Below are 288,358 nucleotides of genomic sequence, written 5' to 3' on the forward strand. Positions count from 1 at the left end.
TGGGCAAAATCAGGTTAATACTATACATGTACTTTAAGAAGAGGCAAGTCGAAAATGCTCCAGTTTTGTGGAATATGTTTGGACATGGTTGGTTAATGAGTTAGTATTGTTGACATAAAATAATTACAGCTGTTCTCAGGAATGACCATCCCCTAAGTTACCAGACATTTTAAAAATATTGAATAAATAAAGGCTAATGAATTTTATATTGGTAATTCCTAAATCCATCTCATGGTATTTTCATGCATATATTCAGGTCCACTCAGAAATAATTGGTAGAGGTGTTTTGTTTTTTTTTTGAAGAAAAGACCTGGAAGATTTAATTTTATAAAATTATATGATTACAGTAGAACATACAGTAGTAGAACTAGAGTAACCCCTTTCTAATTTTGAAAATGTTGAGTAGAGTGCATTGCTTTTAATCTGTACTGACCCCATACTGTCATATTCATTTATTCATTCTTTATTTTTCTAGATTCTTGACTAATGACTGTGACTTAGGTCTGTGAGATAATAAACTAGAAAAGACTAATTTTCTGGGTTCAATCATGTCAGAGTTTAATGGTCACACTGAAAGATAACTCTACATCAGTGTGATAAGTGTTATACCAAAATCAGCTTGTGGATTTCTGGAAATATAAGAGGATTTGGTAAGAACGGGTTGTCTACTGAGAGAAACCTAGTGTCATTACAAAGTTTCCTTACTTTCCAAATATTTTAATTAAATGAAATGATAAAGGAAGCCTGAATGATTTACTTTAAAACATTTTATTTCGTTAAAAAATTGTAATGCTCTTCATCTTTTCATATCAATTACACAGGCAGCATACCTGCTCTTCACACGTTTGCGCTTATGTGATTTGTGGTACTTTGAATGGATGTCCTCCAATAGATTTGCTTTTATTAGAGCTTCTTGCCTTTCTGGCTTCCTGGCTCAAAGAGTCGTCACTATGGGAAGATCCTGGGGTCCAGCCCTACGCTGTGTTTAGGGGCAAAATATCCAGCCCAAGATATGTAGAGTATTTAAGCTCTGTCTGGGTTTTCTGCTGTGCGCTTCGTTATGGTGATAGTGGTGGCACTTCTGTGTGTGCACTTGTGAAAGGGGGCCAGCTTCTTCACTCATTGTGGAACTTCCCTTGCTTCTGTAAGCTTCAAATAAAGTCCATTCCTCCTATAAACTGTGCCTAGTTTGGAAATGCATCCCAGCAACATGAAGTTGTCTACTACATGGTTCTTCCTCTTTTTTATCCCCTTTCTTGCTCTTATCTGGAATATCTTAGTCCTACAGAAATAAAAATAGATGGATTATTATCCAAAACTTTCTGAAGCAATAATTCTGATATATGGGTATGATATAAATAGAAATGACAGCATTTTAGAAGTTATTGCCCTTTCCAATATGATAGTCTTTTGTCACATGAGAGTCTTCCTCTCAGTTTCTTGTTAGTTAGGGACAATAGCTCCTGACAAAACTTCTTTTCAAGGACTTCTGGTCAAGATGGTGCCTGCCTAACCACACTGCACCTCCAGGGGAAGGAAAGGCAGGACATTGAGGGTTCGTTGGATCTGCTAGGGGATAACAAACTCTAATAGACCTCCAGTGGGAGGGCGCAGAGGGGCAAAGAAGGGACTTGGCTGATTCCCAGGCTGTCGAGTAGCCCACCAGTCCCCCAGCCCCTCAAGCAACCATCCTAGACATAGTCTCAACTGCAGACTACTCCTAATAACGACAGGCAAGGGGACCCAGGCCAGCAAGCCAGCATAGCTCCATGTGTGCCCCCTTGCTTGGCAATGCCATCCCACTTGCTGATGCCCCCTACCTCCGTGCACATATCCAAGCCAGGAGGCCAGCATAGCTCCACCTGTGCCTCCAGACTCGCAAATGCCATCCCACTCACAGCTGCCCCCACCCCCATGTGTGGACCCAGACAAGCAAGCTAGCGTCACCCAACAAGGCATCCCTGCCACCACAGAGATCCACAGGAGAACTCCACAGCCCCCACCCCATTCCCGTGTGTGTACCCAAGCAAGCAGGCTTGTGTTCCTCCAGGGGACCTCCACCCCGGACCACTGTCTCACTTGCTGCCACCCACCACCCAATGTGCCAATGCAAGTCAAGAGGCTAGCACTCCACTGGCCACCACCCCAGGGACCTCCACATGCTACTACCCCTCTGTGCATGGATCCAGGTCAGCAGGCTAGAATTCCCCCCTCCCTAGGAGCTCCCACCACAGAACTCTCCCCCGCTCCCCCACCCATGTGCCACTTGACCCAAAGCAGTCCCATATCCCCAAGATGCCCTGTCACAAGACCTGGAAATCCCATTCACCTCCTGCTACAGGGTCTCAAGAGACCTGCTGTCCCATCCCTTCACCCTTCAGAACTGTGGAGCCACTACACATTCCCATCTTCCTGCTTCTGGAACCTAACCACAACACCAGTCTGCTTTGTCCCATTCCTCTCTACCCTCTGTCCCCTTGAGTCACCTGACCATGCAGTCCCATACCCCCAATCATGGAACAATAAGCCACTACATCAGGTCCCTGAGATCCCACCAGAGCTTCACAGGCTGCTTCCCTCTGAGCAGGCAGGCCCAATTGCCACCAGAAACCAAGTGGAAGCAAATATAAAACTAAACAATCACTGAAAACACTTTAAGGGTAGACTGTAGCTTTCTCCTAAATTAAATAAGACTCCTACAATATGATGGGCAGACCATAGCACAAATCAAATGCACAATGAAAAATCAAATTCAAGTAAATCCAATAAGATCTCCCAATCCCACAATGGATGTCTCTAACCAAAACACGGAAGAGACATTAGGATCAGAACCACAAAATGAAGATGTAAGCTATGCAACCCTGACCAAATAAATAGCAGAACATGCAGGAAAGCAACAAAGGGACAATATTCATATGAATGCTGTCCTTGCTAGATTAGACTTAATAGATAAGAACCAGGAAGGGTTTCAAAGACAGTTAAATGATCTGAAGGAGAGCAGAAAATAAAGAGGACCTCAATAGCCAGCTGGCTAACCTCAATGGAGACATAGAGAAATGCAAGGATGAATTCTAAGAAGCATTAAGAAAATCAGAAAATGATGTTGAAAGGGAACTTGGCAGAGAGATGGAAACTATACATTAAAAAGTGGTAGAGGGGCGGAAAGAATGTCAGAGTCACATGTTGGGTCATGATTTGCAGAGACATTTATCATACCAATAACTGGGGACTAACTCCACAATGCACGACCCATTTACATCAACAAGGAGGGTCTAATGGGAGGGGGTAGATCATAGATGAGCCTAAACAATGGTACCAAACTGCCTGTATTTGATGAAAAGAAAACTAATAAATCAAATTTTTTAAAAAGTGGTATAATATACAAACCAAATTGAACAAGTCCAAAAACTCTACAGAAACTCTCAAGAATAAAGTCAGCCATGTGGAGGATGGAAACTCAGAACTGGAAGACAAAACAGAAGTAACAGTTAATGAGTCCAAATGTTTCATTAAGTTCAAAAATTTCTGTGAACAGAACATGAGGGAACTGTGGGATACCCTTAAATGCTCCAGCATTCAGATCATGAGAATACCAGAAGGGGAAGAAATTCAGACCAAAGGCATGGAAAACTTATTCAACAAAATTATCAAAGAAAACTTTCCTACTCTCTCAAAAGGAAGTCCCATCAAGTTACAAGAAGCTAACAGAACTCCAAACATACTGGACCAAAGGAGAAACTCTCCAAGACATATTATCATTAAGACTCTAAACATTGATACCAAAGAGAAAGTCCTAAAAGCAGCTAGGGAAAAACAACACATTACATATAAAGGTAACCTCATCAGAATTACTTCAAACCCTGAAAGCCAGAAGGGCCTGGATTGGAACATTGCAAAGTCTAAGAATCTATGGCTTCCAACCCAAACTATTTTACCCAGCAAAAGTATCCCTCATTGTATATGGTAAAAGAAAAACCACAATAAAACGCAGCTTTAAACTATATGGAAACAAAGTCAAACCTGCAGAGAGTATTTCAGAAAATTGTCCGCACAGAAGAATCAAATAACCAACATCAAATGCTTACAAGCAGATCACAATAACCAAACTCAGAGAAGGTACCAAAAAAAATACAAAATACAAGAAAAAAACCAAACCACATAAACCAACACAATATAGAAGGGTTCAAATCAACCCTCACAGTAGTTACCTTAAATGGCCTTAATACACCCATCAAGAGACATAAGCTAACAGGGTGGATCAGAAATTGAGAACCCCTCAATCTGTTGTCTTCAAGAAACCCACATCAGCAATAAAGACAGACACCTCCTCAGCATGAAATGGTAGGCAATAAAATTCTAAGCAAACAGAAATAAACAAGCAGATGTAGCTATACTGATATCAGACAAAATAGACTTCAAACCAAAAGTAATCAAAAAAGACAAAGAAGGGCAATTTTTACTTATCAAGGGAATTATCCAACAACAGGATATCATAATCATCAATCTTTATGCACCAAACAAGGGTGTACCACAATTCATAAAACAAAAACTACTTGACAACAAATAGAAATAACCACCAACATCATCATAGTTGGGGACTTCAATACTCCACTATCAGCAATAGATAGATCATCCAAACAGAAAATTAACAGGGAAGTGAGAGAGCTCAACAACACTATAGATCAATTAGACCTAATGGACATCTACAGAACATTCTACTCCAAATCCACAGATTATACATTCTTCTCAGCAGCCCATGTAACCTTCTCTAAAACAGATCATATGATGGGTCATAAAGCCTGCCTCCATATATTTAGAAAGATTGATAAAATTTCTTGCATGATATCAGATCACAATGCTTTATTGCTAGAAATTAACAGCAAAAGATACACCAGGAATCCCATCACCCACTGGAAACTGAACAACACACTTTTAAACAATAAATCAGTAGTGGACAAAATAAAAAAACCAAAACTCCAAAATTTCTAGAAATGAATGACAAAGAGAAGACAGTGCACCAAAATTTAGGGAACACAATGAAGGCAATCCTCAAGGGAAAGTTCATAGCACTAAATGCCTTCATAACAAAGACAAAGAGATCCCAAATCAATAACCTAACCATCTACCTAAAGGCACTGGAAAAACAAGAAGATCCAACCCTGAAAACTCCAGATGGAAAAAAATAATTAAGATCAGAGCAGAAATTAAGGAATTGAAAACTAATAAAAAATTAAGAAAATTGGTGAAACATGGAGTTAGTATTTTTGTTGTTGTTGTTATTTTTATTTATTTATTTGAGAGCAACAGACAAAGAGGCAGAGAGAGAGAGAGAATGGGCGCGCCAGGGCCTCCAGCCACTGCAAACGAACTCCAGATGCATGTGCCCCCTTGTGCATCTGGCTAACGTGGGTCCTGGGGAATCGAGCCTTGAACCTGGGTCCTGAGGCTTCATAGGCAAGCGCTTAATCGCTAAGCCATCTCTCCAGCCCGGAGCTAGTTTTTTTGAAGAAATAAACAAGATTGATAAACCCATGGCCAATTTGATCAAGGTTCAAGTTAACAAAATTAGAAATGAAAAAGGAAAGATCACAAAAGACATAAGTGAAATTGGGAGAATCATCAGTACTTATTGCAAAAACCTCTACTCCACAAAACGGGATAATATGGAGGAAATGGATGAATTCCTAGACACATACCACCTACCAAAGCTAAAGTCAGAGCAGATTAATCTCCAAAACAAAGATATCACACCCTGCAAGATTGAAAAGGTAATCAAAAACCTTCCCAAAAAGAAGAGTCCAGGACCAGATGGCTTCTCAGCTGAATTCTGTCAAACCTTCATGGAAGAACTGAAACCAACTTTTCTCAAACTGTGCCACACAATCGGAGAACATAGAAAGTGTGGCAACTCCTTCTATGAAGATACTATCACCCTAATACCAAAACCAGACAGAGATCCCACAAGAAAAGAAAACCTTAGGCCTATTTCCCCAGTGAATGTAGACTCAAAGATTATGAACAAAATCCTCACAAACCGAATCCAACAACACATCAAAAACAAAATCCACCTTGATCAAGTGGGCTTCATCCCAGGAATGCAGGGGTAGGGGAGGGGGTTCGACATATGGAAATCTGTCAATGTAATATACCACATTAATGAGCTTAAACACAAAAACCACATGATTATTTCAATAGATGCAGAAAAGGCCTCTGGCAAAATATAACATCACTTCATGATTAAAACATTGGAGAGAATAGGTATGGATGATTTGTATCTCAACAAAATAAAGGCTACATATAATTCTCCTAAAGCCCAAATAATACTTAATGGAGAGAGACTGAAGGAATTACCATTGAGATCAGGAACAAGACAGGAGTATCCACGCTCACCTCTATTCTTCCACATAGTACTGGAAGTCCTAGATCAAGCAATAGGACAGGAGAAAAAAACAAAATGGATAAAAATTGGAAAGGAAGAAGTTAATTTAGCTCTATTCACAGATGGCATGATTCCATACATAAAAGATCTGAGAACCTCCATCTCAAAACTCTTAAAGATGATTAACTCCTTCAGCAAAGTATCAGGATGCAAAATCAGCATGCAAAAATCAGTAGCCTTTCTATATGCAAAAAAACAAAGATACAGAGAAAGAAATGAGCAATATTGCCCCATTTTCAATAAAAAACTTTGAATAACATTAACCAAGGACGTGAAAGACCTATATAATGAAAATATAAAAGCACTCAAGAAAGAAATTGAGGAGTACTTGAAAAAATGGACTTTCCATGCTTCTGGATAGGCAGAATGAGCATTGTGAAAATGGCAATCTTATCAAAGGCAATATACAGATTTAATGGAGTACCAATAAAATCCCAACATTGTTCTTCACAGAGATATAAAAAATGATCTCAAAATTCTTATGGAATGGCAGAAGGCCTCGCATGTCCAGGCATATCCTCAGCAAAAGAAACTTCTGGAGGCATCACCATGCCTGATCTAAGGCTATGTTACAAAGCCATACTAATAATATCAGCATGGTACTGACATAAGAACAGGATTAGAGACCAATGGTTAGGATAAATATCTCTGCATATCATGACCCAACATATGGCTCTGATATTCTTTCTGCCCTCCTCTTCTGCAAAATTTCCCTGAGCCATGTTGGGTTCATTTTTGGTCTGCTTCAGTGATGGGTTGTTGGGGGCCTCTGAGGTTCTGGCTTTCTGATTTGGTAGGAGTTGATTTTTCTCTGTGTCAATCTCCTTCATCCTTGTGCTGGTACTCAGTTCACCAAGAAAACAGCACCCTTACTTGTTTTGCCAATTGTTCTTAGTTTCAGTCAGGGCCCTTTTCAGGTATCATGGGTTGGCTCTCTCCTTAGGATCTACATCTATCTGAAAAAGAGAAGCAGATTCTCTAACAGAGAGTAAGTTAGCACCAGACAAATGAGATAACCCTTACTTTTTTATAGAGAATTTAATAGGTGTAGGCCCTCTTGTAGCCCATGATTGGAGGTAGCTTGTTAATGGAGAGCGGGCTTATGTTTGGATATGGTTCTGACTTGTTTCCCAGCTCCAGCTATGGGTCCTCTATCACTGAGGGGATCAGTTAGCCAAATCAAGAGCAGTTGGTTTCCCACCATGGCTGTGTGCCACTATTGCACTTGAGTGAGCATCACAACAGGTTATTTGCTGCTAAGTAGGTTAGACCATGAGTTGCTTGGACAGATATTGGTCATTTTTCCTCAGTTGCCTATGTAGCACCTTCTGGCACTAGACGCACTGATTATCTGGGCACTAACTCTCTTCCTTTTTGAAAATAACAAGAAACAAAGAGATTTTAGTCACAGTTTCAGTATAAATATATTTTATAAAGGTTCAAGTCCAGTTTGCTTTGAACCCTTCTTATGGTAACCCTGACATCTGGTGGGAATATACTTTTGACAATGATTATATGAAAGTGAATACTGTTAGTCAATGATATCTTTAAGATTTTTTATTTCTTTTTCTGTTTATGTGGGATGACATATGTTTCATACAAAGTTTCTACTATAATATATTCTGTAATTATACTGTAGATGTACATTATCGTGCTGATTTAATTGCTGGAAATTTTGTTCATATTGGAAGTAGTAAGAAGATATTCTTTACTGTGAAATCCATAACAAGAATGATAATTTAACAGAAAATCCTAAAACACTTACCTTCTTATCTGGGTACCTTCCTGTAATTTTTTTTGTTTATTTTATTTATTTTTTATTTATTTGAGAGTGACAGACAGAGAAAGAGGCAGATAAATAGAGAGGAATGGGTGCTCCAGGGCCTCCAGCCACTGCAAAGGAACTCCAGATGTGCTACCTTGTGCATCTGGCTTATGTAGGTCCTGGGGAATTGAGCCTTGAGTCAGGGTCTATAGGCCTCACAGGCAAGTGTTTAACCACTAAGCTATCTCTCCAGCCCCCCTGTAATTTTTTTATTGTTTTATTTTTAATGATGGGGAAAAATACCACACATCTAAAACCAAAGTTTCTGTAAGAACCACTTGTTCTTGACTGTCTTGTATATCTCCTCGAACTTGACCTTGGCCTCACCTCTGGCCTTACATTTCAGAGCTGGGTTTCTGAAGATATCTTTATTGACAACAGTTTTGTCCAATGTGATATCCACACAATATTTTGTGTTTATGAGGTGATTATAATTATAAACCTTCACAAAAGACTTGATCTTTGATCTTTTGGCAATTTTCTTCTTGTTCATGGCAACTGTCACTTTGCATGGATAGTGGTCAATTCCAGCCACCAGAGCATGGCTGTAGGTATGGTCAGAGGTGTCATCATCAATATTCTTCATGATGACGGCTTTGCGTCCGGAGTAGCAGCCAACCAGAACCAGCACCACTTTCCTGGGTTTCATGAACTTGCCCATTTCAACAGCCAGCAGTGAGCACACAGCAGGAAGGAAGCCCCCCTGTAATTTTATAATATATTTCTCCCCTAATTCCCATCCATAATTCTCCATTTTTCCATCATATCTTTGAGCAAATATCACCTTTTCAAGGAATCTTTGTTGATCATACTTGTTATTATCTTTATTTAATTTTAGTCTTATTTAGGAAATATCAGGTATAGTTGATTTCCTAAATTAGACACATATAGCATGGATAAATAATTAATCAAAGTTTTGGTATCTCCAACTACCCCATTCATGCTTGGTATTTTAACCTGTTCTAGTATTTATATGTGACAACAACAAAATAATACAAATAGCCTTGATAAAGTGAACAAATTGTGGTAAATATGTATTCACCTAAGTTATCTTAGTTACTTATTAAGGATTCTTATGAAGCAAGTAAGTAGGTCCTGTTTACATAGCTGGCAAGTCCCCAGGAATCTATTGATGCAGCTCTCTACACTGACCAACCATGGAAATAAAATTTCTTTACATTTGCTTCAACATCAACATGCTGTTCATGTAGCTAAAAGAAAAAAACTTCTGAAATATTCTCCTAAGCAGTGGGTGTGGATTTTACTATGAAATGGTCTTATAGTTATATAATAAGTGGAAGGGAACAACATTCAAAGCCAGCAGTTGACTTACAGGATGGTCACACCCAACAATGGTTGAGATATTTTGCATGAAAAAAAAAAATACATCAATACTTCATATCAAAGCATCACAAACCCCAAACAGACACCTGGTTTATAGCAACAGGAGTAAGATGAATAGGGTGGACAATAAAGGAAAATGGTGCATAACTAAGAGGTATGTCAAGAGTGCTTTGCTACTGGAGAAGTAGAAGGAGATCCATTCCACCAGAGTGCCCTTCCTTCGCTTTCCAGTCAGTGGTTATTAGAGTGGCAAGCAATGGGAGAATGGCCCACATAGACAACCAACCAGACACAGGTACAGCCTACTGCTTTACATGTGTACATAGTACCAAACAAGATGTCTTTTGGAAGGGTGGAAGGGGGATGGTTCAGTGGAGAGAGGGCTCAGTGGACAAAGGAACTTGCTCTAAAAGCCTGCCTGAATTCAATTCCCCAGCACCCATTTAAAGCCAGATGCAATGTTGTTTATATGTCTGTGATTCCAGCATGGTGGGACTTGGATCTCAGACTCACTTGCAGGAACAAAAGATCTGTCTCAAAAAAGGTAGGGCACCAATAACTCTTCTGACCATCATACAGATGCTATGGTATGTAAACCCCACTTCTCACACATTCTTTTATAAAAAGATGACCTTTGGAACAGAAGAGATTAATGCTTAGATTATATTGATTTACCATGATTATTGGTTTCAGTAATCACTATATCCTTTCAAGGTTGGAATATCAACAAGTTCTACTTGATTGCTGGTTTAAGTGAAGATTTATGAACAAGTAAGCAGAATCAAATAAATGAGCTAAATATTCATCATATCCTGACTGAACTTGCATTTCCGTCATATTTACCAGTACAAATCAACTTTTATGTTAATTCTACTAAGGCAATAGTGTCATCTAGTGGCAAGTTAAAATTGTTTCTCACTTAAAATCATTTAAAAAACTGGATTGTTCAGGTAATATATGAAACATTGTTTTATAAGCTCCATATTTTGGCCAAGTAAAGACCAACCACAATTTTTAGTATTAAGAATTTAGCTCTTTTAACATTAAATATAGTGCATCCCCCATATTCCTGATCCCTTGTGCCCACCAAAAGATCTTAGCTAGAGTCCATATTAAGGTTCACAATAGAGATTTGGGAATAGCAATAGAAAATACTTGGATTTAAATCTTCTTTGAATGTCTTGATAGCTGTTAAATGATTTTAATTTACAAATCATGCCAATACTTAAGCTAAACTTCAAATGTCATTTCAGCCCTCATGCATTCTGAAGATATCTCTCTCCTTCAGTAAGTTTCTATTTGATATTGTGTTACAATTTAAATGTAAAATATCCCCTCCAGACTCAGGTGATTGGCCACTTGGTCCCCACCTGGTGGCTGTTGGAGGAAATGGAATCTTCGGAAGGTGGGAACAACCTGGAGGAAAAGGATCAGTCATAGATGGGCCTTGAGATTTAATAGCACAGCCCCAATTTCCTGATCCAGTCAGATAAGAGCAAGTGATCATCTCCTTCCCTAACTTGTTGGAGTCAATGCCCTCAAACTTTGATACAAAATAAATTTCTCCTCTAAGTTGTTTTTCAAGTATTTGGTCACAGCAAAAAGAAAAGTAATGAACACAAATTATAAGGAATCAATAAATTCAACATAAGTTAAAGTGTGCATATTTGCCAACTTAGGAGTGTGCTGTGTATCCATATCTAGTTACACAAATATCACCAACCCAAACTCTTAGAAACACAATAGAATTCTATTCATCAACTGTAGATCACACTCCAGCTGTTCATTTTTACAAATCAGTTTTGTATTTAATTGTAGGGTAATGATAGATATATGAACTCTGGCCTCTCAGATAAAGGTTTTACCCTCTCTTCTACTTCTTGCTGCAAAAACAACAAAACAAAACAGCATATGGTAGTAAGCATCAGGAATGTGGGCATAAAACTAGAATGAGCCCAGCAGAAAAAGAAATAGGGAGGAAGGAGAGGAGAAAATACTTAACAGGCTAAGTGAGAGAAAGAATATAGGTGGTGAGAGGATGTTGGAGGGTTAGGGGATATGGAGGGTTAGGAGGGGAATTACACATATCTTAAGACAACAAGACTCTTCCATATAAACCCTCCTCTGAATAGCATTCTTCAAAATATAACCAAAAATAAAATGGTGGGGTAAGTCTGTAGAAGGTAAAAAATTAAAAATAAAAATAAAAAGCTTAACCCTAAAAACATAAGCTTTGGCTGGTTAATCCCAGGCCCAGAAATGAGTTAGCCTCCACAGTCAGCTGTTTACCAGGGAGAACATGAAGTGCCCAAAGCAATGCTGGTCTTTTCCATAACACTTTATTACCAGCCAGAGCTAAAAGGTAAGACCCTACTTCTAAAGACACCACAAACTGCTGACACAGGACATCAAAATACCCCACTAGAACTAAAAAGAAAACCAGTTCCCTCCTGGCTAGCCATCATAGTTATAGAAGGTGCTATGGGAACAATGTTTACCAATAGCATGAAGAAGCAGGGGAACCTGAAAGCTATAAAATCAACCACACAGGCAAAAAATGCATACTTGTGCAATAGTGGCACATAGACTTTGATAGTGACCAACTGTTCTTCAGTCGGACGTAAGGCTTGATCAGTGGGAAAGAACTCATATCTGGTACTAGAAATCAAGTCACAGTCCCATGGAGAGGAAACTCATAGACTCCAGAAAGAAGCCTCTACCACGGCCCTGTGAGATATTGCGTAGAAGCAGACACAAGTATTGCTTCCAGTATTAGCTTAGCAACCAGCTCTAGAGAATGGTGACAGACACTGTGGTTAACTAACACGCAATGAATCAGAAACCCAAAGGCTACAGAGAATTCAGCACTAAACCAAACTCCTCGCAGATCCACTAAGGCTTGGGGATCATTGTGGAAAAGGGAAGCAGGAAGACTGTAAGAGCCACAGGGTAGGTAGAAATATTCTGAGGCACCCCCCCCACACACATACACAGATAGACTGAGACCTTAATTACCCAATAGTGAATGTAAACAACCACACTGAGGAATCCCTTATGGAAAGTGGGTCTGGGTTAGAGGGGATATAAGACTATAAACTTAGTTTTAAAAATAAAATAATAATAATGCAGCAAACACTTTTTTGCCTCCATTTTAAATTCATGTCAAAATTTCCTCACACAATATGTAAATCTGTGAGGTACTGGATTTTTCTTGGAACTGCTTATAACATCTGCTTGATTCCATTTTATATACATAAAAGGTTTACAAATGAGGAAATAAATACCATACTGATTGAACAAGACCTCCATATTCTCCCTCTTTCTGTAAGAGGGAAGATTATTCAGCAATAAGAGCAGTACTACTGAAGCTTAGGGTCTGGGATCCATATGTTTATCTTTTTGAGATTTGTTCCTTCCTGTCTAGTCTTTTATCATGAAGGCATTTTGGACTTTATTAAATGCCTTTTCTATGTGGATTGAAACAATGATGTACTCTTTATCTTTAAGTCTGCTTATTAGATTTGTTGATTTGTGTATGTTATCTTACCCAATCTTTCATCCTTGGGTTGAAAACAACTTGGTCATAATGTAAAACATATAGGATATAAAATTTGGCTTTAAATATTTTTATTTATAATTAATAATTAGTTTTGGCTTCTCCTCCCTGTCCTCTCCCCATCTCCCTCCTTCTTGCTCCCACTTCTGTCCCTTACACCCAGTATTATCTTTTTGACTTTCATGTCACTTGAATCTCTTCATTGAAGCACTTTATCACTTCTTATGGGCCACTTTTTAGCTTTGGGCATCTTCAGTCTCATTCCAAAGTAAACACACATATACAAAGATTTAAAACTGGGATCCACATATGAGAGAGAATATGTAGTATTTTTCTTTCTGTACCTGGGTTACCTCACAATATAATTTTTCTAGTTCCATCAGTTTTCCTGAAAAGTTCATAATTTTATGTTTAGACAGAATTTCATTGTGTATATTGTAACAGTTAATAAGTCTGGGGTCCCACCAATCATTAGAATCACATAAATTACTGGGACATGCTGGCCCTGCAACAGGCTTTAGCATGGAGGAAATTCTTTTGGGTTATAAATAACTTCTCAAACCACGACCTGATATGGTCACCATGACACAGTAGTCATGCAAACCCACTGTCCTCAAGAACTAGTCAAAACCCAAGAGTCCTACAAGGGAAAACAAGTCAACAAAGGAAATTGCCCTATTACACCCCATTCCCCTCTCAGTTCCCCTATTATCTGCCCTGTTTGGTCCTTCCTTTAAATATCCATCTCAGATGCTTTGGTCATCACAGCCTCAAAACAGCAGAATGGGGCTGGCCACCATTCTCTATTCACTTGTTCTCTGGAGTGGTTTGAATAGAATAGATGGCCCCCAATATATTCAGTTGTTTGTAGTTTGCATCTGCTGGATACCTGGCTGGAGGCAATGTCACTGGGTGGATCTTAAATTGTGGTGGTGGGTTTCAGATTTCAATCTAAAGATATGCAAAGTGTGCCTAGCAGGAGTTCCTGAAGTGTGCTGTGGCTTTTGACCTTGTAGCTTGTGCTCTTCTTTCTCTCTGCTTGGTCCTGTGAAGGCAGGCCAGTTTCTTGTGACACTTATGGAACTTCCCCTGGATCTGTAAGCTTCAATAAATCCCTTCCTCCATAACTGTGCCTGGTCTGGAGTGAGTGAACCTGAAGCATTCACCTATTCTGGCTGCAATAAGTGGAAAATTTAGCAATGGTATATATATCCAGCAATTCTGCTTTATAATCAAAACAATGCATATACAGTGAAGCTGGTTGTATTTTATTATATGGATAAGTCCACGTACATTTCAGCAAGCAAATAAATAATAGTGATGATATCTACTATATTATTACTAAATTATGTATTAGCCAGGTGTGGTGGCACATGCCTTTAATCCCAGCACTTGGGAGGCAGAGGTTGGAGGATGGCCACAAGTTCAAGACCACCCTGAGACTACATTGTGAATTCAAGGTCAGCCTAAGCTACAGTGAGACCCTACTTCAAAAAAAAAAAAGACAATAAAAGAAAAGATTATATAATCTAAATTATGTATCAATCAAAATGACTGAAATTATACCTATATGTGCCAACATTTTTAAATTTAAAAATAATGACAGGAAATTAAAAAATTGTATAATATATTTGAATGTAGTCACATTTGAGTAAAATGAAACAATCAAATACTAAGAGAAAATTAAACACTGATTGTAACCTATAATTTTAACAAAGAAAAAAAAGTGAATATGGAAGAAAATTAAAATTTATTAAATTTAAATATTTTGTGTAGCTTTTTTCCTTTTTATTAAATATGGATGTATTTAGCATGTAAACAGCACATGTTGGTACCATCCTTTCCTTTCTCCCTGCCCCTTTTCTGAAGAGGTCTTCCTTGTTGGGGATGCAGGACAACCTCATGGGGACTGTGGGCCATGCCCCAACTTGTGGCTCTAACAATCTCCCCCCCACCTCTTCTGCAAAATTCCCTGAGCCAAGCTGGGAGCATTTTAAGTCTACGTCAGTGATAGGCACTTAGGAGCCTCTGGATCTCTGTTTTGGTATGTGCTGAGTGTCCTCAGTGTCTATCTCCTTCACCCTTGAGCTGATATCAGATTCACTAAGAAAGCAGCACTTTTGCTCATTTTCCCAATTCCTCTATGGTTTCAGCTGGGTCTGGGGTGAAGTGTGCTGGGTCACTTATCTCCTCAGGTCCAGCTTCTATTCTGAAAATGAGAAACAGATTCTCCAATGGAGAATGAAGTCAGTGCAAGTTAAATGGGATAACCATTATTAATTTAAAGACAATTTAGGGGTGTAGACCCTCTTATAGCCCAAGATTAATGGGAGCTTGACAATGAAAAGCAGAATCATTATCCAGACATGATTCTGACTTGTTTCCCAGTTCCAGATATGGTTTCCTTTCCACTGAATGGATCTGTTAACCAATCCAAGAGTAGTTGGTTAGTCACCATGGTTGTGTGCCACTATTACACTTGTGTTAGCTTCACATCATGTTATTTGCTTCTAAGTCACTTAGATTTGAGTTGCTTGGACAGATGTTGGCCACTTTCCCCTGGTAGCTCATGTAATGCCCTCCAGCACTTGATGGGCTAATTGTCTGGGTACAGGCTGTCTTCTAGATTCCAACCAGGTCTCTCTATGGTTCATGCCAACAATGTATGGTGTCTTCAGGAGTAGGGTCTTACCATTAACTTCTGGTGAGTAATCAAGTGCTTTGATAGAAGTCTGTCTTGTTTGTTTTGGGAGATCCTATTTTGTGTAGTTTTTAAAAGTTGCCTGTTTTTAATATTCATTAATTAAGTAATGAATTCAATCAGTTCTGTTCTAGAATTAGATGTCCATCAACAGATGAATGGACCAAGGACAGGTAATACATCTACACAATAAAAGTTTATTCAGCCACAAGGAAAAAGGAAATGTGATCTTTGTAGGAAAATGGATACAACCAGAAATCATGTTTTTTAAAAAAAAGTGCAGTCAGAAATACAAATACTGATTAGGATTGGTGGTGCATGTATTTAATCTTAGCAACAGGAGGCTGAGGTAGGAGGATCACCATGAATTTGAGGCCAGCCTGACAGAGACTAGTTCAAGGCCATTCTGGGATAGAGACCTTCCCTTGAAATACAAAAAACAAAAACAAGCCGGGTATTTTGGTGCATGCCTTTAATCCCAGCACTTGGGAGGTAGAGGTAGGAGGATCATTGTGAGTTTGAGGACACCCTGAGACTCTGTAGTGAATTCTAGGACAGCCTGGGCTAGAGTGAAACCCTACCTTGAAAATAAAAATTTAAAAACTACAAATATAAATACAAATAGTGCACAGCATGCTTTTTCTAACATATGGAACCTACATTTTAATGTGTGTGTATGTGTGTGTGTATTGAAACTAACAAGGGGTTCATAAGAGGAGCTGTGGAGATGAGGGAAGGAAAAAATGAGTGACATGAAAGCAAAAGAGGAACTATTTGGGGGCAAAGGGGACCAGCAAGAATAGAAAAGAGGGGCTGTGGAGAGCAATGGAGGAAAGGCAAGAATAAGAAAAAAAGTATGTATGAAAATGACAGAATGAAACCTGTTTGTATGCTATCTCTCAAAGTTAATTATTCAATATTGGGTTAAAGATAAAATCTAAAATATTATATAATTATTAACTTATGAATTTTTAGTAAAATTGTAAAACAAACTAATATTCATATGTTGCTATATTAATTTATAACATATAGCTTATATTGTACTTGAAAATTATATCACTAGTTAAAAGCATTTCAATTTTAAGTGTTTTTACATATAGTAAAAGTTTCAGATCTGTGTGTACTTATTTCATACAAGTTTGCTAAGAAGTTTTTTTTCTGGCTATTTTAAATTTAAGCTAGCCACTAAAAAGGCCCTTGCCACATGAAATTGCATTGATCACCATTTCAATGCCACAGCTCTTACAGAACAAGCTTAGCCTTGAAGATTAATTCACTAGAGTTGTGTGGCTCTGTCTTTAAATCTAATGATAAAGAACACCATGTACTTACAGTGTTAAGAAGCAATAATTGCTCTAAAATTGTCAGTCAGCCTGAATTACTGACATTTTTTTATCCTTGAAAATGAAAACATCGCATCAAATTTTTTTTGAGTAAGAGTGAAAATTAGAATTAAAAGACCTTTCCTTTAGAAATAAGATTGTATAGCTTTTGAGGATCTAAATATGGCTGTGATTGTTCAAATCTGTTGAAAACCATGGAACCAAATCAGGGCAAGGGGAAAAATGAATTGAAGTAAAATCATGATGTCAGTCTTGTTCTTTGACTATAAAATGTTTGAGTAACCACTTCCTTGTGAACATGTTATTGCATATTTTGCTTAAAATAAACTGTCATATTCCTTTTGTAGTGAGAGCTACGCTCTGAGTGAATGTTTTGGAGTATATGAAAGCAAGTCTATTTTCTTGATTGTGCTGGAAAGCGCCATAGGTAGACAAGAATTCAACAATATGAATAATGTAATATGAATAACAGCACCAAGCATTTTCATTCAGCCAGATTCCACAGGGAAAACACCAGTTTAGCACACTGTGAGGGCAGATACATGAACTACTTTCAGGTGGATGATCTCATCAAAGAACTCATCCACAGACTACTGGAATACCCAGAGAGACAGCATTCTGACCTCAGTCTGGGTAGTGGGTCAAGACCAGTGCAGGACCTCAGGTGATTTGCTTGTGGTTTGACTCATGTTCCTAGAGACTGTACACCCTCGGTGTGGAACGGCAGCAAGTGATCTCTCCCATGGCTCACAGGTGCCCCGCCCCCACCTTTCCATCACTGACCTAATGCTCCTGCCTAGAAACCCGTTCTTCCGCACAGCAGCCTGGTTGCTAAGTAACCACATCACTTAGTCTTGTTTCCACTGATCGCCCGCTATTTCCACCTTCCAGGAGCAGGTGCTCCAATCAGTGACTAGCGTGGGTGTCACGTGTAGTACCGGAGCGGTACCCAAAGAAAGCGCGTCGGGCCCCTGAGCCGGCGGGGAGGCGGGGGAAGGAGCCGGGAGCCGGGAGGAGGAAGGGCGGGCCGGCGCGTGGGCCGGGCTCTCCGCGGTCGTTCCTCAAGCGCCTTCGGTTATCAGCAGCTGCAGCAGCAGCCTCCTCCAGGTAAGGAGCCGCTGGGGTTGCGGGGTCCTGCTGCAGGAGGGTGATTCTCGGATGCTTTTGTCGTCTTGTCTAGGGGCCTCCAGCCGCCCCTGACATTGTAGACCCAGGTTCGGAGCCTCCCACAGCGCTAAGCACAAGATGCTGCATCTAGGGCTAATCCCCTGAGTTTTACAGTCTCACATCTGTTTATTACAAGGCGCTGGCAGAAACCCACATTCATGTATCTGAACTTCACTGGATGTAAGTGATGCCTGTGCCTAGACACATTGTTCTAGTTTTAAGGCTATTAACTATATGGATGTCTACAGAGAGCCTGCGAGCCCCTTCAGCATAGATTACTTTGCTCCTCTTTGAAATCATTTGAACTTTAGGGTTGAAACAAGAAAGCTTTGATTAAAAGAGAAATGTGCTCTTAAGAAATATATATATATATATATTTCTTATATATATAATATATAATAATATTATAATTATAAATATATAAATATAATATATATAATATATAATTATAAATATATATAAATATATATAATATATAATTATAAATATATAAATATAATTATTAAAATTGTAATGTATAATATATAATAAATATATATATATTTCTTATATATATAAGATATATATATAAATATCTAATATATAAGATATATATATATTTCTTATATATATATTCTATATATATATATATATATACACACATATATATATATCTCTTCTAAGAAAAGTACATTGTATATTAAGTAAATCATGAAAACATTATCTTTCTTGTCCTCCTCTTCAAATATCTAGTTCTTTGTATGCAAATACTGACAAGAACAAAATAAGCGTCGTTCAAACTATGTTAATTAAAAGTAATCAATTAGAATGGAATTTAGTGAAAATTTTGATTATGTATTTAAAAAGTCACATTTCTTTCATATGTATGTCTTTAACACAAATTTGAAGATACTCCATTTCTAATTCACTCAGAAATATTTAAAGAAACCTTAAAAAGCAAAACAAGTTCATTAAGACGTGTAAGTTAGAGTCCATTTAGAATTTAGCAGTATAAGATTATAATAGCTATTTTACCACATTGATATACTTTAGGTTGTAGTAACGAAAATAAAAAGCAAGTTTGTAAGGATTTATTAGCTTGAACTCAATCAACAATGTTTGGTCTCATTATTATACATACTTGTCAGTTCATGAATTGTCTTGTCATTTCCCTGCATGAAAAAAGCTTATACTGTGTGGGGGTTGATTGCACCCTATGTGGGCAAGTATTCTCATAAGTTGGAGGGTAAAAATCTGAGAGTCTTGACAGCTTTTTTGTGATCTGTGATTCCAAGTTCAATGTAGTAATTAAGCAGCTATAAAAAGTTTTCTGTTCAAGAAAATTCTGGGGAACATGCTTCAGTGGATTACTTAGGATTACTACAACAATTGGTACTTTTAGGATGTTGAATGAAGAGTTCCTGAAGAGTTTTCAGACTTGAAATGAAGCAATAACCTATTTCAAAAGACATGGATTATATATATAAAGAAAGAACATGTGGTTCTTGAGTGTGCTGTACAAATATGTTATATTAAATGCTGTGTTAAATTTTATTATTTATAATGATTTTCCTCTATTTTAATATTAATAGACTTGTTTAAAGAATTAGGGACATCTGAGAAAATATGTGTACTTGAGCACTTTAAAATACTTTGTTCTCTTTGTTTGTGTAATTAAAAGTTGATATATTAAATTTTCTAAGATGTTCTTCAGTCACTTAGTAATATGTATTGGTAACCCACATATGAATTTAACTTAGAAAAAAACATTTTAAAATTTTCTGTTCCCCATTAATGGACATTTAGAGCCAGACTAGACTGCTTTTGTTGTTGCCATTTTCTACACTTGTAGCTCATGACTTAAAGTGGATTGGCCAGAAGCAGTTTTTAAATTACTCTATGCTTGTTTGCTCTGTGCATGGCTTGTTTCACTGTGCGAGGTAGTAGAAACCCAACATGAATGAGTATGTTATCATTATTAATAAAATGTTTAACTTCTCCAAATTGCCAAATTTTATTTCCTTAACCATTGAAATGAAGACTAAAATTAAATTTCTATCAACTTACAATGATTTACATTTTCATCTATAGTCTAGAATTTAGTTGAAATCTGATGTATCCAATAAAGATATTTCAGGTTTCTCGAATGACCAGTTTAGCCAGTCATTCTTGGTAATGGTGTATATTATATATATAAATTCATGGGAAGATTGAAATATTAAGTCATGTACTTACAGAGTATATTCAGGAAAAGAGATTTAGTTCAGAGTATTCTAATTCATAGAACTCTTATTAGGAGAAAGAGAAAGATTTCCTACTAACTTGGCACCTTTTGTATCAGAAGCATATTAAGCTATGAGTTTTATGTTACTCTACAGTATACAAGCTAATAACATGGCCATTATTTGTTCATTGTTGGCAAGACAATACTTTTGAGATTTGGGAGCAAGAAATTGCATATGAAAACCTAAAGAGAATTTTAGAAATTGCCCCAGAGAATCTACTCTGGAGTGACAAAACCTAGAGAAAATTATTTTCTCATTTGAGTTTACTTACAAGGTTCCAAAATGACCTGTAATTTCAGTAATAAAAATTAGTAGGGATATACTATAAAATGACTAACTTTGATGTATGCATGCTATGTATGTAAGAAATCAACCTCTCTTTTTCTCCAAAACATTGGGTAGTGGACAATTTGCCTCTCCCTGCCCAGTTACCAGTACCAAAAGAACTGTTAGTCTAACATGCAGCCAGATGCCCCTTATGGCAGCACAAGTCATCTTGAACACTTGAACACTGACATTTGGAGACATCCATGCAAGATTGTAGCAGATTTCCCTGGTTCCTACAGGCCCAGCCCCCAGCCAGGTCGATTTGTACCAGACATTTTGCAACACAAGCCTCCATAAACCATTTCCAACTTGGTCAGAAGAGGAATAATTATCTTTGGTCTCAGGACTACTAACCTTCTGTATCAAGGCTGTGATTGATCCAAAGCATAAATTTTAGTGCTTGTGATTTGTTCAAATGTATGGATGCCTGTTATTGGTCCAAACACCTGTCTTAGTATATAAGGAAGCTGCTCAGGCTCATTCAGTATCTGCTGGAAATATTCTCTTATACTACCTCTTCTTCTGTGACATCAGGTCTAATAAAGACTTCATTCAAGTGACATCGTGTGCTTGTGTCACTTCTGCATCTGGCTATAAGTGGGGCCTGGAGATTCAAACCAGTGTTCTTAGGCTTCACAGGCATTTGCCTTAACTGCTAAGCCTTCCCTCCAGCCCTCTACCCCATTTTAATTAGATCCACTTCTCTCACCCTGCACAGAAGTCAACACTAAATAGATTAAAGACCTCAATATATGACCTGAAACTATAAAACAACTAGAAGAAAAAACATGGAGTATACTCCATGATATAGGCATAGGGAAAGACTTCCTGAATAAGATACCAGTAACACTGGAAATTAGATCAATACCAAACCACTGGGACCTCAGGAAACTAAAAAGCTGCTGTACAGACAAGCAACATAATGGGAGAAAATCTTCACCAAGTATACCTCTAGCAAAGCCTTAATATCTAAAATTTACAAAGAACTCAAAAAACAAAGCAATAAATATAAAACATTATATTTTAATAGTAGCTCTATGGCCATAATGTCTCAGTTGTATAATTAATTAAATAAATTCATTTAAAGAGAATTATATATTGGCTAAAATAAAATTTTGACAAATTATCTAGATTAGCAAACTACTTGAAATGTATGGGTTCTGTACTATCCTATATAGCCCTTTACTTGAGATCTTTTACTTACTTGGGGGCTTTGCTAACATTGGATGCATACATTGAAGAACTTCCTGAAATAGCATAGGTTATTTTAATTTTTGATATTCAGGGCTCCATTTAAGTTCTTTTCTAGTTTTTCCCAGTTGACTTAGATATAATACTTAACACACCATTTGCCCAGAATGTAAAAGTGACATTATTCCAAATGGGAATCATGATGATCACAAACAGTTCAGCACAATGGCTCATTTTGCTTTGAAAACCCAATTTACAAGCTCGATTCCTTTGAAGAGAAACAGGGCCCTTCTACTTTATAGAGTAAATTATATTATAGTTGCCTTAGTGTTCTTTAATTGAGAATGATCCAACTGATCAAAACAAGGTTCTATTTTAGTTTAAACCCTATTAAAGAAATAATCCTAGATCGTTATTTTTGTTTGTTTGTTTGCTTGCTTGTAGTGTGATGTGGTATGTGTGTGTGATGTGTGTGCTCTTATTGGTGCTCTATGCCTTCGCCTGAAGCAGGGTTCCCTCTCCTGCTGTGGCCAGAACAGAATATAAGGTGTCCTACTCCATTGTTCTTCCACCCATTCTTGTTTGAGCTGGAGTATTACTTGAAGATTTTTTTGAGCTTTAGTGATTTCTTGGTCACTGTTCTACTATGGAACTGGGATTACTGATGTAGCCACACACAGCTATTTAACAGTGGGTTCTGGAGATTTGAATTCAGGCAGCCTAGGGCCCCTTCCGTCCTTTATGCTTTTGAAGGCTAAAATATAGGAAGGACTGAAAAATAAGGATATTTAGATGGATGGTTAAGATAGCTGAATTTGCATTTAAACCTCTCTAAAGCAGTATCTTGTTTTTTCTGATTGATACACAATACTTGGGTCTGATCTGTAATTGCTGGGGTTTGCTGAAAAAATTGGGATTTATAGTGGTACAAGTGGTCACTTTGAAAGCCCAAACTAAAACTACCATGATAACCTTATTCTTTCCTACTCCCCACCTAATCCAGGATTTTTAATGTAGGTTAATACTGTACTGGTGGCCTACTTTATCATCTAAGCTTTTAAGAACATATGACAACTACTGAGAAGGCTCATACAAAATGCAGTGACATGCAAGCAAAAAGTAAATTATGAATGAATGAAAGTTAAATTCATATTTGCTCTCAGAAGATACCAAATGTAGTTTGGTGATAAATTCTGGCACTACTGTTCAACTAGGTCATACCTTATGTACAGGTAAATCATCTGGGATGATGTTAACATACTCTACCATAACACTCTGATTCCATTAGGTTTAAGGATCTGACTCAATATCTGCACTTGTAGTAAGTCTCTAAGTTAATTATATTGCAAATCACCTGAGAAAAACACATGTTGAAATTAACTGATTTAGAGATTTATAAAATTCTAATTATGCTTAATAAAATATGACTATACATATCATAATACAAATGGTGCTAATAAACATTATGGATATTTCAAACAAGAAGATTTCACCTTTGTGACATAATAACTGATTAAAAAATAAAACATTCAAAAAAAAATCTAAGTTTCTGTGTTTTACAAATATTTCCCAATACCAAAACAAGTATCTCAGGCCTCTGGAGTTACTTTGTAGTGGCAAAAGACTCTGTGTACCCATTTTCATTTCCATTATAATTATTTCTATCTGTGTGTCTGTCTTCTGATCACAAATAAATGAATAAATATTTTGAAAAATAAAACAAAACACTGACTTTCAATGAGAATCATTTATGTTTATTTTTTCATAGTGAAGGAAATGCATTAATATTACAATTTTGTGGTTTTGGTGACTGAACTTAGAGCCTCATACATGCTATGCAATCACTTTTGTGCTGAGCTACATTAGCAGGTATTTTTACACTTATTTTGAGCCTGAATCTCAGCAATTGCCCAAGTTGGCTTTGAACTCACTCTATATCCCAGGCAGTTCTTAAACTTAAGATCTTGCCTTGCCAACAAAGTAGCTGGGAGCACAGACCTGCAAACCCTGACCTGTATATATCTCTAAATTCTTAAATTATTTATTTACTTAAGAGAGAGATAGAGAGAATGGGTATGCTACAGTTACTGCAAACAAACTCCAGGTGCATGTGCCACCTTGTACATGTGAGTACTAGGGAATTGAACCTGGATCCTTAGGCTTTGTAGGCAAGTGCTTTAACCACTAAGCAATCTCTCCAGGCCTCTAAATTTTCAAGTTACTACAATAGTGATAATTGATGCCAGTATGACTGTTTTCTATTTGAATTCTCAGAAGATTTTAAACAAATTAACTACCCTCTGAATTGGCTTTAATATATCCATGTATGTATTTTGAATATGTATATATATATGTATATGTGTGTGTGTGTGTATATATGTATATGTGTATATATATATATGTATGTATGTATGTGTATATATATACACACACACATACATACATACAAGTACACACACACACACACACACACACACACACACACACACACATACACATATATAGTCTGAAACCAACTCTACTCACTTAATTTTATTTCATTGGTGGATATTCATTGTATATGGTACCTGGTTACATAAGGACATTTCTATACAGGTTCATATGTACTTTGATGATATTCCTCCACATATCCCTTCCTTCCCCTCCATGTCCTTTGTTCACCCAGAAACTTGTTTCTATTTCCATAACATATCTATCTTTCTGTCTGTTCATCCATCTACCCATGATTTTATGCATCTATATAAAATCTAGGAACCACAAATGAGGGAAAACTTGTGAGATTTGTCTCTATGAGACTGAATTAATTTGCTCAATATGATTATCTCCATTTTTCTCCATCTTATTTGTTTTCTTTTTTCGAGTAGGGTCTCACACTAGCCCAGGCTTATCTGGCACTTACTCTGTAGACCTAAATTGACCTTAAACTCACAGTAATCCTCCTCTGCCTGAGAGCTAGGGTTAAAAGCATGTGCCACCATGCCTGGCTACATCCATTTTTTGCAAACAACAAAACTTCATATTCCTTTATGGATGAAAAATTCTATTGTGTATACATACCATTCCCTTATTCATTAATTTATTTTTATTTCTCATCAGAGAGAGAGAGCAAGAGATAGAGAAAAAGAGAGAGAGATAATTGGCATACCAGGGCCTCCAGCCTTTGAAATCAAATTCTAGATGTGTGCACAATCTTGTGTGCTTGTGTGACCTTGTGTACTTGTGTCACTGTGTGTCTGGTTTATGTGGGACCTAGGGAGTCAAATGTGACTCCTTAAGCTTCTTAGGTAAGCACCTTAACCCCTAAACCATCTCTCCAACCCAACCATTCATTTTTTGATGGACATCTAGGTTAGTTTTATAGTTTAACTATTATGAATAGCAGTATAATAATCTTGATGCTCATTATTTCTGTGCTATATTACTTGGAGTTCTTTGGGTAATCAACTGTTTTAGGCAGGGTTCTCTAGAGGAACAGAACCAATATAATGAATTGTATTAAAGGAAATTTATTGGATTATCTTATGGAAGTCTAGCAATAGCAGGTTGCAGGCCTGACAGTCAAGGAACCTGGTAGCTGCTTAGTCCATGAGGCTGGATGCCTCAGCCTTCCCAATCCATCACTGAAGGCCTAGAGGCATCCTGGAGAAATGCTGCTTTTCAGTCCACATGGGAAAGCAGCAAGCAGCACTGGCAGCCAGATAGGAGGAGGGGATCCTTCCTTCCCTTCTTTACATAAAGCCTCCACCCCAGAGGGGCTACCCTCTCTAGGGGAAGGATTCATCCTTTAGTTAATCCTTCATGGAAGCAAGTCAGAGACCCACTTATGAGGAAATGTCTGTGAACTCCTTATTAGATCAAGTTGTCACAAACTTAACCATTATAAGTCTACCCCTTGTCACCTTGACACCAAACTCTATCTCTTTACATCATATTTAATTTCCAAATGAAGATAGTAACAAGGTCATAATTCTGCCTAACATGATATAACTGTCCCTCATACAACTGGAAATACTCAATCTTCACCCCCATACAAAGCAAGGTTCCTTGAGGAATGCTTAGTCACTAATATAATAAGTCAAATATAAATTCAACAGTAATGAACTAGTGATATGATAGTAATAAGTATTAATTATCTAATAAATAGAGGAAGAACAAAAGCATCTTAATATTGGTGTAGATATGAACAAATACTCTTAACAAGATAAGACAGAAACATAGCAATTGAAGTCCTCATTTTTTGTACCTAATCACATGGTCTTAGCTGGTATTTGTAACTGCCTTCTTCTACTACCCATTCTGTATTTCCTCCACCGTCAGCAAGAACTTCAGCAGGTCTTGGTTCTTTACCTGGAGGGGTGACCCATACCTTCATTCCTGAAGGATCTGGGCCATTTATCATACTGCCTTTATTGTGTTGTTTCAGTTGTTCATTGACTTTGGTAACATAGCATGGTAATGTCAAGAGATGCCCTAAAGGATCTCCTGTACTCCAGACACACTCTTCCTTATGTCTGTTGTAGAGGAGCAGTCCAATTTCCCCCTGGTAATATGGATCAATCACCCCTACCAACAATGTAACTCCTTTCTCAGCCTGTTCACTCAAGGGCATCAGGAGCCCAAAGTTGCTAGGGGGAAGTCTTAGCTTGTAATTAAATGGAATATTCTTTGTGCCTCTTGGCAAAAGCACTCTCCCTTCTGGAACCAAGACCTCTAGGCCAGCAGAACATAATATTGTGGGAACAGGAAGCAAAAATTTGGCTCATGGGTCACCATTGTGTACCATTCCCATTTCCACCCCTTGATTCTGGGACCTGTGAATCTGGGCTATAGGAGAAATAGCACCATATATAGGATGCTGATTCAGAGCATATACAGCCTGCTGGAGGACACTCCCCCAGCCCTCCAACCTGTTGCCACCTAGTTGGCACAGTAGCTGTTTCTTTAAAAGGCCATTCCACCATTCTATTAAGTTATGGTGGTGGGGCACATGGTAAGACCAGTGAATTCCATAATTATTGTTGCAGTCCGGTTCGCATTGCTGGTAGAAATCACCCAACAAAGAGCAGCTTCTGGGAAAAAGAGGTCTATTTGACTTACAGGCTCGAGGGGAAGCTCCACGATGGTAGGGGAAAACGATGGCATGAGCAGAGGGTGGACATCACCCCCTGGCCAACAGAAGATGGACCACAGCAACAGGAGGGTGTGCCAAACACTGGCATGGGGAAACTGGCTATAAAGCCCATAAGCCCGCCCCCAACAATACACTCCCTCCAGGAGGCATTAATTCCCAAATATCCATCAGCTGGGAACCTAGCATTCAGAACACCTAAGTTTATGGGGGACACCTGAATCAAACCACCACAATTATGAACTACTACCATACTTCCTTGGTTATGAAGTGAATTTCTTGGTCAGAAGCAATGCTGTATGCAATACCATGATGGTAGATAAGCCATTCTGTAAGCCCACTGATGGTAGTTTTGGCAGAAACATTGCATGCAGGAAAAGCAAATGAATACCCAGACTAAGCGTCTATTCCAGTAAGGACAAAATGATGCCCTTTCCATGATGGAAGAGGCCCAATATAGTCCACTTGCCACCAAGTTGCTGGATGGTCACCCCAAGGAATGCTATCATATCAGGGGCTCAGAGTTGGTTTTTGCTGCTGGCACATTTGGTGGTCAGCAACAGCCATTGCCAGGTTAGCCTTAGTTAGTGTAAGTCCATGTTGTTGGGCCCATGCACAGCCTGCATCTTTGTCACCATGGCCACTTTGTTCATAGGCCCATTGGGCAATGACAGGGAAGGTGGAGGAAAGAAGTTGACCACTATTACCAAATGGTTCAGCTTATCTACTTGATTATTAAAGTCATCCTCTGATGAGGTCACCTTCTGATGAGCATTAACACATGGAACACAAGAATCTTTATATTCTTTGACCATTAAGATAGCTCTATCCACATACACCTTCCCCAAGTGTCCTTCTCACCAATTTTCCAATTATGCTCCTTCCAAGTCTCAGATCATTCAGCCAAACCATTGCTCATACCCCATGAATCAGTGTATAACCACATACCTGGCCATTTTTCCTTCCAAGCAAAATGCATATCCATGTACACTGCCTGAAGTTCTGCCCATTGGGAAGATTTCCCTTCACTTCAATCTTTCAGAGTTGTCCCAGAAAGGGGCTGAAATGCTGCAGCTGTCCACTTCTGGGAGGTGCCTGTATAATGTGCTCAACTGTCTGTAAACCATGCCCTAGTCTTCTCCTCTTCAGTCAGTTTATCATAGGGCACACCCCATGAAGCCATAGGTGCATGCTTGGGGACAGAAGGCAGTGTAACAGGAGTAGCAAGCATAGACATTTGGGAAAGTTCCTCATGTAACATACTTGTACCTTCAGGGCTTGCTTGAGCCCAATCACGGATATACTACTTCCACTTGATGATGGACTGCTGCTGTGCACAGTCCAACTTTATGGCCTAGTGGGTCAGGTAACACCCAGCTCACTATGGGAAACTCAGGTCTCATAGTACTTGATAGCCCATTGTCAAGCATTGAGTTTCTACTAAGGCCCAATAGCAGGCCAAGAGCTGTCTCTTAAAGGGAGAATAATTGTCTGCAGATGATAGCAGGGTCTTGCTCCAGAATTCCAAGGGCCTCCACTGTGATTCACCTATGGGGTCCTGCGAAAGGCTCCAAATGGCATCCCTATGTGCCACTGACAGAGATGTGGTGGGATCCACCATCCCTGCATCCTTCAAGTCCCTTTTAGTGACATGAATTTCTGCGGTTCCTCCAGGGAAGCAATACTGTTTTTGGTTAACTATTTTCCCTGGTGGAGGGAGCTCCAGTGACTTCCATTTGGCCTTTCCAACCATAATATCCCTCACTCCACAAGTCAGAGAACCAATGTGGTGTGCTGCCAACTCCTAAGCATATTTTTCCCAACTATGCATTCTGGAACTGGGGAAATAACCACAGGATGAGTTCAGGGACCCACTGGATCCACTGTCAGTCTAACATTTGCCAAAACTCCATTGACCACTTGACCTCTGTAAGCACCTACTTTAACTGGAGGGCCACACTGCTTTTTGGGGTCTCCTGGAATCAGTGTCAACTTGGAGCCAGTGTCCAGTGCACCCTGAAATGTCTGATAATTTCCTTTTCCACAGTGTACAATTACCCTAGCAAAAAGCCAAAGGTCCCTCTAAGGAAGAGTAGGACTAAGCTTAATATTGAAACTTTGGGGGAATGTGGTAGAGTCCTTCTTCAAGGAGACCTGGCCACACCTTCAATCAAGGGGCTCAGGATCTGTAAACTGGCTCAAGTCTGAAAACTGGTTAAGAGGCCTTGACTCTTTGTTCCTTTGCTCTTATACAGATCAAGATAGAACTTAGAAGGCTTTTAATCCATTTCAATTCTGGGAACACCATGATTAATCAGCCAGTACCAAAGGTCTACACGAGTCATACTGTTAGAAGCATTGTTTTGCCTATGCTGTCTGTTACAGTAAACATGCTCACATTGCCTTTGGCAATTCTGTACTGCTACTTGGCCCTTGTTACTCCAAGATCCAGTTAGACCCATTTCATCTAACTCACCTAATGCAGCAAGTGCAGCTCCCATGGTAATGTCTTCATTGGGGGCCTTTAAGTATGCTGCTGCTCCCTCACAAATGTGTTTCTTATAGTTTTAGTGAAGGGCACATCTTCTGGATGCTCCCATGGTTGGGGCAAGGATGAGTTTACATGGCACATCCACTCCAGCATTCTAAGTTCTTTGAGCCTTCATCAACATTAAACCAAGGTATATCAGGCAGCTCGAGCTCATTCACAGCAGGCCATCTTTGGATCCATTCTTCAGCCAACCAATCAAATACTTCTTGATACCTCTTCCAACTGCATGAGCTGCATTGTTAAATCTAAAATCTCTGCTCAGTGAGCCCATTTCAGTAAATTCAGCCTGATCTAATATTGTATTCCTTCTGCTGTCATCCCACACCCTTAAAATCCATTCCCACACATATTCCCTATGTTTCTGTCTGTACAAGTTAGAAAGCTCTTGAAGTTCTTTAGGGGTATACCTCACCTCCTCGAGTCATGCTTTCTATCTCACATTTAGGAGCATGCCTACCCTTCCACCTTTTTATAGGCCTAGAGGCAAAGATGGGTGGGCACTGAGAAGTATCAGCACCTCCTTCAGGGAGAGTCATTGCTGGTTCCTCAGACAAAGAAAGTAATACCCTCAGGCAAGAGTGGAGAGGGCAATATTTCAGGGGGTGGGGGTGGGGATGCAACTGTCCCTACGGGAGGGGGGGCCACATTCTTATGCAAAACAACTTCTTCAGAATCTGACAGCTCAATGTTCCCAGATTCTCCAGGGTCTTCCCACCCATCCCCATCCCAAGTAATAGGGTCCCACTCTTCCAATCAGTGCTCTCATTTTAACTTCTGATAGCCTGTGAGCCTGGGAATTGAGCTTACATTGCAAGTTCGCCAATCTTAAAATAAGAGCTTCAGTTTGGTTTTCGGAAATTTGAGCCCTATTCTGGCTAGAGAGGAGACTCTCTTCCAAGGCACCCTTAGAACCCTTCAGATCATATATGCGGGTCTTAAGCTTAGAAATTTCCTTTCGGAGCTTCTGCTTTTCTCTCAATAGTTTATCCAGAGATGCTAGAAGTAACCATCCAGCATCATCATTTGTCTTACTTTTCCACAAATACTCAAAAGTTCTAGATACAGTCACTAAATTCCCTACTCTTCACAAGATATGACCCAAGATCACCAAATGGAGTTCTTTAAACAGTTCACACCCTGGATTATTAGTGACCTCCTTATTACCAGTAAAATTGCTGTCCTTATTACCAGTAGAACCTTTAGTGGCACTGAGGTTGGAGAACCATTTCCAGAGAGGACCACTATGGAAATCCATCCTTACAATTCTGTTTCTCTAGAACCACTCCTGGTACCACAATTTGTATTAGGGTTCTCTCTAGGAACAGAACTGATAGAAAGAATGAATTGTATTAAAAGGGAATTTATTGGATTATTTTATGGCAGTCCAACAATAGCAGGTGGCAGGCCTGAGAGTCAAGGAACCTGGTAGCTGCTCAGTACACGAGGCTGGATGCCTCAGCCGTCCTAATTCAGCACTGAAGTCCTAGAGGCATCCTGGAGAAATGCTGTTCTCCAGTCCACATTGGAAAGCAGCAAGCAACCCTGGCAGGCAGATAGGAGGAGGGGATCCTTTCCTTCATAGAGCTTCTTTAGATAAAGCCACACCCTCCCCAAGATAGGCTACCCACTCTGGCAGAAGGGCTTGCCCCGGGAGGGGGGGGAGGGGGAGGATTTGTCCCTTAGTTAATCCTTCCTGGAAGCAATCTCAGAGACCCACTTATGAGGAATGTCTGTGGATTCTTAAACAGATCAAGTTGGCACAAACTTAACTAGCACATCAACCAAGCATTTTGATCTACTTAATTAATATCTTCATCAATCTTAAGAAGCATTTTTACTACATGGTTTTTGGTTTGCTTCTATTATTTTACTTTTTATCTCTAAAATGTTTATTTCATGTATTTACTTTGAGCTTTCAGCTCCTATCATTTCCTAATAATTTTATAAGTTAAAACATTATATTCTTAACCATGGTTATGATTTATTGATTTTTTTAAATTTTACTTCTGCCCTTTATTACCTTATTTGTTTATTTATTTACAGATTGTAGTCTTTTATTCCCTCTCCCCTGTTCCCAGTTCCCTGGGATCTTCCTCAGTGGGGTTGTGCAATTCACTGTGAGAACATGAAGGCCTCAGTTATTCCTAATGGGATGATGGGGGGACTCTGCCTCAGGGTATTCCCACCCATTCTGTGGTTTTTACAATTTCCCTCCCTCCCCACTTCTGCAGTGTTCTCTGAGCCATGGCAGACCCATTGGCAGTCTGATTTAGCATTGAGGTCTTTGTAGCCTCTGGATTTCTGCTTTGATTGATTTTGCTTGTTCACTGCATCTGTCACCATCGTCCTGGAGCTGGTTGTCAGGCTAGCAGTAAGAGCAGTGTTCATAGTACCACTTCCACTGTACGTTCTGGGTCCCGGTAGATATGGACGATGTGGCAAGTCTCATGGTGGGCAGTTGGCTATCTTCTTGTCTTACCAATGGATCTCAACTCACCACTGTCTTTTTCTGCCATCTGTATAAACAGATCCAACCAAGAGTGAGAGCATCTTGGGCTAAAGGGGGGTATACAAAGTTATTTGAGAGCATTTTGGTACACAAGCTCACTGTGCATCTCTAGAGAACAGTGGGGGCTTCTCTCTGATGTCCATTACTGAAGTATAGTATCCTAACTATGGGAATCTTACTTGGTTTACAGTACCAGGTATGAGTTTTCTCCCACTGAGCAGGCCTCACATCCAATCAGAAAATTGTTACTCACAGAGGCTGTGTGTCACTATTGTACAAGTATGTACTTCTGTCTGGCTGGAGGATTTTATAGTCTACAGGGTCACCTACTTACTCATTCTCTTGATGACATTTTTCTTTCAACAGCTCCTCTAGTAGGTCTTGATGTAACCCAGGCTGACCTGGAATTCAGTATGTACTCTCAGGATGGCCCTAAACTCATGTTTAACCTCCTATATTGCCATCCTGACTGCTGGGATTTAAGGTGAGCACCACCATACCTGGCTCTTTATTGAAGGCATTGTTTTATTCTTCTGTTTCATTTCATTTTCTTCAGAATCATTATTTTAGTTGTGTCACTGTGCAACTCTTTTACCTTAGCTTGTCTTCCCTATACTTTACTTTTCCTTAATGTTTCATTAGTTTATCCCTCTACCTATTTTCTACCAACCTCTTATTATGTCACTCTGTCCCCCCAAAAGTATTTAATATAGTGTTAGGATAATAGCTATAACCCAAAATATCAGGTGCTAGCATCACCATGTTTAAGATGTATCATGCTTGCCATCATGTATAACATAAAAGATCTAATTCTTGACATGATATAGACAATTTGACATTTTATCTCTGATTACCTGTCTTTTTTCATAATTTACTATTTCTTCTCATATACAATTACATGTTAGACCCAGAAGAATTTTTTTTAGCTGAAAGTTTAAACCTTACCTTTTTATTTTTGTATACCCTTTTGACCACCTAAAGTAGGTTAGGACTTTTTGTTTTCATTTTCTGTTTGTTTCTTTAAGCCCTTGCTGATTCTCCATTGTAATGGCTATTCTGTGTTGTTTTATGAATGTATTTGTATCACTAGAAATGAAGTCAAGTAGTCCTGACAGAAAAATGAGGAATGAAAAACATTTTTTATAAAGCTAATTGTTGCAATTGCCCTTTTGTTGCTAGACAAACATCCTAGCAGAAGCAGCATGTGGGAGGAAGGTTTATTTCAGGTTTATAGATTCCAGGATAGGTTTTAGCATGGCAGAAGCGGGCTCACCCTAGCATCCACAGCACAGATGGGGCGGGGGAGAGTGGCAACATCTACAAGCACAAACAGCAAAATCAAACTGGCTTTCTACACACCTTAGGGCTGAATTGAATATCTGTCCCCAGTGACACACCTCGTCCAGCAGGGCTATGTTAAGTATGAAACTTAATAAGAAATACCTGAGTCATTCTGGGAGTAGTGGTGCATGTCTTTAATCCCAGCACTCAAGAGGCAGAGGTAGGGGGATTGCTATGAGTTCAAGGCTACTCTAAGACTATATAGTGAATTCCAGGTCAGCCTGAGCTAGAGTGAGACCTCAAAAAAAAAAAAAATTAAAATAATACCTGAGTCAGTGGGGGACATATATTTGCATTCAAACCTTCACACTAGATGAATGAAAACAGTGTATCTGAGTATTGATAGAATCACATCATCTCTGTAATGTTCTGGCTTGTCTTGCATGAGTATACAATAGCTTTTCAGCAGCAGCATTACATCAATGTCTAAAATGAAGAGTGGGAAAATGGCACCACAGATTTCCACTTACATTACCTGAAGTTGGGCTAAACACCCATACAGAGGATACAAATTGTTCATGGGAGATGAAATCATTATTGCTTGCTTAGAGTTTGGAAATGGACAAAGAGCCTGATTTTTCTGTTTAGTTTGATTCCATCTATATCAAAGTCATTTGGGGCACAGTTAGAAACTGCTGGTCGAGAGTGATTTTTGACTAGACAACAAACACAGTGTCTGCCCCATGTTTAGGTTCTATATAAATTTCCTGAAGCGGGGCTTTTTTTTTTTTTTTTTTTTTTTTGTTTTTCGAGGTAGGGTCTCACTCTGGTCCAGGCTGACCTGGAATTAACTCTGTAGTCTCAGGGTGGCCTTGAACTCATGGCAATTCTCCTACCTCTGCCTCCCAAGTGCTGGGATTAAAGGCCTGCGCCACCACGCCCGGCCTTTGAAGCAAGGGCTTTTGCTCTTATGTATCTTTGTTTTTAAAAACTACCTCTACTGTCTAGATATAATGTGTACTTACTATTTACTAAACAGGATGAAATAAAATGTAGCAAATATATATGGAAACATATGATTTTTACTAAACCCCTTGTAATATTAATGAGGTAAATTCATAGATAAATACTAGAGTTAGCCAAAATAGTACAAAACCTGTTTGTTATATTACATAGAAACAATTTTATGAGTGTATGCTTAGAGTAAAGAACATGCTAGTAACATGTATTTGAAGACAAATGCTCTGGCATTTGACATTATGGACTGACTGCTTGTGCTTCCTCAGCTACTTTAGTTTTTCTTCCATATTTATTTGTGGGTTCAAAAGGGAGACATAGTTCTGCATATATTTTATGGAAACGTTGAAAAAAAAAAAAGAAAAGTTCTGTCCCTCTGTCCTTTGGTGAAAAGGTGTTACCTCTTCTATTTCTTCGTATAAGTTAGCAGAAAAAAAAAAAAATAACCTAACCATTGTGAGATAAAATTTTCTTCTGTCTTTTAAGGAAATTCCTCTCCTTTTATAAAATAAAAACGAATGATTTTCTCATGAAACACTGACACTACTAAAGGAAAAGTCGTTTGTGACAAGTAATAAATGATTACAAAATTTAAAACTCATTACCTATCATGTGAACCAAGCCAGCAAGCCCGGAAGTTGAAGAGTCAATTGACCCTTCCAGTGAGATTCAGCCTGAAGTTATGTATATTTAGGAATGTGTTTTCTCATTTTCTCTCTTATATAAGGTCATATTTTATTATTTTCAGTGCTATCAGGAGTTTTTTTTTTCAATGCTATACATAGAATATCATTAGTCAGTGTTTTCTGAATAGCTGCATGGGTGTATTTTAAAATGTTCCTCTCATTTCTGAGATTTTTGTCTTTATTAGTTATGTACATATTCAGTGTGTAAACGGCCATGTTGTTACCATTGTTAGCCTCCTCTCTGTCCTCCCCACTCTGAACGAACCCTCCTTGTTGGGGAATATAGGTCATGCATTGTGGGGTTAGCCATCAGTTATGGGGAAGAGGCAATGTCTCTGTGCATAATGTCCCAACTTGTGGCTCTAACAATCTTTCTGTCCCCCTCTTCCATGAATTTCTCTGAACCACGTTGGGTTCATTTTACGTCTACTTCAGTGATGAGGGCTTGGGAGCCTCTGTGTCTCTGGATATCTGGTTTGGTAGGAGTTGAGTGTTCTCTGTGTCTCTTTCACTGTTCTTCCTCAGCTGCTTTTTGAAGTCATGCAGTTTCAGATCCTATGTGAGGTTTTTCTGCCCATGGCAGAGAAAATATAAAATAATATTTGATTTAAAATATGAAAGTTATATTCTCCTTCATATTAACAAACTATGATTGGAAGTCCATGTTTTCAAGTATCCAGACTTCTTCCCTTTCATTGTTTTGGCATACTTGGATATTTCCCTTAAGCTTATGGTCTAAGATATTTTCTGGGGCTTCAGCAGATAGGAACACATTCTTGGTGGCAGAAACAGGGTGATCTGGAAATGATACATCTTTACAATTAGTGTGAAAGACATTCTTAGTGCAATTTAGTATAAACAAAATATATATTTGGTCTGGAGAGATGGCTTAGTGGTTAAGCACTTGCCTGTGAAGCCTTAGGACCCTGGTTCAAGGCTCGATTCCCCAGGACCCACATTAGCCAGATGAACAAGGGGGTGCATGCATCTGGAGTTCATTTGCAGTGGCTGGAGGCCCTGGTGCACCCATTCTCTCTTGCCTCATCTGCCTCTTTCTGTCTCTGTCTGTCACTCACAAATAAATAAATAAAAATAAACAAACAAAAGAAGTATGTATTTAACAACACACTTTTTTATATCTTTAAATTGGTTTCTACTTTTCAGAAGACATCTTGAATTTATTTACTCCAGTGTTTGAAGTAGCAAAAGAGGCTGTGAATTAATTTGAGACAGGGAAACGTACTGTTATCAAAAAACAAATACGCTTTTAAACAGCTTATTGTATGTATTCATAAAAAGTGAAATGTGTTTCTTTAAGTTTTGATAGAATGCATTATATTTTTTAGAAGAGCAGTGTATTTAGTATGTACTTAAAATAGATTTCCTTTGAAAACCAAATTTTATTAAATACTAGGTAGCTCAGAATTCCATTTTATCATATATAAATTAAAATCATTTATGGGGCCTCTACTACATGTGCCAGACATTTTAGATTTATTAAATTACCAAAATGAAAGCTTTTATTCTCAAAATTTATATTAGAATAGCTTAAAATTTTCTATATGCTATTTTGCTTAAATATTAAGGTTGCATGGATTCAGGTATGAATGACAATGGAATGGCTTTTTTAAGGTGCTGAGGAACAGATAACCAAACAGTATAGGTGCAACTACATGAAAGAAGATGGTTTCCAATCTGTCACATATTTCATATTTGGTTAGTTGAATAAGCAATGACCTATTTATTCTTACATGGTCACTTAGTTTGTTAGGAAATTTTAAATATAATATAAATAAATATAAATATAATATGCTATAAGATACATGAGCTCAAAGCTGATCAAGATGGTCTAAGAACTGTGGATATCACAACTGTGGATAGATAAGTAGATATAGCTCAATGAGGAAAGGCAAATAAACAGAAAAACAAAATTCCAGAGAATTAAGTCAGTATCTGGGTCTGAATATCATGTAAAATTGGACAGAAAATCTAAATGTAGAATCAAAACAGAAATGATGGAAAAGAAAGTAAGCAAAAATGCCACCCAAAGAAGTTGTGAGTTCAACTCTACCATTCTTACATTAAATGCAACAGATGTTATTTTCTGTCTGATAATCAATGTGCCTGGAGCAAAACCAAAAATATACTTAAAAAAATTGGTAAGATAATATTTGTAATATTTTTCTTTAATTTTTGTAAATATCTTAGTGTTGTTAAAAATGTATTCAGAGGGTTAGAGAGATGGCTTAGCAGTTAAGGTGTTCGTCTGCAAAGCCAAAGGACCCAAGTTTGATTCCCCAGGCTCCACATAAGCCAGATGTACAAGGGGGCACATGTGTCTGGAGTTCATTTGCAGTGGCTGGAGGCCCTAGCATGCCCATTCTCTCTCTCTCTCTCTCAAATAAATAAATTAAAATAAAATATTTTTAAAATGTATTAGGAAATAAGAAATAGCTATTATATGCCCATAAGCTTTTGATTTGTAACTTCATTGGGTTTATAACAGTATAATAAATACATATTTGGTGTCTGAAATGATTACAAATATATTTACCAATTCAAATTTGTGTTTCAACCCTTAAAATTTATTCTCAAGTTGGAGCTGAGGTGTTTCGCAGTGGTAGCATGCTTGTCTAACATGCAGAGGGCCCTGGGCTCAATCCATAGCAACACACACACACACACACACACACACAATTTTTACTATTCAATTTTACTTGAATACTTTATTTCCTTTCCAAGTAATATGTGTTTTTGTTGCTGTAAAGACACTAGGTGCCAAACTTTTAAAGTACTATGCATGACAATTTGCCTCACAGATATTCTACATCTTCTACCTAATGATGAGTACACATGATTGATTCTTTGTTTTGGTGGATTCACAATTTGTAATCATTATCTTCACAAATATAGGCTTTGAGACAGATGAATAATTGTGAGGTTTACAGGGTTTGTAAGCTGGGTCTTGAAAAATGAAAGAGCCCATTATTTACAGGGAAAGAGAATGAAAGAGAAAAATTTAAGGAAGAGCACTTAAAAGCTTCAGAGTATACATAATAGTGCATGTTTGGGAATCACAATAAGATCATAGTACTAGTAATTAAACTATTGCACTAGTCTGGAAGAGATGAGTTAAGGTTTCATTAAAAGGAGTGGCTTTAGGATGGTGAGGAGGGCTTTGTAAAGGTAGTTTTATAATACTTGCAGATTTAATATAATGGGGGGAAGTGACATCTTTGTGAAAATTAAAACATAAAACCTGGAATTTTTTGTATCAGGGCATTTTCTAGATTGTAACAGTAACCCCAGTAGGGAATTCAACAGAAAAAATGTTTGATGTGGTGGAAATTGAATCTTACCTTGAAAAATGAAGGGTTTTTACTTTTTTTAATGTTAATACTGAAATGACCAGACTGGAATCTGAGAGTTCCAAGTTCAGTGGGGAGCTTGAAATGAAACTTGGCATGGTAGAGTGCAGTCCCTGGCTAGTAGAGGAATTGGAACCAGGAAAGCAATGTCCAGGTAAGTGTAGTGGCGAATTAATGCTGGATACAGATGAAATTAGAATTAACAAAAAGACATGGCAAGACTTGGATGAAGAACTGCAAGACAAAATAGATAAGCAGTGGATAAATGAGACAATGAGCAAGGAACAAATCCAGAGGGTTGGAGAAGGCAGCAGATTCCAACCCGAGGAGATGGGAGGAAAAGGCTACTCGAGCTTCCTGTAGCAGCAAAAACCTATGCCCCAGACCTTCCACCTGCAATTTCAAGCAGATAATAATAAATAAAGAATCACAGCAAGCACCAGAATGTTCTCAACTACCTGATATTTCTACAAAGTGCATCTTTCTATACCAATACAACCTTAAGCATTTTGATGGGAAGGAGAAAACACTTAGTGTTTTGCAGTCTCTCAAAATTTCTTACATATCAGAGCTAGTAAATAATTCCTTACAGAAAGGAGTAAATTCAATTTACATGATTTTCATTCAATTGAACATACTAACACTATATTGAGTGATGAAGGATCTTTACAATTTTTGCAACAGACAATTAGCAGTGGCTACCTGTAGGATGATTTAACTCCTACTGAGCTGGAAGGAAACAAAGCACATGACTGTTCTAAAGCTTATATAAGTGCATTTATATGCACTATTCAAGAAGCTGAAGTAAGAATTGATCTGTTGCCTATTAAATTTCTGGATTATTTTAACTTGTTAAATTTTAGAAAAAAAAATGTTTATTTCCTGAAAATGTTAAGTGCTTTTTATTTCGAGTGAAAGTAGTTGAATTTTCTGGAACTATAGAGAATAATTATTTTTTTCTTACTGAATATAGGCTTTTATTTTCTGACTCAATATTCTTTTTATGGATATTTGTAGATAATTAAAACTGTTTCAGTTAAAATGATTGTATATTATTAGCTTCTTGTACTGAACAAAGGAGATTGTGGTAAAGATTGTTTGGTTGAAACACATTATTGTCACTTTAGGTGCTGGTTATTCTGGTGCTGAGCTTCCAATTGCCTTGATTAAAGTAGAAATGCTCTATGGCTTGGATGACTTACATTTCACATTGGTTTGAACAAGATGATTGGTATGAAGGACTACAACGAGTAAGATATATTTATAATTATGATTTTCTGTATTTTTTTTTCTACTTTTCTTGTCATAGAGCTTTCTGTTCTGTCATTGCTATTAAGGACTTTTTTGCATTACAAAATTTGGAGGGTAAAATATTTGGTAGATTTTAAAGCAGAAGTAAGAATATAATTTGTGACTACATATTGGCCAAAAGGATTTTTCCCCTCCACAACTTAATTGTAAATGATTTTTTTCCCCCTTTGGACAATGGAGATTAAACTATGGGCCTCAGGCATTCTAGGCATGTGCCCTAACACTGAGGTCCATATCCAGCCATTTTAAAAACTAAGTTGTTTTGACACAGTCTCATCAAATTACCCCTGATTGCTTTGAATTAACTTTGTGGTCTAGCCAGGCCTTGAACCTGTGATCCTCCTGCCTCAGATTTCCAAGTAGCTAGAATTATATGCCTGAGTCTCCAGGGCCAACTACATGAATTCTTAATAATGTTTTCAGATTGTCTTTAGGCTTGGAATGTAAACCAGCATGTTTTATGTTTATAAATATATGAAACTAGCAATAATGGTGATATAGTTCTGTATTATAAATAAAACATTTAAATAAAAGTTAGATTATGATGGTATTGTGGAGTATAATACTATTATGAGAGGGAAAGCAAAAAAAAAAAAACTTGTGAAGAGAGGTGCCATTTTATATCTGAAAGTTGTAGCTAATTAATTGTGCTAATTAATTAACTTTAAAAGGGAATTGCTTTGTTACCATGGCAACCCCTACATAGTATTTTTAAAATAGCTTTTGGATTATTATTGCAATAGGTAAAATACTATTTAATATGTACCATGTAAGAATTTATTTAGTTTATTAAAATATAGGTTTTCTGCTTAATTTTAATACACTATTTATTAATATTTAGACTATATGAATGTTTTTTTCATTATATTGTGAACAAAAGGCCCAGAATATCTTTATGTGCCTTAACTATATTTTTCTTATTTTCCAAGCATGTATGCTATTAAATATAGGCAGTAGCTTATTTTTTTCTATTTTGCATATTTTTGATCTATTGTAATCAAATAAATCATGTATTTTTCATGAGTTAACTTTTCTGCATGACATATGCATGTATGCATGAGTATATTTGTGTGTGTTGCCCGTGCTTTGTGTGTGCCCATGCATACCCATGTGACCTGAGGCGAACAGCAGATGTGCTCCTTTACTCTGTTTCCCTGAGGCAAGTTCTTTCACTGAACCTAGAACTCACTGTTTAGTGGTTAGGTTGTCTAGCCAGTGAGCCCCAGGGGTCTTCTTTTCTGCACCCCGCCCTCAGCACTGTAATTACAGGCATGTATAGTCATGCCTGCATTTTATGTGGCTGCAGGGGCTCCAAATTTAGGTCCTCAAGCTTGCACAAGTGTTCTTACTTGTTGAGCCATCTCTCAGCTTATTCTTTTACTTCTTTAAAAAGCATTTTTTAGCCAGGCATGGTGGCGCACGCCTTTAATCTCAGCACTTGGGAGGCAGAGGTAGGAGGATTGCTGAGAGTTCAAGGGCACCCTGAGACTACATAGCTAATTCCAGGCCAGCCTGGACCAGAGTGAGACCCCACCTCGGGGAGAAAAAAAAAAAAAAAAAAAAAAAAAAAACCAAAATATTTTTTATTTATTTACAAGGTGTGAGAGAGAAATAGAGCGAAAGAATGGACATACTAGGGCCTCTAGCCATTGCAAATGAACTCCAGACACATGTGCCACTTTGTGCAGCTGGCTTTACATGGGTACTGGGAAATCAAATCCAGCTCATTAGGCTTTGCAGGCAAGCACCATAGCCACTTACCCATCTCTTCAGCCCATTTTTAATTTTTAAATTACAAATCCTCTCAAACTTTTTTCAGATACTTTTTCTAAGCTGTGGAACAAACTGATAAACATCTCTGGAACCAATAGGTACCTGAATCTGGTGATTGGCATTCATATTGTGACTCCTATAGCATTCTTTAGAAAAGAGGTTATGGATTGTGGGTTCCTGGTCCTCTGGGCTGGCCACAGTTCCCCCAAAGGTGCCCAGTCAACCATGGTGGTAAGCATGATGAAAAAAGATTCACTTTCAGGAGACAGTCTCTGTGAACAGCTTGGTTTATTGTCAGGGAAATGGGTTTATAAGCAGTTGAGGGTGGGAAGAGGGTCCTAAGGGGATTGGATGTACAAGGTTGCTTGCTAATGCCTAATTAGCATATGGAGACATACATTCCAGCATGTTGGCAATGGTATATGGTACACAGGATGGGCTGTGCAAAGGTTGCTGGCTGATACCATATAAGGAGTCTCCTAGGCAACTGAGCAAAGGTCACAGGGTTATGGGCAAAGCCTGTTTTATCTGAATGTCCAGATATCTGTGCTTGCAGAGGGAGTGGCCTTACTTCCTGCTGATCTCAGGGTCCAAGATTTTGTCTGGGGCCCAGGCTCACTAAGATCCCCAAGAATGAGGCGAGGACCCTGGCTCAGTGCAACACCTGAGAATGGGGGAGGAGGTCCCCTGTCTGTCTGGTCCCCGAGATATGACTGGCAGTCCAAGCTGCTGGGACCTCTCTATAGCCTGGGGCCTTCGTGTCAGACAGCTTAGGTTTGCTTTAACCCAGGGCCCTGCCTATGTCTGACAGCTCCCCCTTTGTTTTTATGATGGGGTGGTATCATCATATTGAGTGAAATCCTTATCGTCTATCATAGTCTCAGATAGGGCTAGATGGTGCACTAGAACCTGATTAGCAGCAACCTTAGCAATATTAGTTATTTGTTGTCTGAGAAATTTGATGAGGCAGGGGTACAAGCAATAGGGTTTCTATAGCAAGGAGAGGGAGAAGCCAAGTGACTAAAGGGTTAGAAAACCATGTGATGGGGTCGTCAGGCTTGTAACAGTCAAGGAGCTCCTTGTGGAGTTTTTGAGAGTTTTAAAATCTTGTTCAGGGATGGAGAGATGGCTTAGCGGTTAAGCGCTTGCCTGTGAAGCCTAAGGACCCCGGTTCGAGGCTCGGTTCCCCAGATCCCACGTTAGCCAGATGCACAAGGGGGCGCACGCATCTGGAGTTCGTTTGCAGAGGCTGGAAGCCCTGGCATGCCCAGTCTCTCTCTCTCCCTCTATCTGTCTTTCTCTCTGTGTCTGTTGCTCTCAAATAAATAAATAAATACATAAATAAATAATTTAAAAAATAAAATAAAATAAAATCTTTTTCAACATTTGATTCATTAACAAAATGTTTCTACTTCCTCAAGAGTGGCCAGGAAGATGTCTGTTGGGTCTCCATAGGAGGCCATCTGCTCTGCTAATGCATTTTCCTTAGTGAGGGGGCCAGGTAAGGAGCTGTAAGACCTTATGTGTTGCACAAACAGGGGGGCCCTTTTGCAAATGAGGTTGGAGACCTTTATCAGCAAGGGCAAAAGAGGGTTTTCATCTAATTGGATATGTGAGTGAGCAAGCCAGGGGTTGCAAGCCAGGGGAGTAAGTTTATAGCATAGATGCTATCTGAAAAGAGATTAAAGGGGCCTTCTTCCTCAAGGAGTGCCAGGTAGATGGTATATAGTTTCTTATATTGTGGGGATCTGCCAGGAAGTTCCTTAAAAATGATGGTGGGAGGTTGATCTCTTGGGTGGTAAAGAACTACCACTGCTCCTCTGTTTCCCCCATATGTAGAAATGGGGGAGGGATTTTAAAAAAGGGCTGGAGAGATGGCTTAGCAGTTAAGGTGCTTGCCTGTGAAGCATAAACATCTCAGTTCGGTTTTCCAGGTCCCACATAAGCCAGATGCACATGGTGGTACATGCGTCTGGAGCTCATTTGCAGTGGCTAGAGGCCCTAGTGTGCCCATACTCTCTCTCTCTCTCTCCCTCTCCCTCTCTCTCTCTCTCTCTCTCTCTCTCCCTCCCTCTTTTTGTAAATATTGATATTAAGGATTGTTTCTTTTCTATCCACCTGCACCCCCAGTACTGACAATGCTTTGAATTCTCGGTCCCCTCTATCAATAACGCAGGATCTGTCAAAAGCTTTGAGTGGATGGTCCTGCCCCAATGTATGGTTAATCGTCCTATTATATGCCAAGAAGCAGTTGTTATGGCATTAAGGCCACATTTAGATCAAGTACTTAATATCTATCATCACATGGATGGCATCCTAGTATGGAAAGACTCCTCCAATTCACCAGCTGAGCTAAGAGATCAATTAATACCTTCCCTCACTGAGGCTTCAAAATTGCCCCAAATAAATTCCAACTTATCCCACACATAGCTTTCCTGGGGACAGAACTCTCCCTCACCTCTGTTCAGCCTCCTAAACTCATGCTCTCCTTTCCCCAGAATCTTACATTGGCCTTGCTTCCCTCTTTGAAATAAATAAATAAATATCAGGGAAAAAAAAACTAAATGGGGGGGAGGGGTCCAGGGATTGTTTTTTTTGAAAAGAGGTGGGAGCCATTTTAGAAGGGGTATTGCAGGAATCCATTCTTCATTAGGGTAGTGGTTGTCATTTTGACCAGGGAAGCCCACTAGGCTAATGGCAAATCGGTAATGGTTCTTAAATAGCCACTGTATGTCAGCGAGGGAGAAAGGGGTTATGGTAGTGTCAGGTTCTTTGCCCAAGGTTTGGAGAGCTCGGTCTCACCTGGTTTTGATCATGGCTGCAAGGGTGTCAATCTCTGTTAACATATGTGGGGCACAGCCAATGGAGGTGTGGAGCCATTCCAGGACTCCTTGGGGTTGGAATAGCACTCCCATGACAGTTGGGAGGAGTTAAATATCATAAGCTGAATGGGCTTGTCTGGTAAGTACCAGGTAAGTGCCATATCAGAAAATATGTTATTAATCTTAGTTAATGTCTGTTTTGCCTCTGGGCTTAGGAGGGGGAGGGAGGATGAGTCGTTGTCATCTTGTTACATATCAAATAAGGTTTGTAAATCACTGGTGGGGATGGGAAGCCATGGCCAGAGCCAAATGAGGTTCCTCAGAAAGCTCTGAAGCAAGGCCGATGTAAGATTCTGGGGAAAGGAGAGCATGAGTTTAAGAGGCTGGGCAGAGGTGAGGGAGAGTTCTGTCCCCAGGAAAGCTATGCGTGGGACAAGTTGGAATTTATTTGGGGCAATTTTGAAGCCTCAGTGAGGGAAGGTATTAATTGATCTCTTAGCTTAGCTGGTGAATTGGAGGAGTCTTTCCATACTAGGATGCCATCCATGTAATGATAGATATTAAGTACTTGATCTAAATGTGGCCTTCATGCCATAGCAACTGCTTCTTGGCATAAAATAGGATGATTAGCCATACGTTGGGGCAGGACCATCCACTCAAAGCTTTTGTCAGGTACCGCGTTATTGATAGAGGGGACCGAGAATTCAAAGCATTGTCTGTATTGGGGGTGCAGGTGGATAGAAAAGAAACAATCCTTAATATCAATATCAAGGAGGGATGTGTTGGCTGGAATGGCTGACACAAGGGACAGTCCCCTCTGAGGGGCTCCCCAAATGAGCATGGCTTTATTGATGGCCCTAAGATCTTGTAGTAACCTCCATCCTCCTGAGCCCTTACAGATTACAAACACAGGAGTGTTCCATGGGTTCCATGAAGGGTGGATGTGATTAAGTTGGAGTTGTTCTGGTATTAACTGATTTAGGATTTCAAGTTTCTCCCTGGGGAGAGGCCACTGTTCAACCCAGGTTGGCTCATCAGAGAGCCATTCTAGGCAGGGAGTTTCATACTTAACAATGGCCTTTAGGATTGGGGGTGACATTGGCGAAGGTATCTCTCATATTCTTCTATCTCCATGCATTCTCCTTCTATATTAGTGGTGACAGCTACATCTAGGGCCTCAAGGATGTCTCGCCCTAGCAGGTTAGTTGTTACAGCTGCCACTAGGGGTCAGATGAGACCTGTAGTTCCATCTGGGTCCTTCCACTTAAAAGTTTCTTTGGTAGCAGGCTTGTGAAGGACTGCCTATCCCCATTAATTGGGGCCTTGGAATTAATTCCCAGTGTTGGGGAAATTCAGATCTCTTTAGGATTGTTTTATCTGCCCCAGTATCAATTAGACATTTGAAAATTTTTCCTCCAACCTCTAAGGCCAGCCTTGGGTGGGCTCCCTCTAGGATACTTGTTACCCATTGTATATTATGGGTTTTCCCTCTTATTGGCAGGACTGAGATTTGTCCCTTTTGGAGTTTAAAGGCTCTAGGGGTTTGGCCTCTTTCTCATAAATAGAGCAGTAGACTTTTTTTCAATGATACCCCTGGCAACATCTAGGGCAAATTGTTTTTTGGGAGGGTGCCTTTAGTGGCCTGATAGTCAGGGCATTCTCCTCTCCAATGTCCTTCTCCACAATTGAAGTATTTGCCTCTGGGTTTTAAGGCTGCTGTGAAGACCTGTGCCAGAGAGGCAGTCCTTATATCCTGAGTGGCGACTATCCATTTATCACAACGCTCATCCTTTAGGCTTTGGCAAATCAGCCTACGTTCTGAAGTCATACTGTTACAGTCAGGTTTGCATTGCTGGTAGAAATCACCCAACAAAGAGCAGCTTGTTGGAAAAAGAAGTTTATTTTGGCTTACAGGTGTGAGGGGAAGGTCTGTGATGGCAGAGGAAACAATGGGATGAGTAGACGGTGAACATCACCCCTGGCCAACATAAGGTGGACAATAGCAACAGGAGAGTGTGCCAAAAACTGGCAAGGAGAAACTGGCTATAACATTCATAAGCCCACCCGAACAATACACTCCCTCCAAAAGGCTTTAATTTCCAAATCTCCATCAGCTGGGAACCTAGCATTCAGAACACCTAAGTTTATGGGGGACACCTGAATCAAACCACCACATTCTTCCCCAGCCTCCATAACCTAACCATACATGATGTAAAATAGAATGCATTCAGTCCAACTTTAAAAGTTCCCCTCCCTTTTTAAAATCCCAATGATGTTCATATAACCCCATAGTCCAAGGTCTTTTAACTGAGCCATAATACCAATAACACCCCCCAAAACCCATAATGGCACAGAATAAACATTCACACTGCAGAAGATGGCATTGGTCATAGCAAAAAAAAACATTCAGCCAATACAAGATTTAAAACAACCAGAACAAACATCAAACTTTGTAGCTTCAAGTCCAACAACTATAGCCAGTGACAAATCTCCAAGTCCAATACATCTAACCAGCAATAAGTCTCCGGCATTCCAGTTCCGCCCCTCCAGTTAGGCTACTCACAGTCCTGGAAAACTTCATTGGGGCTGGCAGCTTTCCTTAGCAGCCATCTTGTGGTCCCAGCATCTCCACTGGTTCTCCACTGCAATCTACAGGTCATCTTCATGGCTCCATAGGGTCTCCATTCAGGAATCCAGCAAACCTGCTTCACACTGCCCATGGGCATTTCCAAAACACCAGACCATGTTGCAAATTCAATGACCCTCTCTTTCCAGAATTTCTCATAATTCACAATACCAGGTAGGGTGAGAATTTGTTAATCCAGAGGGGGAATAAAGCAGACTTTGAAGAGCAGGGCACTCCTTGAGCACTCAGGCCCCTTCAAAAGGGTCTACATTCTTCCTGTTACCCCAGTGTAGGTTAGCTGGCCCAGTCTCAAAATTGGTAATCTCTCAATTTGCAAGTGAACGGGCAGAAGTTTAGGCCCAAAGATTTCATTTTTTCTGTGCACTATCCCTCTGCTCACACCAACTTATTTCTACGCAAAGCAACCCTGCACAACTTCTCAGGACACAGGCATAACAGCAAGCTACTTACACAAACTGCTAGCTCAGTCCAAGCAAAGCTCTTTCTCACCCTCATAAGCCAAACTTCACAGTCCATAGTTCTTTCTGTATTTGGATCTTTCAACTCTGACCTGAATAGTCCATCAAGCTGTACTTACAGCACTGCAAGGCATCTCTTAGGCCAAGGTTTCAAATCCTTCCACATTCCTCTTGAAAAAGGCCAAATCCACACTCTCAGGTGTCTAGCCGCAATCCTACTCCTAGGTACCACTTTACTGTTGCACTCAGGTTCACATTGCTGGTAGAAATCACCCAACCAAGAGCAGCTTGTGGAAAAAAGAGGTTTATATTGCCTTACAGGCTCGAGGGGAAGCTCCACGATGGCAAGGGAAAACGATGGCATGACCAGAGGGTGTACATCACCCCCTGGCCAACATAAAGGTAGACAACAGGAGCAGGAGAGTATGCCAAACACTGGCAAGGGGAAACTGGCTATAATACCCATAAGCCTGCCCACAACAATACACTCCTTCCAGGAGGCTTTAATTCTCAAATCTCCATCAGCTGGGAACCTAGCATTCAGGACACCTAAGTTTATGGGGGCACCTAAATCAAACAACCACACACCTTCCCAAAAATTGTTTTTGAGAAGGAGGTCCCTGGCCATTGGGTTGGGGATTTTTCTCTCGAAATTTGTTCTTGCCCTTAATATAAAATCAGAGAGGGTCTCCTCTGGCTTCTGATGAAGAGACAGTAAGGAAGAAGTAGTATCCTGGGTGCTGGGGGGGCGAGGGGTATTCTATCCCATGCCTGGAGGGCACAGAGGCAAACTTGGTTATAGTACCCTGGGGGCTATTGGGTCTGTTGAAGGCCTGTAGAGAAATTGCCCTGTCTGAATAATTCATGAAATCTCCGGGGATGTTCTGTTGATTTTGGTTTCTTTTCACTTGTTGGAGGTATTTGTCTCTGAGGGCTTCCCATGGAAGGAACAGGAGACTAGGCAGTGAGTACTGTCAGATATTATGCCAGTAAGCTCCTTAGGCTCAGGAGGAGGTATGTAGTCCATGGCCATCCTTCCTAACAGCCTGTCTGAGTTCTTTTAAGATTCCCAGCTTGATAGGGATACCAATCTAGGGGCTGAGCCTAAGTTGGTTGAACATTAACAGGAAAGGCTGCTACTTCCTGACTGAATGCTTTTTTTATTGTTATCTCAGGATTCACATAGTTGTTGTGTGATCATAAGTGCGGAAGTGGATGGAGGGGGGTCCTGGCCAGAGGAATTTACCATGTTAGAATTTTTTTCGCCTGTGTTACATGAGTCCAAAGGGGGGCAACCTGGAGGGTAACAGTCCAGATTGGGAGGCGGGTATGGTGGTAAAGGTGGATAAAGAGGAGTGGCTGTAGGGGAGTTTGGGGTCATTTTTCTCTAATTTCTTTTATTGGTTTTTCAACAGAACTGAGGTCTGCCATTGGCTGGTCCTCAGTACTCCTCTCATCAGAGTCATCATCTGGTTTTTGAGTAGAAGTGGTTTTAGGGGTGCTAAATGCATTGCCTAACAGCTGCCATGATTGGGAGAAAAGAGAGAGGAGGGTGTCCTTCCTGACCCTCCTGTATCCTGTCTAGATAAACTATGTGGGTTCATGTGTCCCCATAAATTATCCACAGGGTGGCCTGGAAAACTTCTTTCCAAAGTGAGATAACCTCTTTCTGGGAGAGCTTAATTCCCCTAACTTTCAGGAGAACCCTTAATCAATGAATCTGTGATTTCTTTTGGTGGGCAGCAATGTCACCCATGATAGAAAAAGTGGAAATGCTAAGAGCAGAGAGCAACATTCCCAAGGGCTGATTAACACCATGGGGGTTTTCCAATAATCTGGACAGAAGCCTGTCCACAAATTTAAGAAATCGGCGAACTGCCCTATTGGCTTTTAAGAGGTCAAAGTGTTACCATTTTTTTCTGTTGAAGAGAAATAGAGCATTTTTGCCAATGCCCAATGGGATTTCGGGGTCCAGGCAGAGGATGGGTGGCTTTCAGTCAATACCAAAGAGTGGCCTCAGCCAAGAGCCATCAGTTGCCAGTTCCTCATGTCTGGTCCCTCACGATGGTGCGAACCAAAAATAAAGGAAGAAAAAGAGAAACCTGCCGGCCCTCAAAAGGGTGGAGGCAAAGGCCTGATTCCCCCAAATGACAATCATCTGGCTGGGAGAGCACACACTTACCTTGGCGCATCTCAGTGGGTACTTGTTCAGGTGCCAGCTGTGGGTTCTGGGGTCCTCTGTGCTGGCCACAGTTCCCCCGAACGTGCTTAGGCAACAATTTCAATGATGAAATATTCACTTTTGAGTGACAGTCACAGTGAGCAGCTCAGTTTATTGTCAGAGAAATGGGTTTATAGGCAATTGAGGGTGGGAAGAGGGTCCTAAGGGGATTGGATGTACAAAGTTGCTTGCTAATGCCTAATTAGCATATGGGGACATACATCCCAGCATATAGGCAATGATATATGGTACAGGGGATGGACTGTGCAAAGGTTGCAAGCTGATACCATATAAGGAGTTTCCTAGGCAATTGGCCAAATGTCACAGGGTTATGGGCAAAGCCTATGTCTTATCTGAATGTCCAGGTATCCTGTGTTTGGAGACAGAGTGGCCTTACTTCCTGCCAATCTCAGGGTCGAGATTTTGTCTGGGGGTCCAGGCTCACTGCAACCCCCAAGAATGGGGGTAGTAGCTCCCCTGCCTGTCTGGTGTCTCATATATGACCTGCAGTTCAGGCTGCTGGGACCCCTCCATAGCCTGGGGCCTTTGTGTCAGACAGTTTAGGTTTGCTTTAATCCAGGACCCTGCCTTTGTCCGACAATGGATTAGTGAGTATCGTTGCATCTGTAATTCTAATCATAAGTAATGGAATAATGGAACAGTAAGTGGTGGAAGTATTTCAGGTAATGGGTTTAATAGAATTCTTCACTGAACACAAACCTGTGTTACCCTTTGCAATAGTGAGTTCATTTTAAAGCATTTTGAGCATTTCTTTTTTAAAATTGAAATTTTACTTATGTGTATGGAAGCATGCATGCTTTAGTGTGCATGTGAAGGTCAGAAGACCACTTGGAGGCATCTGTTCTCCACTTTCTTTGAGACAGTGCCTCTTACTGCTGAAGAGGTATTTTCAGATTGCGAACAAGTGTACATCAGCTAGCTTGCTAGAGCTTCGGGTTTCCTGGCTGCATCTCCTTTTGTAATAGGTACTTTGGAATCATAGATGCACACACCACTTTGCATCTGGCTATATATGTGTGCTGTGGAATTGAACCTGGGCTGGCAGGCTTTGCAAGCAAGTGACTATAAACACTGAGCAATCACTCCAGACCCTTAAAACAGGTTTCTTTGTCAAGTGTAGTCCATATGTTGTCCATAAGAAAGGACAGCAAAATCAGAATACTTTGGGGGAAAAGAACAGATTTTAATTTAAAAAAATATGTGTTAATACAGTATAAAAGGCAGGTCTGGAGAGATGGCTTAGCAGTTAAGGTGCTTGTCAGTGAAGCCAAAGGACCAAAGATTTGATTTCCCAGTACTCATGTAAAACCTGATTTACAAGGTGGCACACACATCTGCATTTATTTGCAGTTTCTGGAGACCCTGGCATGCACATTCTTTCTCTATACATGCCTCTCTTTCTCTCTCAAACAAATAAATAAAATATTAAAAATTGTAAAATGCTCTTTGTTACCACCGTTAGCCTTTATCAATTGCCTGGTTCTGAGACATATTGAAAAAAGGGGATATATTGAAATATAGAAATTGATTATATCATTTATGAGTTTGAATGCTTTCTTGTTCAAATTTTGATCCACTCTTACAGAAATAGATGAGAATGCCAGTATTGGCTGTAACATCTTCTATCCATCTACATTACTCAGGATGTGCATACATATGCATGTATATCCTATAATCAGTATAATCAGGGTTTTTTGAGATTTTTTTGTTTGTTTGTTTGCTTATTTTTGGTTTTCAAGGTAGGATCTCACTCTAGCTCAGGCAGACCTGGTATTCACTATGTAGTCTCAGGGTGGCCTCGAACTCTTAGCCTCTGCCTCCCAAGTGCTGGGATTAAAGGACTGCGCCACCACAGGCAGCTTGAGATTTTTTTTAAATAAATGATTATAAGAAAAGACAGATATTTGAGTTTTAATTTATAAAATGTTAATGTTATGTTTAGAAAATCACATACAATTGTAAATTTGACTCTCAGAACAGTAAGTTGGCATTCATACATTAACATAATTAATATTGATGTCACACATGTTCATAAATACACAAACTTTATTTTGAATTACTTTTGTAACTTGGCTTTGGCAATATTGTAATTCTATTTTATTTATATTTTAATTTTAGTATGTTCATTTCATAATAATTTTTCATGTTCAAAAATGAGCATTGTTGGAGGACCCGGATGCGGTGCTGCAGCTCCCTCCTTCCTCTGCCGCTGCCGGCGGCGAGGGGCTCTCGGAGACCTCCCGAGAAACTGTCACTCCGGAGCCCCCGTCCTCTGCTGCAGTCTCGCCGGGGACAGAGGAACCTGCTGGCGACACCAAGAAGAAAATTGACATCCTGCTAAAGGCTGTGGGAGACACCCCTATAATGAAAACAAAGAAATGGGCTGTCGAACGAACCCGAACCATCCAAGCACTCATCGACTTCATCAAAAAGTTTCTTAAACTTGTAGCCTCGAAACAGTTTTTTATGTGAATCAGTCTTTTGCCCCTTCTCCGGATCAGGAAGTTGGAACTCTGTATGAGTGCTTTGGTAGCAAACTGGTCCTTCATTATTGCAAATCTCAAGCTTGGGGATGAGTCCTGGAGAGCAACGTGTTACAACTTGGTATTCTCACAAAAGAAACAGCTCCAAAATGTTCTGTTGTGGGAAGAGAATTCATGGATATCAGCTCTTCAGCATGTATCTACTATGACTCATGTTTATACCCAAGTAAACAGCTCTAGAGTTAATGGACTCACAAATTTGTTAATATGAAAATCATCATAAAGATTGATATTAGAGATGCCCATTGCTCCTTCCAAATTACTGTTTCAGATCTGTCCAAGGCTAAACGGGAGACTAGAGCTGTTTGTCAAGATGACTGAAATGTTTACTTGTACAATTGACACTCTGCTGATTTTTTTCCATGGTAAAGTTAATTTACTAAAAATTTTGTTACTTTGAGGGGTTAACTTATTCAGAGAACCTGGGGTATGGGATGTTTGTATTTTCATCTGCCATGTTACCAAGTTACCTTGTCCTATTAGCTGCATACCGTACACAGTCCAGCAGAGGGCAGCACAGACAGGAGAAAGGGCTGCTCAGGCGCATTTCCAGCTCACATGTAATCAGAAGAGCAAGCGTGTGGACAGACGGGAAGACCTTTGGATGATACGCATAGTTTACATTTAGTTAGGTTGAAAAGCAAATAATTTTGCAAATTCAAGGACAATGAGTCTATGGGTCTTTTAAGTCCTGTCATTTGAGATTTTTGAGTCCCAAGGGGCAGAGAATGTGATGCACACTTGTAATCCCGGTAATCTCGGGGTAACGGAGGAGGATCAGGAATTCAAGGTCAGACATGGCTACAAGAGCTTGACCAAAATACAACAAGGATTCTTGAACGCCTTCCACCCTGTGGTAGTACTGTCACTTATACTATGTCAAACAATTCACTGAATAAACTTGACATTATTGAACATTGAAAAAAAAAAAACTGATCATTGTTATCTGTGTAAAACTAATGTGTTTGTTTACATTTCATTTACTGCCTGTGCAAGAAGAAAGTACTATTATTAGTGTGTATACACATTTGCATTATTTGTATGATGTAAGATTGAAAACAGAGCAGAAATCTGTTAACAAAGGTGAAAATAATGTCATGGGAAAGATGCAGTTCGAGCTACTGTCATTGCCAATTGCTTAGCAGTTGACACAATGCTGGGGCTCTCTTCTTCAATCCATTCTAACTTTCCATTTTTAGTGAGCTGCAGTGTTTAGTACTCAACAGTAAAGTATATATTTTATTTCTGCACCAATGAGGATTATTCTCTGAAGTAACATATGTTTGGAATGCACATGAAACTCTTACATGTTTCCCAGACCATGCAGCATTCTGAAGTGCAATGTTTTTCTTGCCACAAAGGAATCTTTATTTCATTTTCTGGGTGATGTTTGTGAAATTTATACTTAAATATATCATATATTAAGTTTATACTTTAATATGTCATAAATATATATCTTAAAATTTACCTAAATTTAGCTAAATATTTTCTATTTAAGTAATGCAGAAACATTAATCCTGTAGTCATTTGTAGTCTTTGTTGATAACAAAGATAACAAAATCTTATTGGATGTTCATCTCATCTTCTTAGCAACAGATATAATTTAGTTAAAGCTATGTATGTCTTATATCTATATTATAATCTTTCTGAAAAACTATTCTAGAACTGTCACATAAAAATTTAGGAACTTGCTTGAATAATTTTTTTAAAAAAAGATTTAAGGATGGGTGTGGTGGCGCATGCCTTTAATCCCAGCACTCGGGAGGCAGAGGTAGGAAGATCGCTGTGAGTTCGAGGCCACCCTGAGACTCCATAGTGAATTCCAGGTCAGCCTGGGCTAGAGTGAGACCCTACCTCCAATCGAAAAACCAAAAAAAAAAAAAAAAAAATTTGATGTTGTGAGTGGGGGGACATATACCTATAATCCTAGCACTCTGGAGGCCGAGGCAAGAGAATCACTGCATATTTGAAGTATGCATAGGCTTTTAGTGAGTCCCAGATAATTCTGGGCTAGATACTAGACCACAGACTTGCAAAAGCTATTTAAGAGGAAAGGTACACCAATTTTACAATAACACTGAAATACTAATCTTCGGAAACTGAAAAGTAGTAAACCAATGTGTAACAATCAATAATTCCTTTGGTAGAGTGGTAGATAAATAAACTGTTACATGCCTGAGACTACATAGTGAATTCCAGGTCAGCCTGAGCTAGAGTAAGACCCTACCTCACACACTCTTGTTCTACATTTAAAGCTAAATGCCATCAACCCATGAAAGACATTAGGAATCTCTCACCTTACCTAGACAACTACGCTAGCAGAATCTGTCTGATATAATTGTTTTGGAGTGTAGGATTCTGCAAAGTCTTTCAATGTGAAGAAAAAAGGCTAAGTGTTAATCTCAATGAGTTTCAGTTTTTAGCCTAGTTGCAGCTGGATGCTTCCAGCTTTAAATCCCAGGCCATGAAACTCTTCTCCAGTAGCCTGGATGTAGCTTGCATGAGCCAAGGTAGACAAAACCTATACCATCCCTTAAATAAGAGGGACCTGTACTAGGATCACTAACTGTTACCTCTATTGGAGGAAGAAATAAAGGCAAGCAGCAGTTATTCCCAACCCCCTCCACGCTCCCATGTACAAGATAGGAAGCCCTGGCCTTTCTAACTGAAGTGATTTCAAGAGTATTTAAATACCTGGTGCCTGTCTCTTATCCCTGACTCTTTTAACATATGGGAGCCAGCTCTTAAAAGACAAGGGCATTTGGGAGTAACCATATATGCAAAGAAAATTACTGTTATGCTGACAGAAAGACACAGGCTTAACCAATACTCAGGCTAAGCTTGCACCCAAGTCTTATCCACTGACACAGATTAAAAAAGGAAAGGAAAGGAAAGAGAGGAAAGGGAAGGGAAGAGAGGAAAGGAAAGGAAAGGAAAGGAGAGGGGAGGGGAGGGGAGGGGAGGGGAGGGGAGGGGAGGGGAGGGGAGGGGAGGGGAGGGGAGGGGAGGGAAGAAATAAAAGAAAAAAGAAAGAAAGGAAGAAAGGAAGGAAGAAAGAAAAAAAGAAAAAGAAAGAAAGAAAGAAAGAAAGAAAGAAAGAAAGAAAGAAAGAAAGAAAGAAAGAAAGAAAGAAAAGTCACCAAATCTTGGGGAAGAAGGAGACTGCTTTTCAGCAATATTGTATCATTTGGTTCTAATGTTCAGTTTTTTTCAATATTTTATTTTTATTTATGTATTTATTTGACAGAGAAAGTGGGGGGGGGGGAGAGAATGGGTGCACCAGGGCCTCTAGCCACTGAATCCAAACTCCAGATGCATGTGCCCCCTTGTGCATCTAGGTAACTTGGGTCCTGGGGAATCAAACCTGGGCCGCTTGACTTTGCAGTTAAGCTCTTTAACCACTAAGCAATCCCTCCAGTTCTAATGTTCAATTTTTAAGAAATAGTCTCAAGGCCTAAAGGTAAATACACGGTGCAGGTGTATAATCACAGTTACATGAGAAGGTAAAGCAGGAGGTTTGTAAGTTCAAGGCCTACCTAGGCAACTGAGTGAGACCCTGTCTCAAAATAAAAAGTCAAAAGTGGTCCAGGGATAGATGTGGCATAGTGCTAGAGCACTTACCTAACACATTTGAGCACCCGTGTTCAATCCCCAATACTGAGAAAAAGTAAAAAAACAAAACACTTTTTTTCCCAAAAAGTTATGATGGCAGATTATTATTAGACAATGACCTTAAAGTAACTATCTTAAAGATGTTCAATAAACTAAATGAAGATATGGAGGAAACTAGGAATACAACAGATGAACAATGTGGAAGCATTAATATTCATACAAACCTTAGATGAAAGTAATCCTGGAATTAAAATGTGCAATAACTAAAATTAGAAATCATTAGAGGGATTTCAAAGGCAACTTTGAGCAATAGCAACTATCATTTCAGGATATCATTTCTGTGTAAACTGTTGTGTAGCAGAGTAGGAAGAGGAACAGGTGGATAAATGGAACTGGAGGGGTTGAGAGAATACATTCAACTCAGCAGCTTGGAGACCTGCACAGAGGTGCAGATGTGTGTGTATGCTTTGTGCATGTGATATTTTGCATGTGGTTTTGACATTTAACATTTTTTTGAAAATGCTATAAAGCTTTTGATCAGCATTACTAACTGTTGACTAAATATTGAGTATTACATTATTTGGATAAAACCAAATTTATCATATTGTTCAGTTTTCTATTGAATTTTCTGAAGCAAAATAATTTAATGTTATAATTGCTGCTTACAGTTTTCCTTTATTTGAAAAATCAGATAAGAAAATCACCTAAATAAAAAAATGGCGTTTAAAAGGGATAAATTTGTGAAAACGTAAAACAAAAATTTCAGAGAAAGAGGTCACAATTTTCCCAACATGGGCATGTAGTACTTTAAATTTGAATTTACTGCCTTGAAGTGCCAGTATTTTAAAGTTATGTGTCACAGAAAGACTTGGATATGTCAGTTTTCCTGGGAAGTGCCATTAATCCAGTGACACCATAACCCTATAGGTAGGAAATGTGCCTTCTTGTAACTACCGCCCAGTTACCTGTGATAGGTTTCCTGTCTGCGGCTGTGTCACATATCATTCTTCACTTGGCGGGTCTGCTGCTTCTTTAATTTAAATTACCCGATTTTATCACGTCTATATAAATTTGACAATTTTAACAACTCTGCAGAAGTGAGATTCATTGTATTAATAAAAGCACTTTTAGAGCATAAAGGTAAGTATTGGGAAAGGCATGCAAAATGATGATGGAATTTGTCAAATAATGAAAATGGCTGACATTTCTTTAAATTTGTTTTTAAGGCAACCATGTCCCAAGTCAGGCAAGTGGGATTGCTGGCTGCTGGGTGCCAGCCTTGGAACAAAGATGTGTGTGCTGCCAATGGAGACCGGTTTGCATACTGTGCAACTCTTGCCATCTATATTTACCAGGTAAAATAAGACAAATTGTTGTCAATTTTTAATAGAGTAGGTTCAATTATTATTAATCAATGCTTATGGCAATTTCATGTCACATGAAAAACTGCCTTGATGTTTATGTTTTCTGTTTTTTTTTCTATTTACTGTATAGGGTTTATTATTATTATTATTTCTTTGTTTGCTTTTTGAGATAGGGTCTCATGTATTTCAGGATGTTCTAGAATTCATTATGTAGTCAGGATGGCTTTGTGCTTCTGATCCTTTTGCCCATATGAGCTCACAAGTGCTGGGGTAACAGACATTTATCATGTGACTTAATTTTCATGTAGAGCTCGGGATTGAAATTAAAATTGTTAAAATTTAGTGGCTGTATTTTGAAGCTATGCTTGGGAGAAAAGCTTTCATGAATTTGTACACACCAGCTTATTCAGTCAATTCTTCTGTTTCCCAGTTTATAAACTCAAAGCCTTCCTGAATTTCTTCATATTGAGGAGCCATAAACATCTTTTTAAAAGTCCATTTTGTTTTTAAACCCAGAGCCAAAAACTCACTGTCAGACTGGGTGTGTTGGTGCATGCCTTTAATTCCAACACTCAGGAGGCTGAGGTAGGAGGTTCGACGTGAGTTAGAGAGCAGCACAGACTGCAGAGTGAATTCCAGGTCAGCCTGGGCTAGAGTGAAACCCTGCCTTGCAAAAAACAAAAGCAACACCAGAAAAACAAGCTACACCAAAATTTCAGTATTACCAGCTAACTTTTATTTAAACCAGAGTTGTGGTCACATTGAATACACACTCTGCCCTTCATAACATAGGTCAATTTTAGTACTTTGTGTCTTTAATTGAATTTAATTTTTTTTTTTTTTTGAGGTAGGTTTTCACTCTAGCCCAGGTTGACCTAGAGTTTATTATTATGTACTCTCAGATTGGCCTTGAACTCATGGCAGTCCTGTACCTCTGCCTCCCAAATACTGGGATTAAAGGCATGTGCCACCATGCTCAGCTAGCTGCCTTTGTGCCTTTTAATATCTTCTTTACATCCTTCTTATCTCATTTTGCAAGTCTCTCTACAGGAAACTTCTTTCCTTGTAATTTGTCTGTTAGTGTAATCATCTGTAAAACAAACCTAAATTTTAAATTTTTCAGTTCCTCTCTCTCTCGGCCTCTGTCAAATAAATAAATAAATAAAAATAAAAATATTAGGGCTGGAGGGATGGCTTAGCAGTTAAGGCATTTGCCTGCAAAGCCAAAGAACCCAGGTTCAAATCCCCAGCACCCACGTTAGCCAGATGTACAAGGGGGCACGTGTGTCTGGATTTCATTAGCAGTGGCTGGAGGCCCTGGCGTGTCTATTTTCTCTCTGTCTCTCTCTCTCTTTTATTCCTGTCAAATAAATAAATAAAAATAAATAAATTTTTCCGTTGCTCCTCATTGTATAATATTGGCATCCAGACATCACAGGATAACTTTGCCGGTTTTTGGTAATCTTCTTTCCTGTTTCTCCTTTACTTTGTATTTGAGATATTTTCTAAGCCATTTCAGACTCTTTCCTATTTTTTTTCACAGATTTTTCAGTTTGTCTACTCTGCCTTTCTGGAGAATATTTTCTCATTTTTCTAATCAGTGTAAGCATGGACGTTGTTTCATATCCTGCTTCTCCCCTTTCTTATTAGTGAAGGATCTCATCAGATATAAAGACTGTATATACTTTCATTCACTGTAAATGAGTCTTCCTCACTGAATTCTTAAATTTGTGCACTGTCTAGCCCTCATTCAATGTTCATTAAGTTTTTGAATGAATTAGATTTTTTAAAAATCTTGAGTCATCAATTCATTTCAGTTGCTCAAAAATATATTTATTCTGAAATAAAAATACATCTTTACCATTGCCTAGTATTTCCTTACTATTAGTAATATAGTTTACTGAAAATTGAATAAATAATAGTATTAATTTATAAAATGATTTAGTTTCCACAATGGAGAATAAAATGTTTGTGTTGTCCACTCATCTTGTCTGGAGACATCAAGCATTGACAGTAAAATTTCCTTACGTAAGACAGCAGCAAGCTTTTTAAATGCTTCTTTACTTTCCACTTACCCCTTTATCTGTATCCATTCTCCTCATACTTCTCACTTTCAAATTATTCTTATAAAATTTCTCTCCAAAAGTCTCTTATTTGTTTTTCTTTTATTTCCTTTTTTAAAAAACAACTTGCCAGCCAGGCATGGTGGTGCACGCCTTTAATCCCAGCACTCAGGAGGCAAGGGTAGTAGGATTGCCATAAATTCGAGGCCACCCTGAGACTACATAGTGAATTCCAGGTCAGCCTGGCTAGAGTGAGACCCTACCTCAAAATAACAAAAACAAAACAAAACAAAAAACCAACTTGCCAGTCAAGGCAGACTTTTCTCACAGGTAAGGAAGATAAGAAACTGAGTAGATAAAGGAAACATGTAGACTTTTTTCTGCATTTGTAGCTGAAATGCTATGTTATTTTATCACAAATTTTAGGAGGACTAAGCTGAAAAATTTAATATAATGAACCTATGAAGAACATTTTCACCCAGTTGAAACAAACTAAAATTTATATTCATCTAGTAGTTAATGCAAAGGAAGTAATGTGGCAGTTCAGTATAGTGTTCACTATAATACCCCTTTCAACATATGCAAATAAAATTACATTACCAAATAATAACAATAGCTTCATTTAAGGTTGTAATTTTAAATTGGATAATCGGAGTATATGAAAATCATGCTGCATAAATAGAAAGTGTTAAAATTATTTGCAGAGGATGTGTTTACTAAACAGTACCTGGTGGCAATGCGCACTATAGAAAGTCCAACAATCTCACGCCCAGGCTTCTGCAACCTGCAGTCCATGTGCCTCATGGGATGTAGGATAGATATGGTTGCATCCCAACACAGAAACATATATTTACTTTAAAAATTATGAGAATGTTTTCAGTTTTTATTCACAACTCAATTGCATATAGAACTGTAACATGTACACAGAGGATTTCGGTATCACACTACTTTGACAAGAGAGTAGAGATGTAATAATGGAGGAAGCCAAAGACAGTCCATATTAACAGTTATGATTTACTGTAAGTGTATGGTTAAAGAAAGATTGATAAATTATTTGATATAAAGATCTTTAAAACTTTAAATAATACTATGAAAGGTTTGTCATACATAAAGCAAAATGACTAAAATTATATAGAAATAAATATGAGAAATTAATTAATCCACTAAGTAACAAACTGCATTTGTAACTGAAGTAGGAAAATAATGTAATTGCTTCATTCACTTCCAAATAAAAATACAACATAATCAACCATTTGAAAAACAGTAATAACAAAAAAGGTCATTCATACCATTGTTTTGAAAGTATAGGGCATCTTAGTAATATTTATATTAGGTTTATCTAACCTAATTTTTATTAAAATGTAGGTATAAATTTTAACAAAATCTATTCCAAAATCAATGAATTTTAGATCTTATAAGATTATTATGGAAAGTCTAATTAAGTTCTGAGGTGTGCATATGTATAATTCATTTATTTTACTAGTTTTAATAGATAATTCTTATTTCAGATCTTTCAAGTTTCTTTCAAGTTGACTGAATGCACTTAAATGAAAAACAAGGCTTGAAATGTGTTCAAGTCTTTACTATTAGGTGAACTAACTTTCTGATATATAGATTTTGTTTTGTCTCATGTGATTATTAATGGATAAATTGTCTTTAATGGAGCTCTGAAATGCTTTATGTATGTATTTTGTTTTAGTTGGATCACCGTTACAATGAATTTAAACTTCATGCAATTATGTCTGAACACAAGAAAACAATTACAGCAATCTCTTGGTGTCCTCATAACCCTGATCTGATTGCAAGTGGCAGTTCTGATAACTTAGTGATCATTTGGAATGTTGTAGAACAAAAAGTCACTGCTAAGCTCGACAATACAAAAGGTATACTCACTTATCAGTGATTTGTTTTTCATTTCACCAAATATGTTGAATCCAACAATCACTATTAATTTTGTTAATTAGATTTTTAAAGTAGTATTTAGAATTTCTTAACAGTAACTAACCTATGTAAGAAATGCATTTCACATCTTGACATGTGTACAAGCCTGAAAAACAATTTCATGAGGGGCTGGAAAGATGGCTTAGCGGTTAAGGCATTTGCCTGCAAAGCCAAAGGATCCTGGTTCAAATCTCCAGGACCCATGTAAGCCAGATGCACAAGGGGGTATGCATACATCTGGAGTTCATTTGCAGTGGCTGGAGGCTCTGGCATGCCCATTCTCTCTCTCTCTCTTTCTCTCTATCTCTCTCTCCCTCTCTCCCCCTCCTTCTCTCAAATAAATAAATAAATGAAATATATAAATATTTTTCATGATATGATTATATTTGGAACATATATTAAGTAAAAACATAGTCATTAACAATTTCATTCATATTTAAATTTAATATAAACATTTCCACAGTAAATATAAAACAATAATTAAGAAAGTTTTTTTTTAATGAGTTAAGTACTTTGCCTTGCCTATTCATTAGGGTGTTCTAATCTTTGACATATAATGACAACCATTTGCATGTATTTGATACCTTATTGTGATAGTGTTGTACAAATGTGTGTGTGTGTGTGTGTGTGTGTATGTTGAATTTTAAAAGTCCTACTTAAATAAATAGGTCTTTGTGAATTTAAATAATATCATTATACGCTTTAGCATTGGGAAGTCTTGCTTAACTGTGCCCCATAATGATGATGTAATTATGCAACCATTTTTTCTATTTTAAATAACACAATGATTGAGAGTTTTTTAATACCAAGAATAGTTCAGTTATTAATTATGGTTATGTAAAATATTTCTAGATATAATGCTCATATTCAGTTTTTTAAACATAACTTTGATGTAGAAAACAGACACAACAATCTCACTAATTTTATTTTGTTTAGTGTTTCTTTATAAGATTCTAACATGTGACTTCAGTATTGGGAATTCATAGACAAGTATCTTTAGATTTACTTTCTTGTTGATAATAGTAATAACTTTTGAAAGTTTTAGATATATGTAACATGCTTGCCTTTTACTTGTCTTTTCAAATTAGGTCAAAAAAAGATTGTAAAAATGCCTGTAAAATATATTTTGGTACTCAGCTATAATCTTATTTTATAAATAAGATTAATTTTCAATTTAAAAAGTAAATTTTATTCCCAAATTCATATGTCTTGTTTCTTTTATTTTCATTTTCAATAACCAGTGAGTAAAGTTTGTTACAACCTACCTGGGAGAAAAATATCTTAAGTCAACCATTTAGAGTTATTCCATTAATTTAATTGTTTTATTTTATATTTTTAGTACACCAATGAGAAAAATCCAAGTTACTTTTGGCAATGATCTATGTGATATATATGCAGTTTTTGGTAGCCTCAGTCAAGATTTCCTCTGTCTTTCCAATGTGTTCTGGTAATTTTTCTTTCTCTCCCAACCAAAATAGGATTATACCAGTATTGTTTACATTGATAACAATGCATTTTCCTGATGTACCTTTTTGTGAAACTGAGCTGAAATAACACAAAAAAAATCCACTTAAAATTCATTTATATTTTGTGAGAAATAAACTAAACATATGTCAGTTTTGTTTTCATAAAGTCATGAAACAAAATCTATACTTCCTATAGCTAAAAAATAAAATTTTAAATGATATTCAGAAGCACAGATTAGACAAAGATATTACTATATTACCTAATGTTGTCAAGTATTAATTATTAAACACCATACACATCACAGGCATTTGTAGTAGAGACCTATTTTAGCTCATCAGCTCTGGGGACCATAGTTTCCTCTGATATTGTATAGATAATTAAAAAAGACTTTATCAGGCTGCAGGCTGGAGAGATGGCTTAGCAGTTAAAGAGCTTGCCTGTGAAGCCTAAGAACACATGTTCGAATATCCAGGTACCACGTAGCCACATGCATGGTGACACAAGTGAGCAATGTTGCTCATGTGCACAAGGGGGAATACGTGTCTGGAGTTTGTTCACAGAGGCTGAAAGGCCCTGGTGCACCCATTCTTCCTCTCTCTCTCTCTCTAATTCAGGTAACAGTTTTAGTAAATGTCATCTTTTTTTATTTGAAAAATGTTAAACTTACCAATAGCTTTCTCATCCTTTTTTCAGAACTATTAGAAGTACCCACATATACTAAGCCACTGATAGACATATTTTCAATACATATTGCTTGACATTCTTGTGGTCCCTTTGCTCTTTTCTTTACTGTGCCCTCAGAGTCAGCATTCTTATCCTTCTTTCAACTGTGCTGTGGTGACTTAATCTGGTATAAAGTAATTTATAATTTTTTATGTGGTTATTTCTTATTGTGACAGGGTTTCTTTATAAACAAGGAATAAAACCAATAGAGAAAATACATATTATAATGGAGATTTATTAGATTAGATTACAGGATATGGGCTAGGCAGTCAAAAAATATCTGTCTGAGTGTCAGGGAACCTGGTAGCTGCTCAGTCCAATAGACTGTATCTCTCAGTTGTCCCAGTCTGGCACCGAAGGCCTCAAAGATTCTTGGAAAGTCTGTGATCTTCAGTTCACCTTGGAAGGTTGCTAGGTTCCAATGTCAACAAAGGATATCAACGTCAGGATAGATACAAATACTAGCAAGCAGCAAGGGCAGCCAGACATAAGGCCCAGTGTTTGCCTGAAGCTTTTTTTGTATGTAATCTGCCACTGGATGGGCTGTGCACACTGGAAAGTCTTCTTCCATCAATCAATCCTTTGCTGCCTGCCAAGAAATACAGACACTGACCCATGGAGTTGTTTACTCAAGAATACTTCCTGGAACAAAGCATGAAATAAAGTAACTAACTCTTGGAGCCATTTAAACCAAGAATGGACCTGCTGATTTTTGCTTCTGGTACATCCCATGACTGTTGCTTCTGCTGGCAGGCACCCACTTGCTGTTTTTATTGAGCAGAAAAAAGCAATCTGTGGGCAAGTTACATGAAAAATCAGCAACAAGTGAGTGAGAGACAAGGAACTTTGGCTCTAAAAATTCCTAAATAGTCACTTAAAAAAAAGGGGATTTAGAGGCAGGACCAGTTGAATTCTGCGAATCCAAGACACACCATTCACAGATGTTGTTACTCTAAGTTCACCTGTTGTTTTCTGCATTCTTGTGGGCAATTTGTTTCTTTTAATATTCATTGCTCTCAATGGTATGATCAGCACATCTCATGCACACGTGACAGGTATACAGCCAGGTCACTGAGGAGGTATCTTGCCATATACAATCTACTTAAATAAAGAAATAGTTTCTTTGACTATATGGTCAGTTTAGTAATGTTTCCTCACTCTGTTCCCTATATATTTCCTGTAATCCTTAGGGTGTTTTCTTTAAGCCAAATTTCCAAGTAAGAAATTGTTTTTAAAATAATTTATTTTATATTGTACAATGTGGATGGCTTTTAGCTTACAATCTTATGTATTTTTATTTTGTATCTATGTTTAATTTTTCCAGGGATACCTGCCTGTCTTAGCTGGTGCTGGAATACAGATGATGCTATTGCATTTATTTCCCATAAAGGCCCACTGTTCATTTGGACCATCTCAGGACAGGATAATGGAGTTTCTGTGCACAAAGATGCCCATAGTTTCATATCAGATGTCTGCATATTCAGATGGCATACACAGAAAAAGGGGAAAGTTGTATTTGGCCATATTGATGGAAGCATATCACTTTTTCAGCCAGGTAGGAATGTAATTAATCAGATCTCTCTCTGCCTCTGTCTCTCTCTCTTTCTCTCTTTCTTAGCAGGTAGATTTTATTATTCACATGAATATATCAGTGTATTTTCTGTTACTATAACATATACTTGAGATAAGAAACTTACAAAGAAGGAAGTTTTATTTGTCTCACACTTTGGAAGGGGTCAATTTGCGGAGGGGGTTGTGTGGACATAGTGCGTCTGTAGGAACCATGTGGCAGAGGAGTGCTACTCACCTCATGGCTGAATGCATAGAAGACATGAGGGAAGAGACAGAATCTTATGATTGTCTTCAGGGGTATGTGCATAATGACCTAAGACCAAGCTTTTAAAGGCTCCATCACCCCAAAGTGACGCCAAAAGGGTGGAGACTAAGCCTTCAACATACGGGACTTTGAAGGACATTTCAAACCTAATCTCCAGTAGTAAAGTCAGAAAGAACATGCGTTTTTAAAATGTTTTATTGATTTATTTATGAGAGAAAGCGTGAGAGAGAAAGCGAATGGGCATACGAGAGCTTCTAGCCACTGCAGATGAACTGGAGCTGCCTACACCACTTTGTGCATTTGTGGGCACTGGGAAATCGGATTTTGGTTCTTTGGCATTGCTGGCGGATGCTTAAGCCTTCTCTCCAGCCCAAGTAACATAATTTTTAAAAGAAAGTGAGAGAAAAGTTGTGCCAGGGCCTCTAGCCACTGTAAATGAACTCCAGACGCATGCATCACCTTGTGCATCTGGCTTACATGAGTACTAGGGAATCAAACCTGGGTCCTTAAACTTCACAGGCAAGTGCCTTAACTGGTAAGCCTCTCTTCAGCCCTCAGGTAACATAATTTTAATTTTAAACTAACAGCTACAAAAATATTATCCAGTATTGTGCTGATTGTAAATGCTCATTTGAAGTAACTGTTGATTACAGACATTTACTCACTTATCTCAGGTGTGGATCTCTTTCTTTGAGATAACGCAAACCAGTTATCTGCCCGCTGTTTGTAATTTTCACATCAGTTCTTTCTATCTGCACATTTACTAAGAAAATAGTATCAGAAAACCTTCCTATCCCCTCACTGAGTATCTGATACTATACCATAGGATTTCCTTTTTCTTTATAAAGGAACCATTTGTAGTAACACAGTCCTTCATCAAAGGTTTTAAATCCCATAGATAAAAGAACAGTAACTCCTTCAACATTCACACCACTATAACTTAAATAAAGTTTAAAAAAGACAAATTATTTCTCTTTTAAGGAAGCAAAAAATATGTACACATATGCTTCTTTACCAATTTCTCCACCTCTGCTGTCTTTCTCAGTTGTACTAATTTGGGGTTAGTGTAATCTAGTTGTCAGTCTGTCAGTTCCATCAGCCACAGTGAGTGCAGATTCTGTCTTAAAGCTCAGAGTTACACAACATCATTCACAGACTGGTTCTCCTTTCAAAAGGTGAGTATCATTTCTGTCTCCTGTACTCTTTATCTATGCCTTATTGTAAAGGATTAATATGTGGGTAATTAAAAGAAAAAAAGCCTGTTCTCAGGGGTTCCTTATTTTGTTTTTTCTGCTTACCCAAATCGCATTAGATAGGCCTCCCCCCTATCCTCTGTCTGTGGCACTTTTTAAGGTACTTCATATGCACTGCCTAAGATTTCAAGAACACTGTAAGGAGTGTGCTTGTATTTTGGTCTACAATGTAGTCTTGATATTTTTATGTTGTGAGTTATCATTAGAGTTATATCCTTTTTCATTGATAAATGGTTATTTATGTCCTTTGATATTATTATTACTAGGAATATTTGAATATATGGCACTATAAGACATTGAAACATTTTATTGTTTATCCAGTATGTAAATAATTTATACATATATATGTTAGTAGAGGATAGGGAAGAATAAAGATATCCTTTACTCTTCTCTATCCTAGGTTTATATCAAGATGGAATGTATAATATGTAACAGTGTAAGCTAGGTAGCTTCTAGGAGGCACTAGCATTTTCCAAATCTTCCTATTAAATGAAGTGATTTGTGTTTCTTTATATAGTCAAGTCATGTTTCTTTTTTGTTTACTAGGGCCAAAGTCAGACATATAAAGATGGGGTATCTTAGAAACGCAGGAACTCACCATCTCTCAAGTTTTGAGAACAGAAGTGTGAAATTATTGATAGGTTATGTTTTCTCTAAAGGTAGAAAGAAAAGGCTTGATCCAGGCTGCTATATAGCTTTTAGTAGTTCCTTAAACATTAGCAGCATAACACCAGTTTTTAGTCTTCACATGACTATTGCCCCATGTTCATGTCTAAAATTTTCTTTTTATAAAGATGCAATCCAGTTTGATTAGGATCTACTCCAAGAGCTTGATCTCACATTTCTCATCTACAAAGACCCTATTTCAAAGTAAGAACATAGTCACAGGTTTCTGAGTAGTAATTTCTAAGCTGGGATATTCTCTTTTAAAGGAATGGATAGAGCTCAGAGGTACATTCCTTAAATATGCCATATTCAAATTTACATTTTACTCAAGAAATATTATTGACATTGCCCCTATGTAATATTGTCATTTTGTCCCAGTGTCTTCTAGAAGCACACAGGATACATTTATTTCAAATCTCAAGTCTCGGAAAAGTTGTCCTCAGCACATTCTTTGTTTAGCATTTTTATTTTGTTTTTATTTTATATATACTGTAACTAATATATTTTTTTCTTTTTTTTAATCAAAAATTGAATTGCTCCATAGTTATATATAGCCTTGGAGGCCCTACCTCAAAAACCAAAAAAAACATATATATATATATATTCTTGAACTTTTTACCTGTCCTAGTATTTGTTCTTTAACATAGAAGTTGACAATGCAATTGAATTACTTCAGTCATTGCTTCTTCCTTTATCTGACAACTCTTGTTATCTGATATGTAAGAGAAAATACAACATTAACAACTTATAAATAAAAACAGTTCAGCCACTGTTTTAATGACTTGCTATAAAACTATAAATTTATCCTCTATATTTTGTAATAAAAACATTAGAATCCCAGATAGAAAATGAAATGAGGAATGCACTGCATCATCATCTTGACTAAAAGCGTAAGGCTTTAAAATAATATGGTTTTGGGGCTGGATAGATGGCTTAGCGATTAAGTGCTAGCCTGTGACGCCTAAGGACCGCAGTTCGAGGCTCGATTCCTCAGGACCCATGTTAGCCAGATGCATATCGTTTGCAGTGGCTGGAGGCCCTGGAGTGCCCATTCTCTCTCCCTTTCTCTCCCTCTCTCTCTCCCTCTTTCTCTCTGTCAGTCACTCTGAAATAAATAAATAAAAATAAACAGAAAAATTTTTTAAATGATATGGTTTTGATATTACAGCATGAACATTGTACTTTCTTGCCTGTTTGTGCTGGTGTTGTTCTGATTGTTTTCTGTTAGGACTACTTTATTAGGGTACAAATATTAACTGGAATAAGCAAATACCTAAATTATTTAAGAAACAGCTAGTAAATATTTCTCTTAAGTCATTTTTTTCTTTTTTCAATAATGTTACTTATGTGCACTACTTTTTTTGTCCACTCTTCTTTTTTTATCTTTTATTAACTAGTTTTGTATTCAGCAAATACAGTCATTGGTACTATTATTAGGCTCATCTGTGACCCTTGGTCCCTCCTTGGTGAGGTATATAGGTCATGCATTGTGGAGTTAGCCCATAGTTATGGGTAAGATAAATGTCTCTGCATATCATAACGCAACATATGGCTCTGATATTCTTTCTGCCCTCCTCTTCTGCAAAATTTTCCTAAGCCATGTTGGGTTCATTTTTGGTCTGCTTCAGTGATGAGGTGTTAGGGGCTTCTGGGGCTCTGATTTGGTAGGAGTTGACTTTTCTCTGTGTTGATCTCCTTCACTCTTGAGCTGATATTCGGTTCATCAGGAAAACAGCACCTGTGCTTGTTTCACCAATTTTTCTTAGTTTCAGCCGGGGCCCTTTTGAAGTATGATGGTGTGGCTCTCTCCTTAGGATCTACATCTATCCAAAAAAGAGAAGCAGATTCTCCAACGGAGAATAAGTTAGCACCAGGACAAATGAGATAACCCTTACTTTTTTTTTTTTTATAGAGAATTTAATAGGTGTAGGCCCTCTTGTAGCCCATGATTGATGGTAGCTAGATAATAAAACGTGGGCTTATGTTTGGACATGGTTCTGAATTGTTTCCCAGCTCCAGCTATGGGTCTCGTACCACTGAGTGGATCAGTTAGCCGATTTGAGGGCAGTTGGTTTCCCACCATAGCTGTGTGCCACTATTGCACTTGTGTGGGCATCACAACAGGTTATTTGCTGCTAAGTAGGGTAGACCATGAGTTACTTGGACAGATATTGGTCATTTTCCCCCAGTCGCCCATGTAGCAGCCTCTGGCACTAGACGTGCTGATTGTCTGGGGACTGACTCTCTTCCAACTTCTAGCCATGCCATTTCATTTTACCTGTCAACCACATGAGGTGTTTTAAGCAGCAGGGTCTTGCCACTAACCTTTGGTGGGTCATCAAGTACTCTGACAGAAATCTGTCTGTCTCTTAGGAAAACTTGTAGGTCTGTCTGATCAAAACTCATTGTGGATGATAGCCACATGCTGGTACTGGGAGTTACAGGTAAGTGCCCACTAAGAAAAGGAAGAAAAAGATAACTAATATACAAGAGTTAGAGAGAAGAGAGAGAGAGAGAGGGAGGGAGGGAGAGGGAGAGGGAGAGGGAGAAGAGGGAGGGAAGATGTAGAAGATTAAGTGAGACTCCATTATACCCTCTCAAGTGTCTTGTGGTTCAGGTGTTTCCTGTAAGGGCCAGGTGAAGGTTCAGCCATTTGGTCTACCTTTTAGGAAGTAAAATGTTATGGTACCATTGCCGTTTGGGTCTAGATTTGTGTTTCCCACCCCTCGATTGCCCTTCCCTTCCCTCCTCACCCTTCCTATTGTCTAGTTCACGAGATGCTTGCTGGATATGTAAGATATCTTGAGGAGATTCAGATTAGGTGCTGTAGATGTGTTAGACTATGTGGCGATTTTTTTTCTGTGGTTGGGTAAGTTCACTGACAATGATCTGTTCCAGATTCAACAATTTTTCCTCAAATTTCATTGTGTTATTTTTCTTACTGCTGTATAGAATTCCATTGTGTTGATATACCACATCTTAGTTATCCATTCTTCTAGTGATGGACATCTGGGTTGATTCCAGCCATTAGCTATTACAAATTGAGCTGCTACAAACATGGTTGAGCATATCTCTCTGGCCTGTGGTTTGAAGGTTTTAGGGTAGATATCCAGTAGGGGAATAACTGGGTTTGTTGGTATCTCTATAGTCAGCTTTTTCAGGAGTTTCCATATTGCTTTCCAAAGTTTTTGTGCCATCTTACATTCCCACCAACAGTGGAAGACTGTCCCTACTTCTCCACATCCTCACCAGCATTTATGTTCATTTGATTTTTTGATGTTTGCTATCCTTATTGGGGTAAGGTGGAATCTCATAGTTGTTTTGATTTGCATTTCTCTGATGATTACAGATGATGAACATTTTCTTAAGTGTTTGTTTTCCATTTGTATTTCTTCCTCTGTGAACTGCCTGTCCAGCTCTTTGCCCCATTTTGTGAGTGGGGTGTTTGACTTCTTACTGTTTAGATTTTTGAGTTCTTTGTAGATTCTAGAGATTAGGCCTCTATCAGTTGGATAAACTGCAAATATTTTCTCCCATTCTGTGGATAATCTATTGGCTTTGCTTTTTGTATGCTTGTCTATAAAGAAACTCAGCTTCATGTGATCCCAATGGTTGCGTGACTGTTTGAGATCGTGAGCTACTGGGGTTTTGATCAGGAAGACTTTTTCCATTCGATATCATGGAAAATGCTTCCTAAATTTTCTTCCAGTAGTATTCGAGTTTCTGGTCTTATATTGAGGTCTTTCATCCATTTGGACTTGAATGTAGTGCAAGGCGAAATGTGTGGATCAAGTTTCAGTTTCTTGCATCCAGTTTGTCCAGCACCATTTGTTGAAGATGCTGTCTTTTTCCAGCCTATATTGTTCTGGCCTTTGTCAAATATCAAGTAGCTATAGTTGCTTGACCCAAAATCCAGGTCCTCAAGTCTATTCCATTGGACTATACTCCTGTTTTTATGCCAGTACCAGGCTGTTTTTATTAGTATGGCTTTGTAATATAGCTTTAGATCAGGTATGGTGATGCCTCCAGAGGTATTTCTTTTGCTGAGGATATGTTTGGATATATGAGGCCTCTGTCTTTCCATATGAAATTTGAGATCTTTTTTTCTATCACTATGAAGAACACTGTAGGGATTTTAATTGGAACTGCATTAAATATGTATATTACCTTTGGTAGAATTGTCATCTTCACAATGTTAATTCTGCCTATCCAGGAGCATGGGAAGTCTTTCCATTTTATGAAGTCCTCCTCAATTTCTTTTTGAGTGTTTTTATGTTTTCATTTCATAGATCCTTCACTTCCTTGGTTAACGTTATTCCAAGGTATTTTTTTTTTGTTGCAATTGAAAATGGTAGTATGTCCCTTATTTCTTTCTCTGTATCTTTATCATTTGCATATAGAAAGGCTACTGATTTGTGTGCATTAATTTTGTTTCCTGCTACTTTGCTATAGGAGTTAATCACATTCAGGAGTTTTGGGATGGAGTCTCTCGGGTCTCTTACATATACAATCATGTTATCAGCGAATAGAGCTAACTTAAGTTCTTCCTTTCCAAATTGTATCACTTTTATTTCCTTCTCCTATCTTATTGCTTGAGCTTGGACTTCTAGTACTATATTGAAAAGTAGAGGTGAGAGTGGACAACCCTGTCTTGTTCCTGATCTTAATGCAAATTCCTCCAGTCTCTCTCCATTAAGTATTATTTGGACCTTCAGAGCTTTGTATATTGCCTTTATTATGTTAAGATGTGAACCAACCATGCCAATTCTCTCCAGTGTTTTGATCATGAAGTGATGTTGTATCTTGTCAAAGGCCTTTTCGGCATCTGTTGAAGTGATCATGTGGTTTTCATGTTTAACCTTGTTTATGTGGTGTATTACATTGACAGATTTCCATATGTTGAACCACCCCTGTGTTCCTGGCATGAATCCCACTTGATCATGGTGAATAATGCTTTTGATGTGTTGTTGAATTCGGTTTGCGAAGATTTTGTTCAGGATATTTGCATCTAAGTTCCTCAGGGAAATAGGCTGGTAGTTTTCTTGTGGCATCTCTGCCTGGTTTTGGAATTAGGGTGATACTAGCTTCATAAAAGGAGTTGGGTAGCTTTCCTTGTTCTCCAGTTGTGTGGCACAGTTTGAGGAAGATTGGTTTGAGTTTTTCCATGAAGGTTTGATAGAATGCAGCTGAGAAGCCATCTAGTCCTGCACTCTTCTTTTTGGGGAGGTTTCTATTACTTTTTCAATCTCCAAGAGTGTGATGGGTTCATTGAGGTGATTAATGTGCTGAGTTTAGCTTTGATACATGGTATGCGTCCAAGAATTTATCCATCTCCTCCACATTATCCAGTTTTGTGGAGTAGAGGCTTTTGAAATAAGTCCTGATGATTTTCCCAATTTCACTTATGTCTGTTGTGATCTTTCCTTTTTCATTTTGAATATTGTTAATTTGAAGCTTCTCCTTTTTTTGCTTGATCAAATTAGCCAGGGGTTTGTCAATCTTGTTTTTCAAAGAACCAGCTCTTTGTTATGTCAATTGTCTTAATTGTTTCCTTGGTTTCTAATTCATTAATTTCTGCTCTGATTTTAATAATTTCTTTCCTTCTGGAGCTCTTTGGGTTGGATTTTACTTTTTTTCCCAGTGCCTTTAAGTGGATGGTTATGTTTTTGATTTGGGATCTCTCTGTCTTTTTTATGAAGGCACTGAGTGCTATGAATTTTCCCCTGAGGACTGCCTTCATTGTGTCCCATAAGTTTGAGTATGATGTGTTCTCCTTGTTGTTCAATTCCAGAAATTTTGCAATTTCATTTTTTATTTCATCCACTATCCCTTTATTGTTTAAGTGTGCTGTTCAGTTTCCAGGTACTGTTGGGCTTCTTGGTGGGTCTTTTGTTGTTGATTTCTAGCAATATAGCATTGTTATCTGATATCATACAGGAATTATATCAATCTTCCTAAATATGTGGAGGCATGCTTTGTGACCCAGTGTATGGTCTATTTTAGAAAATGTTCCATGGGCTGCTGAGAAGAATGTGTAGTCTGTGGATTTGGGGTGGAATGTTCTGTAGATGTCCATTAGGTCTAAGTGATCTATGGTTTTGTTGAGCTCTCTTACTTCCCTGTTGAGCTTCTGTTTGGATGATCTGTCTATTACTGATAATGGTGTATTGAAGTCCCCAGCTATGATGGTGTTGGTGGTTATTTCTGTTTTATTGTCATGTAGGTTTTGTTTTATGAAGTGTGGTGCCCCTGTGTTTGCTGCATACAGATTTATGATTGTAATATCCTCTTGATGGATTGTTCCCTTGATAAGTAGAAAGTAGCCTTCTTTGTCTTTTTTGATTGTTTTGGTTTGAAATCTATTTTATCTGATATTTATATAGCTACACCTGCTTATTTCTTATTCCCGTTTGCTTGGAATATTGTTTTCCATCCTTTCACCCTGAGGAAGTGTCTGTCTTTAGTGGTAAGGTGGGTTTCTGGAAGGCAGCCGATTAAGGGGTATTATTTTTTGATTCATCCTTTTAGCTTGTGTCTCTTGATGGGCGAATTAAGGCCATTAATATTTAGGGTAATGACTGAGATTTGATTTAGTATCTGCCATATTGTGATGGTAAATGTTGGTTGGTGTTTTTATGGACTTTGAAGTTTTGTGCCTTCTTTGAGTTGGTTATTGTGATCTGCTTCTTGTAGGCATTTGAGTTTGGTTATTTGTTTCTTCTCTGTGGAGAATTTCCTGAAATATTCTCTGTAGGTTTGGTTTTACGTTCATATAATTGTAAAGCTGAGTTTTGTCATGGAAAGGTTTTCTTTCACCATCTCTTATGAGGGATACTTTTTCTGGGTAGAGTAGTTTGGGTTGGAAGCCATGGGTTCTTAGACTTTGAAGTGTTTCATTCCAGGCCCTTTTAGCTTTCAGGGAGTCCATTGAGATGTCTGAAGTAATTCTGATGTGGTTACCTTTGAAAGTGGTGTGCTGGTTTTCCTTAGCTGCTTTTAGGATTTTCTCTTTGGTGTAATTGTTTAGAGGCTTAATGACAATGTCTTGGAGAGTTACTCCTTTGGTCCAGTCTGTTTGGAGTTCTGTTGGCTTCTTTATCTTGATGGGCCTTTCTTGTAAGAGACTGAAGAAGTTTTCTTCAATTATTTTGTTAAATAAATTCTCCATGCCTTTGGCCTGAATTTCTTCTTTCTGGTATTCCAATGATCCTTATGTTAGGATGTTCAAGTGTGTCCCACAATTCCCTCATGTTCTGTTCACAGGAACTTTTGAACTTACTGAAATTTTTGAACTCTCGAACTGTTTCTTCCATCTTGTCTTCCAGATCACAGTTTCTATCCTCCACTTGGCTGACTCTATTCTTGACAGCTTCTAGAGAGTTTTGGACTTGTTCAATTAATTTTGCATTTTCTACTACTTTTCTATGTATAATTTCCATCCCTCTGTCAAGCTCCCTTTTCACATCATTTTCTGATTTTCTTGATGATTCTTCGATTTCATCCTTGCATTTCTTTATGTGTTCCTTTAGCATGGCCAGCTGATTTTTAAGGTCTTCTTTTTTTTTTTTTCACTCTCCCTCAAATCTGTTTGAACTGCCTCCAGTATCTTATCTATCAGTTCTGGTTTAGAGATGGCAGCTTCCACACGACTACTGGTCCTTTGTTGCTTTCCTGCAAGTTCTACCAGTAGGTTGGTCAGGGTTGCATTACTCATAGTTTCAATTTGATGTTCTGATCCTAAAGACTCTTCTGTGTTTTGGTTAGATATATTCATTGTCGGACTGCGTGATCAAACTGGATTTTCTTGCATTTGATTTTTCATGTTATTTGCTTTGCACTGTGGTCTACCCATGACCATGTATGGGCACATAGGTGGGTGGATCAGCCTGGGCTCAAGCACAATGGGAATCTGAGGCAGCCTAGGGCAGTTGCCAAACAGCCTGGGCTTTGGCTGTCACTTGCCAAAGCTGCCTGATTTACTGCCTGGCAGGGTCACCAAAGTTGTCTGAATTCTCAAGCAGTAAGGTGCCAAAGCTACCTGCATTTGAGGTAGGAAGGACACTGAGGCACCAAGCACTGGAGCAGCCCAAACTGGATGGGAACACTGGGACCCAGAAGCAGTCTGTGCTCCCCCGCCACCGGAGAATGGTGGACAGCCAGCACATAAGACAGGTAGGGGATGGCACCTGAGCTAGCTCAAGCGAGAGACACAGTCTGAGCTTATGTGGCAGTTGCTGTGGACCTGGGCTCGTAGAACGTGCAGAGGCAGGAACAGTAAGTGAGCGAGTGGGTGGAGCAGTCTAAGCTTCCACACACAGGGATCCATCTGTGCGCAGCTGTGCTGTGGATACAGTGGCTACTTGGGGGAAGGGGCAGGCTACCTACTCCTGAGGGAATCAGGTATTCCCTGTTATTGCCAGGACTCCCTGAACAGGTGGTGGCCGGAGCAGTAAGAGGGTGAGTGGGCGGAGCAGTCTAATCTTCCACATGCAGGGATTGGTGTGCGGTGGCCCCATGGGTACAGTAGCTACTTGGGGGGAGGAGTGGGCTACCCACCCACGAGGGAATCGGGGATTCCCTGTTATTGCCAGGACTTGCTGAACATGTGGTGGCTGGAACAGTAAGTGGGCGAGTGGGTGGAGGGATGTCTACCTGCCCATGAGGGGATCGGCAATTCCGTCCCCCCCCCCCCGTGCCCTCCCACTGACTATCTATTGGAGATTGGTCTCCCCTAAAAGACTCAGTGAACCCTTAATGTCTTGCCTTTCCCTGGGATCTGCAGTGCAGCTAGGTGGTTGCCATCTTGGCCCAAAGTCCTGTGCACTACTTTTTATCATATCAAATAACAGTTTAGCCATGTGTGGTGGCATATGCCTTTAGTCCCAGCACTCAGTAGGCAGAGGTAGGAGGATCGCTGTGAGTAGGAGGCCACCAGAGAATACAGAGTGCATTACGGGTCAGCCTGGGCTAGAGTGAGACCCTACCTCAAAAAACAAAAATAAATGAATTAAATGAATAAATAAATTAAAATAACAGTTTAGTAGATACTTGTTATGGTAAAAAAAAAAATTTAAGCCTTTCTTAATTATATGTGAATTAAATAAAACTAAATAAATGAAATTTCAATCCATCTTCTGTGAATATACATACAAAAATTCTAAACACAATGCTATTTAAACAATTTATTAAAAAAGAAAGTGACCTGATGAATCTAATTAAGCCAGAAATGATAAGATTTTCAATTTACTTTTCAGATATATATCTAAAGAAAACTATCTTCTTTCTGCTTTTATGATCTGATGTATTGAGAAACGATGTGTAATCATGGGGCTGTAGCAACAGCCATGGCAGCTTTCACTGTGTTTTAATAAACACTTCCTGTTAAGTTTCTAACACTTAGGAGTAATTGGTGCTTTATGTGAAGATTGCACAGTCCTAATATAATTGCATCTCTGCTCTTAAGAAAGGGAGGATTGGCTCAGTGGAGCTTCGTTGTAGATCATCAATAAAAGCATCTTTTTCCTGTTCTTTGTTGTGTTATAACTTGTAACAACCAAGCAAAAGAATATTGATAATCATTTGTTTCATTTAATTTCATTTATTTTTGGCTTTTTTGTTTCTTTTGCTACTCAGGTATACATTATGAGGAAGGAATTACAGTAAACCCTGATAATATTATTTATAACACATCTCACGTTTGTAATCACTTTAAGGAACTGCTCATTTAATCTTTTTAAAACCTCTGAGATGTAAGCATTGAGTCCTTCATTACCAAAACAAAGAAACTTAGAGAAAAGTTATGTGTGTTCGGAGAACAGAGCTGTCAGTGGTGAAGCTAGGATGTGGGCCTAAACAACCAGCTTTTAATCACTACCTAGTATGCATCAGGTCCATAAGCTCTTCTTTACTCCTATGCTCTCATAGCTAAGTGAAATTTCCTGCTGACAGGATCAAGTGTATTCCTCACTGCTATCTTTTTCTTACACTTTTTCAGTAACAAATAGGAGAAACCCTTAGAACAATAGAGATTATCAAAGTTGAATTTGACTTTTATCCTTAGCATATAGTAATTCCCTTGCATTCACGTTGTTGTGCCTTCTGCATAAAAATGTCAGGTTTGTATTCTCAGGACAAGCAGAGGTTAGTGACATACAAGGGGAATATTAAGATGAATGAAATCATTGATCTTTTTATGACTTTTTGAAACCATTTTTTTTGTATTTAATAGGTAATAAAAATCAAAAACATGTTCTGAGACCAGAATCTCTTGAAGGAACAGATGAAGAGGACCCAATTACAGCCCTTGAATGGGACCCACTCTCTACAGATTATCTTCTTGTGGCTAATTTACATTATGGAATTCGCCTAGTAGATTGTGAATCACTTAATTGCATAACAACATTTAATTTTCCAAGCACAGCAGCTTCTGTACAATGCTTAGCCTGGGTTGCAAGTGCCCCTGGAATGTTTATAACTGGAGGTAAAAGTGCCCCTATTCCCTGAAGTTTCAAATATGTGTGTATACTTTAACTAAATTAGGGAAATTGTATACTTATTTGTTTGTAAAACTTATAAACACATAAATATCATTTGTTATAGTGGATGCCTAATTTATAAAATATTCCATTGGCATAATTAGAAATAAACATAGAATTAAGGCCCTAAAGTTCCAGATTTCTGTAAATACATTGTAATACACATATTTGCATTTGTCTATGATTGTTGCATAAATGATAGACAATGGAATTTCAGATGCGACAAGAGGATAATGAAGGAATTGGCCAAAAAAACAATTGGCCTGGATATGAGCCCTATTATACTCACTAATACTTTTGACAGGTCATTGCTAGATATGCTAAGATGGTACTAAATATTTTCAGCAGAAGTTAAAAATGAAAGCAGTACTTAATTCTTTGTGTTGAAAGGATGCTTGCTCCATCATGAAAGAAGTTACAAAGCTAAGTAATGATGAAGTCAGGGAAGATGAGTGACTATAAGAATAGTGATTAGGAATTAAGTGATTTTCTACTTTACCATTTACTTAGGTTCAAAGGGAAGGGCCTTTGGAGAAAGAACACAAATACTTATAAAAGCCATATTTATGCGTATGAAATAATAAGTATCATTATTATCTCAGTTAAGAAGGATTTCTTAACTTTCTTGATACTTAATTTAAACACAGAAGTTAATTAGTAAATTGTAAATCTTATAGCCTTTAATTTCACAGGATTTGGTGATTTGTAGGCATGGGAAACTTAAAATATACCTATTATTGTTATCAAGACAAACTTCTCTGGAGAATGGAATTTCAAAGGAAAAAGTGTGGGGGGGGAGGGAGGGAATTAACACGGGATTTTTTTATAATCATGGAAAATGCTAATAAAAATTTTAAAAAAAAGATAAACTTCTAAAATTCACAATTTTAAAGGAGAGTTCAGTGGTTTTTAGCATTTGCATAAGTTTGAAAACCACTACCATTATCTGCCCTCAGAACATACCATTTCCCACTAAAAACTCAACACAGCCAGACATAGTGGCATATGCCTTTAATCCCAGCAGTTAGGAGGCAGAGGTAAGAGGATCTCCATGAGTTCGAGGCCACCCCACCCTGAGACTACATAGTGAATTCCAGGTCAGCCTGATCTAGAGTGAGACACTACCTCAAAAACAAACAAACAAACAAACAAAAAAAAAACTCAGTACATTAATGATCAGGTTCTACTATTCCTGCCCATGCCTCACACATGCACGTACAACCTCTGGTAATCTACTATCTGGATTTGCCTACTAAGGACATTTCAGGGAATTATTACACATGCATCCTCATGTGCCTTGCTTCTTTCACTTAACATTGTATTCAAGATTCATTTTTGGTGGAGCATGGATCAATTACATTGTTCCTTGTTATGGATGGATAACCTTCCATGATGTGGATTTAGCAGATTTTTCTCATGTATAGATATTTGTACTGTTCCTACTTTTATACAGCAATTATGAATATTTTGATGTATACATTAATGTACAAGTATTTGAGTGGATATATACTTCAAATCTCCTGAGTTGTAAACACTCTGAGTGTACTTGCTGGGCCATACAGTGATTTTATGTTTGATGGATGAACTATCAGACTTTTTTGTAGTAAATTGGTAATTGTCAGTCTCTATTTATTTATTCCTTATTTTTAAAATTTTTTATTTTATTTTTTGGTTTTTCAAGATAGGGTCTTGCTGTAGCTCAGGCTGACCTGGAATTCACTATATAGTCTCAGTCCAGCCTCAAACTCACAATGATCCTCCTACCTCAGACTCCCAAGTGCTGGGATTAAAGGCATGTGCCACCATTCCTGGCCATAGTATTCTTCAGAGCAGCTATTGGAGTGAGATTTGGAGGATAAAGGCAATTAACTAATTGCCTTCAGGCATATTTTCTTTATTTTCTGAAAGTCAGTATTGAGCAATTTTCATAGATTTCAAAATACGAAGGCTTCCTTAATGTTAAAAATGTATACCTTTCTTGGATGATCATTTCCTTTTCAAAATATATTTTATTTGTACTGGAAAGATGGCTTAGCGGTTAAGGGCTTGTCTGTGAAGCATAAGGACTCTGGTTTGAGGTTTGATTCCCCAGGACCCACGTTAGCCATATGCACACGGGGCACAGGCATCTGGAGTTCATTTGCAGTGCCCATTCTCTCTCTCTCTCTTTCTCTCTGTTGCTTTCAAATAAATAAATAAATAAAACCAAACAATTAAAAAATAAAATAATAAAATAAAAAGCTTGCTTCAATTTGAAAAAAATATATATATATTTGTTTGTTTGTTTGCATATTCATTTATTTAAGAGAGAGAAACAGGAAGGGAGGGAGGGAGGGATAGAGGGAGGGAGGAAGAGAAAGAGAATGAGCACACCTGAGCCTGTAGTCACTGCAAACAAACTCCAGATGCATGTGCTTCCTTGTGCTTCTGGCTTACATGGATACTAAAGAAGTGAACCCAGGTCCTTAGGCTTCACAGACAAGTGCCTTAACCACTAAACCACTTCTCCAGCCTTGACCATTTCCTAAAATCAGTGTGTCAATGAATGACGACATGCTTTTGTGATCATATTGTTAGAATGATTTTCATAGTAAGAATCTCCTAAGATAGGGAGTTTTCACCCTGTGAAGGGGTCTATAATTGCAAAAAAATGCCAAAAATTTTAAAATTGAACAGCATTCCAACATTTTCTTTGATAATTGCCTTAAATAATTACTATTGAAACCCAGACAAATGGTGTTTGTTGTTGGATTTATTACTGGAAATTTTAGTTTCAAGCAAAATTTGTTAACATTTGCATTTCTGATGGTCTGATTAGATTCCCAAGTGGGTGTTTTACGCATTTGGAATGTTTCAAGAACAACACCTATTGATAATTTTAAATTAAAGAAAACAGGATTTCATTGTTTGCATGTACTTAACTCTCCACCGAAGAAAAAATGTAAGTAAAAACATTAAAAAATTTAATATTTTAAAATACTGTATTTTCTAAAAATAGCATGGCATATAATAATATAGATGTATGAAACCCCATGTTACTAGGAAGCAGTGTTTTGGGGAATATCACTGATATTTTTATATACTAAAAAGCCTATCAAAACCACAGAATAACAAATATTCCTGAAAAGAAATAATTAAGAGTTAGTTTACATTTTGTTAAATGCCACTAAATGAGAATATTCAGATAACATTAAATAATCTCTCTGAGAAAGATGAAATGATGATATTGGTGAGAATTATCAAGAATCATCAGATTAGTGCTGGAGATGTGGCTTAGCAGCTAAGTGCTTGCCTGTGAAGCCTAAGGATCCTGGTTTGAGGCTCAATTCCCCAGGACCCATGTTAGCCAGATGCACACATCTGGAGTTCATTTGCAGTGGCTGAAAACCCTGGCACACCCATTCTTTCTCTCTCTCTCTCTCTCTCTCTCTCTCTCTCTCTGCTTCCTCTCTGTCACTCTCAAATAAATAAAAACAAACAAAAAATGAAAAAAATAAAAAAGAATCCTGAGATTGGAGCCAGGTGTGGTGTTCACACCTTTAATCCCAGCACTTGGGAGGCAGAAGTAGGAGGATTGCCATGAGTTCAAGGCCACCCTGAGACTACATAGTGAATTCCAGGTCAGCCTGGAATTCAGCGAGACCCTACCTCACAAAAAAAACAAAAAGAAACAAACAACAACAACAACAAAAAAAAAAAAAAAAACAAGAATGATGAGATTAAGTGAAATTTTTCTGACTAGGAGAATTTGTATTTTAAATATGACTCATTAACAACAAAATTAAGAAAATCTAAATATTCAAATTCTAGAATCTAGAAGATGTACTTTATGTTTGATGATCAGTGGTTCCTGAGCTATGAGTTGGAATTAAGAGTTCACTATCTTCACTTCATTTTTATGCTATTTTTGCTGAGTCATATTCATGAATTCTGTAGTGTAATAAAGAATAAAACATATGCTATTGTAAGGTTCGGGAATGACTCAAAAGTGGAGCACAGCCAACCTGAGATTCCAGATAGTGGGCTTTATAGAACTCTTCAGTTGGGGTAAGGTGAAGAACGGAAAAGAACTGCTTTGTTCTTTTTTTTCTTAATAGGTAGTTAAACTTTTATTAATTTTTTCCTGCTAGTAGCTTAATGCATGTATATAGTGAAATTTCAGACAGTACAACAATCATAGTAAAAAAAAAATTGTTAATTTTGTCTCCATTTTCTAAGTATGTTTTGATAGATATTCATGTATATGTATTTTATTTTACATTGCATAATTTTACATAGATATGTGTGCGTATGATTACAATGATACACTCTGCTTAAAATGTGGTCTTATGTAGGTATTTTCATTATGTTCATGAAGGAAAAGAACATTTTGGAGGTCTGCTGATATTTTTTTCCTCTGAAGTGTCTTACTTATACTGACACTGCAGAGGGCACTGTGATCCTTCCAACAAATAGCACAGCTGCAGGCATTTGCTCATTTATTTTATATAAATTTTATCACAGTGAGTGTGTATTTATACCATGATTTACCTTCAGTAGGAGCAACTTTGAATTAATACTTATAATGCTAACTTTCCAAAGCATAGTTTTAGTTTTCAAAAATATTTTTATTTATTCTCAGGGAGAGAGACTGAGAATGGGTTTTCCAGGGCAAAAGAACTCCAGACATATGTACCACTTTATACATCTGGCTTTTAACTGTACACTTATTCTTTTTTCAATGAAAAATTGTTTGTTTTGATATATTTAGACTTTGACATGAGCTGCAGCTTACTTTTTTATAGAGAATTTAATAGGTGTAGGCCCTCTTGTAGCCCATGATTGGTGGTAGCTTGATAATGGAGAGTGGGCTTATGTTTGGATATGGTTCTGAATTGTTTCCCAGCTCCATCTATGGGTCCCATACCACTGAGCAGACCAGTTAGCCAAATCAAGAGCAGTTAGTTTCCCACCATGGCTGTGTGCCACTATTGCACTTGTGTGGGCATCATGACAGGTTATTTGCTGCTAAGTAGGTTAGACCATGAGTTTCTTGGACAGATGTTAGTTATTTTCTCCCAGTCACCCATGTAGCACCTTCTGGTACTAGACGCGCTGACTGTCTGGGGACTGACTCTCTTCCAGCTTCCAGCCATGCCATTCCATTTTAAGTGTCAACCACATATGTTGGCTTCAGCAGTAGGGTCTTACCACTAACCTTTGGTGGGTCATCAAGTACTCTGACAGAAATCTGTCTTTCTTTTAGGAAACCTTGTAGGTCTGTCTGATCAAAAGCTCATTGTGGATGATAGCTACATGCTGGTACTGGGAGTTACCAGTCAGTGCCACTAAGAGAAGAAAGAAAAAGGTAACTAATATAAAAGACTTAGAGAGGAGAGAGAGAGAGAGGCTGTAGAAGACTAAGTCAGTCTTTATTGTACCCTCTCCAGTGACTTGTGACTCAGGTGTTCCCTTTAATGGCCTGTTGAAGAGTCAACCATTTGGTGTGCCCTTTAGGATGTAGAATTTTATGGCACCATTGCCATTTGGGTCTGGATTTGTGTCCCCCACCCCCTCCCTTGTCCTTCATTCCCTCCCCACCCACCCTATTTTCTAGTCCTCCAGATGCTTGCTGAGCATGTCCACATCTTGGGTAGATTCAGGCTAGCTGCTGTAGATGAATGAGACTATGTGGTAATTATCTTTCTGTGATTGGGTAAGTTCACTGACAATGATCTGTTCCAGGTTCAACTATTTTTCTTCAAATTTCATCGTCTTTTTTTCTCACTGCTCTGTAGAATTCTATTGTGTAGATATCCAACATCTTCGTTATCCATTTTTCTAGTGATGGACATCTGGGTTCATTCCAGTTCTTAGCTATTATGAATTGAGCCATTATAAACATGGTTGAGCAAATCTCTCTAGACTGAGGTTTAAAGGTTTTAGGGTACATGCCCAGTAAGGATAAAACTGAGTCTGTTGGTAACTGTATAGTCAGATTTTTTAGGAGTCTCCATTTTGCTTTCCAAAGTGGTTGTACCATTTTACATTCCCACCCACAACAGATGAGGGTTCCTATTTCTCCACATCCTCACCAGCATTTATTTTCATTTGATTGTTTAATGTTTGCTATCCTTACTGGGGTAAGGTGGAATCTTACAGTTGTTTTAGTTTGCATTTTCCTGATGATTAGGGATGATGAACATTTTCTTAAGTGTGTGTTTGCCACTTTTATTTCTTCCTCTGTGAACTGCCTGTCCAGCTCTTTGCCCCATTTTGTGAGTGGGTTGCTTGACTTTTTATTGTTTAAGTTTTAGTGTTCTTTGTAGATTCCAGAGATTAGGCCTCTGTCAGTTGGATAACCCACAAATATTTTCTCCCATTCTGTGGGTAATCTATTGGCTTTGCTTATTGTATGCTTGTCTGTGAAGAAACACTTCAGCTTTGTGTGATCCCACTAGTTGAATGACTGTTTAAGATATTGTGCTACTGGAGCTTTGTTCAGGAAGTCTTTTTCCACTCCTATATCATTGAAAATTCCTCCTATATCTTCTTCCTGTAGTAGCTGAGTTTCTGATCTTATATTGTCTTTGATCCACTGGGCTTGAGTGTTGTGCATGGCGAGATGTGTGGATTAAGTTTCAATTTCCTGCATATGGTTATCCAGTTTATCCAGCACCATTTGTTGAAGATGCTGTCTTTTTTCCAGCCTATATTGTTAGGGCCTTTGTCAGATATCATGTAGCTGTAGTTGCTTGAAACAAAGTTTGGGTCCTCAATTCTATTCCATTTGTCTATACTCCTGTTTTTATGCCAGTACCATGGTGTTTTTATTACCATGGATTTGTAATATAGCTTTAGATCAGGTATAGTGATGCTTCCAGAGGTATTTCTTTTGCTGAGGATATGGTTGGTTATCTGAGGCCTTCTGCCTTTCCATATGAAGCCTCGGATCATTTTTTTCTATCTCTGTGAAGAGCAATATTGGTATTTTAATTGTAATTGCATTAAATCTGTATATTGCCTTTGGTAGGATTACCATCTTTACAATGTTAATTCTGCATATTCAGGAGCATGGGAGGTCTTTCCATTTTCTCAAGTCCTCCTCAATTTCTTTTTTGAGTGTTTTTATGTTTTCATTTCATAGATCTTTCACTTCCTTGGTTGACGTTATTCCAAGGTATTTTTGTTGCTATTGAAAATGGGACCATGTTCCTTATTTCTTTCTCTGTATCTTTATCATTTGCATATAGAAAGGCTACTGATTTTTGTGCATTGATTTTGTATCCTGCTACTTTGCTATAGGAGTTAACCACTTTCAAGAGTTTTGGGATGAAGTTTCTCAGGTCTCTTATGTATACAATCATGCTGTCATAGAGCTAACCTAACTTCTTCCTTTCCAAATTGTATCCCTTTTATTTCTTTCTCCTGTCTTATTGCTTGAGCTAGGACTTCCAGTACTATATTGATTAGCAGAGGTGAGAGTGGCCATCCCTGTCTTGTTCTTGATCTCAATGGGAATTCCTCCAGTCTCTCTCTATTAAGTATTAGTTGGGCCTTAGGAGCTTTGTATATTACCTTTATTATGTTAAGACATGAACCAACCATGCCAATTCTCTCCAGTGTTTTGATCATGAAGTGATGTAGTTTTCCAAAGGCCTTTTTGGCATCTATCGAAATTATCATGTTGTTTTTGTGTTTAACCTTGTTTATGTGGTGCGTTCCATTGACAGATTTCTATATGTTGAACCACCCCTGCATTCCTGGAATGAATCCTACTTGTTCGAGGTGGATAATGCTTTTGATGGATTCAGTTTGCGAGGATTTTATTCAGAATCTTTGTGTCTAAGTTCATCAGGGAAATGGGCCAGTAGTTTTCTGTTCTTGTAGCATCACTTCCTGGTTTTGGAATTAGGGTGATATTAGCTTCATAGATGGAGTTGGGGAGCTTTCCCTGTTCTCAAATTGTGTGGCATAGTTTGTTAAATTTTGCTTTGAGTTCTTCATTGAAGGTTTGATAGAATTCAGCTGAGAAGCCATCTGGTCCTAAAGTTTTCTTTTGGGGAGGTTTCTATTACTTTTTCAATCTCAATAAGTGTGATAGGTTTGTTTAGGAGATTGATCTGCTCTTAGTTTAGCTTTGATAGATGTTATGTGTCCAGGAATTTATCCATTTCCTCCATATTATCCAGATTTGTGCAGTAAAGGTTTTTGAAATAAGTCCTGATGAGTCTCCCAATTTCACGTATGTGCATGTGATCTCTCATTTTTCATTTTGAATTTTGTTAATTTGAAGCATCTCTCTCTCTCTCTCTCTCTCTTTTGCTTGATCAAATTGGTCAGGAGTTTGTCAATCTTGTTTATTTTTTCAAATAACCAGCCCTTTGTTTTGTCAACTTACTTAATTGCTTTCTTATTTTCCAATTCATTAATTTCTGCTCGGAACTTAATTATTTCTTTCCTTCTGGAGCTTTTTGGGTTGGATTTTATTTTTGCTTTTCCAGTGCCTTTAGGTGGATGATTAGGTTATTGATTTTGGATCACTCTGTCTTTGTTATGAAGGCGTTTAGTGCTATAAATTTTCCCCTGAGGACTGCCTTCATTATGTGCCATAAGTTTTGGTGCGATGTGTTCTCATTGTCTGTCACTTCTAGAAATTTCACGATTTCATTTTTATTTCATCCTCTATCCATTTATTGTTTTAAAGTGTGCTCTTTAGTTTCCAGGCACTGATGGTATTCTTGGTGGGTCTTTTGTTCATGCAGGGAATTATGTCAATGTTCCTAAATATATGGAGGCAGGTTTTGTGACCCAGTATATGATCTATTTTAGAGAATGTTCCATGGGCTGCTGAGAAGAAGAATGTGTAGTCTGTGGATTTGGGATGGAATGTCCTCTATATGTCCATTAGGTGTAGGTGATCTATGTTTGTGTTGAGCTCTAGTACTTCCCTGTTGCGTTTCTGTTTGAATGATCTGTCTATTACTGATAATGCTGTATTAAAGTCCCCAACTATGATGGTGTTGGTGCTTATTTCTGTTTTATTGTCATGTGGGTTTTGTGTTATGAACTGTGGTGCCTCTGTGTTTTGGTGCATAAAGATTTATGATTGTGAGTCTTTTTTATTTATTTATTTATTTGAGAGCGACACAGAGAGAAAGAGGCAGAGAGAGAGAGAGAGAGAGGAGAGTGGGCATTCCAGGGCTTCCAGCCACTGCAAACGAACTCCAGATGCGTGCGCCCCCTTGTGCATCTGGCTAACGTGGGTCCTGGGGAATTGCATCTTGAACTGGGGTCCTTAGGCTTCACAGACAAGCACTTAACTGCTAAGCCATCTCTCCAGCCCTGTGAAATCTTGATGGATCATTCCCTTGATAAGTAGGTAGGAAGTGGCCTTCTTTGTCTTTTTTTTATTATTATTTTTGGTTTGAAGTGTATTTTATCCAGTATTAATATAGCTATGCCTGCTTGTTTCTTATTCCCATTTGCTTGGAATTTTGTTTTCCACCCTTTCACCCTGAGGAGGTGTCTGTCTTTAGTGGTGAGATGGCTTTCTTGAAGACAACAGATTGAGGGGTCTAATTTTCTGATCCATCCTGTTAGCTTTTGTCTCTTGATGGGTGAATTAAGGCCATTAATATTTAGGGTAATAACTGTGAGGTTTGATTTGATCCCTGCCATATTGTGTTGGTATATGTGGTTTGGTGTTTTCATGGACTATGAAATTTTTTGTGCCTTCTCTGAGTTTCGTTATTGTGATCTGTTTCTTGTAGACCTTTGCCACTGATCATTTGATTCTTCTGTGTGGAGAATTTCCTAAAATACTCTCTGTAGGTTTGGTTTTGTGTTCATATAATTGTAAAGCTAAGTTTTGTCATGGAAAGGTTTTCTTTCACCATATATTATGAGGGATACTTTTGCTGGATAAAGTAGTTTGGGTTGGAAGCTGTAGTTTCTTAGACTTTGCAGTGTTTCATTTTAGGCCATTCTGGCTTTCAGCATTTCCATTGAGAAGTCTGATGTAATTATGATGGGGTTACCTTTAAAAGGGACATGCTGTTTTTCCTAGCTGCTTTTAGGATTTTCTCTTTGGTGTCAATGTTTAGAGTCTTAGTAACAACATGTCTTGGAGAGTTCCTCCTTTGGTCCAATCTGTTTGGAGTTCTGTTAGCTTCTTGTATCTTGATGGGACTTTCTTTTGAGAAAGTGGGAAAGTTTTCTTCGATTATTTTGTTAAATAATTTCTCCATGCCTTTAGTCTGAATTTCTTCCCCTTCTGGTATTCCCATGACCCGGATATTAGGACATTTAAGGGTATCCCACAATTCCCTCATGTTCTGTTCACAAAAATTTTGAACGTATTCAAAGTTTTGAACTCTAAACTGTTTCTTCTGTCTTGTCTTACAGATTGGAGTTTCTATCCTTCACATGGCTGACTCTATTCTTGACAGTCTAGATAGTTTTGGACTTGTTCAACTACATTTGCATTCTCTACTACTTTTCTATGTATAATTTCCATCCCTTTGTCAAGCTTCCTTTTCACATCTTTACTCATTTTCTTGTTGCTTCTTGGAATTCATCCTAGCATTTCTTTATTTAGCATTGCCAGCTGATTTTTGAGGTCCTCTTTTTTTTCCCACTCTCCTTCCTATCTCTTAACTGTCTTTGAATTCCTTCCATTATCTTATCTATTATGTCTAATCTAGTGATGGCAGCAACCACATGATTATCAGTCCTTTGTTGCTTTTCTGCAAGTAGAACCAGTATATTGGTCAGGGTTGCATTGCTTGTGGCTTCATTTTGGTGTTCTGATCCTAATGTATCTTCTTTGTTTTGATTTGAGATGTTTATTATAGGACTGGGTAATCTTACTGGATTTACTTGCATTTGATTTTTCATGTTATTTCTTTTGCACTGTGGTCTTCCCATCACAGTGTATGGGCAGGGAGAGTAGGACTGTGGTCTCAATGGGCGGGGGAAATGGTACTTTGCCCCGGCCAGCGGGGAATCGAACAAAGAAGCGAGGTGAAAATCAACCTGAATGAAAGTAGGCAAACAGACACAAGAAGGAGACCATGCTAGACATTTGTCACAGCCTCGAGAGTTTATTCTTACATGTAGGTTTATATAGGGTTGTAGGGGGAAGGGGACATGGCCAGGGCAAGGAGTTGTCAGGAAACCTAGAGGGGATGTAATTAGGTGCTCATCTAATCTTGCCCAACTGGCTTAACATCCTGACTGCACCAGGTTTCACATCCTGACCATAAACTGGATTTTTGCAAAAGATAAGATTCTGTAAGTAGTTTGCTGACCAGTTCCAGAAATACCTAGCAGAAAGCTGGATGGACCAGCTTTCTGAGTAATGAGTCAGTTTATGAGCAGGCCCAGGTAAAATGGAGAAGCTTTTGCTCTATGGCTCCCGACATCTCCTCCCTTCTTTTATACAAAAGAGGGGGAGGCCTGCTATTCAGTGGTGGGCTGCAATGCCTTTATTTCTTCATCAGCTACCGACAGCATTGGAGAGTATTCAGCCAAGCGTACAATCCCCTGGTAGTTGAATATTAGGTGAGGAAGAAGAAACTTAACTTGCTATATGGCAGTTTCTGTTAACATGGCCAAGGTTTGATTCATAGCTCCCAACATCTCCTCGGGGGAGGCCCACTTTGCAGTGGTGGGCATTGACCAACTGGGGGAGTAGGGCCCCAACTCCTCCCATGGGATGTCTTTTTCCCACAATCTTTGGCCCTTGGTACCTTTTGGGGAGGGGAGGCAGGGCCTATGTGGCCAGAGAGTGAGGCACGGCCTTAGTGATAACAGTTATGGTACCAACCTCCATGCAAGCCAGGTATACCTCTCAGGGAATCCAGAAGCGGTCAGATAAGGACCTTCCCCTGCAGTGCTTTGCCTCACACCCACGTTGGTGCCCATATCACACTCACTTCATTGTGAGCTGACATGTATAGGTCTGGACCTCATGCAGCTCCCGTAGGAGGGGTAGCTATTTGGCCATGACAGGTAGACCGCAGCAATAGCAGAGGTGTAGAGGACAGCAGTATAGTAAATGAGTACAGAATGTAAAATCAAGGGAGAGTGACAGCTGCAGGTGGTAGGTCTTCAGTGGCAACGCCTCGATCCGCCAACTGCAGTCTGTGATAATGGACCTGTAAAGGCTGCACCTTAATGGCTTTAATCTGTTGACATATAAAAGACAAGCTTTTAATTATAATAATGGGTCCGATTGTGAGTGAGAGGATTAAGATAAGTAGAGGTCCTTCCAGCTTTGTCCTGTTAGGGAAAAAAAAGGAGATTCTCTCAGGGAAGTGTTTCTTCCCTGGATATGTGAGATGTCACTGGAGGATCATCAGCTTGTTTTACAAGTCTCTCTGGTCAGACAAACATACTGATCCTTGGCCCCAAATGAGTACTGGGTCTGGGCCATTCCATTTTAAAGTTAAAGGATCTTTCCAAATGGCTTTGGCAAAGGTATTTTTTGTATTTGTGTGCTAAAAGCAATCAGCTGCTGATTTTCCTTGAGCATCAAGGGTTAAAAAGTTTAGGATAAACAGTGCATGATGAAGGATATTTCTTGGAGAGCCTTTTATGGGATATAAATCCCCCGTTTTTAACTTTTGGAGGGTAAATGGATCCAGAAGAGGGGCCCCTCCTGCCAGAACACCCCAGTGGGTGTAAAGTCAGTGGCACAAATGACCAGGAGAAGAGGATTCTCATAAGAGATGAAAGTGACCCTTTGGCTCAGAATTGCAGCTTCCACTATCTTTAGGGATTCTAGGGCGGGGGCTGTTAATGAGCGGCCTGAAGCAGGATCTGGGTCTCCTTTTAGGATGTCAAACAAGGGTTTAAGCTCTCCAGTAGTTAGCTTAAGATAAGGCCTGAGCCAATTGATATCTCCTATGAGTTTTTGAAGATCATTTAAAGTTTTTAGATGGTTAGTCCTAAGTTGAATCTTTTGTGAAAGAATTTTGTTATGAAAAAGTTCAAAGCCTAAGAATAAGTAAGGGGTTTTAATTGAATTTTATCAGGAGCTATCTGAAGACCAGCCCCGGTAAGGGCCTCAGAAAGCTCTTGAGAGCAAATAAGGAGTTCAGTGCGATCAGGACCAGCCAAGAGGATGTCATCCATATAATGAATGACATACAAAGAAGGCCATTTATGTCGAAATGGATCTATAATTTGGGCCACAAATTTTTGACACAGTGTAGGGCTGTTAGCTATCCCCTGGGGCAACACTTTCCATTGGAATCTCTGCATAGGGCCTCTAAAATTTACCACAGGTAAGCTAAATGCAAAATGCTGTTGATCTTCAGGGTGCAGGGGAATTGTAAAAAAGCAATCCTTTAGGTCAATAATGATTTTACAATATCCTGCAGGAATTGCTACTGGAGTGGGGAGGCCTGGTTGTAGGGCCCCCATAGGTACCATGGCCTTATTAATTTCTCTGAGGTCCTGGAGCAATCTCCATTTTCCAGACTTTTTCTTTATAACGAAGATAGGAGTATTCCAAGGAGAGGTAGTAGGTTCAATATGGCCTGCTGCAAGTTGTTCCTGCACTAATATCGTGGCTGTAGCTAATTTCAGAAGTTAAGGGCCATTTATACATTTAAGGTATTTTTTTTTAATCTTTGGTTACAGATTTCACTCTGAGTATTTAAGACCATGCAGATAGCCAAAAGTTAATTAAGGATTAATTTTAGAGGTCATTAATGGCTCTCCAAAGAGACTTCAGGGACACAGGAGTAGCCCCACAGTTTACTGGTGTCTTGCCTGTTAGGATGAGTCAGGGCCATGCTGGCCAAGTAATTTTCCCTTTTTCGGGAAGTCAGGAGGGCCGATTGTTCTTCAATTGTGACTCTCCTGTTTTAGCCTGTACACCAATTTTGTTTGGGTCTTCATATCCTCCCTGTTCAGGAAGACAGGTGACTTACCAGGGGGCCAGTGTAGAAGTGTCCCATCATCTCCAGTGGCCTCATGACATGGGAGTACAGACCAAAATATTGACACTTTTTACTTTAATGATTCCAGTTGGCTTTGGCTTATACATAGGTGATTAACACAATCAGAAAGGAAGTTAAACCAGCCTGGATGTATGTACATATAGAGCACATTTGATTACTGAAATAGACTTAGTTAAAGAATGGCACAAGGGCTTCTAAAATCATTTTGCCCTATCTTTAAAAATTTTTGTTGTACTGTGGCAGCATAAGCCATATATCTGAGGCATAGGAAGTAGGCACATCTCATATTTTAAATATCTAACATTTATAAATATAGGCAGAACCTGTTACCAGTCTTGAAAACAGTACCAATTGATTTATAAACTTAACTAATTTAACCTAGAAATTATCAGAAAAGAACGAGTAAGACAGTATAAGGTCTTAGCACCTGTGTGAAAACATCTTTGATTAGTTTAGATACCTGTGTGGGTATAAATTACTCAGAAAACATTGGAAACAGAACCATGGAGCTTGAATTTTATATATAGATATATATTTTAGATGAGAACCATTGTTTGAGCATGAGGCTGTACCCTAAAGTAGGGAATATGTCTTAAGAGTTAATTTTGTTATAAGCACTGGACTTAAGATGTAAAAATTGAGACAGTTACTTTGCATACAATAGAATATAATTTGGTTTTTCCTGATCCAAAATAGCTAGCTAAATATTTGTATAACCCTTGATAAAAACTTTTTGAAAGAAAAAACATTATTTGACAACCAATGATTTTAGCTTAAACTTGATAGCTATTGATTTTATGTACCACATAAATTTTTATTAACATAAAACAATTTTATGTTTTACCCATGACTTAAATTTGATAAAGTTTAAGTAAGCTATCCCAACAAATCCAAGGAAGATGAAAGTTATTATTACTGAAATTAAATCACTTAAACCTAAGTGTTTAAACCTAGTTGTGACCATTCAATAAAATTAGCATAAATAAGACAGAAGTTATCTGTAAAGTCACAATGTCTTTAGGTATGAGTACTTCACCTTTAAAAATTAGCCATTTCTATGTGAGCCTTTATCTTTAGAATAGTTAAAACCTTGATGAAAAGAGGAACCTAATTTACTTTACTGAGAGAGTCTTAAAGCCAGTTTTATAAGCCTTAAATCATAACAAATTAGCATCAGTGACCTGTTAATGAGTGAGGCCTTATCATAAGACTCAGTTTATCTATTTAACATTTTGTCCAGTGAGAGACTTTATCTAACAGATGTGACTTTAGGTGTTCATAAGAGATGAACTAAAGAGAACCACAGTTATCAGCTGTATTCCTTTTTCCTTGTCAAGAGACAATTGGCCATTTTTGTCTCTAGTCAAGAGTCTGGGGGGACACATGGCTTAAACTTGCATGGGGCTTGAGATAAAGGGGGTTCCACCTGTTGTTTTTGTTTGTTTGTTTTTGTGTTTTTAGAGTCCAGCTTTCCATGAATTTAAGTAGCATATGTTGGAAAGCAAGAGCAAAATGAAATTACAGAGCAGAGAGATGAGATTTCTTTTCTATTCTGAAGTTGCTTGTTTTTACATAGCAAATTTACCCATTTGCAAAACACAAGGTGATAAACTCTTGTCTATATTTAACCTGGTTAAACCTCCACTTACATCTGTACTTATGACTTTGTGACCCACCTAACATAGGCATCACCTGTGTCTAATGTAAGGTGAATTTAGATTAAGACTATGTCCCTATATAAAACTTTAAGAGTATCCTTAAGAGTCTGTAAACAGTTGAAGAATCTCTAACTTTAGGCATGGCATTTAGGTTTAGCCTGAAAATTCTTTCCTACATACGCACATCTTTATCCACATACTTTAACATTCTTAGTACCACTCAAAAAGCATTTTTAATGAGCATTCTATGTCCCAACATTGAAAAATTCTTTTCCAGTTCCTTCAATCAATTCATCTCACCCCATCGTTAATTATCTTTTCTCTCTCTCTCTCTCTTTCTGTCTTTTTTTTTTTCTCCCCTGAGGGGGTGCACCATTCCTGGAAGTACTGCAATACCAGGTGGATGCGTGGAGTGGATGGAGTAAGCTCCTATTCCAACTCCAAGCTCCAAAAATCCATTTAATGTATTGTCCTTGGATAGCGGACGTATCAGATATTAAACTGATAAGAATAGATACTACATGTGATCTTAGCCAAAAGGCCGAGAAGCGATTATCTTTCTTATAAGGCTATTAAAAATTACACCAAATTAATCCTATTACTCACTAACAAGTGAGTAGTCTAACAAAATTTTATGTCATTAATATCAATAAGACACTAAATTCAGGCAAATATTGTTGTTATCTTGAGGCAGGCTGGCCTAGAAGTCAGGTCAGTTACCTCCTCCTTTTAAGTTAACAGGACATTACAAGCTTTTTAAAAAATATCTGACAAATTATAAGTTACCTCTTTAGAGGAAGTTTTGTTGCTTTTAATGATCCTCTATGTAAGGTGAACTTGACCTAGAACAAATATCTGGCAAATTTACTCCTTAAAAGACATTTAACTTTTCCCTTTTAATTTCTATGCTTAGGTCTTTGATTTCCTTAAAATCGTTCTCTAGAAGAGAAAGGAATATCACCTGCGTCCATCTCATCTCTTTAGTTACAAACAGTCACAAACATGACATGACTAGCAAGCACAATGAGCACACATAAACACATATACACACACATAAAAAGAACAAATCCTCCTGATAAAATTAAAAAGAACTTGAAGCAATCTCAATTCCTTGTGTTTTTAAAATATCTTTTACTATGGCAATTAGCTCCTTCTTACTCTTTGTTAATTTTTTTTTTAACCCATGTTCCTTATGCCTTGAGAGAAGTTTTAAACCCTTTAACAATTTATGCTTACTTAGGGTCTGTCCCATGATAGAAAAGGAAAGAGGAGAAACAGCAAGACCAAAGGGCAACATTCCTGGTGGGAGTACCGGCACGGGGGGGTGGGGGGGGTGGGGGAAGGGGGGTTCCCGGTGGGCCTACCATGAGCCTGACCGCAATGTTAAGAACTGGCAGCCGCTCTAAGAGCATTTACTGGCTGTTGCGTACCCAGTTTTGTTGATAGGAAGAGAGGCTAGATAGGAGGTCTTTGCCAACACCCAAATGGGCTGTCGGGATTCGCACAGGGAGCTAGGGGCCTTCAGCCAATGCCACAGGGTAGCCCTGGCCAAGAGGCTTCAGTTGCCCTGTCGCTATGTTGCAATTCCACGCGATGGCGCCAACTGAAATTAAAAGGAGGAAAGGAAGTGCAAAGAGGAAGTCCCACAGTTCTTGTGCCTTGAAAAAAATGACTCAATAGTCTTTACTTTAATTGCCTAAAATTCGTCCCTTACCTCAAACAGATCAGTTTCACAGGCGGGCTTTTCTGCGTTGATCACTGTGCAGGTCTGTTTTACAGGTGTATTGCCTGTAGTGACCTCTATGCAGACCTTCACTCACCCCTCTGGTGGGGTGGCGGTCTAATGGCCAGGATGGCCGTCCACTCGAGCGACGTTCAGGTCTTTCTTCATACCTCAGCCTCACGTTCAAGTGCCATTTGCCCTGGCCAGCGGGGAATCGAACAAAGAAGCGAGGTGAAAATCAACCTGAATGAAAGTAGGCAAACAGACACAAGAAGGAGACCATGCTAGACATTTGTCATGGCCTTGAGAGTTTATTCTTACATGTAGGTTTATATAGGGTTGTAGGGGGAAGGGGACGTGGTCAGGGCAAGGAGTTGTAGGAGGAAGGGGATGTGGCCAGGGCAAGGAGTTGTCAGGAAACCTAGAGGGGATGTAATTAGGTGCTCATCTAATCTTGCCCAACTGGCTTAACATCCTGACTGCACCAGGTTTCACATCCTGACCATAAACTGGATTTTTGCAAAAGATAAGATTCTGTAAGTAGTCTGCTAACCAGTTCCAGAAATACCTAGCAGAAAGCTGGATGGACCAGCTTTCTGAGTAATGAGTCAGTTTATGAGCAGGCCCAGGCAAAATGGAGAGGCTTTTGCTCTATGGCTCCTAATAGTACTTCTTGGGGGAGCTGGCCTGAGCTAGCCTGCAGGCAAGCAGATGGGCAGAGTGGTCCTGGGTGGGTGGATCAGCCTGAGCTCAGGCACAGTGGGAAGCTGAAGCAGCCTAAGGCTGGATGTGTAAACAGTCTGAGCTCTCACTTGGCAGAATGCCAATGCAGCCTGAGCTCCTGCAGTGCAGAGGCACCAAAGTAGCCTGAGCTCTCAAGTAGTGATGCTACAAAGCAGCTTGAGCTCACACTCAGAGAGACAGTGAAGCACCAAGCACTGAAGCAGCCTAAACTCGCACATGGCAGGACACTGGGACACAGAAGCAGTCTGAGCTCATGTGCAACAGGACACTGTTGGGTGGCCAGCATAGCAGACAGGCAAGGGATTGTGCCTGAGCTGGCAGAATTGTACAGGCAGAGTGAGCCTGAACTCGCGTGGGCAGGTGGAATGGGCCTGACCTTGCAAGTGGATGGGCAGTGGCTGGAGCAGTAAGTGGGCAAATGGGCAGAGCAGACTAAGCTTGCACAAGCTGAGATTGGTGGCACATGTGTGTTGGGCTAATGGACTGATGGAGCCTGATCTCGTGTGGGCCAGCAGGCAGAGCCTGCCCAAGGTCATGCGTGGGCAGGGGTAGCAGGGCAATCACCCCTGTGCAGTGAGGCAAGTGGAACTATGCTGTCCTGGGTCCCCTTTCATACAGTATGGACAAGAGTATCCTGAAGCTGGGACCATGGGTACAGTGGCTGCTTGGGGGGGATTAGGGGACTGGTGAGCTACCCACGAGTGAGGGAATCAGCAATTCCCTTTGTTTTCCCCTCTGCACCCTCCCACTGACAATCTATTAGAGATTTCTCTCCCCTAAAAGACTCAGTGAACCCCTAATTCCTTGCCTTTCTTTCCTGGGGAAGTGCGGCACATTTAGATGGTCGGCATCTTGACTGGAAGTCTCCTTTGTTCTTTATATTAGCCATTTCAAATAGCTAGGGTGTGAGACCAGAACAGTGAACAGGAGATTTAGGAGATGGGGGGGGGCAGGAAATCAAGACCTGTGGGTCACTTTTAGGCAAGGAAGGGATAATAACTAGGTATTTTCTTGAGGAATGTGGGTAGCCTACTTCCTTATGTCTCTTTTGCACTTCTGCTGTCCTTGGTGAGTCCCTTTTGGGAGCCTGTCTGACCTAACATTCCAGCCTTTTGTTAATGATAAGTTATGAAGGTTAATTTTTTTCATGCTGACCATAGGAGTGATGAGTTATTATGGGAAAGGCTAGATAATTCAGTTGATGGGTCTCCTTTCAGGGTAGGTGATGAAGAATCACTGTCATGGTGGCTAGAGATGGCAGAGTGGTGAGATAGATAGCACCAGTGTAGCATATTTTACTACTTGGTCCTGAGTGAAACAGAGACTTCTCTCATACCATCGCTGGCTTCAAGGCAGTAGCTGGTAACACCTGATAGGGAGAAGGTGAGGGAGATGGGCTCTGTGCACCCCATGAGAAGACAGAATGGAGAATAAAGGAACTTGTTACTCTTGTTAACAGCTATAATGTCAAAATGCCAGGCATAAAGGGAGAATGGGCATTCAGAGGTGAGGGGTAGAGAGCTTTGGGAAGAGAGAGGAGGAAAAAGGGAATTTTGGGATCAGGGGAAGAGTAGGAACACAAGAGAGTTTAAGTTTGAAAGTGCCCATTGGGGCTACAGTGTACTTATCCATGGATAAGATAGGGTAAGGGCTAAGGAAGGAGGGGGTGTGAGTAGTATCTCTGATTTTGGCTAAGGCAAGTGGGAGTAGCTGGAGTCAGGGTAGGTGAAGTTAATCAGAGACAATCAGAGGTAGAAGGCATGAGTAAATGTTAGAGTTTAGTATTGTAAGTCAGCATCAGACATGGGAGCCTATTAGTTTGACTCATTGTTTATATTGTAGTTATATTTTTCTTACTGGGTGATTAAGACCATGTAGGCTGCCAGAATTAACTGTATATTTAGGAGGTCAATGATGGCACAGTAGGAGAGTCTTCTAGAGACCTGTGAGTTCTGTGACTCTCAGCATTTTCCTCTACTAGGATAAGTCAAGACCATGCTGACCAACTGGCTCTCCTTCTTTTGGGAAGCCTGGAGGACTGATTTTCCTCTGATTTGACTCTCCTGTTGCAGATACACTGACTTGGAATTCATTTCTGGGTCTCTGCATCCTCTTTAAGAAGACAGGTAACTTACCAGAGGCTAGAAGTTTAAGTGACCCATCATCTCCTGTGGCCTTTTGACTTGGGGGCAGGAAGCAAAATATTGGTTATCCTTTTAACTCCCATGTTTCTAATTGATTTTGGCATATGTGTGTGTGTGTGTGTGTGTGTGTGTGTGTGTGTGTGTGTGTGTGTATGCACATATATGATTAACAAAACAGATTAATTGAAAAAGATGCAAAATGGAAGGGTGTAGTGGCTCACACCTTTAATCCCAGCCAGGGGAGGCAGAAGTAGTAGGATCACTGTGAGTTCAAGGGCACCGTAAGAATACATAGTGAATTCCAGGTCACCCTGGACTGGAGTGATACCCTACCTCAAAAAGAAAAAAGTGCACAATATATCTGGTTAGCAAAGCAGATCTGGTTAGAAAATGACACAATAGTTTAAAATCATTCTGATTAATAATTAAATTTAGTTGTCAGGTGACTGTAAGCTTTATCTGGGACATAAAAAACATGCACATTCTACCTTTAAATGTTTTATCAATTATTTTGGCAATAACTTTAAGGTAATTGATTTTAATCTAGAAATTGTATGCCAGGCAAAAAGACAAGATGGGATAAAAACTTGGCATCTGTGTTTGAAAACATCTTTGGTTAGTCTGTATATCAATGTAAGTACCAATTACCCCCCAACCTCGAAGCAGCACAGCAATGTAAAATCATTTTTCTAGGGCAGGAAACAGGTTTTAAGTATCAGTATCTTTATAGACAATGAACTTAGGATACCAGAAATAAGACAATTAATTAAGTGAAACTTTGACTGAGACTGATTATACATAGCTCAAGAGTAAAGCCAGGTGTGGTGGTATACACCTTTAATCCCAGCACTCGGGAGGCAGAGGTAGGAGGATTGCCGTGAGTTTGAGGCCACCCTGAGACTCCATAGTGAATTCCTGGGCAGCCTGGACTAGAGTGAAACCCTACCTCAAAAGAAAAAAGAAAAAAAGAATAAAATAAAACATAGTCATTGTTGAGTTAAGCAAGCCCCATTTTAGCATACAAGAGACAATATGACAGACACAAAGTAATTTCTTAAATAAGTACCTTTTACCATTGAGCAATTTTAAGGCTTAAGTAAAGATATATTTATGACTATTACATGAAGCTTAGACAAACTATATTAACATTGTTTGTATATAGTGGATTTTCCTAAGACATGGGGAGCTTTTTTAGTTTTTCTAAGAACAAAATCATAATAAGTCATGTTTAATAAGACATGTTATAATCTCAGTGATAATCACCCAGCAAAACCAGCATGAACAAACTATAACCATCTTAAAATTACAGTTTTAGCCAGGTATGGTGATATATGCTTATTGATAACCAAATATAATGGAGTTTGTATAAACCAAATTACAATTTTCAGATAGCTGGAAAAGTCTGATATTAACAAAAAGTAGTGTTTACATATTTAAGGCACATGAGGTTACAGAGAAACTATCAACAAAAGATCTGCTAACAGAATTTAAAACAAGCAAGTAATATTATTATGTAGTAACATTTTTGGCTTAAATATGAAAATTTTTACATTTTTTTAAAGTTCATCAAAATTGGTATACCTTTATATATATATTAGATAGAAAGACAGACTTAGCATTTTTTATTTATTTATTTATTTATTTATTTATTTATTTATTTATTTATTTATTTTTTATTTGAGAGCGACAGACACAGAGAGAAAGACAGATAGAGGAAGAGAGAGAGAATGGGTACGCCAGGGCTTCCAGCCTCTGCAAATGAACTCCAGACGCGTGTGCCCCCTTGTGCATCTGGCTAATGTGGGACCTGGGGAACTGAGCCTTGAACTGGGGTCCTTAGGCTTCACAGGCAAGCGCTTAACCACTAAGCCATCTCTCCAGCCCAGACTTAGCACTTTTAAAGCTAAGTAAGATGTCCACCCAATCTATAAGTCAGTTTCTGAAACTAATTTAGCTATATTTGACATAACCAAAGAATAGAGGAACTGGATTAAGCTGCCAAGATCTAATGAAAAAGGAGACAAGTCTCATGGAAAAGAGAAAGAATAGGCATGCCAGGGCCACTTGTCACTGTAAACAATTTCCAAATGTGTGTTCCACTACGTGTATCTAGCTTTGCAAATAAGAACCTTTAACTGCTGAGCCAAAAGGAAATATTTTTAATCTCTTCCAAATCAATTTTATAGAACTATATTGAATTCCAAACATACACAAAATTTTGTGACACAATCTGTAACTATTCAAACCTTAACCAACTCTATGATTCTGTCTGTGATACTTTGATAACCTTGTTCAGTATTGATGTAAATTAAATCTAAAATATTAAGACTGATTGTTGGAGGGATGGAGGAGATACATCTTAAATCACAACATAACTTTCTTTAGAATTTTCTTTTACTGTTCACCATGAAGTAAATAGTTTTCAAGTGTGTGATAGATAAATACTGTTTAATGTTTTAAATGTGGTCTATTTACCTTATAAAATAGGAAAAAAGAGTAAATAATTTCTGTGAGTTTTTCTGAGGCAGGGTTTTAAATATAATAACCTTGGGAGAGAATTAAATATTAACTAGTCAATTTTAACCTTAAAATTTAGTTAAAAGGTTAACAAATAGAGGAACCTAGTTAATGTGGATGGATACCCTAAATTCAGTATTTCATGGCTATTATTATGACCAGATTAACATCAATGAGTTAACAACCTGACTACCATAGCAACCTGCTACCAGCCAGGGTCATACTTTGTTAGTCTAATTTAAACCCTAGGTTAATAGTCATTCTATATTTCAAGAAGTCTGTAATCTGATTAAATACTTAGTCTTTAACCTTCTGTTTAAGCTTACTCATTTTCATCTACGTACTTTACGTATACCTTCATCTACATACTTTTACTTTACAGTTTATGTAAGTAGTCTGTAACAGTCTTTTTCAAACATTTAACATCTACAATTTAAAGTTTCCTCTCTAGTTTATCTTCTTTAATTAGTTCATCTCATAACTACCAACAAATCTTTTATTGTATTTATCATAAGACTTTTAATAGGACCATTTTTTTTTTTCCTCAAAAGGCCTTTTGAAATAACTTTTTAAGAGAGCAGATCAGATTTGACTTACGCTATTTCCCCAGAATAAATAGATTTTATCATTTATTGATTTTGGAACTTTGTTTCTTACAACTTTCCTGAAACACATTTTTTTAAAAATATATGAAAGCAGATTCAAATATTACCAAAAAATTTAGATTTTCTAAAAAAAAAAAAAAAAACTGTATTCGGTACTTAGATTTTGACACTGTTGTTTGTTAGTGGTTTTATAGAAGCATAGAAAGATAAAGTAAATGTAAAATAGTTACAAATTTCTTATAAGAAGTCCTCATCTGTGTGCAGAAACTTGGCATTCATTCATCATCATGCTGGGGCCAGGATCTTGAGTTTCCCTGTGCTTGCAGCCCCCTGGCTCTTCAAGGCAGGGTAAATTCCAGGAAGAGTTTTGTGCTTCTCTCGGGGCTATAAGGTAGCTTTCTGATTCTGCCACTTTACAACTCTTTAAGGGTAGGAGAATCTTGCTTTGTTTTGGTTTTTTGTTTTGTTTTGTTTTGTTTTTGGCTTTTGATCTTAATTACTTTTAGTGTTCCTTCTGGGGACACTCAATAGTAAAAATTGGCTATGTCATCTAGTACAGTGGGCTTAGTGGAGAACATCCCCCACAGTGAAATAGCACTGCTCAGAAAAGAAATCCTTCTGTAGCCTTAGGGCTGTGAGCAACATACTCGTACACACACACATTCATTTCAAGGGCACTTTTCATATAGACTCTAGACAACCATTTTCCTTCAGACATTCATTCATTTATTCAGAAGTTATGCATTCCCATTTAAATTTTTTATTCTATTTACAACTCCAGAGACTAAAATCAAAGCTTGTTAGCAGGCAGGCTGAGGTAGCTGGAGAAGCCAGAGGAGTTGTTCGGGCAAGGTGGTTGGAAGAACCTGGTGAGAAGAGCAGGTAGAGCAGAGAGAAGGCCATGCACACAGTGAAAATATGGTGATTCAGACCATTTGTCTGTACATTGGCAGAAGATTTTTTAAATCAGAGAGAACTTGGAAATCAAAAATACCGTGTTTAGGCCATTTGGATCCATTGTCCAGCTTATATTCTGGCCAGGCAGAGTTGCAGAAAAAGGTAAGATGTCGTCCAAGAGTCATAGAGGCTTTAAATTCTTAAGGAGATAGGGAAAGAGCAAAACAAGGGTGATAGAAAGAAACCCGGGTTTAAGCTGGGTTTACAAGAACACCAATATGAACCCCTGGCCCATCAGGATTTACAGGGCCTGCACCTCCCATGTGGGCAACTGTTGACTTTTTAGCCTGTTAATGGGCAAAACAGGTGACTGTGCTTCTGATGGTAAAAGCAGCTGGCAGTGAAAGATGTGACCTCAGGAGGGAGAGAGAGGAGAAGAGTGTCCTGAGATGGTGCAACTGAACCACAGTCACCCGTTAGGGGACGGTAAACCAGAGAGCAAGAGACCCAACGTGTCAAGAATATGTCTTTCTTGATACTTGGGGTTGGGGTCCAAAAGCAGCCTAGGGTATAGCCTGGCATGCCAGCACAGCTTCCACGAGGAGGGATTAAACCTGAGATCAGGCCAACCCAAGAGGGACACTTACAAAGAAGAGGAAAAAGCAGAGAAGAAGAACAAGGCCAAATTGTGGTAGGTGTGTAAGTTGGTACCAGGCAGTGATTGTCCAAAGCCTTCAGAGGGTCAAATGGCTGCTCAGTGGTCTGATCAGGAGAAAGGAGGTCTGGTCACCCAAGAGGACAACCAAAAGCATTCTCCGAGTCATGAGCATCAGATGTTAGGTTCAGAAGTGACCAAGACCACACAAAGCACTCTGAAGTAAATTTGAAAGCTTTTATTTGGGAAAAGTACAAGCTGCCAGGACTGACTCTTTACAGCAGAGCACAGCCAACCTGAGATTCCAGATAGTGGGTTTTATAGAGCTCTTCAGTTGGGGGCTAGTTAGGAAGGGAAAAGAACTCCTTTGTTCTTTATGTTAGCCATTTCAAAAAGCTAGGTGTGAGACCAGAACAGTGAGCAGGTGACTTAGGAGATAAAGGGGTGGGGGAGAGGAGTATTGTTATGCAATGGAGGGATAATTGCTGGGTGGTTTCTTGAGGAATGTGGGTAACCTATTTCCTTATGTCTCTTTTGCCCTTCTGTTGTCCTTGGTAACTCCATTTTGAGAGCCTGTCTGACCTAATACTTGTAAATGAAAGTCTCTGGAACACTGTAGGGTGTTTAGAATTAGAATAAAAAAAAAAAAATGACTCTCATGTTCTGTCTCCCATGATTACTCTGTATTGTTAGTACTGTGCACATTTTGTGTGGGTCATAAAATACATAAAGTAAAAAACAATGATTGAAAAATCCAGACTAATAAATACCTTTTTACTCAAGCCAATTTATTGTTGTAACATCATAAATAACAATAGCTCTTCAAAGTAATTCTACTTTGCTATATAATTTAAGGGGAATTGGGAAACTACTGCATTTGAACCTCCAGTTTCCATAAATTTAAACTTGGCAAAATTGCAACATTTAAAGACTATGAACTTGAGGCTTTAAAAATGTCTTGACTATGACTAGAATGTTGGAGGCTTGACATTATTTATGCACGCATTTTTTTTTTCCTGTCAGTGTTACTTTGTTTAGTGTCTATAAGCCTTTGTATCTTGGGATGACTTACATATCCCAGATCCTTTTCTATCATATTTTTCTTACTTACTATAAATGTAACCAATATCTATTAGAAAAAAATTAAAATAAACATGTATGAATATTTTCATTTTTGAGTACTGTCTTCAGATGACCTATTGTTAGACTTCTAGGTTTGTTCCTCTAGCATTTCAATATATGAAGGTGGACTAAGAATTATTAGGAATATGAAACAAATTAAAATACAGATATGCTTAATTCTTTTTCCTATAGTTTGCATGTTGTAGTGTGTGGTGTGTTTGTATGTGTGTGCGTGCATGTGTACATTTGTAGGTATGTTTGTGGAAGCCAGGTGACATCCTTAGGTATTATTCTTCAGGTATACTCCACCTGTCTCTGAGACAGGGTCTCTCATTGGCCTGGAACTTACAAATTTGGCTAGAATGGCTGTCCAATGAACTACAGTGATCCCTCTGTCTTCCAGAGGTTTTATTACAAGTATGCAGCACTATTCCCAGCAGATGTATATACTTGAGATCAAACTCAGATCCTCTTGCTTGTGAAGCAGGCATTTTAACTAAGCTGTCTCCTGCCATGGACTGACTCTCGGGGAGATCAGGACCGAGGGAGAACAAGGGCGAAGGCTCAAGGAGAACTCAGGATTCGGCGAGGAAATGACAGACAGACACACTCTAAGTTGAATATGTTGCTGCAATTTACTGAAGGTTTTATGAAGGTTTTATACAGATTGAACAAGGAAATTTAGCAAGCCAACAAGTGATCTCAGAAATCATTAATCTAAACAATCTTAAGTATTGTTCTATTCTAAGCACCCATGTAATATTTATCAGGCAGGAAATGTACCCATTTTTTTTTTTTAAGGAGGATGTCTCACATCACTGACCACAGCTTTACATGAATAGAAGCTTGGGGCAAGAGGTATAAGATGAACAATAGGTTATTTATTTCTTATAAACCGAGCAGAGAGCCATCTCTTTCCACTTATTAGATTATTTATATAATCCTCATATTTATTATAAAAGTGTTTGTATCCAAAAGACCACCAATATTTTAAGGCTGGTTTAATGCTTTCCAGGAATTCTTTTCTTTCTTATCTAGAGTATAAGCACCAAGGCTTATGTGTCCTTGCTAAGCGTTCCATAAATGGAAGAGAATGCCATAGCCTCCTTTTCCCTTCATAACTTACCCCTCTGTCACCGAATTCATCATATCCTCCCTCATAAGGGAGTGGATCTAGGTATTTTCCAGCTCTGGGAGTCCACCTTGGTGGAGTCCACCATCTGCCTTTGATCAAGTACTGAACATACCCCCCAGGAAGCGTTCTGGTGGGAATGCCCAACTTTTGTAACTTCTTTTTTGCAGAATCATCATGCTTCTTATGAACATTACCAATTAACATTTCTACTTTCACTTTCTCAGGATCCGTATTGTCTTCAGTCATCATAAGCTGTTTCTACTCTACACCATCTAAAATTGTCCTAGAGTTAACTTTTTATTCCTAGTAGAGTTATACATTTTCTCCATTGTCCTAATCATAGGAGGGGCACATTCAATACTCAAATTGTTCCTTGTACTTTGATTGTGTGCATGATTACCAGTAAGCATAGCGTAGAACTAGCTGTTCTTTGACAAACAACCAGAAGAAAGCAGAAAAGAAATAAAGCACAGAAAATAGCCCACTGGCGCCAGCAATTAGGTCGTCGTGACTTCTTATAGGCAGCAGGAACCATGGCAGTAGCTGACTGCCAAGGGGTCACCGGGGGCATCCCTCCGAGGAGTGCTGGCCCTCTGTCCTCAGCTCTCTACCAGTGTAGAGGCATCTTTGCTACACAGGCTAGAGAGGCATCTTTGCTACACAGGCGAGGTCGCCGTGGACGTAGCAGTCTCCCAAGCCAGCATTCTAAACACAAATAGATCAATGTATAAAGCTTGTAAAGACCACCATAAGTAAATTTACTAAGATATTACAAAAACAAGTGATGTATGATGAAAGTTTTAACTAATCTGGCAGCAGTATTTTAAAGAATCAAATTGACTAACAAATAGTTCTTTTATTATCAGTTGTTTATTCTAGCTTGGACTTCTTGACAAACTCAGATTCTGAAAAATAGAATAAAATATTCATTATGAATGCAATAAGAAAGACTTTATTATATTTTAATATGATACTTATAAATATTTATGTATTTTACTCGTTAATTGTTGGTCTAATAATTTATAGTCATGTCAAGTCTGAAAATAATTGTCCTCATTGACTTGGAAATTAGTGACATAATGATAATTGCTTAGAGAGAAAAAAAACGCACATATGGATGTAGAAGGGGAGAAGCTATTATGGCAGTATTTTGAAGAAGGATTATGTTAAAAAATAATTATATCATATTATAATTTATGGTGAGATAAACAGCCAAGTTTTCACATAATCTTGTTTCTTCCTAATTTTCAGCCATCTGTAACTTTGTATATCACTTCAAATCAAAGTCACATTTATACTTGTATTGTACTTTCACATTTTGGGGTAATGCTGCATTAGTTTTCCTATGATAGAAATTGTGATCTCTGAACTGGGACAATTGCTCATTCATTAAAGGGATTGCCAAGTAAACATGAGAACCAGAATTCAGATCCCAAACAACTATCCAACTAAAAATGGGGAGTGGTGGTACATGCCTATAATTCCAGCACTAGGGATACAGAGGTATTAGAATCTCCCCAGAACTTGTTGGCTAGTTAGTTGGGCTGAATCACTGAGTGCTAGGTTCAATGTGTGACTGAGAAAAAGAAAATAAGGTGGAGAGCAATTGAGTAAGACAATGGATGCAGTAACTGGCCTCCACACTTATATACACACACCTCACATACACATGCATACATGCACATGCATACACACATGCAATGCAGACCTCATACATATACATACACACAAAATTAAGTAGAGAACATCTGAGAAAGATACTGTCAACCTGTGGCCTTCACATGTATGCACACACATTACATAAGCACCTGCATATACACATGTGATCACACACAAAGACATGCTAACATGTATAAACACCACAAAGACATATACACACCAAAAAAGAAATAAATGCAAAAATACAAGACATTGCAATCACTAATACATTATGGTATTTTTGTTAAATATTTTTTGTTCATTTTTTTTTATTTATTTGAGAGTGACAGAGAGAAAGACAGATAGAGGGAGAGAGAGAGAATGGGCGCGCCAGGGCTTCCAGCCACTGCAAACGAACTCCAGACACGTGCGCCCCCTTGTGCATCTGGCTAACGTGGGACCTGGAGAACCGAGCCTCGAACCGGGGTCCTTAGGCTTCACAGGCAAGCACTTAACCGCTAAGCCATCTCTCCAGCCCCATTATGGTATTTTTTTTAAACAGCATCTTTATAAACTAAGCCCTGTGGTTTCATCCCAGTGGGAAACTATTGACTTAAGTGTTTACTTTATTTTCCCTTCTTTTTTAGTTTCAGTCCAGATTCCAACCAAACATCTATATACTTCCTCCACAAGTGAAGCAGTTCCACCCCCAAGTTTGACACAGAATCAAGCATTTTCTCTTCCTCCTGGTCATGTTGTTTGCTGTTTCCTGGATGGTGGAGTTGGGCTTTATGATATGGGAGCCAAAAAGTGGGATTTTCTCATGGACTTGGTATGTCCTATAGTCATTCCTTCTGTAGTGCATAATTCCTATGTTTTGTATAAACTTTAAGTGTACTCATATCTGTGTACAATATTGTTAAAATTATTTCTGATGTATTAATATATTGACTTTCCAAAGTTGGTTGATAAATTTTATAAAAATACATAAAATCATGAAGAACTCATTAAAAGTTTCAAAAGTCAAAAGTTAAATTTTTAGATATTAATTAAAGCATACTTAGCTTATGTTTTATTTAACAGAAAACTACACCACAGGGGCTGGGTATGTTACTTAGTTGCACATTACTGCCAGGCATTTGTAAGACCCTACATTTAATCCTTAGAAAATTAGAAAAAGAAAAGAAAAGGTACATAGATGTAGACTTTTTGGATGAAAAAGGAGTACAATAGTTTTTTGGCTTTTTTGAGGTAGGGTTTCGCTGTAGCCCAGGCTGAAATGAAATTCACTATGTAGTCTCAGGGTGGCCTCGAACTCACAGCAATACTCCTACCTCTGCCTTCCGAGTGCTGGGATTAGATTAAAGGCATGCGCCACCACACTGGTTTAAAATAGCTTTTAAGATGATAAGACAGGGGCTTTAGAAATGGTCAAGTGATTACAAGTACTTGCTTGCAAAGTTTGCTGGCTTGGGTTCAATTCTGTAGCCTTCATATAAAGACAGACAAAATGTGGCACATGCTTCGGTTGCACACACACACACACACACACACACACACACACACACATATACACACTCACACAAATTAAAAAGAAAATAAGGCAACACAATACAATTTCTTCAAGTCATCCCATGCCTTGTTCTCATCTCAGTGGTAAAATGAGACCAGTTAGATTAGATATGTTCTAAGATTTATTTCTATTGACTCAGTGCAATAATCTAATAATTTTATTCTGGTAATTGTTAAGCCTCTATATTAGTAAAGTACAACCAACTCAGTTGTAGCTCACGTTTTTCTCTCATTATTTTGTGTCTTATATGTAGAATCTATATTGCTACATTATACCTAGCAAAACTTCAGTACTTTATTGATAAAGGAAAGTGTGCAATAATGAATATTGTGTTTACTATTACTATTATTTTATTGAAAAATATTACTGTTTTTAAAGAGTAGTCCTCTTTGTTCTTCCTAGGTCAGAGTTTATGTGTTTGTTTGTTTTTTTCCAACCTTTAAATTTGATGATGTTAGATAGGTAACAAATTTAAGAGTTGTTTTCCTATTATTTTCCCCTAGAAAAAGAAATGGTTTGTTTTCTCTTTCTGTAATGAAATACTTGACAGACATCAACTTAAAAGAGAAGGGTTTATTTGGACTAATAGTTTCAAGTGTATCACTTCATTATCACCTGGGTACCTGGCTTCTGGCTGTGGTGAGGTAGTATGTCATCACAGGAACATGTGGTGGCTCAAAAGCATATGGCAGCTGAAAGTAGATAAATAGAACAAAATGGAAAGAATTGCAGTGTAGAGACAAAATATAGCCCTAAAGAGCACTCCCCCCAAGTTCCCCCTGCCTCAAACTGGCTCTTTCCTCCTGTAGTTTCCTTCCTGCGTTAGTAACCCCTTCTCTTGTGTACCTATTAGTCCATTTCCAGGAGTCTCCAGCATCTCAAAGGTACCAGGAAATTTTATATACATATATATATATATATCTCCAATAGCTCTGAGACTCAAAGCTTTTAGTTCCTGTAAAAATCAAAATCAAATAAGTTGCATACTGCCAATGTACAATGGTGAGATAGTCACAGGGGAAACAATTCCACTACAAAAGAAGGGTATGCAGGCATAGAAAATCACAAGGCCAAAGCCCAAAGGGAAAAACATTAAATCCTGCAGCTTCACAGCAGACACCTGGGGCATCTGGTATGATAATACAGGCCCCAAAGGTATCTCCATATACATTGCTTTGCTGACTACTGCCCACATGACCACTCTTTTGGGCTGGCTCTTTTCCTGGATGAAACTTACTCTAGTGACATTTCATGTTCCTTACATCTCATCCTTCTTGGGATCTCTGTTGCACTTGAGGCATCACTCTCCTAGGTTCATTTGTCACCCTCTCATGGGTGGCCTGTGTGACTTCAAACAAGTGACACTTGTCTAATATCTCTGGCCTTCCTCTGAAAGCTGATGGAAGCCCTGACCCTATTTCTGGTACCAATTTTCCATGTTAATAAGCTTTTCATTGGTTTAGTCAAATAGCTAAGCTAAACAAATTCAAAGATTTCCTTTTGATTATAGTTTGAGATAATTCAGTTCATAGTTAGCTGGTACCATGAGGAAGGGTACCTATGGGCTGAGGCCTAACATGATGCTTGTAGGGGTATGTGGCAGAAGATGTTGCTTTGCTCCTGGCAGCCAAGAAAAAGAGAGAGAAAACAAGTGGGGAGGGGGCAAAACATTCTCTTAAGACATGGCCTCAGTGGACTATATTCTCCAATAAGGTTCTGTGTTCTAAGGTTTCTACCACATCCCAATAATACTAACAAATTCATCTACTGATGAGGTCACACACTTCATGATTCAATTGCCCTCTGAAATCCTTCCCTCTGAATAACACTGCATTGGGGATCAAGTGTTTGACACATGAGTCTGTTTAAAGTTAAGAGAAAAAAAGCTATATTTTCTTCATATCTTCTTTGTTCTTGGCAGATGAAACAAAGGAGAAATATTTGAATTTTTACTATATGATTTTCAGATTTTCCAAAAATATTATTTTAAGGTATAACAGTAGAATATCATTTAGAAGTAGAAAAAAACTAGTGCCTTAATTGTGCTCTTACCATTGGCCATGACCCACCTAAAATAACTCTTGCCAGATGAACCAGTAGCTATAACTATTTTCTTTCCCACTTGCTAACTCTTGAAGTTTTTCTTTCCTGTATCGTTACCTAACAGAAAGGTTTATGTTCTCAGTGGGGTATAATTCATGGTGTTAATGAAATTCCATAGACTCTGAAGGACTTTCTTCTCTACCATTACACATTAGATGATTACTAAAAAGCTCTATCCTTGCATTTTTAACTCCCCTATATCCCAACACGTTACTGTTTTGGCTGCTTAGAGTAAAAGTTCAAATTTCCATTTCCCAATATTGGAATATTGGTTAGCTAAATCAGACTTTATATTAGACTTTAGCAGATGTTCACATAGATATATGATTAAGTGACATATTAAAGATATATATTATATATCATTAATGTACACTCAGGAATGAAATACAAATATACCTCATGTTACAAAGAATAGACTCGCTAAGAAAGAACTAATTAAATTTAGGGCTCATATCTCCCTCCCCCAACTTCAGGATCCTATCAGCTTGCTGGCCTAGTCCAATCAGTGAGATTCAGGTCAATGAGAGACCCTTGTCTCAGAAAATAAAGGTGAAACTTAAATACCTGACATTGACCTCTGGCCTCCCTATGCACGTACATATATGTACCTATACACATAGGAGTATGCACTCCATGCACACCACACATACATTTACACATTCCTCTCTTCCCAAACAAGTCTATGGTTGAGCAAAAGCCACATCTTTAAAACATACTTGGTAGAACATTCCTAATTTTTAAAAATTTTATTTATTTATTTATTTTTGGTTTTTCGAGGTAGGGTCTCACTCTAGCTCAGGCTGACCTGGAATTCACTAGGTATTATCAGGGTGGCCTCAAACTCACAGTGATCCTCAAGTGCTGGGATTAAAGGTGTGTGCCACCATGCCCGGCTATGAACATCCCTAATTCTAAAATCTGAAGTTTGTTCCAAAACTAAAACTTGTTGAAGGATGAAATATTGCCACAAGTGGGAAATTCCACAGCTCAAATTATATAATGGATTGCTATAAAAAGACAGGCACACCAAAAATATTATATAAACTTATTTTCAGAATACATGCACACACACACACGTATATATATGGTGTTATGAAATATAAATGTATTTTTTGTTCAGACTTGGATCATGTCTCTTATAAGTATGGAAATATTCTAAAATCTAAAAGAAATCTGTCAACCAGAATACTGCTAGTTCCAAACATTTTGGATAGACTATCCAAAAAATAGCAATGCAAAGAACATTAAAACATAGCAAATATTCCAGTTTTATGTATTTCCTTGTCTGTATATTTTTGAAATAATATTTGGAAAGCTAGTGCATGTATAAATTTAATTATGTATTATGATTTGCTTACTAATAATGCTGGTTTACCTCCAGAATGTGACATTGTTATAATGTATTCCTAGGGACACATGGAAACTATATTTGACTGTAAATTCAAGCCTGATGATCCAAATCTTTTAGCAACAGCTTCCTTTGATGGCACTATAAAGGTCTGGGATATAAACACATTAACAGCAGTACATACTTCCCCTGGTAATGAAGGGGTTATTTTTTCCCTTTCATGGGCTCCAGGTAAGAAATGTAATAAATCAAAACTGAAATTAAGTGAATTTCCTTACTTACACTTGAATTATTTCTTCCTTTGTATTTCATCTTGTTCCATGTGATTATAGAGGCAGATTAGTAACAGGATTTGGTTGCCTCCGCTTTTGTGAGCATCTCTGTAAGAGTTACTTTGATTCCTGGGCCCTTTGCTATGACACAGTCATGTAGAAAAGCTATGGTAAATATAGATGGTCTTGAATTTTATCTAACTTTGTATTGCTATGTTTTAAAAGGTATAATATTTCTCATGATAAAATTTTTCATGCAAGTTAGATTTGTGAAAACAAAAATTTATTTTCTACACATTATTAGAGATTACTTTCCCTGCTACATGTTTTATATGTATGAATAATTATATATCAAGTGACAATTTATTTGTACCAGTTCAATTTTATATAATTTTACATGTCAAATTGCATAGGTCTTAAGCCACAGTACTTTTTTTCTTTAATCCTAGAAATATGTTCTCTCATGCCTTCTTATTCAAAAAGAAGTAATGATCCATAAAATCTTTGAAACTTTCTGCTAAGACATTGCTTTTTCTATAACAAATATTTTTTTTTACTTATCACACAATGAATAATCTTTATTTATTTGTTCTAGTAGTAATATGTTCATTTAATCAATAAAACATTTCAGTATATATGTTGGCAAAAGATTTGATTCAAAGGGAACCTAAAGTAAGGTTCACCACATAAGTGTGGAACCTACATAGTAAACACATTCATTGCATTCTACTATTTGGTGTTATGATACATTTATACAATATATATTTGATAGTTTCATTACAAAAAGTTAAAGAATTATATTGCATATCTGGAAATTTGCCTGTTTTACAAATTATATTTGGGGCAAACAATTAATATATAATTTCCCCCAAAAAATGTTTCCAAAGGTGGTTTAAATTGTATCGCTGGTGCAACTTCTCGAAATGGTGCTTTTATTTGGGATATTCAAAAGAGCAAAATGGTACAGAGATTTAATGAGGTAAGACCAATTTACTACTATTTAGTTATATTATGTCTTATAGTGCTTGGTATGTTGTAAATTCTTTATCTCTTAACAGGTGAAAACACAATGATAAATATATTCTGTCAATTAGAAGAAAATCCAAGAATATATTTTCATACTAAATGAATTCTGGGAATTTTTGGTATACTTAGGAAAAAATCATTGAAATTGCATTAAAGATTCAAAAGAATTTTGACTTATCCTTTTCATAAAATCCAAGCAAATACTAAAAAATAAAAAGAAGACTAAATTCAAAGTTCCAAAGTATAGTTTTGGTGTTGCATGAATTAAAGAGATGTTTACTCATACTCAAGGGAGCCAGGGAAGAATTCTATACAAATAGGCTTTGTAAAACAATGAGTTTATTGGGGTTACTTAAAACACAGGACTGATTCAAAATACAGATGTTCGAGTGGCAAGTTTCCCCCCTTAGCATGATGGTTCATCTTGCAGCCGTCCCACAGTAATGCCTGGTCCTGTTAGCAATATCTCTTGAAATAAAGAAAACACTGTGTATTGTCTTGAACTTATTTCTTCATCTGTAAAATGATGAAATTAGATTTTTTAATTATTTTTTTTTAGTTATCAAATTCTCCCTTTGTTTTGCATGTGTTTGAATGTGTGGTATTTGTGCATGTGTGTATGTATGTTTGTGTATGTGTGAGTTTATGTGTGCATGTATATGTACATTTGAGTTCATGTGTGTAGAGACCAGAAGACAACTTTGTCTATTGTTTCTCAGGCATGCAGTTCACTTCTCTTTGAGATAGGGCCTCTCATTGGACTGAAGCTCACTGATTAAGCTAATGGGCTGGCCAGCAAGCTTCTGCAATCTGCCTACTTCTGCTTCCCTGGCACTGGGATTACAAAAGTATGCCCCTACTGGCATTTTTACATGAATTCTGGGGGGTTGAATTCAGATCATCATGCTTGCAAGACAAGCACTCAACCAACTAAGCTATCTACATAGCTCAGAGTCTGTTAATTTATCATCAGACTGAAAGCTGTCCTGTCAGCTGCAGCAGGAGTGAGAGAGACACACACAGAGCACCACACTAAGGTCTTTTCTGAGAATTCTGTTTCCTAACTTTGCTGCAGAAAGGAATTTTAGTCCAAGTCTATATGAAGGAAGCTAGTTTTTTTTTTTTTTTAAGAAAAAAATAAAGACTTTAACAAAGATTTTTAAATATGAGCATTAAGAGGGAGAAGAAAGAGGGAGTCACAAAGAGAGACAGAAAGGGACACACGGATGAATTGATGACTGATTTAAGAAAAGGACCATATATACTAAAAACAAGGGTAAAATACAAACATGCTTAAGTGTTTCTTTTTTTTCATTAAATTACATTTATTTAGGGAAATACAAAACCAAGAAAAGATACCCAAGATGTGGCCTAAGAACCAACATGGTATGCCTGGGAGAACCGTGGAGAGAGTAGAAAAGAAAGTTCAAAGAGCTACTGCCTTGGGGAGAGCAGGAAGGGATAAAGAGCACATGTGGAAAGTAAGGGTTAGGAGGTTCTCCTCTTGCCTTGGTCCAAGGGCTGAGCCAAGAATAAACTCACCAGAAGCCAGAGGTGCCTGAGTGGTCAGGCAGCCCAGAAAGCTTGCTCTCCCCTCACAAATCTATTTGTAACCTTATGGTAGTGGGCTCTATCTTCTGGCTCAGGTGAGCCAGAGGGACAGTGATTGGTCTGGGCTAGGAGCTGTCTGAGGACAAAGGCTAACAATGATGCCAAGGTCTGGGTACTGAACTTGACAAACCACAATGCTTAAATCCTAGGAAAGTCCTCCCTCCCAGGAGGGAACCAGGTTGTTTGTGAGAAAAACTGATCTGGGAAGAGGTAAGAAGTCAGATCATACTTTGATCTCTAGCAGCGTAGAGACTGCAAGGATAGGCCCAAAGGCTTCCTGCTGCTTACTTTCAGGGGCCCAGTCACCCTAACTGCCCAACAAAGCTATCTGACTCCCTCTCATCACCACCTTTCTTGAGAAGACGCTCTTAACTGCTGCCAGAGGAAGGTAGGATGATTGGTCAGTCTTTTAAGTGTTTCCAGCTAAATGAAGGTGTAGAAATATGGCAGTTCGAGTCTCTCCCACAGGGGGGACCTATTCCAAAGGACCCTAAAAGTGTATTAATAGAGTGCGAGAAGATAGTTCTGGAAGAAAAAACTGGGGAGAAAGAATAAAAGCAAGGAGTTAATAGGAAGTGGCACATAGCAAAATGGTCACCTTTAGGGTTTTCATTTTTGTGGACTTCTAGGCTTTGGAGAACATTAGAAGGAACCAAGGTAGATGGAGTGAGTTAGATTATCTCAGGACCATCTGAACATGAGCTGATTATGACCTTTCCAAATAGCAAAGTTGTGTCTGACATGGTCTGAATGTGTCCTGTATGGCTTGTAAAACAGATGAGGTATTAGCAGAGTTATCACAACATTTGACCTTGATAATGGCAAATATGCCCAATTTTGTATAATAGCCTCCTAGATAATACCTTTTAAAATCTATTCTGGAGGTAGACAGGGCCAAAGGTTGGTACCATAGAGCCAATAGGTGTCATTAGGGGCTTCCCAGTGTACTTTTGGCTTCAGGGCTTATTTAGTAGCAAACCATTCTTCTGGTTGGAGTATAATGATGTTTTGACATAATGATGTTGCTGAAGTTTCTTGACAATAGCCATCTATATGATTTTGGTGGCTTCTGAAATCACACTGTTTTAAGTTTCTAAGGAATGTTTTCTTTTCTTTATTGCTAATAAAAACAATTTATTTATTTTATACAGAACAGCCTGAAATCTATATGGTGACTTAACAATTACCCAAGGGTTTACAGTGTGTTGATCTCAACATCATGGTTCTGGGGTTTGGGTTCCACACAAACATAGGGAAGACTTTTGGGAGGAGGGGCATAGCAGGACTGTACTTCAATCCTTCTGCAAAGAAAAGACAGTAGAGCATTCTGAGTCACTGAAAATCAGTACAAATTGGGTTGCTGAAATAAACACTGTACGGTAAACTCTTACAGAAGGGGCAAACAAAAGACATCAATAAATAAGAACTTTTTTCTGGTATAGGATGAAAATGGAAGGTTAACTAGTTTGAATGTCCCCAGCTCTAGGACCATCTGATATTCAAAGATGACCATATCCAATTTTGAATCATTTCTCAGTTCAAAAAGAAATCCTAGAACCCCTAGGACCAGACCATAAAGGGGCTGGTCATTCCTGAGCCCCTGTCCTATTTGCCATAGCATAATAATAGAGGAGAAAACAAGGCCAGACTAGTGGCTTATATTCCATGGAAAGAAAAGGCCTAGTTCACATTAAGTACTGATAAAGCCAAAAGACTGGGAAGACCACAGATCACACATACCTGCTGAAAGAGGACCCAATAGAGACCAACATGGTGAGCCCCAGAGCCTCTCAGCTTGAGGCGCAGCAAGTATGAAATCTGGAGGTATTAATACAGTCAGAAACAGAACACTTCCATATTTTTTAAAAGAAAGAAAAAGCAAATACCAGTCACAATAACTTCCATGCCTTTCTGGTAGCCTGGTACCATAAAAAAAAAAAAAAAATTGTCAAAGCATGCCCAGACAACCAACAAGAGGTACTTCTGTGCATGTTTGAGGGCCATGGGGATGGACAGAACTGGAAACCCGATATGACTCCTATGGGAACAGGGGCCACAGTACTGCTGTATTGATCTGGAGGGACATGCAGAGTGAAAGCAGAAGTTTCCACATGACCACAGCTTCTCTGGAACTTGCTTGAACCTAAGGATAGAGGAGCCAGACTCATCCTAGCAATGGGATGGCAAAATCTAACCCATACCATATGTGTTACTCCTGGTCATCCTACAGCTTATACCAGGCAGGGGAAAGGAGCTGGTTAGGGAAGAAAGAGTTCACTTTTCACCTTTGAAAGTCTTAATTTATATTTTAACTTGAAACATTTTCAGTGCCTCAGATGCAGCTTAATCTTAAGTCTTTTAAGGCCCTCTGAAACAAAAAAAGTATACTTTATTTTTAAATTTCCACCTTTTCGTATAGTCAGTTCCTCCCCAAAATTCCATTTTACCCTTAAATACCAAAGACTTCATCAGACCATCTGTGCTCATGGACTTGGGCCTCTGTAGAGGGAAACCCATGGCTCAGCGCCAGATGAGTTGTGCCAGCACACCCAGTGCTGTGACACCCCAATTAAGACTGTAGTAATTCATCTCTGCCATGCCATAGTACTAGAGCAGTACTCCACTGTGAGCATCACACTGGGCCAAGATTCTTAGCCTTTCCTTGCTCTAATAGGATATTGAGCACAATCTTATAAAGTTGAGCAATCAGCTTAAACAGGGATCATTAGGCAGGTGTTTCAGAACAAACTCCCACAGACATGACTACCATGGATCCATCTTCCTTACCATGCATGGCCACAGCCTGGGACAGCCCTCCTGAGTTGAGTGTATGCCAAATGTAGTCTCATAACTTTTCATCTGACATATCGTTACCAACTTTCTTCTGTAGTTTTTTTTTTTAAATATACTTTTATTTGTATTTATTTCTTTGAGAGAAAGGGAGGACTCCAGGGCCTCCAGACACTGTAAACGAACTCCAAGTGCATAAGGTCCCTTGTGCATCTGGCTTACGTGGTTCTGGGGAATCAAACTGAGGTCCTTTGGCTTTGCAGTTAAATGTCTTAACCACTAAATCCACTCTCCAGCTCCCTTCTGTAGTTTTGTTAGCCAGACAAGTACTTCCTGATTTGTAGGTCCATGCAGAATCCCTGCTAGCCCATTCATAGCTGCTGCAAAGCAGCAGGTAAGGGTCTGAAAGGGCACTACCCACCAAATGGTTGATATTGGCACTTACATTGCCACCTTCATGGTCACTGTAGATAGTGAGGTACAAACACATTAGCTCAGTGAACTGGGCATCAATATAGCCTAACATGTTGGTGAAATTGTGGAACCAGTCCAACTTGGAGTAATGGCCCCAGTAATGCTGCCTTCCCAGTAAAGATTCCAGTAGATCTTTACTGCAACACATGGTAGTTTGGCAATCAGGTCCATACAGTCTTCATAAGTCAACTCCCAGTACTGGTTCAGTGGATTCCCTCAGCATATGCCCAGGCAAAGTAACTTTCACTGCTGAGGGCTGTAATGGCTGCACTAAGCTGAGACATGGGGTGTAGGTTACTAGAAAAGTTGTCCAACATGGTAACCACATGAGAAGGTAGAGCTGCTCTTTTTGCCATTTCCTGTGAGAGCCAAGATACCTGTTCCTCTCTTGGGATCCGTCCAGTTACCAGCAGCCAAAATAAACCTTCAGGCAGGGGTTCTTCCCCACCCCAACATTCAGGTATACTGTAGCCACAGAAACAGATGCTCTCATGAGGATCAAGAGCTGATGTTTCATATATCAGTCCCATCATGCCTCTCATGCCACCATATAGCATGTCCATGGTGATTTGGCCCACTACTGTCTTGCTATGTTGCTGTCTGAAGGCTTTAATTCTGACCTACTTTTTAGGTATCAGATTGGCCAGCACATCTTTTAAATTGGTGGAAGAAGCTCTGGCATGCCAGGAGCAAGAACAAGGCAGGATGCAACCTCTTTATTATCTTCAATTATTGGCCTGTAGTTTGGTAGAACAACCTATCTGGCTCTTGCTCCAGTCATATATGATAATCAAGAAGGAGGTTTTACAGAAATGTCCCACCCCATCCAAGCTCCTCTTATATAGGGAGTTAAGAGTAAGAGTCCCAAGGTCAAAGAGGAGCTGGCAGGGGAGGGTCCTAATCCTCTAACAGAAACTGCAATGGTATGGTCCTGAAAGACTCCAATTGCACTGTTGAAATGGAAGCAAGCAGTTCAGGAACAGAAAGGGCTCTCCCTTGGCTCTCCAGAGCCAGGCTGCTGCAATGATTAAAGCCATAGTGGGTAAATTCCATGAACCGGGCCAGGATGGAAGGAAAGGAGAGAGCTGTTGCAAGGACAAGAGCAGCTGCTACAACTGGAGACTCCTCCAAGCTGTGGACCAGGAACTTTTTCTTTAGTATATGAGATCATTGGGTGGCCCCTGTGGTGCATTGGAGAGGATGAAGAAGACTAAGACCATGTCACCATGGTTATAGAATCTTACTGTTGCCTCCCCTAGGCTTCCCAGTCATAATCTTTATTGAAATAATTCAACTAGAAGAGTTTAAAGGCAGATTTTGTTACAGAGTAAAGGGGAATACCATTAGAGTGAGAGTGTCCAATGGGTAGAGATAGCACTGTAGAGGAAACATTCAATCCTGCTAATATCTAACTAGCTGCCTAGCAAGAGTCAAAGGAATCTGTGCTCTACCAGGCCTCAAGGGAGTTAAGATATGTTTTAACTATAGACAAAATTACTGTCATAGTCTGTTTCACCTTGCTGGGATGAACCTTCAAACCAGACTCAGTTAATAGGAGGAATGGAATTTATTAAAATTTACAGACCCAGGGAAGTTCCATAATGGCCAAAGAAGCTGGCCCCCTTTCACAGGTCCACCAGTGTGACACCACCACCAGTTCCACAAGTAAGCACATGACAGGAATTCAAGGCAGAGCTGACGCACTCTGCGTACCTTTATTCTGGAATTCCAGATCTGCCTGCAAACACACCTTATGTTTGGACCCCAGGATCTGCCCATAGTGACACCTCTTCCAGTCAGCAGTTGAATATCTAAGACACAGGCTTTAACAAACTCTTGAATCTACTGGGGGACATCCATTCAAACTACCACACTTACCTTTTTTGTGTAAGTCCCAAAAAGTTATAGGTTTACATTTGAGAAAGTACTAAGGTTACGTTGAAAGGTCTTATATGCCTAGGCCTTAAACATAGCCCACTGCTGTTTCAACATTTTTGTTTGAAATCTTATTTTTCAGTCTTCATAGCAGATTTTCTTGTTTCTTCCATGACTCTCAACTTTCAGCTGGTGATAGTTTTCAGTCTGGGGTGCAAGGCTCTTTACCTTCCAGTGTCTCATGTTCTTCCTTTCTTTCTATCCTACCTCAGTTACTCTTCTATTTATAAGTCCACATGTTGAACTTATCCTTAGGCTTAAATAGCCAACACATGTTTTAATGAATTCCATGGATATCTGAGAAATATTTGTGATGAAGTTGTGGTATTTTAGCTATACATGCAACAGGGGTAACCTGAAATTGATCTTGGATAGTCTCTTACTACCTTGATATGTCATTTATTTGAAACAACTGCTGTTGAAATGTATTAAACATAAAATTATACTAAATATCTTATATATTTGAGGCTTCAATCCCATTCATAGAAAAGACTTTATCCCTTTGAGGATGTAGCTTCTAGGTACAATCAACCTCCCAGTTTCCTGGGGCAGTGATGTGGCAAATGAAGAGAGAGAGGGAAGCTTTATCAACCACTGCTAGGCTATTTTGCACTCAAAAGAGGCTGAGGAAGCAAAATTTGAAGTAGAGCCACTGAATCTATGCCTTCAAAAATCAGGTTTTAAGTGTGATAGTTTTATCATTCTTAAACTATATATGCAGATTTCTATTCTTTTTTTTTTTTTTTTGGTTTTTCAAGGTAGGGTTTCACTGTAGCTCAGGCTGACCTGGAATTTACTATGTAATCTCAGGTTGGCCTCAAACTCATGGTGATCCTCCTACCTCTGCCTCCCAAGTGCTGGAATTAAAGATGTATGCCACCATGCCTGGCTCAGATTTCTATTCTTGACAGTAATCTCTTTTAGGATCATCTAGAATATGTTCCTAAGGGAAATCTAATATAAGTAAATAAGAGACAAAAGGGATAAAACATTTTTATTGATAGCTATTCTGTTTTATTTGAAGCATGGAAAAAATGGAATATTTTACATTGCCTGGAGTCATAAAGATTCCAAAAGAATAGCAACCTGCAGTGGTGATGGTTTTTGGTAAGTGATAGATATGATATTTTGAATTTAACCTGTTAGAAAAGACAGATTTGATCATTTCAATTTTGTATTTTATTTGTACCACCATAAATATTCTTTAAAAATTATATAAATACATGCTATATTGCTACAATATACCAAAATAATAATAACAAACAATGCACTATTCTTTAAAATTATAAAATGAAACAAATATTGATCTTTCTTCTTTTGTTGAGACACGCTCTCATGTTCCCAGACTCGATTTAAACTCATTATGTACTATGTAGCCAAGGATGATGTTCAACTCCTGACATTCCTACACTCACTTCCCACAAGCTGTGGTTACAAGCATGCACTTCCATGCCTGGCTCAGACAGTATCTTGTAAATGAAAATGCTACATGGACTTTAACTAAAGGACTGAATTGTGTAGAATTGTTATTCAGCTTCACAAATAAAGTAAACAATAACAAGTACTTCAGAAGCATGTTCACTGTTTTATAGATTATTTATAAAAGGATAAAAAAAACTTTTGCAAATGGTAAAATGGCAATACAAATAGGAAATGCCTGTTTTTGGAGTGACTTCACAGATCATGTATTTCAGAAATACGTGCTAAGTCACAGAAGAAAAATTAGGCTTGTGGAAAAAGGTGTAAGGAAGGAATTGCCATATATCTAAAGCGTTTTTGTTTTGTAAATCAATGATAGCATACCTGTTTTGCTGAGAATATGCATGCTTGAGAGGGAGACATATTCATAGCTGTTGAGACTTCGGCAGTTTGTCTTCTGTTAGACTGTGCTATACACAGTCTTAATTTTTCCATCCTCAGTTTTTAAATTATATAGAAAAAAATCAACATATGGAAACCAAATTTTCTTAACCAGAAAATCAATGTGTTCATGAAGAGCAACATTATTAAATCTCTTCTTTAAAAGGAAAGATTTGAGAGCTGGAGAGATGGCTCAGCAGTTAAGGCACTTACCTGCAAAGTGTAAGGACCCAGGACCCAGGTTCAGTTCCCTCTTCCCAATGTAAAACCAGATGCACAGTGCAGCACATGCATCTGGAATTCTTTTTCAATGTCTAGAGGCCTCAGCATGCCTATAGTCGCTCTCTCTCTTTCATATACAAATGAATGAATAAATAATTTTTTTAAAAGGAATGATTTTAATTTTTTAAAAATTTTTATTGATTTATTTATTTGAGAGAAAGAGAGGCAGATAGAGAGAATAGGTGTATCATGGCCTCCAGCAACTATAAAACAAAGTTCAATTGTATGCATGCAGCTTCATGTGGTTATGGGCAATTGAACCTAAGTCCTTACGCTTTGCTGGCAAGTGCCTTAAACACTGAGCCATCTCTCCAGCCCTGAAATTTTGTGTATACCAAATTACAAAAGATATGCCTAAGGGTTTGGGATTAAATAATAAATAATTTCTAAGCATTTTCAAGTCTTTGTTTATATTCATTAGCTAAAGATTTGTAAGAATTTGCTATCACCACTCCCCAGGAACCTCGCTAGTTTTGAAAGGCCTAAAGTTTTTTAAAAGTATCTTTTCCTAAGACTTGTGAATCATGAAATACAACATAGATAACTTCTTTTTGTTCTAATGGAGCCAGTACAGTAACACTTACATTGTGGTGATTATAGAGTAGAGCTTCTTTTATTTTTCTAATTAAGTTAATTGATCCTTTATTGATAATTGGAGTTGAGAATTGCTGAAGTTAAGTCATATGACTGAAGATATACCATGAAAATATTATAGCATATGAGTCTTAGTCCTGGTGAAATGATATATAGAGCCAACTTTATAAATAAGTAGTATAAATTTTAAGGCACTTAATGTTGAAGCCAAAAAATTGAATGTGTATGTTGCATCATTATATTTTAAAATATATTAGCATTATATTTTAAAATATATTAAGCTACCTTTTTCTTTAAATAAAAATCTTTTAGAAAACCACTTCTATATCAGTTATCACTTTTGATGTGATTTGAATTGATTATTATGCTACATATCATATGATGTAGATATATTTGGAAGTAGTGATATCACTTGTAATTAGCATATATAACCCATGATTTCTGTCCTAGAATACTCATCCTTGAAACTTGTAATTCTGAATTTCTTCTCTTAAGCAAGATACTTAGAATGTTTTTTTTTCTTCTTTTACATATTACAATCAATTTCAGTATTATTCGAACAGTTGATGGTAAAGTTCTACATAAATACAAGCACCCAGCTGCAGTGTTTGGTTGTGATTGGAGCCAAAACAACAAGTAAGTATTTTTTCCTAAATTATATGTCAGAGATTTTAAGAATAACATAAAGTTTAGACCAGGATGTCCAGCCTTATGACATTTTAATATGGCAGCATCATCTATAAATGTACTGGGCCTTATTCATAGCTATTCTGGGATGTATGTGACCTACAGATCACAGGTTGAACACAGCTGTTGTAAAAAAAAAAAAGCAGTCCCCACAGGATGAGATTCATAGTAAATAAATGGCTCATTTGTTTTAGCTATTTCTGTTGTATGATTATTTCACATACTTTAGAAATAGTGACTTCCTGTCTTGAAAATACAATTGTGATACTTTTGTAAAAAAGCACATTGCTAAATAATGAAAAATGGATATAAGCTTATTCAATAGGTCTATGTGTGGCTTCTTCTATAGAAATATACTTATGTCTCTAATTTCTTTTTTTGAGGTGGTCTCTAGCCCAGGCTAACCTAGAATTCACTATGTAGCCTCAGGGTGGCCTCAGACTCACAGCGATCCTCCCATCTTTGCCTCCCAAGTGCTGGTAGTAAAGGCACGCAACACCACACCTGGCTATAATTTCTTTTCAGTGTCTATGCAATGTTTTCTTCACCTTGGCTTCCCATAGTACCTGTACCAGACTACAGCCTCTACATTGCATAATTTCTACTTGAAGTGGATGGGTTGGAAAAGCCAAGCTTGAGAGCTGAGCTTACATATAAAATTAAATTCAATAAAACTGCGCTAAAGTCAGATGTTCTTCTCACTGCATTTCTAAGAATTTTGTTTCAGTGTTCTCTCTGAAATGATAGAAACTAGAAATGATACTTAGAAATTCATACTTCCTTTGCATATTGTCAAAACAATAGGAAAGCCAATAGTGGTGGTGTACAGCTTTAACCCCAGCACTTGGGGTCAGAGGTAGGTGGATCATCATGAGTTTGGGACCACCCGGAGACTACATAGTGAATTCTTGGTCAGCCTGGGCTAGAGCAAGACCCTGTCTCAAAAAACTAAAAATAAAAATAGGAATTTTCTTATGCCTTTTTGTAGCACATATAAAAGTTTAAATCTTATACCTAGGTTCTGAATCAGCCACATAAAATATAATAAACACACTTGTATGTTTCTTTCAGCAAATATAGAAGAATTTATTGGTCCATTTTTACTGTATAAGTAACAGGACCTGGTTACCAGGCCTTTCCTACCCCTGACATTTCTTGTCTTAAGAACAAATAATTGCTGAAAACAAAAACTTCTAAAGGAAGAGTTTTTGGCATTTTTTTTGATACCTTATAATCACAATTTCTGCCTCTAGTCAACTATAAGTGCAGAGTGCACTCTCCATCTAAATAGCTCCTTCTAAGCATTTCCGTTCACTAAAAGTGATAATGTTTATGTTTTATTCAGTTGGTTTTGGATTTTTTTTTTAAATCATGTTCAGAATTTACACTGTGTATTACCACTTTATCTCTCCCCATGTCACCTACTCTATATTGCAATCAATGAATATTTAAACACAGGACTGAGGGCTGGGGATATAGATTAGTGGTAAAGTGCTTGCTTAGAGTGCTTGGAGCTCTAGCTTCTACCAAGCACCACAGAGTGAAAGAGAGAAGGTAAAGGAGAGAGAAAATGAGAACCTTTCTATCCATGGGCATAAATCCCTCAGTAATTTCCCATTGTAGGAAAACTGTATAAACTAGTAAGCCCTGTAAGGAAGATCTCTCTGTCTACTCTGTTCATCTCATTCTGTCCCTTACTCTTGCTCCAAAACTTGCAGTCACATTAGATTTCACTTTCATGGACCAACCACATGATTTTCACCTCAAGACTTTCACTTACTTTTACCTGTCTTTATTGAACATTCTGTTTCCTACCATACACCATACCCTCACCTAAGGTTGGAGGCAGATAGTATATCTGTGGCTCTTAGCAGGATAAAAAACTGCTTAAAAGAAACATTTCTTTAACCTTTATGTGAGGTGGAATTCTCCTATAATGTGCCCTTGGGATATGTTATATTATAATTTTACATGTGTAATTAAGTTCATAATGGGTATCTTATCCTAAAGTGTAAGTCTTAGGAGATCACAGGCTATCTTATTTTGTATTTGGCAGAACATTTTTGGCAAAAGTGCATAGTTTTCTCTCTTTATATTTAATATTCCACAAGTATACTTTCTCTCTTCATCTTTAGAGAGGACTGTTTATATGATGGCTAGAATGGATGTTTCTCAAACAGACTTCTGGCAGGCACATAATTTCTTCATATTTTTTTAGTATCCATAATTTTTTTCCTATCACCATCAAATATTATCAAAAAGATATAAAAAATATTTTACTCTCATGGTTAGAATGATGAGTGAAAACATTGAAGTCATACTGCACTACCAGAAGACTCTTAATTTCATATAATACTTAAAGGATTTAAGGAAGGTAAGACACTAAAGGAGAATGGAAGACACACTATGACTGACTGTTTACTAAGACAGCCCTAGTGTGCAGAGGCCTTTCCCAGTGTCCTTCTTTGCTAGTTGATATGATGTGTAATAATAATTTTACAAGTAGCAAATCAGCAGAAAACCTCACCACTCACCATTTGGGGCCCTCCATACAAAGAAGATAGTAGAAAAATATAATGTTTGAGAAATATTCAAGAAATTATACATCTAGGGATACTAAAAAATCTTATGGAAATACAAATGTATTGCCTTTTATATAAGGTGAATGATACACACATTCAATCAATTAAAATGGAACACTGAGGATTTGAAACTCTTCATATTGAATTTCTGCAAACAATCACCTTATTATACATGGTATATATCTTTACGTGTTTATATATCAAGGAAGAAAAATACTTTATTTAGAAATTAGAACTATTGTACATTTCAAAAATTATTGGTAGTAAATAATCTCAAAATTATTATATTTAATGTTCCACTAATGACATTTCAGAGACATGATAGCCACCGGCTGTGAAGATAAAAATGTCCGTGTCTACTATCTAGCCACCAATTCTAATCAACCACTGAAAATATTCAGTGGACATACAGCAAGAGTGTTTCATGTTAAATGGTCTCCTTTGAGGGAGGGAATTCTTTGCAGCGGTTCGGATGATGGGTATGTACTTCTGAACTTGAATTTTCTTGTCCTGTTAAATGATAAACTTGTATTTTCCATATAAAAAATATTTAAAATATGCAGTCAATAACTAAACAGTTTAAAAGGAAGTAAACTTAAAAAAAAAACTTAAATTATCTTACTCCATAAAATGCTTGCTATCTTTGTGTCCATAGGAGTCTGACCTGGTTCCCAATTCCAGATATGGGTTCCTTTCCACTGAGTGGATCTCTAAGCCAATCAGAAAGCTATTGGTTACCCACCAAGGCTATGTTCCAGTATTGCACTGTGTGTACATCTTGTCAGGGTGTTTGCTTCTGGGTAGCTTAGACCCCCTGGTTGCTTGGACTGTTGATAGCCACTTTCCTCAAGTAGCTCATGCAGCACTTTTCAGCACTAGACAGGCTAACTCTCTGGGGTCTAGCTCTGTTCCAGGTTCCAGCCAGGTCTCTCTGTGTTCTGAGCCAGGAGCATATAGTGTCTTCAGCAATAGGGCCTTACCTTTTACCTCAGTTGTGTAATTAAGTGCTTTGACAAGCCTGTCAAGTTGGGGTCCTTGTAGGTCTCTCCAATCAACAGCTCATTGTGGGTAGCATCCACTTTCTGGTACTGGTAGTTACAGGTCAGAGCCAAAAAATTTTTTAAGGTTAGGCTTCATCCCACCCCCTCCAGGGCCCTTTTCAGGTATGCCCCTTCCCCCATAGTCATGTGAGTGTTCAATCTTTTAGTCTAACTTCAAGGATAAAGGTTTCTATGGTACCAGTTCATTTGAAGTTTTGTGTTTTTTCCATCACCCTCCACTTCCCCAAAACCCTTCCATCCCTATTGTGTGGATGACAAATTGCCTAACTGGTGTGTCAGCAACTGGAGCTGATCCAGGTTAGGACCTGCAGATGAGTTAGATCATGAGGCATTTGTCTTTCTGATATTGTGTGAGTTTACTGAGTATGATCTGTTCCAAGTCTGTCATTTTGCTACAAATTTCATTATGTCATTTTTTTCTTATTCCTGAGCAGAATTCCATTGTCATAAAAGGAGGGACACCTGTTCTAGTGGCCCTTATAACATTATGTTATAGAATATATTAATATGTTAAAAATGAGCAAGCATGATTGGAAATTGAAAGCATCTAAATGCTAACATTTATGAGCAATTAATATCAAAATATTAGTTTATATTATTTTTGAGTATACAGTCATCCATAGATGTCCACTGAGGTTTATTCCAGGACCCCATGGGGCTATCAGTCTCATTGGATGTCACAATCTTTTGTATAATACCATGTAGCAGGCTGGAGAGTTGGCTTAGAGGTTAAGGTTCATGCCTATGAAGCCTGAGGACTGAGGTTCGATTCTCCAGGTCCCATGTAAGCCAGAAGCACATGGTGGCTCAAGCATCTAGAGTTCATTTGCAGTTGCTAGAGGCCCTAGTGCACCCATTCTCTCTCTCTCTCTTTCTCTTTCCCTCTCTCTGTCTCTAATAAATAAAAATAACCCTTAAAAAAGGAGAGTAGTATTAAAAAACATGTAATATTTGCATATAAACCTATATGAATTTTTTCTTTCACATGCTTTGAATTACCTTACTATCTAAACAGTTAAATACTATGTAAATCACAAAAATGACAAGAACACAAGTCTGTATATATTCATAACAGATGTATTTTTTAAAATATTTATTTGAGAGAGAGAAGAGAGGCAGAGAGAGAAATGAGGTGGGGAGAGTGGTTGTGCCAGGGCCTTTAGTTATTACAATCAAACCCCAGACACATGCACCACCTTGTACATCTGGCTTTATGTGGATACTGGAAAATTGCAACAGGGTCCTTAGATTTTGCAGACAAGTCTTAACTGTTGAGCTATTTCTCCAGCCCCCAAATGTATTTTTTTTAAGTGCTCTTGATCCTTGGTTGAATCTGTGGATATATAAATCCACAGATATTGAGGGCTGATTATGGTACCTGTTTTAGGCAAATGGTGCAACAGAAGGCAGAAAAAAAAAACCTATGACTTCTTTTGACACTTAACATGCTCATTATTAGTTCCATCCATTGTTTTTGGAAACATATAAATTTATTTTTCTTTATGGCTGAATCATACTGATTTATGCACATATACATATTCCTTAGGGGCTGATTCAGTATCTTGATTATAGTGAATAATAGAGTGTTAAATATGAGTATACAGCAAGTCAGTTTTTGCAAGGCATGGTGGTACACAACTATAATCCTAGAACTGGGGAGGTAGTTAAGAAGACCATGAGTTAAAGCCAGGATGGGCTACATGGCAATACCTTTGTCTTAAAAAAAAAATAAGCTGGGCTGAAGAGATAGCTTAGTGGTTAAGGTGCTTGCCTATGAAGCCTAAGGACCCAGGTTTCATTCTCTAGGTCTCACGTTAGCCAGATGGACATCATGATGCATGCATCTGGAGTTCGTTTGCAATGGCTACAGGCCCAGGCATACCTATTCTCTCTCTGTGTCTCTCTCTCTGTGTGTCTCTCTCTCTCTCTCTCTCTCTCTCTCTTTCTCTCCCTTTGTCCCTATGTACTTAATAAAACAATGAAAAATATTAAGTTGATTCTTACTCCTTTGGGTATATACCAAGGAGATGTATATCTAATTCAATTACTAGTTCTGCTTTTAATTTTTTCAAGAAATTTCATATTAATTTCCATGTACATTCCCACCAACAGTAAGGTTTCCTTTTTCCAGCATCCTTGCCAGCTTCTATTATTGCAGAATATCTTCATTGTAGGTGTCCTGACTGAGGTGAGGTGGAGCTTCAATTAACATTCCCAGATGGCTGAAATACTAGCCTTTTTTTCAACTATTTGCTAGCCCTTTGCATGTCTTCATTTAAAACTGCCCAAGTTAATTGGCCCATTACTGTTGGATTACCCCCATCCTTCCAAGTCTTTAAAAGAATTCAGTGCTTAGTTTTCTGTTTCCAAAATGCTTAGCCTATTTTTTGCATCTTAGTTTCCAAAATGCTTAGCCTATTTTTTGCATCTTAAATGCCACTTTCTTAAAGCTCTTTAAAATGATTACTTTCTCTCTAGCACCTGGCATTTAGTAGATGCTTAACATTTTTTAATACAAAGTGAGAGGCAGCTAAACTCCAAATTACTAAATACTATGAAATTACTGACAAAGAATAATCCCATGATCATATTATCACCATCCTATGTATTACATGTGATACTTGAACAAGATAAGGATAAGGTACCAAATTCTACCAATCACATACACACTTTAAATACACAGGATTTTTGATAACCCTAAACTTTGCTAATAGTCTGCTGTTGACTAGAAGACTTACCAATATAATAAATAATCAATAACTCATGTTATGTATGTTGTATAAATTGGTATATGGTGAAAATACACAGGAACTATGGGAGATCACTTTGTACTATGGTATACCATGTGCTGGAGCAAGAATGGGTCAATAAGTTTGTGAGTGTCACTTGGCCTTTTAAGATGACACTTATAAAGCTGCAGTAGCAGGTAACGGCTATGAAATTAGTATACTAGTTCAGTATTACTACAGTTAAACTTTATGCAGCTGTGATTTAGTGTTACATCTTTGTATTTGCTTATATCTCCTAGCTGCAAATGGTGCCATGTATGGTCTATTAGTGTTTGAATATAAGTATTTATTTTATAAAATGTTGCATGACTATGGCAAAAGAAAAAAGTAAGCATTAAATATATAACAGTATAAATTATAAAAATAGTCTATTTTACAGTTCAATGTAAATAAACCTTAGCATATTTTGATATTGTCAGATTGGTATTTGTTACTAAAATACTATAGTGAATGTTCTAAAGGAAATGGGAATTTAGAAGGTCTTAAATTAATTTTCTTTTTAATTTTCTTATTATAATACTTTTTGTATTTTATATAATTAGTAATCAAAGTAATATCATGAGTTCAGTTACATTTAATATTTTTGGTTGAGGTGCGACTGATTCTGTACTTAACAAACAACTTATTTTACTGACAAATATATGATAAAATCATTTACTGTATTAATAAAAACATAACTTATCAGCCATAGTTTCTCTTCAATTATATTTCTTCTTGATGTTTTATTTTTAGAAAACCATGTTTCAACCTATAATTTATGAAGCAGTATAGTAACTGACCAATAAAGGTTAGGAAAGAAAACATGCTGGAATATTTAGCTGAGATAGTTAAGATATTCATTTCTGTCTGCTATAAAGAAATGAATATAAGCATACCTAAAACATAAAATGATCTGTAAATATGTTAGGAAATAATCACTGTGCTCCATTGAGACTGTGTTTATCCTTAAATTATAATACATATATAACATTCTACTTTCAGTTCTGTTCGAATCTGGGATTATACTCAAGATACTTGCATAAATGTTCTTAGTGGACATACTGCTCCTGTGAGGGGATTAATGTGGAATCCTGAGATTCCATATCTGCTAATATCTGGCAGCTGGGACTATACTATAAAAGTATGGGATACTCGGGAAGGAGTATGTGTGGATACTGTGTATGATCATGGTGCAGATGTGTATGGTAAGTGGTTTTCATACATTTGGTATTTTGACAGATTAATGATGTTTATATAATTTATGAGTAAAACAATATTTTAAAGGACTCATGGTATTTCATTTTGAGATAACATTTTGTTCATTTGAAACAAATACATGTTCCTTGTTAAACTATCATAATCACAAAATATAACCAAAGAAGTTACTGGATGTTATCAGAAGATGACTTTTGTGATCACTGTGGTATTTAATCGGCAGGCATCTGTTTATCTATGCACACACACACACACACACACACACACACACACACTGCATACATAAATACACATATGTGTACATGTTTGAGTTGGGGTTTATCACTTTCTAATCTATCATTCCAGTGTAAACTGTAGAACAAGAATAATAGTAGCATAAATTTTGCTTATTTAGCCAGTCTCCTATTTTGTGTTTTTTAAGCACTTAGTGAAGTTTTTCTTTAATATTTTGTTTGTTTATTTATTTCAGAGAGAGGGAGAGAAAGACAAAATGAGGCAGGCAGAGAAAAAGAATAGGTGCACCAGGGTCTCCAGCCAATTCAAGTGAACTCCAGAGATAGGTGCCAACTTGTGCATCTGGCTTACATGAGTACTGGGGAATCGAACCTGGGTTCTTAGACTTTGCAGGCAAGTGCCTTAACTGCTAAGCCATCTCTCCAGCCCCCTTTTTTTGTGATTTGTTTTCTTTTTTTGGTTGTTCTTTCAGGTAGGGTTTCACTTTAGTCCAGGCTGACCTGAAGTTCACTATGAAGTCTCAGAGTGGTCTCAAACTCTAGGTGAATTATGTTATACTTGCCATTTAACCAAATGAAATATAAGTCCAGTATTTTCACTAGGCACATTTGGTTTCTCATAGTCATGCATTTTGTATCCATATTTGCAGCCAAATGTAATTTTGTTGTAACTTCAATGCTGTAAAAGTAGAATGAACTACATATAAATAAAAAGATTTTTAAGTGTTTATTGTTGTAAAAGTAGGCTCTTTTCCCCATCAGGTTTAACCTGCCATCCAAGTCGTCCCTTCACCATGGCTTCCTGTTCCCGTGATTCTACTGTGAGACTCTGGTCATTAATACCTTTAATCACCCCTTTACAAATAAATATTCTGGCAGACAGATGTTGGGAAGAAATTATCGGGAATACTGGTATTGAATATGATTTTATTGATTTTATTTTTAAATAATACTATATAAGAAAATTTTCCTTACTGAGTCCTGTCTCTTCTTCAGATAATGCTCTAGAAAAAGGCACTCCTCCTCTATTGTGTGGGAAAGTATCAAGAGATATTAAACAAGAAATAGAAAAGCTAGCGGGTAATCCTCGACTGAAAAAACTAAGATGGTTTTCAGAGTGTCTATCAGTAAGTATTATAGGAATTAAAGATGAACATTATTCCATTAGCCAGAATGAGTCATAACTATTGTCATTAACTTTTCACTTGTTTACACTCAGGATCCCAACATAGTGAAAAGTGTTCAATTTAACCTAATCTGTTTAAGGAAATTTAAAACTAGAAATGATTAACAGCATGATATACTGTTACTGTTTTGGTTTTCAATGTAGATAACTGAGCATTGTAATATTTTTTGAATATGGAGAATACTGTGAGGATTTCCTTCACTTTTTTTTTTTTTTTTTTTGGTTATTGTGTACCAACTTTTTAGACTCCAAGTGGCAGTGACAATTTATGGAACTTGGTTTCTGTGGTAAAAGGACTGGATGATAGCTTACTGCCTCAGAACTACTGCAAAGGAATTATGCATTTGAAACATCTGATCAAATTTAGAACAGTAAGTGAAGTTCCCAGGCATGACGTACACAAGCGCATGTTTCCCTTTTCACTGTTTAAGTAAGAAAACTATGCTACATTCACTATGTATATTTGTACTATTGGTTGATAGTTTGAAGTAAATGAATACTGGGGAGATAAATTTTGAAAACAAGTCATGGAAATAGGAATTATTTGAGAACAAATTAAGGTTTTCTGAGGTTGAATATTATGATATTCTTCAAAGGTCACTGGGATACTGTAAAATGTTTCATCTTTTCCATGTTACCTAAAAGTGATTATGTCATATGGTGTGCTGTGATTTATTATCAGAGAACATATAGGCTATATACAGGGTTATGTTAAATTAAAAGTGATTGTGCAGCTTTTAATGAATGTTAGTAAATAATTACTATTCAACTTATGGTAGAGACAATATCCAGTATTAAGGAAAAATAACCTGTTCTGGGTCAGAAAGAAAAAAATCATTTGTATCTTATCAATGAAATATCAATAGTTAACATTGGAACATCAAAAACATTGTGATAGGAATGTAGATTTGGTGGTCCCAATAATAGTACTCTTCATAAAGAGGGAGAACTTTCTTATATAACAAAGTAAACACCTGGAGATTGTAAGTGAAAAACCTTTAAAAAAATTTTTTTTTTGTCTTCAGTTTTTCACCACTCCCTCTTGATCCCTGGAACTCTAAGTAATCCACATTTGGAGAGTGTAAGGACAATAAGATGCATTTTCTTCTACTAGTCCACATTTCCATGAAGATCCAATTATGTTTTTAAAGATATGTCATACTTTTAGATTTATAGTGTTGTGTGCTTTTAAAACATTGACCTAATATAAAAACCTTCATTTTTTTATTTTCTTTATATCCAGTCTGAAGCACAAGAACTAACAACAGTCAAGATGTCTAAATTTGGTGGTGGTATTGGTGCACCTACTAAGGAGAAAAGACTGAAGGAAGCTGCTGAAATACACTTAAGATTAGGACAGATTCAGAGATACTGTGAACTTATGGTCGAACTTGGAGAGGTAATTTACTTTTAAAGGAAAATCAGTGCAACTAACATAGTACTGCATTATGAGCATTAAGAATATAATTGGGGGCTGGAGAGATGGCTTAGTGGTTAAGCGCTTGCCTGGGAAGCCTAAGGACCCTGGTTCAAGGTTCATTTCCCCAGGACCCATGTTAGCCAGAGGCACAAGGTGGCGCACACATCTGGAGTTCGTTTGCAGTGGCTGGAGGCCCTGGCACACCCATTCTCTCTCTCCCTCTCTCCCTCGCTCTCTCTCTCTCTCTCTCTCTCTGTCTGTCGCTCTCAAATAAATAAATAAAATATTTTTTAAAAAAGAATATAATTGGTTCTATGTATTAAAAATATGAAGCAAATTTTTTTCACACCTGGTTGATTCCCTGCCAAAGTGATATCAGCTTTATACCCTAGAACAGTTTAATAAAGGGAAGCTTCCAAGCTAGCCCTCCTGAAAAATAATTATACCCCAGCCCAAACAAACAGAAGCATCAGTTCTGGGGATAATGTCCAGCTATCTGTGCTTTTGTACTTAATTCCTCCTGAGTATTTTCATGGGTGTTCAAATTTGAAAAGCACTGCCTATGATTTTTTAATGATTATTATTATGAACTTTACAATATGAAAATATTATATATCGGTCATATTCTCATAGGTTTATACTCTTGTATCCCCTCTCTCTCTCACCCCCATTGTACTCAGGGCCCTCCCTAGTGGGGTTGTTGGTGTTCATTGTGGACTCATGAATGCACCAGGCAGTCTCAACCGAAGGGACAATATCTCGGGACACAGCTTTTCACCCTATGGCTCTTAAAATCTTTCTGCTCTGTTTCCTTACAGTCCTTCTGCCCCGTCTTCTGCAGTGTTCTCTGAGCCTTGGCCAGCATGTCAGTGCCAGCTGATTTGCTCATAAAGGAATCACCTTCTTATCATAACTAGACTCCATCCTGGCCAGAAAATGGCATTTCACTGAGTATTGTCTGCCTAAGTATATTCACAGGACATATTCTGATTTTTTTAAAAGGACTGAAGCAAAAAAAAAAAAAAAAACAAAAAAAAACCTATTTGTTAGAAAAGCTGGTGGTGCATGCCTTTAATTGAAGAGGTAGGAGGATTACCATGAGTTCCAGGCCACCCTGAGACTACCTAGTGAATTCTAGGTCAGCCTGAGCTAGAGTGAGACCCTAACTATAGCTTCCTTTGGAAGGGAGGTAGTAACTAGGATAGAACACTCATATGGAGAAGGTGTTCTCCTTTCTGTGTCCTAGGTGTTGTTTACATGGAGATATATAGGCCTTGGAAATTCAGTGGGCTTTTTCTCTTTTTTGCAAAAGATCACAAAATAAAAAGATCAACAGAGAAATTCTCTAGCTTTCCACCCCACAAAAACAAATGCTGGATAAGTTACTTAACTTTTTTAATATGTTTTTATTTTATTTTAAGAGGGAGAGAGAGAAAATTGGTGTGCCAGGGCCTCAGCCCCTGAAATCGAACACCTAGTGGGCATGTCCCACTTTGCGCTTGCATTACCTTTGTGCACCTGGTTTTTGTGGGATCTGGAAAGTGGAACATGGGTCCTTAGGCTTTGCAGCCAGGCACCTTAACAGTTAAGCCATCTCTTCAGCCTAAGTTACTTAACTTTTAATTGAAAAATATACTAAGAACACTTGGAAATAATAAGAGAATGCAGTTGAATTATATATAATAAGAAGTGTAGTTAAATAAAAATAGATCAAAATTAAATTTAATCCACTTTGCATTCTTCACTTTTCCATATACCTAGAAACAATGAATGATAGTTTGATTTATCATAATAAAATGTGGCACTTGAAAATATTATTGAAGATGACATTTAAGCTAAAAAATATTTGTTTTAAAAGTGATGTAAACTTTTTATAAAGATTAGATTTAAAGGTTACTCTTTTTAACACGATAAAGAAAAAAATATATTAAGAGTCAAGGGGACACATGAATAAATACATTTTGGTAGAACAATAAAATTGTTTACTGAATTGTATATTTGGTTCCTAAAATTCCACTTGTAACTCTGCAGAATTCTTGGTGTGCCTATAAGTGCTCATGGTTGCTTCTTTATAGGCAGTTTCTATTACACTAAGCTTAATACTATGGGAAACATGTCATCCTTTTACAAGATTTATTTTTTCAATGAAATAGCTAAGTGAATTCAAATTTAATTTAACCAACATGTTAACTTTTTTCTTCCATTTTTCCAACTATACTGAAGATAAATTGCCTCTGAAAGCATTTTAATGTACCTTTTACATAACAGGATATGTCATTTTTAAAGATAACCTATTTAAAAATTCATGTATTATTTTAAGTTAATTACCATTTTTGTAGCATTAAGTACAGTATAACCCTAGTGTTTTGGTAAACCTTAATGAAAATTATGTTTTCATTTGTTTCAGAATATTTCGTTTCAGTATTGTTGATTTTAAATCCATAAAGCCAAGTAATAGTCATAATAAAATTTGATTTAGTAATGAGCTTCTTTGAGAGTCAATTAAGAAAATGACTGGTATTTTAATTACAAATAAATAAATAAATATAATTTAGATAAATGAAATAGAAAGAAATTATGTTTATATAATAAGTGTAATAGCAATTTTTTTTTTCTGTGAGGAATTGGATTTCCCCTCTAAATCACAGAAGTTTTTTTTTTTTTATCTTTTTTACAACCTGTCGCAAAAAGATTTATTTTGTATACAGTGCACTAAATAACATACAAAAACATTCCTGGCAGTCTAAAAACTGTAAAAATTTTCATTATAAGTAAGAATCAACAAAAAGTCTGTTAAAAATTATAGAATGCAATCCAAATGAATGTGTTTCTGCTCTTCTTTTCTGTTATTCTAGTGGGACAAAGCCCTGTCAGTTGCACCTGGGGTCTCAGTAAGATACTGGAAGAAGTTAATGCAGAGGTAAGGGAGAAAGTCAGTCCCAGAAATATGCATGAAAGTCATATTAAAATAAAAACAATCAAGCCAGGTGTGGTGGCGCAGCCTTTAATCCCAACACTCTGGAGGCAGAAGTAGGATGATCATCGTGAGTTCAAGGCCACCCTGAAAATTCACTCAGGGTGAATTCCAGGTCAGCCTGGGCTAGAGTGAGACCCTATCTCAAAAAAACAAAAATAAATAAATAAAATCAGTCAGAAGTGGTTGTACACACTTTTAATCCCAACACTCAGGAGGCAGAGTTAGGAGAATCACTGTGAGTTCCAGGCCAGCCTGGGACTACAGAGTGAATTCCAGTCAGCCTCGGGTACAGTGAGATGGTACCTATTAAAAAAAGAAAAAAGAAAACCAATCTAGAAGCATGGTAGTAGCTATTGAGATCCCTTAATGAATTTTATATCTGTTGCTAGAATAAGTTAACTAAATTAGTTGTAAATCATTTTGGTATTCTTATATTTGTTGTGGCTTCTGATGAAAATGGAAGAAGAGGGCTGGAGAGATGGCTTAGCGGTTAAGCGCTTGCCTGTGAAGCCTAAGGACCCCGGTTCGAGGCTCGGTTCCCCAGGTCCCACGTTAGCCAGATGCACAAGGGGGCGCACGCGTCTGGAGTTCGTTTGCAGAGGCTGGAAGCCCTGGCGCGCCCATTCTCTCTCTCTCTTTCTATCTGTCTTTCTCTCTGTGTCTGTCGCTCTCAAATAAATAAATAAATAATTTTTTAAAATAAAAAGAATCAAGGGGCTGTTGGCAGGCAGGAAGCCTAGAAAAAAAGAAAAAACAAGAAAAGAAAAGAAAAGAAAAGAAAAGAAAAGAAAAGAAAAGAAAAGAAAAGAAAAGAAAAGAAAAGAAAAGAAAAGAAAATGGAGGAAGACAGATTTCTTCCTATCAATAGAAAAAAGAAAGCCCAGCATACATATCAACAGTATATCTAAGTGAAAAGATTTGAGAGTAATCAATAGTTCATATACTACTCTTTGTATAATTGTTGAATCCTATTCTATGTATAATTGTGGGACTTTTTCTCTGGAGATACTAATCCTTGCCATTTTCCTTGATGAAGAGCAAAGGAGGTTCTGATAAACTTAAGGTTCTTATTTCAAAATACAATAAGATAACAAGAAAGCTTTCCTTCAGGTATGCTATTTTCCTAGGGTTACTATAACAAGTAGCTATAAATTAAGTGGCTTTAAATAGAAATTACTTGTCTCATAGTTCTAGAGATTAAAAGTCTAAAGTCAGTTTGTTTGCAGATTTGTTTCCGTATGGAAGCTCTAAGGGAGTCAGTTTTGTGCTTTTCTTGGGGTTTCTTTGTGGATTAGAGATGACACGTAGCAGATATGAAAAGACCAGTTAGCATGTAGATAACCGTATCAGAAGACAGTGGCCTATAAGCCTTACATGGTGAAGGGGGAAAAGAAGGAAAGTCGATGCTGTATTCAAGAAAATACTTAAAATTTTCTTCTTTAATAATATAGATAACCACACATTTGACTAAAGCAATTTAGAGCTTATAACCTCATCATATTTATCTGCTTTATAACTTTATAGTGTATTAAAAGTTAAATGTCCATTTTAATACCAGTTTGAAGAACTGAGCAGTATGCTATAGTTGAAATAAGAAATGTATTTAAGAGAAATTAAATACAGTAGTTATTATTTTATACAATTTTTATTTGTGTTCTATATGATATGATTTTTAAAGTTAAGTCAGTTTAAACATGCCATAGAAATTTATAAAATCCACTATAAATTTTAAATGTTTCTAAAAAATGGTAGTCTAGCTAAAAACCCTGAAATTAATATTTGACTTAAATTTACCATAATATGTATATCTTTATGCCTTTAGAAGAGCTGACCAATTAATCCAGGAAGATAAGGATGATGTCATCCCATACTGTATAGCCATTGGTGATGTGAAAAAACTTGTCAATTTTTTTATATCCAGAGGTCAACTTAAAGAAGCTCTGCTTGTGACACAGGTAAAATTGCATAAGCATGCCAGCTGCCTACATTGGTGAGCAGATGTACAGGAGGGAGAAAAATCCAATTTATGGATTTGCTGTCATGTGATTGAAAATTATTGATGGCTCATCTGTCTCAGTCTTTCAGTCATGCTGTCTTTATACAGGTCCTATTGAACTGACTTTTGAAAAATATTCATTTATTTGTGTGTGTGTGTGTGTGTGTGTGAGAGAGAGAGAGAGAGAGAGAGAGAGAGAGAGAGAGAGAGAAAGGCAGGGAACAAACAGAAAGAAGGACACAGAATGAGTAATTATGGGAAAACTAGGGCCTACTCCCACTGCAAATGAACCCCAGATACATGTGGCTTTACGTGGGTACTGGAGAATTAAACCAGGGCTGTCAGGCTTTGCAAGTAAGTGCCTTTAATTGCTGAGCCATCTCTTCAGCCCAACTTTAGATTTTTTTTTTTAACAGTTTACAAGCATCCCTAACTCTGATCTTTTCAAATAGTGCTGAATGTTATATACCATGAGTTAAGCAAACATTTTGTAAACAATTATTTTGACTCTTCATATTTCTACTGAAAATGGAGTTTGCGTTTTCTTTTCAAAGTAAGATTATATGCAAATAAAATATAATTTGCAATCTATTTAAATAAAATTTGCTCAAAACAAAAACTTGAAGCTGGTTGGTAATTAGCAATTAGTTAAAGATTAATTAAAGATTTGATTGCATTCTAGGCTGCATGTGAGGGAAATATGCAAACCTTACATGTTTCTACACCTAAGGGAGCTTCACATGCTGATGATATCTATAAAGAAGACTTCAATGAGTAAGTGATAGACTTTTCATTTGAGATCATCATTTTAGGACTACTTTCCTTTTCTGAGTTTGGAGATGATGCAGTTAATAATTCTTTGTAGACTGAGGACTTGCCACCTCACGCTCAGCTGTATTCCCATGAATTTAGTCCAATGGTAACATCCATCCCTGTGTGAGTAGAGAACTGTCAGGCAGGTAGACTTAGCCTATATGCAGTCTATATAGTTTCAGCAAGGTAAAATACATTTAGTAGTGCATTAACAATTAAAACACCTAAATACTTAAAACTGATCAAATTCTGTTATGGAGGATAGGTGGTAAAAATTAATTACACTGCTTCTTGATATTTCACTGTAAGTCAGAACATACAACATCCAAGTACTCTTTTACAACCTCATGACACAAGGACTAGTTTCTAGAATGAAAATTTTAATGCTTTTAAAGAAGAAATGAAAATAGTTATTTCACAAAGGGGAAAAGTTAAAATTTTGTAGTGTTGCAACTCTTTTTTGTCTAATATTCTCCACATTCCTTCTGTTGTCTGCTGTTATTGTCCGAGACAATAATAAACTTTTAGGAAACTTGCCAAGTAGAAAGGCATCATGAAATGTTAAGGAGACAACAAGCCAGGACTAATGTGTTCTTTTCTACATATGTGTGGCTATTCTTTTAGCTCTTTTAACCTCAGCATTGTAAAGGTACATAAAAGCCATATTTTAGATATCATCTAAAATTCCACCTGTAATTCTTCTAAAGTGAACTGCACTGCAAATCTAGCTATGAAACAGGAATCAATGCAGGGTCATTCTGACAGTCAAGAGACTAAGGCTGGGGAGGGATTAATAAGATCACAATTTTGGAAAGACTGATTTCCTGGTGTTTTGTTTTTTTTTTTCCACAAAAGAAATAAGGGTTAAGTGTAAAATAAGAATATCAAATGAAATCTTTGTTGGGCGCTCAATTACCCACCAAAGGAAATAAACTGAATTTTATACAGTATTTATTGAGTTAATATCATTTTTACTTTTAGACTCCTACACAGTGTCATTAAAGAGCTGTCTGAATGGTATTTTCAGGATGGTCGAGCAGTGCTTGCCGCATGTTGCCATCTAGCTGTTGATGATATTGAGGTACAGCATTTCAAACTGATGCATGTGACTGAATAGTTCTTCAGATGTGCCATGATGTTTGAGGGGGAAAGATTAGGTGACATATGTTACATGCTTCCACGCCCAAATAATTACATCATGAATCAGCACACACAAATACTATAGACTAAGTTTTCTTCTTTCATAGTTTTATCACATTTGTAACAACCTGGAAAATATTTTATGATTGTTGTGTAATCAGATTTTATATTCTCTTTTGATAGACTAAAAGACATGTTGAGTGTAATGAACAATATTAGTAATTACATTAGTAGAATTTAGAGTGACTGGGAATGTAGCTCATTTGTAGAGCACTGCTCTAATATATACAACATTCTGGCTTCCATCTTCAATACCATAATAGGAAAGAAGGAAGGGAGGGAACATTTTAAATTCTAAATTGAAGCAATTTGCTATAATCCCCAGTATAAGCTTTTCCATCTGAAAATTACAATTACTGTTGCAATATGATATAGGAATATTGAAATAAATATTTTAAGAATAATTAATACCTAAATTAATACTACTTTACTTTATGAACATGGAGGGGAATGATGATCCTACCAAACATGTATGAAACTGAAGAAATTATTTTCTTCTTTAACAAGCTGGCTATGGCATATCTGATCCGTGGCAATGAACTGGAGTTGGCAGTGTCTGTGGGCACAGTACTTGGAGAATCTGCAGCACCAGCAACACACTATGCCCTACAACTACTGGCAAGGAAATGCATGATGATACCAATGTGGTAAGAATGTTTGCATTGAAAACCTAGTTTTATAGTGATGATCTATAATATAAATTGTTTGAAAAATTATACATTAAGAATATATATCTTCTCATAAAAGTTCATACCTTTATACAAGGTATGATGGGAGAAAATGGTGGTGAGATGGGAATGAAGCAACGATATGAATTTCTATGAATATAAATGAAATCTACCACAACCCCTTCTGTGGTAGGTCAGTCATAAGGCTTCAAACATCAAGTATCAGGAGACACAAATGCACTCTTCTTAAGACCACAAGGACCAAAGATTGTTTTGTTGAATCTTACAACAGACCATGTCTGCAAACTCTGACAGTATTTTTAAGAGATGAACTCTGATAATTCCCTGGGATTACAGGGAAGTCTAAGGTCAAACAATTCTCATTCAGATCTGACTGCAGAGCCCATTTTTGGTTAGTTTGTCACTGGGGAGTCACTTTAAGAAAGATCAGTTAGTCTCATTCAGTAGACAGTTGTTTGTTGGATAAAGATAATTGTATAAATCTATTTTTTCTCTTTCCCCAAAATATGAAAGATCTCAAGAAATTTCTAATTAAGCTTGTTTGTAAGGATTTTGATAACTCTCTACTGCATACTTCATGTGCACACTACACACCCATAAGATGAAAATTCATACATGACTATCAATATTGAGCTACACACATGGTAATTATGGTGATGATAATGATAATTAGTGATAGCTAACATATATTTCTATACTGTTTACTCAGTGCCAAGCACTATATTGAGGACTTTGTATGTCATAAGCTACTAGGACTTGTGAAACTGGTATTGATTTGTAAGAGCTAGCTTTAAAATTTGTGCTCTTAGCTACCACATATATCATATCCTCATCTGGGACTAACTTAGAAAAGTACAGACTTTCTACTTTCCAATCTGAGTGTATCTGAGCGTGTGATAGCAAACCAAGAATCTTATGATTGTTCTAGTTTTAACTCATGCCTTACAATTATGGAAGCATTCCCTACACTACCAAAATAAAATGTAGTAGTATATCACGATCAGCCTTAGACTTAAATGAATATAGTACTGATCATCCTGAGAGTTTCTAATTATCCTCCTGTCAAGTTGTCAATTACACAGATACTGTGATTTTTCTTGAACCTATTCCAAAATCTGACATGTAGCTCACATTATTTACAAAAGTAGCTTATTCAAGGCTGATGGCTAGAGAAGTTATCATCTAATCTTAGTGAAGTGGGATTTGTCTTTAAAAAGTGAAGGTAAATGTAGTAAATTATTATTATGCTAAAATATTTAAAAATCTTTCAATGAGCTCTCTGTCTTTGGATAGTTTTTAAAATATTTTATTTAATTGATTTATTTATTGAGGAAGATTGAGAAACATGCAGAGATAGATAGAAGATGATAGATGATAGATAGATAGATAGATAGATAGATAGATAGATAGATAGATAGATAGATAGATAGGATACAGACAGACAGACAGACAGACATAGAATGAGTAGTGCCTCCAACAACTGCAAAGGAATGCCAGACACATGTGCCATGTTGTATGTATGACTTATGTGGTCCCTGGGAAATCAAACATGAGTTCTTTGGTTTTGCAGGCAAGCACCTTAACTACTAAGCGATCTTTCCAACCCTCTTCAAAACTTTTAATAAAAATAAGTATTCTATTACCTGGTAACTCCTCCCTAAGAGTTCTTTTACATAGCCACAGAGAGGTATACCAAACACCAGGAAAAAGTTCAAATTCTGTATATATATATTCATGCTGATTATGTCAAATTTTTTTGTTTGGTTTTTTGAGGTAGGGTCTCATTCTAGCCCAGGCTCACCTGGAATTCACTATGGAGTCTCAGGGTGGCTTTGAACTCACAGCAACCCTCCTACCTCTGCCTCCCAAGTGCTGGGATTAAACGCATGTGCCACCATGCCCAGCTTGATTATGTCTTTTTTTTTTTTTTTTTTGTCGAGGTAGGGTCTCACTGTAGCCCAGGCTGACCTGGAATTCACTCTGTAGTCTGATTGTGTTAATTTTTAAGAAAGTCTGTAATCTTCATGACTATTAGTACAATCCTACATATTGAAAATCAACAAAAATAACTATGTAATTTAAATAGACTCATCATTTTATAAACAAAAAGTTCATGTTTTTACACTTACTAATAAAGTTTTGTTGGCTTCTTGATATTTGTGTGTTTGATATTCATGTTCAATATCTTGTTTTTAGCTTTCCTTCTGTTGGATACAGGTACTATCTAGTTTTTTTATTTAATTTATATTTTTTATTGACAACTTCCATAATTGTAGACAATAACCCATGGTAATTCCCTGACTCTCCCAACTTTCCCCTTTGAAACTCCACTGTCCATCATATCCTCTCCCCCCTCAACAAGTCTCTCTTTCATTTTCATGTCATCATCTTTTCCTCCTATTTTGATGGTCTTGTGTAGATAGCAAGTTTCAGGCACTTTGAGGTCATGGTTATCCAGGTCATTTTGTGTCTGGAGGAGCACATTATAAGGAGTCCTACCCTTCCTTCGGCCCTTACATTCTTTCTGCCACCTCTTCTGCAATGATCCCTGAGACTTGAAAGATATGATAGAGATGTTTCAGTGCTGAGCACTCCTCTGTCACTTCTTTTCAGCACCATGATGACTTCTGAGTCATCCCAAGATCACTGCTATCTGAAAAGAGAAGTTTTTCTAACCAAAAATGAGAGTAGCATTAATACATGGATATGAACATTAGGAGAAGTGCTTACTAGACAGTTTCATTAGAATAGTATACACATTTAGCTAGACACCAGCAGATGTTATACCCCTAGGGTTCATGACTCCCCCTGTTGCAGGTTTGCAGTATCAGGGATGTATTCCCTCCCATGGAGCAGGCCTCCAGTCCAGTTGGAGAGCAGCTGGTTTCTCCCATAACAGACATGCTACTATTGCACCTGTTGGCTCATTTGGCCAGGCTGGACAAATTTAAGTCTTTCAGTGTCCAGTGTTAAGTATCTCCACTGGTGATTTCTTACTCTCCCACTGAACTGATGGCAGCATAGCTTTTTTTCAGCTTTCTGTCAGGTAGTCTATAGGGAGGAGGTTTTCAGCTCAGCTCCAGGAGGATTTCTTGGTGACGTTGTAACCCAAGTATGTGGAGTCTTTAGCAATAGGGCCTTACCATCTATTCCTGGTGAGAAACCAAGAGCTTCAACAATAGACTATAATGTTTTGGGAGTATGAGTGACCTCCCTGGCCAATATCTAGTTTTATTTTTAATATGTTTCTGTAAAAATTCATATACTATTATGTTACAAAATATCCATTATTATTTTTACAGTATAAAAATTTGTATACATATAACATAGTAAATAAAAAATAAGTATCTTGAATTTCTTAATTTGATAGAGAATTATTCCATAACAATGAGACTGAGTATAAATATATAAAGACTCATGGTATATCAATTTAGATTATTAAAAATTTAGTGGCTGGGGAGATTGCTCATTGGGTAAAGTGCTGCACAAATGACTGTATTCCCATCCCTAGATGCCTTATAAATCTAGGTACTATAGCATTAGTGTATGCAATCTCAGTGTGCATAGAGAGAGGGAGGTGGAAACAGGAGAATCACCCTGAAGAATGCAAACCAGCTAGCCTGAAAACTGCAGCGGTGAATCACATGATAAGAAAACCTGTCCCAAAAATCAAGGTGTAATGTGAGGACTGACACTGCAGTTTGTCCTCTAGTCTCCACATGCACTATAACGTGTGTGCTCCCACATCCACATTCAGACATCCATGAACATGCGCACACACATACACACCAAAAAATTGTAAATTTAATCTTCATATTCTTTGGATTCTATAATTCACATATAAGGATCTTCATGATTAGTGCTGTTTATGTAGATATAAAAGTTAGGGAAGTATAGTATATATGTCCTTTTTTTGAAATATTTATAACTCTTTTTAGGTCATTTCCTCAGTGGAGTTTTCCTTTTTGTTCTGTGAACAGGAATCTAGCAGCTGATCTTCTCCTGATGACTCCTGATAATGATCTAAATTTAGTGAAGCTCTGTGCCTTCTATCCAGGGTGTATAGAAGAAATAAATGATCTTCATGAGAAGGTAGGCTGAAAATATATTAATGAATCCTGTTTAAAAATTAGTGCTATTATTTGACTATTTTAGGTTTAAGCAAATATAAATCCATACATAAAAACAAATAGCCATGTAGTCACTTTTGAATACTATAAATTCAACAAAAAATGATAACTATAAGAAGGAACATTTATTGGCTTCCATCATGTGCTTGACACTGATCTAAGTATTTACCTGTATTTGTATCTTAACTCTCATAAAACGATTGGAATATTGATCAGTTTTACAAAGAAATAAAAGTCACAGAAGAACTTACACAAATTAGTTTCACAAAGAGACTTTCAACTTTTAGCAAATCCACATCCCTTTCCAATTAGGTGTGTATTCAACTTAAGACCTGTTAAAAACTATATAAAGAAGGGCTAGAGAGATGGGTTAGTGGTTAAGCACTTGCCTGTGAAGCCTAAGGACCCTGGTTCAAGGCTCCATTCCCTAGAACCCACATTAGCCATATGCACAAGGGGGCACATGAGTCTGGAGTTCGTTTGCAGCAGCTGAAAGCCCTGGCGCACCTGTACTCTTTCTATCTGCCTCTCTCTCTCTCTGTCACTCTCAAATAAATAAATTACAATAAACAAAAAAATATATATAAAGAAATTCATATGCACTACTCTAAAGTGCTATCAAATGTCCTTAATTTAAGAATATAGGAATATGCATATCAATATTATATATGAAAACAGCCAAAATGCTTAATAGTTGGATTATATAAATTATAACAAATTTCTTTATTTCAATACTATTAATCCATTAAAAATCATTAGACCCAGCCAGGCATAATGGCACATGCTTTTAATTCTAGGACTTAAGAGTGTAAGGAGGGAGGGAAGAACTTAAATCCAAGTCCATCATAGGCTACAGATTGAGTTCCAGGTGAACCTGGGCTAGAATGAGATTCTGCCAAAAAATAAAAATAAATGAATAGGCAACCCCAAATCATGAGATTATTTGTGTTGATATGAGCAGATACCTACAAAATATCATTAAAATGAAATTAGGTCACAAAACAGTCCATATGCCATATAATTTAATTTTGAAAATAACCAATAAACTACATACTTATTCCTAGCACTTCTTTGTTTGTTTGTTTTTCAAGGCATGGTCTCACTCTAATCCAGGCAGACCTGAAATTCACTAAGTAGTCTCAGTCTTGAATTTATGCCAATCCTCCTACCTCTGACTCCCGAATGTTGGGATTAAAGGTGTGTGCCACCACACACATTCCTAGCACATTTAACAAAATACCTACAATTTCTTTAGCAAAATAATAAAAATGTAAGTAACAAATGATAAAATATGAGTAGAATATTTCCTCATTCTTAACTTTCAAAGTAATAAAATTTTATTTCAATTATTTGAAACTTAGCATTGTTTTTTTTTTTTTTTTTCCTAATTGTGGAGTGGTCCTAATTACTCAGAACATACTGTTATACTAATACAGATGGACTCAGAGTGTATATATATAAGTGATAGGTATGGATAAATGTGTGCATGTGAGCAACTGTGTCTGTGTGTATGTGTTTGATGTCAGGAGAAGACTGTGAAAGGACTAACGTCCTAAGTAATCAGTAGTTTGTGAGATTAGTGGAGACTGTACCATCTCTGTCCACTTTCTGTTTTTGTATTCTTTTAAAAAATAGTTATGGTTTATTTTTCTAAACATAAGTAGAAATTTCTTTTTATGTTTATGACCCAATGTGTTTGGTTACTTTATCATTCCTGTGAGCAAATACCTTATCAGAAGCAGTATCAAGAAAGAAAACTTTATTTTCCCTTGCATTGTGAAGGGATGTTTTATGGTGGGGAAGGCATGATGGCAGGAATCTGAAGCAGAGCTAGTCATACTGTAGTCAGGAAACAGAGGGTGAAGACGTAAGGCCAGCTCTAAAGGTCCACTCCCAGTGACCTACCTCATCTACCAAGACTTCACATCCTAAAGGTTCTACAACCTTTCCAAACTGTACCACCAAACTAAGGACAAAGTGTTCAAACACAAGAGCCTATGGGGTGCATTTAATATTCAGCTAACTATAAAATATATATGGAAAGAAGTAGGAGGGCTTTTGTTTCAATTATACTTTACATTTATTATGTAGTGTTTTTAAAAATATTTATTTAGGACTGGAGAGATGGCTTAGCGGTTAAGCGCTTGCCTGTGAAGCCTAAGGACCCCGGTTCGAGGCTCAATACCCCAGGACCCACGTTAGCGAGATACACAGTAAGTTATGAGTAAGGGTGGGAAGAAATATGAGAAGAATTGTATGTAATAATTCCTTCATGATTTTTCTAATTTTTTTATATTTTTTATTTTATTTATTTGAGAGTGACAGAGTGAGAAAAAGGCAGATAGAGAGAATGGGTACACCAGGCCTTCAGCCACTGCAACGAACTCCAGACGAATGCGGCCCCTTGTGTATCTGGCTAACATGGGTCCTGAGGAATCGAGCCTTGAACTGGGCTTCTTAGACTTCACAGGCAAGTGCTTAACTGCTAAGTCATCTCTCCAGCCCGAATTTTCTAATTTTTGGATGTAAGATCTCAAATATTTAGTCTTAGTTTTTAAATAATAAAATATGAATCTATTAAATGAATTTTTGATACATAAATTTGAAAAGCAACAAACTTTTGTTGCTATTTAGGGGCACCTTTTTTTATTAGGAAATTTGTATGGACACATCATGTGTTGGTACCATCATTTCCCTCCTGCCTTCCCCCATTCCACTGAGGGCCCTACTCAATGGGATTGCTGGTATTCCCCATGGGGCTTTGTGTTATGAATTGTGAGAGCAGCAGTCAGTCACTATGGTGTATGGAGGGATACACCTCTGAATATTCCCTCCCACCCTGCGGCTCTTATAGTCTTTCTGCCCCTCTTCCACAAAATTCCTTGAGCTTTGGTGAATGTGTTTTAAGTCTTCTTTAGTGTTGGGCTCTCAGCAGCTTCTAGATTTCTGCTTTAGTATGTTTTGAGTATGGAAAGTGTCTATCTCCATCATGCTGGTGCAGGCTATCAGGCTCGTCATGGAAGCAGCATTCTTTGTCATCTTGCCAATTCCTCTGTGGTTTCCGCTGGTCCCTGTCTAATATGCCAGGAGTGGTTCATTTGCCAGGATGTCATTTATCTTTTCTTGTCTTCTTGATAGATTTTGGTTTTCCTTTGTTTTTCCTGCCTTCTGAAAAAAGAAAAACAGATTCTCCAACAGAGAGTGAGATCAAGATAGGCTAAAGAGGATAAGCACTGTTAATTTAGAGAGATTTTGATGGATGTAGCCCATCTTTTGGCCAAAGGCCAGTGGATGCTTGTTGTTGGAGACCATAATCGTGGTCTCCCTAGGACTCCACTAGGTTCTCACTTGAAACTATGGGTGCCTTTCCACTGAGTAGGTCCCTCAGCCAATCTGAAAGCCATTGGTTAACTACCAAGATGGGGTGCCACCAATACAATGGTATGTACATCTTGTCAGGCTGGTTGCTCACAACACTGTTGGTCATTTTCCCCAAGAAGATCACATATCACTGTCCAACAGTATATGGGCTAGCCATCTGGGAACTGGCTTCCTTCCAGCTTCCAGTCGAATCTGTGTCAGGAGCATGTGGTGTCTTCAGCAGTAGGGTCTTACTTTTACCTGAGGTAGGTAATCAAGTGCTGTTACAAAAGCCTGTCCTATTTTGGGGGCCTTGCAGGAACATATTTAAATTTAATTCAGCATATTTAAATTTATAGGTATAATGGAATTTGATATAAGTAGCCACTTAATCTCTGTATCTCTATTGCTGTAATGGAAACAGAAGAGATTGCTTAACAGATGACCAGATTTCAGGGAAGTGTGTGCATGTGTAGGTGCATATACATGTTTGTGTATCAGTTTTGAAGGTAGGCAGGCAAACTCAGGAGTCATTCTTCAAGAACACTATCCACCTTTTCTTGAGACAGTTTCTCTTTGACCTGGAGCTGGCCAATTATGCTAAGCTGACTGGCCAACAATTTCCAGGGATCATTTTTCTGACACTCAAATACTATGATTATAGATACATACCATGATTCCTGGCTTTCATATGTGGGTTCTGAGCTTCAAACTCTGATCTTCATGCTTGCATGACAAGCACTTTACCAACTGACCTATCTCCTAACCACAAGAATCAGTTTTAAGACAAAAATATACTTAAAAAATATAAGAATAAGCATTGTTTTAAATTTTGTTATAACTAAATTTCATACAACATGAATTCCACAGCATAGGAATCTCACTGCCAAATTGACTCTATATTGTTTTTTAGATTTTCTGAAATAAATTCACTTAGCCTCAAAAGCGAGGTAAAATTATATTGTAAGAGGACATGGGATGGTTTACTTTCTATGTTTGTTGCATTTAATATAGTTTTGAAATTATCAGCTTATTCTGAAATAAGGACATGGGATGGTGAACTTTCTAGGGTTGTTACATTTAATATAGCTTTGAAAGTATTGGCTTATTCTGAAATAGTTATTTCAGTGTTTGGTACTGAATTTTTTTGGGGAACAAATTCTAACAGTACAATCAGTGAAATTTAATTTTACATCTTTAAAAAAATTATTTGAGAGAGAAAGATAAAGCAGAGAGCAAGTGAGAGAGAAAATGGGTACACCAGAGCCTCTAGCCACTGCAAACAAACTCCAGAAACATGTATTCCCTTGTACATCTGGCTTACATGGGTCCTGGCGAATTGAACCTGGGTCCTTTAGATTTGCAGGCAAGCACCTTGACCAGTAAGCTATCTTTCCAGCATTAATCTTGCACCTTTTATTAGACATTTGTGTGATAAAAAGCTACTGACTCATTCGTTCATGACCTCACTTACCATACATAGATCTTAAAGATAATTTTAGTTTTGAGCAACTTTTAAGTGAAACTGGTTGAGAATACAGAAATATTCAGTATTTATACTATTGTTTTTATTCCTATAAATCTTATTAATATTGCTATTCAATTGATTATTTTCTAGTGCAAGCTACCCACAGTAGAAGAATGTATGAAGTTAGCTGAAATTGCTCGTGCAAATGGCAATGTATTTGAAACTATAAAGTATTACTTACTGAGTGAAGAACCTGAAAAAGCTCTGCCTATTGGTATTGACTTTGTCAAAGGTAAGTTTCTACCCAGCAATTTAATTTTTAAATCTAATTATTTATTTGATATTTTCATTAATCTTGATAATTGGCCTGCAATATCAAGTACTAATCATCCCAAATTTTAAAATAAGAATGATAAATGACGGAAAATGTGGCATCTTTCCTGCCCTGTGCTATGGGGATCTAGAAACAGTGTATGGAAAACTTCTAATCTAGAAAATAAAGAAATAGAATGGAATAGCAAAGAACTGATTGTATAACTTTTAAAAATGGAATGAAGATGTTTTTATACTATAAATTAGAAAATATCTCCTTTGGTTTTATTTTTCCAGAATACATCAGTAACTCAAACTGGACATTGGATAGCATTTACCCTGTGCTTGACTTATTGAGTTATATTCGGACTGAAAAATTAATCTTGCATACATGTACTGAGTGAGTACATTTTCTCCAAAACCTAAGAGAACCAATGCAAAGAAATGCTGTTTTAGTATTCAAATCAAGAAATAGGATCGACCATCTTAGACAAATAGTTGCACTTGTCAACAATTTATACCACTATTTGTTATATTCTGAAGAGAAATACACCAAAAAGCTTGAAAGGATAATATCTAGTAGGGTGTGCACATGCATGCATAACCAGACACAGCTGATTCAAGGAAGGCTGACTTGAAACTTTCAGATGGTTGTGGACCTGAAGTTTTCAAGAAACTAATGTTCATGTCAGGCTAGGGAAAAAGGGATACAAGTGCCAGAAAGCAACAAACATACCCAGAAAGCAACAAACATACTCTATCTTTAAATTCAAGTCCTGCTTAAGTAAATGGTTTCCCATATAACTAAAGTCCTCATAGATTTAGGTAATGATTTGTAAGAGATATTTTAGAATTTGTTTTCATGTCAATGTGGAAAAACATATGGAGCAGCCTGCCTGGGATACTTGCAAATGTATCCAACAGGAAATCCAACAGATGCTGATTTTTCTTTCCTAGAGCCTACACAATATTCCCTGACTTCTTGAGCTTGAGGAAAAGAGTTACTTAGAGATAAATAACAAAGAAAAGGCCAAGAGAGCGCTGTGAGGTGGGGGTAAACCTTGAGTAGTAGAATGCTTGCCTGTTTAATTAGCATGTGTGAGGGTGTGCGTTCAGTCCTCAGCATGCACAGGAGAAAAAACTATGGAAACATAAAAAAACCAAGCAATTAAGCATAAGTTAAATATTATTTAATTAAGTTTGTTTTAAATTATAACATGACATGGGAAAATGAAAGAGTCGGAATTATGAATTAACTGATAAATTATCTCATTTGACTTCAAAAAGTTTTCTAAACAAATTTTCTAAATATTTCCAAACATAAATATCACCCATCAGAAAATGAACACAATTTCATGAATTATATATGAGAGCATAATGTTCTATGTTTCATATTGTCTTTTAGAGCTAGAAATGAATTACTTATATTGTGTGGCTATGTTGGTGCATTATTGGCTATCAGAAGACAGTATCAAAGCATTGTTCCAGCACTTTATGAATACACAAGGTAAAAATTGATTTTATTTTATCATGTTGGAGAGATTCTTTCTGCTTTGATAGTGTCTACATAGATCAGAACATACCAAATGTATTTTTATGAGCATCCATTCATTCACTCAGCATATGCTTTGTAAAAAAGCAACAAGTATATGAATTACAAATACATTAGGCATATATATAACAGGGATCCTAATACTAGCTGAAAATACTCGAGGTATGTTAGTCTTATCAGACAACATTAGAGAAGCGTCTTAGAACTGTTGAAGTTGTTCACTGATTCTATCAAGGACCTGGATTCTTCCTGTCTTTCCCCTCTGAGATTCTTGCTCCTTTTCTTTCTCTTGTGCTTCCTATGGTTGCAGGATAGCTTCCAGACATCAATAGGTATTGTTTCTACTCATAGAACGACAAAGAGGAAACAGTGAAAGACAGATTACAGCTTTTGCAGGCAAAAGCATTTTTATTCGGGAAAAAAATGTGCCCCTCAGGTTTGTGTAACACTTGTTTTAAAAGAAGATGATAGCAGTCTATCCTCACTCTAACATGCCCCATTTACATACATAGAAACATTAAAAATTTAGTATCTGAAAATTAGTGTGAACAACATCATTTTGTTGTTATTGTTGTTTTGCTGGGCCCAGTTTTCCTCAGTATATTTTTCCCAGTTTCAGTGGATAGGAGACTTCAGAAGGGAAGAAGAAGGCTTGAGAATTGAAGAAGGGCAATAATATTCTCTGCTAACATGAAAGTTGACTGGAGGCTGGAGGTGGGGGAGAGAGCTGAGGGCAAAGGGGTGGAGGGAAAGAGAAGGGAAAAAAAAGAGTAAAACAAAATCTGTTTGAAAAACACCACATGGAATTTTAATTCTCTATATGCCAATAAAAAGCAATTTTTTTAAAAAGGAAGTTGGGATACTAGATACGTTAAGGAATTAACTCAAGAAATACTTGTTTTTATACATGCATTAAACCAAACTTTAAAACCAACTCTTACCATTAAAATATAGAATTGATCACATAGAATTAAAATAATAAATCTATTTAGTTAATGGTACTTAAGTAATGATCAAAGTAAGAAGGTATAAAATGGTCCTGTAAAATCAATCATAAGAGCTGGGGTGGTGGTCCACAGCTTTAATCCCAGCACTTGGGAGGCAGAGTTATGAGGATCTCCATGAGTTTGAGGCCAGCCTGAGACTACACAGTGAATTCCAGGTGAGCCTGGGCTAGAGCAAGACCTTACCTCAAAAAAATAAAAAATAAAAATCAAGCTTAAGGACTGGAGAGATTGTTACGTGGTTAAATGTGCTTGCTTAAAAAGCCTGACAGCCTTGGTTTGATTCCCAGGCACCTATGTAAAGCCAGATGCACAAAGTAGTGCAGGCATCTAGAGTCTATTTGCAGTGGTTAAAGGCACTGGTGTGCCCATTTTATTTCTCTCTCTCCCCCCCCCCACCCAAATAAATAATGAGTATTAAAAAATAATATCAAGAATAAGAGAAAGAAGCTAGTCATAGTGACTTACACTGTAATCCCAGCATGCAGGAATCTGAGGCAGTAGGATTACCATGGATTCAAAGCCAGCTCTGGCTATGTAATTTCAGGATAGCTTAGGCTACAGAATGAGACAACTCTATCGCCAAAAAAAAAAAAAAAAAAAAAAAAAGGAGAGATGAAGAAAAGTGGAAGAAGGAAGGAGTAAAGAAGAGAAAAGGGAGGGAGAAAGGAGTTTTTACATTCAAGGCAGGTGGTGAAAATTTAATGTCTAGGTTAAGGCAAACCTCATACTTGTAAAAGAGAACTTCAAGAGCTCTTCATTTTAAAGTTAACTTTGTTCATGACTTATCTTTGCTACCTTTTCTTACTGTCTATATTTGTTTCCATAATCTGCTAAATAAATAATTCTTCATAGCTGTGTTCTCGAACTATAGAGATGATCAATCCCTTAAAGTATACTCTTCACAGTTGTGTTGTCTTTTTCTCCTTTTCTCCACTTTTTTTTTTCTTGTTTCCTGCCCCACTCCCAGGTTTTCTCTCCTCTCCCCTCTCCTTTCTGTGTGCTGTCCTACAGAAACTTCAGTTTTAGCTCCACCCTTCAGTACTATGGAAATGACTCATTTAATATTCATCCATAACCTACTCCTTAATATCCTGTTGTATATCCAGCTCCCTGTGCTAAACTCCAGCCTTAATCTCAGAATTTTTATAAGTAAAATGATTGTTCTTACCAAATCTCCTTTTTACTGTTTCTTCTAATGGTGCCTTTGTATTTGTCATCCAGGATTAAATAATCAGCATTACAGTTAAGTGTTCTCTGTCACTCTATTATTCAGCATTATTGGGTTTTATAGTTAGTTTCACATTACTGAGTCAGAACATCCAGCTGATGGGAAGAAAGAGCTTATTTCATCTTAAAGTTCACAGGGGTAGCTTCATAGTGGCAAGAAAAGGATGGCATGAGCAGACAACTGAGCATAACAACTCTGGGTAGAAGTGTTCTAAATGAGCTAGCTAGCACTGACAAGCTGGGCTAAGGAATTTCAAGGTCTGCCCCCAGTAAGACACCTTCTCCAACAAAGCTCTGCCTCCAAAATTGCTACCAGCCAGGGACCAAGCAGTCTATGAGGGACACTTCATATTCATATTACCAAATTTGTGTTGTCTATTTTCTGTATATAATGTAGTGTATTTATATACTTTTCTTCTCACCTAACCATGTGTCTTGAGAATCTTAGAGTTGCAAGGGATTTAAATTTTAAATATATAAATGAGCACATGTATACCTATGTTTATATAATTTTTAAACCATAATTATGACATTCAAAGTTGTAGTCATTAAAAGTTCACTGGCTTTTTCTAACATCTTATTTTATGTTAAATGCTAATTTATTTTTCACATGTTTCAGCCAGCTATTAAAACGTCGAGTGGTATCAGTACCTTTAAACATTGAACATCTTTCTGAGGAATTGGATGCATGGAGAGCTTGCACCCTGGCCAATGAACAGTGAGTGAATATGGTATTAAAAATTGAAATGCACAGAGTTTAATGTTACAGACTAAATTGTTGGAGATATGAATGTTCTCCATGAATTTCAGCAAAATAATGAATCATGATTTCTTTAGCATATATCCAGTAATAATTTATGGGGTACATTTTCCTGCCTTCATAAAGCACTTTGTTTTTCTATAACTTAAGTTTAAAGGAAATTTGCCTCTATCTGCAAGTAATAACTATTTATCTAATAATGTAAATCACAATAATTCTGATTCTACAAAATTAAAATTTAACATCTGTTTAAAATGTAGGTTATCAGAAGAGTCCCCCTATACACCCCCTTCTGATTCTCAAAGATTGGTTTATGAAACCTTATTAAAAAGGCTGAAAGAAGAACCACTTAAAGGGTTTATTGGACCAGATTATGTGACTGGATCAAATCTTCCAAGTCATTCAGATGTCCACATCTCCTGTCTTACAGGATTAAAAATCCAGGTACAACCTAATGTCAAACATATACTGTTCATTTCTTTTGCTTTTATGTCTGGTTTTGAAATATCTTAAAATAAGTACAAATTAAGTAAAACAAATAACTGCAAATAAGCTTGGGACCCAGTAAGAAAATATTGTCCTTGGTACCTCCATGAGAGTTTAAGTGGAGGAATAGTTGTTAAAAATATTACAGAAGCAACTATGATATATATATATACATATATATATATTATATATGTTTAGCAACAAATGACATATGTACTTAGTAACAAAGATGCTTTAAAATAATTATAGGTCAGGGCTACAGAGAAGGCTTACGTGTGCATGAGAGGGTCTAAGATCACCCGAGCTTGACTCTCCAGCACCCACATAAAAAGCTAGGCATGGCCACACAATTTTCAACAACAATTCTTTAGGGAATGAAGATTGGAGAATTTCTGGTGTTCTATGACCAAAAATTAGTAGCTCTGGGTTTCCATCTCAAGGAAATACATAGATGAGCAATGGTGGAAGATACCTGATATTTTCCTCTAGTCTCTAGATACACACCCATAGGGTATCTGCATCTGCACACACATGTAGATACACGTATCACAACCACAGGACACATAATCTATACAAATATATGAACACACACACACCAAAAATACATGCAGGCCATTTAGGATAGCCAAATGACTAGTAGACCTGAGCTGGACCCAAACCTACATTCAGGAACAAATCTACTAATTATTTACTAATGCACAAGACTAATGTGGATAAAATGTTACCTTTCTAAGATATTTCATTTTCAATAGGAAATTAATGTGTTGGATAATTATATAATTTCAGGCCTCTACTAATATTAAGCTAATTAGTCCCATGAAGGAATTTCCTGAAAATAAATTCCTAACAGCAAAATTATCATTGAAAATTGTTGATGCATCAGTGAACCTTGATGTATTTAGAACCCAATTAATAAAACTTACACTATGTTTTCTAGTTTTATATTATAATTTTCCACATGAGAACTAAGTAATATAGGCTGAAAGACTATTTTTATAACTGATTTGGGAATATATATATATATTCATGACTGAATTATAGTAGACCCTTAAGTCACATAATTATTTTAAATTCAGAATATACATATAGAAACACATGTTTCATCTTTAGAGATTAGGATTGAAGTTTCTGGCTTTAATAATTTCTATAGCTATGCTGATCAGCTACATGACTAATATAGTAAAGTGTATTCAAGTCTATTACCTCTCATGAAATAAGCTACCTGTGGCAATTAATAAACAGTATCTATTGTCACTGATAGCAACATCATATGGAAAGAATGTAAATTATAGAATGAACTTTTTTTGACAAACATCAGATAATAATGGTAAAACACTAAGATACTAGAACATTTTCATTTAATTGGTTCTAAAAATTTTTTCTTGTACTCATTTATCAGTATTGCCAATGGCTTCTTAATGTAGTGTTTGTTTCTGGAATTTGAAACAATGTTGAAAATTTATAATTTATTCTTTTTCTCAACTCTTGCTGTGTACCAGGGCCCTGTGTATTTCCTTGAAGATGGGAAATCTACTATTTCACTGAATGATGCTTTGATGTGGGCAAAGGTGAATCCATTCTCACCTTTAGGAACTGGAATACGACTTAATCCATTTTGATAGAATTTTCTTCATGTTTAGTTTCTTTGTAAAGAGAAACTTTGTTATTTTACTTTTATTAAACTTTATTACCTTATTCTTGGTTGTTGATGAGCCAAAGGTTATAACAACATTGTTTAGTAGTGATAAATAACATCAATTTTTATTAATTATCAAAATAAAATATTTATATAATTTCAAAGGAAAAAGAAATCTCTTATAATTGTAATACCAACATTTAGAAAGAAGGTGATACTTAAATTATAAAGGACTAACTGATCTAAAAAGCATATAGGGAATCACAAAGCATAAAAAGTATCAAAACACTATATTGTTAAAACATAGAAACAAGCCAGGCCTGGTGGTGTATGCCTTTAATCTGAGCACTCAACAGAGGTAAAAGGATTATGGTGAGTTTGAGGCCAGCCTGAGACTCCATAGTGAATTCCAGGTTGGCTTGGGCAAGAGTGAGAGCATATAAAACATTGTATAACACATGGAAGAGTTCTTGATATATAGGAATATTTGAATGATTATCATGAAATATTGAAATATAAGGTATACAGATCTGATTTTTAGTTAATAAGTACCAATATCATCCTTTATACAAATTAGTTGCAAACAAATTTTTGTAATTGAATGGAATGCTGGTTTAAATTTTGAGAGGGAGGGAATTAACACGGGATTTTTTTATAATCATGGAAAATGCTAATAAAAATTAAAAAATAAATAAATAAAAGAAAAATAAATAAATAAATAAATTTTGAGAAAATTACGTGAATTTATTTTTAAAAATATTTATTGAAAATATAGTTAAGATGAACTTAATATGAATATAAATATTTTAATTAAAATGTAAATTTGACTTTTAACTCTGTTAAATTAATTCATATTAAAAATAGGACCATCATACTCAAGTAATATTACTTATAAAATTTATAACATAGATGTTTTCTGACTGTCTAGAGAGTAAAATCATATGTTTAAAATAATTATAGCTTTTATTATCCTTGAGTTTGCTGTAATTTTTAATTAAAAACTTTATTAAAATTTACATAATCCCCTCCCATCACCATTGTCTGTTCCTCACTCCCTTCTCTCCACTGAAACACTTCATTCCTCATATTCTCTCATTTACTTAATGTAAATTTACTTAATTCTTAAATAAGCTTCTTAAAACTGAAAATGATAGCATTTACTGATAGAGCTATCTATCACAATAATCACTTCTAACTCTTCATAAAACAAGTGACTGAAATTTAATTTTATAAAACTAACAATAATAGATAACATGTAAAATGGTCAACACAATGATGCAATTCCTAATGTATTCCTAAGAAAATGTTTCTAATTTGTAGTGATTTCTGTAACTCAGAATTGTCTCTATCAATTGGCTCATATGTATTAACATCTGACACTGAAAAGAATGAAAGTCTACATCCTACTGTCATGTTTTAAAATTTTACTTCACAACAGATCAACATACCTCTCTAAATTTTACTTTAAACACTTCAAGGGTTAGTACTAAGGTCCACTGGCATATATAAGGCAATTAATTACCTCATATTTTAATAAGTGAAGTAAAATAATATTTTAGATATAAAATATAAAAAATAATTATACACATGAATACACTAAAAACATAACTGAATTTCTGTGTAAAATATAAACTGGATTGATTTATGTCCTATTGTTTTATAATCTGACCTCCCCAATGTTTTCTACACCTTAATATTAATTTGCAAATACCACTTGACCATGTCATTCTGTATAAATTGTGCCTTAAAGTTAAAAACTAAAATAACTTGCAAAGAATATTTTTCATTTTTAGATTTTATATGCATGTAGTCCCCAACAAATAATATGAATATTTTTACTATTGAAAGATATTCATATAACTTAATAATAAGGAAAATTATTTTGAAGCTTTAAATATATCACTATGAAGAGAGTTACTTCCATTAGACAATGATTTTAAAGCATTAAAAAAATATTTTGTAGGCTGGAAAGATGGCTTTGCAGTTGAGGTGCTTGTCTGCAAAGCCAAAGGCCCCAGTACCCACATAAAGCCAGGTGCACAAGATAGCACATGCATCTGGAGTTCACTTGTAGTAGCTGGAAGCCCTGGAATGCCCATTCACTCTATTTTCCTCTCTCCCTCTCTCTCTGTCTGTCTCTCTGTCTCTCTCTCTCTCTCAAATAAATAAAATATTTTTTAAAAAATACTTTGCTTATCAAAGTTACATGGTGGGTAACAAAATTTCATAAAAGCTAATAAACTTATAATAAAAAAAATTACTCATTTGAGGGCATGTTGATTATATTTGGGGCTCTACAGATTATTTGTAAAATTTATTATTCTGTGTTTAGTGGACCAGTAATTGAAAAAACATCTTTATAGTCAACTACCCATAAATGCTTATTGTACCAAATCTTTGAACCGTTTATGTCTAAACTACATAGTTTAAATATGTGCGTTAATGCTGGATTTAAATCTTTATGGTTGAGCTATCATGTAACATTTTATTTTCATCTGGATTTATGCATACCATGTCTTTTAATATTCCCATTAAACCCCAAATGTGGCATAGCTAATTACTAAGATGAACGGAGTTCTTGTTCCTAAAAGCACCTTGAAAGAATAGTGTCCCACTGTCAAAGTTATAATGCACTTAGTTGACTCAGAAAACCAGGAAAATCACTTCATTTGGGTGCTTCCAGAGGCTGTATCAACACTTCTAAGAAGTATTCACTACTGGATACTCCAAAATTAGTATGAGATGAAGGAATAGTGCCTATTAATGAATGTGTACAGCATAGCACAGTAGCTTCTGTTCTCATTACAAGCATTCTGCCAACTGATTTAGATGTTACTGCTGCTAAAGGGACTGCTGTAAGATGTAGAAATGTTCACTGCTTCCAATGTTAAAGACCTATTCTGAAGTTGTCTTCCTCAGATATACCTCTATCATTGGTGTCTTTTGACCCAAGTCTCAGGATCTCTAAGTTACCCACTGTGACACTACTTACTACTTTAATTTGCTGCCTCACTTGATAATAAAGCCTGAAAAATTCTAATATTTTCCAACTCTCCATGGATTCCACAGTAGGTTTAGGAATTTACCATAGGATAGAGCTGTAATGAACCTGATCTATAACTTCATAGCCATGAGAGATTAGCTCTTTCAGGAGATTGAACACAAGACCGCAAGAAAAAAGAAACACTTACATAACTGTTGATTCAAGCTATTCGTTTTCTGTAGAACTTTACTACATCGGTCAGAGGCTATTTTTAATCAGTTAAAATTATTCACCAATATTATGCTTTAAATTTTTCCCATTACAATGCATGACAACAGGTAAATTACTTACATCTGATTATATCATTTAAACCAGATCTCTTAACTCGGATCAAACTAAGTTATAACCACATTCCTACCAGGACTCATTAAATTCTCTTCCTTAATATTATCTTCCAAAAAAACAAGTTAGGAAGAAAGTCTCTGGAGGCAGAAATGCCAGCTGACATCTGAACCCTCAAAATATCAGGAAAACTAATAAGCAGGATCTGAAACTGGTATTCATATTGTGGAATTCAGTATAAGTAAAATTCATCTAGGAAGACTAATGAGACTGTTAATAAACATTAAACATGAATAATTCTAGTTGAAAAAATTTTACACTAGTAAATATAAAATTACTAACTATGTGTGAGAAATAATTAGTTTTTCAGGATATTGATATGCTTTTATTTCCCCTCAGTAATAATAATAATAATAATAATGAATTTGGAAACCACAAACAGGAATTTTTAAATTAAGTGGATGGCTTAAACACCAGAACCAAGTTCCAAGAAAAGCACAGTTTGCTATCCTACAACTGTTTATCAACTGGAAGGTCATCTTGTTCAAAAATTATTTAAAACTACTCATGGAGATGAGCAAAATGTTTTATGAACTAATGTATAATAAAAAGTATTCAATAAAATTTTGTTGGTGAGTGTGATGTGTAAATATGTAAGTAATATCAAGACAAAATAGCTTGCTTTCTAATATGTACTAGAATGTACTCATCAGTTCTGCAAACTTAGGAGAAAGAACTCTTACTCATCATGACAAATTAAGTTTCACTGCACCTTCAAAATTATTTTTGCTCATTCTTTACTAATCTGATTTTGTGTTTGTATCAGTATTGGGTGTAGGTTTTAAATAAATAATTGTGGAATCAAATCAAAAAGAAATATTCTGGGCTGGAAAGATGGCTTAGTCATAAGGCACTTACCTACAAAGCCAAAGGACCCATGTTTAATTCCCCAGGACCCACTTAAGCCAGATGCACAAGGATGTACATGCATCTGGAGTTCCTTTGCAGTGGCTGGAGGCCCTGGCACACCCATTCTCATTCATATCCCCCCCCCACTTCCTCTCTTTCTCTCTCTCTCTGTCAAATAAATAAATAAAAATATTTTTAGAAAAGAAGAAACACTCTGTAGCCAAATTGTGCAGAAGACACCAACTTATTTTTTACTGAAATACATCTAAGATTAGATGATTATATCCTTGTAGCATGACAATAGATGGTGATATCAGTTCTGTGTCATTTGCAAGTGTCTTTCAAAGTTTCTTCCATACTTTTGATAGATTTTTTAATAGATGCACAAGAAGGTTTTCCATTTTGCTTCACATGAGTTTCCCTATTTGCACTTCCACAATTACCTGTTTTGGCTGGGAAACACATTTAAAATTACTTCATGATTATGAAGTTTTTATATACAAGTATTTCTAACATATATGTGTAGAATGACAATAGGCTTAGTACAAGTTAATCTGAAGGCCTGATAGCCAGAATATTTAAATCATACATTATAGTATTTGGGGATTAAAAGAAACAACATTAATGTTATCCATCTCCAAAAGTCATCAACAGGACCTAAAAATATCCAGGGATTATTTTGGTACATCTGATATGGCTCAACTATTTTTAGATGTTGCTTCAGAAAGCAGCTGAAGCAACAGAGGCACGGTTTTCTACTTAAGGTTGGCAAATATGCATGGTTTGTAATACAGCTATGGAACTTTGATGATACTGAGGCATCCAGGCACAGTACCAGACTCTTGGTCACCTGGTTCTAATAGGAAGGGCTAGGCAACCAAGAAATCTATCTTCTGTTAGCCCATAATTTTGTTAGGTAAATCAAAAGAGAAACTAAAAAGTTAAATAAATTTGTAAAAGGTAACCTGTTTTACTATTAACGGCTTATAGTTTTATTGATCTTGTAACCAAGGTAACATAGTAAAATAAAGTCATTTCATTCTACTATTTATTTCTCTCCTCCTCCTATCAATGTTCCATTTATGATAGGGGTTTTGATGGGCAGCCTACTTAGATATTATAAACTAGGCTCTGAAAGACAATCATTCTTCAAGGCCATTAAACAAAATAAAATTGAACACTAACAATATATGATTTAGAAACATTTGTGAAACAGTTCGTTTGTTAAAAAATTTATAATGCATATTATATTAAAAGCTCTGAGAAGTCATAAATCGTTTGAAGATAAGAAAAGGAAATCTGTTGATGTTGATTTATCAGCACTGATATAAACAAGGAATTCTTCAGACCCTGATACTGATTTTGGACATTACTTTGGGATTGTCAAATAAAATATGGGCTGCCCAGTTAACATTGAATTTCAAATAAATATTAAATTTTTGTTAAAATGTGCCCAAAATATGTCCTCAAAATTATTATTGTAACCAGCTGTGTTAGTACACTTCTGTAATCCTAGCTCTCTGGAGGCTGGGGCAGAAAGAGTGCCATGAATTTGTGGCCATCCTGGGATACACAGGTGAAGTACTACCTCAGAAAACAAATGAAAAAAGACATTTACTGTCTTACCTTGGTTTTAGTATCTAATTATGACACCTCTACTCTGTGAGCCATCTCTTTGGCAATGACCCTACCCCTGCAGCCATACACAAAGCATAAAATAAACATGTACAACTATGTCCTGTGTAATGTATAAATACAAACTCTAATATTATTTAATGTGTCAGAAAATGCTATTGATATTTTCAACCACCAAAAACATAAAAATGATTCTTAATGTTGGAGTCATATGAAAGCAGGTGATTGGCTGAATTTGGAACATGGACTATAGTTTTGTAGAACAAATGCATTTGGAACAGACAGGGTTTAAACAAGCAGCTTTGTGTCATAATGCTGATGCGAACCTGGGAAAGCAAGTATCTACATGGGGTTTAAGACTAACTCATCTTTCGAGTAAGAAGAATGGAGTTTTGAGCTCTGTCCAAAGCTTCACCTGTTTTAGACTCATACACCTAGGGATAAATGAGAATGGAGTAGGGAGGCAACATTTGACTGCATGACCCTCATTCTGTCAAGAAGCACAGCAGCATACCAATTTAATATATAGTTTCCATTTGGATGTTGGCCTAGACCAATATTTTAACCTGTCTCAAACTTTAATGGAAAAAAAATATCAGCAGACAAAAAGTTAAAACTTACATAAGACAGAAGGAACCTTTTCCCTTAAAATCTTTGAATGTTTGAGCCCAAATCCTGGAGCAGGAAGATGATCAAGAGTCTTTTCTCCCACTGTTGGTTTGACATCAAACCATCCTATAAAAATATTTTTTAAAAGTTAATTTTTTAAATGTCACAATGGAGTTGTCAAGACAGGTTTTTAAGCTAAGCAAATTATCTAAACATTTATTTCTATTATATTTCCAAATAAAAAGCTCAAAAAATACAGAATGGATACATACATGACAATAGGCAATGTTGGTGACCTCATACCAATGAAAGTTGAAAAAAGTTCATGTAAATAAAGTCACAAAGCTTCACGTAACAATACACTTAATAGAACAAATGTGGGTATTTTATGAGCTATCAGCAATTATAAAGTAATAGTGGTTAAGACAATGTGGGTTTTTTTTAAATTTTTTTTAAATTTATTTATTTGAGAGCGACAGACACAGAGAGAAAGTCAGATAGAGGGAGAGAGAGAGAATGGGTGCGCCAGGGCTTCCAGCCTCTGCAAACGAACTCCAGACGCATGCACCCCCTTGTGCATCTGGCTAACATGGGACCTGGGGAACCAAGATTCAAACCGGGGTCCTTAGGCTTCACAGGCAAGCGTTTAACCGCTAAGCCATCTCTCCAGCCCGACAATGTGGGTTTTGAAGTAGGACACCCATCTACACAAAGTTGAACAGAAAGCTCAGAAAGACCCATGTATATGGAAAGTTGAAACTTGAGCACACAGATAATTAGTGATAAGAGACCAAATTGTGAGGCTGAAACAAATGATTTACAGGAACTGCAAATGAATTAACATGTTGAATGTGAAAATCTCCACCATATGTATTTAAATATAAAAGATTGCATTTATACCCTAATAGTGGCAACAGGATTAACTACATTTTGGATTCATTCTTCATTTCTGTCATAACACATTACATACTGCTCACAATTTACAATAACCATTTTTATTTCTGCTCAGAATCTGGATCCTCTAGAATCTCACAAGAATGAAATTTAAGTATTGGCATGGTTTTCATTCCTTTTTAGAAGCTGTCAGGATTAATCTGCTTGAGCCTCAATCAAGTTGCTGCCAGAATGTGCTTTCTTGCATTTGTAGGACAGACCCTGTTTCTTTGCCAGCCATAAGCCAAAAGTATTTCTTGACACTTAGAAGATGGACCACATATCTTCTCATAATCCTGTGTTCACCCTATGAAAATGGCAGGTTAAGATCCTGTCACACTCCCCACCTCTCATCTGCTGCTGCTGAATGCTTCTAATTCCAACTGGAGAAAGATCTTTGCCTATAAGGGTTCACGTGATTTAGACTGCATCCATCTGAAAAACGTAGTACCCACTTCCTATCTTAAGGTCCACACATTAGTTATATCTGTAAAGGTCCATTTGCAATGCAATATAACAAATCCAGGTTTTGTGAATTGGGGTACAGCATGTAGAATAATTCTGCATACTACAAAATTGGATAAGAGCCAAAGCCGGGCGTGGTGGCACGTGCCTTTATTCCCAGCACTTGGGAGGCAAGAGGTAGGAGAATAACTGTAAATTTGAGACTACCTCAGGGTGAATTCCAGGTCAGCCTGGGCTAAAGTGAGACCCTACCTCAGAAAAACAAAAAGCAAAAAAGAAAGAAAATAAAAATGAATTGGATAAGAACAACTAAAGTTAAAAGTATATAGATGAGGGCTGGGGTAGAGCTCCCTGGAAGAAAACTTGTCCAGTATATGTGAGACCCTGAATTCAGTTCCCAGTAACTAACACACACATACCGAGAAAGACAGAGAGAGAAATACATATGAACTAAGAATAACATTGTATGGATAAGCTTAAACTTTTAAAATCAAGAACATTATAAACAAAGGCAGCAGGGCAGTAGTTCTGTAGAAGAGGGTGGTGAGTGCAATCAAGAAGGAATCACATGGAAGGGGAAGGTATTGGTAACATTCTATTTTTTAAACTGCATGAAGACATGTAAATGTATTTTCATCGTTAGAATTAAACTGTTCATCTATACATAATGTGTGATACATTTCACTGAAAAATCATATTTAAAAACAATTTTTTTTGGGGGGGGGTGAGGTAGGATGTCACTGTAGCCCAGGCTGACCTGCAATTCATTATGTAGTCTGAGGGTGGCCTTGAACTCATGGCGATCTTCCTGCCTCTGCCTCCCAAGTGCTGGGATTAAAGGTGTGAGCCACCACACCCAGTTTATAAACAAAATTTTTAATTCAAAATTCTGCAAAAGGATTAATAAATTGAATTGTTTCTTTGTGCACAAGTTTATGCAGACAACCATTTATCAAAATAAATCAAGGAAAAGTAACAAGAAACATAAGATACTGAAAAATAAATATAGTTAGGGAAGACAAAAACCTAGATTGTCTCTCACAACTTGTGGGAAAGAGTTCAAGCTGCTATCTTCTGTTCAGAGAGAAAATTGTTCTTTCCTCAAGAAATAGAGTACAGCCGGGCGTGGTGGCACATGCCTTTAATCCCAGCATTCCACTCGGGAGGCAGAGGTAGAAGGATTGCTGTGAGTTCAAGGCCACCCTGAGACTACATGGTGAATTTCAAGTCAGCCTGGGCCATAGTGAGACCCTACCTCGGATAAAACCAAAAGAAATAGAGTTCAAAGGGGGAAGAAATACTAATGGCATGTGATTCAAGAACAGAGTGCCACAGAAATGATTTCTATAGATATCTAGACCCAAGGGAGTTTAAGATTCCAAGAAGAGAGGCAGACAGTGCCAGGAAAATCACTTTTATTCTTTCTGACACATCCCTGGGATGTTTGGTGGGTTCTTTGATAATTACCTGAATGAAGGCCCCACTAACTACATGTCAACAGGCTGCTGCAGAGAATACTGACCATTCTGTCTAAAATAGTAACCAGACTGAAGTATGGTAATCCAAGCTCTTCCCAGAGGACTGATATCCTGCTTGACTCTTAAACATTCCCTTTCTCTTCAGTTATAAATTGATACGTCAAGTTATTTCCCACCAAAATTTACATGAACAGACTGGCAAACATTTCTAAAATGAGTGCCCTATTCCCTATGTAACCTGTGCTTCCATCAGAAGGAATAAACTATCACATAAGCCACTTCAGGAACAACAAATCATCCTACTGCTAGCATAAGGGAAGTTTTCCATGTAGCCAGTGTCAGAAGAAAACAGAGATGGGGTGGTGGCCTGGCAGGTTTTTCTTTAAGATGGACTTAAGAATATTCTGCGCTTGGAAGAACTCAGATGACTGTTTCCACAAAAATTTACCTGGATTCATTTTCCTGCTTAATTTTCTTCGCAACATGTGTAAAAGGATGAGGAACTCTATCTTAAGTTCATTGCTGAGCATATTGGGATTACTTAATAATTCTGATAGCCTAATATTATCTTTAATAGTCTTTGAAGCTGTAGACCTGGGAACCAGGGGTAGACACATCTGGTAACTATAGTCGGTGAAATTCGCAAAGTCATCCTGGATACTCTTAATTCTGGAAATAAGCAAAACAAATTATTGACAAGCCACATCTTATTAATAAGTTTCATACAATGAATATCTTCAATAGATATGCTTAGAAAATTTCAGGTTACTTACTTTCGATGTGTTAGTAAAGTATAAACCTCTTGTATCAATATTTCAGGCACTCCAACTTTGCAGTGAATTGTTCCATGGATTAGTTCTTTAGGTAACTTGAGCTTTTTTTTGGCTAGAAACTTTAATAACAGAAAGTTACTATTTTATCATAAGAAATTCTACCAAAACCCCAAATATTGGGTCTGGAGAGATGGCCTAGTGTTTAAGGCATTTGCCTGCAAAACCAAAAGATCCTTGTTCCATCCCCCAGACCCCACATAAACCAAATACACAAGGGGGCGCCTGCATCTGGAGTTCATTTGCAGTGGCTGGAGATCCCTGGCAAGCCCATGCTAGTGCTCTCTCTCTCTGTCTCTTTCTCTCTCTCTCCCCCTCCCTCCATCCTTCCCTCTCCGTCTTGCTCTCTCTCAAATAAATAAACAAAATATATTTTTAAAAAATTAGCCAGGTGTGGTGGTGCATGCCTTTAATCCCAGCACTTAGGAGGCAGAGGTAGAGGGCTGCTGTGAGTTTGAGACCATCCTGAAACTAAACTACATAGTGAATTCCAGGCCAGCATGGGCTAGAGTGAAACCCTACCTCGAAAAGTAAAATAAAAAAAAAAACATAAAAATAAACATACTATGCATATGCATTAATGATCCCTTTGTTCACTCAAATTTCTGGTGCTTCCCATGTTAATTATGTAAACATATTATTTTGTAAAAAAACCACCATTGCATCCCACAGTAAATGATTTCAAATTTTACTTTTGATATAAACAACTGGAATTTAATAAACTGTAGTTTGTGAAAGCAAGCTGCCAGGTCATTAGCATTGTTTCTGAATATGTACTCACACTCCCCTCTGCGCATGACACATACACACGCACACGCATGCACGCACGCACGCACGCACGCAGGGATATCTATGACTTGAGGGATGTACCTTGTAAATACAGCTGCACAGAAAATGGTAATTTACCTTCTCTATCTGTGCCCAGTTATCCAACTTGACTTTTAAAGAGGTTCCGTTTTGAAAGGATGTTAATCTAAGGTCCCAGGGGAAATATATGCATAATATTTCTGCAACCAGGTAGCCATTTGAAAAATCCCTGATCCATAACAAGGAAATGAAACAACGGGTAGTTAGTAATATAGTTTGCTAGTCTGTTACCCCATACTGACAAAACATCTTGCAAAACTAGAGTGTTGGCACATTGCTCTGAAGACCTAGTATAGAAAAGCAGTTGCCTGAAATGATCAAGGGCTTTGTTGTTGTTTAAATGCACCCAAATTATTGGAGTTAACAAGATCGCCGAGCGATTCATATGAAAGTTTTGTTTACATGAAAAACTGAATACCTAAAGCAAAGTCCTTCCTGCAAATAACTCATGGTCTTAATTTTCATGGAATTTGGTGTGCATTCCATATTAACCGCCAATTACATTTTGAGCAGCTACAGTTAAGCAGCAACGTTTTAAGCTCCTTGTGACGCTTAAAGAAGATGTCATTCTAAGGGAGGGTAAATTTATCCTCTCTAATTTTAACACCGAGTATAGCTGAGCGTTATTTCACGACTGTGTATAGAATGGCAGCATTCCTTAATGCCCTGAGGGGTCTACAAAATGTAAGGCTGGCTGAATAAACACAAGTGCTTGCTCCAGGATCTCTTCAGGCCCACTCCTTCAGCGTTCCGGTGGGCGAGTGTTGGGTGGCGAAAGGCCGAGGACTCGCCACGCACCTGTGCACGTTCCTGGGGAAGAAGCTGAGATCCAGGCTCTGCAGCCAGCGCAGCACGGAGCGCGACAGGCGCGAGCTCCGCGGCGGGTGCGGGTACACCACACACCTCCGGGGCTTCCTCGGCAGGGGAGCTGCGGGCGGCGACGCCTCTGACGGAGACTTGGACCCCGCTGCCGCCGGCTGAATCAAGCTCTCTTCCGCCTGGCCGGCGGCAGCCATGGCACTTTCCAGGTTGCTATGGCAACCACGGCGGGGGCGGAGCCTGTCACGGAAGGGGCGGGGCCTCGGCAGCGAGGCTCGCGGATTGCGGGTCTCGGGTTGCTGAGGTTTAGGAGTGGCCCGCGTGGGTTGGGAGCAGAGTTCTCTGGCCCCAGAGTGCCGGGACACTGGGGGAACTTCGACCTTAGTCAACGCTTCCATGTTTAGCTGTACTTGGCGCAACTGGCAACCAATTTAAAAATTTATTTTCTCTTTATCTCCTGGTTCATAAATTTTATATATTAAATGCTGGTTTCTGCAAGGCAAAGATCAATCCTCAGCTTCCACTGCTCAAGTATTTTTAGGGGTGATGTGAGAAACCTCCAGAAGACAAGGAAAAGTTTTGCTTAGGAATTTGAATCTATGGTTTATTTTTATTGTTATTATAGTTTTTGTAGTTTTTCTGTTCTGTTTCTTTTTTTTTTTTTTAATAAGCCAACTGGTGGAAAAAAATCTTCAAATTTTAACATACCTATTTCCTAATTTAACATACGTATTTCCTAATTATTACATCAAGCATCAATTAAAACAAGGTAACATCTGAAAACAATTTATACGTTGCCGTTGTTTGCATCACCAAGATGTCCTGGTATGCACATGCATGATTCATTCATTCAATGAACAAAAATCTTAGTCTATACTTGTGCCAGGAGCACATCTACATACTTGGAATTGATCAGCAAGTAATGCAGAAAACTCAAAAAGTATTGTTGACTGGGCATGGACTATTCTTGATAAGGGATTAGGAGCAAGGTAGCTTTTGCTTTTGTTTTTTTTGTTTGTTTGTTTTATTTTATTTTGTTTTCTGTAAATAATCACCTAGGGATTGGCTTAGAGAAACACTGATGCCACTGAGCCCTGGCAAGACAACTCCAGTCTGATTGGTCTCATCCAAGATGACCAAAGCAGCAGGAGCTTCCTGAATCTTGCTGATCCTTCTTGAACTTTTCTAGGACATAGCACCCATGGGCAGCGCCTTCCTGAGTCAGTGTTCCTCTGAAGCCTACCACTTAATTTTTGGAGCATTCTTGCATTTTTCCTCTTACTTCAATTCCCCCATTAATAAATCCTCCGTAACTTACTCTTCTCTTTTTCATTTTTTGGTTTTTTAATACCTTGTTAAAGGTACAAGAGACCTGCAGAATTCAGAACCACCAGTTCAGGGGATTCTAAGCTCACCAGTGTCCAACCTCTCTCCAACATCATTATGGAGATCCAGATATCCAATTCCATAACATTCTGACTTAAATATATATGCAAGAAAAATTCAAAATCCTTTAAAATGTTTACAGTGAAATTATATTTAATATGAGTATACATTACACAGATAAATCATGGGATGGATCTTTGTGGCACTATATATTTGTTTGAACATTTGTTGGTATACATGATCATTAATAAACTATGTGAATTTATGTATGGTTAAAAATAAGAAACAAAAATTAAGTTCTACAAGTGTTTTGTTTCTGCCTAGTTATGTTTCTCCTCAATGATTTATTCAGTGAACTCTTGAGAAACTATCTTGGCCTATAAACTAAAGACTTTCACTACCCAGTATGACAGCCACTAGCCATGTATGGCTGTTTATAGTTAAAATTAAGTCAATTGAATTGTAATAAATTCAATGGTGCTGGCTACATACCACCTGCTCAATCATCATGTGTGATGACATCTATCATATCAGATAGCACTAATGTAGCTTTTCCCATCCTAAAGGAACTTCTATGAGACAGCTAGACTTGAGTATATTTATAAAAGATAGAGATATGTGAATATCTATGACAAACTCTGCCATGGTAAAAATCATTCTATGATCAGAAATAAAGCAAGAATTTGGTCTGAGGGAGTGTAGGAAGTCCTTTCTGAGAAGACCTTTGAATTGAATTTTATAAGGCTATATTTTGAGTCAATTAAAACAATTGGGTTAGAGAGATAACTTAGTTGCAAAGCCAAAGGTCCCAGGCTTGATTCCTGAGTACCCACGTAAGCCAGATGCACAAGGTGGCACATGCATCTGGAGTTTGTTTGCAGGGGCTGAAAGCTCTGGTATGCCCATTCTCTCTCCCTCTCCCTCTCCCTCTCTCTCTCTCTCTCTCTCGCTCTCGCTCTTGCTCTCGCTCTCTCTCTCGCTCTCTCTCTCTCTGTGTGTGTGTGTGTGTGAGAGAGAGAGAGAGAGCAAGAGAGAGAGAGAGAGAGAGAGAGAGAGAGAGAATTAAAATAACATAAAAGGTTAAAAGTTTTTTAAAGATTAAAAGTTTTTCTAGCACCACTGTGACCTCACTACATTTAAATCATTGTTTCTATGATAATGGAAATCTGTCGAATAACAAGAGAGACAGAAGTTCCACACAGAATGACTAATGTGAATAAAGGCTTAGAGATGTGAGAGTTTTTGTGACTACAAGGAAATAACAGATTACCTATAAGGCTTAAAGAAAGTGCTTAAGCATGAGAATGAATCCAAGATATGGATGGCAATACCTAAAGGGGTAAATTTAAGCTGTAAATTGGGGTGAATTGTGAAGTCTTACTATGGAGTTAGAACTTTTTGTGATAAGGAATGTGCCAATTGCTAAGAAAAGACATCTCTGTTGCAAACACACTCCTCTACCTCTGGAGCTGGAATTCTGCAATGTGGCTTGTCATTTGCTAAGCATTTGGTTAACTCTGCCGATAATGGAGTCTAGAGAGCCCAGGAGGCCAGAAGACTTGCTGTTTTCTATTTGCTTGCTGGTCATGTCCATGTCTCCATAGCAACAAAGCTTTACCTGGCACTGACAGTTGGTTCTAGCCTCCAAATATTTTTAGCACTCCTGACAGGTTTCATCATACCCTAGCAACCACTGAGACATTGCCCTACTTAGAAGTCTAAGACCCATATTTCACTCTTGGGATGATGTTTCTGATCTGAAATTCTGTACCAGCTGTGAACACTCTCTGCTCAGGAGTCTAAGTGTATAGGACTTTCCATCCAAATCTAGGTTCTTATAACCTCAGCATCCTCAACAGAGTAGATAACTGCTTCGAAATGCATCAATTACTGTGACAATTTGATGTTTCCCCTTTTGTTTCCTTGTTCTCCAGCATCTGTGCAATCAGTTCCTTACATTATGTCCTCAGTGTTTAGTATACAGTGACTTCGTTTCCATTCAGGATGTTAAGTCATACATGAAGTTAGGTTTGACCATTGCTAGCTCACCTACATCGTCCTAAGTCATCCAAGAAACTAGCTTCTTCATCATGGCCTGTCCCCTGCTAGCCCTGGAAGTGTCTGGGGCATGGGAGGGCACAACTTTGCATTGTACAATTCTCTGTGGCATCCTGCACCCTCATTAGTTTTATGGTTCATTTCCATTCCCCTCTCTGCTTCCTGTGACTATTAATGTCAGATCTTTCATTTCCAAATTTTGCTGTGAGTGACTTATGTGATGTGTCTTCCCTTGTTTTCTCTTGCTGTCCTACAATTGGGTTTTGTGTTAAAATAGTGATGCTATACCCAGTGCCCACTCCATCATATCCCTATTTCATTCTCACCCTCACTGTAGGCCCTTCTCACCCCACCACAAAAGTTACCACATAAGGTTTTCTTTGTATAGAATATTTATTTTGAAGCTCTATTTTAATAGTATTTATTTTAGAAGGCATACTGTTGTAAGAGTTCTTCTGTTTGTGAAGAAAAAAAACAAATTAAAAACTGAATGTACTGATCTAGAAACTATAAATATATTTTGTTAAATATTAAGGAAAAAGAAAAGAAAAAAGAAACTAGCTTCTTGCCTACCAATCAGGTCAAGTCAAAATATAGGGCTAGTGTAACATTCTGTGTGATATTAAGCATTCACAAATCACTGCTGATCTTGGATCAGAGATCAAGAAGACTGACCTAGCCCAGGACTATAAATGCTTGCAACTTACCCTCGCAACATCCTCTGGTGAACAGACCTAAGGACCTCCAAGAGCTATGAGAGAATAAAGATTAACCTAGAGCAGTAACTACAAGCCTAAGGATATGTTTCTAGTAAAGGCATCTGATGTTAGTCTTGCCCTGAGGTCAACGTAGCCTGGTATAGCTTCATCTGGTGTTTGTTCAGGCCCTTATCTGGTTCTCACTATGTCCAACTTTTGCTTTTGTAAATCGTGCTTGCTTACTCTTACAAAAGATAATTGGGGGTGGGGGGGTAACTGAAGAGTGAGGGGTAGGTCATTGTAAAGGAATGTGGTTTTCACCTATAAAAACTCACTGTAGACATAGGACGGGCCTGCTTTCCTCCTTGCTGTAAGGGGACAAAAACCAATTGGCTTAATAAAGACCCTCCTTTTTAATTTTTATTTGGGTTGTCTTCTGTTCATTTCTTGTCTGTACAATCCCACAGATAAGATTAAAAACCTATCCTGGTGTTCCTTGGAAATTTTTATAGACAAAAGCATACATAAGGATCAATAGTGGCACAGCAATTTCTAGGGACTGTGGTAATTTATTCCAGTAAAGATGCTTCAGAGTGAGTTCCTGATATAGCTTATCAGTGGGGCTAATTCTCTAATATCAGCCAACTTCTCCATAAACCATCAAAGTCAATGACCACTGTAGGTCTATCACCATTACTCCATATTTTCTTTTTCTACCTTGGAGATGGTTGGGTATAGACATCAGGCATTTAGTATGCACTATTCCACAAGAGGCAGCTGTGCCATTCCAGAAATTTCCTGCAGTTCAATTTTACTGGTGGGTATATTAGTATATCTTCCTAAATCTGGATCCAAATAGTAGGTTTATGTGGCCCTCCAATTGAGACATAGCCTTCAATTTAAACTATATCTATTTTAAGAGGATATATTGGCGTCAATATAAATGCCTTCATTTCATTTTCAAGTTGTTCAGGAAGAAAGGATATAATTACTAGATCCTTCCAAGATCCTAATGGTGATAAAGACAGAACTTAAAACAGAAAATGAATAAGTATGTAGATTTCTTTTAACATGTCTACCATAAATAGTGTTAATTTTAATAATTAATATACCTGCAAAATATGAAATGTTTAAAATTTCAAATACTCATTAATTGAACTTTAATATGAATATTTTTGTATATGTGATATATAAATCAATAAATCAGGGCTGGAGAGATGGTTCACATGGTGCTTGCTTTCAAAGTCTAACTGGATTTGATTCCCCCATACCCTTGCAAGTTCTACAAAGTGGTACATGCTTTTGGAGTTTACTTGCAGTGGCAAGAGGCCATGGTGTGCCCATTCTCTCTCTCTCCTTGCAAAAAATTAAATAAAATAATTTTCCATTTTTAAAAATAATAAATCATATCTAACATTCAACATTAAATTAGCATATGCTAGAAATATCTTAAAATTTTGTGACTTCCATGCAATTTTTTATAAAATATTATTCTAAGCTGGGTGTGGTGGCGCACGCCTTTAATCCCAGCACTCAGGAGGCAGAGGTAGGAGGATCACCATGAGTTCAGGGCTACCCTGAGACTACATAGTGAATTCCAGGTCAGCCTGGGCTAGAATGAGACCCTACCTTGAAAAACCAAAAAAAAAAAAAAAAAAAAAAAAAAAAATATATATATATATATATATATATATATATATTATTCTATATCACATCATATTCAATATTAAAACTCCTGAAAGTAGACTTTTACTAGCAACAAAACTAAAACTAGCTTCATTGAAAAACATTTGATACAATATTAGACTAATAGACTATAATTGAGACGTACAGGACTTGGGGGGGGGTACTAACATATGTGTTCCCTTTGAACAGACACTGAATGCCCCCCCCCCAAATTCTTGAAGGTATTAATGTGGTTGAAGTTGTTTGTCCTTATCCTACTTTTGTTATTGTTATTTCAAAATGCAAAGTTATGTAGATGTCAAAGGCATCACAATGATGTTACAAAGTTGAATTCAAGAACTTCACTGCTTAAGCAAAACTACAAATATTACCCATAGGTACACAACACTAATCTCAGAAAGAGAGACCATCATCTCATTCTACAGATTCCTAGGAATCCTCCAGACAGTGTAATAACTGGTTAGGATGATGAGCCCAGCATATTTTCAAAGAACTCCCACTGGTGGCTCACAGATATTTTAAACCTCTCTCTCTCTTTCCATATATAGTGGTTTGATTCAGGTGTCCCCCATAAACTTAGGTATTCTAGATGCTAGGTTCTCAGCTGATAGAGATTTGGGAATTAATGCCTCCTGGAGGCAGTGTTTTGTTGGGGGCGGTCTTATGGTTGTTATTGCCAGTTTCCTCATGCCATTGTTTGGCCCACTTTCCAGCTGCTATGGTCCACCATATGTTGGCCAGAGGGTGATGTCCACCATCTGCCCATATCGTCATTTTCCCTGCCATCATGGTGCTTCCCCCTCAAGCCTGTAAGCAAAAATAAACCTTTTTACCCACAAGCTGCTCTTGGTTGGGTAATTTCTGTCAGCAATGGGAACCTGACTGCTACTATATGTGTGTGTGTGTATATATATATATATATATATATATATATATATATATATATACATATATATATATATATACACATACACACACACACATACACACACACACATATATATATATATATAGGGTATGTATCTATGTATGTGTGTGTATATATGTATATATATATATATATATATATATATATATATATATATATATAATCTATGTTTGTGTGATGCACGTTCATGTATGTGAGTGCAGGTACATATATACCACAGTGGATGTGTGGAAATCAAAGGACAATTGCCAACATGTTTCAGGCAAGATATTTCATGCTGGCCCACAATCTTTCTGGAGATTTTCCTTTTTCCACCACCAAATCTGCTGTAGGCACACTGGGATTGCAGGTCTTTATACTATAGTATCTGTCTGGTTTATGTGGTTTCTGGGAGTATGAGCTCAGATAGTTCCACTAAGCATCAGATACTTTATCCACTTAGTCATCTCCCTAGCTCCCAACCTGTCCTTTTGTTTTAATGTTTTGACAACTGGAAAGAGACAGTCTTCCATGTATAAGTGATTTGCCCAAATACCTGCCCTTCCCCTAGCTCTTCATGAGTATGGGAGAATTGAAGGCCTGGTTCCCAGGTACACTTGCTCCCAGTAGATTAAGTCAATCTCCTATCTAAATTGAATATACTTTTACAAAGTAAAGATAACCAACTATTTTGCTTTGCAAGGACTGCTTTGGTAATAAATCTCTCAAAACATAGAACCAATAGGATAAAAACAAAAGAGACACAAAAATCTCAAGGTTAAAAGATTAAAGAGAAAAGGGAAATGAACCCTAGAACAGTGAAGCATAATGGAGATACTTCCTAACAATCTTTTTAAGTTGAAGGGCATAACCATAAAAAATGCAGTAAACTTAATAATCAGAAGTGTCTACATTCAGACAAGCAGAAATTTAGGAATATATCTGCTACCTGTATGGTTCAGGAGTGACCACAGAGGACCACAGAGACCACTCTGAGGCAAAGATGGAAGTTTTTATCAGGGGGTGGGGGAGTAACATACGAGCTGCCAGGATTGACTATTAAGAGTGGAGCAGTCAGTTTTGGGTTATAGATAGTGGGCTTTATATGCTCTTAGTTGGGGGAAGGTGAGGAAGGGAAGGAATTTCTTTGTTGGGACAATAAATCTCTGTTCTTTACATTAGCCATATGGTGAGAACAGAAGTGACCCAGTGACAGATAGGGGGGCAGTAAATCTAGTCTTGGAGCTTTGTTGGGCAGGAGAGGGATAATGGCTAAAAAATTTCTTAAGGAATGTGGATGACCCCTCTGTCACCCTCCTTCTGTAACTCCATTTTGTCCTGACCTAACATTTCAGCCTTTTGTTAATGACAAGGGAGGAAGGTTCATGCTGACCATAAGGGCAATGAGTTGTTATGAGACAGGCAGTCAATGAGTCTCTCTATAGGGCAGGTGATGAGGAAGCCATGGTGGCAGAAGGTGGCAGAGGAGTGAGCTCAACAGCGCCTGTGTAGCATGTTGTTATGATTTGGTCCTGAGTGAAGCAGAGGCTTCTCTTGTGATCAGGGCAGTAGCTGGCAGACACCTGTTATAGAGAAGGTGAAGGAGATGGGTTATGTGCACCCCATGAGAACGCAGAAGGGAGAATAAAGGAGCTTGTTACTCTTGTCAACACACCAGGCATAAAGGGAGGAGGATTCAGAGGCAAGAGATAGATGGCTTGGGGCAAGAGAGAGAAGGCAGAGGGACATTTTGGGGCCAGGGAAAAAGTAGGAACACAACGGAGTTTAAAGTTCTAGAGTGTCTGTTGGGGTGGCAGTGTACTTATCTCTGGATAAGATATGGTAAGGGCTAAGGAAGGAGAGGTCCAAGGAATAGCTTTGATTCTGGCTAAGGCAAGTGGGAGGAGCTGGGGTCAGGGTAGGTGAAGTTAATCAGGGACAGGCAGAGGCAGAAGGCATAAGTTAATGTTAGAGTTTAGTAGTGTAAATCAGCGTCAGACAGGAGAGCCTATTAGTTTGACTCATTGTTTATACTGTAATTATATTTTTCTTGTTGGGTGATTAAGACCATGTAGGCTGCCAGAATTAACTGTATACTTTGGAATTCAATAATGGCTCCATAGGAGAGACTTTTAGGTACCTGTGAGGAGTTCTATGACTCTCAGCATGGTCATCTACTAGGACAAGTCAAGGCCATGCTAACCAGGTGGCCCTCTCTCTTTTGGGAAGCCTGGAGAACTGATTTTCCTCCAATGAATGTGGCTCTCCTGTTGCAGATACATTGACTTGGAATTCATTTCTGGGTCTTCACATCCTCTCTGTTCAACAAGATAGGTAACTTACCAGAGGCTAGATGTTCAAGTGTCCTATCATCTCCTGTGGCCTTTTGACCTGGGAGCAGGAACCAAAATATTGGTTATTATTTTAACTCCAATGTTGCCAATTGAGTTTGGCTTCTACATATGGTTATTACTCACTTAGAAAGACTGTATGCATCTGATTAGCAAAACAGATTAGTTAAAAAGGATGCAGAACATATCTAGTTAGCAAAGTAGATCTGGTTAAAGAATGACATCATAGTTTAAAATCATTCTGATTAATATTTAAGTTTAGTTGTAAGGTGACAGCGTAAGCTATATCAGAGACATAGAAAGTATACATATTTTATCTTTTAAGTATCTGTCAGTTATAAGTATAGGCAGAATATTTTGGTAGCCCTAAAGACAATATTTTTATCAATTATTTTATCAATAACTTTAAGGCAATTGATTTAATCTAGAAATTATATGCCAGGAAGAAAACAAGATAGTATAAAAGCTTAGCATCTGTGTTTGAAAACAACTTTGGCTAGTCTGTATACCAATGTAAGTACCAATTACTCCCCAAACTGGAAGTAGGTTAGCAATTTAAGATTATTTTTCTAAGGCAGGAAACATGTATCAATATCTCTATAATAATGAACTTAAGATATCAGAAATGAGACAACTAAATGAAACTTTGGCTGAGACTGATTACACATAGCTCAAGAATAAAATAAAACCTGGTCATTGTTGAGTTAAGCAAGCCTGATTCTAACATGCATTAGAGACAATATGACAGACACAAGGGGGCAATTTTTACCATTGAACAATTTTAAGGCTTAACTAAAGAAATATTATAATAAGTGACTTCTTATAAGACTTAAACTATAACTTCAGTGATTACTGTAAGGAAAGTGTAAGAGAAAAGCAATAGAGAACATCAGACTTGATCTCTACAGACAAGACTATTTTATTGAGAGAAAACAGGGAGGGACATCAGCTTTCCCGTGGGATGAACGCTGAAGCACTGAGCCAGGCTAGGGTGCAAGTTTATAAGGAAAATCCTAAAGAAAACCCAGGCTGTACTAGGTTCAGTTGATAAGAAAAATGTATAGCTGTTTGTGTCCTTGTTCAGAATAGGCTTCTTCAGTCAGGAACATCTAAAGGAGGATACTCAGATGGTCCCTGGTCCTTCAAGGTCATCTAGGCTGATGGGGAGTCCATCAATCAGAAAAGGTGTCAAACTTTTCTCTCTGATGTTTCTTTATTGTCTTGAGCTTTGGGAATAGCCATTAACTCTTTAGTTCCCTTTTGGTTTATAGAGAAGTCCATTGACCTTTCAATAATCATCTAGGAAAACCAGCATGAACAAGACAAGAACCATCTTAAAATTACAGAGTTTTAGCCAGGCATGATGATGCATGCTTATTGATAGCTAAACATCATGAAATTTGTACAAATCAAATTATAATATTCTAATATTTTGACATCTGTAAAAGTCTGATATTAATAAAATGTAGAGTTTACATATTTAAGAAACATGAGGCTACAGAGAGTAAAATAACAAAAGATTTGTTGACAGAATTTAAAATAAACAAGAAATCTATATTATGTAGTAACATTTTTGGCTTAAATATGAATTCATGAAAATTTTTATAAGTTTTAAGCTTATCAGAATTGGGATACCTTTATATACATACATCATACATTATATAGATCTTTTGAGAAGATCTAGTACATTTAAAAGCTAAATAAGAGGTCTATCTAATCTATAATCAGGTGTTTTTTTAAATTACTTTAGTTATATTTAACATATCAAAAGAACAGAGGAAATGGATTAAATTCCCATGATCTAATAAAAAAGGAGACAAGTCTCATGGAAAAGAGAAGGAATGAACATGTCAGGGCCACTTGCCACTATAACTGATTTTCAAAACAATTTTCAAATGTATGCTCTACTATGTGCATTTGGCTTTGCAAATAAGCACCTTTAATTGTTGAGTCAAAAGTATTTTTAATCACTTCCAAATAAATTTTACAGAACTATATTGAATTCCAGACATACACAAAATTTTATGACACAATCTATAGCTATTTAAAACTTAACCAACTTTATAATTCTCTCTGTGGTACTTTGGTAAACTTGTTCAGTAATGATGTAAGTTAAATTATTAAAACTGATTATTGGAGGAATTGATGAATTACAACTTAAATCACAACATAACTTTTCTTAGAATTTTTTTATTATTATTTTTGATTAATTAGTTTTGTACTCAGCGAATACAGTAAGTTTGATGCCATTATTAGGCTCATACATTACCTACCCCCACCTCTTGGCCCCCCCTTGTTGTGGTATATGGGTCATGCAATCTGGAGTTAGCACACTGTTATGGATAGGATACATGTCTGCATATCATGACCAAACATGTGGCTCTGACATTCCTTCTGTCCCCTCTTCCACAAAATTTCCCTGAGCCATGTTGGGTTCAATTTTGGTTTGCTTCAGTGATGAGATGTTGGGGGCCTATGGGACTCTGGATCTCTGATTTGGTAGGAGTTGATTTTTCTCTGTGTCAATCTCCTTCACCCTTGTGCTGGAATCCGGTTCACCAAGGAAACAGCACCCTTGCTTGTTTTGCCAATTCTTATTAGTTTCAGCCAGGACCTTTTTTTTTTTTTTTTTTTTTTTTTTTTATTTATTTGAGAGTGACAGACACAGAGAGAAGGACAGATAGAGGGAGAGAGAGAATGGGCACGCCAGGGCTTCCAGCCTCTGCAAACGAACTCCAGACGCGTGCGCCCCCTTTTGCATCTGGCTAACGTGGGACCTGGGGAACCGAGCCTCGAACCGGGGTCCTTAGGCTTCACAGGCAAGCGTTTAACCACTAAGCCATCTCTCCAGCCCAACCAGGACCCTTTTGAGGTATGATGAGGTGGCTCTTTCCTTAGGATCTGCATCTATCTGAAAAAGAGAAGCAGATTCTCCAATAGAGAGTAAGTTAGCACCAGATAAATGAGATAACCCTTATGTTTTTTATAGAGAATTTAATAGGTGTAGGCCCTCTTGTAGCCCACAATTGGTGGTACCTTGATAATGGAGAGTGGGCTTATGTTTGGATACGATTCTGACTTGTTTCCCAGCTTCATCTATGGACCCTGTACCACTGAGGGGATCAGTTAACCTTATCAAGAGCAGTTGGTTTCCCACCATGGTTGTATGCCACTATTGCACTTGTGTGAGCATCATGCCAGGCTATTTACTGCTAAGTAGGTTAAATCATGAGTTCCTTGGACAAATATTGGTCATTTTCCCCCAGTAGCCCATGTAGCACCTTCTGGCACTAGATGTGCTGACTGTCTGGGGACTGACTCTCTTCCAGCTTCCAGCCATGCCATTCCATTTTATGTGTCAACCACATAAGATGTCTTCAGCAGTAGGGTCTTACCACTAACCTTTGGTGGGTCATCAAGTACTCTGACAGAAATCTGTCTTTCTTTTAGGAAACCTTGTAGGTCTGTCTGATCAAAAGCTCATTGTGGATGATAACCACCTGCTGGTACTGGGAGTTTCAGGTCAGTGCCCACTAAGAAAAGAAAGAAAAAGATAACTGTAGAAGATTAAGAACAGTCTTCATCATACCTCTCCAGTGTCTTGTGGGTCTTGTTCCCTCTAAAGGCCTGGTGAAGGTTCAGCCATTTGGTCTGCCTTTTAGGATGTAGAAATTTATGGTACCATTGCTGTTTGGGTCTAGATTTGTGTTTCCCACCCCATCCTTTACCCTCCCCTCCCTTCCCACACATCCTAATGATAAGTCCGAAAAAAGCTTGCTAGGTATGTAAGGCATCTTGGGTAGATTCAGGTTAGGTGCTGCAGATGAGTGAGACTATGTGGAAATTTTTTTTTCCTGTGATTTGGTAAGTTCACTGAGAATGATCTGTTTCAGGTTTAACCATTTTTTTAACCATTTTTCCACAAATTTCATTGTGTTATTTTTTCTTACTGCTGTACAGAATTCCATTGTGTAGATATACCACATCATAGTTATCCATTTTTCTAGTGATGGACATCTGGGTTGATTCCAGGTCTTAGCTATTATGAATTGAGCCACTACAAACATGGTTGAGCAAATCTCTCTGGCCTGTGGGTTGAAGGAGTTAGGGTACATGCCCAGTAAGGGAATAACTGGGTTTGTTGGTATCTCTATAGTGTGCTTTTTCAGGAGTTCCATATTGCTTTCCAAAGTGGTTGTAACATCTTACATTCCCACCAACAGTGAAGGAGTGTTCCTATTTCTCCACATCCTCGCCAGAATTTACTTTCATTTGGTTTTTCCATGTTTGCCATCCTTACTGGGGTAAGGTAGAATCTCATTGTTGTTCTAATTTGCATTTCCCTGATGATTAGGGATAATGAACATTTTCTTAAGTGTGTATTTGCCATTTGTATTTCTTCCTCTGTGAATTGCCTGTTGAGCTCTTTGCCCCAATTTGTGAGTGGGCTGTTTGACTTCTTACTGTTTAGATTTTTGAGTTCTTTGTAGATTCTAGAGATTAGGCCTCAGTCAGTTGGGTAACCAGCAAATACTTTCTCCCATTCTGTGGGTAATCTATTGGCTTTGCTTATTATATGCTTGTCTGTAAAGAAACTTTTTTTTTGGATTTTTTTTGAGGTAGGGTCTCACTCTGGTCCAGGCTGACCTGGAATTAACTCTGTCATCTCAGGGTGGCCTTGAACTCATGGTAATCCTCCTACCTCTGCCTCCCGAGTGCTAGGATTAAAGGCGTGTGCCACCACGCCCAGCTTGTAAAGAAATTTTTCAGCTTCATGTGATCCCATTGGTTGAGTGACTGTTTAAGATCATGAGCTACTGGAGTTATTTTCAGGAAGTCTTTTTCCATTCCTATATCATGGAAAGTACTTTCTGTATTTTCTACCAGTAGTAGTCGAGTTTATGGCCTTATATTGAGGTCTTTGATCCATTTGGACTTGAGTGTAGTGCATGGTGAAATGTGTGGATCAAGTTTCCATTTCCTGCATATGGTTATCCAGTTTGTTCAGCACCATTTGTTGAAGATGTTTTTTCCAGCCTATATTGTTAGGGCCTTTGTCAAATATCAAGTAGTTATAGTTGCTAGACCCAAAGTCTGGGTCCTCAAGTCTATTCCATTGGTCTATAGTCCTGTTTTTATGCCAGTACCATGCTGTTTTTATTACTATGGCTTTGTAATATAGCTTTAGATCAGGTATGATGATGCCTCCAGAGGTATTTCTTTTGCTGAGGATATGTTTGGATATGTGAGGCCTTCTGCCTTTCCATATGAAATTTGAGATCATTTTTTCTATAACTGTTGGTATTTTAATTGGACTTGCATTAACTCTGTATATTGCCTTTGGAAGGATTTCCATCTTCACAATATTAATTCTGCCTATCCAGGAGCATGGGAGGTCTTTCCATTTTCTCAAGTCCTCCTCAATTTCTTTCTTGAGTGTTTTTATGTTTTCGTTTTATAGATCTTTCACTTCCTTGGCTAACATTATTCCAAAGTATTTTATTATTTGTTGCTATTGAAAATGGGATCATGTCCCTTATTTCTTTCTCTGTACCTTTGCCATTTGAATATAGAGAGGCTACTGATTTTTGTGTATTGATTTTGTATCCTGCTACTTTGCTATAGGAGTTAATCACCTTTAGGAGTTTTGGGATGGAGTCTCTCATTCTCTTACATAAACAATCATGTCATCAGCGAATAGAACAAACTTTACTTCTTCCTTTCCAAATTTTATCCCTTTTATTTCCTTCTCCTGTCTTATTGCTTGGGCTAGGACTTCCAGAACTATATTGAAAAGCAGAGGTGACAGTGGACAACTCTGTTGTATTCCTGATCTTAATGGGAATTCCTCCAGTCTTTCTCCATTAAGTATTATTTGGGCCTTTGGAGCTTTGTATATTGCCTTTGTTATGTTAAGATATGAACCAACCATGCCAATTCTCTCCAATGGTTTGATCATGAAGTGATGTTGTATCTTGTCAAAGGCCTCTTCTGCATCGATCACAATGATCATGTGGTTTTTGTGTTTAACCTTGTTTATGTGGGTTGTTACATTGACAGAGTTCTGTATGTTGAACCATCCCTGTGTTCCTAGAATGAATCCTACTTGGTCAAGTTGCATACTGCTTTTGATGTGTTGTTGGATTCGGTTTACGAATATTTTATTCAGGATCTTTGCATCTATGTTCATCAGGAAAATAGGCTTGCAGTTTACTTTTCTTGTGGAATTTCTGCCTGGTTTGGAATTAGTGTAATGCTAGCTTCATAAAAGGAGGTTGGTAGCTTTTCCTGTTCTCCAATTGTGTGACACAGTTTGAGGAAGATTTGCATGAGTTCTTCCATGAAGGTCTGATTGAATTCAGCTGAGAAGCCACCTGGTCCTGGACTCTTCTTTGTGGGGAGGTTTTTTATTACTTTTTCAATATCCATGAATGTCATAGGTTCATTTAGGTGATTAATCCACTTTGAGTTTAGCTTTGATAGATGGTATGCATCCAGGAATTTATCCATCTCCTCCATATTATCCAGTTTTCTGGAGTAGAGGTTTTTGAAATAAGTCCTGATGATTCTCCCAATTTCACTTGTGTCTGTTGTGATCTCTCTTTATTCATTTATAATTTTGTTAATTTGAAGTGTCTCTCTTTTTTTTTTTTTTTTTTTACTTGATCAAATTGGTCAGGGGTTTGTCAATCTTGTTTATTTTTTCAAAGAACCAGCTGTTTGTTTTGTCAAATCTTAGTTGTTTCTTTGGTTTCCAATTCATTAATTTCTGCTCTGATTTTAATTCTTTCTTTCTTTCTGGAGCTCTTTGGGTTGGATTTTTTTTTCCCCCAGTGCCTATAGGTGGATGGTCAGTTTATTGATTTGGGATCTCTCTGTGTCTTTTTTATGAAGGCATTTAGTGCTATGAATTTTCCCCCAAGGACTGCCTTCAATGTGTCCATACGTTTTGGTTTGAGGTGATCTCATTGTCATTCAATTCTGGAATTTTTGCAATTTCATTTTTTATTTCATCCACTATCCATTTATTGTTTAAAAGTGTGCTGTTCAGTTTCCAGTTGCTGTTGGGGTTCTTGGTGGGTCTTTTGTTGTTAATTTCTAGCAATATAGCACTGTGATCTGATATCATACCGGGAATTATGTCAATCTTCCTAAATATGTGGAGGCAGTCTTTGTGTCCCAGTACATGGTCTATTTTAGAGAATGTTCCATAGGCTGCTGAGAAGAATGTGTAGTCTGTGGATTTGGGATGGAAAGTTCTGTAGATGTCCATTAGGTCTAAGTGATCTATGGTTTTGTTGAGCTTTCTTACTTCCCTCTTGAGTTTTTGTTTGGATGATCTGTCTAATACTGATCATAGTGTATTGAAGTCCCCAACTATGATTGTGTTGGGTATTATTTCTGTTTTATTGTCAAGTAGGATTTGGTTTATGAACTGTGGTGCCCCTGTGTTTGGTGCACACAAATTTATGATTGTAATATCCTCTTGTTGGATTGCTCCCTTCATAAGAAGGAAGTAGCCTTCTTTGTTCTTTTTGATTATTTTTGGTTTGAAGTCTACTTTATCCTATATTAATATAGCTATGCCTGCTTGTTTCTTGTTCCCATTTGCTTGGAATATTGTTTTCCACCCTTTCACCCTGAGGAGGTTTCTGTCTTTAGTGGTGAGGTGGGTATCTTGAAGACAACAGATCGAGGGGGTCTAATTTTTTGATCCATCCTGTTAGCTTGTGTCTCTTGATGGGTGAATTAAGGCTATTAATACTTAGGGTAATGACTGAGATTTGATTTGATCCCTGCCATGCTGTGATGGTATATGTGTGTTGTTGTTTTCATGGACTTTGAAGTTTTTTGTGCCTACTCTCTGTTTGGTCATTGTGATCTGCTTCTTGTAGGCATTTGAAGTTGATTATTTGTTTCTTCTATGTAGAGAATTTCCTAAATACTCGCTGTAGGTTTGGTTTTGTGTTCATATAATTGTAGTGCTGAGTTTTGTCATGGAAAGTTTTCCTATCACCATCTATTATGAGGGATAATTTTGCTGGGTAGAGAAGTTTGGACTGGAAGCCATAGGTTCTTAGACTTTTTAGTGTTTCATTCTAGGCCTTTCTAGTTTTCAGGGTTTCCATTAAGAAGTCTGGAGTAATCATGATGTGTTGGGCCCTGAAAGGCCCAGGCGTGAGGCCTAGTGGAACTTCTTGAGCCTAGCTAAAGTTTGGCGACCTGTCTCTGGCCAGCTATGACTCAGCAGGATGCCTAAGGGCTTCTGGCCTGCTACTTCCTCGTGGTAATTGTAATTACCATTTCAATAGTTAAAGTTTACTATTGGCCCTTACCTCTTCTCCCACCCTAAAATTCCGGTCTTTGTCCCCAACATGATATAAGCAACTGCTCAGAGTAATAAAGCGAGTTGTTCCTGCATTGCAAAGACTCCCGACTCAGTGTGGTTTTTCTCCAGTGGCCAGGAGAGTTTTCTGAGTCGTCCGACACTCATCATCCCCTCAACCCCTAGGGAGGAACCAGCAGGCCTGGTCCTTCCCTCGGCACTACCTTTGTGGGAAGGAGCCCGCAATGATGGAGTTACCTTTAAAAGTGATGTGCTATTTTACCCTAGCTGATTTTAGGATTTTCTCTTTGGTGTCAATGTTTAGAGTCTTAATGACAATGTCTTGGAGAATTACTCCTTTGGTCCAGTCTGTTTGGAATTCCGTTGGCTTCTTGTATCTTGATGGGCCTTTCTTTTAAGAGATTGCAGAAATTTTGTTTGTATGTTTTGTTAAATAAGTTCTCCATGCCTTTGGTCTGAATTTCTTCTCATTCTGCTATTCCAGTGATCCTGATATTAGTATGTTTAAGTGTATCCCATAATTCCCCCATGTTCTGTTCACAGGAACTTTGGAAATTACTGAAATTTTTGAACTCTCAAACTGTTTCTTCTATCTTTTCTTCTAGTTTGGAGTTTCTATCCTCCACATGTCTAACACTATTCTTGAGAGCTTCTAGAGAGTTTTGGACTTGTTCAATTAGTTTTGCATTTTCTACTACTTTTCTATGTATAATTTCCAACCCTCTGTCAAGTCCCCCTTTTCACATCATTTTCTGATTTTCTTGATGCTTCTTGGAATTCATCCTTGCATTTTTTTAAGTCTTCATTTCACATCACCAGGTGATTTTTGAGGTCCTCTTTTTTTTTTCTCAATTTTTATTAACATTTTCCATGAGTATAAACAATATCCCATGGTAATTCCCCCCCCCCCCTTTCCTCTTAGAAATTCTATTCTCCATCATATTCCCTCCCTATCTCAATCAGTCTCTCTTTATTTTGATGTCATAGTCTTTTCCTCTTCTTATGATGGTCTTGTGTAGGTAGTGTCAGACATGGTGAGGTCATGGATATGCAGGCAATTTTGTGTCTTGAGAAGCATGTTGTAAAGAGTCCTACCCTTCCTTTGCCTCTTACATTCTTTCTGTCATCTCGTCCACAATAGACCCTGAGCCTTGGAAGTTGTGATCAAGATGTTACTCAGCACTTCAGTCACTTCTTTCCAGCACTATGATACCTTCTGCATCATGCTAAGGTCACTGCCATCTGAAAAGAGAAGATTCTTTATCCAAAGTGAGAGTAGCATTAATATAAGAGTATAAATATTAAGAGAAGTGCTTACTGAGCAGTTTGATAAGCATAGTATATAGACTTATCCAGACATCAGCAGATGTTACACCCCTAGGGCTCATGACTACCCCGTTTTAAGTTTTCAGTATTAGGTATGTATTCCCCCCACCCCATGGAGTGAGCCTCCAGTCCACTGGGAGGGCAGTTGGCTTCCACCATAACAGACGTGCCACTATTGCACCTGTTGGCTCATTTGGCCTGGCTGGTCAATTATAAGGCTTGCAGTGTCCACTGTTGAGTATCTTCACTGGTGGTATCTCTTTCTCCCATTGAACTACATGTAGAATGGCTTCTTCCAGCTTTCTGTCAGCTGGTCTACATGGAGGAGGTTATCAGCTCAGTTCCAGCAGGATCTTTCAGTAGCCTTGCAGTCCAAGTATGTGGAATCTTCTGCAATAGGGTCTTACCATCAATTGCTGGTGGGAAACCAAGAGCCTTGGCAATGGCCTATAATGTTTTGGGGGCATCAGGGACCTCCCTGGCCAACAACTCATTGGACATATCCCATCCCTGGCACTGAAAATTTTCTAACAGCTATCTATGACTCCTGAGTGTTCCACTGTCTGAAACCAGAGGATTCCATATGATTTATTTGCATCCTCTTAGATTTTGATTAGCCCTCCCTCCTCCTTTCAATTACTCAATCTCTTCCCCTGACCTCACTTTGGTCCTTTTCACCCCCATTAATCTATTTTTCTACTTACATATATACACTCTCCCTAATATCTCTTAACTGTTTTTGAACTCCTTCCATTTTCTTATCTATTAGGCCTAGTCTAGTAATGGTAGCATCCACACAATTATCGGTCCTTTGTTCCTTTTCTGCAAGTTCTACCAGTAGCTTGATCAGGGTTGCATTGCTCATAGCTTCAATTTGGTGTTCTGATCCTAATGACTCTTCTATGTTTTGGTTATAGATGTTCATTGTCAGACTGGGTGAACTAACTGGATTTTCTTGCATTTGATTTCTCATGTTATTACTTTTGCACTGTGGTCTGCCCATTGTAGTGTATGGGCACATAGGTGGGTGGATCAGCCTGGGCTCAAGCACAATGGGAATCTGAAGCAGCCTGAGGCAGTTGCCAAATAGGCTGGGCTTTGGCTCTTGCTTGCCTGCCTGGCCAGGACGCCAAATTTGCCTGAGTTCTCATGCGGTAATATGCCAAACCTGCCTGCTCTTGTGCTAGGAGGGACACTGAGGCACCATCACTGGAGAAGCCCAAACTCTAGTGTGGTGGAACACTGGGACCCAGTAGCAGTCTGCGCTCCTCTTCAACTGGACAAATGGCAGTCGGCCAGTGTGGGAGACAGGGAGGGCCTGGCACCTGAGCTAGTGTAAGGGACAGACACAGTTTGAGCTCACGTGGAGAATTAGAATTGGCCTGGGCTCACCCACATGAATATGCAGTGGCTGGAGCAGTAAGTGGGCAAGTGGGCAGTGCAAGCTCAACTTCTGCAAGTGGTTATCTGAGCAGCTGTGGGTGCCACTTGGTGGGCAAATTGATCAAGGGAGCCTGAGCTACAATGGGCCAGCAGGCATAGCCAGGCAAAGTTCTCTCATAGGCAGGGTTAGCAGGGCAATTGCCCCTGTGCAGTGAAGCAAGTGGAACTATGTTGGCCTGGGACCCTTTTCCTACAGTAAGTGCGGGAGTTTCCTGGAGCTGGGACTGTGGTACAGCAGCTGCTTGAAGGGAGGGGTGAGCTACCAGCCTGTGAGGGAATCAGCGATTCCCTGTTTTTTCCCCTCTGTGCCCTGACAATGTATTGGAGATTGCTCTCCCTTAAGAGACCCAGTGATCCCTTAATTTCTTGCCTTTCTTTCCCAGGGATGAGCAGCGCAATTAGGTGGTTGCCATCTTGGCCCTAAATCTAGAATTTTTTTTAACTGTTCACCATGAGGTAGTTTTCAAGTGTGTGGCAGATAAATACTGCTTAATGTTTCAAATGTGGTCTATTTACCTTATAAAATAGGGAAAAAAAGAGTAAACATTTCTTTTGTGAGAGTTCTTCTTTTCTTTTCTTTCTTTTTATTTTGAGACATAGTTTTAGATATAGTAACCTGAGGAAAGAATTAAATATTAAGTCAGTTTTAACCTTAATACTTAGCTAAAAGGTTGACAAATAGAACTTACTTAACTTGGTTGGGTACTCTAAATTCAGTCTTTTATAACCATTATTATGATCAGATTAACATCAATGAGGTGATGTTAAGTTTACAGCCTGAATATCATTAGCATCCTGCTACCAGCCAGGGCCATACTTTGGTAGTCTCATGCAAGCTCTAGGCTAAATCCTTTTGTATCTCAAGAAGTCTGTAATCCTATAAAGTACTTTGCCTTTAACTTGTTTAAATTTATTCATATCTTCATCTAGATACTTTACTCATACCTTACAATCCATGTAACCACTCTGTAACAATCTTTTTCTTCAAACATTTAACATCCAACATATAAAGTTTTCTCTCCAGTTTATCTTTTTTAGTCATGTTTATCTCATGACTATCAACAAAATATTTTATTGTCCTTACCATAAGACTTTTAATATGATAATTTTTCCTCAAAACGCCTTGTGAAATAACTTTTTGAAAGAAAGAGTAGATCAGACTTGACTTATACTACTTACCTAGAATAAACATATAGATTTTGGAACTCCCTTTCGTATAACTTTCCTGAAATTCATTTTTTAAAAAATATGAAAGCAGATTTAAACATTATTAGAAATTTCAGAAGTTTTTTTTTTTACAAATTTAGTATCGAGTACTTTTAAACATAAGTCTTGAGGCTATCATCTGTTAGTAGTTCCATATAAGCATAGAAAGATAAAGTAAACGTGAAACAGTTAACAAATTTCTTATAAGAAGTTTCCATAATGACTTGGCATTCATTTGTCATCATGCTGGGGCCAGGATCCTGTGCTTGCAGTTCCCTGGCTCTGCAAGGCAGGGAAGTTAAGAAAGAGCCCCCCCCCCTAAATTCCAGGAAGAGTTTTGATCTTCCCTGAGGGGTATAAAGCCACTTTTCAAACCTGTCATTTTACAACTCTTTAAGAGTAGGAGAATCTTGCTTTTTTTTTTTTTTTTTTTTTTTGTCTATGATCTTAATTACTTTTAGTGTTCCTTCTGGGGCACATTCAAAAGTAAAAATTGGCCATGCCATTTAGTACAGTGGGCTTGGTGGAAAATATCCCCACAATGAAATAGTACTGCTCAGAACAGAAATCATTCTGCAACCTTAGGGCTGTGAGCCACATACATACTTAGACACACACACACACACACACACACACACACACACACACACATATTCATTTTAAGTGCACTTTTTATATAGACTTTAGACAACCATTTCCCCTTCACATATTGATTCACTCATTCATTCGTCTAGAAGTTATTCATTTCCATGTTAAATTTCTAATCTATTTACAACTTCGGAGAATAAAAGCAAAGCTTGTTACCAGGCAGGGTGTCAGGAAAGGCTGAGGGAGCCACCTGAGGAGCTGGAGGAGCTGTTGGGGCAAGGTTCTCTATGGTATCAGGGTCAAAAGCAGAAGGTGAGGACTAATGTGGAGGAGAGGTTGAGTGAGAGTGCATTTCTGAGACTTTGGCTAGGACCTAGTGAGAATGACAGGTTGAGAAGAGAGAAGGACTTGTATACAAAGTGAAAAATAGAGTATTTTGGACCATTTGCTTGTACATTGGCAGAAGTTTTTTAAATCAGTGAGAATTGGAAATCAAAAGTACCATTCTTAGGCCATTTGGACCTGTTATCCCGCGTATGCTGTGGCCAGGCAGAGTTGCAGAGAAAGAGTAGACAATGAGGTTTGATGTCATCCAGGAGTTGTAGAGGTTTTAAGCTCTTAAGAAGACAGGCTAGAGGGGTAGTAGGAAGTGGTTTGGAGGTTTTGTTCCCCATGGAGTTGTGAGAGCATAATGATAGGGCTAGTGAAAGGAGACAGAGAAAGAACAAGACAAAAGAGATGAGAGAGACCAGAGCTTAAGCTGGGTTTACACAGGATAACAATATGATGCCCTGGCATATTAGGGTGGATGGAGCCTGCACCTCCCACATGGGTAGAGGCTATACAGGTTGCAACTGTCAGCTTTTTAGCCCATTTAGTGGGCAAGGAGGGCACCTGTGCTCCTGTTGGAGAAAGCCACTAGCAGTGAAAGAAGAAATCTCAGGACTGAGAGGAAAGAAGGAGAGGGAAAGGAGGGAAGGGGAGAAAGAGAGTGTCCTAGGATGGTGCAACTGAACCAAAAGGTGCCCCTTAGGGTGCGGTAGACCAGGGAACAACAGATCCGAGGTTTTGAGAGTGTATCTTTCTCAAAAACCTGTGGTGGGGCCTCACGGATGAGGGGTGTAGCCTGAAGCCCTACAATTGGATCTTATATTCTGAGTCAAATATAATGTGACATATTGTAGGTATTATTCATACAAAGGCCACAAGTGAGTGAAGCAGAGATTGCATTCCCATGGAGAAAAATTAATCTGCTTTTTGCCTTGGAAGTGTTTTAGCCTTCTTTGTTCCCCTTAAGCACAAGGCTACAAGAAATGGATTATCTGAGAAATATCCACAGCTAACCAGAATGGAAGCCATCTTCTTCCAGGACAATGTTATTCTTGTATACAAAAATAACTATACAACAAAAGGTTAGATTTCAAGAGAGCTATCTCTCCTGTCCACTCCCTCCCAAAGGGTGTGTTCAGGACCACATCATCCCTGTTTACTGTTAAGGACAAAGACTCAGCCACATTGCCCTAGGGCTTTGATGAACACCAGACCTCCTCCTAGCCACAGTTTGTGGCCCTGGGTTGGGATGTGGCAATTCAATCCCCACTACTCTGAGGGAGTATTCTCAGGCACTCCAACAAGCCCTAAGAGGCCAGTATAAAATGCAGACCCAGATATCAACCCTCCCCTCAACTGCTATCATGTAGGCTCTAGTCATATTGAGTCACTGGAGCTGTACATTGCAAGATCCCCTCTTTCCATTCCTGACCTGAAACCCTCTAAAATCTCTTCTTCTTTTCTTTATTTAGGTTTCTCAGGCTTCATTTCCTTTTACAGTAGACCACACCAGTCTTTTGTGGCATTCTGAAGCTCTCTTTCTCTTTGCTTTGTATTCCACAGTTCTCTCCTGACGTTAAATAAACAGGAAATGATCTCAGTCCTCAACTGTGAACTTTGACACTGATAGAGCATATGGCTAGCTACATAATATTCAGGGTATAATGAAAAACAAAATGTTAGGTCAGGTACAGCCTCCCAAAATGGAGTCACCAAGGATAGCAGGATGGCCACAGTGACTTATCCACATTCCTCAATAAACCACCCATCCTTTATCCCTTTATTGCCTAACAATGCCCCCAGGTCATGATTTCCTGCCCCTTTATCTCAGTCACCTGCTTACTGTACTGGTCTCAAACCCTAGCTATTTGAAATGGCTAATGTAAAGAACAAAGGATTTCTTTTCCCTTCATCACCTTCTCCCAACTGAAGAAGCCCTATAAAGCCCATTTGATCTGGAAACTCAGGTTGGCTGACTCCACTCTTGAGAGCCAGCCCTGGCAGCTTGTGTTTTTCATGAATAAAAGCTTTCATCTTTGCCTCAGAATGGTTTGTGTGGTCATGATCACTCCAAATCCTTACAAAAAATATTTTCACTATTTAAAAAAATTATTATTTTCAAGCTGGGTGTGGTGGAATATGCCTTTAATCCCAACACTTGGTGAAGGGATGAAACTGAAGCAATGACAGGCTTCAGTAAGATGCCACCCTAACTAGACCTAAGTTTCAGTTTCCCAGAGAGGTAGGCAAGACTTCTGGGAAAAAACACAAACTAAGGGTGGGGCTGTTAATCAACAGTGACCCTGACATGTGGCTGGGGAAGATAGCCCCCTTTTTGTGCCCTGGGGGCTGAGTCAGCTTCTGGAGACATGTCAAAACATGTCTCTTTCACACGCTTTTGCCCCAACCAATCAGAGACAAACAACTGTAACTGCTGCTTGCTGAACCAATGTCAGAAGATTATCTACCTGTCTGGAATTCCCTTAGTTGTGCTCAAAAGGCGCCTGCCTGCTCCTCTATTGGTCACCATTTTGTATGAATGGTTGAGCCCTGCATGCTGGCTGATGCTGCAGCATAAATGCTCATTGTTTGTACTTACTATTTGAGTCCAGGGTCTTTCTTCAGTGATCTTTAGACCTTTGCAATTGGGGGCTCATCCGGGATCAGTGGGGACCTCCTTCCCCCAGATTCAATAGTGGAGTATTTCCAGGAGAACATTTGGATCTCTGCTGATTGGTGAGTTGGGGTTCTCCTTTGTGTGTCTGTGGTCTGCTCTGCTCTTTGTTTTGTTTTTGGTAAATCTGGCATCTGGGCACTATTTGGAGTCCCACAAAAGTAAGGCTGATGAGCCAATAATTAGCTCCAGGCTGGTGGGGGGGGGGTGTCCCAAGGACAACCCAGATCCCCTGGGTGGAGCTGAAAAGCTCCAATCTGGCCAAGCCCATTCATGGGACAGGCTACCATCCAGTGGAGGTGGAAAGCTCTGATTTGGTGGAGCCTAAGAGCTCCAGTCTGACTGGTTTTGATAAATAGTGATGGGTCATGCCTGTCTGGCAGAGCCCATTCATGGGACAGGCCACCAACTGCAGCATTTGAGTGTCTCTTTCACTTTCTGGGAAATATGTTTTTGTGTTTGTATATCTGTGTTGTTTGTCCTTTTCTGTTTTCTTGAAAATACTCTTGAAAGGTACTATGGGACAGGAAACCAGCTCCACCCCACTGGACATAGTCCAAGCACATTTCAGTGATTTCAGGCACACGGTGGACAATCTAGGTTTAACAGTATGATCGGGGAAACTAATCATCTTTTTCAGGTATGAATGGCTGACTTTCAATGTAGTATGGCCAGAGGGAGGCACCTTCCACCTCCCCACCATTTATAAAGTTAAAGGTATCGTGTATAGGAGTCCTTGGCATCATGACCATGTTCCATACATCACCACCTGGAAATATCTGCAATATCTTGTAGAAAGCCCCCCTCCTTGGTTTAGCCCCATTTTGCCACCAGCCCCAGCAATCTTGCCTGTTAAGGAATCTAAACTGCCAGAGGATCATAAGCTGGAAGTCCTGCCCCCCTCTGCCCCTGAGGAGGAGCTCTACTTACCACCATATGTACCTGCCCCTGCGCCAGAACCCATACCACAAGTGGTAGCTGCCAATGTGAGCCCTGGGGAAGAAGGAGGAAACATGATCAGTTCTCCCCATATGCAAGCTTGGACTGCAAGACTGGCAGACTCCACTGTGGTTGCACTGCCCTTGCAAGCAACCGTTCCCTCCCCATCCACCCCCCCAATCAGGATAGCCAACAGTTTGTGACTCATATCCCTTTTTCTACCAGTGACCTGTATAATTGGAAGATGCAGAATCCAAAGTTTTCAGAAAAACCCTCAGCCCTACTAGACTTGTTAGATTCTATAAAGTCACTTGGGATGACTGTCAGCAGCTTTTGCAGGTTTTCTTTACAATAGAGGAAAGGGAACAGATTCTAGTCACCACCTACAAGCTAGTTCTTGGACCTAATGGCCCACTCCCAATTTTGCAGGCCTTCATGGACACAGCTGCCCCCTTAGCCCACCTTGACTATGATTCCAACATCCCTGAAGGTAAGGAGAGACTCAAAGCCTACTGCCAGATTCTGATTGGGGGTCTCCAAGAGGCTGCTAAGAAGCCCACAAATTTATCTAAGGTAGGACAGGTTACACAAGGTAAGAAGGAAAGCCCAGGGGACTTTTTAGAGAGGCTACTAGGAGCCTACTGGATTTATACACCTCTGGAACTAGAAACAAGAGAAAACCAGTCTGCTGTCAACATGGTTTTTGTCAACCAGGCAGTGCCAGACATCTGCAGAAAACTCCAATGACTGGATAGTTTCACAGGTAAGCAAATGTCAAAACTAGTAGCAATAGCAGAAAATGTTTATAATAATAGAGAGAATCCAGAAGATAAACAAACTAGAGGCCTGGCCAAAACACTACTGGCTGCAAAAAGAAAATCTGACCCAAGGGGATTAAAAAACATGGCTTATGAGAGAAACAGGGGAAGAGCAGTCCCACAATTGAAAGAGAAAGGGCAACACTGACCCTGTCTACAAAAAGACACTGGGGCTCAGCATTCTATCCTGAAACAGCCCATGGTATTCCTGTCCACCAAAAGGACATGGGTCCAAGGAGCCACTGTGACAAATCAATATTCATGGACTATCCAAAAAGAAGGAATGGGACAGGTAAGCCATTTGTTCATGGTAATCCCTGAGTGTCCATATCCACTCTTGGGGCAAGACCTTTTGACTAAAATGGGGGCACAAATCCATTTCAGCACCAAGGGAGTACAGGTTCTTAATCAGAATGGTCCTGTACACGTGTTAACTGTGCCTCTGGAGGAAGAATATAAACTCTATACTTCTCCCTCACAAGCCACCCCTGAAAGCCCATATCTGAGGAAACTATGGGAAAGGATTCCAGGTATATGGACAGAAAGAAATCAGACTGTGCTGGCCAAGTATTGGGCCCCAATCATGGCTCAACTGAGGACTAATGCCAGCGCAATCTGAGTCTGACAATACCCTATGCCATGAGAGACCAAACTGGGAATAATACCTCACATAAACTGACTTTGGGAACAAGGGATACTAGTCCCTTGTCAGTCGACCTGGAATACTCCTGCCAGAAAAACACAAAACAAACCAACAAACAAACAAAAAAAAACACTCCAATGACTACCAGCCTATGCAGGATCTAAGGGAAATTAATAAATGGGTGGAAGACCTCCACCCATGGTGCCAAACCCATACACTCTCCTAAGCACTCTGTCACCTGAGTGCAATGGGTACATGGTGCTGGTCTTCAAGGATACATTCTTCAGTCTTCCACTGGCCTCAGCCAGTCAACCTCTATTCACCTTTGAATGGAGCAATCCAGAATGTGGATTCAATGGACAATTGACTTGGGCCAGACTGTCACAAGGATTTAAAAACTCACCCACCATCTTTGATGAGGCACTCCATGAAGATTTGGGTGAGTACCACCAGGCCCACCCCAAATAATCCTCTTGCAGTATGTAGATGACCTCCTTATAGCAGCCTCAGATGAAGAAGCCTGCCACTCAGCCACAGAGGGCTTGCTGAGAGAATTGGACCACATGGGATATGAAATTTCAGCCAGAAAGGTGCAGCTCTGCCAGAGGGAAGTAACTTACCTTGGATACATACTCAAGGGGATACAATGCCTGTTGTCTCAAGCCTGAAAAGAGATAATCCTTAACATTCCCCACCCCAGAACCCGGCGATGAGTACATGAGTTCTTGGGGTTGGCAGGGTTTTGTAGACTCTGGATACCCAGACTCACAGAGATTGCCAAGCCTCTCTAATGAGGCCATGAGGTGACAAGAAAATTCCCTTGAATGGACTCCAGAAAGGGAAATGGCCTTCTTCCAGTTAAAAAGGGCCCTCCTTGAAGCTCTGGCATTAACTTTGCCAAACATCCACAAACCTTTCCATCTTTACATTGCTGAGAACAAAGGCATAGCTGAAGGGGTATTGACTCAAACTCTCGGCCCTTGGAATAGGCAATTGCTTACCTAAAAAAAAAAAAAAAATAGACCCAGTAGCAACAGCATGGCCCCCATGCCTCCAAATAATAGCAGCCATCACCTTATTGACCTTATTGGTCAAAGACAGATAAACTGACTTTGAGCCAAGCCTACTCCTCATGCTATTGAAGGAGTGCTAAAGCAGACCCCTGATAGATGGCTGACCAATGCCAGACTGACTCATTATCAGCCTCTTCTTCTCAACCCCCCATGGGTTCAATTTGTCACCAGCCAGGCCCTCAATCCTGCAATGCTGCTACCTGATCCAGAGGTGGACAGTCCCATACATGACTGCTTGTAGATCTTGAGCAGTTTACAAGGGACCTGACCAGATCTCAAAGACGTTCCCCATAAAGGGCAGAGTTTACCTGGTATACAGATGGAAGCAGCTTTCTTAAGGATGGTGTCCAGTTTTCAGGAGCTGCAGTGACAATGGAAGAAACAACTGTATGGTCAGAAGCCTTCCCTTCAGGTATATCTGCTCAGAAAGCTGATTGATAGCCCTGACCGAGGCCTTACAAATAGGCCAAGGAAAGAGACTTAATATCTATTCTGATAGCCATTATGCTTTTGTTCATGGGGCCACTTATAAAGAAAGGGTACTATTGACAGCAGAAGGAAAAACCATTAAAAATAAACAGGAAATTCTGTACCTCCTGTGGGCTATATGGCTTCCCAGAGAGATAGCAATCATGCACTACCCTTGTCACCAGAAAGGGAAGGATCCTATTTCTAAAGGGAACAACAGGGCTGGCATGGCAGCACGAGAGACAGCCCTCCAAGTTGCTACTACCCTACTGGTGAAATTGCCTCCAATGGTGGTGCCAACCTTGCCAGAGATGCCAAACTATACTGATTCAGAACTACAGAGGATTAAGCCCTGCATGGCAGCCTATAAGGAACACGGATTGTATAAGACTCCTGATGGAAGGATCATCCTCCCATTGGACATTGCTAGCCAATTCATCAGACAAGAACACCAGAGTACTCATCTAGGACAACAGAAGACTGAGAACTTACTTAGGCCCACCTTAAAATTTTTGATTTGAGACAAAAGGCAGCAGAAGCCATAGCCTGATGCCATGCCTGCAACCTAGTAAATGCCAAAAAATGGTTACTCAGTCAGGAATCAGGGAAAGGGGAACCTGACCAGTAGTAAATTGGAAAGTTGACTTTACAGAGATAAAACCTGGTTTATATGGATACAGGTATTTACTAGTATTTATAGATACCTTTTCAGGATGGACTGAGGCTCTTCTAACTAAGAATGAGAGTGCCACAACCATAGCCAAGAAACTGTTAGATGTCATCATTCCAAGGTATGGTTTACCTGTTCTTTTGGGGTCAGACAATGGACTAGCCTTCACCTCACTAGTAACCCAGGCCATAGTTAAAACTGTGGGGACAAGTTGAAAACTCCATTGTGTGTATCATCCTCAGAGTTCAGGACAGGTAGAAAGAATGAATCAGACCCTAAATGAGACACAAACTAAATTAACCCTTGAAACTGGTGGTGACTGGTGTGTCTCCTTCCATTTGTCCTTTTCTGAGTTCAAAACTCCCCCTATACCATGGGGCTGACTCCCTTTGAAATTATATATGCAAGATTCCACCCTTGTTGCCCAATATAAAAGCAGAAATGTAACTGAATTTACTGATGAGAGATTTCTCTCTTCCTTACAAGCTTAATTTTAGGTGCAAGAACATTTCTGGCCCCATCTGCAGGCCATCTATGAACAGACACTTTCCCCTATACCCCACGGGTTCAGACCAGGAGACCTAGTACTTGTAAAAAGACATCAGAAGGAGACTCTTGAACCCAGCTGGAAGGGATCTTATACCTTGATCCTGACCACTCCAACAGCCATCAAGGTAGATGGCATCCCAGCCTGGATACATCACTCACACGTGAAGCCTGTCGACCCACATGCAGACCCAGATAACTACACACCCTAAGAGGAGCCAAGACTGTGGCAAGATGTTGCCCACCCACAAGATCCACTCAAACTGAGGATCCAAATTCACTTAACTTCCACACGTTTTGCCATGCCCTAGAGACCAAAAAAAAAAAAAAAAAAAAAGAAAGAAAAAATTTATCCATCTGATCCTTGTGATAGCCCTAATTCGCTTGCACCGAGCTGTTACTACCAAATGGATTCTTCAGGGCCCTGACACTTCCCCACAAGACCTAGGGAGGTAAGTGCAGACTTGGACATTAACCAGTCCACTGAGTAACACTTTTCCTATCTTCCACCTAGATCTTTGTGTCCTGGCCGGTTACATATGGAGACATCCAAATCCAAAGGGTGGAAATTGTCCTATCAAGACTGACAAAAAGCTGTGGCAACCTGCAGAGATGACTACCAGGAATAAAAAACTTGCAACTGTGCAATTTTATGTTTGCCTAGGGACTTGTGGAGGAATGGAAAGTTTCTTTTGCTATAAAGGAGGATGTGAGAGCAATGCCCCCTGGATAAAGAATAATCGAGGTCTTATCCAGATCAGTAGAGTAACAAACCAGACATCGCAGGGAAAGAGAAACCCCATCTCAATCTCCATGACAAGAAAGGGACAAACTAGCAGAGGATGGGAAGCCAGGAAAAATACGGGGCCTAAGGTTGTATGCATCCAGAGGGGATAGGGGGTTCCTCTTTCAGATCCAGAAACAGGCTCTCCTGGCAGGGCACCATAACTGTAGGGCCAGCAGCTCCAGCTTTGCCCATTCTAGAACCTGTGGCACCAGTCTTAGTTTCAGGCACCTTCTCCCCCACAGACCCAGTCACCCCCTGGTTAATCATACCCCTGCCCCTGGGGCCCCTGATTTGGCCATTTGATTTGGGTTACTCAATTTCACCTTTAATTTCCTCAATTCTACCACTAACCTCACCAGAGAAGACTGCTGGCTCTGCTTAGACCCTAGGCCCCCATACTATACTGACTGGGCTACCACAGGAAATCTGTCAACTCCTTCAGAAATCCCACTGAGATGCTCTTGGAGAATGTCCCCAGTTCTTACCCTTCAATCTGTAACTGGAAAAGGGCTATTGTGTTAGGAACAGGTAGAAAACTACATAGCTTCCCTCACCTTAAACATCTCTGTGATCATACTATCTCTGCAAGTGCTAGTATGTCCTATCTTGTGGCCTCTGATGGAACCTGGTTTGCACACAACACCAGCTTAACCCCCTGCATCCACCCACTGTTACTTCAGAATTCCAGCATGTGCATTCTAGTAACACTGTTTCCTCAGGCTTATTACCTTCCCTTTAGCTCCTATATGGAGATGGTCCCAGACTATCACAGAGAAAAATGAGATTTTGGGGCCTCAGTGAGCCTTCTCACAGTGTTGGTTGGGACTGGCATAGCTGCAGGAATTGGCACTGGTACGGAAGGCTTAATTAGGGCAGATCAGACTTATCAGACTCTAAGTAACCTTATAGACTCAGATCTTGCTGAATTAGAGAAGTCTGTCCATCACCTAGAGAAGTCACTGGACTCATCAGCTGAAGTAGTACTGCAAAATAGAAGGGGATTAGACCTGCTCTTTCTACAGCAAGGAGGGCTTTGCCAGGCCCTGGGAGAACATTGCTGTTTTTATACCAACAACTCAGGCATGGTCAGAAACAACCTAGCCATGGTCTACAAAAAGTTAGAAGAAAGGGCCAAAATTAGATAGCAAAATCAAAACTGGTATGAATCTTTGTTCAATTGTTCCCCTTGGTTAATGACTTTAATTTCTTCCCTAACTGGTCCCCTTATTCTTTGACTGCTTGCCCTCACCTGTGGACATTGTATCATTAATGCTTTGGTAAAATTTAGTAAGGATCACCTAGCATCAATAAAATTAATGGTTCTGAAACAACAGTACCAACCTTTGGAGCTTTTAGCTACATCTCAAGGATTTGAGATGAGACTCAAGGGGGGAATGAAGGGACCAAACTGACACCACGACAGGCTTCAGTAAGGTGCCGCCCTAACTATGCCTAAGTTTCAGTTTCCAGGAGAGGTAAGCCAGGCTTTTGGGAAACACCACAAACAAAGGGCTGGCTGTTAATCAACAGTGACCCTGACATGTGGCCAGGGAAGATAGCTGCTACTTTGTGCTCTGGGGGCTGAGTCAGCTCCTGGAGACATGTCCAAACATGTCCCTTTTGTGTTTTGCCCCAACCAATCAGAGACATACAAATGTAACCACTGCTTGCCAAGCCAATCATGTCAGAAGATTACCTACCTGTCTGGAATTCCCTTAGTTGTGCTTCAAAGGAGCCTGGGTGCTCCTCTCCTGGTCACCATTTTGTATGAATAGTTGACCCCCTCATGCTTGCTGATTCTGCAGAATAAACACTTTTTTTTTTTTTTTTTTTACATAGTATTTGAATCTTGGGTCTTTCTTCACTGATCTTTGGACCCTTACATTGGGAGACAGAGGTAGGAGAATCACAATGAGTTCAAGGCCACCCTGAGATGACATAGTGAATTCCAGGTCAGCCTGAACTAGAGTGAGACTCTACCTCAAAAAAACAAAAACCAGGGCTGGAGAGATGGCTTAGTGGTTAAGCACTTGCCTGTGAAGCCTGAGGACTACGGTTCAAGGGACTATTCTCCAGGACCCACGTTAGCCAGATGCTCAAGGGGGCACATGTATCTGGAATTCATTTGCAATGGCTGGAGTCCCTGGTGTACCACCCATTCTCTCTCTCTCTCTCTCTCTCTCTCTCTCTCTCTCTCTCTCTCCCTCCCTCCCTCTTTCTCTCTTTGTCTGTCACTCCCAAATAAATAAATGAAAATAAACAAAAAAATATTTTTAAACCCCCCCCCCCAAAATTTAAGATTTTCAAAATTATCAGATTGTTAAACATGGGATGCCTCTACATTCTGGGCCTTGCCAGAATGTCCAGCTTGTAATTTTCAAGGAGGTGTGTGTGTGTGTGTGTGTGTGTGCCGATCATATAAATATTCCAAGTCATATACCACTCAAAAACAAATTTACATGTTTCCCAATAGCTCCATTTATCTTTCAAGGAGAAAAGAACTGGAAAGATAAAATTTCTCTTTCATTCCATCAAATATACTTTATTTTGTTGAGAATTAAATCTTTGTCAAAAAGAGAAATGTGTCTTAGCTAAAGCAATGTGTCATTATGTATCCAGGGGGAATGATTCCCCATAATAACTGAAGCATAACAATGTGCAGTCTGACTGCAGTAAGAGAGATACATCAAAAATTATGAAGTAGTTAGAAAATTATTTTTCTTATATGTATATATTTAAATTCTGTTGTCCCTGAAGATTAATATTTTCCCTTTGATAGTGGGAGGGGGGTAGAGTAAGGGTGACTGGACCCCTAAAGGTAAAAAGCACAAAAAAATTCACACTTGCTAAAAATATAAGATGATCTGACTACTTATCTCTTGTCTAGTGTCTCAGACCTATTTTTCCACAAACAGGCAGGACCCATCCTGGGAGGGAGGTATTTTATAGGATTTAAGCATTGTGGTTGCCTGGATTGGTGGCAGAGCTAATCTCTTCCTGAGATAGCCCTTAGCCCTAAACCACCAGTTGGCCCTCTAGTTCACAGGAGCCCAAAGACAACATGTTATAAATACTTGGCAAGGGGAGAGCAGGCTCTGGGATCACTTGGGAACTCTAGCTGTGGGTAAGTTTTTCTGGCCTGGGTTGGCTAGGCCCTAGCCCAGGCCCAGCCAGGAGGGCCTCCTAGTCCTTACTTTCCCCACAGGTTCTTTATCCCCTCTAGCTCCCCACATGGCAGGAGCTCCCTGATTTCTCTGTTTTCTTTTTTAATTTTTTTTCTATTTTTGTAATTAACAACTACCATGACTGTAAACAATATCCCATGGTAATTCCCTCCCTTCCCCCACGTTCCCCTTTAAAACTCCACTCTTCATCATATCCCCTCCCCCTCACAATCAGTCTTTTTTTTTTTTTTTTTAAATTATTTATTTATTTGAGAGCGACAGACACAGAGAGAAAGACAGAGAGGGAGAGAGAGAGAATGGGAGCGCCAGGGCTTCCAGCCTCTGCCAATGAACTCCAGACGCGTGCGCCCCCTTGTGCATCTGGCTAACGTGGGACCTGGGGAACTGAGCCTCGAACCGGGGTCCTTAGGCTTCACAGGCAAGCGCTTAACCGCTAAGCCATCTCTTGTCGCGAGCACTCTCAAAGGTGATTGGTTGAGAGGATTCCGCCCATGAAGGTCAATAATACTCAGACGCTGGTGTACTCGCAAAGGAGTTTACTGGGATGAAAGTCACGCACAAGCAAGTCCAAACTATCACAACTAATATTATAGCTAATATAATATATATCCAAATTATATTCATCACTACTAACACAATATTTCTAGTGAGTCTAAAATGTATACAACCTGATATCACGAGACTTGGTCTCAACGCGAGACTCGGTCTGTGAGATTTCTGACGTCACAACCTGGCGACGCGGGGTCCGTGCTCCGACTTTCTCTCGGTTCGCAGTTTTCAAGGCGAGTCTCAGTCGTCTCGGTCGTTCGGACAGCGTGTCGGGCAGATGAATTCGGATCAGCGATGCGTCTCGCGGAGGTCTCAGTCCGGACCGCTGAGCAGCCGTTCAGTCAGTCATAGTGTCGGGAGGACTGGGACAACGGCTGCTAAGCAGCTGGGTTTTTTGTATTTTCCACTACTTATCTAGGGTTGCACACACCTTCTGGTAATCTCTTACTATGTCATTGTACTCAGTTTTTTTCTTAGATTTTTGCTTACAAAGGTTGACTTTGCAATTTTACTCTCACACACAAAGAAAAACAAACTTATTTATCTAAACTGTCCCTGGACCATATGCTGGTCCTTACATGCTCATAACAATCTCTCCAGCCCACAATCAGTCTTTTTTTAATTTTAATGTCATGATCTTTTTCTCCTATTATGATGGTCTTGTGTAGGTAGTGTCAGGCACTGTGAGATCATGGATATCTAGGCCATTTTGTGTCTACAGGATCATGTTGTAAGGAGTCCTACCCTTCCTTTGTCTCTTACATTCTTTCTGCCACCTCTTCCACATTAGACCCTAAGCCTTGGAAGGTGTGATAGAGATATTATAGTACTGAGCACTCCGGTCACTTCTTTCCAGCACCATGATGCCTTCTGAGTCATCCCAAGGTCACTGCCATCTGAAAAGAGAAGGTTCTCTAACCAAAAGTAACAGTAGCATTAATATATGGGTATGAACATTAAGATGAGTGCTTACTGGGCAGTTTGGTGAGCATAGTATATACATTTAGCCAGACAGCAGCAGACAGTACAATCTTTTTTCTTTTTTTTCCCACACTTTTCCCCCCAGGCCCTCCACGTGGGATCTCTCTTCACGTGGGTACCTTTCCTTGGTTCTACTTCCTTCAACAAATATAATTAATAATTATTCTTCTCAATCTGATTTTTTAGTCGATTCTTTGATTAAAATAAAAACAAACCCTTAGCACTCCGTTACAGTTGTCGAACCAGGCAAGAGAATCTTGAGAAGGAAAATTATGATTATTATATTATGGGGAAAGATGAAAAGCATGTTTTCAGGCTGTGAACATGAGTTGGGCTATTTCTACTGTTTCTCTCCATGTTTGGAAAAACTGGCTTGCTTTCTCTCCTGGCTGGAGGCTAAGATTACTATCTCTGGTTAAGCTAAGGAAAATAAATGACATTTGCCAGGCAGGCTCAGCTACCCACTGTGGCTTCTCAGCCTGGCCTGCTCCACCCTGCTGGGACTGGAGCTCTATTAAAATGATGCACTATTACCTGAGGCCAAATAGGTATAGTGCCAGGTGGGGCTCTTTGTAAAGGTGACAACTTTTATGGGGAGATGCACTGGGTTGAGTTTCTCCAATCCCAAGGCTAAACTCCAGATTCCCCCCCCCCCTCCCCCCCCGCTTTTCCATTACAAGCAACCATGCCACAAATCACTTGGCTGCCGGTGGGGGGAGGGTGAGAGGATGGAACTTGGACTCCTGCCACGGGCTCTGCCCATTCTACAACATGGGACTCTGCCTAATTCAACTGCAGGTTCGAGACCTCACCTCCAGAGCAGAGGGAGCCCCCTGTGGGTCTCTGCTCCTCTAAATGTGCTCCAGCCAAGCCCCAGCCTAAGTGCTTGGTTGGAAAGGTTTTTTTTAATGGGCGTGGGTCCCAACCACATGCCTCCTCCTTCCTTATGGAGCTGAGGCAATTGGGTACAAAAAGTAACCACACTGCCTCTCAAAAAATAAAGAGACAAAATGAACAACATATGCTTGGTGGTGCTCACTAACTGCCATGATTTTCTGCCAAATTGCTCTATGAAAAATACATCTTTGTATAACTATAAGTCATTTATTCATGCAGGTATTGTAAACAGTAAAATGAGCTAGGCCTGATGGCACAGGCCTATTATCCTAGCTACTTGAAAAGCTAAAAAAGGAGGATCACCAATTCAAGGTTCCAGTGTGATAACCTAACTCCACATTTTTAACCCATGTGACTTAAATTACATGGCAAAAATAAGTACATAATTTTAAATTGAACTGTGCCTGATATTTTCTCTTTTTTTTAAGCTTTAAACAAATAGGATGTTGTTTATAGGCAGTTTTTGGTTTCTTTATTAATCCAAATAGTCCAGCAGGTTTCTCCTAAAGTTTGGGTTGACATTTGATTTATTTCAAGTGTTTTTTTTTTTTTTTTTTGGTTATGTCTTTAAAAGTCAGGTTTAAAGCTGTTCATGGTAGCACACACCTTTAGTCTCAGCACTTGATAGGCAGAGGTAGAAGGATCACCATGAGTTTGAGGCCAGCCTGAGACTACATAGTGGATTCCAGGTCAGCTTGAGCTAGAGTGAGACCCTACCTTGAAAAAAAAAAAAAAAAAAAAGGTCAGTCAGTGTTGCAGTCCGATTCGCATTGCTGGTAGAAATCACCCAACCAAGAGAAGCTTCTGGGAAAAAGATTTATTTTGGCTTACAGGCTGGAGGGGAAGCTCCACGATGGCAGGGGAAAATGATGGCATGAGCAGAGGGTGGACATCACCCCCTGACCAACAGAAGGTGGACCACAGCAACAGGAGGGTGTGCCAAACACTGGCAAGGGGAAACTGGCTATAAAGCCCATAAGCCCGCCCCCAACAATACACTCCCTCCAGGAGGCAATAATTCCCAAATATCCATCAGCTGGGAACCTAGCATTCAGAACACCTAAGTTTATGGGGGACACCTGAATCAAACCACCACATTCCACCCCTGGCCCCCATAAACTGATATCCATACATGATGTAAAATACAATGCATTCAGTCTGACTTTAAAAGTCCCCATAGTTTTTATGAATTCCAATGATGTTCATACATCCCCATAGTTCAAGATCTTTTAACTGCGCCATAATACCAAAAAATAACCTCAAAAAACCCATAATGGCACAGAATAAATATTCACACTGCAAAAGATGGCACTGGGCATAGCAAAGAAACATTCAACCAATACAAGATTTAAAACAACCAGGGCAAATATCAAACTCTGTAGCTTCATGTCCAGCAACTCTAACCAGTGACAAATCTCCAAGTCTGGTAATTCTAACCAGCAACAAGTCTCTGGCCTTCCAATTCCGCCCCTCCAGCTAGGCTACTCACAGTCCTGGGAAACTTCATCGGGGCCAGCAGCTCCTTGGCAGCCATCTCATGGTCCCAGCATCTCCACTGGGTCTCCACTGCAAGCCACGGTTCATCCTCATGGCCCCATGGGGTCTCTATGCAGGCAACCAGCAAACCCGCTTCACACTGTCCATGGCCATTTCCAAAACACAAGACCGTGTTGCAAACTCAATGACCCTCTTTCCAGCATTTCTTATACTCCACGATACCAGGTAGGGTGCCAATTTGTTAACCCAGGGGGGAATAAAGCAGACTTTGAAGAACAGGACACTCCTTGAGCACTCAGGCCCCTTCAAAAGAGTCGACATTCTTCTTGTTGCCCCAGCACAGGTCAGCTAGCCCAGTCTCAAAAGTTGTAATCTCTCAGTTGCAGCTGAATGGGCAAGAATTCACCCAAAGATTTTTCTTTCTGTGCCATATCCCTCTACTCACACCAGTTCATTTCTACGCAAAGCAACCCTGTACAACTTCTCAGGACACAGGCATAAGAGCAAGCTTCTCACACAAACTGCTAGCCCAGTCCAAACAAAGCTCTTCCTCACCCTCATAAGCCAAACCTCACAGTCCATAGTTCTTACTGCATTCAGGACTTGCAGCTCAGACAAGAATAATCCATCAAGCTGTACTTACAGCACTGCATGGCATCTCTCAGGCCAAGGTTTCAACTCCTTCCACATTCCTCTTGAAAATCAGCTACAAAAGGCTGAAGCCACATAGTCAGGTATCTAGCAGCAATCCCACTCCTCGGTACCACTTTACTGTTGCAGTCCGGTTCGCATTGCTGATAGAAATCACCCAACCAAGAGCAGCTTCTGGGAAAAAGAGATTTATTTTGGCTTACAGGCTCGAGGGGAAGCTTCACGATGGCAGGGGAAAACGATGGCATGAGCCGAGGGTAGACATCACCCCCTGGCCAACAGAAGGTAGCCCACAGCAACAGGAGGGTGTGCCAAACACTGGCATGGGGAAACTGGCTATAAAGCTCATAAGCCCGCCCCCAACAATACACTCCCTGCAGGAGGCATTAATTCCCAAATATCCATCAGCTGGGAACCTAGCATTCAGAACACCTAAGTTTATGGGGGACACCTGAATCAAACCACCACAGTCAGCTTTAACTAAAGCCTATGGTGAGCTAAAATTTTATGTAACAAAGCCATAATTTGTTACATGACATCATCCTGAGTTTATATTCTAGGTCAACTTCAACTTACATAGAAGATTATTAAAAACAACAAAATTCTCTCTAAGGTGATGGTTCTTAATTGCCATGTGTTTTAAAAAGATTGTAATGTCTTGTTACTAAGAAAGAGGCAACTGGCGGCCAGCCTGCCTCAAGACAAAAACAAAAAGTTTACCTTAGTTACTCTTAATAAAACCATTTCCAAGTGTGTTAGAGGTATTAATAAAGATTATCCCCAAACAGTTGTCATGTTTTGCTTGTATGCATAGACTTATAACTTAAAAGTGTATTCCATGGAATTTATTAATAAGAAATATCTTAAATCAATGAGTTACATAAAATCTGTAGGTATATATGCTGGTATTATATAGAAAGTGTGGTTTTCAGGTAGAAATTTTTGGTGACATAAATACTAAAAATGTTACAAGTTTTTCTACTAAAGCTGTTTCTGTACAAATTTCCAAACAATAAGGTGGTTAACTCTTTGAAGCTAGACTACTTGCTTTTTTGTCAGTGGGCAATAGGGTTAATCAATTTGGTGCAGTTTCTTTTAATAATCTTATAAAAAGGATGGTTAATTATGGGTTGAAATGAGATGATTAAAGGAACTAAAAAGGAACTTTTTAATGTTAGACATAAAATGCTTTTTAAAAATGGTTTTTCTTGAGTGGAACCTAGATCCAAATGTTAAGTATGTGTATGAAGGTGTGTGTATGTAAAAAGGATGTAGGAGACCTAAAAAGACCAAATTTTGCCTAAAATTAATTTCCTTTTATAAGGAACAGGATGCTAATTGTCAGACTAAACCTAAACATCATGCTTAAAGTTAAAGATTTTTCAACTGTCTACAGACTCCTAAAGATACTCTAAAAGTTTTATATAGGGACATAGAGTTAACCTAAATTCAGCTTACATTAGAGACAGGCAATGTCCTATGCCAGGTGGGTCACAAAGTCATAAACACAAATGTAATTCATATTCTTTGAAGATCTAACCATGTTAGACATACACAAGATGCTATCACATTATATATTACAAATGGGTAAAATAAATTTCCTAGGAAAAACAAACTTCAGAGTAAGGCAAAAAAATGTTAGGATGCTTAGCTCTCAGCTGTTACTTCCTTTTGCTTTGGCTTACTGTTATATGCAATTTAAAGTCTTGGCAAACTAGACTCTGGAAAAAGGAATGCCACTCACTTTATCTCTGACCCCATACAAGTTTAAGCCATGTGTCCCCCAGGCCCTGTCCTGAGACAAAATGGCCAATTGTCTCTGACAAGAAAAAAATTAACAAATAACAATTAACAAATAACTTTTGTGGTTCTTTTATATGTATATAGCTTTTCCCTTTCAAACACCTAAATAAAATTTCTCATTAGAGAAAAAGGTCTAATAGGTAAATCGAGTCAAGGTACTTGATCAGGTTACAAACTCCTTTCATAAGACAAATATCAGGCTTACCTAAAATGTGTATCAGGATGTAAACAGATAAGATAAAAAAAATCACATAAATGATATCGTCTATCTCTCTCTAATATCAACAAAGGATAAGATCCCTATATTTAAGGTAACAAAACCAAAGGTTACCTTTAAAATAATCCACTTTAGTCCTTAGACCATTCTGAAACATTCACAAATGGGGGCAGAGGGGAGGCATATTCCAGCTTCCTACCAAGTGGAGAAAAAAAAACAGTCCCAATAAACCCCTTCCCCAGAAGGACATATATGCTATCAAGACAGGCATAGATATGGAAGTCTTCACACTTGGGCCTCTTTTGCCAATGACACTGCTTATATTCTGTGATGTAAGACATATGCAGGGTTTGGGGAATACAGGAGGTACTTGGGCTTGGGAGCTAGCCAAGCTAGATAAACATGGATATCCTGTCCTTCCTTGCTCCTAAAGGCATATAGACTGCATTATGTGTCCCTGAAAAAATAGAAAAATTTAGGTGAAGCCCTAATTTCTCCCCCCAAAGCTGCTCAGAGGAATGTCTATCTTCTACAATAAGATGTGAGCCAGGATTGGACATAACCTGACTCTAAACTCTTCTTTTCACTTTTCTCTACTTTGTTTCAGATGGGACAGTTGGCTTCCAAGATACTCCAAAAGTTTCTACTAGCCTGTCTCCTAAAAATCTGTGTTCATTTAGATAATAAAGGAAAAATAGAAATTGCTCATTACTTTTCCCCAGAGACTGACAAAGACTGCTAGCTGAACCATATGAGAACTTAAAACAGTCGCTCCAGGTGGCAACTTCTATTTATTATAATCAGAAAGCCAAAAAAATGGGGGATAACAAAAAAAGATAAATGACCTCAGAAGATCATAACAATAATAAAAGTTTCTCAGAAAAGGACATTTAATTAGATAAAGCCTAAAATATGTTTACAAGGTTTTTGGGTTTTTTTTTTTTTTTTTTTTTTGGTTTTTCGAGGTAGGGTCTCACTCTAGCCCAGGCTGACCTAGAATTCACTATGTAGTCTCAGGGTGGCCTTGAATTCACGGTAATCCTCCTACCTCTGCCTCCCGAGTGCTGGGATTAAAGGAGTGCACCACCACACCCGGCTACATGGTTTTAACTAGGAGAAAAACTAAGCCTTATGTTTAAGGCCTCACTCATTAACAGCTCACTGATGCTAATTTGTTATGGATTAAGGGTTATAAAAACTGGCTTTAAGACTCTAAGTAAAGTAAATGAGATTCCTCTTGTCGTCAAGGTTTTCACTATTAAAAAAATGGACTCTTAAGCTAAAGTTTCATGTATAAGTGCTTAATTTCCAAAAATGAGGTATTCATACCTAAAAATATTGTGATGTGGGCTGGAGAGATGGCTTAGTGGTTAAGTGCTTGCCTGTGAAGCCTAAGGACCCTAGTTCGAGGCTCGATTCCCTAGTACCCACATAAACCAGATGTACATGGTGGCACATGCATCTGGAGGTCGTTTGTAGTGGCTGGAGACCCTTGTGTGTACTCTCTCTCTCTCTTTATCTCTCTTCCTCTTTCTCTGTCAATAAGTAAATAATAAAATAAAATATTTTTTAAAACCATTATGATGTGACTTTAAAGACAGCGTCTGTTTTATTTATGTTAATTATTTTATTTATTTATTTATTTTTTTGAGAGAAAGAAAGAGAGAGAGAGAGAATATGCCATGGCCTCCAGCCACTGCAAATGAACTCCAGATGCATGTGCCACCTTGTGCATCTAGCTTATGTGGGTCCTACAGAACCAAACCAGGATCCTTTGGCTTTGCAGGCAAATGCATTAACCACTAAACCATCTCTCCAGGCCCTATTTATGCTAATTCAATTAAATGGCCATCAGTAGTTTTAATCACTTAGGTTTAAGTGATTTAATTGTGGTAACGATAACTTTCATCTTCCTATTATGTAAAATATGTTGGGATAGTTTGTCTAAACTTTTTCAATTTAAGTCATAGATGAGACATAAAATTGTTTTATGTTAATAAAAGTTCCTATGGTATGTTAAAACAATTGCTATCAAGCTAAAAACATTGGTTCTCTGTGGTGGTTTGATGCAGGTGTCCCCCATAAACTTAGGTGATGTGAATGCTAGCTCCCCAGTTGATGGATATTTGGGAATTAATGCCTCCTGGAGGGAGGGTATTTTTGGGGGTGGGCTTAAGGGCTTTATAGCCAGTTTCCCCATGCCAGTGTTTGGCACACCCTCCTGTTGCTGTGGGCTACCTTCTGTTGGCCAGGGGGTGATGTCCACCCTCGGCTCATGCCATCGTTTTCCCCTGCCATCGTGAAGCTTCCCCTCGAGCCTGTAAGCCAAAATAAATCTTTTTCCCAGAAGCTGCTCTTGGTTGGGTGATTTCTACCAGCAATGCGAACTGGACTGCAACATTCTCAAATGGTGTTTTCTCTTTCAAAAGATTTGTCAAGGGTTGTATTAGAGCTTAGCTGTTTTGACTCAGCAATGTATGTAAAATAACTGTTTCATTTCTGACATCTCAAGTCCAAAGCTTACAACAAAATTAACTCTTTTTTAAAAAATTATTTATTTATTTATTTGAGAACGGCAGACACAGAGAGAAAGACAGATAGAGGGAGAGAGAGAGAATGGGCGCGCCAGGGCTTCCAGCCTCTGCAAATGAACTCCAGACGCGTGTGCCCCCTTGTGCATCTGGCTAACGTGGGACCTGGGGAACCGAGCCTCAAACCGGGGTCCTTAGGCTTCACAGGCAAGCGCTTAACCACTAAGCCATTTCTCCAGCCCCGAAATTAACTCTTAAGACAGTCCCTGCTTTAGGGTACAGCCTCATGCTCAAACAATGGTCCTCACCTGAAAAAAAAAAAAAAAAAAGCTGTAGTTCTATTCTTAATGTTTCCTGGGTAATTAGTACCCACACAGATATCTAGACTAATCAAAGATGTTTTCAAACACAGGTGCTAAGACTTTATACTAACTTACTGGTCCTTTTCTGACAATTTCTAGATTAAATTAATTAGTTTAGATTTACATTGCTTTCAAAACTGATAACAGGTTCTGCCTAGATTTATAATTATTAGATATTTATTTAAAGAGTAGGATGTGCCTACTTTCTATGCCTCAAATATGGCCTATACTGCCACAGGACAACCAAATTTTAAAAGGTTGGACAAAATGACTTGAAGCTCTTGTGCCATTCTTTAAATCTATTTCAGTAATCAAACGTGCTATAGGTACATATATCCAGGTTGGTGTAACTTCCTTTCTAAGTGTATTAATAACCTGTGTAAAAGCCAAAGTCGATTGGAATCATTAAAACCAAAAAGGCCAATATTTTTGCCTATGCTCCCACCCATGTCATGAGGCTACTGGAAATGATATAACACTTCTACACTGGCCCCTTGGTAAGTCATCTCTCTTCCTGATCAGTGTGTAGTCTAAAATAAGAGAATCACAATTGAGAAACAATACGTCCTCCTGGCTTCTCAAGAAGAAAGAACTACTTAGCCAACACAGCCCTGACTTATCCTAACAAACAGACAACACCAGTGTCAAAAAGCTATAGGGCTAGTCCTAAATCCCTAACATCTCCTTTAGTAAGCCATTAGTGACCTCCAAAATTAATCCTTAACTACATTTTGGCTATCTGCTTGGTCTTAAGCACTTGGGAAAAACATGTATAATCAGAGATACCTCCAATATATAAATGACCTATTAAGTAATATAACAAAAGCTTTCCAAGAGGAAAAATAAGCAAGACCTTAAGACATGTTGTCCCCATTTCTAATAGTCCTAATTCTATAATTAAAAGAAAAACATAGATGTCAAAAGGGTTATTATCTAATCTAAAAAATATATAAAAATGACTTTGACCAAGAATCACTTAATTCAAAAAACTTCCCTTTACTAAAAACAGTGGCAAATCTCTTCTAACTTGTGCCAGGACATCCTTAAATAAGTTCTAAGAGCAAAAATATATTTATACAGCCTTTAATGACACTCAATAGCTCTATAATACCAACCTTTGGCCCTGGCTACCCCAAGGAAAAATTTAAAAAGGTACATTATGAAAGGCTATTATACAAAATATGGTATATTCACCATTATCAAAGTTAAATGTTGTGTATATGTTCCTGATAACTCTACAAATATCTTGTCTGTTTTACAAGCCTTACAGAAACAGATTCAGGCCATGTCAGATGCTACTGTGCCATTTGATAAACAGTTCTTAAAAAAAAAAAAAAAGTCTCAGCCAACTCATGCTCAAATGATCCTAAGAAAATCCAACTCTGTCTATCTGGGTTCCCTTAAATACTCCCCAAGGCCTAAAGTAAACAAAAAAGACAATCCTAGAGGCAATCCATTTGCTTTGTGTTCATTTCTCATTAATTCCTTACTTTTATTCTTTCTCTCTAATATTCTCTTCCAAGACTATCTTCCTGTACTCCATCAATACACTTTCTTTTAGAGTAGTTTCCCTTTCTGGGAGAGACTTTCTAACAGCCACAAACAACTCTGTGCCCCATTCAACAAAAAAATAGTTCATAATTTATCTTTCAAGGATCAAGGAACTGGAAAGATAAAATTACTCTTCCGTTCCAGCAAATGTACTTTATTTTGTTGAGAATTAAATCTTTGTCACAAGGAGGAATGTGTCTCAGCTAAAGCAATGTATCATTCTGTACCCAGGGGGCATGGTTCCACATAATAATTAAAGCATAACAATGTGCAGTCTGACTTCAGTAAGACAGATACATCAAAAATTATGAGGTACTAAGAAAAATATTTTTTCTTCTATACATATATTTAAATTCTGTTCTCCCTGAAGATTAATATTTTCACTCTGATAGTATACGAGTGTGTGTTAAAGGGGAATATCTAATCATTACTTCCTGGGTAAGAGAATTTTAAAAAGCTGACTGGGGAAGGAGACCAACGCAGAGAAAAATCAACTCCTACCAAATCAGAGAGCCAGAGCCTCAGATGCCCCCAACACCTCAGCACTGAAGCACACCAAAAATGAACCCAACATGACTCAGGGAAATTTTGCGGAAGAGGGGATGGAAAGAATGTCAGAGTCACATGTTGGGTCATGATTTGCAGAGACATTTAGCATACCAATAACTGGGGACTTACCCCACAGTGCACGACCCATTTACATCAACAAGGAGGGTCTAATGGGAGAGGGTATATCACAGATGAGCCTAAACAATGGTACCAAACTGCCTGTATTTGATGAAAAGAAAACTAATAAATCAAATTAAAAAAAAAAAAAGCTGACTGGGCCTTACAGGAATAGAAGAATTAACTTTTCAATGGCTAAGCCCTTGTTGGAGATTGCTCAGTGGTTAAAGGCACTTGTTTGAAAAGGCTGCAAGCTTGGATTCAATTCATCAGTATCTAGATAAAGCCAGATGCACAACGTGGCATGTGCATCTGGAGTTTATTTGCAGGGACAAGAGGCCCTGGTGTATCCAACCTCTCTTCCTCTCTCTCTCTTTCTCTCTCTCTCTCCAAACACACACATAAATAAATAATCCTTAAAAAATGAATGACTAAGCCAAACCCAGGACTGGCTTTATATGCAAATGCACAGTAAGATGGAGCTACACACATCAAGGGATATTATTATGTCAGCGTTCCTGTGATACTGTAAATCCAACTTTCTTTAAAATCCATCCCTATACCTCAAATATGACTTCAGGTATATGTATTTAAGAAGAATCTTGTCCATTCAAATGAAGTCACTGGTAGGTCATTCTCATCAGTGGTGCAGTAGAGGTCTTTCCCCAGGGGCATTTGGCGATGATTGTCAAATGTTTTGTTGTCATAGCTTTGGCTTTGGAGGAATGCCAGTGCACTGTTATCTAATGGTTGGAAGATGAGGATGCTACTGGCCATCTGATTATGGGTAGGACAGGTTCTCACAACAGATTATCTAGTCCCTAATGTCCACAGTATTGAAGTTGAGGAACTCTATTCTACATTCGCTTTAATTTGAGGAAACACATTTCTGAGAGAAAGGCACAGATTTTAAAGTAGGAGTAGTGCTATGAGTAGAAAGTTGTTTCTTGAAAGGAACATGGGGGCTGGAGAGATGGCTTAGTGGTTAAGCGCTTGCCTGTGAGGCCTAAGGACCCTTGTTCGAGGCTCAATTACCCAGGACCCACGTTAGCCAGATGCACAAGGGGGTGCACGCGTCTGGAGTTCGTTTGCAGTGGCTGGAGGCCCTGGCGCGCCCATTCTCTCTCTCTCTTTCTCTATCTGCCTCTTTCACTCTGTCTGTTGCTCTCAAATAAATAAATAGAATTTTAAAAAAAGAAAAAAGAAAGGAACATGGATGAAGTGGGGTTGGCTTCTTCATAAACCTGAGGACAGAAGGTGAGGAAATAGGGACTAATAATCTTAGAGCCAACAAACCAATAAAGTGGTTAAGAAAAAGTCAGCTCATGCTTATGACAATGGAACTTAGGCATAACCTACTATATTAAACTATCAAAAGAACACCAAAAAACATTTTTCCTTCCCTTCTTGAGTTCTGAAACAATTGTGAGAGAAGACAAAGGATAGAGGAAGTTATAAGAAACTCTAGTATACTGCTGATAGAAGAGCTATATTGAGATATGACTTATGTCTCTGGGAAAGGTTATTTTCATTCTGCATCCTAGCATTATTAGATCCAAGTGTTTCCCAGTCACAAATAGCAGGACGTGAACAGGATGGTCTAGAGAAGTAAGTATGCCTTTGCTCCATGATTAGTTCAATTCTGATGGGAGGAAAGGGTTACTTAGTTCTCCCCTTACACATGAAGGGATATTAACCAATCCCCTTTCAGGCGTCCATTTTGTGAGGCAGGAACATTGTGAGTGGCTGTGGAGAAGAATGTATGCTGGGCCAGCACATAGTCCGGAAGTGCTATAGATGGTGCCCTTCCTCCTGGATCCTCCAGGGAACCAGCAGCAATAAGAGAAAAACACAATTCTGTCCACTTTGCAAAGACCATCAGTAAGCAATGAGTCACTAACTTTTGGGGAAAGAACAGACAAAAATGCAACCTTTTCATCTAGGAAGAATAGAAAGGCATAGTATGTATGGGAAGGCCATTATAAGACTATCAACTCCCATGAATCTGGCTGCTAAAGTACATATGATGTCAACATGCCTCTTGAATAAGTAAATGAAGTTAGGGTCCTTGAAAGTGACAAAGCATATCCAAAATGCAGGCTTCCTACATTATGAAGAAGGAATTAACTGTCAAGATTCCGTCTGACCATTTGCACACTACCTATTCACCTTTCATAACATCAAACATTTATTTTAAAAGCTGTGGTAGAATGTTAAGTTCAGCTCTTATATATGAATAAGGGAAGATTGATTGGGAAACAATGTGCTCTCCGTGTTTTTATTCCTTTTATTGATTTCAGACATGTTCCCATCATGATAAAAGAAGTTTGGAGGTCTATTTTTCCACACTATCTGCCCAGAGCTACTCCTTGAGGAAAGCCACACATTTACCATTCCTCACATTTCACATTTTTTCCTTGCAGTCCTGACATCCGACGTATGTAGGGCAATTCTAGGAACCATGGTGGGCGTGTCCTGATACTGGCTACTTCTTTTGCCTTGACTCAATAAGAGACACTTTTCCTAATCCATAGTTGATATCTTCATATACACATTAATAACCCACTCTTTCTATCCTTGGAGTCTTTGGTAGTCTTCACTATCTGGTGATTCATTAACTTATTCCATTAGGGTTCTGCCACAAAAACTGTAATATATATTTCAGGGAAGTGAATTGTCAGTTTTTGTTTTGTTTTTTTTTTGAGATAGGGTCTCACTCTTGTCCAGGCTGACCTGGAATTCACTATGGAGTCTCAGAGTGGCCTTGAACTCACGGCAATCCTCCTACCTCTGCCTCCCGAGTGCTGGGATTAAAGGCGTGGGCCACCACGCCTGGCGAATTGTCAGTTTTGATAGCACAATGTGGGACAATAATTCCAATGAATGTTTTCTTTTATATGTTTAGGTCATTTGTATTCCCTGCTGTGCTCCTTTCCTACTATAAAAAATATTCTCTTGGGACATTATTATAGGAAGATTTTGTATTAATTTTGTCATTGCTGTAACAAGTACTTAAGTAAGACACTTTTAAAAAGCAGGGACATTTCTGTTTTGCCTAAGAGTATAGTTTCAGAGGTTGTAATCTATGATTTGTTGACTCTTTTGCATTGGACATAAAGGTCAGGGAAACACCTCCTGGCAATAGAAACATATTGTGAAGTTCACCACCTCATGGAGGTGGCAGAAAAGGACACAGAGGAAGGGGTCTAGGACAACATATAACACTAAAGATAACACCCCCAGTGACCTACTTCCCTCAACTTTCCTACCTCTCCAAAGGTTTCAACTGCTTCTTGATAAATTATCAAACCATGAAACTACCCATGGATTAATCCACTAACTTGGTCAAAGCCTTTATGATCAAATCATTTCTCAATGACTGAATCTAAGAGTTCAATGATTGGTCTAGGCCTCCAATCCATGAGCTTTTTTAACGGAACATTTCACACCCAAACTAAAACATGTCAGAAGTAAAGATCCTAATACATTGATTTTAATAGTTTTGAAGATAAATATTTTATTTGCTTAATGTAAATTACCCTATATCACCAGTGATAAGGACCTCAATGCCAGAGCTAAGTTAAGCAGGCTAATGAGGCTCAGACTCATACATTCAAACAATGGAATGATGGCTTTTCTTTGGCCTACTCTTTTAGCTACTGAGGAGTTAAGCCTTTACAGGAAGGACCACATGGAATTAGGACAAGACAAAAAAAATTAGTCATGTAAATACAAAGACATCCTTAATAAGTTATCAAGCATTTGTCCCTGTTTCTCCTAACATTAGTATGTGCATTTTGAATACACTGAAAATGACCACTTTCACATCTCTATTCTTTGGCAATGTTGTGTATGGTCTGAACAGAACTAATTATGACTAATACAGAACAGGAAACTGTTGATTTTATGTTTGACTATAACTTTTGATTTAAAATTAAAGTAATGCATGCAGCATTAGCTTTTTTTTTGAGGGGCTGGAAGTTTGTATGCTATCTTTTCGTTTTCAGTATGTGTTTTAATCATGTTTTTGGTTTCAGGTAAGAAGGCATACTACCATAATTCTAATAATTGAAGCGAATGGGTGCTGTGGGAGTACTAGAGTTCATGGTGAGTATTCAGCTCCTTTGGGCCCTGTTGACTGAAATTTCTGAGATTCTGTTTACTGATGATACAACTGTTGGCCTCTTGTCAGGCTGTCCCAAAATAGTGGAACACAAAGTAGGAGAATCCATAAAAACTCTTCTCAGAGTCAGTGATTGTGCCTGCTTTGCAGAGCCCACCAGAAGAATAAAACTCTCTCTCTTCAAACAATCTTATTGCCACAGAGTATTTTTCAGATCACTTGTTGATTTGTTTATGACATATTTCTCCAGCATCATACATTGGCTCAGCATATGTCTCAGTGTTATTTCACTAAGTGCCCTCCTGCCTATCCCCATGATCTATGGAAGGAGGTGACATGTATTTCATATTGTATGTGCTAAACTTGTCAGTAGCTATAGGTTTGTCAGATTTCTTTTTCCTTGCACATACTATGTTGTTCAATGAAGACGAATAACTCTGGAATGGATCTATCATTTAATAACAGCCTTGAGAAAGGTCATCCTAGTCTGGCTGCATATTTTCCAGAATTTTGATTGTATTATAACTATGCATTGCAGTGCTCATACAATGTGGTAAGCATGGGTACCTGTCATCACAGTGTAGAGGACAAGAAGCAAGAGCTATGTAATAACTGTTTTTTTTTTTTAATTGGTTTCAGGGACCCCTAATTTCTCAGTGTCTATACTCCACATGACCTGGTCATTCATGAACTAAGTCCACCCTTTCAGTCTTTGAAATAGGGATAATTACCAAAGAAAGAATTGAATTGCTTTCCCATCTCTTTTCTTTTGTTCTCATGCTATGATAAAGGATGCTTTTGTCCTATAGATATTGCAAGCATCCTTAGTAAGCAGGAAATGAAATATTCTTTGTTTCCAGCCAAGTGAAGAAGCATGTCAAAGGTCCTTAATGTATCTTTCACTGATGAGGAGAGGGTGTGAGCATGACATAGTGAAGCCTATAGTAAACTCACAATCTATAGAAAAGAGACATGAAAATCAAAGTTTATGCTATATTTTCATTGGAAGTCTGCATAGAGTCCTGGAAAGAACAGATGGAACGGCCTGCAACCATACTGAGTATTTGAATTGCTTCTTGAAACACTGATTTTAATCTATTTATGCAAATGCAGAAGTTTTAAGATATAAGATGGACTAGGGTATGTTCCAGGCAGAGGGAGAAAAGTGACATGTCTTCTAGAAGTACAATTTGTGGTTTTTTTTTTTTTTTTTTTTTGGTTTTTCAAGGCAAGGTCTCACTCTAGTCCAGGCTGACCTGGAATTAACTATGTAGTCTCAGGGTGACCTCCAATTCATGGTGATCCTCCTCCCACCTCTGCCTCCCAAGTGCTGGGATTAAAGGTGTGTGCCACCACGCCTGGCTCAATTTGTGAACTTTATCTTAAATAAATGTAAAGGCTTTTTGTGATCTGACCAAACCCTAGCTGCACAGCATTGGTGCAATAATCTCTTGGCACATTTGTGTCTCTCAGAAGACAAAGGTTGTTAAATAATGGTGGTTTTTGCAAGAGTCTTCTAGATGTTAGATGTTCTCTTTGGAGATATTGAAGTGGGAGTAGGGGGCTGGGATAGACTGAGTCCACATGAGCAGTTTCCCTAAAAAGAATGAGAAATTATTGAGTTGGCTGTGTTTGCCCAGAAATGGCCACACTTTTATTTGGTAAAGTGAAGTGTGAGCTAAAAATTAACTTCTATATAATGTAGGTACTTTGCAAACATGAGCATATGGTTTGTCAAATTTGTGTTAGACTATATGATTTTCATAGGCTGTACATGAATCTGTAAAGCTTTTATTAATGTGTTTAATTGGGTCGAATTTTAAAGGAGTTCTAAACTGCTTTGTTCCTACAAGTTTGGTCTGATACTATGACTCCTGGAATGTAACCCAGATAGTTACACATGAAGTACATTTTCTTCAGTCTGATATCAGTAGGTATTGAAAATTTCTGAAATGGGAGAAGGCTGCAATAAACATTTGAAAGCATGTATGAAAACAGACCTTAAGAAACCTCTCTTAAGAGGGTCTTCACATAGCCTTAACAAGTATAAATTTCTGTGTCTTTAATTCTACTAGTTTCTATCACTTATTCCTTTATTGTGTAGAAATGATGTTTGAGTTCTTTGTACACAGGAGGAAAATTCATGTTTCCTATGTAAATTGCCATCTTAATAAGTGCACAATTAACATAATGAACTTTTTTTTTTTAATTTTTATTAACATTTTCCATGATTATAAGATATATCCCATGGTAATTCCCTCCCTCCCCACCCCCACACTTTCCCATCATAATGAACTTTTTAAAATTAGAATCATCTTTATTTCAAAAAACATACTTGTTGTTATTTACTATGTTGTATTCATATATTTGTTAATATTACAAACACGGAAATAATCAGTGACAAGAGGCACAATTATAATCAACTCATTATTTGAAAAATACAGGTGTTTCAAAATACAATAGGGTATGAAATTCAGAAGTAAATTAAAATTGTAGTAAATGTTTATATTTTTCTTCTCCCTTCTGGAAAAAAATTGAAATAATTAAGCAGGTACTGTGAAATTGCTAATAATGTATAGATCTTCTAAACATAATCCAAGTACAGTAAAAATTCACAAAACAATATTATTGATGTATACACTTAAAATGAAAATTATTATTTTACCACTTTCCTGGGTGAGCTTATATTCATTTTTCTCTTTTCTTTCCTGAATTTAATATGAAGTATTAAATATTCATTATGTAAATAAAATAGAAATTTCAATTTGCAAAGGACTTAGAACAGTTTTACTGATTTATCGATATTGTAGGAAGTTCTGCAGTAGTGTTGGCAGCTGAAGCTGTGGGATAAGATGAATTTTCTGTTTTCCTATGCAATTTCGGATACAGAGTCGGCAAAGCTGACAAAGAGAACTGGGGGTAGCTGAAAGAAGAGGAAACCACAGTTATTAACATCAAAATGAGTTCTTACATGTGATGAAGATACATGAAATATCAACATAAAGACAATGACCAGCATAACCAATGCACTGGGAAAATTTATTTTAGTATTCATAATACTTTTACTTATGAGATCTTATTATTGAGACTTATTCTTTGAAGCATAATATTCAGGATTATGGAATTATTGGTATTAACATTCTCAGAAAGAAGTCAAATCTTTAAGAGAGGAGCCATGAATCAAAATCCCCAAGATATGTACCAAAAGGGGAACTTAATAAATTATCTATTTTTCATCAGATTAAATTCATTATTTAAGCTAAATAAAATTTTACTGTCATTTCAGAACCAGGCTTAACAATTCCACGTTATGCAAGTGCCTTAATCACTGACCCATCTCCTCAACAAATAGAACAAATACTTCAAGTGTAACTGTTCCTTATTACATTTCTAGTACATGCTAAGGAAAGAGATCCTATCTTATGAAATAGGGCATAGTCTGGGGATGGAGCTCACTTGACAGAATGCTTGCCTAGCATACGGGAGACCCTAAGTCAAGTCTCTATCATGACAGAATAATAAAATAAAATAAAATAAAATGGGGCATGTTACTAAACATAAACATATATTAGTAGATACTACCTTAAAACTATATTACACATATTGTAGAATAAGTTAAATATGTTTAACCATAGAAATATGAAAGTTTAGGTATAACAAAAGCCTTATAATTGTGACCTGTTCTTTTTTGGTAAGACCTAAGTTGAGATGTCTTTCATTTCCACAATAAATATTGGAAATGACATGGCATTATTACTTTATATGACCACAAAGAGCCTTTTGTTTTCATCTGTTTTAGGAAAACACTTTTTGTTCTTATAAATATCTCTTTGTCCTCTGTACCTTCACACTGAAGCAGTAATCTTTCCATAGCACTGTTGGAGGTTGCTACATCTACAGGCCTCAGAAGTTCTGTGTTCTTGGCATTGATGTCTGCTCCAAATTCTAGAAGTAAGTTCACAATTTCAGTACTGGATTGCTGAGCAGCCGCATGCAGTGGAGTGTCCCAATATTTGCCTTTCTGTACATCAGCACCTACATGTAATTAGGGGATGATGATAAATGAAAACAAAAAAGTATTTGATGAGTCAATTATCTCTGTGCAGAGAGAGAAGAAGACAACTGAGGAAGGGGACAAAAGAACCTTTATTCATAATGAGCTATTTCCTTCCCTATGTATGTATATGCAATACATGGCACATGCACACAAATACATTAATATATATTTCTTATACATATTAACATATAAAATCTTAAACATAGTACCTATGGATGTGGATGTGTTTATTATATCTTTATCAAACACTTTTGGCATGTTTAAAAGATGTTATAATGAAGCGAGTTTTTTTTTTTTTTTTTTTTTTTTTTTTGGTTTTTCGAGGTAGGGTCTCACTCTGGTCCAGGCTGACCTGGAATTAACTCTGTAGTCTCAGGGTGGCCTTGAACTCACGGCGATTCTCCTACCTCTGCCTCCCGAGTGCTGGGATTAAAGGCATGCGCCACCACGCCCGGCTCTGAAGAGATTTTTGAATTAAACTAAAAGTAATCATACTTGCTAATATAAACCATACATGATTAAGTTCATACACATATATTTTCATCATAGCTGATAGATTTTGGGGCTATTCAAAATCATATTCCTTTTTTCATTTATTTTAAGGCCTCTTGGTTTCTTGGAAAACTCATGAATATAGATATGTGAACCATTTAGGTAAAATATATAGATTGGCCTGCCAATTTTCACTTATGTAGTTTAAATCAATAAATGCAGAAACATTAAGCATCTCAAGTAGAAAATAATATCAATGATATCTGCATGCAAAAATTTAAAATTTTAAATTTGTTTATATTTAAAAAGTAACCATACATGTAAAATTAACAATTGTCTACTTATTTATTTTAATACAAGACCTGGCACTCAGTAGTTATTTAAGGGATATGCACTGAGTAATGCAATTTAAAACTGTAAAAGTAATATTACAATTTTCTAGTATAAAGTGGTTACAAACCAAAAAATGTCTACCAAAAATCACACATGTATTCTTTCTTACTATGTTCTGATACTGTTTGTAATATTATTAAGGTTGATAATTAGAAATACATCTTAAGAGTCCTTTCAAGGCCCTTTTTGTAAGCATAATCACTTTCAATATTTTTAAAAACAAGAATAAAATGTTTAACAATAATGTTTCATAATGAAATTTCTATAAAGAAATCATAAACTTTAGTGGTGCATCAATTTTATGAGAGAATAGGACATGAAAATAGCAAGTAATCAACAATTACTAATAGTAATTTCTCAATATTTTAAAACCCATTATAAAATGTTTGATGGAAAGAATAATATTTTTGGAAAAATAAAGATGGGTGATAAAGCATATACTTTATTCATTGTGATAAATTTATTGAGAGGACATGGGTAGAAAGTATCAATTTGTCAATAATTACTAACATCACTCATGTTTAGGATACTGGGTATAATGACAATGAAGCCAATGAATCAAAATCTGTAAGTTAAGATAATGTGAGTAATATACAACATGATTACTAAAACATGTCTATATAGTAGGAGTGAAATAAGTATCATTAACAACAAGTAACATAAAGCTCATTTTCTCATTCATACATATAAGTAGCTACCACATGAAAGGGAGGCTCTAGCTAGAGAAAGAAATGATGGGAGGGGGAGGATAAAGGCAAATCCATGTCCAAGAAACTTCCAGTTTCATAATTGAGGGAGTTGGTCTGACTGGGTTAGAAGTGCTGCCCATGAAGCCAAAGCTGATTCATGAAGAATTTAGTTCTTTCATATAAGTGGAAATAGCAAGAAATCTTTTCTAGTAAGAGGACAGAAATTCTGAGGAAGTACATGATTTCTATGACTGGTAAAGATAAGATTATCCAAGTAATGACTATCCCTAAAATGTATTTTAATTATCTATCTATCTATCTATCTATCTATCTATCTATCTATCTATCTATCTATGTATATATATAAAACTTTCTATGATCTTCTGTACAGGACAGGGCTTTTAGATTCCCTTACATAACAAATGTCTACGAATGCTATGTTTTCAATCTAAAGAAATTATATATTGATCTATGAGGTTTGCAGTGTTCTCATCAAGAATGAAGTTCTTTTTTGGTTATATATGCATAAGTGAGAATGTTACAATAATGTTTTTAGCATGAAATATATTCTTTAAAGGGGCTTAGAGATAGAATTATCTATATACATATGGAAAGAACGGAAGATGTTTCAAGAACAGTACCAGCATAAAGTAGTTTCCAGATGCAATGGAACTGCTGTGACATACAAGCTACATAGAGAGGAGATCCCAAATGAGGAATGTCTTGGTCAACATCTACACCCCAGGATATCAGTATTTCCAGACATTCATGGTGACCTGTCAAAACAAAGTAAGGATGAGCTTAATTTTTTGCCTATCCCCCTCTCACATATTTCCAACCCCTTACTTTCCCCTAAAATGTAATTCTTGAAAGATAAATAAGGAAATGCGGGTCTAGGAACTTTTTTTTTTTTTCACTTAATCTCATAACTAACCTTTACTGGCAGCCTCATGTACGGGAGAAGGAAAACAGGACTCCAGCTGGGCTTTGGCACCATATTCCAAAAGAAGCTCTGTACAGCTTGCACTGCCTTGGGAGCATGCATTGAATAATGGAGTCACACCATCTATAGTGATTGCATTCACCTAAACCAAACCCAGAACCAAATAATGAGATTCATACATCACAAAGAGCTAATAGAATAATTTACAGACTGTCAAAAGTTATGTAATCTACTGACTGGGAAAATGTATGCAAAAATATGACAAAATAGGGCTGTAGGGATGGCTTAGTGGTTCAGGCATTTGCCTGCAAAGCCAAAGGGCTCAGGTTCTATTCCCCAAGACCCATGTTAGCTGGATGCACAAGGGGGCACATGCATCTGGAGTTTGTTTTCAGTGGCTGGAGGCCCTGGTGCACCTATACTTTCTCCCTCTTTCTCTGTCAATTAATAAATAGATAAAAATATTAAAAATATGACAAAATCGATTTTGTTCATATATATCAATACAAAAAAGTTTTAAATATACAAGAGATAAAGAGAAACATGATGAGCGAGAAAAGTCACAGGAATAGACATCTACTAACAAAATTCATTGGACAAAATACATATTCAAGAAGCAAACAAATGAGAACTCAACTGTTAAATAAATTTCAGCAAATAGGAAGAAAAATTTAATGGTGATAAAAATGATGAAGCAACTTGCTGGTAGGTAGTTAAATGTGTATATTGATTATTCTATTTCTGAAAGATTTTTAATGCTTTTCGTTTATTTATATGAGAGTAACAGAGAGAGAGAGAGAGAGAGAGAGAGAATTTATTTATTTGAGAATGAGAATGATAGAGAAAGAAAGAAAGTGAGGGAGGGAGGGAGGGAGAGAGAGAGAGAGAGAGAGAGAGAGAGAGAGAGAGAGAGAGAATGGGTACACCAGGGCCTCCAGCCACTGCAAATGAACTCCAGATACATGTGCCACTTTGTGCATTTGGTTTAAGTGGTTACTGGGAAATCAACCTCCAACTGGGGTCTTCAGGCTTCCCAGGTAAGCACTTAATGGCTAAGCCATCTCTCCAGCCCTTAATGCTCTTTTTGAATTAGGGTCTCACAAAGCCCAAGCTGGTCTCCAAATTATTATGTAGCTGAGATTGATCTTGAGCCTCTGATCCTCCGGCTAGTATTATAGTAGTGCACCATATTTATTAGCTGTTATATTTAAGAATTTATCTAAGGAAACTCTTTCAAAATATAAGCAAAGACTATAGGCTTAGAGGTGTTCATATATTGCTATTTAGAGTCATGAAAGTAAAAAATGAACTAAATATTCTATGTTATCCTTATTATATTCTTACATTCTATAGTATTATTCATCTTGCTGCTCACTTATACATCAGCCAATCACATTTATTTTGAAAGTATGAGAAAACTAAGGCAATTCAAGGCCATTTTTTCATGATGTTATTTTTTTTAAACTATTGAGAAAGAAGGCAAGAAAAGTAAGATGAGAACTCTGATTCCCTCAGTCAGAAGATGTGATATAACTAATATTTTTAAAGCTTACATTTGCTCCAGCTTCCAGAAGAGTCCTTGCACATGCCACATGATCTCCAAGGCAGGCTTCATGCAATGGGGTGACATGGTCTATGGTTACTGCATTTACATTATAACCCTAAACATAACATACATTTTTTTTAAGATAGGCAAAAATGAATACAAAAATCATCTCTTTAGATGTCAATAGAATGTTATGTTTTAAAGTGGAAAGAATTTCAGGTAATTAGTTGCCAGTTTAGTAGTTTATCCAGTCAGTTTTCAATGTTCCTCAATCCCTCTTCTCCAGGTGTATTGTATATATTATGGCTATTGTGATTTCATCTGACTGTGCCCTAGAACTTTAGAACTTGTTTTTCTTTCACTTTAAAAAAAAATGTTTTATTTTTATTTATTCAAGAGATGAGAGAGAGAGCACACGACCATCAGCTCACCAGGGCCTCTAGCCACCACAAATGAACTCCACACACATACGCCACCTTGTGTATCTTGCTTATGTGGGTCATGTGGAATTGAACCTAGTTCCTTTAGCTTTGTAGGCAAGCACCTTTACTGCTAAGCCATCTCTCCAGCCCCCTTTTCACTTTTGATCCCTCTTTATATAATTTCTATCTCCTTTCCTTTCCCTATTCCCCCAGCTTCCACTGATAACTATTCTACATCTAAACCAACTTTTAAAAAGCCTTTTCAGGGGCTGAAGAGATGTCTTAGCAGTTGAGGCATTGCCAGCAAAGCCAGAGGATCCCAGTTTGTCTCTCTAGGACCCACATGCACAAGGGGGCACAGGTATCTGGAGTTCATTCGCAGTGGCTGGAGGCCCTGGAATGCTCCATTCTCCCTTCTCTCTGTCTCACTGCTTCTTTCTTAAATGAATAAATAAATACAAATATTTTTAAAAAGTCTTTTCACATGTCTTTGTGTGTCTGAATATTTTCAGCTATTATCATTTAGTCCCACCCATTTTATTACAAATGATTAGATGTTACTTTTGGCTATATAATAGTCCCCTGTGTAAATACAGTATATTTTCTATTCATTGATAAATGTAATATATTGTGTCTACATCTGATCTGTTGTGAATAGTGCTACAGTAATCATGAGAGTGTAGGGATTTCTTTGATATGCTGATGTCCTTTGTTTTGGAAATGGAAGGTTTCACATATAAAGTCATAATAATAAAAAAAAAACCATTGTTATAGTTGGATGTAAAAAGTCCCCTACAGATTCCTGGTTGAATAGTTTGTCCTCAACTTGTGGTGATTTGGAGAGAGAGGAAGAGAAAGGATGGGCATTCTAGGGCTTCTAGCCACTACAAATGAACTGCAGACACCAGACTCATGTGTTACCTTATGCATCTGGGTTACATAGGTACTGGGGAATTGAACCTGGGTCCTTAGGCTTTGCAGGTAAGTACCTTTATTGCTAAGCCATCTCTCTAGCCTTAATTTGGTTTTCTTAATTTTAGGGGTGTAGAGAAAGTATTTTTCATTTTGTGGAATTAAAGACTGTGTGTGTGTGTGTGTGTGTGTGTGTGTGTGTGTCTTTGATATATGTTATGGGCATGCTTATATGCCATGATGCACAAGTATAGGCTGAAGGACAACTTTGGGGTGTTGGTATTCTCCTTCCACCTCCTTTGATACAGGGTTCTCTTACTGTTTTACTGGCCTTCCAGCTTTGGTATTCTCATGACTCAGCATTCTATGTCTGCGGGTATGTTGTGATTACAGACAGTGCTGGGGACTCAAACTCTGATCAGAAGGTTTGGACAGCAAGTTCCTATTAACCTCTGATCTATCTTCCTGGTTACTGAAGACTTTTTATAGTCTGAATAATGTGCTTTGTTTGGAGTTATAAGATTATAATTCAGTCTTGGCTAGGAAAAAATGAATTTTTGGAAATTGCTTTGTGATTTGTCATTAAATAGATGATTAAATTATTTACTTGATAGTTATGATTAAGTTATAAATAGGTTTAAGAGTGCTGACTTCAAAGTCAATTGGATGGATTTAAATCCTGCTTTCATCAAGCAGTAACCATGTTAATTTGGACAAATAACTCAGGCTCTAAATTTTATGGTGGTCATGAAACTAGAATGAGATGAGGCATTTTAAGCAATTATTTGAGTCCTGCACATAATAAAATGCTTTTTATTGTTCAATTAAAATCCAATTACCATTTTTAATTGTTTCAATAACAGTTAGATAATTTAGCATAAAGTGTAAGATTCTTTGCCTTCTGGATATCACTAGTAATTGTCTATAGATAATCATACTAGGCACTATGATAGGAAGGATTTCAAGTAATACCTTCCTAACATATTACAGAATACTATATGCTATAACATCAGAATACACACAATGAATAATAAACTCATAGACAACCACCCCATATCTTTGTCACTAGCAAATGGAAAATTTTAAGATCCTGTCATGATCCTTTCCAAGATTTCATTTTGCTATTCAGCAGTCAGGTTGGGAGAGCTGCCTAACATGTGTACCCTGGCATGGCCAGATGATAGAAGTGTGTGAGAAAGCACAGGTTTCCTTTCCCAGTAGGGTCTGAGAGTGCCTCTCACTCTTCTTGCCTGGCTTATTCATGAAAAGGAAACACATTGAGAAATATCTGAGTACTACTCTGAAACCATATCATGACCCACTCTGAGCGATTACCCTTTGAAATAACTGACGTTTCTATAGGTTTTTTTTCACCTTCATCAAGTGTTGTGAAAAACATTCACATAACTAGTCCAGAACTGGATACTGTAAAGGAGCATCTTGGACATATCTTCATTTCACAGATGAGGAAATGGAGATCACATAGGCTGGGGCCACCTAAAGTGCCAATTCAGGATCCAAGCCTCTCGAGTTCTAGAGAGCACTCTTCAAACTCATTTTCAGGACCCTTCCTTTCTCATAGCAATATAAGGAATTCCTTTCTCTGTGGCCCTGGGAATCATGAGTGCCTTTGCAGTAGAATGCATTTGCACCAGATTGGAAGCTTAAAAGGAATGCATGGTGGTGCACACATTTAATCCTAGCATTTGGGAGGCAGAAGTAGAAGGATCTCTATGAGTTTAAGGCCACCCTGAGACTACATAGTGAATTCAGAGCTAGAGCAAGACCTTACCTCCAAAATCAAAAATCAAAGCAAAACAAAACAAAACAAAAACAAAGAAAAAAATAAAAAAGCCAGGAGTGGTGGTGCACACCTTTAATCCCAGCACTCGAGAGGCAGAGGTAGGAGGATCACCATGAGTCTGAGGCTACCCTGAGAATACAGAGTGAAATCCAGGTCAGCCTTAGCTAGAATGAGACTCTACCTCAAAAAAAAAAAAAAAAAAAAAAAAAAAAAAGTGAAATGCACAGGACCTAGCCAGAGTACATTCTGTTTCAGGAATGACTCTGTGGTTTACAGACTTTGATGAGGAGGCCAGTGTAGAAATGAACATTTTATTACTTTCACAGACAATTGTCCATATCACTGCACCAATTACCACAACCATGTTTAGATTGTTTCATCATCTAGTCTGGCCTAATTATTTCTTTTTTTATATTTTATATATTTTATTATATGTTTTTATATTGTTGTGACTGAACTAAGTATACAATTGGCTAGACATATTACAAATAGTTAATCCCATTTTACATATTTTGTAAAAAAAAAAAAACATACCAGTCAAATTACTAATTGTCTAAGATGTCTAACAATGACCCAATAAGTATACTGTAACTGAAACTTGAAGTAGACCAGAAAGTATTAACATGTTTGATGTGAGTTGAAATGAAAAGATGATAATAAAACTTAAGCAATTTTATTACTCCTTCATCATTTGTTTGAAATTTTCTGTGCTCATAGGAAGGGAACTCACTTTCAGCTTTGGTGTAATACTTTACCTGTGATAACAATGTTCTGAGAGCAAGAAGACGACCTTGACTTGCAGCCTCATGCAGCGGGGATCGATCTGCCCAGGAACCTGTCAGAAAAGAAAGAGAAAAAAAAATTTAAGTCAAAGTAAATTCAGTAGGCTCAATAAATTCCCATGTGATATAAATTATTTACACCCAGAATTCAACAAAGTGACCTGCATACTAGGAAATCTGGTTCCTATCTGAAGGCTCCATCTAGGCAGTGTCTGAATCCAGAGGGCTCTAAAGTGCTCTGAAGTTCATCTACCCCGAAATTACTGTACTTGATGAATTGTCTTCCAGTGATTATTGAACACATAAAGTTATTGCATGCTTTTATCATATACAAATATAAAATTTATTGCTTTTTGAGGGAGGGTCTCTCTTTAGTCCACGCTGACCTGGAATTCACTTTGTAGTCTCAGGGTGGCCTTGAACTCAAGGCAATTCTCCTATCTCTGCCTCCTGAGTGCTGGGATTAAAGGCATGTGCCACCACTCTGGCTTAAAATTTATTTTTTTGTGGGCTGGAGAGATGGTTTAGTGGTTAAGTGCTTGAATGTGAAGCCTAAGGACCACAGTTTCAGGCTCGATTCCCCAGGACCTACATTAGCCAGATGCATAAGGGAGTGCAGGTGTCTGGAGTTCATTTGCAGTGGCTAGAGGCACTGGCACACCCATTCTCTCTCTGTCTCTCTCTCTGACTCTTTCTTCCTTTGTCTGTCACTCACAACTAAATAAAAATAAACAAAAAAATTTAAATTATTATTTTTATATTTAGCCAGTATACCTTCCACAACACTCAACAGTCCATACATTCTGAGCTTTCCTTGTCCCCAGACCCCAGACCCCAGACTGTCCTGATCCTGAGGTGTAAGGGATTGCAGTATCTTGTCAACAAGGTCAGGTACCTGAGCCCCATGCCTAAAACATGCACTGACTAAGGGGGCCCTAGATAGGAAAGTTTTAGATTAGGGACAAAGGGTCAGCTGCATTTGAAATGGTATTAACAGTGCCATGGGATCACCTACAATTTATTTATTCTTCATGTGCCAGGTGTGGGTAGGCAGTAGCATTCAACCTTCATTCTGTTCTGGTGACATCACAATGGCCTGGCATGCCCTCAATATTTCTCAGTGGGAAAAGTGGTGCCTCCTATGTGGAAGTTCCCTTTTCTTTTCCTACCAAAAAGCACACAATCCTCTTCTAATCGCTCTCACTCTCTGGCCTCTCAGGTGGTTTGAAAGGACAGTGGTTGGTGTATAGTGAGTGATATTTGTGTAATTCAAACCAGCTCTGTTGATTCTATTTACTGGACATAGAAAATAATGAGAGGTCTTAAAGTGATTAAATGAGTTAATTATGTCTCAGTTAAGTTGATATCAGCACAAGGGCGATGGAGAAAGATACTGAGGACACTCAACACCTACCAAACCAGACATCTAGATGCTCCTAAATGCCCATCACTGAAGCAGACTTACAATGCTCCCAGCATGGCTCTGAGAATCTTGTGGAAGAGGGGGCAGAAAGATTCTTAGAGCCACAAGTTGGGACATTTTACACAGAGGCATTGCCTTTCCCCCATAACTGACTGCTGCAAATAATGCATGATCCACAATCCCCACGGGGTTGACCTGAATCACCAATGAGGAAGGCCTCTTCAGCAAAGGGGCAGGGAGGAGGCAAAGGATGGTACCAACATGTGATGTTTATATACAAAATATGTCCATATCTAATAATAAAAAATAAAATATAAAAGTGAGTAATTTATGAATTCCAGTAAAAAGTCATTGAGAGGGATTGTTTGATAAGTGGAAGAAAATCTGACTACAGAGAAAATATTCCCAGTGTATAATGATTGTAATTGCTAATACTTGTCTTGCTGTCCACTATGTCTCCCACTGACTCCTCCTAAATCCACAGAATGTTATAAATAAAAGACAAACTACTGATTAATTCTACTACATTAACGGAAATAAAGTCACTGAACAGTCAACAGTATATATTTTATGAACCTCTCATAAAATACAAAGGATTTTGGAGCTATAACTGCAGATGAATAATACATTTTAGAACTTATTTCACTATCCCTACTTTTCATACAACTGAAAACAACCTTCACATAATTCTGTATTAAGGATTTGTCAAAAGCTTGGCTATGACATTGTAAATGATAACTAAATACATTCCACTAAATAAAATATAAGGACATGTCAGAAGAAAAATGCAGTAGTCCCATAAGCCAGGCAACAAAGGACAAAAGTCAATGGCCAATCACCAATCATTTTATATCTAATGGTATGATAGTATTTTATTGAAAGTTTAAGTACTAAGGCAGAGTGAGTAAAAGCACTTTTTCTCTTTACTGTTGATATATGAACAATGAATCAGTTTACAATATATATATAACACTGGTTGGAGGACATTTAGTTCACATGACAATGATTTCAGGTATATGTAATCTACCTTCATAAAGTTGAAAGAGATAAACCTAAAAAAAACACATGAAATTTAGATTGACAAATCCAGAACTGATGCCCCCTAATCACTTCTTCATTTTGCCTTATATATTCATTTCCTATGAAGTATATATTATGCATTTCTTATAGTTTTAAAATATAGTGTATTTCATTCAGATTCTCTTCCATTATATTTTCTTCCCTTTGATTTCAGAATGAACAGAAACTGAAAATTAAGCCTTATCAGGTCTGCATAATTAATTTTTAAAAGGCACTCCTGCAGTATACCTTGGAAATAGTTCAATTCCAATGCAGTTTCTTACACAATTTATATTGAATCCAGAATAATAATTGATATTTAAATTTTAAAGCATTGTAAGTCTTAAAGGAAGACTAAATATGCACCCCTTTCCACACATAAATGGAAATATTTAATGTCCATTACCAGAATTTCTTACTTATCTAGAGAAATTAGTAAGCCTGATAATGCAATTTGTGGGCTTTTCAGCTGACAGAAAAGTTAATGTTAATAGTATTGTATATGTGTATATATATATATATATATATATATATATATATATATATATATATATATATGGTGAGTATTGTATGTGAATATTACTTCTTTGTTGCATATAAAAATGCTATTGCTTATTAATAGCTTAATTGTAAGCATGTACTTAAATATTTGTTGGTAGGAAAATTTTACTAGAAATCACATAATTTATAAGGAATAGGAACATTATGTTCTCACAAAATGAAATGCAAATTCATCATTCAAGCAATGTTCTTTGTGGGAATGTTCCAGTGTGTTTTCTTTCCATCTTCCAAGAAGTCTAATGCTTTTACAAATCATGCACATTTGCTTCTTTTAGTATAAACTTGATTGCAGAATGAAACTGTGAAGATCTTCAAAACATGTATCCATTTTCCTTGTGACTGTTTAAACAAAACAATATAGACACTATACTACCTTCAAAATACATTAGATATGTAAAATTAATACCTGTAGTCTCATCAGTGGAGAAGTGAGAAATTAATAACAATTTAAGGAATCAAAGCTTTAAAAATGTGTTGATTTAAATAAGCATTTGCAATATTTGTAATGAGCAAGGTTTTCTTTCCTGTAGTGATACAGTAAAATTCACTATCTTTATCTATAAAGATATATGTACAACATGATGATGTTAAATCATTATTCCTGCTTGTTTTTCCCAATGTCACTACTAGTTAACATAACAACCAGATGCTGGGATTGAACAAAGCCTTGAACATCAATGTTTAGACCCACTTTTTTTCTAGTGGGTGTGAAGACTTTTATGGAACAGCAAAGCTAATGATATTTGCACCTGAGAGTTACTTGATATTCTTCCCATCCAACTCTCCTCCCTGCATTCTAATAAGTTTTCTCATTATAATGTTTGTTTTAGTCCAGTATAATTTTAGCATTATTTGCTGGTAAGGGAGAGACAGAAAAAGACCGAGAGAGAAAAGGGAAAGACAGAGAATATGATCAACTAAAAAACTCGTACACAAACACAGACACAGACACACACACACACACACACACACACACACACACACACACAAGCTAAATGAAAAAATTATGGCATTTTTTCTGAAGAGATAAGAAATAGCCCATCAACCTATTAGTGGAGTAATTTATAAGAACAAGCATGCCATCCAATGAAAAATAAATCATTTGTCTTGGATTCTTTTTGCTTAACTCCCAAACAACCTCATCTTCTATTTCCTTTAATTTCTTAGGAGAATGTCTGTAACTAATCTTCGTAGCATGTGAGAATCCAAGGATACTAGATCATGTTCTAACTGTGTTTAAATGTGTTCACTACTCCTGCTTCTCCCCATCAAAATCAGAGGTCTATAACAGAGGTTTCACTTCAAATATGTATAATGTGATCTATCACATTTTCCCAAATGGTCATGCTTTATATGAGATTTATAAGTTTTCTCAAGATCAAATAAAATGTAAGTATTTTCATGTACAACTATATAATAACTTTATAATCACTTTAGACTTTCGTTTTCACCAATACTCTAGATAATTTTACTCTAGAGTAAAAGCAATAAAATTATTACTTCAAATATTCAATTTAACTCTTTATATTAAGTTATCTGACATAAAACTCTTTAACAAGATATATGTAACTTTCATCATGCTAATCAAGTGCCTAACATTAAGATCTCTGTAGTTAGGCCAGTTGTGGGTGGGGTACTGACTATATTTAGAAGTAACATTAGTTCCCAGACATCTGGTATATTATTTACAGGGTGAAAGCCTGTTCTGCTTTATAAACATCACATTGCTAACAGAAAAAAACATTCACAGCTTATTTGTGGAGAGCTTTATAAGGATATATACAATACCTAGATCACCGTCTCCCCACGGTACTTCAAGCCAGCCACTACTGAGGTAAATCCGACTCATTTTTTTTTATCAGCAAGAAAAAAATAAAACTACTTATCCTTTATTAGTTATGATCCGCCATTTTCGAAAGCTCAAAGCTCTCTGTAATATGACCCTTTGCTGCCAGAATGAGAAATCAGCTTTAGAAAGTCTGATTTATTTTCTAGATTGCTTTTCCTTCTTGGTTGCCCCTCTTAGAGAAAGAGCTGATCCTAACCTATTCTTTCTCTTTAAGGCTATAGTGCCCTGTGGTAAAATAAAAACACAGAACTTTGCTTTCTGCCCACTGTGGTGAGTTCTTTTCATTATCTAGAAAATCTTTTGCCTATTCTTAGTTGTAGTCCCATCAGTATAGGGACATCTAGTCTCTTTGAAAGCTAATTTATCAATGGTGCTATGGAAGTAAGGACCAATGTCTTTTGATATGATACTGTCATTCCAGTGAAAAATGTTAATACATTCTGTAACTTCCTTTGTATTGTATTTAATGAAGATATAGCATAATACTAAATACTTTTGAAATCTCACAAATACAATCCACAGTCTATTTTAAAAATACTTTCATGTATTTTCCACGAAATTTTAGTTACATCTCATAAACAAAGGAAAGAAACTCATTTGGGATTATAAAACTTTAACTCATCTTATTCCTATAACCTAAAATCCCTAAGCATATAAGTAAATAGGGAATGGTTAAATTTTGGGACAAGAATCACATGGATAACACCACAATCTTATACCTCATACCTCATGTATAAATTCTCCCACAAATTTCAGTGCCCTTATTCTAAAATTTACCACCAGACACTCATCTAGATATTTTCATGACTTAAACACATTGTTGATCATGGTATGGTATGTCCATTGCTAGTTAAGTATTTTCTCAACACATTTCTAAAAGCAAACTCATATCCCTTTCTTGAAAACAGTTACCCCTACTTTGCTTCTCCCTCAGTTTCACCATAGGTATTATTTCATAATCTGGCAGTAACAACATGGTGTTAAATAATTTCAAGGAAACTGCATACACAGTGTTCATGTGTTTAGGAGGAGGCAGTTATCATTGGCCCAGCTATATTACCTTTCATTGCTTTTCCTCACCACTAGCTCCTCTTTGTCTCAAACTCAGCCTTCACTTGCTCTTGATGCATTCATTTTCTAGTTTCGGGGATATAAATATTGTCAATATGTTTCTTGACTTAATTTTGCATCCCCAGCCCAGTTTTCCTCTAGATATAATACATTATTTCCAGAAGACATTCTACTTGTCCCTTTAGATATCTTAGCAGGCAATTCAACTTAGCATGTTCAAAAGTGACCTCTTGATTTAAAAAACTCTAAAATATCCCTGTCAGTAAATGGTTACTGTCCTAATTCGGGGTTTTCAAGACTAAAAGTTGTATGCATAAGCCTTAATTTCTATTTTTAACACTCTACCTCCTATCACTAATAAGCTCTTTTGTTTCAACCATTCAAATGTAATCCAAACGTTGACCATATCTCAACTTCCACTGCTATTCCCTAGTCCACTTTTATTCTAACCTGGCTTGTTATAAAAGCTTTCTGCCTTCAAACAATCTGTACTAAACACAGGAGATGTGGCAATGCTTTTAAGATCAGAAAGAATCTACTGGCCACCCTTCCTACCCATAGTATTATCCAGAGCCTTTGTCAAGAACTGCAAGTGGATGCCTGGTTCCATTTCAGCTCTGTTTGCATTATAACCATCTAAATGGTTTTCTGATGCTAGTTTCTACCCACGGACCTTGCCAATTGCTACTTATTGAAAACAGAAGAAAAAGATACTTCCAGGGCTGGAGAGTTGGCTTAGCAGCTAAGCGCTTGCCTGTGAAGCCTAAGGACCCCGGTTCAAGGCTGATTCCCAGGACCCACATTAGCCAGATGCACAAGGGGGCATACACGCCTAGAGTTCGTTTGCAGTGGCTAGAAGCCCTGGCGCACCCACTCTCTCCCTCTCTCATATTGTCCATTTAGCTGATGATATGTCACACATATCGTATAAACAGTCAACCTGCCCAATAGGATTCAGCTACCCAGGAAGGCTGATTGGGACCTGGTCACCTTAACACTGGGTATCATCCATCATCACTACCCTGGATCTATAATATGACTTTGATCTTCACTTTTGTTTTCTTTTCAAATGTTGCCTTCACTGCTTATGTTGAACTGTTTTGCAGATTCCTCCAAATGACTTTTTTCCTTCTCACTGCATATTCCTTGTCCAACTCTCTTTCTCTGGTTGCACAGTAGTTTATTGATGGGTACATTTATTTTTGTTATTGTTTTTCCTATGGGAGATTATAAAGTCTAAACTATAGGAGTAACTTGAAGACAGTTTCTTCTAAGTCAAGAGAGAAGATGTGGAGGCAGAAAGAGAGGAGAGAGAAGAATAATGAGTAGCATGAACAATAAAGGAAGAATGAGAAAAAGATAGAAACAGGAGGTAGACAGACACACAGACACACACACACACACACACGCACAATCCCACAATCCAACACACTTACATGCACATACCCATGTACACTCAATCACAGGAACCTAAGGAAAGAGAGGACTTAGGTCCCTGCAACTCTACTCAGAGCTCTGAGAGGGAATACTACCCCAAGGAACAAGATGGGGTATAGGCTGTATGTACCCACATTCCAGTCAGTCACATGCTTTAAGTTTGGCATGCAGGTAACTTATTTCCTGGACTATTTTTTTCAAAGGATAAATAGCTTAGCAGGGGCTTAGTAGTAGGAAGCCTGTGGTAGCAAGGCCAGTTGTACTCTTCAATACACCCGTGTTCAGCACCAACCTTTGTGTAATCCAAGAGATGATAATGAGAGACATTTAAGAGGTGAAATTCCCAGACAGTCTGGTGGGACGGAGCTTGAGTCCAGAGTAAAACTGGATAACAGAGATGGGGATATAACTAAGTGGTAGAGTCTTTACCCAGTGTCCACCGGATTTAATCCCAGATCTTGAAAAATTAGGTAGATAGAGAGAGATATATGATAGGCAGATAGATAGATAATATATAGGTAGACGATAAATAGCTAGATAGTAGATAGCTAGATGATAAATGAGGATAATGATGATGATAGAAAGGTAGACAGATGATAGATAACATACATAGGTAGATAATAGATATGATACATGGTAGTAAATAAGTCAATCTTGTATTTTTTTCCCTTTCTGTTTAGGAATCAAACCCTGGACCTTATACATGCTAAACAGTTTTTTTTGCATCTTAAATATACAATGAAATAAAATTCTTTCCCATGAGATTAGAACACTTTTTCTCTGACCTCTGTCTTGCCCATTTTCGACAAATCATCTTAAAGATTCCTCCTTTAAGAAACCTTCTGACAGAAGTTTCAAACTTTTAGATTTTATTAGGAGGGAGGGTGCTGGGGATCAAACCAAGGACATTACAAATGCTAAGCAAATACTATGCCACTGAGGTATATCTCTAACCTCAAACTCTTGGAATTTAGAAAAAAAAAAAACAGTCTTGCTTGCCTCTGTGGTATACAATGGGCTTTTTCTGCCTTCTCATAATCAGTCACAACAAACCTCATAAAAATCCTATTTGGGTGGCTCTTTGGAGCAGTATAGTGGGATTACAAATAAGGACTAGAGTGAAAAGCATACTTAGGCAGGACTCTATCCCATATTTGCTGCTGTAACTTGGTTAAGCTTCTTTAAATAGCTAAATCTCAGTTCTTACTGCAAAATGAAGGTGATAATATTTTTTCTAGTGTTGTAAGGATTAAATGGCCCACATGAGACATGCCTAGCACAGAGCATGTCCTTACTAAGATGTAGTATTTCCACTGTGTTGAGCTTCAGTGAGAGTAAATGATTTGTTCCAAGTAATAATAACTAAGAATCATAATGCACATTTTAAAGCAGAGGTGAGAGAGGACAACCCTGTCTTGTTCCTGGTCTTAATGGAAATTCCTCCAGTCTCTCTCCATTAAGTATTATTTGGGCCTTAGGAGCTTTGTATATTGCCTTTATTATGTTAAGATAGGAACAAGCCATGCCAATTCTCTCCAATGGTTTGATCACGAAGTGATGTTATATCTTGTCAAAGGCCTTCTCTGCATCTATCAAAGTGATCATGTGGTTTTTTTTTATGTTTAACCTTGTTTATGTGGTGTATTACATTGACAGATTTCTATATGTTGAACCAACCCTGTATTCCTGGGATGAATCCCATTTGGTCAAGGTGGATAATGCTTTTGATGTGTTGTTGGATTCAGTTTGTGAGGATTTTGTTCAGGATCTTTGCATCTAAGATCATCAGGGAAATAGGCCGGTAGGTTTTTTTCTTGTGGCATCTATGCCTGGTTTTGTAATTAGGCTGATACTAGCTTCATGAAAGGAGTTGGGTAACTTTCCCTGTTCTCCAGTTGTGTGGCACAGTTTGAGGAAGATTGATGAGTTCTTCCATGAAGGTTTGATAGAATTCAGCTGAGAAGCCATTTGGTCCTGGACTCTTCTTTGTGTTTTTTTTTTTTTTTTTAATAACTTTTCTAATCTCAATGAGTGTGGTAGGTTTATTTAGGAGATTAACCTGCTCTGAGTTTAGCTTTGGTAGATGGTATGCGCCCAGGAATTTATCCATCTCCTCCACATTATCCAGTTTTGTGGAGTAGAGGTTTTTGAAATAAGTCCTGATGATTCTCCCAATTTCACTTATGTCTGTAGTGATCTCTCCTTATTCATTTTGATTTTTGTTAATTTGAAGCTTCTTTTTTTGCTGGATCCAATTCGCCAGGGGTTTGCCAATCTTGTTTAGTTTTTCAAAGAACCAGGTCTTTGTTTTGTCAATTGTCTTAATTGTTTCCTTGGTTTCCAATTCATTAATTTCTGCTCTGATTTTAATTATTTCCTTCCTTCTGGAGCTCTTTGGGTTGGATTATTCTTGTTTTTCCAGTGCCTTTAGGTGGATGGTTAGGTTACTGATTTGGGATCTTTCTGTCTTTTTTATGAAGGCGTTGAGTGCTATGAATTTTTGCCTGAGGACTGCCTTCATTGTGTCCCATAAGTTTTGGTACAATGTGTTCTCATTGTCATTCAGTTCCAGAAATTTTGCAATTTCATTTTTTATTTCATCCACTATCCATTTATTGCTTAAAAGTGTGCTGTTCAGTTTCCAGGCACTGTTGGGATTCTTGGTGGTTTTTTTGTTAAAAGAATGGATAACTAAGATGTGGTATATCTACACAATGGAATTCTATACAGCAGTAAGAAAAAATGACATAATGAAATTTGAGGAAAAATGGTTGAACCTGGAACAGATCATTCTCAGTGAACTTACTGAACCACAGGAAAAAAAAAAAAAATCGCCACATAGTATCAGTCATCTACAGCACCTAACCTGAATCTACCCAAGATACCTTACATCTTCAGTAAGCATCTTGTGGACTAGACACTAGGATGGAGAGGTAGAGAGAGGGGAGGGCATCAAAGGGGTGGGAAACACAAATCTAGACCCAAACGGCAATGGGACCATAAAATTCTACTACCTAAAAGGTATACCAAATGGCTGAACCTTCACCAGGCCCTTAGAGGGAATACCTGAATCACAAGACACTGGAGAGGGTATGATGAAGACTGACCTTAATCTTCTACATCTTCCCTCCCTCTCTCTCTTTCACTTCTCTCTAACTCTTGTGTATTAGTTATCCTTGTCCTCCTTTTCTTAGTGGGCACTGACGTGTAACTCCCAGTACCATCATGTGGCTATCATCTACAATGAGCTTTTGATCAAAAAGACCTACAAGGTTTCCTAAAACACAGACAGATTTCAGTCAGACTACTTGATGACCCATCAAAGTTAGTGGTAAGACCCTACTGCTGAAGACACCATACGCAGTTGTCATGTAAAATGCAATGGCATGGCTGGAAGCTAGAAGAGAGTCAGTCCCCAAACAGTCAGCGTGTCTATTGCCACAAGGTGCTACATGGGCGACTGGGGGAAAATGAACAATATCTGTCCAAGCAACTCATGGTCTAACCTACTTAGCAGCAAATAACCTGCTGTGATGCCCACACAAGTGCAATACTGACACACACCCATGGTGGGGAACCACCTGCTCTTGATTTGGCTAACTGATCCCCTCAAGTGGTATGGGACCCTTAGCTTGAGCTGGGAAACAATTCAGAACCATATCCAAACATAAGACCGCTCTCCATTATCAAGCTACCATCAATCATAGGCTACAAGAGGGCCTACACCTATTAAATTCTCTACAAAAAAAGTAAGGGTTATCTCATTTGTCCTGGTGCTAACTTACTCTCAGTTGGAGAATCTGCTTCTCTTTTTCAGACAGATGTAGATGCTAAGGAGAGAGCCACCCCATCATACCTCAAAAGGGCCCCAGCTGAAACTAAGAAAAATTGGCGAAACAAGCAAGGGTGCTGTTTTCCTGATGAACCGGATACAAGCACAAGGGAGAAGGAGACCAACACAGAGAAAAATCAACTCCTACCAAATCAGAGAACCAGAGCCTCAGAGGCCCCAAACACCTCATCACTGAAGCAGACCAAAAATGAACCCAACATGGCTCAGGGAAATTTTGTGGAGGAGGGGCCGGAAAGAATGTCAGAGCCACATGTTGGGTCATGATGTACAGAAACATTTATCTTACCCATAACTGTGGGCTAACTCCACAATGGATGACCCATATACCTCAACAAGGAGTGGCCAATGGCGGGGGGGGGTAGGTCACGGATGAGCCTAACAATGGTACCAAACTGACTGTATTTGCTGAATATAAAACTAATTAATAAAAAAATATTAAAAATTAAAGAACACACATTTAATTCATTTGAATGACTAGCGAGGTTTTATGATACTGTGCTTTTCTTAACCTCAAAACTCATAGCCAATTTTTAACCCATAATGGACCCACGAAAATAATGGATTAAACAAGTAAGTTACTTCTTGAAAGAACTGTAACAATTTGTCTTTACATTTTCATGTAACAGTATATACATCTGAAAAGTAGCAAACTAAAACAATAGACAGTCTCTGTATTGTTTTACTGATTATAAATATTTTTAAAATTTATTTATTTATGCATTTGAGAGAGAAAAGGAGAGAGAATGGGCACACTAGCACCTCCAGCTACTGCAAATGAACTCCAGATGTATGCATCCCCTTTTGCATCTGGTTTACATGGATTCTGGAGAATCAAACTGGGGTTCATTGGCTTTGCAGGCAAATGCCTTAACTGCTAAGCCATCTCTCCACCCCCAGATTATAAATGGATTTTTTGCTGGGAAGAAAGTCATTGTACAATACATAAAATTCATAATACACATTTCCAAATATAACCATCTAAAAAATTGGGTGTGTAGCCTTCACAACTTTTTAAAATAAACTCAATAAATTTTAGCAATGCAACTCTATTATTATTATTGTTTTAAAACATGTTTTCTCTTTGTTTTGGTGTTTTTGAGAAAGATCTCTAGCCCAAATGAAACTAGGCCCATTTACATTCATGTTAAGAGTGCTGGATTTTTTTTTTTTTTTTTGCTAAATGTATTAAACATTTGCTAGGGCTTGCTCTTTCTTTATCAAAACACAGGTCATTTCTCACTTATATTTTTAATATGTTTAAACAAGGTTTATCAAAAGTATATTTATATCATAATTTTGTAGCTCTTTTCAATTTTTTTTGGTGTGGAATCTGTATATTGAAGCTGTAAGAGACTGATCTAGGTGAATTCCTGCACATCTTATTTTTGCCACCTTCTATATACCACCATCACTAATATCTGTGGACTGCCACATGATCTGGTAATTTACTTTTCCTTCAAGAAATGACAGGATCATCTTTAGTTGCACAATAATTGCATGTATTCAACCAGGGCCCTAAGAGTCATGAGGAAAACAAGACTACTATTTCCCAACATCTAGCACAGTGACTAGCACATAGTAAACACACAAGAAACATTTGTCAGATTAAGTTTATTTTTATCCATATGATTGTGTTCTATATTTCTATCAATTATATTGATAAAATGTAATAAGGAACTGTGTTTGCAGTCCAGAGAAACGATTTTAGTTGCCTATTTTCATCTTTTAAAGGAGTGACATTTGATTCTACTTTTATGCTGCCTTTTAAAAGTTTATAATAAGAATTAATAAATAATAATCTTCAAAGGTAGATCACAGATGAGCCTAATAATGGTACCAAACTGTCTATATTTGCTGAATACAAAACTAATTAATAAAAAAAAATTTTAAATCTATTACCTAGTGAATATAACTGTTAGAATGAGGTGTAATTTTATCTTGGACTCTACATTTGCAACATTTACATATTTATGGACTATGTTGATATTTGTTAATTTTATGCTAATATATTTTCAACAAATAATTACTTCCCAGAACTGTTCTTTGTTACTATGCCTATTTTATACTTATTATAATTTTCTATCATTAAAATGAGTAACTTCATGTTAGTGCATTTTAAAGATGCTTTTCTGCTCATTTTCTTGCTCAATTTGTCCAACCAGTTATTGGTTTTATTTAAGTGATTTAAATGGCTATATTCCCTGCGAGCAGCAATATCCTGCTTAACATCCTATTTTCATTTCCACAGCAATTTAGAAATACCTGCTAAAATGGAATGGTGAGCCACACAGCATCTAAAAGTTCACTGTCATCTTTAAGACACAGTCCAAAAACAGTCAACAGATGCACTTTCCATATAGTACAAGGCAGTGCAGTCTTTCTCCAAGCCATACATTCGTATCTCAGAATCCGCACTGTGAAAAGCACCCACAGTTTAAAGTTAGTATTTGCAAAAATAGGTCAATATAGTTTTATTGCAATGGATGCTATACTAACCTTGACTGGTCAGAATACCCCAGCTAGCTTTCCGTTTAGAAGAACATTCCTTTACACTGGCTAGCCTTCTTTTCATGAGGATTTGCTTAATGCAGTTTCTTTCAACAGCAATATCTGCCGACATGCTTTTGTTGATGTTATTTTGTCTCTGACAAGCAGGTGGCATAAGTGCAAGGTTCTCTAGTCAGAAGAAATATTAGTGTCTGGATTTCTACCTACTTTTTCCTTTCTTCAGACTTGCACAAATGTTCCTGTGTACTGCCTGAAGAATGGCTTCAACATTGAACTCTATTCAGAAACACTTGGAGCAGAGCTGGTTTGATGCAGTGTGGGGGATGGGTTTGAAATGCTGTAGCATTTTCTATTTTTAAAGCAGAGACACTCTGCAGCAGGAGGTGTTTAACTATTTGTGAGATATCGAAAGGAAAAAGGATAAAAATTATTTTCCTGGTAGAAACAGAAAAGAAATGAGCTGTAACTTTAAAAGATAAAAGTATATATAAATGACCTGCAAATCAATTAATATGAAATCATCCACTGATAGTGTCAGCACACAAAATATTATAACCAGAAGTCTGAGAAGTAGTCAGTGACTACTAAGTCCTTTTTCTTTTAGCCTCAGACATAAATAGTATATATGCATTAGGATTCGTTGGTAGCTAGCTCATGTTTTAATCTTGTAAGGGTCTAAATTTAGAATTGGATTCAATGCAAGATCACAGACTTTCTGATTTATACAGGCAGAGCTCCCTATTACGACTTTTCCAGAGGTCAATTCTAAATCAAAAGATATCATCAGGCAATCTAAGTACAGCTGATATTTTCACTCTAAAAGTCACAGGAAGGAGAAGCTGGAGAAATGAGGAAAAACTAAAAATGTGTCTGTTTCTTGCCAGCATGTAATATTGAACAGGGCTCACAGTCCATGACAGATTCAAGAGCAGAGGCTGAACTGTGAGAAGACTTCAAGGATTACCTCATCAGCTAATCATGTTACCAGGGACTAGCATATTGGGATCTGTCTGGATGAAAAATCCTGATAGATTCTGTTATCTTCTTAATTTTTGTCACAATTTGTAGGGCTCTAGCTGCTATTCGTACAGAAAACAAAATTATTAAAGCTCTGTCTTAATGTTGTAAGTAAAAGGAAAAAGTATTTCATGAGAAAGATGGTTCCCCATGCACTACCCTATGGATGTTTGCTACAACATTCCATTGTTGGTATTTATGTCAAAGAAGTTACTAATTAATAAACAAAATAAGTTACTATTTAAAGTTCTAATCCTACTATTTGAATGACCTGGGGAAAGTCTATTATTGGTACCTCAGTTTCATTTTTCCATTACATGATGATCTTGGAATATAACCATGTTTTTTTTTCTCCCTATTTTAGTAACTAATGCACAAGCTGGTATATATGAGATTTAGGTGCACTTCATTACCACAGAAGGGTCCAGATATTCCCAATAAATCTGAAACTCAGAGCCAGCTCACTGTAGGCAATTTGCATAGGTGGCACAGTCCCAGATGAAGCTAGAAAAGACTGAAGGAGCCTATTCAGTCTACCACATTTACTTGAGCCAATGGAAATTACCCACTGGCTCATTGTCCCGTTTTATACTCACAAATGGAACATGATAATCTATATGTGCTACACAACAAAAATAAATAGTATTTTTGTTTAGGATTAATTTAGTTGAAAGAAAACTTAGTTTTAAGCTTATGAGTTTAAACTTTTGAGTTTTCCTCCTAAATTGTACACTCTGATGGCAAGGCATTAATCAATAATTTTGTTATTACACAGGCTGATCTCTTAGATAACAGAAACTCAAAAAAGTACCAGTTAGAGAGAAATTCAAATATGAAATTGAAAAATATTCCAAGAATACTTTCTATTGTTCACAGTGGAGGAGCAGAAAGAAGACCCTGCATTCACCCATGCCTGCATAATTAACTGAGATGTATACTGGCATACCAACTTAAAATGACTTTTTTTTCTTTCAAAATTTTAGTCAAGCACTCTAACACCTGAGCTACAAACCCAATCCTCTTTCAAATTTTTTAAATTCTTCTGAAATAAAAATAATTTTTCAAATTGTCTCCTTTAAAATGAAGGGAAATGTTATGGTTAAGTCACAAAAATGGGACAAAAGATTAAAACAACTCGGATGCATTGAAGACTATCACTCAGTCCAGTAAGCAGGTAGAAGTTACGAGAACCATTATCAAATAAAACACTAGGAAAATGAGTAAAACTGTCCCATAGAAGTTGGTGGACTTTGACTTATTATAAATCAGGAAAATCATTGGACAATGGTTAGAGATAGCTCAATTTTACTAGTTATAAAGGTTAAAGTGCAGTGTTATATCCCATAGGAAAGATATGGGATATGAAAAAGTATAGTTTTTGTCTAAGGAGCTATTTAATCCCACTTTAACTAACAGAGATGCGCCTAAGCACATGGGGACCTATGGTTTGATCAGCATTTTTTAGTGAGAAAGTGGTAGGAAGCCAAAACATTTTCAGACAAGTGCACTAGAAACCATCTAAGAGAAGAAGGCTTTCAATTGGAGAAAAATCCATAGTTTTGAAAACTTCAGAATGTTGAAAACTAACTGGCATAATTTGGATTGAAAATTTTTCAGACTTAAACAAATTGTTAGAAATTGCCTTCAGACAACTATAAAAACTAAATTTGCAGATCAAATTTAAGCTTTCTTTAAAAAATTTATTATTTTTTGACAATTTCATTAAATTGTCTTCTTAAAATATTTTAGTTACTTATTCATTAATCTGAAAGAGGGGAAGACAGAGCACATGGGGCGCCAGGTCCTCTAGCTCCCCCTTCTGCATCGGCGTTATGCGGGCATAGGGTCCTTTGGCCTTGCAGGCAAGTGCCTTAACTACTAAGCCCTCTCTCCAGCCCAAAACTCTATCTTTTAGTTGGCACAACTGATCATAAATTAAGACAGTTTATTACTTCCAAGTAGTTGTCTCCAAATAAATTAATGAATGTATGACCTATAGATTAAGGTTTTTGTGGGTATATTTTTAAGTGATGGAACTAAGTTCTTTCACTCTCCAAAAAGAGATTTTGATAAATCTTCGATAAATATGATGTCTAGATTGGCACTTTCCCCAGTATTTTATTATGTACTATTTAAAACATATCCACATAGCATTACCCAGTTCCAATAATTATCAACTCACAGCTTGTCTTGTATCATCTATAATTTACCCACTCCTCTACAAACATGTCTAAGATTATTTTGGAGCAGATCGCAGTATATCATTTTGGTTATAAATATTTTAGCATCTGTCTTGAGAAGATGAGGATTCTTTAAATCATAACTGCAATCTTCCCATCAAACATAAACAGTAATTTCACTATGTCAACAGACACAGATGGACAATTTTGATTTTTGACAGAGAATCTAGGCTTCTAAACTCCCTTCTATTATGACACTGGAATTTATATAACTTTTAAATATTTTCTTTGTAGAAAAGATTTGTGATCTCTCTAGTTTCTAAATGACTTTTCAAAATATTAGATTCTCATCTATAAAAAAAATAGTTATCCAAGCCAGGCATAGTGGCGCATGCCTTTATTATTCCCAGCATTCGGGAAGCAGAGGTAGGAGGATTGCCGTGAGTTTGAGGCCACCCTGAGATTACATAGTTAATTCCAGGTTAGCCTGGACCAGAGTGAGACCCTACCTTGAAAAACCAAAAAAAAAAAAAAAAAAAAAAAAAGTTATCCAAATACTAGTGGTTCACCAGTACAGGAGAGGATCTCACCTTCAATCATCACAACACACCTAAGATTTTCTTACCTCTCAGTGTCAAATTTTCACCCTTGCAGAGTCGCATCTGGAATAGGCCATTCTTCCCTTCTCTGAGGCTGTACTAGTGATTATTTATCAAACTACGCATTCACACAATTCTTAGAAGTCATTTCTGAGCCCCACTCTTGTTCCATTTTTATTTCTTACTATATTTTGTTTTAAACATGAGGACTTAAATCTGTTGACCCAGTGATAGTGAATGAGGGTGGACAAGTCTGAGGCCAAGCCAAACACAAGCTCTAGAGTGATGGTTATCCAACAGTTGCCCTTTGTTTCAAAGACCAGCTCTTATATAATGGTTGCTGGGAAACCTGCAGATGTCAGGTTGTGGTCCATGATTTCTCCTCTCTTAGCCAGAATTGAATGGTTAGGAAACAGCATAAAGGACTGAAAAATTGCAATTAGAGAATATATGACTAGAATTACTACAAAACTACATATAACCTCAGAGCCTAGACCATGAAGCAAAGGACTTCTACTACCACATTTGTACAAGGGTTTGACAAGAAATGTTATGTAAGTCTTCTAAACTTTATCAACTTTTATACAATTTGAAAAACTATAAGCATGTAATAGAATTTAATACAGTTTGAAATAATAATGCCATATAGTTACACAATATAGTTTCATTTCACGGTAGATCTTGAAATAAAATGGTAAAGAAAGGCTGGAGAGATGGTTCAGTAGTTAAGGTGCTTGCATGGAAAGCCTGATGGCCTTGGTTTGATCCCCCAGTACCCACATAAAGGCAGATGCACAATGTGGCACATGCATTTGGAATTCGCTTGCAGTGGCAAGAAACCCTTGAGCACCTGTTCTCTCCCTCTCTCTCTCTTTCCTCTCTTCTTGCAGATAAATAAAATCAAAATATATTGTAAAAAAATTATAAAGAAAATCTGTTGAAGAAAATGTAAAAATTTTAAATGAGTGTTTTTTCTTTAGCTGTTACTCAAAGATGATTTCTATCATACAGAAATTTTTGTTAATAGTGAGTGCTAAGATCTTTTGATGCATATAAGTACCATGGGTGATATCATAAAAGCAATGATATACCTGAATTAGGAGTATTTTAAACAATACTGAATGGTGGCTATGTTGTTTATAGATACAAATATTCCTTAAAAACACAAATAAAATAATAAAATGCAATTTTAATTCCCCAAAACTACATGCTGAAAATATTCAGGACTATTAGAACTCTAGCTGCTGAAGTATATTAATTTTCAGTTGTTTAATGGAAGAATAAGTGGTGGAACTACTGTTAAATCATTCACTTATTCAATATATATGTGCTAACCAGGTGTTATAGTCTAAGGGCACAAGATGAAAAGATGGTTGCTATTCATAAGACCCTTAAACTCTTTTGAGGGATTTTAGGGACATTTCATCATTATTTCATAAACCTTAGTCAGCAATATTTTCAAATTTGTAAATCACAGAAAATAGCTCTAAAATAGTGATTTTCAAGACAGAAATTAGTGTTATTATGAAGATTTTATATAAATGGAAAAGAATTCCATGAGAATTTTTTTTTACCATTATTGTTATTCTTAGTATGTCCTTGAAATATTGCCAGCATGAAAACTGAGAAATCATAACAACAGGATATCAAGGGAAAATATATCATTATACAGGAAAATATAAGTGAAGAAATCTAACCAAAAGGATTGATTCTATTTTTCAAAAGTTAACAAGGGTTTCTGTAGATTTTGCTAGCTATGTACACTGTGTTTTTTTTAATTAATATTTTTTTTATTCGCCAGAGAAAGAGGGAGAGAGAGAGAGAGAGAGAATGAGTGGGCATACCAGGGCTTCAAGCCACTGCAAACGAACTCCAGACGTAGTGTGTCTCCTTGTGCATCTGGCTAAAGTGGGTCCTGGGGAATCAAACCTGGGTCGTTTGGCTTTGCAGGCAAATGCCTTAACCACTAAGCAATCCCTCCAGCCCTACACTGTATTTTAAAAAAATATTCTAATTAAGGGTCAGGGAGAGGGCTCTGTCAGTAAAGTGCTTGTCACATAAGCATGAGAATTTGACTTCTAAGCCTTAGAACCCACCCACATAAAAATGCTGGGTGTGGCCATACATGTCTATAATTACAGCACTGGGAAGGTGGAGACACAAAATCCCTGGGACTCACTATCTGGCTAGTCTAGCAGAAGCAGTGAGCTCTCAGTTCAGTGAGAAATCCTGTCTTAAAGAATAAGGTGCCAGGTGTGGTGGTGCACACCTTTAATCCCCCCAGCACTTGGGAGGCAGAGGTTGGAGGATCACTGAAAGTTCGAGGCCACCCTGAGACTATATAGTGAATTTTAGGTCAGTCTGGGCTAGAGTGAAGCCCTACTTCGAAAAACCAGAAAAAGAAAAAAGAAAAAAAGAATAAGGTGAAGAGCTCCTGAGACCAAACCTCGACATCATCTTCTGGATTCCACATGCACATGCACAAACATACCTGTGTATACAGACCTGCACACACATGTGTGCTCACATGATTATAAATACGCATGCTCACATATACACATAGAGAAACGTTCTAATTTGATATTTAACTATATACATTATAAATAAAAGATTTTAAATTTTCATTAATATGACTATATTTTATAACAATATAAATTGCATTGGCAATTTACCTGCATTTGGTTTGAGCCTCAGTAGAGACAGTAAGAAAACTGCAGTATTCAGTCCAAAATAATAAAGTAGGATGGCATCTCAGCTCTCTAATCAATGTGTCCATGCGAAGTCTCTATTTCAGCCTAGCCAAATACTCAATGTAAGACCTCAGAGAAATGATTCAATCTCTTTGTGCTTTGGCTTCCTTGTCTGAAAACTGCATATGGCACTAGCACCTATTTCACAGCATTTCTAACTAATGACATAATTTCACAGATCTATTACATCCGTTAGAACAGTAAATGCCCAGTACACAGCTATCCTTCTGTTAATGTTAGCATTTATGCTTTAGTCTTACTAATATGTAATGTAGGTATCTATGTATCATTCAAAATTTCTTCATCTATTCTTAAATTTAACACAAGTGTCATGGTTCTTTGTACATTAACTGTTGTATACAGAAAGCAGTTCTTTTCATACTACATAGTCTTTGTAAGTAAAATAAAACCAAACAAGCACAAAGCCCATTAAATAGAAATGAGCAAAATGTAATAATTAGCAAGCACAGGATACAAGAACCTCACACTGAAAAACATACAAAACCTACGCTATGGGTGAGTCTTCTAGTTGCAAAGAAATTAAATGCCAATTGATATAATATCTAATAGCTATTCATGTAAAAGAAGAAAAGCTAGGAAAAAGAACTTCAAAATTAGCAGCAAGGATTTTATATCTATCAATGTATTTACTTTGAATTTTTTTTTAAAGTAAGAGCTCATGTAGCACAAGCTAGCCTTGCACTCTTGATCTTCTGCCTCCACTGAAATGCAGGGATTACAAGCATCTGCCACCAAGCCTGATTCAAGGATTTTTTTTTAAAGGTCAGGAAGAAGCCACAGTTTATGAAATAAGTTGAAGCAGAAATCCTTTTGCAGCCCAGAAGTGTCCTAAATATGCTTATCAACAGTCTGAAGGGTCTAGAAGGACTTGGTAGTAGTAGTAAAACCATGTGACATGGATAGAGTCTGCTGCAGGTTTGCTGTGTTGCATTAAATACTGTCCCTTAGGTTTGAGGAGTCTCCATAGAGAATGCTACAGGTAACTTATCCTCCTTGCAGATAGAACAATACAGAGCACACAGAAAGCATACACAAGAATGAACCAACATTCAAAGGCAAACTCCAGATTAATAGACAAAGAAAAGATGGGAGTTCTTAAGTGTGCAATAATGCACTATGGTGTGATACACTGATAAGTTCTCACTAAGCTTAATTGTCAACAGTCCAAAGTGATGATGTAGAATTGTGCATAACCCAGTTCATTACTTTATGATGTCAGTTTAAATTTTCCAAATTTCCCTCAGTTATGCCTGGATTTCTTTTTTCTTCGCCTTTTTAAAAATTTTTGTTTGTTTTTTTGAGGTAGAATCTTACTGTAGCCCAGGCTAACCTGGAAATCTGTAGTCCCCAGCTAGCCTCAAACTCACAGCAACCCTCCCACCAGGACTTTATTTTTTACTTTTTATTTATGTATTCTTAATTAGAATCAGCAAAAATAAATATGTACATAAATGCATAAGGAAATCTGTCACTTTTTATGATAATTTATGCCCATATTCATTTTAGAATCATGACCCCTGTAGCAGACAGCTTCAGGTTCACTGAGATGAACTTCCAGACCAGGCACAGTTATGGAGGAAGGGATAAACAACTGAATATATTGGGGGGCATCTATTCTATTCAAACCACCACAACCCCTGACTTCAAACCCTAGACCAAGCTATGGGAAATATGATCAGAAGCCCTAAGGATACAGTTTAGTGTGTAAAGCAAGGCATTGGGTGTGATCACTAGCACTGAAAAGAATACTGCAATAATTGCTGAGAGTTACCTCATGCTGGATTAACATCAAAAGACAACTTGGGTTCTTTGTGGTAAAAATTTTCTGGTACAGAAATAATTCACTACAAGTGGATCAAAACTTTAGAGCTAAAATCAGATTTTGGTATCATTGACTTTAGTGATTCAAAAATTGCTTCAGAAGAACTCAATAAAAATACTAGAGTATGTTTATGAAGTGTGTTATCTCAGTCTGAAATAAAAATAAATTAGTAAAATTTTTTTTAAAAAGAGGGTTCTGGCTTCAAACAGTATCGTTTCCATGGTTTCCTAACAGAGGAGACAGGGCATTCTTCACAGTATTCACAAGTCTCTGGATGAATAAACAAGAAATGTACATGAGAAAAAGCAAAACTTTTGGCATGTTGTTCTTACCACTTTGAATCAGTCACTTCATCACAATTAAAACAGACTCTAGATTTGGACACAGGTCCAATACAGAGTGGCATAAGGGATCAAGATTTCACATCTAGGGGTCTTTGTTACCCAGCTGCTTCCTCCTAACCATGTTTAGCATTTAATACTAAGTGAATCAAGAAAAATAATATTTAAAGATTGGCTCAGTAAGTATAAAATACTGAAAATTAAAATGTACTTACTTAAGATGCAATTCAAAATGAGAACAAGGGGCATAGTTTTGCCAAAACGTGTTTGAGTTGATAAGACATGAGGAAAATATTTGAGCACGTTATTAGATATTAAGTGACTTTAGGTTACAAGGAGACATATAAAGGATTCATGAAGGCTTTATTTCACTTGAGGTGGGATGAGGTCTCATTCTGATCTCATGATGTCAAAGCAATTTGGAAAAAGGACACTAAATTTAATTAAGAAGTATTTATTGAAAGATATCACTTAGAGATTCAGTTTCTGGGTGGTATCAATTTTCTGTCTTCATTTGTTCTTTGAGAATTAACTTTTAGAGTCACTAATACATTAATTTTTATTCAGATTATAAAGGTATAAAGCACTGGGACAAGTACAATCAGAATAGGCTCATCTCTATACTGAAAGTGGTAATAAAATTCATGATTTAACTTTTGTTTACCACACTTTCTCTCACCTTTTATTCCTTCCTGCCTTGAATATTTATTAACTGCTTGTCATGTAGGAAGTATTTCTCTAAGGATGAAATGAGTCTCTATTTTCATTCATGAGATTTAGCAAAAGCAATTCAGATACATAAGGTCAATGTGGAATTTGTTTATGCAATCATAATATGAAGTCAAGAAACAAAATCCCACCAATGTCAAGGAAGAGTGATGACAGAAGCTACCTCAGAAGACCCCAAAACACATTTAAAAATGTTTTATGTATTTATTTGCAATGAGACAGAGGAGAGAGAGAGAAAAGGAAGGAGAGAATGGGCATGCCAGAGCCTCTTGCCACTGCAAATGAATTCCAGATGCATGTACCATTTTGTGCATCTGGCTTTATGTGGGTTCGGAGGAATTGAGCTTGAGCTTGCAGTGACTTTAACTACCAAGCCATCTCCTTGAACTCATATATGTCATATATATGTTTTCACTTTCCTCTTTAATTATTTTCCTTAAGAAACTTGAGTGGGTTCATCTACTTTGTAGTTACTTTGTAAAGTAAGCTTCTGCTACCTGCCCTATAAATGTATGCCATTCTAGGGATGGAAGGAAGAACATGTGTGGAAAAAGCATTGTGAATTTACAATAAAAAATATAATGTGCTATCAATAGAAAATGTGAGGTAAGGCATGTAAAGTGGTGGCAAGAATGACAAGAGAATCATATTGTCTAGTCTATGCTGGAATTTAAAACAATAAATTTGCTCCATGCTAAAGATGATGCTTGCATCTCTCATCTCTTTGTCTACAAAGCTAGCCACATTATTACTGAAAAGCCAGCAAAGAAGGTTCTTGCCTTAGAAAACATAGTGTATAAATTTATTGTTGTTGTTGTTGTTATTGTTTTGTTTGTTTGTTTTTCAAAGTAGGGTCTCACTCTGGCCCAGGCTGACCTGAAAATTAATGTAGTCTCAGAGTGACCTTGAACTCAAAGTGATCCTCCTGAGTGCTAGGATTAAAGGCGTGAGCCACCATGCCCCGCTTTGAAAAAAGATTGCTTATTTCTGAAAGGAAAACTAATTAAAATTCCTTCATAACAAGAAATGTTAGAAATTTACTAAGTTATTTTATCTAAAACTGCTGTTGCGTCACTCCAAAATACTATTCTCAAGTTTGGGAAGGGACCTTAACATATTTCATTTTGAGAAAGCTGTTTGTCTTTCATCCTATCCTCACCAGACTTTCAGTAGTGAACCTCATTTTTGATTGGTGTCTGATTCATCCATACTATAGAAGGAGAAAACTAGCTTCTTGGATTTTATAATGGATGGCCTTAATTAGCCTATTTCTCTGGTCATTACTTTTCCCAGTTGCAAGATTGTTAATAGTCTCCTACTGAAGAGAAAAGACACAAATTATTTTCTAAATAAAGGCTTAGTCCTCTTCCAAATGACCTTGCAGTGAGTGAGAAAAAGCAGGTGCTCCTATGAGTCACTGCTCTTGGTAAGATACTTTGTAAACCTCTGCAAAGGGTCCAGGTACTTCAGAACCAGGAATAAAGCTTGGAGCTTTTCAGTAGTGCTGTGAAAGGATCCTGAATCCTTGCTTCCATATATCTGCTTATTAAAACAAGTAGTTTAATTTCCTCCTTTTGCAAAAGAAACAAAAATGTTATGGAAACGTCTGGTGGAAATTTGTGCTTTTGTCACTACCTAGAGAGACCAGTTGGCAAAAAGGACTAGAAAAAATAAGAAAAAACTAAATCCTTTAGTTGATGCAGCTCTTTACTACTAAAGTTTTCATTATTTATTACTATTATTATTGGCTTCCCTTCCCAGAGCAAGGGATTAAGTGAATAGAAAATAAAATAACAAAAGGCTTTGTCTGTGGGAGTGTGCATATTATTGGAGGTGAGTGTGTGTGTGCATAAACATGGGTACATGTGCACATGAGGGTCAGAGGACAATCTTGAAGATCCTTCCTCAGGTGCTATATACCTTTTGGGGGGTGGATCTGCCTCCCCAGTGCTAGGATTAAAAGGATGTGCTACCAGGCCTATGTTTTCTTTTCTTTCTTTGTCAAAATGGGTTCTGGGGATCAAATTAGAGTTCTCATGCATGCAAAGCAAACATTTTACCAACTGAACCATCCCCTCGCTCTCGAGAGGCTATTAAAAAGGATGATTTAGCAGAAGATGTTAGTGTCTCCTGTGGTAAATGCTGGATATTAGGCAGCTTCACCTCAATAATGTCTACTTTAAAACAATAACTGGAAGTCTGCCATTACATGCCACTGTGACACACTTCTAAATTTTTTATTTATTTATTTGAGAGCGACAGACACAGAGAGAAAGACAGAGTGAGAGAGAGAATGGGCACGCCAGGGCTTCCAGCTTCTGCAAACGAACTCCAGATGCGTGCGCCCCCTTGTGCATCTGGCTAACATGGGACCTGGGGAACTGAGCCTCGAACTGGGGTCCTTAGGCTTCACAGGCAAGCACTTAACTGCTAAGCCATCTCTCCAGCCCATGACACACTTCTACAGAGTGACCACCAAACAACTTAGATTTTCCTACAGAGTAGCCAGAAACAGGTATTTGACCAGATTTGGCTAGAAAAAAAAAAAAAAAATTCTGTTCAAATTTCTGTGAAAAAGTTTCTTTAAATAAAATAATAGAAGAAATTTTTACAAGAAAATTCACAACGCCCAATTCTGAGCTAGGTTTCCCAAAATAACAGATAATGGTTTTGCTTAGGACCTGATCAATTGGCCAATCTCTTACAATGCTTTCCTCAAGTTCCATGTGATGGCTCAGAATATCTAGCTTTCTTTTGTGAAATACACCACAGCATCTCAATAACCAGTTGCAGCAGTTACTTTCTCATTACCAAGACAAAACACCAAACAAAGCAGCAAATGGAAGGAAAGAGTGGACTTTAGCTTACTGTCTTGAGAGGAAGCTTCACCAAGGTGGGGAAATCAAGGCACAAGCAAGAAACTAGTTCACATTGTCACATAGTAGCAGCAGGGAGGGAATAGCAGAAGTGAGTTCCACCTGAATACCCACTGGACTGGACTAATAATAAACCTCGTGGTCTGTCTCTAGTGACAAACCTGTTCTAACAAGGCTGCACCTCCCAAAGGTCCAACAACTTTCTAAAATTGCCAATAGCTGGGGTCAAAGTATTCAAAATATTTGATCCTGGTGGTTTTATTCAAACCACCACTCCAGGATATCTTGAATTTTGAAAGTATAAAATGTACTGTTTGTCTTACTTGGATTTTGACAAGCTTTATATTTCATAGACTTTATTTAAAAAGTTAAAGTGTTCGAATATCCCTTCTTCTATGTGGAATAGGCCAGTAGAGAGAGAGAGAGCACATGGCAAGGCTCGGAGAATCAAGGACTTGAGCTTCAATTTCACCATTTGCCTTTTGCCTCATTACTCAGTATGAAAGACCATGGAGTGGAAGGGACCACTGATTTCGGGTTAAAAGCTTAGCAGTCAGTAGAACTTGTTTGAAATTCTGCTGCTTCTACACACACAATGAAATTGACAACATATTACACCTTCTAGAGTTTCAATCAATTATTGTTAAATTGCATATCAGTAAAATTAAGCACTTAAATTCAAAAATTATGTTACTAATAAGTTAACATGATGCTGGAATACAACATAAGATAGTATTTTGCTATTGTGTTGTTATGTGTTTATCTCAATTTTCTGGCAAACAGAGTATATCATTATAATTCCACAGTCAATTATTCTTGATGTTATACTGTGTTACTAAATTCTGGCTGGTTATATATGATTTTGAAAATTGTTTAAAAAAGAATGCAAAAATCTAACTTTTATGCAGTGTTGATTATATGCCACATTTAATGGGACATGTTTAAGATAAATGTAGGTTATTTTTCATATCTTACATAAGATTTATATTACCCCATTAAGGTAAATATTATAATCTTGATGCTCTAAATATTTATTTATTTATTCTAAAGGAGAAAGAGAAAGAAACAGAAAGAGAGAGAGACAGAATGTATGCACTGAGGTCTCCGACCACTACAAATGAACTCCAGGTGTAAGCACCAATTTGTGCAGCTGGCATTTTGTGCAACCCCATGTTGTTAGACAAGTGTCTTAACCAGTGCTCATCTCTCCAGCCCTGTTATCATGATTTTATCTTCATTGAAAAACAGGTTTATATATGTTAAACAACTTTCCTGAGACTATGCGTCTAAACATTAATAGAACCAAGACAGACATTGTATGGTTGGAAAAGTCACCCAGCTGGATATGATATGATTTAACTTTCATTTTCTGTAGTTAATATCTTATTCATTCTACATATTTCTTCAATATCTAAGGCATTGATTCACTGTATAACATAGATAGTTATTTCAAAAAGCTACATTTTGTCTACTAAACTATAATTTCTTGTCATACTATTATAATTCAGCTTCTACTGAACTATTTGACAAGAATCATATTTGCCCCAATAATGTTAGGTTAATTGGCATTAAATTTATTCCTTTTATTTAAATACTTGTTTTTTGTAGTAATAATATGATAAAAGCATCATTTTAATTCTACAGAAGCAGAATGGGTTATATGTGATTTTTAAAAAAAATTCATTTATTTATTTGAGAGTGACAAACAGAGAGAGAGAGAGAGAGAGAGAGAGAGAGAGAGAGAGAGAGAGAGAATGGGCATGCCACGGCCTCCACTCACTGCAAATGAACTCCAGACGCATGCATCCCCTTGTGCATCTGGCTAACATGAGTCCTGGGGAATCAAGTCTCGAACTGGTGTCCTTAGTCTTCACAGGCACGTGCTTAAGCACTCAGCCATCTTTCCAGCCCTATATGTGATTTTTGAAATTAAGCTTTAACTCATTTTTTTAAAATATTTTTTGTTTGTTTTTATTTATTTGAGAGTGACAGAGAGAGAAAGAGGTAGAGAGAGAGAGAGAGAATGGGCATGCCAGGGCCTCCAGCCACTGCAAACGAACTCCAGATGTGTGCGCCCCCTTGTGCATCTGGCTAACGTGGGTCCTGGGGAATCGAGCCTCAAACCGGGGTCCTTAGGCTTCATAGGTAAGGGCTTAACCCCTAAGCCATATCTCCAGCCATTAACTCATTTTTTAAAAAAAAATTTTTGTTTATTTATTTTATTTATTTGAAAGAAAGAGGCACATAGGTAGAGAGAGAATGGGTGCACCAGGGACTCCAGCCACTGCAAATGAACTACCGATGCATGGCACCACCTTGTGCATCTGGTTTACATGGGTCCTGGGGAATTGAACCTCAAACCGGAGTCCTTAGGTTTCACAGGCAAGTGCTTAACTGCTAAGCCATCTCTTCAGCCCTTTTAGCTCAATTTAAAAAAAAAATTTCAGTGTTGAATTCAGTTAACCCTCATAAATTAAATTTTAAAGTAACATTACTTCCAATAAATTCTAATTATTGAACATATTAAACTGTCTTTTCTATTGCATTCTTGGAATATGTACTAACTTGATATGCAAATATTGTTTGGGAACTTAATATTCAGTATATTTCTTTCCAAACCAAACTGGTCTTGTTTGGTTGAGTTTTTTTGAATACTGAGAATATGTTATGAAACTGTGCTTCTTCAATAGATTTTACTAAGTGAATATCTTATCAGAACCACAGTGGATGGGAAAGAGATAGATGCTCAGATTTTCATTTAACTCCTAGTCTTTAATTCTAGAAGCATCATTATAAAGTCCACTGGTCATTTTTCCATAGGTTCAGATCTGTGGTACTATGCATTTGAAGGTAAGAGGAACTAATACCGTTTCATTTTTCAAATTGACCACTCTGGATAAAATTCAAGGTATAAACAAGGCAAAAAGCTTCCAAATGCAGGAAGATATTTAGAATGAAATGTACAGATTCATTCTAAAATTTCTTTTCTCTTTTCACTTGATGGATGATAGAATTATCAGTTCCCTAGTAAATGAGGTAGAATTTGGACAGCATAGGTATACATAGGTCTCATCAGTGCTTAATCAAAAATGTGGTTAGTTGTCATGGAGAAGTTGAATCACAGTTATCATTGCTTCTGTATCCATAACTGAACTATACTGTTGAAATTTTTTAAGAAGATGGCTTGTTCTCACACTTGAGCTGCTTCACCAGATTCATTCAAAGGACTTTGTAGCACTGTGATGGTCAACTGCAGATTTTCAATGGTTAAGCTTTAATTTTAATTGTTATCACTTTTCATCTAAATCAAAACCCACACACTTGACAGCTGAGTGAGCCAGTGCTCTATTTAAGAACATGAGTGGCATTTCTGTATTAAATTTCAGTTTGCACTCTGCCTGAAGTTTAAGACCATAAGCCTTCTGGAAAGCGTATATGTATTTTTTAAGATTCTGTTTTATTTGGTAGATAATGGTGATATGGAAAATTTAGCTGAACACCTCCCCCCAAACTTGGAGAAAAGCTGTCCTGGTACCATTTTATAGTATGCACATTCCTGGTGCACCGAACATGCTAACTGTTCTCCCTAGACAAGAATGTTTGAGGGATGTTTGGTGATGGGGCATATTATAGGGTGGTTGCATTCTTTAGTGGTAACATAAATATATCACCAAACTAGAATGGTTTATTGTTAGATATTATTTTATCATTTTATTTGGAGAAATTTTCTGCTGTTGTCCAATTAAAAACAATACAATTGTAGTTAAAGAAAGAGATGAGATTCATGAAAACTTTACTCCCTACCATTATCCTAGCTTCTTAATTCCTAAACTTCCTCTATGAAATTCTCCTATATAGAGGACAGATTTTTAAATTCTTGTCCCATAAAAAACAATGAGCCTTGGCATTATTGAAAAAAATTGCATATCATTTTATTTGTCTTTAACCTAAATTTTAAAGTAGAATTGTTTACTAACAAACTAACTGGAAAATGATTTTTGTGCTAACAGTTAAATACTTTTTGAATACCTTTAGCTTGTTACACCATGGCAATATTATTTGAGCATTTCCAGTCTAAAAACCCTTGATTTGTAATATTGCTTAAGGAAGGAAGAAAAGAATAATTAATTGCTTTCACTTCACTTAATAAAGGAGAAATATCTAAAGAGTTGCATAACACACAAGCAAGTTCCTTCCTTCCTCACTTCCTAATTTCCTTCCTTCCTTTCTTCCTTCCTTCCATTTGTGGATGGATTAGAGACTGACAAAGGCTCTAATATCTAGAATTTACAAAGAACTCAAAGAACAATAAAAAAAAATCAAATAACCCACTCCAAAGATGGAGTAAAGATCTGAATAGAGAGTTCTCAGAAGAAGAAATACAAGGGGCTAACACACATTTATGAAAATGTTCAACATCCCTAACCATCAGGGATATGCAAATTAAAACAACTAGGAGGGCTGGAGAGATGGCTTAGCAGTTAAGGCTCTTGCTTACAAAGCCAAAGAATCCAGGTTGGATTCCCTGGGACCCATGTAAGCCAGATACACATGTCTGGAGTTCATTTGCAGTGGCTGGAGGCCCAGACATGTCCATTCGCTTTCCCCCTGTTTTTTTTTTCTCTCTCTCTCTCTATTTCTCTCTCTCTCTCTCTCTCAAATAAATAAAAATAAAAATAATTTTTAAAAAACTATGAGACTCACCTCACTCCAGTAAGGATGACAATAATTAAAAATCAAATGACCAGGCTGGAGAGATGGCTTAGTGGTTAAGCTATTTTCCTGCAAAGTGAAAAGACCTCAGTTCAATGCCCCAGGACCCATGTAAACCAGATGTACAAGGTTGCGCATGCATCTGAGTTCATTTGCAATGGCTCAGTGTACCCATTCTCCCTCTCTCTCTCTCTCTCTCTCTCTCTCACTCTCTCTCTCTCTTTCTCTCTCTCTCTCCCTTCCTCTCCCTGTCTCTTTCTCTCTCTGAAATAAATTAATAATAAAAAAATCAAATGACCACAAATGTTGGCTAGGATGTGGGGAAAGAGGAACCTGCATTCACTGTTGGTGGGAATGCAAATTTATATAACCACTAATGAAACCAATATAGAGATTCTTGAAAAAGATGAACATAGAACCACCAACAAACCCAGTTATTCCCTTACTGGGCATTTGTCCTAAATCTTCATGCTTCACTGCAAAGATATTTGCTCACCCATGTTTATAGCTGCTCAATTCATAATAGCTAAGAACTGGAATCAACCAAAGTTGGACCAATGGATTATGAAGTTGTGCTACATATACACAATGGAATTCTACTCAGCAGTAAGAAAAAAAAAATGACACAATGAAATTTGTATGAAAATGAGTGGGCTTAGAACAGATCATACTCAGCGAACATACACAATCACAGAAAGACAAACACTGCATGTTCTCACCCACCTGTGGTTCCTGACATGAATCAGCTTGAGTTGCTGGCATACCAGATAGGCAATGTGGAGCCCAGACAATAGGGATGGAAGGGCTTGAGGTGAAGGGAAGGGGGGCGGGGAATAAACACAAGACTGAACCCAAAATGAACTGGTACCATAGAAACCTTTCTCCTTGAAGGTAGACTAAAAGATATAACCCTCAACAGAAGAACCCTGGAGAGGGTGGGATGAAACCAAACCTTTAAAAATTTGGCTCTGTCCAGTAATTACAGTACAGAAATCAATGCTACCGCATTGAGCTGTTGATGGAGAGACCCACAAGGTCCCCAAAATAAGATAGGCTTCTGTAAAAGCACTTGATTACTCACCTGAAGTAAAACATAAGACTCTATTGCTGAAAAGAGCCTGTGCTGCTGACAGGGGACACAGAGATCTGGCTGCAATCCAGAAGACAGTCAGTCTCCAGACAGCCCATCTAGCTTTGGAAAACACTACATGAGCTACTGGGTGAAAGTGGGTCCTGGAGAATTGAACCTGGGTCCTTAGGCTTTGCAAACAAACACCTTAACTGCTAAGCCATCTCTCCAGCCTGACAAAAAAATAATTAAGTGCTTAATGGTGATCCTCATACCAAAATTATGAAATTAGAAGCAGAAACATTTGATATACATTCTGTATTCCACATAAAGTCTTAACTATGAGAGGAGTGCTTAATGTGGTTAATTGTCTCTAAATTATTTCTGTAGTTGCTTTTCAGAGATATAACACCTTGAGAGATTTTCCATAATCCAACATTTTGTCTATAGCCTAGAAGGCTCAGAAACCTAATCTATTAGCAAAGTTAGATGAAATTAGTTCTTCACACATGGGTTTACAATCCAAAGAACAGAATAAAATGAAGGTTGATAACAAGATGAAAATATACTAACTTATAATAAGAATTAAAAATCTCAGAAAGGGAGGCCTGAAGTTAGCTCAGCTGGTGAAGTGTTTGCCTTGTAAGCATGATCTATCTCCAGAACCCAAGTTTAACAACAACAAAAAAAAAAAAAAAAAAAAAAAGGAAAGAAAGAAAACAAAAAAAGATGTAGTGCCTCAGGTATATAAACATTGGGTAGGCACAGACAGACGGATCCTTGGAGCTTAGTGGTTAGCCAAACTAACATAATTAGCCAAGTTCTAAGGAAGTGAAACACCCTAAATCCACACAAAAATTGTGAATGGTGGGGCTGGAGAGATGGCTTAGTGGTTAAGGCATTTTCCTGTAAAGCCAGAGGATCCTGGTTTGACTCTCCAGGTCCCACATAAGCAGGATGCACAAGGGTGTGCATGCATGTGGAGTTCATTTACAGTGGCTGGAGGCCCTGGTGTGCCCAATCTCTCTCTCTTTCTCTCTCTCTCCCTCTACTTCTTACTCCTTGTCAAATAAATAAATAAATAAATAAATAAATAAAAAGATATTTTTAAAAATTGTGAATGTTGCCTGAGGAGAAATACCTGAATACTCTGAAAACACACACACACACACACACACACACACACACACACAGATGGACAAAAGTTTTAGAGAAAAAGCTAGCACATTCTATTAGTAGGGAGCTAAATTATATTCAGAAAACTACTTGGTGACGGAGGACATACATTCAGCAAACCCAAAACAAGACTGGAATTGGATTCTACCCTTACCTTTCTCCTTACATTTCATAGCTTGTAGGTGGAAACCTATTACACTCATCATGGAGCTAAAGGTCTACCTTGCTGATGTGTACACACATAGACCTGTATGGTGGGTCAATTCCTGTTCTCACTAACATGTGAATATCAAATTCTGGAGACACCTAAATACCCTGAAGTAATAGTTGCACGGTTTCTGCAATGTTACTTGAAGGCATCATCATAGGAATTCTTTCCCATCCTTTTGTTTTATGTTTTTCTTTCTTTTCCACATCACTGACACCAATTGAATCTATGCCCTCATTTCCTTTCTAAATTAGTTTATTATTACTATTACTATTATTATTATTATTATTATTGTTGATTGAGAGAGAGAGAGAGAGAGAATGGGCATGCCAAGGCCTCAAGCCACTAGAAACGAACTCCAGATGTGTGTGCCTCTTATGCACATGTGTGACATTGCCAGATTGAGTTACTGTGCATCTGGCTATATGGACCTTGGAGATTTGAACATGAGTTCTTAGGCTTCATGGGCAAGCACCTTAACCACTAAGCCACCTCTCCAACCCCTAAAGTTTTTAAGTTAGCATACAAAGAAATGGGTTTTATTGTGATATTTTAATATGTCCATTATTATTATTTGTTTTATTCACCTCCAACTTCCTTTTCCTATACCCTTCACCTGAGCGTCTTCCCCCCAGTAGTCCCCACCCTATTTTTGTGACACATATATTCTGTTACCCTCCTTCTTGCTTCTTTCTGACCCTTCCTTTTAGACCTTTTTTCCTTTTTCATTGTCCCTTTTCTATTTTCATCACACACACACACACACACACACACACACACACTGCATACACACGTACAAATTTAAGTAAGTCTGATTCTCCTAATGGTAAGATTCAAACTGATCTACCCATTGCAGACCTGTCCAGTTACTTAACTACAATGATTACTCCTGTACAAGTCTACCTTAAAGTATGCTTTCATACATGTTCCTGTTTATTTTCCCAACTTTATACAAACATTCTCAATGATTCCTATTGGCTTCAATATCAAGTTAAAATTGTCCTTGTGGTGGTTTGAATGAGATGTTCCCCATAGCCTCATGGTTTTTAAATACTTATTCCACAGCTGTTGGCAATTTTGGAGGTGGAGACTTGCTAGAGGATGCCTGTTGTTACAGCCCAGCTTCTGCCTTGCCAGAGTTCAGCTTATTCTTGGTGCCTTCTTCCATCGACTGTGGTCAGACATGAAGCACAGCCTTTGCTCTACCATCCTTTCCCTCCCATGACAAAGCTTCCCTTGAGACTATAAGCCAAACTAAATCCATTTCTACCATCACCGGCTTGTGGCTGGGCAGTTTCTCCTAGTGACATGAAGGTAACTGCAACAGTTTTATGGTTAAATTCTTTCATAGCTGAACCCAAATTATTGTTTTTCTTCTTCAAGAACTCCTAAGGGTAGCCAAATCTTCTTTCTTTCAATGTGCATCCCTAAATACATACCTTTTTTTTTTTTATTCCTGAGATCAACTCAACATCTACCTCCACTGAAAATACCTTTGGAAGTCCAAGTATGAAAGTGACATCTTCATTCTGTAAGACTCATTTGCCATTTAGCACATCTGTAAGTGATTGTGATATGGTAGACACCCCATGCTCTCACTTAGGATATAAAAACCACATAGGGTTTTACATTTTCCCATTTTGTGTTTTCATTGTTTTGATGTCAAGAGTGCTCAAGAAATAGATGCTTAGAACTGCTCTTATCCACTTGAAAGCAAAACATAACTTCATTAGAGCCTAGGATAACACTGGAAAAGAACTGCCATTGAGGAGAGAGGATCTGCATTTTGGCATGTCCTTGGGGTATTAATTGATGGTTTATGTCACTTCCAAACCTTTGGAATGATTGTACTAAACAAATGCAGTCAGTCTTCCACCTCTCTTTTTAATTCTGTGCACTTTAATATTATAGGTAAAAACAGTTTTCAAATGTTGTTACACTCCCAATCTCAAGGGCAGTGCACTTTAAAAACATTGTTTATTATTTATTTATTTATTTATTTGAGAGTGACAGGGAAAGTGAGAAAGAGAGAGAGAGAGAGAAAGAGAGAAAGAAAGAATGGGCATACAAGGGCTTCTAGACACTGCAAACAAACTCCAGACGTGTGCTCGCCTTATGCATCTGGCTAACATGGGTCCTGGGGAATTGTGCCTTGAACCGGGGTCCTTAGGCTTCACAAGTAAGTGCTTAACCACTAAGCCATCTTTCCAGCTCTCAAGTGTAGTGCACTTTTAAAAATAAAAGTGACCGCAGAAAAATACAGATTCTAATTAGGGCATTTAACATCAAGAATGATACTGGAGGTAAACAGAATGGTATGACAAACAGTAAATCCTTTCAGTATTAAGGGAAAGCTCAGAAATCTTCAGAGATGAGATGAAAGTTTTGTAAAGTGTACTGGAAATGCAGAAGGATCAAGAATGAAACATCTTAAGCTATTTCAGCTACCACTTAGCTTTTCAATCTTCTCATGCAATCATATCTTGATTTCAAGTTTGATTGCAAAGTGCTCAGAAAAAAAAGAAAAAGAAAACAACACAGCACATTTGTCTAATACAATGAGCTTCTTTGTGGGAACACAAATAACACTTTTTCCTTTCTATTGTAAAAGTGCTATTACTCATGGGAAGACATATTGAAGTTGTCAACAGGGTCTCCCAAAGTTATGAAAGACCAGAAAATACATACATCAGCTCTTGTTTCATGGAATTTGGCAACACCACATCAGTAATGTTGGGGAGGAATCTGGCTAAGTCTTGAAAGCAGAAACTAAAACCCTAATTCTCAGTGGAGATATTCTTAATGAGGAAGGAGTTGCTGGATTATGTAAAAATAATTAAACCTGATTAGTTGATATAAGACACAAATAAATTAGAAATAATTTAATTATAATTGAAAATAAGTTATGTTAAAATTAAGGAAGCACCAATTTCCTGAGGAAGGAAAACTTTTTTCTCAAGAGTAAGAGAGTAAAAGTATTTGTAAAGTATTTGATTTATTCTCCTGAAGTTATAACAAAACTGAACATAATTGTAGACATACTAATAAAAGTTAAATTAAGTATTGTGTTGTTAAATATATACAGAATACTGTTTGTTGCTGAAGTTTTCTTTTAAAAGCAAGCATTATATATAAAACTTTAAAAATTTTGCTCTCTTTTTTTAGGAAATTGTTTTATCCTAGTGAGTACTGATTTCTTTGTCTGCTTTGAGATGTAATATATCTTAAGATAGACTCATAAGACAGAAAGAAATGTGGGAGCCATTTTATATGTTCCCATGATTGGCCTCCATAAGCATGCTGAGATCAGTCTAAAGAGGGCTGGTTGGTTTCTCTTGATTTAAATATGTGTATAAAGGAGCTTTTGTAGTTTCTTATTTTTAGTAGATACTTTATTGTAATACATAATGTCATTCTCATTCTCATATAGAAATCAGATGATGAAGTATTGAGCTATAGACTACTCATGAAAATAAGTTTATCACCTTATAATCTCGTAATTTATTTAGTCTTATATGTAAAAGCATAGCTTTTGTTTTAAAAGCTTATTTTCAATTTTTGCTGTTTGGTACACAAATTTTTGAAATGACAACTCAAATTTTCATTTTCAGTTACATTACTGAGTACTTTTCCATCTTTAAATATAGTATGCCAGTGCTAAAGCAGTGCTGAGAGGGACATGGCTGTGTACTGCCTATTTCCTCGAGAATTCAACCTCCCTGTGAGAATTTCATAGAACATTTAAATTTTCCTCACTTTGAGTTAGTGCATAAATGCTTCACTTTTCCAGCAGCAGCCCTCCCCCTTTCCCCTCTCCCAGGGGGAACTGTATACTTACTTCACGCACCAAAAAATGACTGTCTACCTTCATGCAACTTTCCATGTTCAAAAGATATATTTTGAAAGAAATTCTGACATAAATTGAAAAGCATAGGAAAATAGATTTTTTTAACAAGGCAAGCTTAAAATCCTCTTTCTAAAAAGGCTATTTTTTTTTCCTAATTGTGTGGTTCTAAGTTTTGATTCTCAACATTTAAATGTTTTGGAGGTATCTGCCTGTATAATGTTTTCATATGTCTTGACTTATTCTAAACCAGAAGTAAATTGAAAGACTATAAGAAAGTAAAATGTCAATTTTCAGCATACCCTATGAATCATTTTTACAATATACAAAATATTGATCCAATTGAATATAAATGATTTTACAAGCTTTGAAATCTATGAGTAATATCATTTTTTAAATTTTTCTCATAGTTCAATTTCTTCTAGAAATTATGGATATGATTGGCTCCACACATTTCAAATCTCATAATACTAATTTTTCACAAACTGAGAAAAATATCAACCCTTTGAGGAAAACAAGTGCTATAATATTCATTTCTGTGCTTTATTTTTATAGCCAAATCATAAATTGGTGTGAAATGCAATTCTGAAGTCCTCTACTCTTAGTAACTATTGTTTTACTTTATTTTAATTATTTAGTTATTTAACTATTTAGGGTACTTCTTAGCAGTATTGAGGGTTGAACCTGGGACCTTACACATGATATGCAAGTGCTATTCCAAGATGTAGCCTCAGCTCTCTTTTTCCTTTGCATTTTGAGACAGGCTCTCACTGGCATTGAACTAGTGATCCCTCTGCTTTAGCTCCCAAATACCTGGGATTTATAGGCCTACTCTGCCATTCCTGGCTCATTATTTAATAAATAACTAAATATTTCATTTTAAATGTTACAGTGTTGGCATAAAGGATAATTGGAATAAAATCAGTTACCTTTATATTAGTCTCTGAAACCATAAAATGACAAATAAAATGTGTAAAAAATGTAAATGACTATTAGTGAAGACTCAATGTGCTAGTCTTTTAGTATTCAATCATTTACACCAAAGTAATTTTCTTTTTCATGAAGCCAGTGAAATTTTACAAGAATTTTCCTTCCCTGAAGTTTACAAAACAAAGCAAACATGTGATGTTTTCTTGGATTGCAGATCAGATGATAAAGTCAACTTGAAAGAGGAGCGTGCTCTCATAAACCTACCTTGTCCTTGGGTTACTCCATAAAATTCAGTTGCTATCCTCGCGGCTTCCTTCCGGTTGCCTTTCACAATGTAGAAATGACTAAGGATGGCAAGGCTGATTTTCACAAAAAGCTTAAAACAGAAAAGTGAAAGTATAGTAAAGTAGACATTGGATAACTGTTGAGCGAATGGCCGGCTTTCTTCTAACACCGACATCGCTGCCGAAGTATCTGCAGCGGTACTTTGGTTAGAGCCAAGTTTCAACTGTGCCTGGCTGTGGTCCGGGATGCTCCTGAACAGCTGTTCTGAGGAAAGAAAATATCAACTGGATGATGTCTACAGCTCAAATTATTTATACTGTCCATAAAGCTTCTTCACAAGCTCCTATTGGTCTGACAAGATTCCATGGAAGCAACTGCATCACGTTTCGCAAGCCTCCTGACTTTCCATTCTCAGTATAAAATGATACCCCACTTTCTGCTCTGAACTTCAGGAGCCAGATATTGAGATGTATGTGTCTATTGTTTCCTTTTTTATATTTAATGATCAACAACAATCAGAAGTCTTATGTATAGGATCCCATTATTCATGTAAATAATATTCATAAAACTAAAGTTGAGTCTTTCAATGAGGGCTTAATGTTATATTCTTGAGGATGAGGCAATGGCTCAGCTATTAAAGGTGCTATTGTGAGCTTGATGGTCAAGGTTTTACTTCCCAGAATACATCTAAAGCATGATGCAAAGGGCACATATGTCTGTAATTCCAACTGGCCTTCATCAGTGGGAGAACCCAGAAACTTGGAGGAGATAGACATGCACACCTGTAATGGAACAAAAACAACAAGGAAGACCCTGTCTCAAGCAGGTGAAAGGAGAGTGTGAACACCTGATGTTGTCTTCAGTCCTCCAACATGCTGCGTGCCCATTCATACACACATATACCACACACCCCACATATACATACACCTACACAAATGATATTGTCTGTAGAACACAAGCTGAATCAGCAAGTAGTCCATGACTTGGACTTCAGTGACTACCCATCAAATAGCCAATTATATTGATTTCATTTTATATAAAAGGCTAGTTTTTTTTTATTCCAAGTAGTAGATTAATAAACTTATGATGCCAATCACCCAGTGAATATTTCTAAAGCATCTGCCATGTTTAAACTTTATTTTCTTGATGTTGGGAAGACCAAGATGAATCTGATAGTCCCTGTAAGTAGTATATCATGGCGAAGAGGAGAAAATGCAAGACACCAGATAAATACCATGCATGTACATTATGTGAGACAAAGAAGACCTTAACACTGGTAAGGAAGTCAGAAGAGCATTCCTGGAGAAGTGGTTTACACAAGGAACAATACCACTAAACACAATTGTTTCATAAAGACTGTTCCAAACCAATTACTATAGTATTACACTACTACAGTAGTATACATTTTGGCCTATAATCTTTAACAACCCTAGTCTGATTTCATGAATGCAGTGGAACTGTATATATGGGTATCCTTAGACATATCCACACTTAAACTATATTTTCAAAGAGAAGTAGAATCAATCATTAAGAAAAATATTGTAGAGCTGGGCATGGTGGCACACACTTTTAGTCACAGCCATCAGGATGCAGAAGTATAAGGATCACCACAAGGTCACTCTAAGTCTACATAATGGTCAGCCTGGGCGAGAGTGAGACCCTACCTTGAAAAAAGAAGAAAAAAGAAAGAAAAAAGTATTATAGAGTGATTTTGTTTTCATAAACTCCTATATTCCCATTTTATGACTCTAATACTCTCCATAACAATGTTTTTGAATTTAAATGAAAAATATGCCGAAATACAAAATGTTATGTTATAGGTACATGGAGCTTATTTATATTATCAGATGTGGAGTCTGTAATTTTGTATCATTTTCCAATTCTTCTAATAAAATTTCATAGTAAACAAAAAAAGCATAAGGAAACAACAGTGGCTTTTTGAAAAAGGAACAGGTAAGTAATATCATACCGAACAAATCCATATTGACACACACTATTCAGTTATGTATCTTGTATAATTAATCTGATTTACATAGAGTATTCCTATGATAAGAAAGAAAGGGTATTGAGTAAAAATGTGTTCAATGAATTAGGCTGTTTCTTTCCCCAGTAATGACTTACTTGTAGAAACATAAATTAGAACAATATATGAGAAAGAAATAACCACTCTATTAAAATGGTGCATGGTGTCATTTGCTGCAAAAGTACTAGTTGAACAGGTAGTTATAATAGAACCATGCCCCATTTCATTTGTCATTTGGTAGTGAAAATCATCTTTGCAGTATTGAAGACAAATTAACTCTGTGTCCCTCTCTTCTATTGATACAGAGATTGTGTCAAGTAAGTGAATATAGCACAATTATACCACAATGAGTCTTGGTTCTGACATGGGATGTCTGACCACACAGGAGAAGCCAGCAGACAGCTGGCTCATCATAATGCTCTGAGTCACTGCATGACTTCCACGCCTGTGCCATAGAATTAGAAATAAACTTGCCTCAGTCACATCTAATGCCTGTCTAAGGTTTCACTGCTTTCTCTTTACCAGTAAATGCTATTATAATTATCTCCACATCAGTTAGCTCCTCAGGAATCTGGATTCTTTGAGGTTAAGAAACATTTCTATTCATTAAGGCTGCCGTCATTGGTTTGGTAAATTTAAATTCTTACAAGTTTTACAACTGGAAAAATACTACTATACAATAACAAAGATTTTATTTCCAGATGGGAGATTTTTAATAAGTTCTTTTTCTCCCAGTTCTATTTTTGACAATAATATTCTCTTAGCAAATTTTATTAACTTAGTCTAATTATAAATTAAAATTATGGGCTGATAAAATAACATAGTGAACTCATGAATACAAATCAAATGTTGTATTATTCATATGAAACAATTTCAAATAAAATCTTAAGTTACTGTGAGCATATGAAAGGCCACAAAAGTATTTGTACATCTATTTTTCTGTCTTATATTTTCTTTAAAAAAATATTAGTAACAATTTGTTAGGTGAGATAAACATTCCTTTGGTGGCCACAATGAGAGAATGTGGTAGAAAGATTTTGTTGACTAGCTCAACTTTTCTAATATTGTCAGTTTTAATTGACCAAATAAACCAAAGTGTAAAAATTGAGCTGGATATTGTGTTACTAGAATAAAGAATATGAGAGAAATTAAACACATAAAAAGACATTTATAAAAGGTCATGTTTGCTACAAGCTACACACACACACACACACACACACACACACACACACACCACAAATACTCATTTGCTATTTTACTTTACATTTCATGGGGTATTATTTTTCTTTATATTTTAAAGATGAGAAAATCTGGGCTCAGTAAGATTTAGTGACTTACAAAATTAACTGTGTTGCTCACCATGTTTTGAACATGGTCCTGACTCTATGCCTATAGAGTTCATGCCTATAGAGATTAATACCATTGCACGGATTCACACAGAAGCAAGCAATATGATTCTGTGCAGTTAGATATCAAGTTAGAGCAGTATGCCATACACATGCTTTGAGAAGCAAATGAAATAAAGCTTACATATGTTTAACATAATAAAGAAAGGAGGATGCTCATGATGAGGCAAATGTATTTTGTATAATTAAAAACTAAGAGTAAGTGAGTGATGAGTAGTCTCCATGAAAGTAACACAGATTTTGCCACCTTGAGTGGCCACAAGTCAGAACATTAAACACAGAGTGCTAAGTAGAATCAAATGCCTAAGAGTAAGAGGATAAGGACAAGGAAAATGGTATTTGACTGAATAGCAGTTCACTGATGCCTTTTCATTTAATAATATTCTGGTAAGATAACATAGTGGGAACCAGGACATCAGCTTTAAGGGGTGACCCTTTAAAGCAACTTCCAAAGACAAAATGGGTCTGGAGAAATGCCTCAGCAGTTAGAAGTTCTTGCTTGCAAAGTCTGATGGCCTGGGATAGATTCCCAGTACCCAGGTAAATCCGGATGCTCAAAGTGGCACATACATCTGGCATCTGTTTGCAGAAGCAAGAGGCCCTAATATGCCCACATGTGTCCATGTGATCATTCTCTCTTTGTCTTTCTCTCTCTCTCTCCCCCTTCCTCTCTACTTCTCTCTCTCCAACATAAATATATATTTTTAAAAAGACAAAGTTATCTTCATTTTGCTCTAACCTGTCCCTTCCTACATCTGTATGTTTCACATCACCACCTAGGTGTCCCAAATGTTACTATGAGGCCATTCCTTGGGACTGTCACTCTTTTTCCTTTCAAGTTCTTTACCACCCTTGTACTTTAGTGTCCTGGGGTAGGGCATGAATGGACTTTTTAATTTCTTTACTATATTTCTGAAACATACTTTTCTGTCATTCAGAAATTAAATATAATAAAGTAACCAGATTGACCTTAAAATTATCATAACTGAGTAAATTTCATTTTCAGCCACTGTAAGAATAAACATTTTACTTAGCTATAGTATTGATCCAATTTATTAATTGAAAATGCCAATGGATATTAAAACAAACAACTCCCTTATTTGTCTGACAAATCTTACCATAAGTGAAATACAAACCCAAAGTGACAATTCACTTTGTTTATTCATTTTTGGTTTTTTTGAGGTAGGGTCTCATTATAGCCAAGACTGATCTGGAATTCACTATGTAGTCTCAAGGTGTCCTCCAACTCACAGCATTCCTCCTATCTCTGCCTCCTGAGCACTGGATTAAAGGCATGCTCCACCACATCCAGCACACTTTTAAAAGTCATATATTCTTGTACCTAGTGTTTGGTTGTGCTTTATAAAGACATTTTTTCAAGTCAATTGTATATTTTAACCATATTCAACTCCTCTACCCTACTCTTTCTCCCCTTCATAATCTTCTTTCCACATGTCTCTTCTTTCCCCCAGTCTCTATTTTCAATACACAGACACAGACACACATACACACACACACACACACAAACACAAGCACACCACAAGCTACTACCTATAATTTGTGTTTCTGAGTCTGACTTATTTTGCTTAGTATGATGATATCAATTTTATTATCTATTTGTCTTAAAGAACTGTGGTTCCCTTATTCTCTGGCAGAAAAATAAAGGTTTGGAGTAGCTTTTTTTGTTGTTGTTGTTTTTTAATTTATTTGAGAGCAACAGACACAGAGAGAAAGACAGATAGAAGGAGAGAGAGAGAGAGAATGGGCACACCAGGGCTTCCAGCCTCTGCAAACGAACTCCAGATGCGTGCGCCCCCTTGTGCATCTGGCTAATGTGGGACCTGGGGAACTGAGCCTTGAACCGTGGTCCTTAGGCTTCACAGGCAAGTGCTTAACTGCTAAGCCATCTCTTCAGCCCATGGAGTAGCTGTTTAAATCTAGATATCCAAAATAAAAATGAGACAGTTCAAACAGTGACTTTACTAACATTCAGTACCATTAATTCAAGCCCTAGAGCAGAAAGGACATGGACACTTACATGTTTATAATGCAGGATAATTTAAAATAAAACAGGAAATGTTTATATTTCAATTTGAAGTTATTGAAGGAAATTAATAACTAAATTTAGTCATATCTCCATTTGATAAATTTTGTTTATATTCACTTACCCAAAAGCTTCACTGGGCTGGAGAGATGGCTTAGTGATTAAGCACTTGCCTGTGAAGCCTAAGGACCCCTATTTGAGGTTTGGCTCCCCAGAACCCACATTAGCCAGATGCACAAGAGGGTCCACATGTCTGGAGTTTGTTTGCAGTGTCTGGAAGCCCTGGTGTGCCCATTCACTCTCTCTCTTTCTCTCTCACTCAAAGTGAGGTCAGGGGAGGAGATTGAGTAAAGGAAAGGTGGAGGGAGAGTTAATCAAAATCTAAGAGGATATAAACAAATCATATGGAAACCTACTTTTTTGGACAATGGAACACTCAGGAGCTATAGATCATTGCTAGAAAATTTTCAGTGCTAGGGGTGGGATACCTTCCAGTGAGTTGTTGGTCAGAAAGGTCCCTGATGCCCCTAAAACATTACAGGCCAGTGTCATGGCCCTTGGTTTCCCACCAGGAGTAGATGGTAAGACCCTGTTGCTGAAGACTCCACATACTTGGGCTGCAAGGCCACTGAGAAATCCTGCTGGAACTGAGCTGATAACCTCCTTCAAGTAGACCAGCTGACAGAAAGCTGGAAAAAGCCATGCTGCATGCAGTTTAATGGGAGAGAGAGAAATCACCAATGAAGATACTCCACAGTGGAAACTGCAAGTCTTAAATTTTGCCCGCCAGGCCAAATGAGCCAATGGGTACAATAGTGGCATGTCTGTTATGGTGGAAACCAACTGCCCTCTAATTGGATTGGAGGCCTGCTCTGTGGGAGGGAATACTGAAAACTTAAAACAGGGGTAGTCATAAGTCCTAGGGGTATAAAGTCTGCTGCTATCTGGCTAAATGTATATACTATGCTTATCAAACTGCCCTGTAAGCACTTCTCTTAATGTTCATACCCATATATTAATGCTACTCTCACTTTTGGTAGAGAACCTTCTCTTTTCAGATGGTAGTGACCTTGTGACAACTCACAAGATACCATGGTGCGGGAAAGAAGTGACAGAGTGCTCAGCACTGCAATATCTCTATTACACCTTCCATGGCTCAGAGTCTATTGTGGAAGAGGTGGCAGAAAGACTGTAAGAGCCAAAAGAAGGGTAGAACTCCTTACAACGTGCTCCCCCAGAAACAAAATGACCTGGATATCCATGACCTCACAGTACCTGACACTACCTACACAAGACCATCATAATAAGAGGAAAAGATTATGATATCAAAATAAAAGAGGGATTGATTGAGAGGGAGAGGGGATATGGTGGAGAATGGAACTTCAAAGAGGAAAGTGGGAGGACGGAGGGCATTACCATGGGATACTTTTTACAATCATGGAAGTTGTTAAATTAAATAAATGAATAAATAAATAAAAGTGAACAAAAAAATAAAAAAGCTTCACTCACAGAAATAGATTATTTATAAAAGCAAATCATGAGACATGGTCATAATTTCTTTAGAGGCGTAGATATTATGATGTAATGCTTTATCATAAGGAGCATGTTCATAGCAGATATATAGGTACTGATTATCTCAGGTTCCTATCAGATATTCTTAACTATTGATAAAAGATACATTCTAACTGGGCATGGTGATGCACACCTTTAATCTCAGCACTTGGGAGGCAGAGGTAGGAGGATCGCAGTGAATTCAAAGCCACATTGAGACTACATAGTGAATTCCAGGTCAGCCTGGACTAGAGCAAGACCTACCTTGACAAGAAAAAAAAAAAAAAACTGAAGAAAGATATATTCTAACAGAGGTTGGTATCATCAAAAATATTATTTATATATTTTGGTATGGAAAGTTTGGGTGATATTCTGTTTTGTTAGATAGCAATATGACTTGGAAATAAATGTTTCTGCCTAGTAGACCACTTACCTATATAGTAGAACAAAACAGTAATTTCTTATAGTAGTATGGAAATCCATACAAAAATATTTATCCACAAGTTTGTCATAAACGTTTTTTTAATCCAGCAGGATTCTTGGAGAACTTCCTCTGCTCCCTATGTAACATTAAATAGTTTCTATCATAAATTTTGAGTTATAGCAAACATCACATTTTGACCTTCTCTGTTGAGAAGTTGTCTTAGGTTAAGCATGATCTAATCATATGATCATATATTATCCAGAAAAATATGGCTTAAATATTGTCACTCTACATATTTAAGTTTAAAAATAGATCTTAACAGGGCATGGTGGCACATGCCTTTAATCTTAGCACTCTGGAGGAAGAGGTAGGAGGATTGCTATGAGTTCAAAGCCACCCTGAGAGTACATAATGAATTCCAGGTCAGCCTGGCCTAGAGGGAGACCGCATCTCAAAGTTAATTAATTAATTAAGTATGTAAATAATTAAAATAGATTTTATTTTATTATTAATAAACACCTATTATAAACCTTCTCTAGGCCAAAGAATACTTTCCTAGGTAGATGGAGTTGGTTTTACTTTGTGTTTTGTGTTATTTTGCTTTCAGGCCGAGCACTTCCATTTATCATATGTGATTATGTATGTTAATGTCCATGCCTATGTAGGTGTGGGGTGTGTGTGTGTGTATGTGTGTGTGTGTGTGTGTGTGTGTGCATGTGGAAGCCAGAGGACAACCTTGGGTGTCATTCCTCAGGAATGCTATGCACCTTTTTGAAGATAGAGTCTCTCACTGGCCTTGAACTGGATGATTAGGCTAGACTAGGCCATTGAACCCTGGGTATCTGCCTTTCTCTGCCTACCCAGGGTAGGAGCACAAATATACTACCATGTACAATGATTGTACATGAGTTCTGGGACCCTAACTCAGGTTCTAATGCTGACAAAGCAAGCATTTTCCCAACAGATCAAACTCTCCAGCCACCAAGCCAAGCATTTCTTTAAAGTATAATGTTATCCAACTTTGTCCATTTACTTAGTTTCCTGACTTTAAAAAGGGAGAATGATCAAACAAGTTTAATGCAAGATATTTTTTGAAACTATTTCTGAATAGGCTTTAGAAAACATGTTCTTACTCTGTAAAGATGAAAGATCTAAACTTAAATGCTGGTAGTTGTCTTTTGTTTTTGTTTTTGTTTTGTTTTTTGTTTTTTGTTTTTTGAGGTAGGGTTTCACTCTAGCCCAGGCTGACCCAGAATTCACTATGGAGTCTTAAGGTGGCCTCGAACTCACAGTGATCTTCCTACCTCTGCCTCCCCAGTGCTGGGATTAAAAGTGTGCATCACCACACCCAGCTCTGGTAGCTATATTTAACAACAGAAAAGGATGGTTTTTATGTGAGGAAAGTACCGTCAACATAAGGATAGTTGTTTTTTCCTTTTTTTTTTTTTTTTGGTTTTTTGAGGTAGGGTCTCACACTAGCCCAGGCTGACCTGGAATTCGCTATGGAGTCTCAGGGTGGCCTCGAACTCATGGCGATCCTCCTACCTCTGCCTCCCAAGTGCTGGGATTAAAGGCATGTAGCACCACACACAGCTAAGGATAGTTGTATTATGTTACCTTCATTTGAGCACCTGGATCTGATTGTTCCTGAGGCAGCTGGCCTGATGATAATTTAAATTTGATAGTAGAATAAAATAATAGAAACATATCTGTTGTTATAACTAAGTTTAAATTCAGGGTATTTTTACTTGTAAATAAAGGTTCTTACATGTTTTTGGGATCCTTTCTAAAGAATTCTGAGTAGGTAATATATTGCTTCTGTTTAGCAGATCAGAAAAGAGACTTACAAAAGTAATTTGTAAATGATACATCTTGAAGTACACATACTAGGATTCCTGCCCAGAATTTTCCCACTATAATCCTTCTCATGTTATTGTTCAAATCTTACTGTTAAAACATCTATATAGTTTAACTTATTTTACTCACTGTCTTCTCATTCTACCACATCCTGTGATTTACAGCAGACATTTGGGCCATGCATATGTTATAAATAGCCTCTGGCTAAGTACTTGTGTTTTTCTGTGGACTGAAGCCAATGGACTCCACTTATTCCTTTTGTTATTAAGAATTTGTTCTAACTATCTCATTTGATCTAATGACACATTTGAATGACTCTACAAAGAGAAACCTTTCTCCATTCCTTGTGTTGAAGACTAAAACATAAGGCCACATTACAAGTAGAATGAAGTTACAGTCACCAGACAAGTACATTGGAAATTTGACCAGTATTCTTGTTCGTTTATAGAAAGGAATAATTATTATAGAAAGGAATAATAATTATCTTTTCTTCTAAGAGATAAAATCCACAATTTAGCTTGGGATGTGGCAAATTTACCAGTAAAATTGGGGTCTGTGAAGGACCCTGGCTAGGATCATAAATTCAAGTTTCTTTAACAAAAGGGGTAAGGCTTAGAGTCCATTAAAAAAAATATTTTTTTTTAATTTTTTGTTTCTTTGAGAGAGAGAGAAGGAAGGAGGGAGGGAGAGAAGAGTACGTGCATGCCAGGGCCTCCAGCTGCTGCAAATGAGTTCTAGATGCATGTACCACCTTGTGCATCTGGCTTATGTGGGTGCTAGGGAATTGAATGTGGGTCCTTTGGCTTTGCAGGCAAGCTCCTTAACTGCTGAGCCATCTCTGCAGTCCTGGAGTACATTTTTTAAGTTTATTTTAATTTTGGTTACAAATTTAGAGAAAAATCATAGTTGTGGACATATTCCCATTGGACTTACAAAGGTAATACTGTCCATGTCTTACGAGCAGTAGTAAGTCCCCTTTCCCAGTGATTTATACCATCAGCTTTTTAGTTTTCTTTATATCCCCATTCCTCACCATTCTTCAATGTTAGAGAAGTGTGGTAAGGGTAGCCTTAGACCTTATATTTAGAAAGCACAATAGCCACCTTCCAGCAGTCCATGACCATCAACATCTGGCTGGCACCTGCTTGTTTCTAGTTACTTCAGTCTAGAAATAATGAGAAGGCCAAGGATACATTATGAATATCCACATGTGATGTATTAATGGAAAGTAAAATAAATAGGCAGCATTAATTCATCTATATAGTTATAAAAGAAAAAAAATGGGTGGTTTGTGAGATGGTTCAATCCTCAACACACAAATGTATTTAAGTTTTGATCCCAAGAACTGACATAAAAAAATAGCTGGATGCTGTTGTGGGCATCAGTAATCTCAGTGCACAAAGAGTGAAAAGGGAGAAGAGGTAGAAGACTCACCAGGAAGCTTGTGGGCCAGCTAGCCTCAGGAACAAAAAATGAGAGATCCTGCCTCACACAAGATGAATGATGAAGACTAATACTAAAATTTATCTTCTGACCTCAATATGCACCCAGTAGCATGTACATACCCATATTCACACCCATGAACATGCACACATGTGTGCACACAGACATATAAACACTCAAAGAAAAAGAGGAGAAAGAGGAAGATGGAGAAAAGACAACAAGTTGGCTTAATCTTTCCCTTGTTAATGAGATAAATGATACATGAGAAAGATACTAAATATCTGATTTTCCTTTAATAATAGACATCTTACCTAGGACAACAGGTAAGATTACCTCTACCTACATCTGGTGTTAGAAAATGTAACTATTTTAAAAATAGTTTATTATTTATTTATTTATTTGACAAAGAGAGAAGGGGAGAGAGAGAGAGAGAGAGAGAGAATGGGCGTGCCAGGGCCCCCAGCCACTGCAAACAAACTCCAGAGCATGGGCCCCCTTGTGCATCTGGCTAACGTAGGTCCTGGGGAATTGAATCTGTGTCCTTTAGCTTTGCAGGCAAGTCCCTTAACTGTTAAGCCATCCCTCCAGCCCAGATGTAACTATTTTTGTAGGCAGAATTTATAACCAGTGGTAAATATAAAATAACTGATATATTGTGGACATCATGATAATGAAGCACAGCTATAACTTTGAAAAAATATGCTTAACACAACTATTTTTAAATGTTTTATTTAGTTTTTCTTGTCCTGGGACAAAAATATGTAACAGTTCAGGATACACTAGGAAATTGATATTACATTGCTCTTCACAATTCCTGGCTAAATAAAGGTTCTGGGTTTAGTGCAATCTTTCTTATGTGATAATAAGGGGGATAACAATGTTTATTTTGTTTTATGTTATTCTGACTGTAATCCAGGCCATGAATTAATTAATTTTTTAAATTAATTAATTTATTTATGAGAGAGAGAAAATGGGCATGTGCTTGGGCCTCCAGCCACTCAAACTCCAGATGCATGCACCACCAAGTGCACCTGGCTTACGTGGGTTCTGGGGAATTGAAACTGGTTCCTTAGGCCTCAAAGGCAAGCACTTTAACTGCTAAGCCATCTGTGCAGCCAGAATTAATTAGTTATATCAGTAGGTAAATGATTACAATGGACCAGAAGGACCAACTTAAAGCAATGAAATGTCCCAGGAAAACTGGGGCATGTCAAGTCAGTAGACAGTACTGGGCAGGTCTTTAAAAGAGTTAGGAAGTTTCACTCACTCTACTTATGAGCTGAGTGAACTTGGACAAGTTTGTTAATCTCTCTGCCTCTGCTTCCACTACTTAAAAAAAAAAAAAGGATAATAGTTATATCATAGACTTGTTGTAAGGTATGTGTATGAAAAGTTTACCCTGCATTTTGTTTAATTTCCTTTCAAAACAACTCTTTAAATTTGGGCTCCTATTTTGATTTATTTCTCAAATATATTGGGAAACCTGGACCATACTATGGAATGAAACTCTCATTCACTGTTGTCATATAATTGCACCTACCTACTACTCTGCTTTGCAGGGCAAGACACAGCTGTTTCATTCATCATGCCTTTGTATAACTTTCTGTAAGTCAAATGCCCCTGGGTACTGGGGAGATGTCAGTGAGCAAGCAGGTGAGGCCTGTGTCCTTATAATGTTGAATCAGACATTAGCTGACCGATTCTGATTTTGTCACAAATAAAATACATGGCTTATTTACCAATAGATTTTCTCTCAATTTTGCAATATTTTTATTAGATATGGACATATTTTGTATATAAACACCACATGTTGGTACCATCCTTTCTCATCTCCTTGCCCCTTTTCTGATGAGGCCTTCTTCCTTTGGGATGCAGGTCAACCTCATGGGGATTATGGGTCATGCATTATGGGGGTTTGGGGAAAGGTAATATCTCTGTGCAAAATGTTCCAACTGTGGCTCTAACAATCTCCTGCAAAATTCCCTCAGCCATGCTGGGATTGTAAGTCTACTTAAGTGATGGGCACTTAGGAACCTCTGGATCTCTGGTTTGGTAGGTGTTGAGTGTTCTCAGTTCCTTCACCCTTGTGCTGATATGAGATTCACTAAGAAAACAACACTCTTGCTCATTTCCCCAATTCCTCTGAGGTTTCAGCTGGGGCCAGGGTGGAGTGCACTGGGCCCTTTATGTCCTCAGGGCCAGCTCCCATCTGAAAAGAGAAACAGATTTCCAGACTTTCCTGCTTGCCCACACACTGCCTGCACAGGCAACCCACAATTTTGCAATAGTTGTAATCTTTTCTTTAAGATCTAAAATTCCAAATCAACAAACAGTTGAAAGAATTATTCATTAATTTAATATTTATATCTGTTCTTTTTCTTCCTCATGTAGTGCTTGAACAATTCTTAAGTCTATTTTTTTTTTTTTTCATAACATTTTTCTTAACATTCATAGAAATGGCCTCCTGGCTTGGCTTGGTTTGGTCAGACTTCCTGTGGTGTACCCTTTGGAGAGCTCCCCCACCTGGCCTTAGCTTGTAACATCAACAAAGACTGTAGGGGAACTTTAAAAGATTTTGCAGATTATAAAATGAATACGCACAAATCACAGTGAGTCCCATGATACCAATATCAGATTTGTCAAGTAAGTGTCAAGAGAAGGCAGGCTAGAGAAAAAAAATGCGAGGTAAGGACACCTTTATTCTTACATATTTGCACAGATTTGGCAACTCCTACACAGAGAAAATAAAAGAATACTCTCTAAATATGTGAATGAATAGATGTCAATTTCTGTTTTTCTTCATATTACACTGAGGTGAGTCTGTTTTCTATTTTCTTTTTTTCCTTAATTTCCTGAAATTTCTATAACCTTATTCTGGGGAGAGCCAAACAAGACCTCAAACCACTTCAAAACTGCTCTGGCAAGCATTGTAGGAATGCACAGGATCACTGCAAATGAGAGCACGCGGGAGGCTTGCTGTGTTTTCCATTTTCTACTTAGTCAGTTTTTGTATAGTAATTTTACAACAATGGATGTCTGTTGCAATTTTATTTATTTATTTATTTATTTGAGAGCGACAGACACAGAGAGAAAGACAGATAGAGGGAGAGAGAGAGAATGGGCGCACCAGGGCTTCCAGCCTCTGCAAACGAACTCCAGACGCGTGCGCCCCCTTGTGCATCTGGCGAACGTGGGACCTGGGGAACCGAGCCTCGAACCGGGGTCCTTAGGCTTCACAGGCAAGCGCTTAACCGCTAAGCCATCTCTCCAGCCCGTCTGTTGCAATTTTAATGGATCTAAATATTCTATGGTTACATGACAGCATATTTGAGGTATTCCTGTTCATATGTGGACCCTCTCAGAGAGGTAGCATTGCCACTGCAACCAGAGCATCTAGTCTTATGGCCTCAGAAAGTTAATAAGCCTTTCAGTTCTCTGGTCCTTCATTTGTAAAATGTGAACACTTATAGTACCTATACCAATGGATTGTCAAGATTATTATATCAGTTAATATTTAAAGTATTTGGAACAATATCTACCACATACTAAGTGCTTTATATTAAGTTGTTAAATGCATCAATTTTAGAATTTAAAATATGAGAGATGGCTTAGCAGTTAAGCGCTTGCCTGTGAAGCCTAAGGACCCCAGCTCCAGGCTCAGTTCCCCAGGACCCGCATTAGCCAGATGCATAAGTGGGCGCACGCATCTGGAGTTCTTTTGCAGTGGCTGGAGAACCTAGCGTGCCTCTTTCTCTCTCTGTCACTCTCAAATAAATAAATAAAAGTAAACAAAATGTTTTAAAATAAAATAAAATATGACAGCAAAATATCATCTGATGAGGAATGAAATGGAGGATGAAGCTTGGTATGTAGCTTAGTGGAAAAGCTCCAATGGCATAGATAAGTCTTAAATATGACTGCCCTCTCTTTTTTCTTGAATGATGAAAATTCAAAGGATCAGTCTTGAGAATACTCATGAAATGCATATCCATCTGAACCAAAACTTGGAACAGTTAAATATCAACAAGAAATTGACTTAAAAGCTATGATTTATTTCACAATGTCATTCAGTTGAATATTTAAAAGAATAAATTTTGGATATGGCTGGGTGTGGTGGTGCACACCTATAATTCCAGCACACCGGAGGTAGGAGGATCGCTGTGAGTTCAAGGCCACCCTGAGACTACATAGTGAATTCCAGGTCACTCTGGGCTAGAGTGAGACTTTACCTCAAAAAAAAAAAAAAAAATTGGATAGGTACAAATATGAAAACGTTTCAAAAGCATAAACTTAAAAAAGATTTTACATGGTCTTCTAAACTCTTTAAGGTCAGCAATATTCATATGTGGTGATAGAATTGAAAGAGTGGCTGGCTGTTAGAGGTTTGAAGGTTTTACTGGGAAGGAGAATAAGGTAACTTTCCAGGAAATATCATTTAGTTTTATAAGCATGAGGATAACCCAAGAATATACATTTTGAGGAGAAAAAATTCTTCAACTGTCCTATTAGGATGTCTGTATTTTACCATATGCAAATTACACTGTCACAAAACAAACTACACTGAAAAAGCAAAGCATGGTGCTATACAACTATAATGCCAGGACATGGGAACCTGATAGAATTAAGATAACAAGTTCAAGGCCATACTAGGCTGCATAGTAAGGCCTGGTCTCACAAAACAAAAATAAATAAGCAGACAACAATAACAACAAAATAAGGGAAAGAATAAGCCTAGCTAATGTGTGTTATTTCTCTTTTTCTACCTCCCAGGGTCATGGTAACTCCTCTTCATGGTCCCAATTTGTGATACCCTATTCCACTAACACAAAATGCTTATAAAATGCTTATGGTTTATTCCATTAGCTAAAACCTTACCTACAAGTTACCCTTGACTTACACTCAGAACATTTGGCCCAGAAAGGAAATTTTTACAAAACATAAAGGCCTATTTTATCTGTGTTACATGAAGATCATTGTAGTGGGAATTGACAAGCAGTGTCCACACCAGTGATCATCATCATCACCTTGAGCTAAGACCCTGCTAATTCAAAATTAAGTAGTTACTGATAACACAAGTGGTTTAAGTATGGGTCTTCAAGAGACCTGTTTGGCTGAACTTAGTCACTGATGAACTGGGTATTTTCAAGGCTGCCTTGGATTACTATAGGAAAGAAAGGTACTTTATGGCCATAAATACTCAGCTGATAGTCACCATGTAGCCATGAATGCATCAGTCACTTCATGTCTGGAGAAAAATTTCCCCAAATAATCCTCACCACCCTCTGGCTCTTATACAACATTTCCTGAGCCTAAGAGGATATGAGAAATGACTCATTTAGAACTGTAGAGATTACTTAGTGGTTAAAGCTCTTGCCTACAGAGGGAACTTAGTGACCAGAGTTTGATTCCCCAGTACCATGTAAAGCCAGATACACCAAGTAGTCCATGCACCTGGAGTTCATTTGCTAGAGGCCCTGACCTGTCTCTCTTCTATTTCTTCTTGCAAATATATAAATACAAATTTTTTTAAGTTAAAAAAGATGACTCATTTAGCACCAAGTTCTCAACAGCCTCTTATTCTCAGCACTTTGATGAGTTTTGAGTCTCCCCAGCCGTCTGTTCAAAGTAGCTTCTATGTTCAATAGTGAGAACATCATTAATGCTTCCCACCACTTTCTGATTGGATGTTTTGTGAATTTTCAATATGTTCTTGAATTTCACTTTTTTTTTTTTTTCGAGGTAGGGTCTCACTCTAGCTCAGGCTGACCTGGAATTCACTATGTAGTCTCAGGTTGGCCTCAAACTCTCAGTAATCCTCTTACCTCTGCCATTATGCATGTGCCATTATGCCCGGCAAGTTTCACATTTTTAAAGGAAATAGATTCCTTAATATTAAAGGAGAAATAGAAGAAAACTAGCTTCTTTCAGGCAGTTTCAGTTAGAAACAGGCCCAGAGAGGACAAAGACCACCTCACTTTGGCATGAATGGAACTTGTGTTATTGAGAGTAGAGAGTGATTACAGTGCCTCCCGCTGTCCATAGTCTAACATACTATGGCCTTCACTACCCAGGTGGGCTGGCCCTGGAGCCTGCCTCTTCAAGTTTATAAACCAATGGGTTTTCCCTTTTACATATCTAAATCTGACTAAAGAATACATTTCAAACAACTATAATGGCTATTCCAGCTCCTCCTTTGCACTTTGGATTCCCCCTCTCTTCTCTGCTTACATATGAGTAGTTTTCCCATTGATCCAGCCTGGCTGGGAAGGGCTAGAAAGAGCAGAATACTCTTCTTGGTATCAGTAGTTTTTCGGCTTGTTCTGCTTTGTAGTTTGGGATAACTTCTCACTTCAATTACATGTATGATTTTCCTCTGGTCTTTGAATCTACCAAATGTGTATTTCCCCTACGCTCTAGATTTATTATGTGAGAGCTTTCTCTAATTTTAGGCCTGTTACCTGTGTAATTACTCTAAACTCAGGGTAATCATGAGTATAAATCTCTTTACCATTCATTTCTCCTCTGAATTTCTTGGTCTCTGCTGTTCTTCCTTAAATCTCCCCTGTTTGCCCTCTTAACTTCCTTCCCCGGGGAAGCACAAGGTGGATGCTATGTGTGTTCATTTTCAGTCTTCCTATACAAGTCCTATGCTCTATCCTATGGGTACTTGCAGCTTTATTCCAGTCATTTCTTAGAAACCTCAGTTTCTCTTAAATGAACCTTATGAACTGTTCAATGTATTCCGCAAGAGAGCATGTTTCCTATTTCCCACATATTTGACTCTGCTCTAGTCTTCTTCCTAGTTCCTAATTTCCATTAAATAAATCCCCAGATTTGTGATTTCTCCCTAAATAAACTTAATAATTCATGATATATCTTGTTGCGCCCCTCCCGCCAGCAGGAAGAATGACAACAACAGGATTCTTCTCAAGCACACTTTATTGGGAGCTCCAAGCTGAAAGAGAGAAGGACCCCAACCCTACGGAGCGCCAAGCTTATATACTTGTAATCATGTGGATGTGCAGCGTCATCTGATTGGCTTAAGTCTCATCGGACGACTTTGCATCACCCAATCGGAATAGGTGAGCAGCCATATTAGGATAACGTCATATGCTCATGTGCAGACGATTAGGATACAAAAGCAGTAAACAAGCTGACGTGGCAAAGCCTGACGAAGCCAGCGCGGCTTCCCACAATATCTTTCTTGAGTATTTTACCAATTCTTTATTAAAATTAAAGCAAGATGCAAAATTGGGGTTCACAAACTTGTGGGCCCATTTTGAAGCCCCAAATCCTGCATCAATTTGTTAACATATAAAGAGGTTTACAAAATCAATTTCACTTGCTCTTGTGAGTTATGGAAATAACATGGACAAACAAATAAAGCCGTTCAGCAATCTGTAACATAGTTTTCCTAATTCCCATTCAGTTCAGTCTCAGTCAGAGGCACTCTTAGGAACTGGGTGGAATTGAATTCCCTGCCCTAACCCCAACATATGTTCTCATTTAAATAACTGCAAAACCCTTAGGGCATCCAAGTTCAAATTTCAATCCCAAGTCTTTGGTATTCCATACCTACCAAAAAATTCAAAGGAAGAGTAGAACATATAAGCTATCCATAGCCTTAGCCCCACGTCTAACAAATATAGGAAACAAGCCAGTTTCCTGATGCTGGTAATTATCCCAGAAAAATTACATGTACACAACTAGTATTAGTTTTTCTAAAAGTCATCACAGAAACCCAAGAGTATCTAAGTGAAAAAGAGGATAGAAAACAATCTGGGTATTTTGTCATTAGACTGTCTACCAATATATTTCAGTTAATCTGGGCATAGTGGTTTATAATCTCAACATATGGGAGGCTGACGTAGGAGGCTGAGGCAGGGGGAATTTATGGCCAGTCATGACTACATAATGTGACTCCATCTCAAACAATCAGTTGTAAGAATTTTCTCATCAAATGTTCATTTCAGGGCTACAGAGATAGCTCATTCAGTAAAAGGCTCATCCTGTAAGCATCCTGTAAGAACCTGAGTTCAATTACC

General features: G+C 37.7%; 4 protein-coding genes, 2 non-coding genes and 2 pseudogenes across 16 annotated transcripts; 2 read left to right on the forward strand and 6 right to left on the reverse strand.

Annotated features, from left to right (window-relative positions):
• Positions 1-8,514: 8,514 nt before the first annotated feature.
• Positions 8,515-8,925, reverse strand: LOC101610813 (60S ribosomal protein L27-like). The gene has a single exon (XM_045141836.1). The coding sequence runs from the start codon at positions 8,923-8,925 to the stop codon at positions 8,515-8,517; it is 411 nt and encodes a 136-aa protein (XP_044997771.1).
• Positions 8,926-18,218: 9,293 nt separating this feature from the next.
• On the forward strand, positions 18,219-157,360 carry Wdr17 (WD repeat domain 17). Of its 5 annotated transcripts, XM_045155904.1 has the most exons (31): positions 18,219-18,315; positions 39,825-39,947; positions 57,332-57,460; positions 61,232-61,415; positions 64,988-65,218; positions 77,648-77,899; positions 80,773-80,895; positions 107,392-107,576; positions 111,831-111,999; positions 112,928-113,019; positions 120,901-120,983; positions 123,162-123,248; positions 126,196-126,360; positions 130,713-130,915; positions 131,921-132,070; positions 132,155-132,285; positions 132,590-132,715; positions 133,588-133,743; positions 136,620-136,684; positions 138,564-138,696; positions 139,420-139,511; positions 140,532-140,631; positions 141,258-141,397; positions 143,636-143,656; positions 145,420-145,531; positions 150,548-150,689; positions 151,007-151,109; positions 152,115-152,216; positions 155,115-155,213; positions 155,516-155,699; positions 157,241-157,360. In XM_045155904.1, exons 2-31 carry the CDS (start codon positions 39,882-39,884, stop codon positions 157,358-157,360), a joined length of 3,945 nt encoding a protein of 1,314 aa, XP_045011839.1. In that variant the 5' UTR covers positions 18,219-18,315; positions 39,825-39,881. The 5 variants fall into 5 exon arrangements, with proteins under 5 accessions (XP_045011839.1, XP_045011847.1, XP_045011862.1 ...); XM_045155912.1 differs by lacking the exon at positions 143,636-143,656; XM_045155927.1 differs by lacking the exon at positions 126,196-126,360.
• Positions 45,677-52,726, forward strand: LOC105943933 (annotated as a pseudogene).
• LOC123458013 lies at positions 93,927-94,117 on the reverse strand. The gene has a single exon (XR_006635348.1). It is a non-coding gene; the product is annotated as a U2 spliceosomal RNA (small nuclear RNA).
• Positions 115,873-119,720, reverse strand: LOC123453716 (annotated as a pseudogene).
• Spata4 (spermatogenesis associated 4) lies at positions 148,545-169,444 on the reverse strand. 6 transcript variants are annotated; one of them, XR_006638498.1, is made up of 7 exons: positions 169,227-169,444; positions 168,468-168,597; positions 167,505-167,623; positions 167,180-167,400; positions 163,868-163,981; positions 154,437-154,591; positions 152,047-152,602 (listed from the first exon to the last, which is right to left on the reverse strand). XR_006638498.1 is itself a non-coding variant. In XM_045155955.1 (6 exons), the coding sequence occupies exons 1-6, from the start codon at positions 169,442-169,444 to the stop codon at positions 148,679-148,681; spliced, it is 858 nt and encodes a 285-aa protein (XP_045011890.1). In that variant the 3' UTR covers positions 148,545-148,678. The 6 variants fall into 6 exon arrangements, 5 of the variants coding, with proteins under 5 accessions (XP_045011890.1, XP_045011907.1, XP_045011900.1 ...); XM_045155955.1 differs by lacking the exons at positions 152,047-152,602; positions 154,437-154,591 and adding an exon at positions 148,545-148,734; XM_045155972.1 differs by lacking the exons at positions 152,047-152,602; positions 154,437-154,591 and adding an exon at positions 148,630-148,737.
• A 52,537-nt stretch (positions 169,445-221,981) lies between these two features.
• Positions 221,982-245,212, reverse strand: Asb5 (ankyrin repeat and SOCS box containing 5). Of its 2 annotated transcripts, none has more exons than XM_045141618.1 (7): positions 244,994-245,212; positions 231,218-231,297; positions 227,332-227,439; positions 225,770-225,920; positions 225,477-225,611; positions 223,048-223,239; positions 221,982-222,127 (listed from the first exon to the last, which is right to left on the reverse strand). In XM_045141618.1, exons 1-7 carry the CDS (start codon positions 245,157-245,159, stop codon positions 222,000-222,002), a joined length of 960 nt encoding a protein of 319 aa, XP_044997553.1. In that variant the 5' UTR covers positions 245,160-245,212; the 3' UTR covers positions 221,982-221,999. The 2 variants fall into 2 exon arrangements, with proteins under 2 accessions (XP_044997553.1, XP_044997554.1); XM_045141619.1 differs by lacking the exon at positions 244,994-245,212 and adding an exon at positions 236,076-236,136.
• A 37,947-nt stretch (positions 245,213-283,159) lies between these two features.
• LOC123457852 lies at positions 283,160-283,292 on the reverse strand. The gene has a single exon (XR_006635212.1). It is a non-coding gene; the product is annotated as a small nucleolar RNA SNORA9 (small nucleolar RNA).
• Positions 283,293-288,358: the final 5,066 nt, after the last annotated feature.

Source organism: Jaculus jaculus, chromosome 1 (genome assembly GCF_020740685.1).
Source record: "Jaculus jaculus isolate mJacJac1 chromosome 1, mJacJac1.mat.Y.cur, whole genome shotgun sequence".
Classification (NCBI taxonomy): domain Eukaryota; kingdom Metazoa; phylum Chordata; class Mammalia; order Rodentia; family Dipodidae; genus Jaculus; species Jaculus jaculus.

Bases quoted from the DNA above. Each gene is read 5' to 3' on its own strand.
- LOC101610813 (XM_045141836.1), bottom strand. From the start codon at position 8,925: ATGGGCAAGTTCATGAAACCCAGGAAAGTGGTGCTGGTTCTGGTTGGC.
- Wdr17 (XM_045155904.1), top strand. From the start codon at position 39,882: ATGGCTTGGATGACTTACATTTCACATTGGTTTGAACAAGATGATTGG. The intron at 39,948-57,331 runs GTAAGATATATT...TTTGTTTTTAAG, and splicing joins GGTATGAAGGACTACAACGA to GCAACCATGTCCCAAGTCAG. The intron at 123,249-126,195 runs GTAAGTATTTTT...ATGACATTTCAG, and splicing joins GATTGGAGCCAAAACAACAA to AGACATGATAGCCACCGGCT.
- Spata4 (XM_004657069.2), bottom strand. From the start codon at position 169,444: ATGGCTGCCGCCGGCCAGGCGGAAGAGAGCTTGATTCAGCCGGCGGCA. The intron at 168,598-169,226 runs GTGCGTGGCGAG...GTTATGGATCAG, and splicing joins TTCCCCAGGAACGTGCACAG to GGATTTTTCAAATGGCTACC. The intron at 167,624-168,467 runs GTAAATTACCAT...CTGTTATTAAAG, and splicing joins ACTGGGCACAGATAGAGAAG to TTTCTAGCCAAAAAAAAGCT.
- Asb5 (XM_045141618.1), bottom strand. From the start codon at position 245,159: ATGCCACCTGCTTGTCAGAGACAAAATAACATCAACAAAAGCATGTCG. The intron at 231,298-244,993 runs GTTAGTATAGCA...CTTTTCTGACAG, and splicing joins GGGTATTCTGACCAGTCAAG to GTTCCTGGGCAGATCGATCC. The intron at 225,612-225,769 runs GTTAGTTATGAG...TTGTTTTGACAG, and splicing joins ACATGAGGCTGCCAGTAAAG to GTCACCATGAATGTCTGGAA.